The sequence below is a fragment of the Myxine glutinosa genome, chromosome 13, assembly GCF_964187855.1.
Source record: "Myxine glutinosa chromosome 13, kmMyxGlut1.1, whole genome shotgun sequence".
Taxonomy (NCBI): Eukaryota; Metazoa; Chordata; class Myxini; order Myxiniformes; family Myxinidae; genus Myxine; species Myxine glutinosa.
This window is the reverse complement of record NC_136273.1, coordinates 103,994,934-104,283,291: the sequence shown is the minus strand read 5'-3', so window position 1 is coordinate 104,283,291 and position 288,358 is coordinate 103,994,934. Positions and strand designations below refer to the sequence as shown.

At 45.8% G+C, this 288,358-nt stretch overlaps 5 protein-coding genes across 27 annotated transcripts in view; 4 read left to right on the top strand and 1 right to left on the bottom strand.

The window, feature by feature from the left end:
* Positions 1–49,819, top strand: part of LOC137439164 (uncharacterized) — a 95,899-nt gene extending 46,080 nt beyond the window's left edge. For all 6 annotated transcript variants that reach the window (XM_078767856.1, XM_078767857.1, XM_078767855.1 and 3 more), the window contains 9 exons: positions 4,253–4,364; positions 11,088–11,626; positions 11,872–11,985; positions 20,094–20,278; positions 20,579–20,777; positions 25,084–25,147; positions 30,306–30,487; positions 39,347–39,498; positions 49,292–49,819. In XM_078767856.1, the coding sequence (XP_078623982.1) occupies positions 4,253–4,364; positions 11,088–11,626; positions 11,872–11,985; positions 20,094–20,278; positions 20,579–20,777; positions 25,084–25,147; positions 30,306–30,487; positions 39,347–39,498; positions 49,292–49,640 (1,896 nt within the window). In that variant the 3' untranslated portion in view covers positions 49,641–49,819. The remainder of the gene's footprint in view (positions 1–4,252; positions 4,365–11,087; positions 11,627–11,871; positions 11,986–20,093; positions 20,279–20,578; positions 20,778–25,083; positions 25,148–30,305; positions 30,488–39,346; positions 39,499–49,291) is intronic.
* Positions 49,820–73,200: 23,381 nt separating this feature from the next.
* On the bottom strand, positions 73,201–103,293 carry SURF1 (SURF1 cytochrome c oxidase assembly factor). Of its 7 annotated transcripts, none has more exons than XM_078767851.1 (9): positions 103,185–103,293; positions 94,370–94,844; positions 92,945–93,112; positions 90,792–90,874; positions 88,837–89,028; positions 88,662–88,734; positions 86,733–86,895; positions 74,174–74,255; positions 73,201–73,690 (listed from the first exon to the last, which is right to left on the bottom strand). In XM_078767851.1, exons 3-9 carry the CDS (start codon positions 93,035–93,037, stop codon positions 73,630–73,632), a joined length of 747 nt encoding a protein of 248 aa, XP_078623977.1. In that variant the 5' UTR covers positions 93,038–93,112; positions 94,370–94,844; positions 103,185–103,293; the 3' UTR covers positions 73,201–73,629. The 7 variants fall into 7 exon arrangements, with proteins under 7 accessions (XP_078623977.1, XP_067990999.2, XP_078623976.1 ...); XM_068134898.2 differs by having other exon boundaries at positions 94,712–94,844; positions 103,185–103,275; XM_078767850.1 differs by having other exon boundaries at positions 94,712–94,844; positions 103,167–103,232.
* Positions 103,294–103,661: 368 nt separating this feature from the next.
* On the top strand, positions 103,662–132,790 carry PFDN6 (prefoldin subunit 6). The gene is made up of 6 exons (XM_068134901.2): positions 103,662–103,695; positions 103,891–104,104; positions 109,016–109,086; positions 114,777–114,901; positions 131,044–131,210; positions 132,165–132,790. The coding sequence occupies exons 2-5, from the start codon at positions 104,035–104,037 to the stop codon at positions 131,162–131,164; spliced, it is 387 nt and encodes a 128-aa protein (XP_067991002.1). The 5' UTR covers positions 103,662–103,695; positions 103,891–104,034; the 3' UTR covers positions 131,165–131,210; positions 132,165–132,790.
* A 6,315-nt stretch (positions 132,791–139,105) lies between these two features.
* Positions 139,106–211,595, top strand: NOS1AP (nitric oxide synthase 1 adaptor protein). Of its 9 annotated transcripts, none has more exons than XM_068134886.2 (14): positions 139,106–140,541; positions 148,990–149,061; positions 171,138–171,230; positions 171,802–171,860; positions 176,928–177,036; positions 179,863–180,001; positions 180,449–180,591; positions 184,843–184,995; positions 185,666–185,878; positions 185,978–186,137; positions 187,593–187,673; positions 191,342–191,550; positions 208,483–208,631; positions 210,719–211,595. In XM_068134886.2, the coding sequence occupies exons 1-14, from the start codon at positions 140,434–140,436 to the stop codon at positions 211,215–211,217; spliced, it is 2,187 nt and encodes a 728-aa protein (XP_067990987.2). In that variant the 5' UTR covers positions 139,106–140,433; the 3' UTR covers positions 211,218–211,595. The 9 variants fall into 9 exon arrangements, with proteins under 9 accessions (XP_067990987.2, XP_067990992.2, XP_067990990.2 ...); XM_068134891.2 differs by having other exon boundaries at positions 210,768–210,976; XM_078767846.1 differs by lacking the exon at positions 185,666–185,878 and adding an exon at positions 150,100–150,209 and having other exon boundaries at positions 140,254–140,541.
* Positions 211,596–219,461: 7,866 nt separating this feature from the next.
* Positions 219,462–275,953, top strand: LOC137439152 (sterile alpha motif domain-containing protein 9-like). 4 transcript variants are annotated; one of them, XM_068134877.2, is made up of 4 exons: positions 219,484–219,827; positions 232,984–233,034; positions 249,222–249,332; positions 267,212–275,953. In XM_068134877.2, the coding sequence occupies exon 4, from the start codon at positions 267,283–267,285 to the stop codon at positions 272,110–272,112; it is 4,830 nt and encodes a 1,609-aa protein (XP_067990978.2). In that variant the 5' UTR covers positions 219,484–219,827; positions 232,984–233,034; positions 249,222–249,332; positions 267,212–267,282; the 3' UTR covers positions 272,113–275,953. The 4 variants fall into 4 exon arrangements, 3 of the variants coding, with proteins under 3 accessions (XP_067990977.2, XP_067990978.2, XP_078623971.1); XM_068134876.2 differs by lacking the exon at positions 249,222–249,332 and having other exon boundaries at positions 219,462–219,827; XR_013621282.1 differs by lacking the exons at positions 219,484–219,827; positions 232,984–233,034 and having other exon boundaries at positions 248,925–249,332; positions 267,212–275,180; positions 275,224–275,953.
* Positions 275,954–288,358: the final 12,405 nt, after the last annotated feature.

The following is a 288,358-nucleotide window of genomic DNA, read 5'->3' as shown; positions in this document are numbered from 1 at the left end:
CCGTTGCCGAGTCTGATCCACCTTCTCCATTCAGCATGTCTCCGAGGTAGCAAAATGTTTTCACACCTTCCAGCTTCACGCCCTCTCCAAGATCCAACTCAACATTTCCTCCACCTGCAGCTCCCTCTGTGCACACCCTACACTTGAATGAAGCTGCCACACTGGTTAATGACCCTCTCAGACCACTACATTTTTGATGAACCCACTCAGCGCACATTGTACATAGAATGGAGTTCACTCCGACACCCTTCCTGCACACAGCACAGGGCCACTTCCCAGTTCTTTCCACCTCACCACATGATGCTACATCAAATTAAAGACCAAATACAGCATTGGAACCATCAGGAAGAAGCCAAAAAGGTAAAGATGGATGAGCCTGGATAGGATTCGGGTTTCAGCTGATACTGCTCTACCCTCAAACCCCTCCAGGCACAGACAGGTGAGCATTATAAAAACAATTTGCAAGGCTTCACCTCTCCATAGACAGACAGACAGATAGACAGATAAAGAAAGAGGGGAAAATTAAGAGTAAAAGAGATAAATTTAGTTCACAATCCGGTGACATTGACAACATGTGACATTCCATCCATACATGAAACATGGATTTAACATCAATAGTTTTTGTAAAATACATTGTTTTTATTCTATAATCACAATCGCCATGAGGTCTCTATAACCTTTCTCTTCAGTGTGAAAAACACTAAAAGCAAATGTTGAAAGCATCATCAAATGTCGAAAGACTGCAGCCCATCGGCGGTGTAGACAGTTTGTGCAGGCCTCAGGCTTCAAGCGTTGAGGCCTATAGGATAATTCCTTTATGGCCCAGTGGAATTGGAATCAATCCAAGCTACATAAACACAATGTATTATATTATGCACATAAGCAATAGCCATGTTTTCTCTTCATGCCATATTTTGTGGACATCATATTTACAGTTAATTTCTGGGAAACTCGCCCCTTGGGGAATTTTGTTGTCTCGGTAACCGACTGGTGTCTTCTTATTGGCTGGGTTTCTCTGATGCCCCGACTTCCTGATGCCACTATCGATATATCTTTATCAAGGTCTCTTGGCCCCTTCTCCACCCCCCCAGCCTCTGTACTTTCAGGTTCAGAGCCCCCCCCAACCCCCAACCTCTGTACTTTCAAGTTCACCCCACCCCCTTTCCTGGTTAACAGCTGAAAACACGATATAATAGTCTCTGTCACAAGGGATGGGGAGAGGTGGCTGCTTATTATTGGGTTTGTCATACGAGTTCTTTGTCAATTTCTGTACTCTAGCTACGTAATTGATGTTTTGTATCGACAGCCTTATTTCTCCCGAGTATTAAAACTCTTCACTGTAAAACCACGTAGAGGACAATGCATTATTTTCACCACAATTATGTTGACCTAATACTGATCGAAAATTAAATCCTCGACACAAGGCTGTGCTTGTACTTCGCCCACGCTATTTTATTTATTTATTTCGGAACCGAATGAGGCTTTGCTTATACACCGTATGTTTGTACATTTCCCATTAATGGCTGAAGCAAACCAAATAAATCCAGCCTAATGTATTGACCAGTTCATGTTTGGTATCCCATTTCAACCCGTTCCCGTTTCCCATTCTCTTAGTGCAAACAATTAATCCGACATACCGTGAACCATAACCTTGTGTGTATAATCATGTGTTGTGTTGATTTTTTATTTTTTTTAATTTTGTATACAAAGTCGAGGCTCGTGTAAGAGCAACACATAAAACACAGAGACATAAACAGAAAACACATAAAACATATAATAAAGGGAGCGAGAGACAAGAAGGGGGAGAGAGAGGGAAACACACAAGCACAACAACAGTTGAGAACAACAACATTGAGAGATCTGTGGAAGGGAGGGCTGGGGAAGGGGGGTATAAAACAAATGGACACTACAAGGAATTTCAGGAAAGAAAAACGTAATTTGAAAAAGGTGGATTTGGGGTGAATTATCGGGGGTCAATCAATGTTTTTGATCAAAATAAAAAAAGATCAATGTTTTGGATGGGGGATTGGGGGATAGGGGATAAGAGATTGTGTTGAACAACTGTTTTAAATACCTGGAGGGAGGAGTGGGATTGAAGAGAGTGAGGGAGTTTGTTCCAGAGGTGGGAGTAAAGAGGAATGAAAGAGTGAAGGTGAGCAGAGAGCCTAGATTTTGGCAATTTCAACAGAAGATGGTTGCTGGCAGTTTTTGTGCGACCTGTAGGGGTACTTGGGGGACAGAGCACAGACAGGGTTGGGGGGGGGGGCTAGGCTAGAGAGGAGTTGGTAGAAGATAGAAACAGCACCAACCTTCCTGTGGTGAGTTAGTGAAAGTCCCTCGGAGTTAGCTTCATCGCGGGAGATTCCAATGATTCTGAAAGCTTTGGTTTCAACAGCGTGAAGCCGAGCTAGGTGTGAGGCAGGAGCACCAGCCCAGAGGGGAGAGCAGTATTCCATTGAGCTGCAGATGAAAGCCTTGTATGTGGTGAGGAGCTCAGAGGTGCCAAGGAAGGACTTCGCCTGATGGAGGATGCCCAGTCCGCGACTGGCTTTGGAGGCCAGCTTGGAAATGTGGTTTTCCCAGGAAATATCATGGCAGATAGTGAGACCCAAGAGCTTGAGTGACAGAACTTATTGGAGAGGATTGTTGAGAAAGTAGATGAGAGGGTTGTCCAGTCGGTCTATTCAGAGAGACATAGTGAGAGTGTGAGATTTGTTAGGATTGAAGGACATGTTCCACTTGTTTGACCAGTCTGTGATTTTGTCCAGGTCTGCAGAGAGTGAGGAGGCTGCAGACTGCCGATCTGAGGGATGAGGAATGGAGCGGCAGAGAGTGGAGTCATCAGCAAAGAGATAGAGAGGATTTTCCAGAGAGTCATCATGACCATGATCATGATCATGATCATGAGATGAAGACCAGAAAAAGCACAGGGCCCAGAACACTGCATTGGGGAACTCCAGCCTGAACAGGAAGGGGAGATGAGAGAATTCCATTCAGGGCCACACGTTGACTCCGCATAGAGAGAGGAAGTCCACAAGCCATGTGTGGAGGTTTCCATGGATACTATAGCAGGAGAGTTTGGTGAGCAGAGCAGAGTCCCAGACCATATCGAAGGCACATCATATGTCAAGGGAGACAGGTCTGATTTCCTGTTTGGCATTGAGGACCTCCATCCATTGTTGAGACAGCAGAAGCAGCATGTCCAGAGTAGAATGGCCTGGATTTAATATCAGAAGCAATGATGAATTCCATGACCTTGCTTAGTTACAAGGTCTGTTGCAAGGATCTGTTTTTGCACCTTTTTGAGTAAAGCGGTAATGTTTGCTGATTTCCAAGCAGATGGCAGATGACCTTGAGCAAAAGACAGGGTGAAGAGAACAGAGAGGGTGAGATAGAGCTGCAGAACAGGATTTTTGGACCCATGGGCTGATTTGTTCCAGTTGCAGAGTTTTGTGCACCCTTCAGTAACGAGTACTGGTATGGTACATCAAGTATGAAGTAAAAGTAGAGAGTGGATGGGCAGAGCTCCTTGAGAGGTCTGACATGAAGGAAGCTTTCACGGTGATTTTTTACTGTTTTAATTACTTGGATTGTCAATAAAAAAATATGCACTCAAAGTGACCTAAACGTGATATCTTCGACCACGATGACAAACTCCGATCCTGCCATGGTTGACCTGGTTTCACTCTTGACCACCACCGCCATCATGTGCCACCATTTTCGGCCCAGGATTCAGCGTTATGGTTCAAACAAGTGGAGGAAACCTTCAGAACTGCGCAATTACAGTGCAACAAATACTCAATGTTCTGCACATGTTCTGCAGGCTTTGCCACCGCATGTTGTGATGCACATAAGTGACGTAATCCGACACTCACTGAGTGATAAATACGATGTAATCAAAGCTGCCCTCACATCCCGCTTTACCGACAGCCAATCATGACGTTTTGACCAAGTGATACAGGACCTCGAGTTGGTGACTCCAACCATCTCATTTGCTTCACGAGATCCAACAAATATTGGGCTCAAAATATGCAGATAATCCTTGGTTTATACGTCACGTTTCTCTCTAAATTATGTGGTTCTTCCTCTTCCCTTCTCTTTTATGAGATTGATTACATCATTTTAACCCTTGCACATCATAAATTGATGACCTAAAGCAAATAGAATGACTGATTGGTGTATAAATGTTAAGACCCTCCAAATGAATGAATGTTAAGACCCTCTAGTTTCCTCCTGGTACTTTTGTTCTCAGGGCGGAATGAAACAGAGCAGTGAATATCCAAAGAACATGATGGAGGTCATGCTCGGTCATATGATCCGTGAGAACGAGACCATCAAAGACCTCCAACCACATCTCACCTGTGGTACATCATAACATAAACATTTAATTTCACAAAAAGAGACCTTTTGGTCCGACCAAACTACCTTTCATGTGCCAAATCCTGTATCTCATATCACGCACACAGTTTCATTATTTATGTAGTTAATCCAATCTGTTCCAACAATATAATCCTGTTCAATTTGCTTCCACACATTGTTCGCTCAACTGGAACATACTTCCGGGGAGCATATGCGATGGCGCGTCGTTAGTCAGTCAGTCCGTAAGCACTTGCACCTCTTCTCCGAAACTGTTGATGGGGTTGTGACCAAACCTGGCACAAATGATATTTGGTGTTTTGCAACTCAAGGGTGTCCACGGCATGAAAGTCAGGGTCTAAGGGGGTCTACCAGAGTCAAAGTGGATCCAGGTTTGACCCCTCAAAATAGGTATTTCCTTTCTTCTCTGAAACTACACACACTATTTGGATGAAACTTCACCTCAACCTTCATCACCCGTGATGTACCAATGTTTGCTCACAGCAGTAAAAACAAATCGGGGTAGAAAGCTCAATGGGGTGGGGGGGGGGGGGCACAAAATATGTATTTATTTTGTTTGTTTTGTGCAAAGTCTTCTGATTATGTTCGTATGATTCCACATGCTGCCCTGTCTTCTAGCAGCCATTGAAATTGGTTTAAAATACCTTTAGTCGGTGCAGTATACTGTTTATTCTACCAGGTGAGCACCAGGGGTATTGCCCCTATGTTTACTTTTTTCACAGGCTTGTATACTTTATTTAAAATCTTTACATGACATTTCAAATTAAAATCCATATCCATTTTAACTTAATGGTGGCATGGTTTGTTTTGTTTGTTCATGAAAGTAGCCCAATGTTCCCATGAAAATGACCCAATGTTCCCATGAAAATTACCCAATGTTCCCATAAAAATTACCCAATGTGCCCATGAAAATGACCCAATGTTCCCATGAAAATGACCCAATGTGCCCATGAAAATGATACAATGTTCCCATGAAAATGACCCAATGTGCCCATGAAAATGACCCAATGTTCCCATGAAAATGACCCAATGTTCCCATGAAAATGACCCAATGTGCCCATGAAAATGACCCAATGTGCCCATGAAAATGACCCAATGTTCCCATGAAAATGACCCAATGTTCCCATGAAAATGACCCAATGTTCCCATGAAAATGACCCAATGTTCCCATGAAAATGACCCAATGTTCCCATGAAAATTACCCAATGTTCCCATGAAAATGACCCAATGTTCCCATGAAAATGACCCAATGTTCCCATAAAAATAGCCCAATGTGCCCATGAAAATGACCCAATGTGGCCATGAAAATGACCCAATGTGCCCATGAAAATGACCCAATGTTCCCATGAAAATGACCCAATATTCTCATAAAAATGACCCGATGTGGCCATGAAAATAACCCAATGTGCCCATGAAAATGACCCAATGTTCCCATGAAAATGACCCAATGTTCCCATGAAAATGACCCAATGTTCCCATGAAAATGACCCAATGTTCCCATGAAAATGACCCAATGTGGCCATGACAATGACCTAATGTGCCCATGAAAATGACCCAATGTGCCCATGAAATTGACCCAATGTTCCCATGAAAATGACCCAATGTGGCCATGAAATTGACCCAATGTTCCTATGAAAATGACCCAATGTGGCCATGAAAATGACCCAATGTGGCCATTAAAATAACCCAATGTGCCCATGAAATTGACCCAATGTTCCCATGAAAATGACCCATGTTCCCATGAAAATGACCCAATGTTCCCATGAAAATGCCCCAATCTGGCCATGACAATGACCCAATGTGCCCATGAAAATGACCCAATGTGCCCATGAAATTGACCCAATGTTCCCATGAAAATGACCCAATGTGGCCATGAAATTGACCCAATGTTCCTATGAAAATGACCCAATGTGGCCATGAAAATGACCCAATGTGGCCATTAAAATAACCCAATGTGCCCATGAAATTGACCCAATGTTCCCATGAAAATGCCCCAATGTGGCCATGAAAATGACCCAATGTTCCCATTAAAATAACCCAATGTGCCCATGAAATTGACCCAATGTTCCCATGAAAATGCCCCAATGTTCCCATGAAAATAGCCCAATGTGCCCATGAAATTGACCCAATGTGCCCATGAAATTGACCCAATGTGCCCATGAAATTGACCCAATGTGCCCATGAAATTGACCCAATGTGCCCATGAAAATGAGCCAATGTGGCCATTAAAATGACCCAATGTTCCCATGAAAATGACCTAATGTGGCCATAACAATGACCCAATGTGCCCATGAAAATGACCCAATGTGCCCGTGAAAATGACCCAATGTTCCCATGAAAATGACCCAATGTTCCCATGACAATGACCCAATGTGGCCATGACAATGATCCAATGTGCCCATGAAAATAGCCCAATGTGCCCATGAAAATGACCCAATGTGCCCATGAAAATGACCCAATGTGCCCATGAAAATGACCCAATGTGCCCATGAAAATGACCCAATGTTCCCATGAAAATAGCCCAATGTGCCCATGAAATTGACCCAATGTGCCCATGAAAATGACCCAATGTAGCCATTAAAATGACCCAATGTTCCCATTAAAATGACCCAATGTTCCCATGAAAATGACCCAATGTTCCCATGAAAATGACCCAATGTGGCCATGACAATGACACAATTTCACCTTTTGCCCTGTTCAAGTGACTCGTGGTCGGCGCTCTAGGCTTCCTCTCCCCATTGGTATTTTTGTGAATATAAGATTGTTCTTCACAGTTCTGTTTAAATATGTTTCAACTATCCCCTTCAGTGTTTTATTCAGTGGTTTATTACAACACTGTTTTTCTTCTTATTTAAAAGGCTCCTTTCAATTTCCTCTTCAAAAAAATATTCAATCTCTTATGATTCCAAATCACTCCATGCTCTAAATTCTCATTCATTCCATCCCTCCCCCATCGTTCTTAAACGAATCGCGAACTTGAAAATCACAACAAACCCAATTTGTTATATATGTTCATCTTTCATTAATCATCCACTTTCTAAACTCCCCCCTTGCCCCTCCCCTTCAAATCTCCCCCCCAACCATCCCTCCCAAATTCTCCCTCCTCCCACCTCCTTCTCAAAGCTGCCTCCTCCCCACTTCCTCTCCCTCCTATGTCATACCTCCACCTCCCCCAACCTTCTACTTTCCTCTGCCCCCCCTCAAACAAACTCTCACTGTGCCTCATTCCATCACCATCAAACCTTTCGTCCTCCTCATCCTTCCCTTTCTTGTAACTCTTCTGTAATCTCTGACACACTATCAACTGCTCTTCCTACATCCCCCTCTCACCCTTCATCTGACCCTACCCCTCCCCTCCCCTGTCCTGCACCCGATGCTCCCCCTCTCTCCTCACTAACGGTATGGACCTCAAACATCCGGGGCCTTCGCTCAAACCTGATTGATCTCTCCATTCAGGTTGCTTCTGAAAATCCAGACTTGATCTGCTTAACAGAAACTTTCCTCCTTCAAGATGTCTCTGATTCCTTAATATCTCTTCCTGGTTACTCCCTCCTCCGGTATGATAGACCTGATCCTCGTCCTGGTGGTGGGGTGGCTATCTTTATCAAAAACTCTCTTCCTCACTCTCCCTGCACTGCCCTCTCTCCACCCCACCCACAGGAGTACCTCTGGCTACGGCTTCCTCTCCGCTCCCACCTTTTGTTCATATGTGTTCTGTACCGTCCTCCAAACAGTGATGACTCCATTTACATTTCTCTGTCGGACAACATGGACCAACTTCTATCAACTCATCCAAACTCTCTCTTCCTCATATGTGACGACTTCAACTGTCATCATGCCAGCTGGCTGGGTGTGGGTTCATCTCTCACCAGCCATGGCACCTCAGCAAAGGACTTCTGCGACTCATTGGGACTGACACAATCTGTCAATTTCCCGACCCGGATCTCAGTCAATGGAGTATCTTCTCTTCTGGACTTGGTTATGACTAACTTCCCTGCAAATGTCTGCTGCTCTTCTTCTGCTCCAATCGGTTCTTCTGATCATGTGCTTGTTAAAGTGGACATCTCACTGGCCATTCTCAGAGAGCCTCCTCAGCGCCGACGAGTCTGGCATTTCACTCAGGCCGACTGGCACGGTCTGCAAGCAGCCATCAATCAACTGGACTGGTCTCCCATCTCTAATGCCTCTGACATCAATTCTTCCTGGGAATTCTTCCAAAGCAAACTGCTCTCTCTCTCATGCACAGATTTATCCCATCTTGTCTTCAGTTGTCTTACCCTTCCTCCCGTCCATGGTACACTGAATCTTGTGGTGAGGGAGTTGCCCTGAAACAACTTGCCTTTGCGTCTTGGAAGGCAAATCCAACTGAGGGCAATCTCAGTTCCTTCCACCAAGCTCGAAACAAGTGTGTTTCTACCCTCAGGAGTGCCAGGAAGCACTATCTCTCCACACTCAAGATTGAACTCTCAAACCTGTCTCCTTCCTCCAAATCCTGATGGCGTCTGGTCAAATCCGTTTCTGGTGTTTGTTCCCCCTCCATCCCCTCCCTTACCTCAAATGGCTACACAGTTGACACCGCACGTGACAAAGCCGAATGCCTCAACTCTGTGTTTGCCTCAAAATCTTGTGTCCCAAACCCATCTCTCTCTGTTCCCACCTTTCCCAGTCGAACCCAACTGCTCCTGGACTCTGTGTCCTTCTCTCCTGACAAGGTGGAGAAGTTTTTATCAAACCTCGACTCTGATTCTGCAACTGGACCAGATGGCATCAGCCCTCGGGTCCTAAAATCCTGCTCTGCCGCTCTATCTCACCCTCTCTCTGTTCTTTTCACCCTCTCTTTTGCTCAAGGTCATCTGCCAGCATCTTGGTAATCAGCAAACATTACCGCTTTACACAAAAAAGGTGCAAAAACAGATCCTTGCAACTACAGACCAATCAGCCTGCTCCCAATTATCAGCAAAGTCATGGAATCCATCATTGCTTCAGATATCAAATCCTTCCTTTTCTCCAATGGCTTGATCTCTGATCATCAATTTGGATTCAGACCAGGTCATTCTACTCTGGACATGTTGCTTCTGCTGTCTCAACAATGGATGGAGGTCCTCAATGCCAAACAGGAAATCAGAGCTGTCTCACTTGACATATCACGTGCCTTCGATACGGTCTGGCACCCAGCTCTGTTCACCAAACTCACCTCCTATGGTATTCAGGGAAATCTCCACTCATGGCTTGCGGATTTCCTCTCTGGTCGTAGGCAACGTGTGGCCCTGAATGGATTTCTCTCATCTTCCCTACCTGTTCTGGCTGGAGTTCCCCCAAGGTAGTGTTCTGGGCCCTGTGCTATTTCTGGTCTTCATCAATGACCTCTCCGACTCACTGGAAAATCCTCTCTATCTCTTTGCTGATGACTCCACTATCTGCCGCTCCATTCCTCATCCCTCAGATCGGCAGTCTGCAGCCTCCTCACTCTCTGCAGACCTGGACAAAATCACAGACTGGTCAAACAAGTGGAACATGTCTTTCAATCCTGACAAATCTCACGCTCTTACGATGTCTCTCCGAAAGGACCGACTGGATAACCCTCCCATCTACTTTCTCAACCATCCTCTCCAAGAAGTTCTGTCACTCAAGCTTTTGGGTCTCACTATCTGCCATGATCTTTCTTGGGAAAACCACATTTCCAAGCTGGCCTCCAAAGCCAGTCGCCGACTGGGCATCCTCCGTCGTGCGAAGGCCTTCCTTGGCACACCTGAGCTCCTCACCACATACAAGGCTTTCATCCGCAGCTCAATGGAATACTGTTCCCCCCTCTGGGCCGGTGCTCCTGCCTCACACCTTGCTCGGCTTCACGCTGTTGAGGCCAAAGCTTTCAGAATCATTGGAATCTCCTGCGATGTAGTCAACTCCGAGGGCCTTTCACTCACTCACCGCAGGCAGGTTGGTGGTCTTTCTGTCTTCTACCGACTCCTCTCCGGCCTTGCTCCCCCAGCTCTCTCTGGGCTCTGTCCCCCCAATATTCCTGCAGGTCGCACAAGATCTGCCTGCAACCCTCTTATGGTTAAACTGCCAAAGTCTAGGCTCTCTGCTCACCTTCACTCCTCTTTTCTCCCGCTTCTGGAACAAACTCCCCCACTCCCTTCAATCCCACTCCTCCCTCCAGGTCTTTAAAACAGCTGTTCACCACCATCTCTTATCTTCCCCCATCGAAAACCTTGATCTTTTCTACCCCCGGTAATTCACCCCAGAGTCCTTGCAGTGTTCATATGTTTTATTCCTCTCCCACCTCCCCCCAAGTCCTCCCGATGTCCCTGCTCTCAAATGTTGTGTTTGTGTCCTTCCCCCTCTCTCCCCATCTTGTCTGCCGCTCCCCTTGTTTTTTGTGTTTTGTGTGTCGGTTTGTCTTTTTGTGTGATTAATGTTAGCTCTTCCACGAGCCTCGATCTTGTATACAAAAAAAAAAAAAATGTGGCCATGACAATGACCCAATGTGCCCATGAAAATAGCCCAATGTGCCCATGAAATTGATGCAATGCGGCCATTAAAGAAATCACATTTCTAATGTTCACCACTCTTCTAATCTAAAGAATGCTCTCAGCAGTAGCAGTTCTCGCCTGCATTTCCAAATCTGATGTATACATGACTATATATGGACAAGTTTTTCCAGTGTATCTGTTGTCTTATTGACCTTCCTTGTGTCGCCTCTCCCTAAGATGGGCAGTTTACTGCAGATGAGCAGCTGAAACAGGAGATTGGCACCTTGATCGTGGGGAAACAACAAGAAGGTCCTGGTTTTGGCATCGTTTCCCCAACGCAGGTCGATTGGAATCTGCCCAAGAAACAGATGGATCAAGTCACTGAAGAGCGAGAGCAGCTGTATCTCAGCAGATCCTGGCTCATACAGGAGAGGGACCAGCTCGAATATCAAGTTAAGCAACTCATGGATCAAAGAGACAAAGTTACAGAGGAGAAGGACCAGCTTGATCATCACAGGGACCAGCTCAAGAACCACATGGAACTTCTTGTGAACCAGATGAATGGAATTGCACAAGAGAGGAACCATTTGGGTCACAAAAGGGACCAGCTGAAGAATGAAATTGACCAACTCGTACAACAAAATGATAAAGCAAAAAAGGAAAGGGAGATGCTGCTTCGGATTGAGGGGAATGAGCTCAAACATAGGATTGAGGGACAAGACGAAGACCGAACACATCGGGCGGTCAATGTCGCAAGGCCCGAGCATCTGAACATGGTTAATATTGGGTTTTTTCATACTAATGATAGTTTTACAAAGCAATAACATGTGTCCTCTTGCCCCACTGCTCTTGCAAAGAATCCCTGATTAATCACGTGACCAACTTGCTCTGTATTACATGCACCGACTATGTGAATGCTGGGGTTACACTACCAGGATAGCTCCAAGGAGCATACTTACATTTGAGCTGATAACAATTGGAGCAAAAATTCATGTTATTTGGTGATTCTTTCTTTTTGCAGATGGAGTTCGGCCAAGAGAGACGGGTGTTGGAGACCGCACTGGAGGAGCTTCTGGTTGCAACTGCCCTGGGGGAAGAGAATGAGCGACTGCTTCAACAAATGGCAATCCTTCAGGTAAGAATGGAGTACCTGTGGGGGATACATAAATGATGGTGCTGGAGTAGGGCAAAGGGTGGTTGGGAGGCCTGGGTAGGATTGGGGGTGAAAAAGGAAGTCTTAACGAGCAAGAAGAAAAGATTGCAGACACGACACAGTACACAATGATCACATTGATTGGCAGGAGCTATAACATCAACACTGTACTCATTTTTTAATGACTGTTCCATTTGTAACCAACACCTATTGACTTATTACCCTGCGCTCGCGAAGTGGAAAGTAGGGTTAAGCATTCGGGTGCGTACGTGTGCCGTACCTGTGGCGTACGTGTGGCATGTCTGCATTTTAAAAATTCATTTTCTTGGCAACTGTTGGTCCGATTGACACGAAATTTTACTATAGGAGCACCTCCGCCTGTATAATTTTTTAAATGATAATCATGACGTCATAGGTCACGTTGTACAAGCGCCATCTTGAAAAAATAAAAAAACGTTACACCTCTATATCTCCAAAACCGCTCCATGGAAAAAATTGAAACATGGCTCATTGTCAAGTACTCCCCACGGGTAATAAGATATGTTAATGATGATGTTATCAGTACCTTGATTATGACGTCATAATTCGACAAGAATAACACTTCATCCGATCAGTATGAATTTTTTTTTCTCTGCAACTGTTGGTCTGAGGGACACGAAATTTTCAACATAGGATCGCCTCCTCCTGATGAATATCTTAATAATTATGACGTCATAGGTCACGTGGTACAGGCGCTCTCTTGGAAAAACCAAAAAACGTTGCACATCTATCTCTAAAACCGCTCCATGAAAAAATTAAAACGTGGCTCATTGCAAAGAACTCCACATTGGGAATAAGGTGTGTTAACGATGACGTCATTGGTGCCTCAACTATGATGTCATAATTCGACAGGGTCAACGCTTAGTCTGATAAGTTATAAATTTATTGAGCATGATCTACACAACAATTATATTAGGAAATATAAATTTACTAGTGGGGTCAGCCGTGGGAATCCCACAGGCATGGACATCTTCATTTAGATGCTGCACATTCAGTTTTACAAACTGGTTACTGCCAATTTATCAGATCCACAAATGATGTAATCTACACAATGTATTTACTTCTGATAACATGTGAATGCATGTGTGTACCCATGGGAAATACAGTTTGAAATGTGTCATCACATCTCATGTAAAATGTGACCTTAAGAGCTCAAATCCTCTCCCTCCCCACCCCCATCCCTCCCAGCCCCCATCCCTCCCACATCATGCACACTGCACCGGGGAGTGGATAACCCCCACACACGGAGGAGTGAGTTACAGACACACGGGGGTGTGGATCACCCACACACACGTGGGTGTGGGTCACACACACACACACACACACACACACACACACACACACACACACACACGTGGGTGTGGGTCACACACACACACACGGGGGAGTGGGTGTCACACACACACGGGGGAGTACGTCACATAAAAAAAACCCACACACACAGGGGAGTGGGTCACACACACACACACACACACACACACACACACACACACACGGTGGGGTAACATTGTCATTGTTACCACACAGTCATTGCCTGGTTTCCTTTGCTTGAGTTGTAATCAAAATGTACCTTTGTTTCTTTAAAAAGTAATTTATGATCGAAGACGTGTTGATTCATTCTTAAAATGAACATCAGAGGCCTGTCAGAGGCCGATGGACCCCATGACTCTTCTTTATTTTTAAACTTGAATGTATCGAAAACTTTTCGCTTTACAAAGTAAAACTAAATTAAAACCAAACGTTATTAATAAATATTGTATTCCATAGTTAGTTTACATTAAAATGGAAATGAATGTAGAAGGAAGTAGAGGACGGGGAAGACCGAGAAAGACTTGGCTAAAGATGGTGGAAGAAGAAATGTGGGCAAGGGGGTTAACAAGGAGAGATGCAGAAAATAGGGCAAAATGGAGAAGATCGTCATGGGGACCGCAAGGCTAACCCCCGCTCTAGCAGGGAAAATTGCCTTAAAATGACTGTTGTTGTTGTAGTTGGTTTACATTATTATGTACATTTTTGAAGTACTGTATTGTTTCATACCATGGTTGGAAAAGAGTGGACTCACTTTAAACAAGCTCCGTATATACACCCCAGGAATATGTAAATATATAATTCGACTTCGGTTTGATCCCGAACTTCAGTATTCAGTCGCTGTACTTTTGCTAAGTAATAATATAAATAACGAAGTTGTTAGATCAGGGTCTCATGGTGCTGGCTTGGGATCCGAGGGCGCCGGCTTGGGATCCGAGGGCGCCGGCTTGGGACCCTAGGGCGCCGGCTTGGGATCCTAGGGCGCCGGCTTGGGATCCTAGGGTGCCGGCTTGGGATCCTAGGGCGCCGGCTTGGGATCCTAGGGTGCCGGCTTGGGATCCTAGGGCGCCGGCTTGGGATCCTCGGGTGCCGGCTTGGGACCCTAGGGCGCCGGCTTGGGACCCTAGGGCGCCGGCTTGGGACCCTAGGGCGCCGGCTTGGTACCCTAGGGCGCCGGCTTGGGACCCTAGGGCGCCGGCTTGGGACCCTAGGGCGCCGGCTTGGGACCCTAGGGCGCCGGCTTGGGACCCTAGGGCGCCGGCTTGGGACCCTAGGGCGCCGGCTTGGGACCCTAGGGCGCCGGCTTGGGACCCTAGGGCGCCGGCTTGGGACCCTAGGGCGCCGGCTTGGGACCCTAGGGCGCCGGCTTGGGACCCTAGGGCGCCGGCTTGGGACCCTAGGGCGCCGGCTTGGGACCCTAGGGCGCCGGCTTGGGACCCTAGGGCGCCGGCTTGGGACCCTAGGGCGCCGGCTTGGGACCCTAGGGCGCCGGCTTGGGACCCTAGGGCGCCGGCTTGGGACCCTAGGGCGCCGGCTTGGGACCCTAGGGCGCCGGCTTGGGACCCTAGGGCGCCGGCTTGGGACCCTAGGGCGCCGGCTTGGGATCCTAGGGCGCCGGCTTGGGATCCTAGGGCGCCGGCTTGGGATCCTAGGGCGCCGGCTTGGGATCCTAGGGCGCCGGCTTGGGATCCTAGGGCGCCGGCTTGGGATCCTAGGGCGCCGGCTTGGGATCCTAGGGCGCCGGCTTGGGATCCTAGGGCGCCGGCTTGGGATCCTAGGGCGCCGGCTTGGGATCCTAGGGCGCCGGCTTGGGATCCTAGGGCGCCGGCTTGGGATCCTAGGGCGCCGGCTTGGGATCCTAGGGCGCCGGCTTGGGATCCTAGGGCGCCGGCTTGGGATCCTAGGGCGCCGGCTTGGGATCCTAGGGCGCCGGCTTGGGATCCTAGGGCGCCGGCTTGGGATCCTAGGGCGCCGGCTTGGGATCCTAGGGCGCCGGCTTGGGATCCTAGGGCGCCGGCTTGGGATCCTAGGGCGCCGGCTTGGGATCCTAGGGCGCCGGCTTGGGATCCTAGGGCGCCGGCTTGGGATCCTCGGGCGCCGGCTTGGGATCCTCGGGCGCCGGCTTGGGATCCTAGGGCGCCGGCTTGGGATCCTAGGGCGCCGGCTTGGGATCCTAGGGCGCCGGCTTGGGATCCTAGGGCGCCGGCTTGGGACCCTAGGGCGCCGGCTTGGGACCCTAGGGCGCCGGCTTGGGACCCTAGGGCGCCGGCTTGGGACCCTAGGGCGCCGGCTTGGGACCCTAGGGCGCCGGCTTGGGACCCTAGGGCGCCGGCTTGGGACCCTAGGGCGCCGGCTTGGGAGCCTAGGGCGCCGGCTTGGGATCCTCGGGCGCCGGCTTGGGATCCTAGGGCGCCGGCTTGGGATCCTAGGGCGCCGGCTTGGGATCCTAGGGCGCCGGCTTGGGATCCTAGGGCGCCGGCTTGGGATCCTAGGGCGCAGGCTTGGGATCCTAGGGCGCAGGCTTGGGATCCTAGGGTGCCGGCTTGGGATCCTAGGGTGCCGGCTTGGGATCCTAGGGTGCCGGCTTGGGATCCTCGGGTGCCGGCTTGGGATCCTAGGGTGCCGGCTTGGGATCCTAGGGTGCCGGCTTGGGATCCTAGGGTGCCGGCTTGGGATCCTAGGGTGCAGGCTTGGGATCCTAGGGTGCAGGCTTGGGATCCTAGGGTGCTGGCCTGGGATCCTAGGGTGCTGGCCTGGGATCCTAGGGTGCTGGCCTGGGATCCTAGGGTGCTGGCCTGGGATCCTGGGGTGCTGGCCTGGGATCCTGGGGTGCTGGCTTGGGATCCTGGGGTGCTGTCTTGGGATCCTGGGGTGCTGTCTTGGGATCCTGGGGTGCTGGCTTGGGATCCTGGGGTGCTGGCTTGGGATCCTGGGGTGCTGGCTTGGGATCCTAGGGTGCTGGCTTGGGATCCTAGGGTGCTGGCTTGGGATGCTAGGGTGCTGGCTTGGGATCCTAGGGTGCTGGCTTGGGATCCTAGGGTGCTGGCTTGGGATGCTAGGGTGCTGGCTTGGGATGCTAGGGTGCTGGCTTGGGATGCTAGGGTGCTGGATTGGGATGCTAGGGTGCTGGCTTGGGATGCTAGGGTGCTGGCTTGGGATGCTAGGGTGCTGGCTTGGGATGCTAGGGTGCTGGCTTGGGATCCCCGGTTGCTGGCTTGGGATCCTAGGGTGCTGGCTTGGGATCCTAAGGTACTGGCTTGTGATCCTCGGGTGCTGTCTTGGGAACCTAGGGTGCTGGCTTGGGATCCTAGGGTGCTGGCTTGGGATCCTAGGGTGCTGGCTTGGGATCCTCGGGTGATGGCTTGGGATCCTCGGGTGATGGCTTGGGATCCTCGGGTGATGGCTTGGGATCCTCGGGTGATGGCTTGGGATCCTCGGGTGCTGGCTTTGGATCCTCGGGTGCTGGCTTGGGATCCTCGGGTGATGGCTTGGGATCCTCGGGTGATGGCTTGGGATCCTCGGGTGCCGGCTTGGGATCCTAGGGCGCCGGCTTGGGATCCTAGGGCGCCGGCCTGGGATCCTAGGGTGCCGGCCTGGGATCCTAGGGTGCCGGCCTGGGATCCTAGGGTGCCGGCCTGGGATCCTAGGGTGCCGGCCTGGGATCCTGGGGTGCTGGCTTGGGATCCTGGGGTGCTGTCTTGGGATCCTGGGGTGCTGTCTTGGGATCCTGGGGTGCTGGCTTGGGATCCTGGGGTGCTGGCTTGGGATCCTAGGGTGCTGGCTTGGGATCCTAGGGTGCTGGCTTGGGATCCTAGGGTGCTGGCTTGGGATCCTAGGGTGCTGGCTTGGGATCCTAGGGTGCTGGCTTGGGATGCTAGGGTGCTGGCTTGGGATCCTAGGGTGCTGGCTTGGGATCCTAGGGTGCTGGCTTGGGATCCTAGGGTGCTGGCTTGGGATGCTAGGGTGCTGGCTTGGGATGCTAGGGTGCTGGATTGGGATGCTAGGGTGCTGGCTTGGGATGCTAGGGTGCTGGCTTGGGATGCTAGGGTGCTGGCTTGGGATCCCCGGTTGCTGGCTTGGGATCCTAGGGTGCTGGCTTGGGATCCCCGGTTGCTGGCTTGGGATCCTCGGGTGCTGTCTTGGGAACCTAGGGTGCTGGCTTGGGATCCTAGGGTGCTGGCTTGGGATCCTAGGGTGCTGGCTTGGGATCCTAGGGTGCTGGCTTGGGATCCTCGGGTGATGGCTTGGGATCCTCGGGTGCTGGCTTGGGATCCTCGGGTGCTGGCTTGGGATCCTCGGGTGATGGCTTGGGATCCTCGGGTGATGGCTTGGGATCCTCGGGTGCCGGCTTGGGATCCTAGGGCGCCGGCTTGGGATCCTAGGGCGCCGGCTTGGGATCCTAGGGCGCCGGCTTGGGATCCTAGGGCGCCGGCTTGGGATCCTAGGGCGCCGGCTTGGGATCCTAGGGCGCCGGCTTGGGATCCTAGGGCGCCGGCTTGGGATCCTAGGGCGCCGGCTTGGGATCCTAGGGCGCCGGCTTGGGATGCTAGGGCGCCGGCTTGGGATGCTAGGGCGCCGGCTTGGGATCCTCGGGCGCCGGCTTGGGATCCTGGGGCGCCGGCTTGGGATCCTGGGGCGCCGGCTTGGGATCCTGGGGCGCCGGCTTGGGATCCTGGGGCGCCGGCTTGGGATCCTGGGGCGCCGGCTTGGGATCCTGGGGCGCCGGCTTGGGATTTGAGGGTGCCGGCTTGGGACCCTAGGGTGCCGGCTTGGGACCCTAGGGTGCCGGCTTGGGACCCTACGGTGCCGGCTTGGGATCCGAGGGTGCCGGCTTGGGATCCTAGGGTGCCGGCTTGGGATCCTTCGGTGCCGGCTTGGGACCCGAGGGTGCCGGCTTGGGACCCTAGGGTGCCGGCTTGGGACCCTAGGGTGCCGGCTTGGGACCCTAGGGTGCCGGCTTGGGACCCTCGGGTGCCGGCTTGGGACCCTCGGGTGCCGGCTTGGGATCCTAGGGTGCCGGCTTGGGATCCTAGGGTGCCGGCTTGGGATCCTAGGGTGCCGGCTTGGGATCCTAGGGTGCCGGCTTGGGATCCTAGGGTGCCGGCTTGGGATCCTAGGGTGCCGGCTTGGGATCCTAGGGTGCAGGCTTGGGATCCTAGGGTGCTGGCCTGGGATCCTAGGGTGCTGGCCTGGGATCCTAGGGTGCTGGCCTGGGATCCTAGGGTGCTGGCCTGGGATCCTAGGGTGCTGGCCTGGGATCCTGGGGTGCTGGCTTGGGATCCTGGGGTGCTGTCTTGGGATCCTGGGGTGCTGTCTTGGGATCCTGGGGTGCCGGCTTGGGATCCTAGGGTGCCGGCTTGGGATCCTAGGGTGCCGGCTTGGGATCCTAGGGTGCCGGCTTGGGATCCTAGGGTGCCGGCTTGGGACCCTAGGGTGCCGGCTTGGGACCCTAGGGTGCCGGCTTGGGATCCTAGGGTGCCGGCTTGGGATCCTCGGGTGCCGGCTTGGGATCCTCGGGTGCCGGCCTGGGATCCTAGGGTGCCGGCCTGGGATCCTAGGGTGCCGGCCTGGGATCCTCGGGTGCTGGCCTGGGATCCTAGGGTGCTGGCCTGGGATCCTGGGGTGCTGGCTTGGGATCCTGGGGTGCTGTCTTGGGATCCTGGGGTGCTGTCTTGGGATCCTGGGGTGCTGTCTTGGGATCCTAGGGTGCCGGCTTGGGATCCTAGGGTGCCGGCTTGGGATCCTAGGGTGCCGGCTTGGGATCCTAGGGTGCCGGCTTGGGATCCTAGGGTGCCGGCTTGGGACCCTAGGGTGCCGGCTTGGGACCCGAGGGTGCCGGCTTGGGACCCTAGGGTGCCGGCTTGGGACCCTAGGGTGCCGGCTTGGGATCCTCGGGTGCCGGCTTGGGATCCTCGGGTGCCGGCTTGGGATCCTAGGGTGCCGGCTTGGGATCCTAGGGTGCCGGCTTGGGATCCTAGGGTGCCGGCTTGGGATCCTAGGGTGCCGGCTTGGGATCCTAGGGTGCCGGCTTGGGATCCTAGGGTGCCGGCTTGGGATCCTAGGGTGCCGGCTTGGGATCCTAGGGTGCCGGCTTGGGACCCTAGGGTGCCGGCTTGGGACCCTAGGGTGCCGGCTTGGGACCCTAGGGTGCCGGCTTGGGACCCTAGGGTGCCGGCTTGGGACCCTAGGGTGCCGGCTTGGGACCCTAGGGTGCCGGCTTGGGACCCTAGGGTGCCGGCTTGGGACCCTAGGGTGCCGGCTTGGGACCCTAGGGTGCCGGCTTGGGACCCTAGGGTGCCGGCTTGGGATCCTAGGGTGCCGGCTTGGGATCCTAGGGTGCCGGCTTGGGATCCTAGGGTGCTGGCTTGGGATCCTAGGGTGCTGGCTTGGGATCCTAGGATCCTGGTTTCGAACCTGGTCGATCGTTTAATGAACGCCAGGGGGGTTGACTCAGCCTGTCATCCTTCCGAGGTCGTCAAATTGAGTACCAGCTCACTGGTAATTAGGGCAATGCATCACTGCATCCAGAGAAATGATGCAACCAGCAGCCACAGGCTGCATACGATACAACAACAACAACATTAAAGCACATCCATTCTGTGAACTGAAAACAGGTGCACCCATTTCTAGCCGTAGGTGGTCAGTATTGAGACAGCAAATCTGACACTTTAATGTCTTCCTCTACCCACTCTCTACCCACTCTCTACCCACTCCTTCCTTTTTTTTTCCACGACCCATCGCAGATGGAGCTCACGGAGGTTCATCAGAGGCTGGATGCTGTCCAGGGCATGGCGGAATCAAAGGTGGACCCGGCACAGGTCTTCCTTTTACTGCGACAAATTCAAAAAGAGCTTCGATCTTCCATCACTGAGGAACATGGTGGAGGTCAGATATTTGAAGAAGAGGAGGACAAATATTTTACCAAAAGGTAAAGGTGATGGTGGAAACACAGACAACTATAGTCAGTCTATTATTGCTGTTTTAAAGGTAAAGGTGTTTTTAATTGGACGCGTAGACCTGCAAATCATGGTGGAGGTTGTGGAGTGAAATTAATGCCGTTAACTAGTGTCGCTTCATATTTCCACCACCCACCACCTGACGACAACAACAATTGTATAAGAAATCATGCGAGGTGGGAAATGCAAAGCAAATGATGTTTGTTTCCCACAAACAAAATGATTGGAAAAGCAAATGGGAAAGTACTAATTTTGCTCATCTTACCTGCAAGCCCAACAGGTGACCTCACTCCCAGCATGGCAGAGCTGCAGCAGGTGGCCCGCGGTGTGGTGAGCATGGCACAACTCGGGCACAACATGGCAATGGCACAAGCAAGGTATGCAGAGCAGCATCGCTACAATGCAGAGCACCGTCTGTCTCGCTGCCTTCAGGAGATGCACACATTGCAAGAAAGAGCAAACGATGCAGAGGTAACAATAATTCGTACATTTTGAAATACTTGTGTTCGTCTTTAGCCACAAACTCCACATGTTAACACTGAAATTGATCTCTCGAGATAATGTTTGAAAGGTGTTAGATCAGGAAGAAAATGGTCACAGGTCCATGTATCACAGTTGGAGTGTGTGTGTGTGTGTGTGTGTGTGTGTGTGTGTGTGTGTGTGTGTGTGTGTGTGTGTGTGTGTGTGTGTGTGTGTGTGTGTGTGTGTGTGTGTGTGTGTGTGTGTGTGTGGTTACGTGCTCCTCCCCGACCCCCTGGTCACGGTGTACCTCCGAGCCCCGAGAGGAGTCACGGCAGAAAATAGTATTCTAAAGTACAATTAATATGTCCTATGATGGTACCATCAGTTTTGTAATATATTGTTACGGAACCCAACGTCGGCCTCTTTCCCCCCCTTATCGAGGGGGGATTAATCTCCTCGTCTATGACTGACCGACGTGGTCCCGAGGGTATGACGTCACGCCCGGTCAGCGCTGGGTAGGGTATTAGGCCCAACCGTCCTATGACCTAAATACCAGCGCCTCCTGGTACGCAAGGAAACACCCCCCCGCTCACGGCCACAGCGTAATAGATTGGTTGCGCCGAGTGAAGCAAACTGCGGCGTGAGTCGTTTATCAAAGGGGCTAAACCCGATTCATATTCGTTGGCCGAATCGCACCACGTGCACTCAATGTGGAAACCTCTAAAGCGACCGAATGTGAAGAAGAAGACTAAGGTAGAAAGAACAGGATTTATTATTATTTACACACAACTAAAGGAAGAAAAGCAATCAAAGTAATATACAAGGAAATGGAAGAATCAGAAGGACACAGTGAAAATATTAACTTATACTATACAGTCTTACTTAACCCAGGGACAAGACGCACAGAACAAACTCGCGTGCACGAATGGGGAAATTGCAGAGTGGATTGGTTGGAGGGATCAGAAGGTTCAGGTGGGACCACAAAGGTTCAGGTTCAGGTGGGGACCACAAGGTTCAGGTGGGACCACAAAGCTGGAAGGTCGAGCAGGGCGCACAGCAAGCAGGTCCTCTCCGGGCTAGGAGCGAGCAGGGCGGCGGCAGCACACGTATCTCGTCCTTCCTCGACACGCCTCGGGCTCTTTTGTCCTCTGCTCCGGTCGTCTCGTTCTCTCTCAATCGTCTGACGTGTCTCTCTCCCTCAAAGATCTTGCTGTCTCTCTCTTGCGCGATCGACGTACGCTTGTCTCATACCTCAAGTGCGGGTGTAACACGCCTTCGTCGGTTTTGGTACCGCCCCTCTCCCGTGCTCTGTCTCGTGACCTTATATGGCAATGCCACGGGCTTGTCTCCTTATTTGGGCATCGAGCCGAACGGCGCGCCCCTCGTGGCTCGCCACGGGCTCGTTTCCTTATTTGGGCATGGGACTGAACAGCCCCGCCCTTCGTGGCGCGCCCTGGGCTTGCCTCTTCCCGGCGACCCCGCCCCTCCTGTTCAAACAGAGCACGCAGCACATATTCACCATAGCAGCGAAATGAGAGGGCGCGCACCCCACGCTTTTGAAACTGCTTTACCCAGAGATGGAGAGTTTGGCTGGGAAATGTAATTATTGAAGGGGAGCTATTCTTATTTGATTCGGTGCAATGGAGTGTCAATTAATGGCCAACAGAGCCTTAAACTCACATAGAATAAAGAGATAACTATTTAGAAGGGATTAAGATTGGCTAGGTGTATGCGATGAATTAATTAAGGGGACGACCATTGATCTTTACACTTAAAGGAGGTATTTACAACAATCATGACACTTACACAGGGTGATATTTTACAACAATTACAGGATTCTCAAATCCGTTACAATATAACTCACTGTGCTCCAAGTGAGTGAAACAAGAACGTTCCCCAATGTCTCTTATTCCCGGCTTCAAGACGAAGTTGATTCGCTCCAGCGATCGCCAGAACGATGTCCAATCGAGACCAGAATCCCGTGCGGATGGCAAGTACAGTCACACCGCCGAAGCTGTACAAAGGCGCCCCACAGGCGACTGAGAGATCACACCCTCAGGTATGGACGAGGTAACCTTCAAAAAGCCACGTCACACACACGCCCCAGATCGACGTCTGAATGCGGTGAAAATGGTCGAAAAGAGATGAAACCGCGAGCGAAGCACAAGTCCTGCACGAGTCAAAATGGCCGACGACCCGCTCCCGAGACGTAACGGCCCGGCGATAATTCTCTTCGGAATCCACCGCCAAGAACCTGACACGAAGGTTGATCGGTCACAGCGATGACAACTCTGTCGCAGGAATTCCTTTCCCGGAAACCCGAAAGTTCACTAGTTACTCTTGCTCGCCAACGTTCGCTTCAGACCGCGGAGCAACTCGGCTTTCTTGATTCTTGTTCTTGTCCGACTCCTTCGCTCCGCCCCTTTTCTTTCCTCTTCTTCCTCTTCGTTGTCCGGTTCCTGATCCGGTTTCTTGTTTCTTTTAACATTAACTTTTAACTTTTGAAAATAGAAATATCAATTCCCTATAAAAGACAACAATAATAATACATGGAATCAGAAACATTTACAGTGGATGCAAACCACCACAACGGAAGTGACGAACCCGTAACTGTGTGTGTGTGTGTGTGTGTGTGTGTGTGTGTGTGTGTGTGTGTGTGTGTGTGTGTGTGTGTGTGTGTGTGTGTGTGTGTGTGTGTGTGTGTGTGTGTGTGTGTGTGTGTGTGTGTGTGTGTTGGTTGGTTGGTTGGTTGTTGGTTGTTATCTCCATTTGTGGGTTTCAGGAGGTGGAACAGAGTCCTCCCAGGTCCCAAAGTATCCACCTCCTCTCCAGTAAGGGATCAGAGTTCATGGACCAAACTGTTCAACTTTTTCAGAGTTTCGTTCCAAGTTCTCTTTTCAGAAATGTCACCGAACCCCGGATTGCCTCCAGTTGTAGTTCATTTGTGGTAATATTCCCGGGGATGGTTTTTAAAATCTCAGTGAGGTTCTTCTTCATCATTCCTGTTGCTCCAATTATCACTGGTACAATGTCGATGCTCTTCAGCTTCCAAGATCTCTTGACCTCATTTTTGAGATCCTGGTATTTGGTCATTTTCTTGATTTCTGTGTTTAGGCCAAAATCGCTGGGTACTGATATCTCAATCATCAATGTTGTCTTTTCCTTTTTGTTCCTGAGTACAATGTCCGGACGCAGTGCTTTGTTTTCTATGTTCACACTCGATGGAATCTTCAGGTCGTACGTGAGCATGACGTCCTCATTTTCAATGATTTCCCTTGGTTCGTGTTTCCATGAGTTTTCTGGAACTGGGATGTTTAAATTTGTACAGATATGTCAATGAATCACTTTGCATACTTTGTTGTGCCGTTGTGTGTAAAGTTGTTCTGATTGTTTTTTGCATTCTGAGAGCAGGTGATTAGTACTTACTGTTTCTGTCTTGCAGAATCTGTACTTGTCTGTCTGGCTCAGTCCCGCCATCTTTTTTAATCCATCGGTGTCGTGTCCTTGATCTTCGGCATTTATTATGTTTAGTTCACCGTCGCAGTTGAGCTCACCTCTTCTTCGCCATTCCAATGATCCTTGTGCTCTGTCCCCCAAATATTCCTACAGGTCGCACAAGATGGCTCTCTGCTCACCTTCACTCTTTCATTCCTCTTTTCTCCCGCCTCTGGAACAAACTCCCACACTCCCTTCAATCCCACTCCTCCCTCCAGGTCTTTAAAGCAGCTGTTCACCACCATCTCTTATCTTCCCCCATCCAAAACCTTGATCTTTTCTACCCCACTAATTCACCCCAGATCCGCCTTGTTCGAAATTCCAACTTCTTTCCTGGAAGTCCTGACAGTGTCCATATGTTTTATACCTCTCCCACCCCCTCTTCCCATGCCTCCCCCCCCCCAAAGCCCTCTCCCTCCCACAGTTCTCTTGATGTCCCTGCTCTCAAAGGTTGCGTTTGTGTCCTTCCCCCTCTCTCCCCATCTTGTCTTCCGCTCCCCTTATTTTGTGTTTTATGTGTTGGTTTGACTTTTTGTGTGATTAATATTAGCTCTTTCACGAGCCTCGATCTTGTATACAAAAAAAACAGGGATTCAAACTGAAGGCCTAAGATCTTAAGACAACAACCTTAACGGTCAGGCCAACAACCTTAATACAAGGCCAACACCAGGCTTTGTGTAAGATTCATTCGGGGGATATAATTGCAGATTGAGTTACTGTTCACTGTCCAATGCTGAATGACTGTTTGAAGTTCTTGTGCTTTTCATTGCACTGTAATGGCTCATACGATGTGCTACCGTGGGATTGTTGCACATTCCAGGATATGGTCGAGCATTTGGAGGGTGAGGTACAGAGACTGCTGGAGGAAGTAAAAGAAATGCAAGGTAGGTGATGGGATGGATGGCTGCACATGGCAGGGGATGGAGGGTAGGTGATGGGATGGATGGCTGCACATGGCAGAGAATGGAGGGTAGGTGATGGGATGGATGGCTGCACATGGCAGGGGATGGAGGGTAGGTGATGGGATGGATGGCTGCACATGGCAGGGAATGGAGGGTAGGTGATGGGATGGATGGCTGCACATGGCAGGGGATGGAGGGTAGGTGATGGGATGGATGGCTGCACATAGCAGGGAATGGAGGGTAGGTGATGCGATGGATGGCTGCACATGGCAGGGGATGGAGGGTAGGTGATGGGATGTATGACTGCACATGGCAGGGGATAGAGGGTAGGTGATGGGATGGATGGCTGCACATGGCAGGGAATGGAGGGTAGGTGATGCGATGGATGGCTGCACATGGCAGGGGATGGAGGGTAGGTGATGGGATGTATGACTGCACATGGCAGGGGATGGAGGGTAGGTGATGGGATGGATGGCTGCACATGGCAGGGGATGGAGGGTAGGTGATGCGATGGATGGCTGCACATGGCAGGGGATGGAGGGTAGGTGATGGGATGTATGACTGCACATGGCAGGGGATAGAGGGTAGGTGATGGGATGGATGGCTGCACATGGCAGGGGATGGAGGGTAGGTGATGGGATGTATGGCTGCACATGGCAGGGGATGGAGGGTAGGTGATGCGATGGATGGCTGCACATGGCAGGGGATGGAGGGTAGGTGATGGGATGGATGGCTGCACATGGCAGGGGATGGAGGGTAGGTGATGGGATGTATGGCTGCACATGGCAGGGGATAGAGGGTAGGTGATGGGATGGATGGCTGCACATGGCAGGGGATGGAGGGTAGGTGATGGGATGTATGGCTGCACATGGCAGGGGATGGAGGGTAGGTGATGCGATGGATGGCTGCACATGGCAGGGGATGGAGGGTAGGTGATGGGTAAATTTAACAGCATTTGCATATTGCCTCACTGAATTGGGAAAGCAACTATTTTTGAGGTCAAAAGGTCAAAGGTCAACTCGAGGTCAAACTTCTAAAATAATACATTTACATCTGAAAAATCGTCACTTTATCCAATTGCCCGAGCTTTGATCAAGATCGTCAATTTTAATCAATCAATGGCAACCTTTTTGAGGGGGCTGTGGATTTTGCAAGTATCGTGCTCTGCATGACGGCTTTATATTTATTTTTTGATGTTGAAGGCTCCAGTCACGGACTATACAGTCACGTGAAAAAGTAGGTACACCCCATGTAAAGTTTTGACTTTTTCAACATATTTCAACATACAGCTATTTGATCTTCATTTCAACAATATTGATGGATAAAGGTGATATAATATAACAAATATCATGAAACATTTACATTTTGTAGTCCATTGTATAATTTAAATAAACATAAATGCAAATTTCGCATGTGGAAAAAGTAAGTACACCCCTACATTTATCACTACTTCAAATACCTAAAATTAGAATCAGGTGCACCAGCTCAGGTGCAAATGGTTAGAACATCGTTAGAGAGGATCTTGGAGGAACCTGTCTTAGTTAAACCTCAGGCATTTAGTTTGGTTTGCTCTTTGTTGTTGAAGTGTGCGGCGTCACCATGTCGAGATCAAAAGAGCTCTCTGAGGCCTACAGAAAGAAGGTTATAGATGCCGACGAGTCTGGGAAAGGATTTAAAAAGATCTCCAAACAATTTGAAATCAATCATTTGACTGTCCGGAAGATCATCTACAAGTGGAGAAGATTCCAAACAACTGCCAACTTGTTCAGGCCAGGCTGCCCCAGCAAGTTCAGCCCGAGAGCAGACCGCAAGATGCTGAAAGAAGTCTCTAAGAACCCCAGAATGTCATCATGGGACCTACAGGTAGCTCTTGCGACTGTTGATGTCAAAGTGCACGTGTCTACCATTAGAAAGAGGCTGCACAAATTTGATCTACATGGGAGGTGTGCCAGGAGGAAACCTTTGCTGTCCAGAAATAACATCAGCACAAGACTAAAGTTTGCCAATGAACACCTAGGTGGAGACCAGCACTTCTGGAACAATGTGATCTGGACAGATGAGTCAAAGGTAGAGCTATTTGGCCACAGTACCAGAAGACATGTTTGGCGAAAACCAAAGACAGCATTTGAACACAAGAACCTGATACCAACTGTAAAGCATGGTGGTGGAAATATTATGGTTTGGGGCAGCTTTGCTGCATCAGGGCCTGGGCAGCTCACCATCATAGAATCCGTATGAATTCTTCATTGTACCAGAGGGTGCTCGAGGATAATGTGAGGCCATCTGTCGGAAAGTTGAAGCTCAACCGAAGGTGGACCTTGCAACATGACAATGACCCTAAACATACCAGTAAATCCACCAAGGAATGGCTGAAAAGAACGAAATGGAGGGTTCTGGAATGGCCAAGTCAAAGCCCGGATCTAAATCCCATCGAGATGTTGTGGGGGGATTTGAAACGAGCTGTGCATGCAAGAAACCCCTCAAACATCGCACAGCTGAAATAATTCTGCATGGAGGAGTGGGCAAAAATTTCTCCCAGTCGATGTCAGAGACTGGTAGACAGTTATAAGAAACGTCTACTTGAGGTTGTTTCTGCCAAAGGGGGCAATACCACCTATTAGAGCCAAGGGTGTACTTACTTTTTCCACATGCGAAATTTGCATTTATGTTTATTTAAATTATACAATGGACTACAAAATGTAAATGTTTCATGATATTTGTTATATTATATCACCTTTATCTATCAATATTGTTGAAATGAAGATCAAATCGCTGTATGTTGAAATATGTTGAAAAAGTCAAAACTTTACATGGGGTGTACTTACTTTTTCACATGACTGTATGGTCCACATCGAGGCCAGCCTTAAAGGAATGAGTAAAAAAAGTTTGTGGTGAAAAGTGTGTGATGAAAAGTGTGTGATGAAAAGTGTGTGGTGAAAAGTGTGTGACGAAAAGTGTGTGACGAAAAGTGCGTGACGAAAAGTGCGTGACGAAAAGTGCGTGACGAAAAGTGCGTGATGAAAAGTGTGATGAAAAGTGCATGATGAAAAGTGCGTGACGAAAAGTACGTGACGAAAAGTGCGTGACGAAAAGTGCGTGATGAAAAGTGTGATGAAAAGTGTGTGACGAAAAGTACGTGACGAAAAGTGCGTGATGAAAAGTGCGTGACGAAAAGTGCGTGACGAAAAGTGCGTGACGAAAAGAGCGTGACGAAAAGTGCGTGACGAAAAGTGCGTGACGAAAAGTGTGATGAAAATGCGTGACGAAAAGTGCGTGATGAAAAGGGCGTGATGAAAAGTGCGTGACGAAAAGTGCGTGACGAAAAGGGCGTCATGAAAAGTGCGTGATGAAAAGTGCGTGACGAAAAGGGCGTGATGAAAAGTGCGTCATGAAAAGTGCATGAGGAAAAGTGCGTGATGAAAAGGGCGTGATGAAAAGTGCGTGATGAAAAGTGCGTGATGAAAAGGGCGTGATGAAAAGTGCGTGAGGAAAAGTGCGTGATGAAAAGGGCGTGACGAAAAGTGCGTGAGGAAAAGTGCGTGATGAAAAGGGCGTGAGGAAAAGTGCGTGAGGAAAAGTGCGTGATGAAAAGTGCGTGACGAAAAGTGCGTGACGAAAAGGGCGTCATGAAAAGTGCGTGACGAAAAGTGCGTGACGAAAAGGGCGTGATGAAAAGTGCGTCATGAAAAGTGCGTGAGGAAAAGTGCGTGATGAAAAGGGCGTGATGAAAAGTGCGTGATGAAAAGGGCGTGATGAAAAGTGCGTGATGAAAAGTGCGTGATGAAAAGGGCGTGATGAAAAGGGCGTGATGAAAAGTGCGTGATGAAAAGGGCGTGATGAAAAGTGCGTGAGGAAAAGTGCGTGATGAAAAGGGCGTGATGAAAAGTGCGTGATGAAAAGTGCGTGATGAAAAGGGCGTGATGAAAAGTGCGTGATGAAAAGTGCGTGATGAAAAGGGCGTGATGAAAAGTGCGTGAGGAAAAGTGCGTGATGAAAAGGGCGTGACGAAAAGTGCGTGAGGAAAAGTGCGTGATGAAAAGTGCGTGATGAAAAGTGCGTGATGAAAAGTGCGTGACGAAAAGTGCGTGACGAAAAGGGCGTCATGAAAAGTGCGTGACGAAAAGTGCGTGACGAAAAGGGCGTGACGAAAAGTGCGTCATGAAAAGTGCGTCATGAAAAGTGCGTGAGGAAAAGTGCGTGATGAAAAGGGCGTGATGAAAAGTGCGTGATGAAAAGGGCGTGATGAAAAGGGCGTGATGAAAAGGGCGTGATGAAAAGTGCGTGATGAAAAGGGCGTGCGTGACGAAAAGGGCGTGACGAAAAGGGCGTGACGAAAAGTGTGTGATGAAAAGTGCGTGACGAAAAGTGTGTGATCCAAACGGTAGTACTACCCTGAGCGGTTGCTGTCGATGATCTAGTCCCTAAAAAACCGGTCCAACCGGATGGATGTTTTTTTTAGTAGACACCATCTCCTTTCTGGATGGTCGTTGGCTCCCGAAGGGAGCTCATCCACCTTTTAACAGGTATTGTTTTTAGTCTTGCAGGTGTCACAGTTACCCTCTCCACTGGCAAGCCATTGAGGGTAGTCTGTTTAGTCGCCGACTACCCGACCATGTGGCAGATAGCACTGGGTTACATGTTACCAGTGGCAGTCAAGATGTATAAATCTGCCATTATTATACATGATTTGTGTTGCAGCTCCTTTGCGGTGCCTTTACGAAGTGGTAACCCAGTGAGACGGTAAAAAAAGAGTCCTACGGTATAAGTTGGCCAGGAGCAGGTAATGTGTGCGTGTTAGAAGAGGGTGGTGCTTGTATGTGTGTCCATGTACATGTGCACCTGTGGGAACTGCTCGTTGCGGTGAATGTTTGTCATTGTGAGTGTGCTGCAATCCTTATTCTTCACTGCTTAACCTATTGTAGGCCACGATCTGCACCGACAGAGGCTTTCCTCTTGTAATCTACCTTCTTCAGACATGTTGGTTTGGTTGATGCAGCAGCTAGGCAGTGTGGCCCCATATCGTACTCAGTGACACAAACCTATTGGGCTTGGAACATTGATGATTGACAAATTGGCTGATGGCACAGTCGGTCAGTTGTAAGACGTACATGAGTGTGTGCGCATGTGTGTGCACATGCAGGAAGTGATGATTCACCACAGACACAGAATGTCCAGTTGAAAAAGACCAAGATGGTGGACCGTGATGAAGCACAACCTAGTGGATTACTTCCGATGCGCCCAGACTCCTCCGCATCCAACCTGGTCATCGTCCAAGACGCTGTGTTACAAAACCAACCATCAGATGCTGCATCATTGCATGAGGTGATTTATGGCAAACTGTCCCCAGATGTTTTTAAAGATTATTTTTCTTTTCGTACCCCCTTAGTCAAACAATTTGGGTGAATAGGCATTGCAGGTTGCACTCTCTTCCTCCGCACCCAGTTGTCTCAGTCCCCCCTACCTTTTCGGCTTCTTCTCCAACAGCGAAGAAACTCATTATAAAGTGATTGTTACATTATAAAGGGATAAAACCGAGTACTCCCTTTCAGTGCACGTCATCGCCGGGGCCCCCTTCGGTGCCCGGCGATGATGTCATGCAGCGCCTGGAGATGGCATCGGAAAGGAGCGATATACAATATGAGATTTACTAGCAATACAATAATTACTGACACGGTTAAGTATTTACTGTGTGTAAGTGATTAGTAATTACAAAAAATTTACACCAGATGGAAAGAGTTTGGAAACATCATAATGTTAAGATGTAGCACGGAGTTTGAAACGTAAAATGTGGTTCTGAAAGTCATCATCCACTTTGCGCTCGGGGAAGTCGCCCCATCTCCCCTCCCCCTCTCCCCCCTCTCCCCCATCACTAAGCTTATGATGCAAAATAACAAATTTGCCGCTCCCCAAGGGTGCCGCCCCCCCCCCCCCCCCCCACCGGAAAGTGCCGTTTGGGGCGGCCATCCCGTTCTATCCACCCTCTTCACTCCCACAATTATTTTGACCCAGTTCTGGCAAACCTTCCGCCTCTGTAGTTGTCTCTCTGTCAGTTCCACCATCTCCAGACCGTAAAGGTAGGCCGGCGTTACACATGACATCAGAACCTTTCCTTCCAATCTCCTTGAAATCTTTCTGTCAGCCATTACTCCCTCCACCCTCCACGCATTCCCACCCACCTGAATGCTCCTCCGCACCTCTGCCTCTGATTTACCATCCCCGTACAATGTCTCTTCCCTCCCTCCTCCCCCCCCCCCCCCCCACTCCAAATACTCAAACCTATTTCCTTGTCTGATCTCCTTCCCACTAACCTGATATTCATTTCCTTTATCTGGTGCCCAAGCCACATCACCTCCCTCTTCTCCGTGCTCATTTTCAGCACATGTTTCTCAAATGCCTCCCTCCACTCCCCCTGTACTTCCTGAATCTCCTGCCCATTCTCCACCACACAAAACCAAATCGACCACATACAATATCCTCTCCAGAATATCTTTCATGTTTACCTTTCTGCTTACCATGTTACACCATGATAAACAGGAGTGCGCTGAGAGTGCTGCCCTGCCTCAAACCAATTCTGAAACGTAATCGTTAAGTTGATTTTCATTCTGAAGGAGAGATGTAATGTAATGTTATTCCCGCTCCATGTGTGTGCTTACAGTGCATTCAGAAAGTATTCAGACCCCTTCACTTTTTTCACATTTTATGTTGCAGCCTTATGCTGAAATCGTTTATATTCATTTTTCCTCATCAATCTACACTCAATACCCCATAATGACAAAGAGAAAACAGGGTTTTAGAAAGTTTTGCAAATTTATTAAAAATAAAAAACTGAAATATCACATTGACATAAGTATTCATACCCTTTGTAATGACACTTGAAATTTAGCTCAGGTGCCTCCCATTTCTCTCGATCATCTTTGAGATGTTTCTACACCTTGATTGGAGTCCACCTGTGGTAAATTCAATTGATCGGGCATGATTTGGAAAGGCACACACCTGTCTATATAAGGTCTCACAGCTGACGATGCATATCAGAGCAAGAACCAAGCCATGAGGTCGAAGGAACTGCCTGCAGAGCTCAGAGCAGGTGCGTATCTACGGAAAGTAGCGCCTATGGAAAGCACTGAAATTGCGCCCCTGTCCAAACATCTGACATCCATCTTTTAGATAACTTTACCATAAAATCAGCTCAAAAATACAAGTCAACCTCGTTAGTCTTTCAATTAACAAATTATGGCACTACATGAAAATTACAACTGCACCTTCCTTGCTTTCACTGATGCAAATTTGTCTATGATGTGCTCAAAGTCAGTTTTTTCAGTTTTTTCTCGTTCTACACTCAGCAAATCAACATCACAGAGTCTGCCTTGACCCATGGAGGCTCTCAAATACGAAAGCATTAGTTTTAACTTGCTGAATGATCTCTCACAGCTGGCGATGGAAACTGCGATGGTTAGCATTATCTGAATAGCAATGCGAAGATTGGGAAGACGCTCTCATCTCCATACTGAACAATTAATTCGAGAAGCTCTTCAGGTCTTGATATTTTCATGTTGGCCCGACTTCATAGCATCATTCTGCAATCCAAAATTTCTTTATGTACAGTCACGTGAAAAAGTAAGGACACCCCATGTCAAGTTTTGACTTATTCAACATATTTCAACATACAGCTATTTGATCTTCATTTCAACAATATTGATAGATAAAGATGATATAATATAACAGATATCATGAAACGTTTACATTTTATCCTCAAGCACCCTCTGGTACAATGAAGAATTCATAGTGGGTTCTATGATGGTGAGCCACCCAGGCCCTGATGCAGCAAAGCTGCCCCAAACCATAATGTTTCCACCACCATGCTTTACAGTTGGTATCAGGTTCTTGTGGTCAAATACTGTCTTTGGTTTTCGCCAAACATGTCTTCTGGTACTGTGGCCAAATAGCTCTACCTTTGACTCATCTGTCCAGAGCACATTGTTCCAGAAGTGCTGGTCTTTGCCTCGGTGTGCATTGGCAAACTTTAGTCTTGCCCTGATGTTCTTTCTGGGCAGCAAAGGTTTCCTCCTGGCACACTTCCCATGTAGATCAAATTTGTGCAGCCTCTTTCCAATGGTAGACTCGTGCACTTTGACATCAACAGTGGCAAGAGCTACCTGCAGGTCCCGTGATGACATTCTGGGGTTCTTAGAGACTTCTTTCAGCATCTTGCGGTCTGCTCTCGGGGTGAACTTGCTGGGGCGGCCTGGCCTGAACAAGTTGGCAGTTGTTTGGAATCTTCTCCACTTGTAGATGATCTTCCGGACAGTCGAATGATTGATTTCAAATTGTTTGGAGATCTTTTTAAATCCCTTCCCAGACTCGTGGGCATCTGCAACCTTCTTTCTGAAGGTCTCAGAGAGCTCTTTTGATCTAGTCATGGTGACGCCACACACTTCAACAACAAAGAGCAAACCAAACTAAATGTCTGAGGTTTAAATAAGACAGGTTCCTCCAAGATCCTCTCGAACGATGTTCTAATCATTTGCACCTGAGCTGCTGCACCTGATTCTAATTTTAGGTATTTGAAGTACTGATAAATGTAGGGGTGTACTTACTTTTTCCACATGCGAAATTTGCATTGATGTTTATTTAAATTATACAATGGACTACAAAATGTAAATGTTTCATGATATTTGTTATATTATATCACCTTTATCTATCAATATTGTTGAAATGAAGATCAAATAGCTGTTTGTTGAAATATGTTGAAAAAGTCAAAACTTTACATGGGGTGTACCTACTTTTTCACGTGACTGTAGCTGCTGTCCATCAACATCAGAGCTGTACAATTCGCCCAAATTTTCGCACTTCTTCTTTAGGTCGTTACTGTCGGCGCCGTAACAGTCCCTTGACATCGAGAAGGAACCCAAACTTGGCGTCAGTGTCGTGCAAACGAGCAAACCTTTGATCCATTTCTCTGTGAAGACAGTCGAGTGTTCCCTTCATGACTCTTTCCATTTCCTCTTTGGCCGTTAACGCAGCGTCTCTCGAGTTATCATCAGCCATTCGTTTCTTTCGTCTCTGACGTCTTTCAACTTCAATATTCCATTCTTCACAGAGACCGAGTCCTTCTTCGAGTGACTCACTGACCAACACTTCTCTTTCATCATCAAAATGATCTCGCAGGGCTTTCAAATCCAGAGCAGCATCGTGGAAGTTCATGCTAGGATCCTGCAGCCTCTTTTGAATACGGTCAATGCGAATGAGTACTTTGTTCCAAAATCCTAGCAAAGTCAGAAAATCGTAACTCAACATGCGGTTATACAGTTGCCTTGCGTCACTTCTTGTTTCACTGGTCTCGTTTTCATTGTCTATCGTGTCCTGGAGAACTTGAAGTATCTCCTCAAGGTACTTGTTGACGGGCTTCACTGCTTCCGTCCTTGCACTCCACCTGGTTTCGGACTCCGACCGCACAACCACAGGCACGGCGTTTTGGGGTTTTTCCCAGCGCTGTGTTGAACGAGAGAAGAACACGTAGAGAGCTTCGATGGTTCCAAAAAACGTGACCATCATTGTATCCTGCTTGACTGCATGTGCACCCACCAAGTTGAGTGAGTGATTGTCGCAATTCACAAACACTGCCAGGTTGTTTTTCTCACTTATTCTTTGATGAACACCACATCGAGCGTGTCCAATACCTGTAATTTGTGAACCTGATGTCGTGAGGTGTTTTAGGGCGTTCAGTACAAGGAAGGCTTGTGGTCCAGATGGCATTAAGTCTTGTATTCTGAAAGAGTTCTGTTTCGAACTTAGTAATGTTTTTACTCGATTGTTTCAGTTACTTTTGGTGACTCACACTGTTACTATTTGTTGGAAAAAGTCCATCATTATTCCCGTGCCAAAAAAGCTTCACCCAAGGCAGCTCAATGATTATACACCTGTTGCCCTCGCCTCCATCTTGTGTAAATGTATGGAGAAATTGATGGTGAAGTTTATAGCATCAGATGTAACTCCGAAACTGGATCCTTTACAATTTGCATTCAAAGCAAGATAGTGTTGAAGATGCCTGGCTCAGTTTACTTCATCTAATCACAAGTCACCTTGACCAGAATGGAACCTATGTCCGTGTGTTATTTATCGATTTCTCGTCAGCCTTTAACACCATGCAGCCATTTACCCTTGTGAAAGTGTTGAGTGACCTGTGGCTGAACCCCCATATCATACTTTGGGTGGAAAGTTTTTTACGAGACCGTCCTCAGCAGGTGAGGGTGAATGGTAGCTTCTCAAAGTTATCAATGTTGAATACTGGTGCTCCACAAGGCGGTGTATTGTCACCTCTACTGTTCAGTTTGTACACCAATGGATGCGTGGCTCTTAAAGAACTTTGTAACTTTATTAAGTGTGCAGACGATATCGCCATTGTTGGCTGTCTTTCCGATCATTCATCCTTTGTATCTTCACCTCGACGAGATTGACACATTGAATAAGTGGTGTGGGGACTTTTGTCTGACTCTGAATGTGGACAAAACTAAAGAGATAATTTTGGACTTTCGGAAAGGTCACAATCATGAGCCTGAAACCATAAATGGTGATAAGGTGGAAATTGTTAGCAAATTTAAATACCTGGGCACCTTTATTGATAACAAGGTAACCTTTGATGGAAATACTGATGCTGTGTACAAGAAATCAATGCAGAGATTGTATCTTCTCAGGAAGTTGAATTCATTTGGTGTTCGCTCTCGTGTGATGCGGATGTTGACAAATTCCTTACTGATCAGTGATCAGTGTTTTATCATTTAATTTGATTTCCTGGTTCAGTTATCTTGGCTAACCCCCGCTCTTGCAGGGAAAATGGCCTTAAAATGCCTGATGTTGTTGTGTGTGCACAGTTATCTTAATGTGCGGAATAAGTCACGATTGAGAAAGGTCATTACACTGGCATTTATAGCTGGAGGTGGGCCTTCAACCAGTCTGGGGTCTCTATACCTGCGAGCATTGAAAAGAAAGGCGGTGCAGGTGTGTGCTGATGAAAGTCATTTCTTGAACGGACTTTTTGAAAAACTGCCATCAGCGAGACGCTTTCGTGTAAGGAGGATGAAGAAGAACATTTCAAAAGGTCATTTGTACCATGTGCAATTCAAATGCTAAATTCAAATTCCAAGACATTTTGCTGTTTAGTCAATCTTCCATATTTTATATTTATTTTATATTTTATATCTTTTTATTGATATTGTTTTCTTATTCCCTTTGTGTTTTATGTTTTAATGATGGTCAACTTACGGTGTCACCAAAGAATAATTTCCCTGAAAATGGGACAATAAAGATTTATTATTATTATTATTATTCTGTGTCCAGCCATCACAGCAGTGTTGTCATAGCACTGTGACCGACAATCTTGTAGCTCCATTTCGTCCTGCTCTAGCTGTTTCAACATGTCTTCAACCAAGCTCTCAGCATCCTTCTGGCTATTCTGGATAAAACCAAGGAAGGACTCTCTAACATGAACTGTTTTCCTCTCAAAATCAACTTCCACGTACCTCACTACTTCTAACATCTGCTCACGGTGTGCCTGATCAGGAGTCGAGTCGAACATGAGACCATAGTACTTGGCTTTACGAATGCTTCTCAGTAAACTCTGGCGAACAGAGGATGCCATCATGTGGATGAATTCGATCTGGACACCCGGTGAAAGATAAGACGTGGATCCAGGATGACTTTCCACACGAGTGAGGTGTTCTTTCATGACAGGGTCGAAAGATAGCCAGTAGTTTCAGTAAGCCAAGGAAATTTCCCACATTGGAGTCATCGTCCAGCTGAAGTGACTCCCTGTGTCCTCGCAAAGCCAGGTTCTGAGTCGCAAGGAATTTTATGCAGTGAAGGATTCTCGTCAAGATATCACGCCACTTCTGCTTTTCCTTCTCAATCTGTGACTGAAGTTCCGTGTCAATAACTCCTCTGTTTTCAGCTAAATTTATTTCCACTGTGTGAAGCACTCCCGATGATTCTTAGCATTTTCATGAACACTAATCCTTTCAGGTGCTTTCCACTGGTTGAATCCACTTTCCTGCTCCAATGAAGATTGATGGTCTGACCGGGAACGGGAATAGAGAAGACAACAGATACAAAATGCAGACTTTTTAGAAGGGAAATACAGTGCTGGGAGATGGAAGCCAGACAGTTCAATCTTGGTTTCATCAGACCACAGAATTTTGTTTCTCACAGTCTGAGAGTCCTTTAGGTGCTTTTTTGCAAACTCCAAGCGGGCTTTCATATGTCTTTCACTGGGGAGAGGCTTCCGGTCTGGCCACTCTGCCATAAAGCCCAGATCGGTGGAGTGTTGCAGTGATGGTTGTTCTTCTGGAAGTTTCTCCCATCTCCGCACAGGATCTCTGGAGCTCAGCCAGTGACCATCGGGTTCTCGGTCACCTCTCTTACCAAGGCCCTTCTTCCCCGATTGCTCAGTTTGGCCGGGCGGCCAGCTCTAGGAAGAGTCCTGGTTGTTCCAAACTTCTTCCATTTAAGAATGATGGAGGCCATTGTGCTCTTGGGAACCTTCAATGCAGCAGAGATTTTTTTGCCGGCTTCCCCAGATCTGTGTCTCGGCACAATCCTGTCTCTGAACTCTGCAGGCAGTTCCTTCGACCTCATGGCTTGGTTTTTGCTCTGATATGCATTGTCAGCTGTGAGACCTTATATAGACAGGTGTGTGCCTTTCCAAATCATGTCCAATCAATTGAATTTACCACAGGTGGACTCCAACCAAGGTGTAGAAACATCTCAAAGATGATCAAGAGAAATGGGAGGCACCTGAGCTAAATTTCAAGTGTCATAAGCAAAGGGTCTGAATACTTATGTCAATGTGATATTTCAGTTTTTTCTTTTTAATAAATTTGCAAAACTTTATATAATCCTGTTTTCTCTTTGTCATTATGGGGTATTGAGTGTAGATTGATGAGGAAAAAATGAATTTAAACGATTTCAGCATAAGGCTGCAACATAACAAAATGTGAAAAAAGTGAAAGGGTCTGAATACTTTCTGAATGCACTGTAGTTCTGTGTTTTGTGAAATACTATATGCTCTTCCGACTCGAAGGGGATCTCGTGAGATCTCGCGAGAGCACGCCACACAGCTATGGCCTGCCAATAAAGCAATTATCTTACAAGAACTCCGTCCAGGAGGAGGAGATGGAGAGATACCTGGCTTGGAGGAGGAAGGATAACAAAAGACCTGTAAACAACGAAGAAGAAGAGGCTTTGTGTTCAGAGGAGAGACCAAGAAGCCTCGTGTGGAAGGAGGATAAGCAAACTGATGACGAAGTTTTGGAGGGGACTAATTGTGGCTTTGTCTCCTGGGATTGACCCAAGCTGGGATCATCCTGTATTTTTGGAGCTCCTGGAGGAAGAGTACGGAGGGCATACCAGGAGGCCTTCTTTAAAGGACAAAGGGGGTCCATGAGGCCTGGTTTGAGAGGTTGCTCATCGCTGGCATTCTTTGTGATTGATCTTCATCTAGCTCGGTTCGGCTTTCGGGATCTTGGGGGCTGCTCATCACTGACTCTCGTGTCGCACCTGCTTTCTGAAACGGGCTGCTTTGAGTCCGGCGTCCACCCTGCGCATTAGAGAAAGGGAAGTCTCACATACATTATTGTCTTGTTGCACGATTGTGATCTGAGGCACCCATTGGGCCAGGAATTGCATTATTTCCAATTCTTGTACATAAGTTTGAATAGTCCCTTTTACCTCTTTGTGTCCATTTGACTTGCTTGGTTTGTATCCGTTTTTGTTTGTAGCGTCTTGTTTACCCTCTTCCCCGTTTAGTTTATATTAATAAATAAATCCTTTAAAAAGGCAAGAATACGTGTTTAAAGTATATGTTTTCCGGGCGCGGTTGCTGCTGTTATTTCAGCCCAATTGAATGATCCTTGTGGAACGGTGAAGTTGTGCAAAACTTAATTGAACGCAGTGAAATAAAACATCGTTCGGTCCATCTTCCGAGACTAGGGTCTCAGCACTGAGGTTTCTGTCTTAATGGGAGCTTCAGACGTGACAATATAATTATTTCACTTATTAATTAGATAAAGCCTGTTCAAATTTGTTGCCATATTGACAAGTGTAGATTTAGTGTGTCCATGGCTTATCCATTTTCTCATCCTCTTGGGGTTTAAGTGTCAATGGTGGTTCCAACATTCTTGCGTTTGACAGGAGGACTTGACCTATGAAGCAAAGCATCCACCAGACAAACGTGAACACGGTGAAGCTTGTTCTGGAGATTTCATTGGTGTGGAAAAGCAAGATGAAGATTATGCACAGGAAGAGCAAGATTGCCAAAGGCCTTGGCACAGCACAATGTGTCAGTGAGTTCACGCAGACATTGCCTTCCCTACTTTTTCATTTGCATCTGTCTGCAACAAATGATTTTCAGTTTGGTACTTTTATTCCTGTTCCTATCATGTCCATTTCTTCGTTGATCCTTTTGAAACCCCAACAAATCACACTGCTACGATGGGGCTCAGTTACCAAGGCAACTAAAATTACCTATGACTTATTACCGCCACCGAATGTGGATGGAGCTTATGTTTTCAACCCGTCTGATTGTCTGTTTGTTTGTTTGTTTTTCTGTTTGTTTTTTGTTGGTTTGTCTGTTTGTTTGTTTGTCTGTCTGTTAGTCTGTCTGTTGGTCTGTTTTTCTGTCTGTTGGTCTTTGTTTGTTTGTTTATCTGTCTGTGTGTGTTTGTCTGTGAACATTATATCTCAAAAAGTTGTGGATGGATTATGACTAAACTTGGTGGATGAGTTGGTTAGATGACAAGAATAGGCCGATTAGATTTTGGTTCAGGTCCGATTCCAGATCTGGCCTATCAGTGGATACAAAACATAAACTGTTCAGCCTGGCTGATGTACACTCCCTCCGGAGTGCCTGTTCCAGTATTGTAACCTGTATTTGTATTATTCGAAACGATCAGTTTATTTAGGGAAGTTCACATTATAGCCCAGAATTACCATCTTCACTTTTGAGCTGGCTAGCCTCTAAATTCAATTCCCGGCCTAACGATAAACTTGATCTTGATGCTTAGTGCAACTTGATAAGGACTTAGTGCACCATCCTTTAAATGGAGAATTTAAACCACCTGCTAGCATCCACTTAGGGATGTTGAAGATCCCACAATGCTTTTCAAAAAGAGTCGGTCATTATGTCCAAACCCACCGTGGATCTAGGCATTATGGCCAACCTGGCAGAATGTGCTGTCCAAGTGTGGAAACATTCACAGTGGGCTGTAAGTGCCGTAATGACCCTAAAGGGATATGGAGTAACAATAACATACCAATTAATGTCTTGTTGAAAAGCACACAAGCTTCTTCATCAGAGATGTAAGCATTTGCACTTTCAGGCCCTTCCTGATGTTGGGCGTCCAACATTGTGGGGGTCAGGCAGTACACAGCCTTGGCATGTCATAAAATAGGGGAGCAAGGTGAGCTGCTCGACTCGATTATTAGTTGGTCGGTTGTTTGTAGCCCAAACCCAAACTCTGCAATAACAAGAAGTAGGCCATGGGCCACATATGGTCCACAAGCATCCCCCCACCTCTAAACCAAACCAACTTTTTTTGAAGCCCAGAGGCATACTAAACACGATTCCAAATGTTACCAAGAAAAATTTAGGGATGCAATGCCCATTTCGGCTCAACAAAGTAGGGTACCCTCATAATTATGCCGACGCTCTCCGACGTCGACCGAACTTTGACTACTGATTATAATCTTCCACCAGAGGCCTCAAATAGCTCCTATTTCAATATATGATATACCAAATGAAAGATTATGAGCTGTTCTTTTTGAATATGTGGTAAATGAAACTATTGGGACAACTAGTTAAATAAACAGCTCTGCGGAACACAATAATTCAACCCGCGACTGCTTCTTCAATGAAATATTGGTATTTATTTCACAATCAGATTTTTAAACATTTATTTACATGGAAACTTTTCAATGTTGTATTAATCTCTTCATCGTGTATTACATTTGCTTTCAGGCGATACCTTCATATTTTTTCTAACAAGAGCCAATCTGAAATAACAGCCATTTGAATGTTTTAGATTCAACGTTTTGGAACGTTAACATGCACTATATTAACAATCCAGTTGCACAGCAATACCTATATTACATAACGTTTTTATATGCATATATACTAAACTGATTTTAAATTTCTTTTGTTGAGAATACAAGATACTAAGCAAACATGTTTATTTATTTTAATCAATAGTTGTGACTCTATCCAATATGGCCATCACATAGTGCCAAAAATCGCTTAACCCTCAAAGCTTTGACAAAGAGAATGTACACATATTCTGCTAAACATGTTTGTTACACACACAATACTAAAAAAAACCACACACACACACACCCCTAAACACACACACCTACACACACACACACACACACACACACACACCCACCAATAAGCCGTTTGCCCGGGTGTGGTGCCCACAGCCATCGGCGGTCACAGACACACAGACATTTCATTTTGAATTATACATATCAAATATAACATAAAACACAGGAACACATCTGGTTAATCAATTACATTATAGACAAATTTGAAACATGGATAAACATGATTTAGTGTTCATTCTATGTCACTGTCTGTTTCATCTCCATCCAGGGTACTGTTCTCAGCCATGAGTGCATCATCATCATCATCGTCGTCGTCGTCGTTATCGTCGTCGTTGACTGTACCAGGAGCAACGGTACGGGCTAGATCCGAGAGTTGTGCAGGCAACATAGTTCCGTCATACCACAGAGGTTCGAGATGCTCGTCTGTTTGTGTCCATCCGTGGCCATTGTGTGCCAGCGGAACATCAGGTTTAGGGATATGTGCTCGTTTCCAGATTCCCACTTGATAGTTGACTCGCGCAATGTGCTGAAGCAAGCTTCTTCTACAGGGAGGTAAAGTGGCCATGTCGATGTTTTGTGAAGGCGTTAGTATCTCATCACGAGCACATAGCTCATTTATCCTGAGGAGTCGCAGGTCATCCACTTTTAAAACCCTTGGTCTACCATAGATGGCACATGTGAAGGCTTCAAGGTCATCCAGAAGCTGTGAAGGAATGTCCCAAGTATCACCCAGCTGTGCCAACACTGGAACATATCGAGGGATTTTCAGCAGTGTTTTCATAGGCTTTACTTTTCCTATCCCTCTGAATGCACTTGTTGTATCACAGCCGCAAAAGGCATGCAGAGCCATGAGAGCCGTGCAGTATTCGTGGGAGTAGTTATGGGCCAGTTCTGAGATATTGATCAGCTTCTTTTTATTCCCTGTTCCTGTGTCAAAGAGGACTGTGATATCAGCCAGTCGGTGTGCATAGTGCAATAGAATGAAGAAGACGTCTGTGTCAGGACTTTTCACTCGCACATAGTTGAAGTTCTTGCTTTGAGCATACTCACAGTAGAGTATAATCCTCGAGTCTGTTTCTTCTTGTGATGAGGTCATCGAATCTAATAAGTGTGATGAAGTTGTTGTCCCATCTTCAGATGTCAGCTTATGTGGCACCCCATCACATATCAGTATCACGTTTCGTCCATGAAGCTTTGAGGCATACTCATCCGTTCTCCACAACCTGAGCAACATCTGGATAAATTGAAGTTTGTTCTCGTCATTTGACAGGAACTGTTTCCAGTCTGGAGGCTTCTTGGTCGCTCCTCCTTTGATGATCAATTTGTTCCCAACACCTCTCCTCTTCCGTTCCATTGCTTTAACAGAGGTTGGCAGGTACATGTCTGTGCTGAATATGACGTTGTGAGTGTTTGACATGGTGTCAAAAACTTTAGAGCAGATTTCACTGAAGCTTCCGGGAAGATCTTTGAGATAGTAGAAGCATGCATTGCCATCATGCACAGTGAGGGTGTCGTTCTCTGGTGGTATGATGGCATTCTCACACTCCTTGGTCAAGTGGTGAAAGGCTTTACTCTTGTCTGTTTTCGCGAGAAATCCATCTGAAGTCCCAAGGCTGTAAGAAACTGGAGTCAGGGGATACGTCATCAGCTCCTTGAGATCGAGTTGTAGTCCTTCGTTTTGAGACTTCATGAATAGCTTGAAAGCAACATTGCCTTGTTGTTTGTATTGTATGACTTTTTGCTTTCCTGAGCTGATGATTGATACCTTGTTCATGCTTCCCAATGTCCGCAAGTTCATTCGTTTTACGGGCTCAAATAACTTGCTGTCAGTCTGGAGTCGCTCGATAATGAATGCTTCTTTAGCACGTCTGCCCAGGTTCTCAGCTGCTAGTACGTCCTTGACAACATCATCCGATGCTGCTGCACCAGACGAAAGGATCAGGAGTTTATCTTTGGTTTCCACGTCAAATGGATTCAAGAAGCTTTCAATAGCCTCGCAAGTTTTCACAACATTTTTCTCACTTCGAAGGATCTCTGTGGGGCGAACGTCTCGATGTTTCATTCCCTCTCCAGAGTCGGCCAGCATATTTGCCATGCTGAGAGTAGCATTAACATACTGCGACCTTGCATGTATGGTTCTCACCCAGCGCTGGTAGGCACTGTAATTCGTCATTATACCTGAAATTCCTGTACCTCCACCACCATGAGACTTGGCATGACGCATAAACGTTTCTTCCATGGTCTTGTCCACGTCACACCTATTGCCAGGGATAAACGAACGTGCCACACTTATGGCACCCCTCTCAAGGAGTTCCTCTGCTCCAGGATGAGATGTTTCTATGTTGGCTATGAAGACTGAAAAGAAGGGCGTGTAGCGAGCATAGTTTTGTGCTCCAAAGCTGAAAAACAAGTCGCTCATCTGGCTGATACACTGAGAGTAGAGCTGAAAGTTGTTCACCTTTACTGCCTCAATCAGCGATAGTACGAGACCAAAATGATCCATGTAGCTAATCCACAGCTGAGCTGTTTTCCCTAGCTTTCCAGATCGAACTTCACTGCAAAATTTGGCATATCGCTTGATGTGCTCAGTGATGCTCTCGTCAGATAGAACTGCGTTCAGGTTTTCCGCATTTGGCGAATCATTCAAATGTGTTAGTCTATCCCTTGAGTCATCAGGGAGACTGGTCATCAGAAGGTCAGCATTGTCCTGTTTGCTGAACTGTTCCATGAGTAGTCGTTGCAGTGACTCTAACATGACCTTGTGGCAATGCATTGCTCTTTCATAATGTTTTCCAGTCATCACACCTGTCAGTGAACCAGAACCAATCAACCCAGCTTCTAGCAGGATATCAGACAGACCAGAGCCAAACATCTTCTTGCCGATCACTTTCAGATATGCGCAGGCGAGATGAAAGGTTCCAATCAACACGATGTGTCTCTCGTATCGTATTGGGTTGTTCCATATCAGGGGGAATGCCTTCATGCATACCCCCAAGTCGAATGTGGTAATCACATAGTGTTGATCGACTTCACTGGTTGCCTGCTCAGAATACCGAAGGCATTCCTGTACAGTCTTGTACTCTGTTATCGGTTCAGCTATGACTGGGTAATAGTCGATAGTTGTTAGACTTCGAGGAACTGTTCCTGTCTGCGACAGGAAACCATTCCAGCTTGCAACCTGTTGCTCATCTTTGCATCGATTTCTCAGTAACACCCAGAGGGTCTGTAAATTCATTGATTCTTCACGTGCTTGAACAGCACCAGGATATGTAAGCTGGTTGATGACAAGCAATGGACTATTGCGACGTGCCACGTAACAGTCTGCAAGAGAATCCTGTTTCTTCAGCGTCATTGATCGTTGCTTGTTCTTTGGTAGTGCTGGGATTTCTGGTTTTGAACCACCTGTCTCAGATCCTTCGATATCTTGGAGCATGATCCCATGAGCAGTGTGGACAGAGGACTTGCCAGTCATATCATTAAGCAATTGGTCAAAGTTGTCGAATTCTGAGTGAAATACACTGGGTGCTGTGGGTGACCTTACGATCTGACTTGACAGCATTGAGGATGTTTCAGTCACAGCCTCAGCCAATGCTGTCTCGAGCTCCAAAGAAAAGCTGTAACTCTCACAATGACCAAGACGATTTAAGAGTGTTACTAGCTTCTCACTCCGAAACAGGTGCCGAATAGTCATACACAGAAGTATGTGCTTTGGGTGCTTCCATGATCCATTTGTTGCCGCTCGACAGAGGTCTTGACCTATTGACTGAACAAGTCTATGAACTCTTGCTGATGTATGAACTGCTTTGCCAGTTATCGCATAGAGTAAGAAACGTTCAATTTCTGGAATTACTATCTGCTGGAATTACTATCTGGTTGTTGGTAAGGTCTTGAGCTGTTGGTGGCCATTTGACCTCTGTAGAGTTATTGTATGCCTCTTGTATTGACTGGTGCATTTGTGTGCCGACAAGTGCAACTGTGTCTTCTGAAGCTAATTGATCGGCTTTTCGAACAGCTGAATCGACATTAATTTGAGTATTGTATACCAAGTATGATTGGAAATCTCCCATTTGACAAAATCCCAGGCTCCTTTGGTAAGCATCATATTTCTCGAGCTTCTTCTTGAGGTTGGTGCTCCTGAAGTTGGGATTCGGGTGTGGACTGTCCTGAAGCCTATTGGTGTAGACCTTCAGCAAGACAGATAGCTTCATAATTTTCTTCTCAGCAATAATTTCTTTGTCAACCACTTTTGTCACTTCTGCCATTGCCATCTGGTGAGCTTTTTCTACTTCACGCTGTCTCTCTTGTTCATCAAGTCGATCACTTCGCCATTTTTCAGGGTTCTGTGTGTATCTGTTTCGACATGACCTGTGAAACTTTGCTTCACATGCAAAGAGGTCATGCCCCCTGATGCGTAAAAGGAGAGTTTCATCATTTCGCACCTCTGCTACATCAATGACATGTTTCCAGCCTTCCCGTTCAAAGTCTATGAGGCCTTCGGTTGTCCAGCTGCCTTGGATTTTTACTTTCTTTCTTGCTTCTGATCTGCAGAAGATACAATCAGCATGGAAGATAATGTGATCACTAGATGATCGGCGGGTTGATCGGGATTCTGGCAAAGATGATGTTTCTGCTTCTTTTAAGCGGTTCAGATTCATCGTAAAACGTTGATAGCATTCCCGGTGAAAACCATGCACTTCTTCAATAATGTCAGGTAGTTTTCTGCATGATTCTTCAAGTCGATAGGGTGAATCTTGAGGTTCAGCCATTCTTCTACGCTTGATCTCCTTCAACTTTTCCATCTTCAGTTCCGGATCCTTTACATTCGTCATCAGCTGTATTGGTCCATACTTCAGCCCTGGTACGTGTATGATGCAAATGGGTTCCGTGTCAGATGTACAATGCTTTCGCTTCTTGTGGGATGTCGAAGCCATGGTTAGATGCACGGTTCTCCAAGTATAGATGTCAGCATCGCAGTCTAAGTCCTACTCGCATCTGAAAGTACACATAAAATAAGAATTAAAAAAGCAGTTACTATTTTGCTTAAGTTAATAACAGGGGTTATTTATCCATATATCAAGATATCCATTATTTATAATTAGTATAATCTGCAAATAGAAAACTTAAATATGTAAATTGACAGCAGTTAAACTTAATTAATTCAAATGGTTGTTACCTGTTTTCTTCCATATTGAGGAGAGATCTTAACTATGTATTTAAAACATTCATTTGTGGAAAATGAATCTGAAATGCAACTAAAATAGGCATGGGTTACATATTCATTTCTTTTAGTGACAATCCCCATAGTTGTAGGAGAGGGCACTGTCATGTCACTTTTGGTGGCAAATTTGGATTTTGCTAGCTAGTGACAATTTTTCTTGTGATCTAAAAAGTGAATCAATTAATTACAATGCATATAAAAACATTACGGGATCATGCCGATGGGTATTGCCTGCATAACTGGATTCAATATAGTGCATGTTAACGTTCCACAACGTTGAATCTAAAACATTCAAATGGCTGTTATTTCAGATTGGCTCTTGTTAGAAAAAATATGAAGGTATCGCCTGAAAGCAAATGTAATACACGATGAAGAGATTAATACAACATTGAAAAGTTTCCATGTAAATAAATGTTTAAAAATCTGATTGTGAAATAAATACCAATATTTCATTGAAGAAGCAGTCGCGGGTTGAATTATTGTGTTCCGCAGAGCTGTTTATTTAACTAGTTGTCCCAATAGTTTCATTTACCACATATTCAAAAAGAACAGCTCATAATCTTTCATTTGGTATATCATATATTGAAATAGGAGCTATTTGAGGCCTCTGGTGGAAGATTATAATCAGTAGTCAAAGTTCGGTCGACGTCGGAGAGCGTCGGCATAATTATGAGGGTACCCTACTTTGTTGAGCCGAAATGGGCATTGCATCCCTAAATTTTTCTTGGTAACATTTGGAATCGTGTTTAGTATGCCTCTGGGCTTCAAAAAAAGTTGGTTTGGTTTAGAGGTGGGGGGGATGCTCGTGGACCATATGTGGCCCATGGCCTAAAGAACAAGTACAAAAAGTTTTAATTAAAACAAAAGCCGCGTCGATGTTACACAATGCCTAGATGCAGCTGTGCCTATAACGTCGATGTTATAGGCACAGGACATTCCCATTGATTCGATTACTTGATGTTATTTTTGTGCAAAGTGAAAATATATCTCGGCAATTTCCCATGTGTGGCGACGAATTTTTAATATATCTCGGCATTTTCCCGTCTGTTATTTCAGGCGGTGTATGACTGACCATGCCGCGATTTAAAAAAAATATATCTCGGCAATTTCTCGTGTGTAGCGACACGTGAACGAAGCTATGCTCCTCTCTCCACATTATTGTGACGATGTATAAATTAAATATTTCATCGTGACGATTGTCATCAAATGGACGAATTTTTAATATATCTCGGCATTTTCCCATCTGTTATTTTGGGCGGTGTATGACTGAGCATGCCGCGATTTAAAAAATATATATCTCAATGGACTTGAAGTTACAGGCCTTTGAGAATTCATTTCGTTCTATAAAGGGCAACTTTCATCGGATTTTCTTCACGTTTTTTTTCAACCGAGTCTAAAACTCTGTTAGCGACTGTGAAAAATGAAATGATATATCGAATTTGATTTGAAATAAAACTGTGTGAGAGAGGAAGACACCACGGGCCTACAAAACAGGCCTCAAAGCTATGCGAGTTAATAAAATGGTGGATATTTGTTTATATGAAGGCTCTCCCAGAATGGGTGGAGCTATGGTTCCCAGAATGGGTGGAGCTTTGAGGTTTTGTCTTCTCTGCAAGAACAAGAAGAAGAACAACAACAACAACAGCAGAGGGCACCAAAGAGCAGCGTCTGCGACGCGGCTAAAAAGTCATAAAATGTCATAACCCCTACTGTGATTTTAGCAATTTTGTTGTGTGGGGTTAAAGGCCGTCAGTGAGCAATCTTTGGTCGGATTACAAAACGAACTCTTCTACATATGTATACTGCCATGTATTGTCTTTGTACCAAACCTGAAGAAAATTGGTCCATGCATGTCCGAGAAATAGTTACAACACGTTTAAGTAACAAAATGTCCGCAAGTCGGCCATCTTGTATCTGATATTAAAATAAAACGACAAGCATATGTAATACATCATTCTTTATCTGATCGGTCAATGCATTTCCGAGAAATAGTTGAGGACGTGGTCAATATAGGTTTTTTTCAACTAAAATGGCCGCATGTTCAATAAATGGTTCGGGACACATTTAAGTAACAAAATGGCCACCAGACTACCAGTCGGCCATCTTGGATCTGATCTCGAAAAAAAAATGACGCGCATCATTCTTTTTCTGTTAGGCAAGTTTGAACAAGACCGGTAAATGCATGTCCGAGAAATGGTTGAGGATGTGTTCAATATGGGGGTTTTTACAACTAAAATGGCCGACAGTCAGCCATCTTTGATTGCATATGCGAAACAAAATAATGTGCATATGTACACCACCATGTATTGTCTTTGCGCCAAGTATGAACAAAGTCGGTCCATACATCTCTGAGATATGGTTGCGGATGCACGGACTTACGGACACACTCATAAACGCACGCAAGCACGCACGGACGGAGGGACGGATGGGTGAGACCCAATCCATAAGCCCTCGTTTTGGACATAGTTCAATGGGGGCTAATAATGTCTACCTGGTGGTATTACTGATGCCATGTTTGTATACTTTCTCACCTTGTCCAGACACAACTCTCCAAGAAAAGGCCGACATGAAGGAAGTGCCTCCGCATTTACAAATCCTGATTCTCAAGGACATGTCTTGTTTCTGCTGAAGAAGCTGCATCAGGAGCTGGACTTTAGCAAAACGCAGGAGGAAGAGGAGAATCAGGGTGAGGTGAGGAGGCAGAGTGACAGTGAAGCATCGAGGTTCAAGATGGACATCAATGTGGAACTTGAATGCCTGGAGGTGACTCTGTGCCGTCGACGTGCGGAACTCCGTCGCTGTAACCGTCTCTTGGCACGTGCACGTAACGATCTTGAAGAGACCAGGGGCACGGTAAACTTTTACTCCCATCTTGAGAGGAAGCAATAGGTGTGTATGGGTTGATGCATCTCTAATGAATTGATGTATGTATTACGATAGCAATGTGGCTGGCAGATGAGGCGGAACTGTGATTGAAATGTATGGAGCGTCGGGGGTGGAGCTTGAGAGATTGACATCCAAGGAGGTTCAATGTCTGTGTAACCAAAATAAAGATGCCCAAGGTCCAATCTTCGGGGTCTTTCATTTATTGGAGAAACTAGCGCGGATCGGCGTGCTTTGCGAGCCTCACCACACGTCGCTTCGGAGGCATAGGCATCTTTGACCATGCCTGCTTTCTCCGAGAGTGAGGGAAGGGGGAATGGTGTGTGTGGATTAGTGGTGGTGATTGTGGATCGGGGGTTGTGGGAGGAAGGGGGAATGGTGTGTGTGGGTTAGTGGTGGTGATTGTGGATCGGGGGTTGTGGGAGGAAGGGGGAATGGTGGGTCTGTGTTAGTGGTGGTGGTGATGATGGTGTATTGGGGTTGTGGGGGATGATAGAATGGTAGAGGGGGGAGATGGGGAGATGGGGTGGATGGTGCTGGGGGGGGATCGTGGGGGAGGTCGATCAAATATATTTTGTGCTCTGATTGAATATCTACTGTATATCAGAAATCAGAACCCAACACGTATAAATAAAAAAAGAACTCAAGACTCTCTGCTCACCTTCACTCCTTCATTCCTCTTTTCTCCCGCCTCTGGAACAAACTCCCTCACTCTCTTCAATCCCACTCCACCCTCCAGGTCTTTAAAACAGCTGTTCACCACCATCTCTTATCGTCCCCCATCCAAAACCTTGATCTTTTCTACCCCCGCTAATTTCACCCCAGATCCACTTTTTTGAAATACCAACTTCTGTCCTGGAAGTCCTTGATGTCCTTGTGTTTTATACTTCTCCCTCCCCCCCCCCCCCCCCTTCCCACGCCTCCTCCCCCCAAGCCCTCTCCCTTCCACACATCTCCCTGCTCTCAAATGTTGTGTTTGTGTGCTTCCCCTTCGCTCCCCATCTTGTTTTCCGCTCCCTCTTTTTATATATTTTGTTTGTCTGGTTGATTTGTTTGTGAAGTAAATGTTAGCTCTTTCACGAGCCTCGATTCAGTATACAAAAAAAAACAAAAAAAAAACTCAACACAAATTTTTATTTATTTTAAATTATCAGTTAGAACTGGAATGGAAGGTCACACAAATTTATCAAAAACTGGAAGGGAAATTCCAACTTACACAGCAGACGTGCCCCCAATACAATGCTTGCCTTGGTCTATGAATGCAGTCAAAGGAACAAATAATTAGCGCTGATTGATTCAGGTACGTCACAAATGTTTCTTAGGTTAGCTTCACATAAACAAGCATTCTGCGTATTGCGCTGCAATACATGTCCCCTACCGGCATTGGGTAGCACTGTCATAGAAGACGGTATTATGACTTACCGCACTCCAAATTATAGTCCGGAAAACCGTTGAGGAAATTCCCAAAGTTCAAAGTGCCATAACTTTGTCAAAAATGATCGAAACGTCGTGAAGTTCGAACTTGATCTGTAACTTATCATGAAGAAACCATGTACCAAGTTTGAAATCATTAGCATTCCGAGTTTAGGACAAAAAAAGTCCGGAAAGCTGTTCTTTGCGTGATGGACTGACAGACTGACAGATGGAGGGACGGAGTGCAAAGCTATAGTCCCCTACGGTGTACACCGGTAGGGGACTATTAACATGGTGGAATGTACGCCTATTAATTACATTCTATTGAAACCTGAGTACGTCTATTAATTACATACTATTGAAACCTGAGTACATCTATTAATTACATACTATTGAAACCTGAGTACATCTATTAATTACATATTATTGAAACCTGAATACGTCCATTAATTACATACTATTGAAACCTCAGTACATCTATTAATTACATACTATTGAAACCTGAGTACATCTATTAATTACACTGGCGTGATGCGCTCCGCGTGCTTCACCACACGTCGTTTCAGAGGGAAAGGCATCTTTGACCATTTCGGTGTCTTTTGGGTCTTCATGGTCTTTTGGATCCTCTGGGCCTTTAAGGGTATTTTGGGTCTTTGGGGTGTTCTGGGTCTTTGGGGTCTTTTTTTTTTTCTTCTTTTTTTCTTGTATACAAGCTCGAGGCTTGTGAAAGAGCGAACATTAATCACACAAAAAGTCAAACCGACACATAAAACACAAAATAAGGTGAGCAGTAGACCAGATGGCCTGCCAGACACAAACAGACACAAACAAACAGACACAAAAGGACACAAACACAACATTTGAGAGCAGGGACATCGAGAGAAATGTGGGAGGGAGAGGCCTTGGGGGGAGGTGGGAGAGGTATAAAATATATGGACACTGCAAGGACTTCCAGGAAGTTGGAATTTGAAAAACGTGTATCTGGGGTGAATTAGTGGGGGTAGAAAAGATCAAGGTTTTGGATGGGGGAAGATAAGAGATGGTGGTGAACAGCTGTTTTAAAGACCTGGAGGGAGGAGTGGGATTGAAGGGAGTGGGGGAGTTTGTTCCAGAGGCGGGAGAAAAGGGGAATGAAGGAGTGAAGGTGAGCAGAGAGCCTAGATTTTGGCAGTTTAACCATAAGAGGGTTGCTGGCAGATCTTGTGCGACCTGTAGGAATATTTGGGGGACAGAGCACAGAGAGAGCTGGGGGAGCAAGGCCGGAGAGGAGTCGGTAGAAGACAGAAAGACCACCAACCTGCCTGCGGTGAGTGAGTGAAAGGCCCTCGGAGTTTTAATGGGGCCGTGAATTCACCACTGAATTCACCCGTCTGTCTGGCTGTGTTCGTGTAGCCGGCCACAGAGTTATATTGGTGGAAGACGAATCTCAAAGGACGCGGACAGGTGTGTCAGGTGACAGGTGTGTCCCTGCAGGCAGAATCGTGGCAGCCTCCAGTCTGGATTGAATGGGCATCTGTGAGACCTTCCTGTCAATACCTTGTGGGTTGCCCCTGTCCGTCTGTCTGTTAGTCTGTCGGGTCACCTGTTGGAACACAACAGATGGGAGGTGGACCAGTCACCTGTTGTGGTCACCTGCTGTGAATGGTTGTGAAGCATTTGGGGTGTGCCCGATTAGCGATGGGACGAATTGGTTTGTAAGTGCTTTGTGCGTTGTGTGAGTATTTTGTCTGGGAACCAGGCTGATGGAGGTACCCAGCAGATGAGGGAAGATGGGACGACCGGGTGAGGGCGAGTCTGAAGGAAGATCGGGTTGTGAGTATTGGATGGCTCTGCGGAGGGTGAAATGGTTGCCCCATGGGGGGTAGTGAGGATAGATTTTCCGGCGTTTCCAACTCCAAGGTTGATGTGGATTTTGGCTGGATTTGTTGGTAATTTGGTGAAATTGGTTGGTTACATTTGTGGAGTTCTAATTTTTTGGAGTCTAAATGGAGTTCTTTGGAAGCTGTGAGTGTTTAATTGGCTTTAAACTCCATGTGGGTATGTTTTGGTGAGAATTTACCTGCCAGAATTGACCAATTTTTGGGAAATATGAATCCAATGTTTTATGCATACTGTATCTGTTTGTTTTTAGCAAAGAACGGATTTTATTTAAAGGTCAGAGTAAGTGCGAAAATGGGAAGAGAGAGTTGAATAAAATGAAGCATTTGTCAGTGGCAAATGGATTGGCAAGGTTGCTTGTAAGAATGTGGATTGTTGATGGTAAAGGCAGGTAACGAGAGAAAAGTGTGGTTATGGATTGTTGATGGTAAAGGCAGGTAACGAGAGAAAAGTGTGGTTATGGATTGTTGATGGTAAAGGCAGGTAACGAGAGAAAAGTGTGGTTATGGATTGTTGATGGTAAAGGCAGGTAACGAGAGAAAAGTGTGGTTATGGATTGTTGATGGTAAAGGCAGGTAACGAGAGAAAAGTGTGGTTATGGATTGTTGATGGTAAAGGCAGGTAACGAGAGAAAAGTGTGGTTATGGATTGTTGATGGTAAAGGCAGGTAACGAGAGAAAAGTGTGGTTATGGATTGTTGATGGTAAAGGCAGGTAACGAGAGAAAAGTGTGGTTATGGATTGTTGATGGTAAAGGCAGGTAACGAGAGAAAAGTGTGGTTATGGATTGTTGATGGTAAAGGCAGGTAACGAGAGAAAAGTGTGGTTATGGATTGTTGATGGTAAAGGCAGGTAACGAGAGAAAAGTGTGGTTATGGATTGTTGATGGTAAAGGCAGGTAACGAGAGAAAAGTGTGGTTATGGATTGTTGATGGTAAAGGCAGGTAACGAGAGAAAAGTGTGGTTATGGATTGTTGATGGTAAAGGCAGGTAACGAGAGAAAAGTGTGGTTATGGATTGTTGATGGTAAAGGCAGGTAACGAGAGAAAAGTGTGGTTATGGATTGTTGATGGTAAAGGCAGGTAACGAGAGAAAAGTGTGGTTATGGATTGTTGATGGTAAAGGCAGGTAACGAGAGAAAAGTGTGGTTATGGATTGTTGATGGTAAAGGCAGGTAACGAGAGAAAAGTGTGGTTATGGATTGTTGATGGTAAAGGCAGGTAACGAGAGAAAAGTGTGGTTATGGATTGTTGTTTTTGAAGTGATGAGAGCGGTTGATTTGTACTGTGAACTCAGCCGAGAATGGACAAATACGTCATGGATGGAGAGCCGTCGAGGCTCCAGGAAATCTCGGCCAGATGGGGGTGTGGGGCGTGTTTCCTTATTCTCGTTTTATAACAATGTGAGTAACTTAGAGATCAGGCGGCATGTTGGAGTACGAGGCGTGGTCGATATGCTTTGCGCTGTGATTGAAATCCCAAAATGTTCAAATGAGATTTTGAACATTGGTGGTGGACCAATGGTGGTTCAAATGTCATGACGTCAGTGGGATGGATCCCGTTGTGTTCGAACTGGTCCCAAACGGGTGCTGTACGCACGAGAAATGCAGTAAGTAACCACGTGATCGTGTCATGGCGTTATGGGGTTCAATGTCATTCACTCTGTGTGGCTTTGTGTGTGTGTGACTGAGCCTGTGGTGTCACTGTGTTGACATGCAATGTGAGAGTTAATGGTGGAGATGAGTCTCTCTGAGTTATACGCTTGTAATGATTAGGGCGATTACAATGCAATGGTTACCTAGGATCACCTAGCAACAGGAAGTGGCATGAGTGCGTCACAGAAGAATCTGACTACGAGCTGTAATGTGGATGGGTAATATTGTTGCATTTAAAATGATTATTGAGATATTCAAATACGATGGTGCAGTAATGCAAGTGCGTATAAGATTATGTGCTTCAGGCTCGAGTTGGAGGAGCGAGACGACATTGCACGGACGACAGTGATGCAGAATGATGAACTGACAATCGTGTTTACATTTACGATGCAGCGATGCACGGAGCAGGATGAGGAAGAAGCAGTGAGTTTCTCCTTTCCATTGGCAGGCACGGTACAGAAACACTTATCTATTGCATGGAGGGTGGCCAATGAGTCAATGATTGGCAGATCACGCATTGTTAGATGATGGGGTAGAGGTGCGAACAAATGATAATACAAAACAGAGTGGCACGTGACTTACTTTTAGTGGAGAAGGGGGGGGGGGGGGGGGGGTGTTAAAATTGTGGAAGGTCAATGTTACATTTGGATTGGCAGACATGACGCAGGGAGTGCAACCAGTCATCAAAAAGATGAGGGAGATAAATGCCAATTCGGAGGATGGGGAGTACAGATAGGCCATTGAATGAAGATTGCCGTGGGACTCCTAAATCCCGACCGTTGTTATTGGGTGCTTGGAAGTGTTGATCTGTGTGTGTGTGTATATCAGCAAGTTTTGCGATGCAGATGCAGGTAAATCACATATGGTGGTCTGGGGAACAAGAGGAAGATGTACGCGTCATCCATGTATGCGACATCCCTGTTCACTATGTTCCTGTACGAGACATCCCTGCTCGAGACATCCCACCACCTCCTTACTCGGCGTCTGACCCCCTTACCGATTTGTTCATTAAATCATGCACAGCTGGCCCGATAGAATATCTCTGAGAGCTGACTCATTTAACCATGAATGAGGTAGACACGGTCCTGGAGGAAACTGACAATTCCGTCACATGGGAATCAGAAGAACGCGAGTGGCGAACATTGGTGCAAGACAAAGTTAACCGACTGAAGAACGTTGTACCGGAAGAGGTCGATCCATGCAAATCCTAAAACAAGAACTGGGGCAGGGTGTTTTGGGTCTTTAATAAAGGCGATGATCGCCACAGCAATTCATTGTATTGGGTTGCCTTCAAAAGCTTGAAGGCATCATTCGGTGGGTTTAGTCCACCTTAATGCTTTGTAAATAATTTTGCCTTTGAAGTATTTTACAAGATTATTTTTGAGAAAATTCTGTCTTTTGTAAAAAATCAAAACTTTGGCATTGCCTCATTATATCATATGAAAGTCTCCAAGTGTGTTTAGTGTAACAAAGATTGAATTTTAATGGAAATGCTTTCTTTCTTTCCTCTCTCGAGGTCTCCAAAGCCTTTAAGGGGGGAGGGAATCATAAAGGTACTTGACTGCCATCTGGGATTTATCGTCCCAACTTCATGGGTATGGACCCGATCCACCCCGACCGCAACTAGTGTGTTTTCCCTTGAGCAAGGAACTTCACGCACCCCATGAAGTCCAATATAAATCACAGATAGTGAGCAAATACTCTTATGAAATCCCTTATGGTGCTGGTGCAAATAAAATCTATTCATAAAGATGTTTTAAATTAACACATGGGGGATTGTTGGGGATTTCATCCATTTGGCTGTTTCCAGGGCAGCCCTTGAGCATTCTGGGAACTGAACAGAGCTCGGCAGAACCGACCCCTCACCTGTAATAACATAGCCTGTTGTTGACGTTTTCAGGCTCTGACATTGGGCAAAGCTGCGTGGACGAGAAGATAGCTTTTCCCTTAATTTTAATTCATCTTAATTAATTTAAAGCCCCCAATTGTCATGCTTTTCCTCTTATCTTTAAAGTCTCCTTTCATTATTTTCTGTACAGTATATAAACCCTGGCCTGCTGTGTCCTAATTTGAGAAGCTGGCCCGTTACTCGCTTACACGGCAGCTTTCCCATGTACATGTACCCCTCCCTTTAATAAATTATCCTGTAACTCTGAGTTTGGTCAAATGATCATCTCTGGGGGTGTGCTGGGAGGTAAATCCCTGACAAATACACATATAAACTAGATGGTATTCATAGAACACTTACCCTGAGCAGTCAACTTGTTGCGAGCCAACTCTTCTGTTTTTGAACTTTTTTTTTTCTTTGATCCAATATGGCTGCCAGACCACGTAAGCGATGACATCATAAATTTATATTCTCTAATATAATTCTTGCATAGATCACGCTCAATACATTTCAAACTGATCAGACTAAGCATTGTCCCTGTCGAATTATGACGTCATAATTATGGCACGAATGACGTCATCGTTAACAACACCTATTCCCCATATGGAGTTCTTTACAATGAGCCACGTTTCAATTTTTTTCCATACACCGATTTTGGAGATATAGAGGTGCACATTTTTCGATTTTTCCAAGATGGCGCCTGTACCACATGACCTATGATGTCATGATTATCATTAAAATATTCTACATGAGGAGGCCCTCCTATAGTGAAAATTTCATGCCCATCAGAGCAACAGTTGCTGAGAAAAAAATTCACAATGATCGGATAAGTGTTGTACTTGTCAAATTATGAAGTCATAACGAAGGCACCGATGACATAATCATTAACATATCTTATTTCCCAAGGGCAGTACTTGATAATGAGCCATGTTTCAATTTTTTCCATGGAGCAGTTTCGGAGATGTACAGGTGCAATCATTTTCGATTTTTTCAAAGATGGCGTCTGTACCACGTGACCTATGACGTTATAATTATCATTAGAAAGTTATACAGGAGGCGCACATATTTTGAAAATTTCGTGTCCATCGGACTAACAGTTGCAGAGGAATTTTTGTTTTATTCATACTGATGAGATCAAGCGTTGTACTTGTCGAATTATGACATTGAAGGAGCTGCGCTCCAACGCGAGTCGAAAGAATTGACGCGACCAAAGACGGAATTCGTCCGAGTTGCTTTATTGAAACAAAACAGCTCAGGTATTCTGACAAAAGCCCGTTTATCGGGCAGCAATATATATACACATTTATGTCGGGAAGTTTGCCCGGCAAAAGCTATACCGGGCATGCCCGGGTGTCAAGGGCGAGCCTTGGAAAGGCGAGTCTGGACCTGCCCGGGCGTGTTTGGCTGCGGCCTGGCAAGTCGAGGCTGGGCGTGCCCGGGCGCTCTGGACGAGCACTGGAAAGGCGAGAGCGGGCATGCCCGGACGCTCTGGGCGAGCCCTGGAAAGGCGATAGCGGGCATGCCCGGACGCTCTGGGCGAGCCCTGGAAAGGCGATAGCGGGCATGCCCGGACGCTCTGGGCGAGCCCTGGAAAGGCGATAGCGGGCATGCCCGGACGCTCTGGGCGAGCCCTGGAAAGGCGAGAGCGGGCATGCCCGGGAAAGACGAGACCGGGCGTGCCCGGTAGGTTCGGGCGTGCCCGGGAACAGTGAGTCCGGGCATGCCCGGGAGAGGCGCATCTGGCCGTGTTCTGGCCGGTGCAAGGCGATTGTGTGCCTCCAGCGGTAACCGCTACACACGCCCCTCCAGAATCGACCTGCACCAGCAGGGTCAATTTAAGGGGGGTCCGGATGACCCGGCCGAAGCGACCCCTGGAGGGTCGTGGGGAGGGGTCCGACGTGGTGGTGGGTGGTTGAGCGGGGGGAACTGTGGACGGGGGGCGGCCTCGCCGCGGAGGAAGGGCCAACCGTGGTGGTCGGTCGACGTCCATGTGCGCCGGTTTGAGGCGGTCCACAGAGATCCGGTCCGACCGGCCGCCAACGTCGACGACAAAGGACTTGTCGCCCCGTCGCAGGACCCGGAAGGGCCCGTCGTACGGCGGCCGGAGTGGCCCCCGGTGCGCGTCATGACGCACAAAGACGTACTCCGCTGTGCGAAGCGCCGGGGGGACGTAGGACTGGGGGCCACCGTGGCGGGACGTTGGCACGGGGGCAAATCGGCGGGCGGCCTCCTGGAGTTCCGAGCGCTGGTGTGCGGCGGACCAGGGACTGGTAGCGTCGGGCACGAACTCGCCCGGGACGCGGAGCGGCTGGCCGTAGATGAGCTAAGCGGCGGACGCCCGGAGGTCCTCCTTGGGGGCCGTGCGGAGGCCCAAAAGGACCCACGGCAGCCGGTCGGTCCAACCGTCGTCCTGAAGGCCGGCCATGAGTGCGGCCTTCATGGAGCGGTGAAACCGCTCGCACAACCCGTTGGCTTGGGGGTAGTAGGCCGTGGTGCGGTGCAGCGTGACCCCCAACGAGCGGGCGACCGCGCCCCAAAGTTCGGACGTGAACTGTGGGCCGCGGTCGGACGAGATGTCCGCTGGTGCGCCGAAGCGCGCGACCCAGGTGGCGATGAACGCCTGCGCCACGTCGGCGGTGGTGGTGGAGGTGAGGGGCACGGCCTCCGGCCACCTGGTGGTCCTGTCCACCATGGTGAGCAGGTGGGTGAACCCCCGCGATGGGGGCAGGGGACCCACCAGGTCCACGTGGACGTGGTCGAAACGCCGTGCAGGCACGGTGAAAGGTGCCAGCGGGGCCTGGGTGTGGCGGTGGACCTTGGCCCGCTGGCAGGCCGTGCAGGCGTTGGCCCAGTCGCGGACGTTCCGTCGAAGGCCGTGCCAGACGAAACGCGCCGACACCAGCTTCTGAGAAGCTTTCCGGCCCGGGTGAGAAAGGCCGTGGATGGAGGCGAAGATGCGGCGCTGCCAGGAAACGGGCACGATGGGGCGAGGCTGGCCCTGGGAGACGTCGCAGAGCAGGACAGTGCCCGCGAAGGGGATGTCGGCCAGGCAGAGGCCCGTGTCCGCCGCCCGGAGGGCCTGCACCGAGGTGTCGGTGGTCTGGTCGGCCGCCATGAGCGCGAAGTCCACGCCGAGGTGGACCGCGTTCGCGCTGGCCCGAGAAAGACAGTCGGCCACAGCGTTGTCTTTGCCGGCGACGTGCCGGATGTCCGTGGTGAATTCCGACACGGCGGAGAGGTGGCGCTGCTGGCGGGCCGACCACGGCTCCGTGACTTTGGCCATTGCGTAGACCAACGGCTTGTGGTCGACGAAAGCCGTGAACGGGCGGCCCTCCAGGAGGTGTCGGAAATGGCAAACGGCCAGGAATAGACCGAGCAGCTCGCGGTCGAACGTGCTGTATTTTAACTCGTTCGGCCGGAGCTGCCGGCTGAAAAAAGCGAGTGGCTGCCAAACCCCGTCCACCCATTGTTCATGGACGGCGCCCACCGCGTAGTTGGAGGCGTCCGTAGTGAGGGCGATGGGCACGTTGAGCACCGGGTGAGCCAGCAGCATTGCGTCGGCGAGGGCCCGTTTTGCGCTCGCGAAGGCCGCGTCCATGGCCGCAGACCAAACGATGTCATGTTTGGCCGGCTTGCCCCGGGGGGCCTCGTAAAGGGGCCGCATGAGCTGAGCAGCGCGGGGCACGAATCGGTGATAAAAATTCACCATGCCGAGGAACTCTTGTAGGGCCTTGATGGAACGGGGACGCTTGAACGTGGTGATGGCCTCGACCTTGGTCGGCAGCGGCACGGCCCCGGTCTTGGTGATGCGGTGGCCCAAAAAGTCAACGGTCGTCGCGCCGAAGTGGCATTTGACCGGGTTGACAATTAAGCCGTGCTCGCTGAGGCGACCGAACAGTGTTCGGAGGTGGAGGAGGTGCTCGGCGCGGGACGTGCTGGCGACGAGGATGTCGTCCAGATAGACGAAAAGAAATGGCAGGTCGCGCAGCACGCCGTCCATTAAGCGCTGGAACGCCTGGGCCGCGTTCTTGAGGCCAAACGGCATCCTCAAAAATTCGAACAGGCCGAACGGCGTGATGACGGCCGTCTTCGGGACGTCGGCCGCCCGGACAGGTACCTGGTGGTATCCCCGTATCAGGTCAATTTTGGAAAATATGACCCGTCCCGCCAAACGGGCGGAAAAGTCCTGGATGTGCGGGATCGGGTACCTGTCGGGGGTGGTAGCGTCGTTGAGGCGGCGGTAGTCGCCACACGGGCGCCATCCGCCCCCCGGCTTTGGCACGATGTGCAGTGGTGAGGCCCACGCGCTATTGGAGCGCCGCACGATGCCGAGGTGCTCCAACGCGTCGAACTCGGCCTTTGCCACGGCGAGCTTGGCCGGGTCGAGGCGGCGGGCCCTAGCGTAGACCGGCGGGCCCGTAGTGGGTATGTGGTGCTCGATCCCATGCCGCACTGCGACGGCCGAAAACGTCGGCCGTGTGAGGGCCGGGAATTCCGCGAGCAGGCGAGCGAACTCGTTCGCCGTCGGGAGGGCGCACGCCAGTTCGGTCGGCGCGGAGCTGCTCATCGTGCACGCCAGGGAGCTGAAGGTCTCGGCGTTGACAAGGCGACGACGTTTGACGTCGACCAGCAGCCCGTGCGCGCAGAGGAAGTCGGCGCCCAGCAAAGCCATGGGGACGCAGGCGGTCACAAAGGTCCACTGAAAGCGCTGGCTGCCGAAGCAGAGGGTGACGTTGCGCGGGCCGAAAGTGCGTATGGCCGAGCCATTAGCAGCGACCAAAGAGGGGCCGCAAACGGCGTCCCGCCTGTCCTGCTCGGAGGCGGGTATGACGCTCAGTTGGGCGCCGGTGTTGTAGTGAAATCGTATTCGTACTGAACCCGGGGTGATGCTCGCTGCTCGTTGTCACCGCTGTCACCGCTAGGGGCGTGACTATAAGACCCGCTGCTGCGACGGTGCTCCGAGACTTCTCCCTTGTGACATGTTACATCGGTAGCCTCGCTAACGGTACGCCTGTATAGAATATCTAGCTTGCTTGCATTGAATGATATGACTGGACCCATGAGATGTCGCATCATATACTTATTGTGTATTTCTACTTTACAGGAATAATGTGATGATCTAAATGCAATTAAACCAACCATTGGACTAAAGTTGTGTGGACCTGATTGGTTTTCCACAACACTTAATTGCATTTAAGATCCATGGCTGGCAACAAGACGCTGACGGTGTCCATCTTCAGCGCCGACCCTCAAGCCACGGATGGAGGCTTGCAGCTGAAGCACTGGCTCCGACAACTGCAGAATCTTTTTGATGAGCCTGAGACTGCACCGACGGCTGCCGCGAAGCTAGCCACTCTCCACGCAAAAATCGACTACCGGGTGTACAACGCTATCGCTCAATGCGCGACGTACGACCTCTCCATCGCCGAGCTTAAACGGCTATACATTAAGGAAAAGAGCCCGGTGTACGCAAGCTATTTGTTGCAAACGCGACGTCAGCAACCCAACGAGGCTATGGACCATTATGCCCAAGAGCTCCGGCAGCTTTTGCTGGACAGCGTCAGGGAGCCACAGACTCCCACGCAGGCTCAGGATTTTTTTTTTTTTTTTTTTTTTTTTTTTTTGTATACAAGATCGAGGCTCGTGAAAGAGCGAACATTAATCACACAGAAAGACAAACCGACACATAAAACATATAACATCGGGAGCGGTAGACAAGATGGGGAGAGAGGGGGAAGGACACAAACACAACATTTGAGAGCAGGGACCGAGAGACATGGAGACATCGAGAGATCTGTGGGAGGGAGAGGGCTTTGGGGGGGAGGCATGTGAAGGGGGGGAGGCATGTGAAGGGGGGGAGGCATGTGAAGGGGGGGGGGGGGGGTGGGAGAGGTATAAACATATGGACACTGCCAGGATTTCCAGGAAATAAGTTGGAATTTCAAACAAGGTGGATCTGGGGTGAATTAGTGGGGGTAGAAAAGATCAAGGTTATGGATGGGGGAAGATAAGAGATGGTGGTGAACAGCTGTTTTAAAGACCTGGAGGGAGGAGAGGGATTGAAGGGAGTGTGGGAGTTTGTTCCACAGGCGGGAGAAAAGAGGAATGAAAGAGTGAAGGTGAGCAGAGAGCCGAGATTTCGGCAGTTTAACCATCAGAGGGTTGCTGGCAGATCTTGTGCGACCTGTAGGAATATTTGGGGGACAGAGCACAGAGAGAGCTGGGGGAGCAAGGCCGGAGAGGAGTCGGTAGAAGACAGAAAGACCACCTACCTGCCTGCGGTGAGTGAGTGAAAGGCCCTCAGAGATAGCTTCATCGCGGGAGATTCCAATGATTTTGAAAGCTTTGGATTCAACAGCGTGAAGCCGAGCCAGGTGTGAGGCAGGAGCACCAGCCCATAGGGGAGAACAGTATTCCATTGAGCTGCAGATGAAAGCCTTGTAAGTGGTGAGGAGCTCAGGTGTGCCGAGGAAGGACTTCGCACGACGGAGGATGCCCAGTCGGCGACTGGCTTTGGAGGCCAGCTTGGAAATGTGGTTTTCCCAAGAAAGATCATGGCAGATAGTGAGACCCAAAAGCTTGAGTGACAGAACTTCTTGGAGAGGATTGTTGAGAAAGTAGATGGGAGGGTTGTCCAGTCGATCTTTTCGGAGAGACATAGTAAGAGAGTGAGATTTGGCAGGATTGAAAGACATGTTCCACTTGTTTGACCAGTCTGTGATTTTGTCCAGGTCTTCAGAGAGTGAGGAGGCTGCAGACTGCCGATCTGAGGGAAGAGGAATGGAGCGGCAGAGAGTGGAGGCATCAGCAAAGAGATAGAGAGGATTTTCCAGAGAGTCAGAGAGATCATTGATAAAGACCAGAAAAAGCACAGGGCCCAGCACACTTCCTTGGGGAACTCCAGCCTGAACAGGAAGGGGAGATGAGAGAAATCCATTCAGGGCCACACGTTGACTACGACCAGAGAGGAAGTCCGCAAGCCATGCATGGAGATTTCCATGGATACCATAGGAGGAGAGTTTGGTGAGCAGAGCTGGGTGCCAGACCGTATCAAAGGCCCTTGATATGTCAAGGGAGACAGCTCTGATTTCCTGTTTGGCATTGAGGACCTCCATCCATTGTTGAGACAGCAGAAGCAGCATGTCCAGAGTAGAGTGACCTGGTCTGAAACCAAATTGATGATCAGAGATCAAGCCATTGGAGAAGAGGAAAGATTTCATATCCGAAGCAATGATGGATTCCATGACTTTGCTGATAATTGGGAGCAGGCTGATTGGTCTGTAGTTGCAAGGATCTGTTTTTGCACCTTTTTTGTGTAAAGCGGTAATGTTAGCTGATTTCCAGGATGCTGGCAGATGACCTTGAGCAAAAGATAGGGTGAAAAGAACAGAGAGAGGGTGAGATAGAGCGGCAGAGCAGGATTTTAAGACCCGTGGGCTGATGCCGTCTGGTCCAGTTGCAGAATCAGAGTCGAGGTTTGACAAAAACTCCTCCACCTTGTCAGGAGAGAAGGATACAGAGTCCAGGAGCAGTTGGGTTCGACTGGGAAAGGTGGGAACAGAGAGAGATGGGTTTGGGACTAAGGATTTCGAGGCGAACACAGAGTTGAGGCATTCGGCTTTGTCACGTGCGATGTCAACTGTGTGGCCATTTGAGGTAAGGGAGGGGATGGAGGGGGAACAAACACCAGAAACGGATTTGACCAGACGCCACCAGGATTTGGAGGAAGGAGACAGGTTTGAGAGTTCATTCTTGAGTGAGGAGAGATAGTGCTTCCTGGCACTCCTGAGGGTAGACACACACTTGTTCCAAGCTTGGTGGAAGGAACTGAGATTTCCTTCAGTTGGATTAGCCTTCCAAGAGGCAAAGGCAAGTTGTTTCAGGGCAACTGCCTCACCACAAGATTCAGTGTACCATGGACGGGAGGAAGGGTAAGACAATTGAAGGCGAGATGGGATAAATCTGTGCATGAGAGAGATCAGTTTGCTTTGGAAGAATTCCCAGGAAGAATTGATGTCAGAGGCAGTGGAGATGGGAGACCAATGGGAGGAGACCGTCTTTTAGATGCCTTCATTGCTGGGGTCTCCTCCCAGGAACTAAGGCTCAAACTCTTGGAGAAGACCGACCTGACCTTCGCTACGGCACTCGAACAAGCGACAGTATACACCGAAGCGCGGATGCAATCGCACACCTACGACCGCACGCGCCTTTTGGCGGGCACCACACTACACGCCCGGCCGGAGAGTGCCACCACCGAGGACGCGGATCCGCTCGCTGAACTCCGGGATGCTCCGGAGGATGACCCAGCCCTAACGGCTGCCGTTATGACCAGCAGACCCAAGGCCTTGCGCGGGGCCGCATGCTTTTTCTGTGGAGGGCCTCGTCATGCCCGAGTCGTGTGTCCGGCACGTGACGCTATTTGCCATTTGTGCTCGCTAAAGGGACATTACGCAAAAGTGTGCAGGAAAACGGCACGTGGCTCGCGGCACATTGACTCGCGCAGCCGCGGTCGCGCGGGCGCAGCGACCTTGAATGGGCTAATAGCGGAGCCCGCAAGCCAAGCCCGACACCCGGCGCCTTACCCGACTTCGAAGGGGAGGGCCCCTCTCTGCGGCCCCCTGGCCGCTCAGACGTCCTTGGCGGGCGTCACCGGACAGCCACCACCGTCTCCTTCTCCATCGGGCGCAAAGGCCGTGTCCTTGGCCAAACTCCGGGCCACGCAAGGGGCTTTGAAACCTCGCCAAGCCCCTCGTACTCCTCGAGTCGTCCACGAACTAACAGCGGCCCACGCCTCGACAAAGGAGTTAAGGGAGCTTTCAAATACTATGGAGGCCTTTTGTCAAAGCGGCCAAAAATGTCAAAAGGCGATTTCGAACACTACGGAAGCCTTTTGTCAAAGCGGCCATAAATGTAAAAAGGCGATTTCGAATACTACGGAAGCCTTTTCCGGCCAAAAATGTCAAAAGGCGATTTCGGATACTACGGAAGCCTTTTTCTGCCAAAAGTGTCAAAAGGCGATGTCAAATACTACGGAGGCCTTTTCTCGTCAGAATTGTCAGATTTTGAATCGCGAAACACCGGAATGCTGGGGAAAGCCCTCAGATGACGAAAATGGATTCCCCATGGTCAACGCAGACACCGGCCACGACCGCAAAACTGCTGCTGGCGTAGGATCCACCCGCGAGGCTGGTCCGACCCATTCGGGGGGCTCAGTCCCGCTCCCAGCAGCCTCGTCTGGCCTGGCTCAAGCCCTTATTCCCCTTATGGTTGAAGGCCATTGTGTTCGGGCCTTGGTGGATACAGGTTCTACGGATAGTTTTATCGACCAGCGACTTGTGCTCAGGCATGGATGGCGGATCTGGCGGTCTACGAGACGGATCTTCATGGCTTCCCAGGGGCTTCGGCTCAGCACGAAGGGGGAATGCCGATTAAAACTCGTGCTAAAGGGACGGGTTTTCCCTGATGTACACCTTATGGTTTTACCCGCATTATGTGCTGATATTCTGTTAGGACACGATTTTCTTAAGCTGCATGGACGTCTGGTAATGGAGTTTGGTGGGCCTGACACTCTTGTTGTGGGGGCGGACGACGCGCTAGCGGTGTGCGCCTTAGCGCAAATGGACGTCCAGCCGCTTTCGCTGTTCCCCAATCTAACCTCCGACTGCACCCCTGTCGCGGTAAAATCACGACGCTACTCTCGCGCTGACATGCAATTCATTGCGGACGAAACGGCTCAGCTCTTGAAAGACGGCATCATAGAGCCTAGTAGGTCGCCGTGGCGCGCCCAGGTCTTGGTGGTGCGCAGCGAGGCCCATCGCAGACGCATGGTAATCGACTATTCCCAAACGATTAACCGTTTTACACAGCTGGATGCCTACCCCCTTCCGGGGATGGACGCGCTAGTGCAACAGGTGTCCCAGTATTCGGTCTATAGCACTCTCGATCTCCGTAGTGCGTACCACCAGATCCCTATCTCTAGGGCGGATCGTATCTATACCGCTTTCGAGTCGGGGCAGCGGTTGTACCAATTTACGCGATTGCCTTTTGGGGTAACGAACGGGGTCGCTTGTTTCCAGAGAGCCATGGATGACCTCGTTGCGCGGGAGCACTTAACCGATGTTTTCGTCTACCTCGATAATCTTACGATTTGTGGATATGACCAAGGGCACCATGATGCTAATCTGAAGCGCTTCCTTGAGGTCGCGCAGCGGTATCACTTAACTATGAACGAGGATAAGTGCCGTTACTCCCTACGCACGATAGATCTTCTGGGGTACACCGTGACCCATGGCTCTGTCGCTCCGGATAAGGAGCGTCTGCGACGTTTGCTCGACATGGCCCCTCCCTGCGATCGGGCGTCTCTGAAGCGCGCCCTTGGGCTGTTCGCCCATTACTCCAAATGGGTGCAAAGTTTCTCCGCGAAACTTCGCCCCCTTGTGGCCTGCGACACCTTTCCCCTGAGTTCGGCCGCATTGACGGCCTTTGAAGGCCTTAAGACCGACATCGCCCGAGCCGCCGTGGCGACCATCGACGAGAGCGGCTCGTTCGTCCTCGAAAGTGACGCCTCGGATCAGGCCATCGCGGCGACCCTCTCCCAAGGGGGACGTCCCGTGGCTTTCTTTTCACGGACTCTTACCACCGCTGAGCGTAGGCACTCGTCCGTTGAAAAGGAAGCGTATGCGATCGTCGAGTCTATTCGGCGATGGCGCCCGTACCTACTCGGGCGGAGCTTCCAAATCATCACGGACCAGCAAAGCGTTGCGTTCATGTACGACACCTTACACGCCCAGCGCATTAAGAACGAGAAAATCACTCGCTGGCGTATGGCGTATCGAACTCGCCGACTTCTGTTACACCATCAAATATCGCCCGGGGAAGGATAACCAGGCCGCCGATGCCTTATCACGACCGGCTACATGTGCTGGTATCACCTCTTTGGAGGGCCTACGGGTGCTGCATGCCACTGCGGGCCATCCCGGCGTAACGCGTTTCGCTCATTTCGTGCGGAGTGGGAATCTCCCTTACTCGATTGACGATATCCGCCGTATCTGTCGCGACTGCGCTATCTGCGCGGAAATCAAACCGCGTTTCTATAACCCTCCCATGGGGACTCTGGTGAAGGCTACACGCCCGTGGGAACACTTGGCGATGGATTTCAAGGGCCCATTGCCGGTGTCGAGCGGCTCTCGCTATCTGCTCACTATCGTTGATGAGTACTCGCGATTCCCCTTTGCTTATACGTGCGCGGACATGACTGCTGCCACGGTGATGCGATGCTTACAGAACTTGTTCTCAATGTTCGGTTACCCGGCCTATGTCCATACCGACCGGGGTGCGGTCTTCTTGTCTCAGGAGGTGCGCGGCTATCTGCTCCAAAATAACATTGCGTCTAGTTACACCACGCCGTACAGACCTCAGGCTAATGGGCAGATCGAACGCTTCAACGGGATTATCTGGAGGGCCGTCATGCTCCACCTCCGGACCCTCGGCCGGGGCCTCGATAAATGGGCTTGGTCGCTACCTGCGGCGTTGAACTCGATCAGGGCTCTCCTGAGTACGGCAACCAACCAAACTCCCCACGAGCGACTTTTCCACCACCCCAGGAGCTCGGGGTGTATACGGTCTTTGCCCAGTTGGCTCGCTGGGCCCGGGCCGGCCTACCTTAAACGGGCGGTTCGCGCGAGCAAGTACGACCCCCTAGTGGACAAAGTGCAGATTCTCCAGGCTAATCCTGAGCATGCTCGTGTGATGACGTCTGATGGCCGTGAGACTACTGTCTCCGTTCGTCACCTTGCCCCTTGCGGGGTCGACGACCTAAGTAGGGAATCGGACGAACCGATCGAACCCATCTATGAGACTATGGCCTCTCCCGACGCTCCCATCGCCGACAGTCCACCAACCCTCCCCTCTTCGGGACTACCCGGGCCCGACGACTTGGAGTTACCCCCTTCGTCACCCGACCCTCTTGGCGCCCCTGACGCCGGGGACACAGGGATACGTGATGCCGTACCCGGGGAATTTCGGACGCGTGCTGGCAGAGAAATTCGCCGCCCGGCCCGATACGGTTGGGTCGACTGATACTCCGCACCCTAGTCGTGCTGCCGCTCACTCGCTTTTAGCCACGCGGCCGTATAATTCTGACAGGGGGAGAATGTAGTGAAATCGTATTCGTACTGAACCCGGGGTGATGCTCGCTGCTCGTTGTCACCGCTGTCACCGCTAGGGGCGTGACTATAAGACCCGCTGCTGCGACGGTGCTCCGAGACTTCTCCCTTGTGACATGTTACATCGGTAGCCTCGCTAACGGTACGCCTGTATAGAATATCTAGCTTGCTTGCATTGAATGATATGACTGGACCCATGAGATGTCGCATCATATACTTATTGTGTATTTCTACTTTACAGGAATAATGTGATGATCTAAATGCAATTAAACCAACCATTGGACTAAAGTTGTGTGGACCTGATTGGTTTTCCACAACAGGTGTCACAAAGGAAACGCCGCCCGGACACTTTGTCCCGAATAAAAAGCAAGTTGCCCGAGTGGCCGGCGCTCATGGCTGGGAATGAACGCCGGCCCGGCCGTTTCCCGACTTGCCGAAAGTGCACGGGGGTCGGCACGTCCGAGCCTTGTGTCCGAACCTGGCGTGGTAATAACACCACGCCTGGTCAGGTGGAGGCCCCGGCCGTCGTGTCGGAAGCGGTCGGTGCGGCGTGGCGGCCGCCAGTTTCACCGGCAGTTCGGCCTCCAACCGCGCAGGGCGCTCGGGCGTCGCCTCGGACGGCGGCAGGCTCCAGGTAGCCGCGCCGATGTGTTGGCCCGCCGAGGAGATCTTATCGGCTTCCCTGGCGAGGGCGCGGGGATCGGTGATCGACGTGCCAGCCAGGGCGAGGCGTACCGGGTGAGGCAGCTGGCGAAGGAACAACTCGCGGAACAGAAAATCCGGAGAGTGCTCGCCGAGCAACGAGAGCATATAGTCCATGCGCTCGGACGGGCGCGTGCCGCCGAGCTCGGGCAGGTCGAGCAGGCGCCGTGCGCGTGCCGCCGGTGAGAGGGCGAAAGCGTCGAGGAGGAGCGTCTTCAGCGCGTCATACTTGTCGGCAGCCGGCGGGTGCTCGAGGAGGCTCAGGGCGCGGGCCGCGGTGGCGGAACCGAGCGCTGCCACGACGTGGTGGAAGCGGGTGTCGTCCGCGGTGATGCCTCGCAGGGCGAACTGGGAGTCCGCCTGGGCGAACCAAACAGCCGCATGAGCCTCCCAGAAGGTAGGCAGTTTAAGATTCACTGCCGTGTCCATGTCGGTAGGTCACCAGTGAAGGAGCTGCGCTCCAATGCGAGTCGAAAGAATTGACGCGACCAAAGACGGAATTCGTCCGAGTTGCTTTATTGAAACAAAACAGCTCAGGTATTCTGACAAAAGCCCGTTTATCGGGCAGCAATATATATACACATTTATGTCGGGAAGTTTGCCCGGCAAAAGCTATACCGGGCATGCCCGGGTGTCAAGGGCGAGCCTTGGAAAGGCGAGTCTGGACCTGCCCGGGCGTGTTTGGCTGCGGCCTGGCAAGTCGAGGCTGGGCGTGCCCGGGCGCTCTGGACGAGCACTGGAAAGGCGAGAGCGGGCATGCCCGGACGCTCTGGGCGAGCCCTGGAAAGGCGATAGCGGGCATGCCCGGACGCTCTGGGCGAGCCCTGGAAAGGCGATAGCGGGCATGCCCGGACGCTCTGGGCGAGCCCTGGAAAGGCGATAGCGGGCATGCCCGGACGCTCTGGGCGAGCCCTGGAAAGGCGAGAGCGGGCATGCCCGGGAAAGACGAGACCGGGCGTGCCCGGGAGGTTCGGGCGTGCCCAGGAACAGTGAGTCCGGGCATGCCCGGGAGAGGCGCGTCTGGCCGTGTTCTGGCCGGTGCAAGGCGATTGTGTGCCTCCAGCGGTAACCGCTACAACATCATAATTAAGGCACCGATGACATCACCATCAACATATCTTATTCCCCATGGGGAGTACTTGACAATGAGCCATGTTTCTATTTTTTCCATTGAGCGGTTTGGGAGATATAGAGGTGTAACGTTTTTCCAAGATGGCATCCGTACCACGTGACCTATGGCGTCATAATTAAGAATAAAAAAATTCTACAGGCAGAGGCGCTTCTATAGTAAAATATCATGTCAATCAGACCAACGGTTGCCGAGAAAATGAATTTTAAAAATGCAGACACAAACGTCACACACACACACACACACACACACACACACACACACACACACACACACACACACACGGCACACGTACGTAGCTGAATGCCGAACCCCGTTTTCGCTTCGCGAGCGCAGGGTAAAAAGAAGAGGGGAGGCCGTTGCCAGAGGTACTCCTGGGGGTGAGGTGGAGAGAGGGCAATGCAGCGAGAGTGAGGAAGAGAGTTTTTGAGGAAGATATCAACCCCACCACAAGGACGAGGCTCAGGTCTATCATACCGGAGGAGGGAGTAACCAGGAAGAGATATTAAGGAATCAGAGACATCCTGAAGGAGGAAAGTTTCTGTTAAGCAGATCAAGTCTGGATTGTGAGATGGAGTGGAAGCATCGGATACAAGAAAGGGGAGGGGAGGGGTAGGGTAAGATGAGGGAAGAGAAGATGTAGGGAGAGCTGTTGACAGTGTCATAAATTGCAAAGAGTAAGGAGAGAGGGAAGGATGAGGAGGAGGAGGATAAAACGCTAGACAGATGGCGATGGGATAAGGCACAGTGAGGAGTAATTTGAGTAGGAACAGAGGGAAGTAGAAGATTGGAGGAGGTAGGAGAAAGAGTTGGAAGAGAGAGCAAGGGAGGAGGAGGCAGCTTTGTGGAGGAGGAGTGAGAGGGGGCTTTGAAAGGGAGGGGTGAGTTTGGAAGGGGTGGAGTAAGGAGGGAATTTTGAAAGGGAGGGATGAGAGGGGAGATTAGAAGGGGAGGAGTGGGAGGGGAGGGTGAGGAGGGAGATTGGAAAGGGAGGAGTGAAGGTGAGTTTTGAAGGGGAGGGGTGAGGGGGAAGTTTTGAAGGGGAGGGCTGAGGGAGGGGGATTTGAAGGGGAGGGGTGAGAGGGGAGATTATTAGGGGAGGGGTGAGGGGAGATTTGAAGGGGAGGGGTGAGAGGGGAGATTAGAAGGGGAGGTGTGAGAGGGGAGGGTGAGGAGGGAGATTGGAAAGGGGAGGATGAGTTTTGAAGGGGAGGGGTGAGGAGGAAGTTTTGAAGGGGAGGGGTGAGGGAGGGGGATTTGAAAGGGAGGGGTGAGGAGGAAGTTTTGAAGGGGAGGGTTGAGGGAGGAGGATTTGAAAGGGAGGGGTGAGAGGGGAGATTAGAAGGGGAGGTGTGAGAGGGGAGGGTGAGGAGGGAGATTGGAAAGGGGAGGATGAGTTTTGAAGGGGAGGGGTGAGGAGGAAGTTTTGAAGGGGAGGGGTGAGGGAGGGGGATTTGAAAGGGAGGGGTGAGGAGGAAGTTTTGAAGGGGAGGGTTGAGGGAGGAGGATTTGAAAGGGAGGGGTGAGAGGGGAGATTAGAAGGGGAGGAGTGAGAGGGGAGGGTGAGGAGGGAGATTGGAAAGGGAGGGGTGAGGGTGAGTTTTGAAGGGGAGGGGTGAGAGGGAAGTTTTAAAGGGGAGGGGTGAGGGGAAGTTTTGAAGGGGAGGGGTGAGGAGGAAGTTTTGAAGGGGAGGGGTGAGGCGTAGTTTTGAAGGGGAGGGGTGAGGGAGGGAGATATGAAGGGGAGGGGTGAGTTTTGAAGGAGAGAGGTGAGGGGAGAGGGGATATTTGAGGGGGGGGCAGGGGGTAGATTTATCCTACCTTTGAGTCAAACTGATGTCCTAACTTTTCGAGTCAAGTTACCTGTTCACCTTTAAAACTCCTTGCTTTTGTCGATTTCTTCTTTCCTTTCAAAAAGGCCTTCAAGACGTTTTTGTCTGTTTCTGAAAACTTCGTCTCTGGATGATTTAAAATATGTTTGGAGTTTTACAGGATTACATTTCATACGCTCTTCTAAACATTGGAATTCCTTTTCCTCCATCGGCCTTCTCCCTTCATTCCCATGTTCTCTAACACTCCTTCTTCTTTTCTTCCTTCTCATTCCCAAACTCCAATACGCACGCTTTTCTTGTCCTCCCCACTCATCTTCCTTTTGACAAATTCATTTTTTCGTTTCACCTCCTCTCCAAAATCACATTACATGTACACCTTTTGTCTTTTAATACTCTTTCCCTTCTCCCAAATTAAATTGTTCTCCTTACCACATTCCCCACAGAGATACTTGGCAGACATTTATCCCTCCCCACACCAGTTTGGGCCAACAGTCGTTGTTGCCAAGGCGATGGCATGACATCTCCATGACAACCACCACTGCCGTGGAGACGTCGCTAGGTGTGGGAGAGGAAATACCACGGAACAAATGATCGTCAAGACGGACGCAGCATACCAACTGAGAGTCCCAGGAAATAAGCGATACATTTACCAATGTGCAAATTGAGCCAAAAGTAAAATATTTTATCATTCTCTCCACGGCTTGTGCTGTTAAACTACCAAGTAACATGCAGCACTGTTTTTGGAACCACACAGCTCCTGCATAGTCACTCACATGGGGGTTTACACCAGCTTGCACTTGCTTCATTGTGTCGAGTCATTCGTTTCATTGTGTCGAGTCATTCGTTTCATTGTGTCGAGTCATTCGTTTCATTGTGTTATGAAAAGAACTGCATTAGTCTTTGAGAGAAAAGTTACAAACCACTTTATTTTGTTATGCAGTCTACAAAATACATAATATTGCATAATAATAGAATATTTGAATTATTTTGTTTGTAATTCTTTAAATCGTCCCACAATCCACCGAAATGAAAACACGTCGTCCAAGCATCGCAGCAAAGCGTGGGGTATCCAAGTCGCCGACATGTTTGCTTTGAACAATTATTGTGGCCTTGCTGTGTACATGTGCACAGCAACGCAATGCACCCGTTATAGCTCTGGATGTGAATTGGTTTGGGTTGAAGAGATATTGGACGTGAGAGTCGGAAAGAGACAGTGATAGCCTAAAACTATGGATTGATCCGGAGTAGGCATTCACAGAGAGGGAGAGAGAGAGAGAGAGAGAGAGAGAGAGAGTGTGCCGGGCATTCCCAGAGAGAGAGAGAGTGTGCCGGGCTCTCACAGCTTGCGCACAAACTTCTGGACCCACAGTAATAATGTGAGAGCGCTTAATCCATACCTGTGCACACACATACACAAACACGCGTATAAGAAAGCTTAACCGATGTGTAGGAAACAAAATATCACAAGTAAATAAAAGCTCAACATATGGAAACAAATCTCGTGTTAACAGTGGGCAAAGGATTCTCTTGTACAACCTTTGGTTCTTGAACAGAAAGTGAAATGTCAATATTTACTTTCGCCACCAAAGGTTGACGGAGGTTATGTTTTCATCCCTGTCTGTTTGTCTATCTGTGAGCAGAATATCTCAAAAGGTTGTGGACGGATTTGGACGAAATTGGGTGGACAGGTTGGGTGTGTGACGAGGATGAAATGATTCGATTTGGGTGAAGATCTGAATCTGGATGATAGTTGAGAAATGAGGTCATGACACCTTTTTCAAAGCAAACAGCTCCCGACATCAGACACGTATCTGGATATCAATCTATCATAAGTACTCAAATGATAATAACAAAACAGGGTCTTTTCCCAGGTTGAATACCATGTGAGAAGGTACTGTGTGTGATCGTTCCGCAAAGACACGTTGGTTTGACCTCCTATAGGCCCGCCAGGCACCGTACTGTCTGCAAAACAAGAGGAACGAAACTTACCGATGAGCAGCCAAGACATGCAGTTCAGAAAGAGAAAGGAAGGTGTACGACAGGCACCATGGACCACACCAACCTTCCTTTGGTACATCAGATATTGTTATAATGATGCACCTTTCTTTTCAGGTAGGTATTTTCTTTTCAGGAGTAAAGCAAACGAAAGAAGTAAATGGTTCAAACAGTTGTGGGCAGAAGTCTGCATTATCAGCTTCCGTTACTTGTCTTTTGCCGTTCTAGTTTGCCGTTACTTGCCGTTCTAGTTTGCCGTTACTTGCCATTCTAGTTTGCCGTTACTTGCCGTTCTAGTTTGCCGTTACTTGCCGTTCTAGTTTGCTGTTACTTGCCATTCTAGTTTGCCATTCTAGTTTGCCGTTACTTGCCGTTCTAGTTTGCCGTTACTTGCCGTTCTAGTTTGCCGTTACTTGCCGTTCTAGTTTGCCGTTACTTGCCGTTCTAGTTTGCCGTTACTTGCCGTTCTAGTTTGCCGTTACTTGCCGTTCTAGTTTGCCGTTACTTGCCGTTCTAGTTTGCCGTTACTTGCCGTTCTTGTTTGCCATTCAAGTTTTGCCGTTACTTGCCGTTCTAGTTTGCCGTTACTTGCCGTTCTAGTTTGCCGTTACTTGCCGTTCTAGTTTGCCGTTACTTGCCGTTCTAGTTTGCCATTACTTGCCATTCTAGTTTGCCGTTACTTGCCGTTCTTGTTTGCCGTTCAAGTTTGCCGTTACTTGCCGTTCTAGTTTGCCGTTACTTGCTGTTCTAGTTTGCCGTTACTTGCCGTTCTAGTTTGCCGTTACTTGCCGTTCTAGTTTGCCGTTACTTGCCGTTCTAGTTTGCCGTTACTTGCCGTTCTAGTTTGCCGTTACTTGCCGTTCTAGTTTGCCGTTACTTGCCATTCTAGTTTGCCGTTACTTGCCGTTCTAGTTTGCCGTTACTTGCCATTCTAGTTTGCCGTTCTAGTTTGCCATTACTTGCCGTTCCAGTTTGCCGTTACTTGCCGTTCTAGTTTGCCGTTACTTGCCGTTCTAGTTTGCCGTTACTTGCCGTTCTAGTTTGCCGTTACTTGCCATTCTAGTTTGCCGTTACTTGCCGTTCTAGTTTGCCGTTACTAGCCGTTCTAGTTTGCCGTTACTTGCCGTTCTAGTTTGCCATTACTTGCCGTTCTAGTCTGCCGTTACTTGCCGTTCTAGTTTGCCGTTACTTGCCATTCTAGTTTGCCGTTACTTGCCGTTCTAGTTTGCCGTTCTAGTTTGCCATTACTTGCCGTTCTAGTTTGCCGTTACTTGCCGTTCTAGTTTGCCGTTACTTGCCGTTCTAGTTTGCCGTTACTTGCCATTCTAGTTTGCCGTTACTTGCCATTCTAGTTTGCCGTTACTTGCCGTTCTAGTTTGCCGTTACTTGCCGTTCTAGTTTGCCGTTACTTGCCGTTCTAGTTTGCCGTTACTTGCCGTTCTAGTTTGCCGTTACTTGCCGTTCTAGTTTGCCGTTACTTGCCGTTCTAGTTTGCCGTTACTTGCCATTCTAGTTTGCCATTCTAGTTTGCCGTTACTTGCCGTTCTAGTTTGCCGTTACTTGCCGTTCTAGTTTGCCGTTACTTGCCGTTCTAGTTTGCCGTTACTTGCCGTTCTAGTTTGCCGTTACTTGCCGTTCTAGTTTGCCGTTACTTGCCGTTCTAGTTTGCCGTTACTTGCCGTTCTAGTTTGCCGTTACTTGCCGTTCTAGTTTGCCATTACCTGCCATTCTAGTTTGCCGTTACTTGCCGTTCTTGTTTGCCGTTCAAGTTTGCCGTTACTTGCCGTTCTAGTTTGCCGTTACTTGCCGTTCTAGTTTGCCGTTACTTGCCGTTCTAGTTTGCCGTTACTTGCCGTTCTAGTTTGCCGTTACTTGCCGTTCTAGTTTGCCGTTACTTGCCGTTCTAGTTTGCCATTACTTGCCATTCTAGTTTGCCGTTCTAGTTTGCCGTTACTTGCCGTTCTAGTTTGCCGTTACTTGCCGTTCTAGTTTGCCATTACTTGCCGTTCTAGTCTGCCGTTACTTGCCGTTCTAGTTTGCCGTTACTTGCCGTTCTAGTTTGCCGTTACTTGCCATTCTAGTTTGCCCTTACTTGCCGTTCTAGTTTGCCGTTACTTGCCGTTCTAGTTTGCCGTTACTTGCCATTCTAGTTTGCCGTTACTTGCCGTTCTAGTTTGCCGTTACTTGCCGTTCTAGTTTGCCGTTACTTGCCGTTCTAGTTTGCCATTACTTGCCGTTCTAGTCTGCCGTTACTTGCCGTTCTAGTTTGCCGTTACTTGCCGTTCTAGTTTGCCGTTACTTGCCGTTCTAGTTTGCCATTACTTGCCGTTCTAGTCTGCCGTTACTTGCCGTTCTAGTTTGCCGTTACTTGCCGTTCTAGTTTGCCGTTACTTGCCGTTCTAGTTTGCCGTTCTAGTTTGCCGTTACTTGCCGTTCTAGTTTGCCGTTACTTGCCATTCTAGTTTGCCGTTACTTGCCGTTCTAGTTTGCCGTTACTTGCCGTTCTAGTTTGCCGTTACTTGCCGTTCTAGTTTGCCATTACTTGCCGTTCTAGTCTGCCGTTACTTGCCGTTCTAGTTTGCCGTTACTTGCCGTTCTAGTTTGCCGTTACTTGCCGTTCTAGTTTGCTGTTACTTGCCGTTCTAGTTTGCCATTACTTGCCATTCTAGTTTGCCGTTCTAGTTTGCCGTTACTTGCCGTTCTAGTTTGCCGTTACTTGCCGTTCTAGTTTGCCATTACTTGCCGTTCTAGTTTGCCGTTACTTGCCATTCTAGTTTGCCATTACTTGCCGTTCTAGTTTGCCGTTACTTGCTGTTCTAGTTTGCCGTTACTTGCCGTTCCAGTTTTCAGAATCTGAGTGCAGATTCGAGTCTACTTGTCAAGTTAGACCTGATGAAAGTGCAAGGCCGAAAGCAGGAACATTAATTGTGCCTTGATAAATTCTGGTAGATGTTACATTTATTCAGACAGCAGTATAAATGCAGTTACTCAGATGCTGCAACATTTCAGTATAATTTAACTTGTGAAATAAATCTAGGCTAGTTTAGGTTCTGGCAAACCAGGCACAAAGCATATTTCTACTGTATGGTCAAGTATATTTTTAAGGACAAGAAACACCCGCTCCCTTAGGGAGGATTAGCAAGTCATAGTCATCCCTCCCCAACCCCGTGGGTGAGGTGAGGGGGTTACCTTGGGTACCACCAACACATATGCAAAACTTGGTGGAGATCGGGTGAAAATCGTAAGTTATCTCCCCCCTCGCAGGGGAGCGGTTCTTTGTGTCCAAGTCCTGACACTGGGTATTACCACCATGTATGTAACATTTGGTGTAGATCAGGCCAGCAATGTCTTTTTCTATGATTTTCAGATGTACGTACATATATGTGCCAAACATGATACCTTGTTATTACTGGTGATGTTCCTGTTTCTGATCTTTCTTTGTTTGAACTTGGTATTTCTGATCACGGGGCTGTGCTCCTGGACCTGTCCATTTCTCCACCTGTCATGTCGCAGGCGTATTATGACATTCCGTAACCTGAGATCCATCGACCAAGATTTGTTTTCAGATTCTATTTTCTCAATTTTGTCGCTGGCATGTAGCGAGAAGGTTAACTTAAACAACCTTTGATAACCTAGAAAACTTTGCTCCTGAAAAGTACTGTCAGGGAACCTTCCGCCACTCATCCCCGTGGTTTACTGTTCATCTTCATGAAATGGAGATCCTGGAGCACAAGCTTGAGCACAGGTGGACCAAGGCAGGCCTCACTGTGCACCTGCAGTCTTTGAAACAACATCAGTTACCTTACTCTGCTGCCCTAAAGGTAGCCCGATCCTCCTTCTATGCCACCCTCATAGATCGTGGCTACAATAATCCTAGGCACTTTTCTCTCACATTAACCATCTTCTTAAGCCCTCTGATTCCTCCCCTTTTGTACCCACTACTGCAGATTGAAAGTTTTAAAGATTTTTTTGGAACAAAAATTACCGGAATCAAACAGCAAACAAGAACCACCTTTAGAGGCCATTTTTCCCCGCAGAGCAGGGCTTGGCCTTTTTCGGGCACCTTGGTCCCTTTTTGAAGCAATGTTTTATGGCTGGATGCCCTTCCTGCCACCAACCCTGTTAGTCGCCTCTTGCCACACACAGGGAATTACCAGCAAGCTGGTACTCAATTTGCTGACCTCAGAAGGATGACAGGCTGAGTCAACCCCTCTGGCGTTAATTGAGCGATCCACCGGGATTCGAACCCAGGATCCTAGGATCCCAAGCCAGTACCCTAACCGCTAAGCCAACACCAGGCTAGACAGCAAACAAGGTTCACTAATAATAGCGTAACCCCCTCACTGGCCCTGCCCTTTACATTAGCCCATCCCGAGGCATCTTTGTTGAGGTTACTCTCACTGATTTATCTGCCGTGGCCATTAAGATGAAATCTCCGAGTAGCTCACTCGACCCGATTCCAACATCTCTCCTGAAATCATGTTTAATGGCCATTTCCCCTATTGTCACCAATACAGTCAATAAAGCAATCTTCTCTCAAACTTGCAGCAATTACTCCCTTCTTAAAAAACATAATCGTGACCATAATCCTAGTCCTCTCCAATTATAGGTCCATCTCCAATCTACCTTTCTTATGTAATATTTTATAAAAACCCTCAGTTGCAGTCTCATGTGGATTCCAACCAGCTGTATGAGGTATTTCAATCTCGTTTTAGACCTGCAAACAGTACACATACTACCCTCATTATGGTGGCCATTTACCTTCTCATGGTTGCAGGTTGTGGCTCCCCTAGCTCCTAATTTTGCTATATCTGAGTACAGATCCTGTATCCATTGCTATATCTCCCTATCCTCTTCATCTGGCTAGATGTGAGTGCAGATTCTGGCTCCCCGAGCCTCCTCATCTGGCTACATGTGAGTGCAGATTCTGGCTCCCCGAGCCTCCTCATCTGGCTAGATGTGAGTGCAGATTCTGGCTCCCCGAGCCTCCTCATTTGGCTAGATCTGAGTGTAGATTCTGGCTCCCCTAGCCTCCTCATTTGGCTACATCTGAGTGTAGATTCTGGCTCCCCTAGCCTCCTCATTTGGCTAGATCTGAGTGTAGATTCTGGCTCCCCTAGCCTCCTCATTTGGCTACATCTGAGTGTAGATTCTGGCTCCCCTAGCCTCCTCATTTGGCTAGATCTGAGTGTAGATTCTGGCTCCCCTAGCCTCCTCATTTGGCTAGATGTGAGTGCAGATTCTAGCTCCCCGAGCCTCCTCATTTGTCTAGATGTGAGTGCAGATTCTAGCTCCCCGAGCCTCCTCATTTGGCTAGATGTGAGTGCAGATTCTGGCTCCCCGAGCCTCCTCATCTGGCTAGATGTGAGTGCAGATTCTGGCTCCCCGAGCCTCCTCATTTGGCTAGATGTGAGTGCAGATTCTGGCTCCCCGAGCCTCCTCATTTGGCTAGATGTGAGTGTAGATTCTGGCTCCCCGAGCCTCCTCATTTGGCTAGATGTGAGTGCAGATTCTGGCTCCCCGAGCCTCCTCATTTGGCTAGATGTGAGTGTAGATTCTGGCTCCCCGAGCCTCCTCATTTGGCTAGATGTGAGTGCAGATTCTGGCTCCCCGAGCCTCCTCATCTGGCTAGATGTGAGTGCAGATTCTGGCTCCCCGAGCCTCCTCATTTGGCTAGATGTGAGTGCAGATTCTGGCTCCCCGAGCCTCCTCATTTGGCTAGATCTGAGTGTAGATTCTGGCTCCCCGAGCCTCCTCATTTGGCTAGATGTGAGTGCAGATTCTAGCTCCCCGAGCCTCCTCATTTGGCTAGATGTGAGGTGCAGATTCTGGCCAAACAGTTCAATCTTGGTTTCATCAGACCACAGAATCTTGTTTCTCACAGTCTGAGAGTCCTTCAGGTGCTTTTTTGCAAACTCCAAGCAGGCTTTCATGTGTCTTTCACTGAGGAGAGGCTTCCGCCTGGCCACTCTGCCATAAAGCTCAGATCGGTGAGGTGTTGCAGTGATGGTTGTCCTTCTGGAAGTTTCTCCCATCTCCACACAGGATCTCTGGAGCTCAGCCAGAGTGACCATCGGGTTCTTGGTCACCTCTCTTACCAAGGCCCTTCTTCCCCGATTGCTCAGTTTGGCCGGGCGGCCAGCTCTAGGAAGAGTCCTGGTTGTTCCAAACTTCTTCCATTTAAGAATTATGGAGGCCACTGTGCTCTTGGGAACCTTCAATGCAGCAGAAATATTTTTTGTAGGCTTCCCCAGATCTGTGTCTCGGCACAATCCTGTCTCTGAGCTCTGCAGGCAGCGCCTTCGACCTCATGGCTTGGTTTTTGCTCTGATATGCATTGTCAGCTGTGAGACCTTATATAGACAGGTGTGTGCCTTTCCAAATCATGTCCAATCAATTGAATTTACCACAGGTGGACTCCAATCAAGGTGTAGAAACATCTCAAAGATGATCAAGAGAAATGGGAGGCACCTGAGCTAAATTTCAAGTGTCATAGCAAAGGGTATGAATACTTATGTCAATGTGATATTTCAGTATTTTCTTTTTAATAAATTTGCAAAACTTTCTAAAATCCTGTTTTCTCTTTGTCATTATGGGGTATTGAGTGTAGATTGATGAGGGAAAAATGAATATAAACGATTTCAGGAGAGGGCTGCTACATAACAAAATGTGAAAAAAGTGAAGGGGTCTGAATACTTTCTGAATGCACTGTAAGTCTCATTGGCCCTAGGCCTAGGGCAATGCGTCCAGCAACCCTGTGCTCCCTTCCTATTCCTTTGCGAAGGAATGTAGTTTTGCGTACTTTTCTTGGAAGGCTAACCCCCGCTCTTGCAGGGAAAATGGCCTTAAAATGCCTGTTGTTGTTGTTGTTGTTGTTGTTGTTGTTGTTGTTGTGTGTCTTGGAATCCTTTCAAGCTATTCAACTTTGATGAGTTTGCACTTCCCCACTATAAAATGCAGTAGATTCGTGTTGAAACGAAGTTCATAGCTTAAAGTTTAAGCATTAAACCTTAAACCAATTTTGAGTTAGTCCGTCACAAAATAACAATAATGACAAACAGGCACTTTTGGGTCCCTTATTTTCCATTTCAGTGATGATGTCCCAAAAGTTGAATGATTGTTATTAAATGGGAAATTCTCTGCAGATGACTGTTCGGTAAGTTATCGGTTTCTAAGTTTTATCTTGGTAGATTTTTGACTATTTATGTTGTATTGAGCCAAACGGAAGAGGGTGGGGGAGGAGGGGGGGGGGGGGGTGAGGGGAGGTATTATCGCTACATAAGTAGTCTACCGACTTCTTGATAACTCACCTCAAATAGTGACAACTTGTTCATTTCCTATCAAGGCCACATGTTCCTCATCCCTCCAACGTCCAATAAGAAAGTAGCTTTGAATCAGTAGATAAAAACAAAACTAGAATGTCACTCGGTAGAGCGCATACCCCCGCCAGGCTGAACAGTTTATGTTTTCTATCCACAGATAGGCCGGATCTGGATTCAGACCTGAACCAAAATCTAATCGGCTTGTTCTCGTCACCTAACCAACACATCCACCAGGTTTATTCAAAACTCGTCCATAACTTATTTAAATATCGTGTTATATATCGCTTTTCGCTCAATCTCTCAATGGAGAAGAATCAATTGGAAATTAAATAATTCTCATATCTGAATCCATATTCAGATCTTCCTCAAAATCGAAACGATTAGTCCTTGTCACACACCCAACCTCTCCACCAAGTTTCGTCCAAATCCTTCCACAACTTTTTGAGATATCTTGTTCACAGACAGACAGACAGACAAATGAAAAATCACTCATGGAGCGACACTTGGCAAAACAGAACAAAGTAGAATGGCACTCAGTAGAGCATCCGTTTGACCTCAAAAATAGTTGGTGGTTGAATTCAGTCAGCCGATATGAAAATCCTATTCAAATTTCAAGTCAATTGGATGAAAATTGAGGATTTTAGAAATTTGAAAAAAGTGGTTGACCTTTGGCCTAAGTTGACCTTTTGGCCTAAGCTAATCTTAAAAATAGTTGGTGGTTGAATTCAGTTAGCCGATATGTAAATCCTCTTCAAATCTCAAGTCAATCGGATGAAAATTGAGGATTTTAGAAATTTGAAATGGTTGTTGACCTTTGGCCTATGTTGACCTTTTGGCCTATGCTGACCTCAAAAATAGTTGGTGGTTGAATTCAGTTAGCCGATATGTAAATCCTATTCAAATTTCAAATCAATCGGATGAAAATTGAGGATTTTAGAAATTTGAAATGGCTGTTGACATTTTGCCTATGTTGACCTTTTGACCTTTTGTCCCCAAAAATATATATAAGATTTTGTCGGACGACGAACTCTACCGTTTGGTAAAGTTTTGTGAAGATCGGTTTAAAATTGTGACCTGTAGGCAAGTATAAGTGAGCGGACAGACAAACAAACCCACAAACCGGAGTGATCAACATATTTGCAAAAAAGAAAAAAACAATTTGCCAAGTAACAAATAGACAGACAGACTGTCTGTTTGTCTGTCTGTCTGTCTATTTGTCTGACTGTGAACAAGATATCTCAAAAAGTTGTGGACAGATTTGGACGAAACTTGGTGGAGAGGTTGTGTGTGTGACAAGGACTAATCGTTTCGATTTTGGGGAAGATCTGAATATGGATTCGGATATGAGAATTATTTAATTTCCAATTGATTCTTCTCCATTGAGAGATTGAGCGAAAAGCGATATATAACACGATATTTCAAAAAGTTATGGACGAGTTATGAATAAACCTGGTGGATGTGTTGGTTAGGTGACGAGAACAAGCCGATTGGGGTGACAAGAACAAGCCGATTGGGGTGACAAGAACAAGCCGATTGGGGTGACAAGAACAAGCCGATTGGGGTGACAAGAACAAGCCGATTGGGGTGACAAGAACAAGCCGATTGGGGTGACAAGAACAAGCCGATTGGGGTGACAAGAACAAGCCGATTGGGGTGACAAGAACAAGCCGATTGGGGTGACAAGAACAAGCCGATTGGGGTGACAAGAACAAGCCGATTGGGGTGACAAGAACAAGCCGATTGGGGTGACAAGAACAAGCCGATTGAGGTGACAAGAACAAGCCGATTGGGGTGACAAGAACAAGCCGATTGGGGTGACAAGAACAAGCCGATTGGGGTGACAAGAACAAGCCGATTGAGGTGACAAGAACAAGCCGATTGGGGTGACAAGAACAAGCCGATTGGGGTGACAAGAACAAGCCGATTGGGGTGACAAGAACAAGCCGATTGGGGTGACAAGAACAAGCCGATTGGGGTGACAAGAACAAGCCGATTGAGGTGACAAGAACAAGCCGATTGGGGTGACAAGAACAAGCCGATTGGGGTGACAAGAACAAGCCGATTGGGGTGACGAGAACAAGCCGATTGGGGTGACAAGAACAAGCCGATTGAGGTGACAAGAACAAGCCGATTGAGGTGACAAGAACAAGCCGATTGGGGTGACGAGAACAAGCCGATTGGGGTGACAAGAACAAGCCGATTGGGGTGACAAGAACAAGCCGATTGGGGTGACAAGAACAAGCCGATTGAGGTGACAAGAACAAGCCGATTGGGGTGACGAGAACAAGCCGATTGGGGTGACGAGAACAAGCCGATTGGGGTGACAAGAACAAGCCGATTGGGGTGACAAGAACAAGCCGATTGGGCGACAAGAACAAGCCGATTGGGGTGACAAGAACAAGCCGATTGGGGTGACGAGAACAAGCCGATTGGGGTGACAAGAACAAGCCGATTGGGGTGACGAGAATAAGCCGATTGGGGTGACAAGAACAAGCCGATTGGGGTGACAAGAACAAGCCGATTGGGGTGACAAGAACAAGCCGATTGGGGTGACAAGAACAAGCCGATTGGGGTGACAAGAACAAGCCGATTGGGGTGACAAGAACAAGCCGATTGGGGTGACAAGAACAAGCCGATTGGGGTGACGAGAACAAGCCGATTGGGGTGACAAGAACAAGCCGATTGGGGTGACGAGAATAAGCCGATTGGGGTGACAAGAACAAGCCGATTGGGGTGACAAGAACAAGCCGATTGGGGTGACAAGAACAAGCCGATTGGGGTGACAAGAACAAGCCGATTGGGGTGACAAGAACAAGCCGATTGGGGTGACAAGAACAAGCCGATTGGGGTGACGAGAATAAGCCGATTGGGGTGACAAGAACAAGCCGATTGGGGTGACAAGAACAAGCCGATTGGGGTGACAAGAACAAGCCGATTGGGGTGACAAGAACAAGCCGATTGGGGTGACAAGAACAAGCCGATTGGGCGACAAGAACAAGCCGATTGGGGTGACAAGAACAAGCCGATTGGGGTGACAAGAACAAGCCGATTGGGGTGACAAGAACAAGCCGATTGAGGTGACAAGAACAAGCCGATTGGGGTGACAAGAACAAGCCGATTGGGGTGACAAGAACAAGCCGATTGGGGTGACAAGAACAAGCCGATTGGGGTGACAAGAACAAGCCGATTGGGGTGACAAGAACAAGCCGATTGGGGTGACAAGAACAAGCCGATTGGGGTGACAAGAACAAGCCGATTGGGGTGACAAGAACAAGCCGATTGGGGTGACGAGAATAAGCCGATTGGGGTGACAAGAACAAGCCGATTGGGGTGACAAGAACAAGCCGATTGGGGTGACAAGAACAAGCCGATTGGGGTGACAAGAACAAGCCGATTGGGGTGACAAGAACAAGCCGATTGGGCGACAAGAACAAGCCGATTGGGGTGACAAGAACAAGCCGATTGGGGTGACAAGAACAAGCCGATTGGGGTGACAAGAACAAGCCGATTGAGGTGACAAGAACAAGCCGATTGGGGTGACAAGAACAAGCCGATTGGGGTGACAAGAACAAGCCGATTGGGGTGACAAGAACAAGCCGATTGGGGTGACAAGAACAAGCCGATTGGGGTGACAAGAACAAGCCGATTGGGGTGACAAGAACAAGCCGATTGGGGTGACAAGAACAAGCCGATTGGGGTGACAAGAACAAGCCGATTGGGGTGACAAGAACAAGCCGATTGGGGTGACGAGAACAAGCCGATTGGGGTGACAAGAACAAGCCGATTGGGCGACAAGAACAAGCCGATTGGGGTGACAAGAACAAGCCGATTGGGGTGACAAGAACAAGCCGATTGGGGTGACAAGAACAAGCCGATTGGGGTGACAAGAACAAGCCGATTGGGGTGACAAGAACAAGCCGATTGGGGTGACGAGAACAAGCCGATTGGGGTGACAAGAACAAGCCGATTGGGGTGACAAGAACAAGCCGATTGGGGTGACAAGAACAAGCCGATTGGGGTGACGAGAACAAGCCGATTGGGGTGACGAGAACAAGCCGATTGGGGTGACGAGAACAAGCCGATTGGGGTGACAAGAACAAGCCGATTGGGGTGACAAGAACAAGCCGATTGGGGTGACGAGAATAAGCCGATTGGGGTGACAAGAACAAGCCGATTGGGGTGACAAGAACAAGCCGATTGGGGTGACAAGAACAAGCCGATTGGGGTGACAAGAACAAGCCGATTGGGGTGACAAGAACAAGCCGATTGGGGTGACAAGAACAAGCCGATTGGGGTGACAAGAACAAGCCGATTGGGGTGACAAGAACAAGCCGATTGGGGTGACAAGAACAAGCCGATTGGGGTGACAAGAACAAGCCGATTGGGGTGACGAGAATAAGCCGATTGGGGTGACAAGAACAAGCCGATTGGGGTGACGAGAATAAGCCGATTGGGGTGACGAGAACAAGCCGATTGGGGTGACGAGAACAAGCCGATTGGGGTGACGAGAACAAGCCGATTGGGGTGACGAGAACAAGCCGATTGGGGTGACGAGAACAAGCCGATTGGGGTGACAAGAACAAGCCGATTGGGGTGACAAGAACAAGCCGATTGGGGTGACAAGAACAAGCCGATTGGGGTGACGAGAACAAGCCGATTGGGGTGACAAGAACAAGCCGATTGGGGTGACAAGAACAAGCCGATTGGGGTGACAAGAACAAGCCGATTGGGGTGACGAGAACAAGCCGATTGGGGTGACAAGAACAAGCCGATTGGGGTGACAAGAACAAGCCGATTGGGGTGACAAGAACAAGCCGATTGGGGTGACGAGAACAAGCCGATTGGGGTGACGAGAACAAGCCGATTGGGGTGACAAGAACAAGCCGATTGGGGTGACAAGAACAAGCCGATTGGGGTGACAAGAACAAGCCGATTGGGGTGACAAGACAGGGGTGAAAACATAACCTCAATCCACTTTCGGTGGTGGAGGTAAATAATTTCAAACGAACCAATAAAGCTTCATTTTGATAACCAAGAGGCAACGTTACAGTAACAAAGCAATATTTTCTCCACCAAAATGAGAAAAAGGTCGACTTGCACCCATCTGTCAGCGTTTCATTACCAGCCACGGCATCCAGGAAGATTGGGAAGGTTCCAGCAGCCTGTGCCAACTTGGAGACGTCACGGCTGTGCCACCTTCGATTTGCAACATCATCGTCAGGGGTGAAGGCACTGCGCGGCTCATTTAGACGCACCAACCCAACCAGCTCTACCTCACCCTCCACCTGAAATATTGTTCCCCACAAGAAGATCACACAAGGTTTAAAGACCACCTGTAATGAAAACCAGTATTCTATACACATTGGAAGCTCTCCAAAGGCACAGCGAGCAACCGGTGCTTTCAGCCGTGTGTGTGTGTGTGTGTGTGTGTGTGTGTGTGTGTGTGTGTGTGTGTGTGTGTGTGTGTGTGTGTGTGTGTGTGTGTGTGTGTGTGTGTGAGAGAGAGAGAGAGAGAGAGAGAGAGAGAGAGAGATCGAGATCGAGATCGAGATCGATCCATCACCTTACAGAACGTAATGCTACATTTCCACATGCAGGACAAGTTCAGAGTTACCTTGCATGCTTCGATATAACAGGACATTGGCGATGTGCAGACTCAGATCAAAAGTGCAGACTTCAATATTTGGAGATTCCATCGCGAGATTGAATGTCATCCATCATGCCTGATTTAGTATCGACACTCATCACCCAGCATTACAAAAATGGTGTTTTCAAGTACAAGTGCATACATCATATGTGGACAGGGACAAACTTTCAGCTCCACATTTTTGTCACAAACCAACTTGTGGTGTAATGGTTAGAGCACCTGCTCCGAGTCTGGGAGGTCGGCAGTTTAAAGCGGACCCTGGCCGAGTCATAACAAAGACTTTAAAAATGGTGCTGCTTCTTTGCTTTATGTTCACCATTTAAAAACGAGAGGGAAAAGACAAACGACTATAGCTTGGCAAACATTTTGCAGGCCTGATGGGGCGAATGGCCGACTCCTGGATTGAAGTTCCTTGTAAGGACCGATTGATAACGAGATGGTATTCATACAATACTTACCCCGTGCAGCCAACTTGGTGCGAGCCAACTCTTATGTTTTTGAACGTTTTTTTTCTTTAATCCAATATGGCTGCCAGATCACGTGAGCGATTACATCATAAATTTATATTCCCTAATATAATTGTTGTGTAGATCATGCTCAATAAATTTCAAACTGATCAGACTAAGCGTTGTCCCTGTCGAATGATGGCGTCATAATTAAGGCACCAATGACGTCATCGTTAACAATACTTATTCCCCACATGGAGTTCTTGACAATGAGCCACGTTTCAATTTTTTCCATGGAGCAGTTTCGAAGATATAGAGGTGCAATGTTTTTCCAAGATGGCGCCTGTACTACATGACCTATGACGTCATAATTATCATTTCAAATTTCATCAGTAGGAGGTGCTCCGATGGTGACATTTTTGTGTCCATCAGACCAACGGTTGCAGAGAAAAAAAATTCATACTGATTGGATAAAGCATTGAACTTGTCGAAATATGACGTCATAATGAAGGCATGGGTGACATCATCATTAACATATCTTATTCCCCATGAGGAGTACTTGACAATGAGCCATGTTTCATTTTATTCCATGGAGTGGTTTCAGAGATAGAGAGGTGCATCGTTTTTAGGTTTTTCCAAGATGGCGCCCATACCACGTGACTTATGACGTCGTAATTATCATTAAAATATTCTACAGGCAGAGGCGCTCCTATGGTAAAAGATTCGTGTGAATCGGCCCAAGAGTTGATGAGAAAATGAATTTAAACAACGCAGACACATGTACGCCACACATACGGACGCACCCGATCGCTGAGCCCCGGTTTTCGCTTCGCGAGCGCAGGATAATTAAATAACATCAAGCATGGAGCAACCCGAAGGGTTATCGATGAGTGTCCAGCGAGAGCTCTCAGCCCAAATCCTGTTAAATCACAACATGGTCACTTTGATTTCCACATACCTGTCCTTTGGTCCGGGAGGCAGGGTCGAGGCGAGACATCGGCACAAACCCACGGTTAACGAGTATGGTAATCCTACGATGGCACACGGCACACAACTCCAGTCAGTGCCAGAGTACATGGGTTTGTAGTCGGCGTATGAAGCAGCGAACCCTATCCCCTTCTCCAACCTCTCACCCCAAGTCGGAGCAAACAAAAGGTGTCACCACCTGAGCACCATGCTGCGAGGTTCTTCCCACAACCCCCCTTCTACTTTCTGCCTGACCTTTATCCAGCCTCGAACGAGGCAGGATAATCATCTCGTTTCCATGATCAAATGTTCCCCGCACTCGCATGCGGCGGTACTCTAACGAGGGCATCTCGAGTGGGCTGCGGATACATCAGGAACAAGGAGTGCAAGAAGAGAAATAAATAAATAAATGATGCACATCTTGGAATTCACACACAGGTAAAATAACTAGTGCTCGCAGTTACCTTTTTACTTGTCACACGTTGAAACCTGCATTAATTAAATAATGAATATAACAGGTGAGATTTCAACATGTGTTTGTTTTACTTACAGCGTTGAAATCTGTGTATGTGTGTACACATCTTATGTTTGTCATTGTGGATTTCACAAGAATCACGAGGACATTAGGAAACAACAGAATAATCAGAGTATACGGTGGGAATGAAATGTGTGATCCAAGCATCATAAATGATGTACTCAGATGGGAACACCAAACAGGCCGATTCTCAGTCATGTGAACAATATTGAACCATTTTATAGTACTGGGGTCCATGCTGGGGTCCATATTGGGTGGGGTCCATGTTGGGGTCCATATTGGATGGGGTCCATCCTGGGTGGGGTCCATATTGGGTGGGGTCCATACTGGGTGGGGTCCATGTTGGGGTCCATATTGGGTGGGGTCCATACTGGGTGGGGTCCATGTTGGGGTCCATATTGGGTGGGGTCCATGCTGGGTGGGGACCATGCTGGGTGGGGTCCATACTGGGTGGGGTCCATATTGTGTGGGGTCCATATTGGGTGGGGTCCATGCTGGGATCCATATTGGGTGGGGTCCATGCTGGGTGGGGTCCATGCTGGGTGGGGACCATGCTGGGTGGGGTCCATACTGGGTGGGGTCCATACTGGGTGGGGTCCATATTGTGTGGGGTCCATATTGGGTGGGGTCCATGCTGGGTGGGGACCATGTTGGGGTCCATACTGGGTGGGGTCCATATTGGGTGGGGTCCATACTGGGTGGGGTCCATATTGGGTGGGGTCCATACTGGGTGGGGTCCATACTGGGTGGGGTCCATGTTGGGGTCCATATTGGGTGGGGTCCATGCTGGGTGGGGACCATGCTGGGTGGGGTCCATACTTGGTGGGGTCCATATTGTGTGGGGTCCATATTGGGTGGGGTCCATGCTGGGATCCATATTGGGTGGGGTCCATGCTGGGTGGGGTCAATGCTGGGTGGGGACCATGCTGGGTGGGGTCCATACTGGGTGGGGTCCATACTGGGTGGGGTCCATATTGGGTGGGGTCCATGCTGGGTGGGGACCATGCTGGGATCCATATTGGGTGAGGTCCATGTTCGGTGGGGACCATGCTGGGTGGGGACCATGCTGGGTGGGGTCTATATTGGGTGGGGTCTATATTGGGTGGGGTCTATATTGGGTGGGGTTCATATTGGGTGGGGTCCATGCTGGGATCCATATTGGGTGGGGTCCATGTTGGGTGGGGACCATGCTGGGTGGGGTCCATATTGGGTAGGGTCCATGTTGGGTGGAGTCCATGCTGGGTGGGGTCCATACTGGGTGGGGTCCATGCATTCATGTCATGCACAGTCACCAACGCATGTCCTGCTAGTTCATGTTAAAGAGCAACACATGTGTATCAAGCAATGTAAACGAGCATCACAAAAGTGCATGGCACCTAACGTCCTTGTCCTGCAAACGATACGCGCAAGCTTTGGATACTAAAACACCAACTGTTTAGCCAAGGATCCATAAAGTCATAAAATGGTTAATTACCTGAACGGACTCCGTCCCAGTTATCAAAACAGATTGTTTTGGCCCAGCGTCCGTTTTCCATTATAACAGGTTGAAAATGGGCAAACACACACGTGGCGTGGGGGGAAACGTACTCAGGTGGGAGGTCGACAGGTGGAGCACGCGTACGGTGTTCCAGATTCGCAATGAGGTCCTGCTTCCAAAGCAGTCTTTTCACCTGAAACAGATTTACAGCCGTATATTTTAGCTGATAACATCGATGATGGGTTAACTTGGAGCGCAGAGCCCGATAAACATTTGGGAAACTATTAACCAGCCGTATATTCTCGCTGATAACATCGATGATGGGTTAACTTGGCGAGCAGAGCCCGATAAACATTTGGGAAACTATTAACTAGCCGTATATTTTAGCTGATAACATCGATGATGGGTTAACTTAGCGAGCAGAGCCCGATAAACATTTGGGAAATTGTTAACTAGGCGTATATTTTAGCTGATAACATCGATGATGGGTTAACTTGGCGAGCAGAGCCCGATAAACATTTGGGAAACTGTTAACTCGCCGTATATTTTAGCTGATAACATCGATGATGGGTTAACTTGGCGAGCAGAGCCCGATAAACATTTGGGAAACTATTAACCAGCCGTATATTCGAGCTGATAACATCGATGATGGGTTAACTTGGCGAGCAGAGCCCGATAAACATTTGGGAAACTCTTAACTAGCCGTATCTTTTAGCTGATAACATCGATGATGGGTTAACTTAGCGAGCAGAGCCCGATAAACATTTGGGAAACTGTTAACTAGGCGTATATTTTAGCTGATAACATCGATGATGGGTTAACTTGGCGAGCAGAGCCCGATAAACATTTGGGAAACTGTTAACTCGCCGTATATTTTAGCTGATAACATCGATGATGGGTTAACTTGGCGAGCAGAGCCCGATAAACATTTGGGAAACTATTAACCAGCCGTATATTCGAGCTGATAACATCGATGATGGGTTAACTTGGCGAGCAGAGCCCGATAAACATTTGGGAAACTATTAACTAGCCGTATATTTTAGCTGATAACATCGATGATGGGTTAACTTGGAGCGCAGAGCCCGATAAACATTTGGGAAACTATTAACCAGCCGTATATTCTCGCTGATAACATCGATGATGGGTTAACTTGGCGAGCAGAGCCCGATAAACATTTGGGAAACTATTAACTAGCCGTATATTTTAGCTGATAACATCGATGATGGGTTAACTTGGCGAGCAGAGCCCGATAAACATTTGGGAAACTGTTAATTCGCCGTATATTTTAGCTGATAACATCGATGATGGGTTAACTTGGCGAGCAGAGCCCGATAAACATTTGGGAAACTATTAACCAGCCGTATATTCGAGCTGATAACATCGATGATGGGTTAACTTGGCGAGCAGAGCCCGATAAACATTTGGGAAACTATTAACTAGCCGTATATTTTAGCTGATAACATCGATGATGGGTTAACTTGGCGAGCAGAGCCCGATAAACATTTGGGAAACTGTTAACTAGCCGTATATTTTAGCTGATAACATCGATGATGGGTTAACTTGGCGAGCAGAGCCCGATAAACATTTGGTAAACTGTTAACTAGCCGTATATTTTAGCTGATAACATCGATGATGGGTTAACTTGGCGAGCAGAGCCTGATAAACATTTGGGAAACTATTAACCAGCCGTATATTCGAGCTGATAACATCGATGATGGGTTAACTTTGCAAGGAGAGCCCGATAAACATTTGGGAAACTGTTAACTAGCCGTATATTCGAGCTAATAACATCGATGATGGGTTAACTTGGCGAGCGGAGCCCGATAAACATTTGGGAAACTATTAACTAGCCGTATATTTTAGCTGATAACATCGATGATGGGTTAACTTGGCGAGCAGAGCCCGATAAACATTTGGGAAACTATTAACCAGCCGTATATTCGAGCTGATAACATCGATGATGGGTTAACTTGGCGAGCAGAGCCCGATAAACATTTGGGAAACTATTAACTAGCCGTATATTCCAGCTGATAACATCGATGATGGGTTAACTTGGCGAGCAGAGCCCGATAAACATTTGGGAAACTATTAACCAGCCGTATATTCGAGCTGATAACATCGATGATGGGTTAACTTGGCGAGCAGAGCCCGATAAACATTTGGGAAACTGTTAACTAGCCGTATCGTCCTTTACTGAAAGATGGCTCCAGCCTAGAGAAGGTGGCTGGCAAAGTTAATTTGGTGAAAGTCATGTCATTGCTACCTGCCAAGTGCCAAGTCCAAACGCTGACACAGGTACAGCTAAAAGTAGCCACTTCATCACAGGGTCCTGCTCGCCGGTTCTCTCTGTGGCCATCTTGCTTGCTCTTCTTGTCCAGGTGATTACCCGACTCGTTCTGGACCTCGCGTCCACCAAACTGGAGCCACACACCTGTGTAACCGGTGGAAACAGACACATCCAGGTTGTCATGCCACCTCCGCCGTGGATCACTGAAAATCTTTCCAATGTTTTTTTCCTCCAGGCCTCACAGTGCCATACGTCATGCTGTAATGACCATGCCATAATTGGTAACTGTGATTGCACAAATATATTTTCAACAATTCTCTTTCCAAAAACTGGTTGGATTGGTAATCGTTTATGGTTCCTTTACCCTATTAACAGCTCACTGCCAACATCGTGCTGCTCACGGTGCCGAAAATGCATCAAATCGTCCATGACCATTCTCAGTATTTGATCACGATTAAAAAGGCAGTTCATAGAGCACCTTGCGCCACGCGGTCTTGAGAAACAAGGACATGGGCACGGTCTATGAGCGACAAATGACATAAAATGCGGTAATAGTCTGTCCAGGTGTTGCTAAACGGAAGGGTTTTGAAAATGCAAAAAAGGCGATTTGTGTTCTCGAGTGCTCAGGTATATAAAGGATTTTAAAGGTTATGTTGCTTTTGAAAGTTTAAAGCCGTTGATTCATAGTCTTTTGCACTATGTTATTCAACATGTTACATTCGATGTTCATGCCTGTTGTTTGACCTTTATGACGTCCTCAAAAATACTAAGTTTCCTGTTTGGAATAATTTGAATGGAAATGAATGTAGAAGGAAGTAGAGGACGGGGAAGACCGAGAAAGACTTGGCTAAAGATGGTGGAAGAAGAAATGCGGGCAAGGGGGTTAACGAGGGGAGATGCAGAAAATAGGGCAAAATGGGGAACGTTGTCATGGGGACCGCAAGGCTAACCCCCGCTCTAGCAGGGAAAATGGCCTTTAAATGCACGTTGTTGTTGTTGTTGTTGTACTCTATTAACAGCACTTGCATGGTTATTACAGGTATCTGTACCTGTTTACCATGCCCGAGAATGTGAGAAAGTCTAAGCTACGCATGAGGATTACATATACCAAAGATACACGTGAGTGTACGTGAGTTATTCTCACAAAAGGTTCACTAAAGAGGAGGCCATGCCGAACACCCATTCAATTTGCCTTTTTCTGTGGCTTCACGCTTTTGTCAGAAATAGGAGACTTCAGGCATGTTTAGACTGTAGAACATTACCCCGTCATGTCTTTCAGTGACGTCGTTTGTCATGCAACCCACTGTGGAGAGGCTGCGAGTACAGGGCACCGACACCGATGTACTCGGGTCATAATGAAACGAAAAACGATTAAACAGCGCTGTGGTGAGATCAACGTACCAGGGAGGATCGGGCCTCACAAAGTGCGACGGGGCTTCAGACTTCCTGATGTGGAATTGCTTGGACCCCTCTGCAGATTTGCTCGAGCGAAGCACGCGTGGGATCCGTGCGGCAATGGCCGGTGTGGCACGTGATCGATGATCCCACAAGAACAAAAGTTTAAACTTTGACACAACGACAGGCTTGGTCGCCATGACGTTGGTACACCTACATCTCCAAATGCAATCTTTCACGTTGTTCTCACCGACAAGACTAATAACTCTGTAACATTTACATTCATATCCACGAGGACAACGTCATGAAAAATCAATTTGATGCCCCCAATGCAGGGTATGGACTAACCGATGTGCGCCCTCTGACGGCCAGACGGAGGAACGCCGTCATCGTCATCTTGCTCTCCTGAAGGTCCGCTCTTGGGATTGTCGCGCCAGGAAAGGTCGTTTCTCGGAAAGTGGGATCAAAGAGAAGGAGGCACCTGTCGCCACAACACTCAAATAAGCTTTAAAACATTTAACTCATTCTCCTTCAAAAACTCCCAATCACAAACATTCTGAGAAATTATAGAGCTTCTGGAATGCTTGAATAAAACATCACACACACACACACACACACACACACACACACACACACACACACACACACACACACACACACACACACACACACACACACACACACACACACACACACACACACGCTTCTGGAATGCTTGTATACTCGTGGCCAAAAATATTGGCACCCTTGCACTTTTTTCAAATAATGCACCATTTCTTCCAGAAAATTGTTTAAATTTTAAAATATTTTGGTTTCCACAAATGTATTTCTTTGCTTTACAGTGGAACAAAACAGAAAAAGGTGAAAAATTACTAAATCTTATCTTATTCCACACAGAAATCCTAAAATGGCCCGCACAATATTATTGGCACCTTTGAGAGGTTGTTAGAAATAATAAGATTTCAAGCAGGTGATTCTCCTTTCCTTTGGAATTGAACTCACCTGTGGTGAGATGCAGGTGCCTGCAATGTAAAAATCACTCATTCAACCAGTTTGAATAGAGAAAAGGAGACATTCTGCTGTTTTGTGTCCCTGTGTGGACCTCGATGAGCATGGAGAAAAGAAAGAAAACCAGAGAATTGTCTCAGGAGGTCAGACACAAGATTGTAGCCAAGCATGGACATGGATCTCAAGGCTACATCTCCATCTCCAGAGACCTTGATGTTGCTGTGTCCACCGTACGCAATGTTATTAGGAAGTTTAAGGCCCATGGCACTGCAGCCAACCTCCCTGGACGTGGCCGCAAGAGAAAACTTGATTGAAGATCGCAGTGAAGGATTGTTCGATTGGTGGAGAAAGCACCTCGATCAACTGCCAAACATATTCAAGCTGACCTTCAGACACAAGGTACGATAGTTTCAACTCGCACGATCCGTCAACAACTCAATGAAAGGGAGTTCTATGGTAAGAGACCCAGGAGGACAATGACCCCAAACACACTTCAAAAAGTACCAGGAATGGTTCAAGACAAAACGCTGGACTGTGCTGATGTGGCCAGCAAAGGGTCCAGATCCAAATCCCATTGAACACCTGTGGGGAGATCTGTAAACAGCAGTTGGGAGGAGGCACCCTTCAAATCTGGGAGAATTGGAGCAGATTGCACTAGAAAAGTGTGACAAACTTCCAGTAGAGAGGTGTAAGAAGCTCATCCATGGCTATTAGTGGGGCGGCTTAGCCCAAATATTCAAAAGAATTGTGCATTTTGTGAAACAAGCACCAAATTTGGCACAAATGTACATTAATATGTTGCGAACATTTTCAGATATTGGGCCACTTGAAATTCCGTAATTTTTTTTTTCAAATTTTTTCAAATTTCGTAATTTTAAATTTTTCGGGTGACACCGTCACAATTTCGGTCTTCGAGGCCGGCCGATAGGCAAAGTGTGACCGGAAGGGACGAGGTTCTCCTGACCACGTGGCCCTCGATCTGGGAAGCGAGAGGCGTTCCATTAGTGGACGCGCCCCTCACGCCCGACTTTTGGGCGGCCCGGCAGGCCGTTTGTTTTGACGTTCCGTGACAGGCCCCGCACCCCCACCTCCGGGCCGACCGGAAGCTTGTGCTGAGTACATCATACCTGAACAACTCAGTGAGGCAGAACACAGCAGTGCACACCAGGGTGACCCCTTCAGTGCATAAGCCAATTAACCTGTCCACTGCAGGGCATATAGAAATGAAGTTATTTTCTGCATATAATAATAATATAAGTTCAGTTCTATATAACAATTTCTGTTATCACCACTACCACTACAACTACCACTACTACAAGCTTTGTCTGGAATTTTGTGGACTAACAGACAAACAGACATACAGACAAGCTGGGATCAAAACATTACCTCCTTCCACCATTGAGTGTAGAGGTAAACATCATGGAAATTATATCATGCCCTAGATTTAATTCATGCTTACCCGTGTATTTGCTTCACTGGTTCACAAGGTCTTTTGCATACATGTAATTCAGACTCTCGTCTTCATTGCTGACCACACAATGTTCGCAACATATTAATGTACATTTGTGCCAAATTTGGTGCTTGTATCACAAAATGCACAATTCTTTTGAATATTTGGGCTAAGCCGCCCCACTATATTGGCCGGCCTCGAAGACCGAAATTGTGACGGTGTCACCCGAAAAATTTGAAATTACGAAATTTGAAAAAATTTGAAAAAAAAAATTACGGAATTTCAAGTGGCCCAATATCTGAAAATGTTCGCAACATATTAATGTACATTTGTGCCAAATTTGGTGCTTGTATCACAAAATGCACAACAGGTTTGCTATGCTGCTACACTATATAGGAAGCGCTTGACTGCAGTTATTTTGTCCAAAGGCAGTGCTACCAAATATAATGTCGAGGGTGTCAACAATTTTGTCATTGCCATTTCTTTTTATTTTCTGATTTAAAAGGATATATTACGTTTCGAATCAAAAACAAAGGTTCTGTCATATTAATAGTGAAATAAAGAATTAATAATACATTAATAGCACCATACATTAATAATAACAACAGTGAGTGGTTAGAATGATATATATATATATATATATATATATATATATATATGTACATCAGCCATTATGCGACTCCATAAGGTGAGTGGGGAACCGCCAGTAAGGTGCCCCATACAGCTACTGCTGCACCTTACCAGGAGGGGTGCCAGTTTTGATTCATACACCTGCATGAAGAAGTAAATGTATTTTATTTGCCAGATGTAGAGCACCCCTCAAGATGACCTTTTCTAGAGCATTACTTGGTTCCCCCTCAGAACACAAGGGTAGTCCAGCATGGACACGAGAATTTTTTTGAATGCCCTTATTTTGTATTGTTTGGCAATTTCTAGAAGCTATGGAATGTCCATTCTTTTCTGTAGTTTGCCACATGGCACATCCCATATAAAGGGGCCTTTTCTATGCCCCTGGCATTTTTCCCAACAATGTCCCTTCTTTTCCATAGTTTGCCACATGGCACATCCCATATAAAGGGGCCTTTTCTATGCCCCTGGCATTTTACCCAATAATGTCCCTTCTTTTCCATAGTTTGCCACGTGGCACATCCCATATAAAGAGGCCTTTTCTATGCCCTTGGCATTTTACCCAATAATGTCCCTTCTTTTCCATAGTTTGCCACATGGCACATCCCATATAAAGAGGCCTTTTCTATGCCCTTGGCATTTTTCCCAAGAATGTCCCTTCTTTTCCATAGTTTGCCACATGGCACATCCCATATAATAATAATAATAATAATGCATTTATTTTATATAGCGCTTTTCAGGAAGCCCAAAGACGCTTAAAGACGCTTTTCTATGCCCCTGGCATTTTTCCCAAGATACATTTTAAATATGAACAAAATGCATTTGTTCATTGCACAAGACTTTATTCAAGATGATATAAATATTTCAAAAAGTATAAGAAAAAAATTATTCAACCCAGATGGGATTTGAACCCACAATCCACAGATTTTGAGTCTGATGCCTTATCCATTAGGCCATGAAGCCAGCACATTAGATTTGTCTAATAATATTTTGAAGAATTATAAAGTGTGTATATATTTTTATATATTTATGTATATATATTTATATATTTAATTTTAAAGCAAAAACTATAGCAATTAGGTGGAATTTGTTTTGAAAGCCATCAACTTGATCTATTGGCCGATGTATATTCCAAGTTTCAGCTAGTTTCAATGCATAGTCCTTGAGATATGAGCGCCAACACATTTTAGACGGACGGACGGAAGGACAGACGGACAGATGGACGGGCGGACAGACACCAATGTGATTGAAAGGGTTTTCTAAATAAAACTCAAGAATGTGGAAACAGACATTGCTGAAATTTGGAACATATCACCTCAACGTACAAAGTGTTTACTTCTGAAATTTGGAACATATTACCTCGACATACAAAGTATTTACATCTGAAATTTGGAACATATTACCTCAACGTACAAAGCATTTACTTCTGAAATTTGGAACATTTTACCTTGATGTACAAAGTATTTACTTCTGAAATTTGGAACATATCACCTCAACGTACAAAGTGTTTACTTCTGAAATTTGGAACATATTACCTCGACATACAAAGTATTTACATCTGAAATTTGGAACATATTACCTCAACGTACAAAGCATTTACTTCTGAAATTTGGAACATTTTACCTTGATGTACAAAGTATTTACTTCTGAAATTTGGAACATATTACCTCGACATACAAAGTATTTACTTCTGAAATTTGGAACATATCACCTCAACGTACAAAGTGTTTACTTCTGAAATTTGGAACATATTACCTCGACATACAAAGTATTTACATCTGAAATTTGGAACATATTACCTCAACGTACAAAGCATTTACTTCTGAAATTTGGAACATTTTACCTTCATGTACAAAGTATTTACATCTGAAATTTGGAACATATTACCTCAACGTACAAAGCATTTACTTCTGAAATTTGGAACATTTTACCTTGATGTACAAAGTATTTACTTCTGAAATTTGGAACATTTTACCTTGATGTACAAAGTATTTACTTCTGAAATTTGGAACATATTACCTCGACATACAAAGTATTTACATCTGAAATTTGGAACATATTACCTCAACGTACAAAGCATTTACTTCTGAAATTTGGAACATTTTACCTTGATGTACAAAGTATTTACATCTGAAATTTGGAACATATTACCTCAACGTACAAAGCATTTACTTCTGAAATTTGCAGCCGATTTCGTCCAGTAGAAGCTGAGAGAAGTATTTTCAGCCCCCAATGTTAAAGTTGCAAACAGAGAAACGATCCCATATATAAAGGGAGGGAGAGGTGCTTTGTGCCTCCTTTGATATAGACATGATAATCTTCCGTTGGAAGGAACTTGAACACAGGAGGCCATTAGGCCCATCAAAGCCTTCATCTTTATCAAAAACTCTCTTTCTCACTCGCCCTGCACGACCCTCTCTCCACCTCACCCCCAGGAGTACCTCTGGCTACGGCTTCCCCTACGCTCCCACCTTTTGTTCATATGTGTGTTGTACCGTCCACCAAACAGTGATGACTCCATCTACATCTCGCTGTCTGATAATATGGACCAACTTCTATCCACTCATCCCAACTCTATCTTCCTCATATGTGGTGATTTAAATTGTCACCATGCCAGTTGGCTGGGTGTGGGTACCTCTCTCACCAGCCATGGCACCTCAGCAAAGGACCTCTGCGACTCACTGGGACTGACACAATCTGTCAATTTCCCGACCCGGATCTCAGGCAAGGGAGCATCTTCTCTTCTAGACTTGGTTATGACTAACTTCCCTGAAAATGTCTGCTGCTCTTCTTCTGCTCCAATCGGCTCATCTGATCATGTGCTTGTTAAAGTGGACATCTCTCTGGCCATTCTCAGAGAGCCTCCTCAGCGTCGACGAGTCTGGCATTTCACTCAGGCCAACTGGCACGGTCTTCAAGCAGCCATCAATCATCTGGACTGGCCTCCCATCTCTACTGCCTCTGACATCAACTCGTCCTGGGAATTCTTCCAAAGTAAATTGCTCTCTCTCATGCACAGATTTATCCCATCTCACCTTCAGTTGTCATACCCTTCCTCCCGTCCATGGTATACGGAATCTTGTGGTGAGGCTGTTGCCCAGAAACAACTTGCCTTTGCCTCCTGGAAAGCAAATCCAATGGAAGGAAATCTCATTTCCTTTCACAAAGCCCGAAACAAGTGTGTGTCCACCCTCAGGAAAGGCAGGAAACAATATCTCTCCACTCTCAAACCTATCTCCCTCTTCCAAATCCTGGTGGCGTCTGGTCAAATCCGTTTCGGGTGTTTGTGCCCCCTCCATCCCCTCGCTTACCTCAAACGGCTACACAGCTGACTCCGCACGTGAAAAAGCTGAATGCCTCAACTCTGTGTTTGCCTCTAAATCTTGTGTCCCAAACCCATCCCTCTCTGTACCCAGCATACCCAGTCGAACCCAGCTGTTCCTGGACTCTGTGTCCTTTCCTCCTGACAAGGTGGAAAAGTTTCTGTCAACCCTCGACTCTAATTCTGCAACTGGACCTGACGGCATCAGCCCACGGGTCCTAAAATCCTGCTCCGCCGCTCTTTCACTCCCTCTCTCTGTTCTCTTCACCCTCTCTTTTACTCAAGGTCATCTGCCATCACCTTGGAAATCAGCCAACATCACTGCTTTACACAAAAAATGTGCAAAAACAGATCCTAGTAACTACAGACCAATCAGCCTTCTCCCAATTATCAGCAATGTCATGGAATCCATCATTGCTTCGGATATCAAATCTTTCCTCTTCTCAAATGGCTTGATCTCTGATCATCAATTTGGTTTCAGACAAGGCCACTCTACTCTGGACATACTGCTTCTGCTGTCTCAACGATGGATGGAGGTCCTCAATGCCAAAACAGGAAATTAGAGCTGTCTCCCTTGACATATCATGTGCCTTCGATACCGTCTGGCACCCCGCTCTGCTCACCAAATTCTCCTCCTATGGTATCTATGGAAATCTCCACGCTTGGCTTGCGGACTTCCTCTCTAGTCGTAGTCAACGTGTGGCCCTGAATGGGTTGCTCTCATCTCCCCTTCCTGTTCAGGCTGGAGTTCCCCAAGGCAGTGTTCTGGGCCCTGTGCTTTTTCTGGTCTTCATCAATGATCTCTCTGACTCTCTTGAAAATCCTCTCTATCTCTTTGCTGATGACTCTACTCTCTGTCGCTCCATTCTTCATCCCTCAGATCGGCAGTCTGCAGCCTCCTCACTCTCTGCAGACCTGGACAAAATCACAGACTGGGCAAACAAGTGGAACATGTCTTTCAATCCTGACAAATCTCACACTCTTACGATGTCTCTCCGAAAAGACCGACTGGACAACCCTCCCATCTGCTTTCTGAACAATCCTCTCCAAGAAGTTCTGTCACTCAAGCTTTTGGGTCTCACTATCTGCCATGATCTTTCCTGGGAAAACCACATTTCCAAGCTGGCCTCCAAAGCCAGTCGCCGACTGGGCATTCTCTGTCGTGCGAAGTCCTTCCTTGGCACACCTGAGCTCCTCACCACATACAAGGCTTTCATCCGCAGCTCAATGGAATACTGCTCTCCCCTCTGGGCCGGTGCTCCTGCCTCACACCTAGCTCGTCTTCACGCTGTTGAAACCAAAGCATTCAGAATCATTGGAATCTCCCGCGATGAAGCTAACTCCAAGGGCCTTTCCCTCACTCACCGCAGGCAGGTTGGTGGTCTTTCTGTCTTCTACCGACTCCTCTCCGGTCTTGCTCCCCCAGCTCTCTCTGGGCTCTGTCCCCCAAATATTCCTACAGGTCGCACAAGATCTGCCTGCAACCCTCTTATGGTTAAACTGCCAAAATCAAGACTCTCTGCACACCTTCACTCCTTCATTCCTCTTTTCTCCCGCCTCTGGAACAAACTCCCTCACTCTCTTCAATCCCACTCCTCCCTCCAGGTCTTTAAAGCAGCTGTTCACCACCATCTCTTATCTTCGCTCATCCAAAACATTGATCTTTTCTACCCCCACTAATTTCACCCCAGATTCACTTTTTTGAAATACCAACTTCCTTCCTGGAAGTCAGCCTTGTGTTTTATACTTCTCCCACCCCTTCCCCCCCCCCCCCCCCTTTCCACGCCTCTTCCCCCAAAGCCCCCTCCCTCTCACAGATCTCCCGATGTCCCTGCTCTCAAATATTGTGTTTGTGCTTCCCCTTCTCTCCCCATCTTGTCTACCATGCCCATATTATATGTTTTGTGTGTCTGTTTGATTTTTTGTGTGGTAAATGTTAGCTTTCACGAGCCTCGATTCTGTATACAAAAAAAGAAAAAAAGCCTGCGCTGGTACGAGTCGTTTGGACAAACATTCTCTTTCATTCAATCGGACCCCATGGTCCACACTCGTCTCTACAACATGAAACACAAATCATGACAAGGACCGTTAGGCTTTGTCCATTTAAAATGCTCACAGCCGAACAAGGAAGCAGCACGAACGCGCCATTTTTAAAGCCGCCCGGGATTCGAACCAGCGACCTGCGAGACTCGGACTTGGACTCGGAGGGGACGCCCGAGCCATTGGCGGCATCCATTGTGAATTACAACACATTCTCTTGAGCATGATAGAGATCATAAAACAACAACACGGCACCTTGAATTGATGTACAGTACAGTGAATCACGGCGTTCGGAAAGGTACAAAACACGTCAACATTAGCACAACATTAACCTCGCGTATAAATACAGTATTTACGTCAATGTCCATATTTACGTCAATTCAAGAAAATCCAGGTGAGTCCGGTTTGACTTCCTCGACAATGAAGATAGTGACACCCCCAAGTTTTGTGATGTTATATGTTGGATGTTTGATTTGATGATATGTTGATGTTGGATATGTGATATTGGATATTCTTTATTAATATAACCATAGTAAATATAAAATGTTAGCTTTATAAAAGAAAGGCGAATATTTTATCCAAAAACTGTCGCAGCACATGAAAAAAAAATCAGTGCGGGAATCTTCTTCTTCATAAGCAGCACTTACACGGAAACAAGGAAGGAACAACATTTAAAACAAAATAAATAAAACATGACGTCACTATCAATGTTTATACATTTTAATCATTTTTTATTTTGCGGTAATGTATTATTTATTTATCAATTAAGATAAAAGTATTTTTGCTTCTTTATTATACGTTTGTTTAATTACCTATTGGTAACGACGATCATAGGCGGTGTATACGTTTTTCAGTTTTCCTAGCTGCTCTTTTACAATCCAGCTTGTAAATTTGATTTTAACATTTCATGTGTTACAATATTGTAGACTGAACAAAAATTTATTTCATTGATTTTTATTTCCTTTATCAACTTCATGTTACCTTAAAAATTATTTTCGTTGTCTCAATGTTACAAATGTATTTTCTTCAATGTCACTTGTGTTTACTATTTCTGTCCTTCCCGCGATGTTCTCTCTCCAGTTGGACGTGGAAACCAGCAACAATCACACCAACAGCAGCAACAATCACACCAACAGCAGCAACAATCACACCAACAGCAGCAACAACAACTTCGTTTACAGGTTCTGGCTTCTTCTTCTTTCCCGGCTCGTCGTGGTTAACAGCATGGCCGAGATACTGCTACTGCAGACTAAATTGAAAGCTGAAATCGATAAGCTGCAGAGTGTTGAGAAAGGTTCGGATGTTGACCTTTTATTTCGAATTCCCCGTTTATATGTTTTTGTGTTTATATTTCCCCTTACCTTACTCATGCTCACTACCATACCATACCGGAGGAAATTCCGGCCTGCTGATTCTCGCTTCACATCGTCCGGTATTTTGCTTGTGGTTCAGGTCCAAAGGTTTCTGCTGTGTTCTCGAATTACTCTCGCAATCTAGGAATTGGTTCACATGATTGCAGACCGGGTAGTCAGTTAGTCGGTCGGTAGGTCGTTCGGCCAGTTAGTGATTAGTCAGTCAGTTAGTTTATCGGCTAGTTAGTTAGTCTGTCAGTAAGTCGGTCAGTCATTCAGTCAGCCCATAAAGTATAATCCTCTGAGATCGGTTGCGTGCTCCTTGATGCTGCGTTCTACCTTGCACCACACCCATGACCCATGTAGGCCTATGGCTTTACTCTCGACATGTTACGTGCCCGTCATAAAGGATAGCAGGCCGATTTAAGGAACTAGGGAGTCCGTGGGTCCATTGGACCAAATTTTTGTTGGTCTTCACCCCCTTGTAGCATACCTACCTGCCCGAACTCGAGGGGAGGCGGTATTTTGGGTCTTTGGGGTATTTTGGGTCCTTGGGGACTTTTGTGTCTTTTGGATCATCAGGGTCTTTTGGTTCATCTGGGTATTTTGGGTCCTCAGGGACTTTTGGTTCATCTGGGTCTTTTGGGTCCTCGGGGACTTTTGGGTCATCGGGGACTTTTCGGTCCTCAGGGACTTTTGGGAACTTAGGGTCATTGCCATTGGGCACTTTTGGGTCTTCAGGGTTTTATGGGTCCTCTGGGTCATTAGGGTTCTTTGGGGTCTTAGAGGGTCTTCAAAGGGTCGAAGGGGTCTCAGCAGTCTAAACAGTTAAAAGGTACATTTCAATAGTACATAATTAAGTAAACGACGTCCGTAATTAATAGACACAAAAAGTATCACTCACACACACACACACACACACACACACACACACACACACACACACACACACACACAATTAATTGTACAGTATCGGTTGTTCCTAAACTAAAATAATTTAAAGGATTGTTGTAAATGATGTTAATTTTACAACATCCCATATTCAACTTTATTTAAATTTTAAACCTCAAACATAGTTTCTCCACCTAAAGCAAGAACCTTAACCCGTAAGCAACTGACCAGTTCCCCGACTGCATGGATCATCAGCTGGGCACCGTTCTTCCTCGAGGTTTCGATCCTTTCAGCCCAGGACCTCTCAAACGGCGGATCCACAACCTCGATCATGGATCCACATCAATAGATGGTAAATCAGTGGATCCACAACCTCAGTTGCGTCCAGGCAGTCAGTCAACCCATCAATGCAGCCTCACTTATCCCAACTTTACTTGCAATAGGATTTAATGTGTTATCAATATCATATATTCATAACTTTCCTTACACACTCTATAATATGATAATGTCATTAAATCATTCACATCTTACCCTTCAACACATCAATCGACCAAACAGCATGACCACACCACCTACCTCTCTAGCTCTATTTCGAATGGTCAAACTGTCATTTATAACGGTTTTTGGCATGCTGCCGTATCCTAGCAACCACTGATTCCTAGCAACATTAATTTGTAGTACATTTAATTGTTATATTGTACTGTATTTACATAAAGATCTTATGAATAACATTATATTGTACTGTACTTGTATTATATTGTACTGTAATATAATATTATATTGTACACTTAGAATGTTCAAACTTGTCATTTATAACGGTTTTTGGCATGCTGCCGTATCCTAGCAACCACTGATTCTTAGCAACATTGATTTGTAGTATATTTAATTAATATATTGTACTGTATTTACATAAAGATCTCATGAATAATATTTTTACTATTCGTATTGTATTTCACTAATTCGATTTGGTGTCGTTTTGTGATTTTACAGAAAACTTGTTTTAATCTACCAACTGCAGCCCCCTGTGCTAACATACGTCTGACTAGTTGTTGTAATTTATTTATCAGTTCACAGCTGTGTGTGGTTGCTCTCACAGTCCTAATTATGTCACCTGCAACCGTACCATAAAATAGCTTTTTGGGAATGTTGCTGTCTAAGAAAGGCATTCGGACAATGTGGAATCAGTCCTAATTATGTCAGCTGCAACCGTACCATAAAATAGCTTTTTGGGAATGTTGCTGTCTAAGAAAGGCATTCGGACAATGTGGAATCAGTCCTAATTATGTCACCTGCAACCGTACCATAAAATAGCTTTTTGGGAATGTTGCTGTCTAAGAAAGGCATTCGGACAATGTGGAATCAGTCCTAATTATGTCACCTGCAACCGTACCATAAAATAGCTTTTTGGGAATGTTGCTGTTTAAGAAAGGCATTCGGACAATGTGGAATCAGTCCTAATTATGTCACCTGCAACCGTACCATAAAATAGCTTTTTGGGAATGTTGCTGTCTAAGAAAGGCATTCGGACAATGTGGAATCAGTCCTAATTATGTCACCTGCAACCGTACCATAAAATAGCTTTTTGGGAATGTTGCTGTCTAAGAAAGGCATTCGGACAATGTGGAATCAGTCCTAATTATGTCACCTGCAACCGTACCATAAAATAGCTTTTTGGGAATGTTGCTGTCTAAGAAAGGCATTCGGACAATGTGGAATCAGTCCTAATTATGTCACCTGCAACCGTACCATAAAATAGCTTTTTGGGAATGTTGCTGTCTAAGAAAGGCATTCGGACAATGTGGAATCAGTCCTAATTATGTCACCTGCAACCGTACCATAAAATAGCTTTTTGGGAATGTTGCTGTCTAAGAAAGGCATTCGGACAATGTGGAATCAGTCCTAATTATGTCACCTGCAACCGTACCATAAAATAGCTTTTTGGGAATGTTGCTGTCTAAGAAAGGCATTCGGACAATGTGGAATGGAAATGCATCTCGTTTGTCAAATAATTTGGTGTGAAATTTATTATTATGGATATCAATTTGTAATTCTAAAAAGGAAACTGAAGTGGAAGTTTGGTTTTCCTTTTTTAATTCAAGTTCTTTTGGATATATGTCATCATGAAGCTGCTCAAATATAAATCCATGAATTGCCAACAAATCATCAATGAACCTGAAGATGTTTCCGCATCTTCGTGCAGTTGTTAATTTATTCCTGCACATGTTCTGGACCCAACCAAACTCGTACATGTGCAGAAACAAATTTGCAAAGAAAGGGGCCGGATCTGAACCCATGGGTATGCCCACTGTCTGCTGGAGCATCTTGGGATCTGAACCCATGGGTATGCCCACTGTCTGCTGGAGCATCTTGTTGCCAAATGTAAAGAAACTGTTGTTTAGCAGAAATCGAATACTTTCTTTGAGTTTACTTTTTGAAAAACTACATGAATATTGATTATCCTTCACAGACCAGTGTGCTCTGTTTTGATATACATTAATGGATACTCTATTACCTCCTGCAAATGCTTTATCTATTGCTCTGTCTAATGCGGTTACCAGCTTGTCATGTGGAATGTTTGTGTACAATGTGGAAAAATCAAAGGTTGAAAGACATTTTGCTTTACCCTTGTTATTAATCTTGTGGATACTGTCGATTACCGGTTTGGAATTGTCAATGATCCAGAATTTCTTAATACCAGAATAAAACTTCACTTTTTCATGGTAGTTTTTTAAGCATTTATAGATTCGTTTCATTTCCGCTGTAATACTGCCCGACAAAGGTTTCAAACTACATTCTCTACTTGCGATGATGAACCTCATCTTACAAGGGTGTTTGTGCATTTTTTGGATCCAGTAAATGAATGGTAATTTATGGTGTTTATCCGGAACTCGCAGTCTTCTCACCGTTGAGTGATTTGTATGGTGTTGTATCAAGTCTGTTTTGTTATCGTTACTTATTTTGTAGGTCTTTGAAATTCCCGTGTCTAAGCCCAATTCTTCCAAAAGTGTTTGAATGTAGAATGTTTTACATACAAATGCGATATTATTATTTGCTTTGTCAATTGGAACAACAACATATTGTGTTTGAAGCTGCCTTATGCAACCTTCACATACACGGATTATTCTTACGAGTCCTTACGGATCGCCAACTCGTAGTCAATCACAAGCATCCGTAAATAACTCGCTGGTATCCGTAGATAACTCGTCACAACTCGCAACAACTTTTGACATGTCAAAAATCATCTTCCGTTATTTACGGATGTTTGCGATTGACTACGAGTTGGCGATCCGTAAGGACTCGTAAGAATAATCCGTGTATGTGAAGGCACCCTTAAGCAACCACATGCCTCTGGGTTGTTTAAAATTGCCTTTGGATTATTGATTCGAACTTTTCTTTTCAAATCAACAACTCTCCTTTTCACATGTTTCTCGACCTCCTCCAACCATAAAGCCATTTGTGTGTTTGGTACTTTATGTTTATCAATTTGTTCTTTCATCCATTCGCCCAGTCCCATCATTGTAAGTTCCATTGCTTTATTCCAGTTTATTCTTTTATTTTCTCTGTAATTTGGTCCCTTTGTAAGTAATGCACGTAATCTTTTATCTTTCACTATTCTGAGATCACCCGTGATGACGTGTTTATGATGTGGATCTTTGAATGTGGAATGTTCACAATTACAATGATGTTGTAATGACACACACACACACACACACACACACACACACACACACACACACACACACACACACACCTCATCCATTTTTAGTAGAAGGAGGAGGACAATGAGAGAGACGAGCAATTGATGGTGTTAAGAAGGGAAATAGGGAATGTGTGTGATTTGTTGGTGGATTTGGGACCATTTTGTGTAGGTAATATGTAGATCGCAGAGTAAGATTATTTTTTTTTCCCGGATATTCTTACCTTGTGTTTGACAGCTGTGAAGGTGGACTCGTGTTTTGCAGATATCAGCAAATCCGTGGCGACGAAGCAAAAGCTGGAGACGCAGCTGTTGGAAAACACCATCGTGAAAGAAGTGAGGAAGTGTCCTTCGATTCATTGCAATCACGACTGTCTACCATCCTGTCTTGGTCTGGATATTGAAAGGATACTGACGTCATCTTGGAGTAGTTTGGGTTTTGTGTGTGTATATGACTCAGACATTGTTTTGAAAACCATTTTTTGTTGTTGATATAGTTTGTTTTTCAAGTAGTAATTACTGGAGAAGGGTTGGATCGAAGGATCCATAGTCATTCTGAACGGCCCGTGACATGGAAAGGGAATAAGTGTCGATGCATGTTGAATGGACAAGCATCATGGGTCGACCATACCAATGGGGCAGACAAATTGTCCCAACCTGGAGGTTGTTTATGAGTCAAAACATTTTTACGTCGTAGCCCGTTAGGCCATGCCGTCTAGAACAGCGTTTGTCTCTATATGTCCCCACAACCGTACACCAATCAGAGCTGAGGATCTGGTCACATGACAGGGGGACGCATTTAGTAACCATTGAATATGAATGAATGAATGATCGTTTTAAGGCCATTTTCCCCGCTAGAGCGGGGGTTAGCCTTGCGGGCCCCATGACAATCATGGTTCCCTGTTTGAGGCAATGTTTTTATTACAGTTGTAATTACATTTAGTAACCATTACAGTTGCATATTTTACTAAAAGGAAATACAATGTTGTGTCCGTAAGCTGATGAACACCAGTCTTGGACAAATAGCCAGAACGGTCCTTAATTCCGAGGCACGTCGCTGAAATTGGATGTTGGTCCGTCGCGCTCGGATTGAAGGAAACAAGCACTTACCTGAACGGACGCACACAGGTTTAATCCGAAACCCACAATGAACAGACACAACACGACAAATAAGATGCAACAATAATGATTTAATGAAAATAGAAAGAAAGCTGTAGAAATAGAAATCAAAGAATGAAAGTGTCGAAATAAAAATTTCAGCAAAGACTAAAATTCTACTTTGAGACGTCTCCACTCAGTCACAAATACGACACACAGGGGCAAGATAAAGAAATAGAATGTTTCCCTTTTAATTGGCCAGCACTCAGCTTTGGTCCAAAATGACGTTTAGGGGCTTGGTAGTCATAGCCTGTGTAGCCACTTGCACGGGAAACGCTCCAAAAAGGGCGCCAAAAATGCCCAGGTGTGAGCAAGCAGCCGAGATAGTCCTCTCGCTCCCCACTCTGTCCGAAGCGCCAAGAGCCCCACAAACCGCCGCCAAGACCTCCTCCTCGCTGTCGAAATTGCCAACGTTCCACCAGCTCCAAACAAACCTCTCCTCACCAGCCCACACAACTGGCTGAACCTCCTCCAGCACAAAAACCCCAAGAGAGCGATTCTTCTTTCAACGGTCCTTTTTCCCTAGAACTTTCTCGCTCTGACGTCACACTGGCCAATCGCCAAGCCCCATCGAATCACCCTAATGGTCGTGCTCGACCAATGACAAACTCAGGGGCGTGGCCTGCCGGTTTTGCTTGGCGTGAGCGTCATGAAGGCGTGGCTTACTTGCCGATCGGCAATGTCCGGGTACTGTCGGCGGTTCCGGCGGTTGTTTGCTTAAATGGAGGTTTTTACGGCCAACCTTGTTGTAGTTGTAAAAAGCGTAGGGAAAAGCCACAGGAGGCAATCACGTACTGGGGGAAAACTAACCTTAATCCCTATCTAGTTAACACAGCTTCACCTCCCACACCAAACACCTAACACCTAACCAATCTCAAGCTCCAGTTTCCCTACTTAAACTACATTGAGATGTCTCCTATGCGTCCATGGTCCATGCTATACCTATATGCAATATAGGTATAGGTCCATGCTATACAATATAGGTATATATAGGTCCATGCTATACAATCCTATCTGTACTATGGGATTCCATCATCTACCTCCACAAACATTACAATAATAATCTTGCATGGAACGTTTTGGTGTCCCAGTGGGTGTCATAAGGTAGGTAGGAGGTTTCAGAAATTCCTCAATGCAATTGTGATTTTTAAATGCGATCGACACGGACCTTGCTCCCGAATCCAGAAGTGAACAGATGATGACGGTTCGATGGTTTGATAATATCTTGATACAATTGTGATTTAACATTGTATTTTGATATATTAACGCCATAGTATTAATTTGTTTCATGACAAATTGAGGGAGTTCATGGGGGTTACGGATATGGTGTGAGAAATGGAGAAGGTGAAAGGATTTTGGAGTTTGCTGATGGAGCTGATTTGTTGATTTGTAATACTCAGTTCCAGAAAGAGGATAATAAGCTTGTTACATACACGTCAGGTGGGTCGACGACAACTGTTGACTACCTGATGGTGCGTAGGCGAGATGGGGGCACCACCGGGACACAAAGGTGATCCCGGGGGAGGAGGCTGTTTCACAGCACCACTTGGTTGTCTGCGACATAAGGGTGAAAGGTGCGAGGAGAGCTCGGCGGGTGAAGTACCAACCGAGAATGAAGGTGTGGAGGTTGAAAGAGGTGACAGTAAGGGAGGCATTAAAAGAGAGGCTGAGTAGGGTCGAGGATGATGTGGTTGAGCTTGAACGTGGTTGGATGTCAATGAAAGATAGTCTGTTGGGAGCCGTTGGTGAGGTATGTGGATGGACAAAAGTACCACCGGGGCACTTGGAAACATGGTGGTGGGATGATGAAGTTGGAAAGAGGATTGACGAGAAGAGGAAGACGTTCAAGGCGTGGCAGAAGGCGAAGGGTACGGGAGCAGAAAAAGCAGAGCATGAAAGTTATAAGGCAGCCAGGAAGGCTGCAAAGAAAGAGGTAGTAAAGGCGCAGGAGACATGTAGGAAAATGTTCGGAGAACGCTTGGATTCGGAAGAGGGTCAGAGAGCGGTATTCAGGATTGCAAAGCAGATAGCGAAAGAGAGGTGTGATGTGATGGGGGTGAGCTGCTTGAAGGATGAAGTGGGACAAATCGTTGTCGACCCAGATGGAATTAAAGGAAGATGGAAAAGATATATGGAAATGCTGTTGAATACAGAGAATGAATGGGATGGCAACATAGAGAGTAACCCAGTTTTAGGACCGGCAGAGAAGATAACTGAGAAGGAAGTTGATGAAGCGATAAAAGCAATGAAGAGTAGAAAAGCGGGAGGGCCGACGGGAGTTGTGGGAGATATGTTGAAGGCAGCAGGAAGTTGGGGTGTGAAGAGAATGGCAGAGATCTGTAATCTGGTGGTGAAAGAAGGTCACATTCCAGGGGATTGGGAACTGAGTACCCTTGTCCCTCTATACAAGGGGAGTCTTGACCTGATGACCATCTTGATGACCATCTGACCGATGATGATGCCGATGATGATGTTGATGATGCCGATGCCGATGATGCCGATGATGATGACCATCTTGACCTGATGCCTCCAAGGTATTGGAAAGTAAAAAGTGACCCTCTGGAGTGTGGCTCGTACCGAGCGATAAAGTTATTGGAGCATGGAATGAAGGTATTGGAAAGGGTGTTGGAGAGGAGGATAAGGAAGAAGGTGAAGATCGACGAAATGCAGTTTGGATTTATGCCAGGAAGAGGAACGACAGACACGCTCTTTATTGTGAGGCAGTTGCAGGAGAAGTACATGGAGAAGAGGAAGAAGTTGTTTCTTGGGTTTGTTGATCTGGAGAAAGCATTCGATAGGGTTCCACGTGAAGTATTGACATGGGCATTGAGGAAGTTAGAAGTGGAGGAATGGTTGATCAGAGTTGTGATGGCAATGTACAAAAGAGCGCGCACAGCTGTAAGGACGAAGGACGGGAACAGTGGTGAGTTTGAGGTGAAGGTGGGAGTGCATCAGTGGTCGGTATTAAGTCCACGACTATTTGTAGCTGTGATGGAGGTGCTGGCTCAGACCGTAAAGGAGGGTTTACCGTGGGAGTTGTTGTATGCAGATGATCTGGTGTTGATTGCGGAAAGTATGGATGGACTGAAGGAAAAGATGAACAAGTGGAAGGAATGTATGGAGACAAAAGGTCTGAAGGTGAATATAGGAAAGACGAAGGTGATGGTAAGTGGTAAAGCATGTGGTGAGGTGGAAAGAACTGGGAAGTGGCCATGTGCTGTGTGCAGGAAGGGTGTCGGAGTGAACTCCATTCAATGTACAATGTGCGCTGAGTGGGTTCATCAAAAATGTAGTGGTCTGAGAGGGTCATTAACCAGTGTGGCAGCTACACTCAAATGTAAGGTGTGCACAGAGGGAGCTGCAGATGGAGGAAATGTTGAGTTGGATCTTGGAGACGGCTTGAAGCTGGAAGGTGTGAAAACATTTTGCTACCTCGGAGACATGCTGAATGGAGAAGGTGGACCAGACTCGGCAACGGTTGCTCGAGTGAGATGTGCATGGAAGAAGTTTCGGGAACTGAGTGGCGTGCTGACGAGGAGGGGAGTGTCGTTGAAGCTGAAGGGAAAGGTGTATGCTGCATGTGTGAGAAGTGTTATGATTTATGGGAGCGAGACATGGGTCATGAATGTAGAGCAGCAACGAAGGCTGGATAGGGTGGAAATGCGATTGGTTCGGTGGATGTGCGGAGTGTCGTTGAGAGAGAGGAAGACAAATGATGAATTGCGAAAGATGATGGGAATAGAGCCTGTGATTGATGCTGTGAAGAGGAACAAGTTGAGATGGTTTGGTCATGTGTTGAGGAAGGATGAAAGTGACTGGTTGAGAAGAGTGATGGAAATGAATGTAGAAGGAGTAGAAGATGGGGAAGACCGAGAAAGACTTGGCCAAAGATGTTGGAAGAAGAAATGCGGGCAAGGGGGTTAACAAGGAGAGATGCAGAAAATAGGGCAAAATGGAGAAGATTGTCATGGGGACCGCAAGGCTAACCCCCGCTCTTGCAGGGAAAATGGCCTTAAAATGCATGTTGTTGTTGTTGTGTTGTATAGTATTAATTTGTTATTGCAATGATGAATGAGGCTGTTTGGAATAAAAGTATAGAGATATTGAGTTTAAAGCAAATGAGGAAATGACGTAAGGGTTTCAATCCATGACATTCGTGGATTCCCCGTTTGCAGTTTAGCCGTTGACTGGATCGAGCAACATTCATACGTGGTACGTTTATTGTGCAAGTCCTTCACGAACCGGATGTCCATGTCTGATATTCGACTGAAGGTGGCACAGGAATGTGGAATTCATTGGTTCATTGTTTGCCATTCCCCATTATTTTACCCAAGTCATTCACGAATCGGCTGTCCATGTCTGACCTTCGACTGAAGGTGGCACAGGAATGTGGAATTTATTGGTTCATCGTTTCCCATTCGCCGTTTTTTACCCAAGTCATTCACAAACCGGCTGTCCATGCGTGGTCAAAAAAATGTAATTCATTATTTGCTAACTGGTTTCTGGTATCCCCTCCCAGGTCATACTGTCCTCTTCAACTAAACTATCAAACAAGCGCAGCTACACCGATGTTAGACTGTCGGTCTTGTTTTTACTCACATTTCAACTTGGCAGTTGTGAAATTAGCTTGACCTTCTCAGGATTAGAATCCAAATATTTGATACTGCTGACCAACTGGATTTGAACCCACAACCTCTGAAATGCCAACCCAGTACCATATGGCTTGTGCATAGGCTATTGGTGGACACTGGACAGGGTCTCGTGAAGTTCACTTCAAAGTGTAATTGAACTGTTTACCTGTGTTAATTGTTTTCAGCACTACGAAATCAATAATTTCCACAACTATCTTCATGTTTGTTTCACATCAGGAACTGGACTTGTTGGATGAGACCAACACGGTATACAAGTTGGTGGGACCAGTGCTAGTTAAGCAGGACCTGGAAGAAGCGAAGTCAACAGTTGGGAAGCGATTGGAGTACATAACTGCTGAGAAGTAAGTCGTGTGTGTGTGTGTGTGTGTGTGTGTGTGTGTGTGTGTGTGTGTGTGTGTGTGTGTGTGTGTGTGTGTGTGTGTGTGTGTGTGTGTGTGCGTGCGTGCGTGCGTGCGTGCATGCGTGCGCTTTTGATGTTTTGCAGATGTGTTTGCTTCAGATCATCTTGTCCTGCCAAAAAAAACAATTGTTACCTGCCTCTGTTGATTGATAATAATAATCGGAAGAAGGCATTTGCTTATGATCGTTTCCATGTGCCTCGAGAGAGGTGAACGCCTGAAAAAACTTGATAATGCTCACTTGGCTGCACATGGATGGGACTGAGGGTAGAGGAGTAGCAGCCGAATCTCAAATCCAGTCCAGGTTCTTCCTGATGACTCCATCTTTACCTATCTGGGTTCTAGACTGGACGGATTGCTGAGAAATGTGAATGTTAGGTGCATTTTTGGGTAAAATTTGGGAACCTCACTTTTTAACATAATTAGGGTATGCTGAATTCGATTAACCTGGTTCCCAAGCCGAATTTTGAGTTTTTTGACCTAATTAGCATAAACAAAATGGCTGCCAAATTGCCATTTTTTGGACAATTTCTTTGAATAAGCATTTATATATTATGTACATACGTGCAGCTCTTTTACTTTAACTTTACAACCTTTACCAAAAAATGAACCTAGAAGCTTATACATGGCCTTTTTTCATAAATCTGTCTTGTCTATATTATGGTTGGTGACATATTGAAAGAGACATTCAAACTGATATTGAAATTGGACACTATAAAATGGGAAATGGTTTTAATAAGACTGTTTCATACAACCATTTATTCTAAAATTAAGTACACATGGCCATGAAGCCCAAACATTCAGGAATGTCACACATGTTGTTTTGCCAAACTACATCAAATTCATACAAGGGGTCTGATCATCACTCTGTTGCTGACAGGCACACATTGATGTGCACCTCAACTCTGAATAGCGACCTTTGCAGCGCAGAGTCTTGCATTGCTTCTGGCATGCACAACAAATCATCTCGAGGCAACTTTCTGGGATTGGACTCGGTGACATCAGAATAGGCTCTAGTCCTGAATCGCCACGTTTCCATCCCAATTCCACAGGTGCAGGAAGGTCAGGTATGGCACAATGAGCATTTCTCCATACCATGGCTTGATCGTGCACTCACATCAAATGGAAATGAAGAGCATCACTTGTCGGTGACATTGCTTCTGGTTTACCAGTCTTGAAGAACAACATATGTCGTGCTGAATCGACAGAGGCTGTTCTGTGCACATTGTACATTCTGCAGACGAATGCTTCTGCAGATTTGATTGTCTGCTTTGTGAGTTCACCAATGCCCAAGTTCTTCAGCAGTTTATGGTGCTCTTTGAAGACTTTCCATGATGTTCGTTTGGTGTGATTTGCAAAATAGGATTTGGTGCCATACCCAGTTAATTGCTTGAAATGGTAGCAGTGCTGTGGACAAACTTCTCGGTAGATTGTTTAAAACAGCATCAATTGGTGTATAACACATAGAGCTGCATGTACATGATATATAAATGCTTGTCCCAAGAATGTCAAAAAATGGCAATTTGGCGGCCATTTTGTTTATGCTAATTAGAAGGTCAAAAACTCAAGATTCGGCTTGGGAACCGGGTTAATCGAATTCAGCATACCCTAATTATGTTAAAAAGTGAGGTTCCCAACTTTTACCCAAAAATGCACCTAGAAGCTTATGCATGGCCTTTTTCCATAAATACGTCTAGTCTATTCCTCCTGATGGCTCCAATGCCTCCTATTTGGTCTTTTATTTAATTATCAATCTGAAAGTGAATGCGGATTGATCTATTAAAATAAATCCAACGACATGGACAAAGTCACATGGCGGAGCTTGTATGTTCAGTATATTATCTGTAGGACAGGGAAATTGTGAGATATCGGTGTACTTTTGAATGAAACACAAGGACACGAGCAGACGACAAACAAATCAACATGGGATTCGGGATTTGAAGCTGGGAACCCTGCATCATGAGCTGCACTTAGATGGGAATGCAAAACAGACCAACGCATAAACGGATAAATTCTAGCAAAGCAAAGCCAGGCCAGTAAAACCTCCAGTAAAACAATGAAGTAAATTTGTCGAAAAACTATTTCCAGGTCTCCTTCAAAAGAACTATTGTTGCATTTTGAAAAGTATTTTTCAAAATGAACTTTTAATTTTGGTGACAACTTTTGCAATAACTCGACTTTTAAGTTGAGCTTGAACCACCGTTTTTCAGACGTTTTGTGTTTCAATGCAACTGATGAAGAACACGTTCTTAATATGGATGGGGCAATTCTCTTGGCATTACGGACGGTTTAATTCCCCCGGCATGGGCATAATTTAGGGTGACTTCTAACACTCCCTCCCACCGGAAGCGGTGCTATACCAAACATGTACACATAGAGAGAAATATCCGATCCTCCCCCTTCCTCGTCATTTCAGAGAAATATCCGATCCGATGCTTTCCCTTCCTCTTCTTTAACGGTATGAACCTCAAACATCCGGGGCCTTCGCTCAAACTTGACTGATCTCTCAATACAGGTTGCTTCTGACAGACCAGACTTGATCTGCTTAACAGAAACTTTCCTCCTTCATGATGTCTCTGATTCCTTGGTATCTCTCCCAGGTTACTCCCTCCTCCGGTATGATAGACCTGAGCCTCGTCCTGGAGGTGGAGTTGCTATCTTTATCAAAAACTCTCTTCCTCACTCGCCCTGCACTGCCCTCTCCCCACCTCACCCCCAGGAGTACCTCTGGCTACGGCTTCCCCTTCGCTCCCACCTTTTGTTCATATGTGTGTTGTACCGTCCACCAAACAGTGATGACTCCATCTACATCTCGCTGTCTGATAACGTGGAACAATGTTATCATGATAACATCTACTCATCCCAACTCTCTCTTCCTCATATGTGGTGATTTCAATTGTCATCATGCCAGCTGGCTGGGGGGTTGTTTTTTTGTTTTCAAGATCGAGGCCCATGAAAGAGCTAACATTAATCACACAAAAAGTCAAACCAACACATAAAACGCAAAATAATTTGAGCAGTAGACAAGATGGGGAGAGAGGGGGAAGGACACAAACACAACATTTGGGAGCAGGGACATCGAGAAAAATGTGGGAGGGAGAGGGCTTGGGGGGAGGTGGGAGAGGTATAAAACATATGGACACTTCCAGGAAAGAAGTTGGAATTTCAAAAAAGTGTATGGGGTGAATTAGCGGGGGTAGAAAAGATCAAGGTTTTGGATGGGGGAAGATAAGAGATGGTGGTGAACAGCTGTTTTAAAGACCTGGAGGGAGGAGTGGGATTGAAGGGAGTGGGGGAGTTTGTTCCAAAGGCGGGAGAAAAGGGGAATGAAAGAGTGAAGGTGAGCAGAGAGCCTAGATTTTGGCAGTTTAAACATAAGAGGGTTGCTGGCAGATCTTGTGCAACCTGTAGGAATATTTGGGGGACAGAGCACAGAGAGAGCTGGGGGAGCAAGGCCAGAGAGGAGTCGGTAGAAGACAGAAAGGCCACTAAACTGCCTGCGATGAGTGAGTGAAAGACCCTCGGAGTGAGCTTCATTGCAGGAGATTCCAATGATTCTGAAAGCTTTGGTTTTTCAACAGCGTGAAGCCGAGCGAGGTGTGAGGCAGGAGCACCGGCCCAGAGGGGGGAACAGTATTCCATTGAGCTGCGGATGAAAGCCTTGTATGTGGTGAGGAGCTCAGGTGTGCCAAGGAAGGACTTCGCACGACGGAGGATGCCCATTCAGCGACTGGCTTTGGAGGCCAGCTTGGAAATGTTGTTTTCCCAAGAAAGATCATGGCAGATAGTGAGACCCAAAAGCTTGTTCGACAGAAACAGTGTGGGTTCCACAGAGCGACAGTGTGGGTACATCTCACCAGCCATGGCTCCTCAGCAAAGGACTTCTGCGACTCATTGGGACTGACACAATCTGTCAATTTCCCGACCCGGATCTCAGTCAACGGAGCATCTTCTCTTCTCGACTTGGTTATGACTAACTTCCCTGCAAATGTCTGCTGCTCTTCTTCTGCTCCAATCGGTTTATCTGATCATGTGCTTGTCAAAGTGGATATCTATCTGGCCATTCTCAGAGAGCCTCCTCAACGTCGACGAGTCTGGCATTTCACTCAGGCCGACTGGCACGGTCTTCAAGCAGCCATCAATCATCGGGACTGGTCTCCCATCTCGACTGCCTCTGACATCAACTCATCCTTGGAATTCTTCCAAAGTAAATTGCTCTCTCTCTCATGCACAGATTTATCCCATCTCGTCTTCAGTTGTCATACCCTTTCTCCCATCCATGGTACACAGAATCTTATGGTGAGGCAGTTGCCCTGAAACAACTTGCCTTCACCTCCAGGAAGGCAAATCCAATGGAAGGCAATCTCATTTCCTTTCACAAAGCCCGGAACAAGTGTGTGTCCACCCTCAGGAGAGCCAGGAAACAATATCTCTCCATTCTCAAGACCGAAATACAGAAATACAAGGTTGTGTGGCAAGGGTGCCCGGAGGGCGTGAATGGTGTTGGTGTCTTGTTTTCTGAGGAGTTTGTAGACATTGTGGTGAGTGTGACTAGAGTGAGTGATAGGTTGATGATGGTGAAAATGATGATTGGAAAGCTCTTAGTGAACGTCATCTCGGGATATGCTCCGCAGGTTGGTCGAAGCGATGAAGAGAAGGACAAGTTCTGGTGTGCGATAGAGAAGCTGATGGAAAACGTGAAAGATGAGGAAGTTGTTGTGGTAGGAGGAGACCTAAATGGACATGTGGGAAGGAGTATGGATGGTTTTGATGGAGTTCATGGGGGTTACGGATATGGTGTGAGAAATGGAGAAGGTGAAAGGATTTTGGAGTTTGCTGATGGAGCTGATTTGTTGATTTGTAATACTCAGTTCCAGAAAGAGGATAATAAGCTTGTTACATACACGTCAGGTGGGTCGACGACAACCGTTGACTACCTGATGGTGCGTAGGCGAGATAGGGGGCACCTCCGAGACACAAAGGTGATCCCAGGGGAGGAGGCTGTTTCACAGCACCACTTGGTTGGCTGCTACGTAAGGGTGAAAGGTGCGAGGAGAGCTCGGCGGGTGAAGTACCAACCGAGAATGAAGGTGTGGAGGTTGAAAGAGGTGACAGTAAGGGAGGCATTAAAAGAGAGGCTGAGTAGGGTCGAGGATGATGTGGTTGAGCTTGAAAGTGGTTGGATGTCAATGAAAGCTAGTCTGTTGGGAGCCGTTGGTGAGGTATGTGGATGGACAAAAGGACCACCGAGGCACTCGGAAACATGGCGGTGGGATGATGAAGTTGGAAAGAGGATTGACGAGAAGAGGAAGAAGTTCAAGGAGTGGCAGAAGGTGAAGGGTACGGGAGCAGAAACAGCAGAGCATGAAAGTTATAAGGCAGCCAGGAAGGCTGCAAAGAAAGAGGTAGCAAAGGCGCAGGAGACATGTAGGAAAATGTTCGGAGAACGCTTGGATTCGGAAGAGGGTCAGAAAGCAGTATTCAGGATTGCAAAGCAGATAGCGAAAGAGAGGTGTGATGTGATGGGGGTGAGCTGCTTGAAGGATGAAGTGGGACAAATCGTTGTCGACCCAGATGGAATTAAAGGAAGATGGAAAAGATATATGGAAATGCTGTTGAATACAGAGAATGAATGGGATGGCAACATGGAGAGTAACGTGCGTTTCCGTTTCCGGTCTTGCTGGCGAGGGTTCGTTTATTCTCAGCTCTCCATGCTATCCATCGAAATCGAAGTTAAGTAATTGTTCCCATTTGTATTTTCGTTATAACTATTTATTTTATGGTGTATATATTGTCTCCCGACGAAGATTTTCGGTGCAAATCTTTCATACCTGTATTGATAATTGTGTTAATTCGGGTCGTGTTTTGAGGCCTTGTAGTTGTACAGTGAACACTGTACAACCTTGAGGCTTTGTTTTTCTCTCAGCGGTCCGTGTTTTTGTGATCCAATAACTTTCGTTCTCTGTTTTCCCAATCTTTTCACCCCATAGCCCTCTTCCTTGTGTAAATCACAACTCAAAAAAATCCAAAAAAAACCCATTTCCTTCTCTGTTCTCATTCGTTTATTCATTCTTATTCGTTCGTTCGTTCGTTCTTCGACCACGTGTTTCTCCCCCATTTCCCCAGATAGATTGTCAAATTTCAACTCGTTATTTTATCGTCCATGCGTTATTGTTTTGATTATAGTTACTTTTGGTTTGAATTTCCTGTAACTTGTAATTATTTAATCGCGTTCTGCTCCTCGTGTGCGGCCTTGGAGTTGTACCCCCGTCGGTGTTTGTTATCTTAATCGTGTTTTGCTTTGCTCTTAGTTTTTTTCACTTCTACCCCGAACATAATACTCTGTCTAACGTTCTAAATCCCCACCTCCCCCCCCCCCCCCCACCCCCAAAAACCAAAAAAAAAAAAAAAAACCAAAAACATTTATTTTCCTTTCTCCACGTGTACTGTTGACTCATCCTGTATTTTCTGTCCAGGTGTGCTGTTCGCCCCGCCCCCATTAGCTCCTTCCCATCCACCGTTTGCCCTTCACGTGACTCGTGGTGGTCCCTCTCGGCTCTCCCCCCGTTGGTATTTTTGTGCACATAAGATTGTTCACGGTTCTGTTTAAATATTATTTAAATATGTATAACCTTTCCCCTTCAGTGTTTTACTCAGTGGTATTTTACAACACGCTGTTTTTCTTCCTATTTAAAAGGCTTTTCTCAATTTCCTCTCCAACTCATTCCACCTCAAAAAAAAGAAATTCAATATCTTATACGTCTCCCTCACTACATGGTCTAAATTCACATTCATTCCATCCCTCCTCCATCATTCTGAACCGGATTGCTAACTTGAAAATCACAACAAACCCAATTTGTTTTCAATGTTCGTCTTTCATTAATCATCCACTTTCTAAACTCCCCTCTTGCCCCTCCCATCCAAATCCCTCCCCTTCCACCTACACTCCTAAACTCCCCCCCTACCCCTCCACTCCTGAACTCCCCCCTTGCCCTTCCACTCCTGAACTCCCCCCTTGCCCTTCCCCTCCTAAACTCCCCCCTCACTCCTCCCCTTCAAAACTCCCCCCCAACCCCTCCCATTCAAATCTCCCCCCATACCATTCCTCTCCAATTCTCCCTCCTCTCCCCTCCTCCTCAAAGCTGCCTCCTCCCCACTTCGTCTCCCTTCTATCTCATACCTCCACCCCCCCCCCCAACCTTCTTCTTTCCTCTGCCCCCCCTCAAACAACCCCTCACTGTGCCTCATCCCTTCACCTTCAAACCTTTCATCCTCCTCATCCTTCCCTTTCTTGGAACTCTTCTGCAATCGCTGACACACTAACAACTGCTCTCCCTACCTCCCCCTCTCATCCTTCATCTTACCCTACTCCTCCCCTCCCCTGTCCTGTACCCGATGCTCCCCCTCTCTCTTCATTAACGGTATGGACCTCAAACATCCGGGGCCTTCGCTCAAACCTGACTGATCTCTCCATACAGGTTGCTTCTGACAATCCAGACTTGATCTGCTTAACAGAGACTTTCCTCCTTCAAGATGTCTCTGATTCCTTAATATCTCTTCCTGGTTACTCCCTCCTCCGGTATGATAGACCTGAGCCTCGGCCTGGTGGTGGGGTGGCTATCTTTATCAAAAACTCTCTTCCTCACTCTCCTTGCACTGCCCTCTCTCCTCCTCTCCCCCAGGAGTACCTCTGGCTACGGCTTCCTCTCCGCTCCCACCTTTTGTTCATATGTGTTCTGTACCGTCCCCCAAACAGTGATGACTCCATCTACATTTGACTGTCTGACAACATGGACCAACTTCTATCCACTCATCCCAACTCTCTCTTCCTCATATGTGGTGACTTCAATTGTCATCATGCCACCTGGTTGGGTGTGGGTTCCTCTCTCACCAGTCATGGCACCTCAGCAAAGGACTTCTGTGACTCACTGGGATTGACACAATCTGTCAATTCCCCGACCCGGATCTCAGCCAATGGAGTATCTTCTCTTCTAGACTTGGTTATGACTAACTTCCCTGCTAATGTCTGCTGCTCTTCTTCTGCTCCAATCGGTTCTTCTGATCATGTGCTTGTCAAAGTGGACATCTCTCTGGCCATTCTCAGAGAGCCTCCTCAGCGTCGACGAGTCTGGCATTTCACTCAGGCCGACTGGGACGGTCTTCAAGCAGCCATCAATCGTCTGGATTGGTCTCCCATCTCCACTGCCTCTGACATCAATTCTTCCTGGGAATTCTTCCAAAGCAAACTGATCTCTCTCATGCACAGATTTATCCCATCTCGCCTTCAGTTGTCTTACCCTTCCTCCCGTCCATGGTACACTGAATCTTGTGGTGAGGCAGTTGCCCTGAAACAACTTGCCTTTGCCTCTTGGAAGGCTAATCCAACTGAAGGAAATCTCAGTTCCTTCCACCAAGCTCGGAACAAGTGTGTGTCTACCCTCAGGAGTGCCAGGAAGCACTATCTCTCCTCACTCAAGAATGAACTCTCAAACCTGTCTCCTTCCTCCAAATCCTGGTGGCGTCTGGTCAAATCCGTTTCTGGTGTTTGTTCCCCCTCCATCCCCTCCCTTACCTCAAATGGCCACACAGTTGACATCACACGTGACAAAGCCGAATGCCTCAACTCTGTGTTTGCCTCAAAATCCTTAGTCCCAAACCCATCTCTCTCTGTTCCCACCTTTCCCAGTCGAACCAAACTGCTCCTGGACTCTGTGACCTTCTCTCCTGACAAGGTGGAGGAGTTTTTGTCAAACCTCGACTCTGATTCTGCAACTGGACCAGATGGCATCAGCCCACGGGTCCTAAAATCCTGCTCTGCCGCTCTATCTCACCCTCTCTCTGTTCTTTTCACCCTATCTTTTGCTCAAGGTCATCTGCCAGCATCCTGGAAATCAGCAAACATTACCGCTTTACACAAAAAAGGTGCAAAAACAGATCCTTGCAACTACAGACCAATCAGCCTGCTCCCAATTATCAGCAAAGTCATGGAATCCATCATTGCTTCGGATATGAAATCTTTCCTCTTCTCCAATGGCTTGATCTCTGATCATCAATTTGGTTTCAGACCAGGTCACTCTACTCTGGACATGCTGCTTCTGCTGTCTCAACAATGGATGGAGGTCCTCAATGCCAAACAGGAAATCAGAGCTGTCTCCCTTGACATATCACGTGCCTTCGATACGGTCTGGCACCCAGCTCTGCTCACCAAACTCTCCTCCTATGGTATCCATGGAAATCTCCATGCATGGCTTGCGGACTTCCTCTCTGGTCGTAGTCAACGTGTGGCCCTGAATGGATTTCTCTCATCTCCCCTTCCCGTTCAGGCTGGAGTTCCCCAAGGCAGTGTGCTGGGCCCTGTGCTTTTTCTGGTCTTTATCAATGATCTCTCCGACTCTCTGGAAAATCCTCTGTATCTCTTTGCTGATGACTCCACTCTCTGCCGCTCCATTCCTCTTCCCTCAGATCGGCAGTCTGCAGCCTCCTCACTCTCTGAAGACCTGGACAAAATCACAGACTGGTCAAACATGTGGAACATGTCTTTCAATCCTGACAAATCTCACACTCTTACTATGTCTCTCCGAAAAGATCGACTGGACAACCCTCCCATCTACTTTCTCAACAATCCTCTCCAAGAAGTTCTGTCGCTCAAGCTTTTGGGTCTCACCATCTGCCATGATCTTTCTTGGGAAAACCACATTTCCAAGCTGGCCTCCAAAGCCAGTCGCCGACTGGGCATCCTCCGTCGTGCGAAGTCCTTCCTAGGCACACCTGAGCTCCTCACCACATACAAGGCTTTCATCCGCAGCTCAATGGAATACTGTTCTCCCCTATGGGCTGGTGCTCCTGCCTCACACCTGGCTCGGCTTCACGCTGTTGAATCCAAAGCTTTCAGAATCATTGGAATCTCCCGCGATGAAGCTATCTCTGAGGGCCTTTCACTCACTCACCGCAGGCAGGTAGGTGGTCTTTCTGTCTTCTACCGACTCCTCTCCGGCCTTGCTCCCCCAGCTCTCTCTGTGCTCTGTCCCCCAAATATTCCTACAGGTCGCACAAGATCTGCCAGCCACCCTCTGATGGTTAAACTGCCGAAATCTCGGCTCTCTGCTCACCTTCACTCTTTCATTCCTCTTTTCTCCCGCCTCTGGAACAAACTCCCATTCTCACTTCAATCACACTCCTCCCTCCAGGTCTTCAAAACAGCTGTTCACCACCATCTCTTATCTTCCCCCATCCAAAACCTTGATCTTTTCTACCCCCACTAATTCACCCCAGATCCACCTTGTTTGAAATTCCAACTTCTTTCCTGGAAGTCTTGGCAGTGTCCATACGTTTTATACCTCTCCCACCCCACCCCCCCCCCCCCCTTCCCATGCCTTCCCCCCAAAGCCCTCACCCTCCCACAGTTCTCTCGATGTCTCCATGTCTCTCGGTCCCTGCTCTCAAATGTTGTATTTGTGTCCTTCCCCCTCTATCCCCATCTTGTCTACCGCTCCCGATGTTATTTGTTTTATGTGTCTGTTTGTCTTTCTGTGTGATTAATGTTCGCTCTTTCACGAGCCTCGATCTTGTATACAAAAAAAAAAAAAAAAAAACAGTTTTAGGACCGGCAGAGACGATAACTGAGAAGGAAGTTGAGGAAGCGATAAAAGCAATGAAGGGTAGAAAAGCGGGAGGGCCGACGGGAGTTGTGGGAGATATGTTGAAGGCAGCAGGAAGTTGGGGTGTGAAGAGAATGACAGAGATCTGTAATCTGGTGGTGAAAGAAGGCCGCATTCCAGTGGATTGGGAACTGAGTACCCTCGTCCCTCTATACAAGGGGAAAGGTGACCCTCTGGAGTGTGGCTCGTACCGAGCGATAAAGTTATTGGAGCATGGAATGAAGGTATTGGAAAGGGTGTTGGAGAGGAGGATAAGGAAGAAAGTGAAGATCGACGAAATGCAGTTTGGATTTATGCCAGGAAGAGGAACGACAGACGCGCTTTTCATTGTAAGGCAGTTGCAGGTGAAGTACATGGAGAAGAGGAAGAAGTTGTTTCTTGGGTTTGTTGATCTGGAGAAAGCATTCGATCGGGTTCCACGCAAAGTATTGACATGGGCATTGAGGAAGTTAGGAGTGGAGGAATGGTTGATCAGAGTAGTGATGGCAATGTACAAAAGAGCGCGCCCAGCTGTAAGGACGAAGGACGGGAACAGTGGTGAGTTTGAGGTGAAGGTGGGAGTGCATAAGGGGTCGGTACTAAGTCCACTACTATTTGTAGCTGTGATGGAGGTGCTGGCTCAGAACGTAAAGGAGGGTTTACCGTGGGAGTTGTTGTATGCAGATGATCTGGTGTTGATTGCGGAAAGTATGGATGGACTGAAGGAAAAGATGAACACGTGGAAGGAATGTATGGAGACAAAAGGTCTGAAGGTGAATATCGGAAAGACGAAGGTGATGGCAAGTGGTAAAGCATGTGGTGAGGTGGAAAGAACTGGGAAGTGGCCCTGTGCTGTGTGTAGGAAGGGTGTCGGTGTGAACTCCATTCAGTGTACAATGTGCGCTGAGTGGGTTCATCAAAAATATAGTGGTCTGAGAGGGTCATTAACCAGTGTGGCAGCTACATTCAAATGTAAGGTGTGCACAGAGGGAGCTGCAGATGGAGGAAATGTTGAGTTGGATCTTGGAGACGGCGTGAAGCTGGAAGGTGTGAAAACATTTTGCTACCTCGGAGACATGCTGAATGGAGAAGGTGGATCAGACTCGGCAACGGTTGCTTGAGTGAGATGTGCACGGAAGAAGTTTCGGGAATTGAGTGGCGTGCTGATGATGAGGGGAGTGTCGTTGAAGCTGAAGGGAAAGGTGTATGCTGCATGTGTGAGAAGTGTTATGATTTATGGGAGCGAGACATGGGTAATGAACGTAGAGCAGCAACGAAGGTTGGAAAGGGTGGAAATGCGAATGGCTCGACGGATGTGCGGAGTATCGTTGAGAGAGAGGAAGACAAATGATGAATTGCGAAAGATGATGGGAATAGAGCCTGTGATTGATGCTGTGAAGAGGAACAAGTTGAGATGGTTTGGTCATGTGTTGAGGAAGGATGAAAGTGACTGGTTGAGAAGAGTGATGGAAATGAATGTAGAAGGAGTAGAAGATGGGGAAGACCGAGAAAGACTTGGCTAAATATGGTGGAAGAAGAAATGCGGGCAAGGGGGTTAACAAGGAGAGATGCAGAAAATAGGGCAAAATGGAGAAGATTGTCATGGGGACCGCAAGGCTAACCCCCGCTCTAGCAGGGAAAATGGCCTTTAAAATGCATGTTGTGTTGTTGTTCTCAAGACTGAACTCTCAAACCTGTCTCCCTCTTCCAAATCCTGGTGGTGTCTGGTCAAATCTGTTTCTGGCGTTTGTTCCCCTTCCATCCCCTCCCATACCTCAAACGGCTACACAGCTGACTCCGCACGTGAAAAAGCTGAATGCCTCAACTCTGTGTTTGCCTCAAAATCTTGTGTCCCAAACCCGTCCCTCTCTGTACCCGTCGTACCCAGCTGCTTCTGGACTCTGTGTCCTTCTCTCCTGACAAGGTGAAGTTTCTGTCAATTCTCGACTGATTCTGCAACTGGACCAGACGGCATCAGCCCACGGGTCCGAAAATCCTGCTCTGCCGCTCCATCTCACCCTGTCTCTGTTCTCTTCACCCTCTCTTTTGCTCAAGGTCATCTGCCATCAGCTTGGGAATCGGCCAACATTACCGCTTTCCACAAAAAAGGTGCAAAAACAGATCCTTGCAACTGCAGACCAATCAGCCTTCTCCCAATTATCAGCAAAGTCATGGAATCCATCATTGCTTCGGATATCAAATCCTTCCTCTTGTCCAATGGCTTGATCTCTGGTCATCAATTTGGTTACAGACCAGGTCACTCTACTCTGGACATGCTGCTTCTGCTGTCTCAACAATGGATGGAGGTCCTCAATGCCAAACAGGAAATTAGAGCTGTCTCCCTTGACATATGACGTGCCTTCGATATGGTCTGGCACCCTGCTCTGCTCACCAAACTCTCCTCCAATGGTATCCATGGAAATCTACATGCACGGCTTGTGGACGTCCTCTCTGGTTATGGTCAACATGTGGCCCTGAATGGGTTTCTTTCATCTCCCCTTCCTGTTCAAGCTGGAGTTCCCCAAGGCAGTGTTCTGGGCCCTCTGCTTTTTCTGGTCTTCATCAATGATCTCTATGACTCTCTTCTCTATGACTTCTCTATGAGTCTTCTCTATGACTTCTCTTTGACATCTTTGATCTATTTGACTAATAGATCAATGATCTCTATGTTCCAGACAAATCTGGAACCAAGTCTTTATAAGTTCATCAAATACTGACACCGCGATTGACATTCGCTGCGCTAAATGTTGATTTCTCTTTTGAGGTAAAAAAAGAATAATAACAATAAACAGTTTTAAAGCATTATTCGTATCAAACGATACATTTTATGAAACGGGGAAACCTAATACACACTTTGGTGGTTTTAAAATGACAGAATATGTCTTTATTAGAAAAAAAAAAAATGAACATTGAAGACTATGCTGCTAAAAATATACACCGCTCTAACGCATAACCACGAGTTTAAACTACATTTTTAACAAATATGAAAACTATTTTCATATCACAATGTTAAATATAGAATATATAGAAGATAATGTTTAAAAAAATGAGCCCCATCTTCCAATGGTAAAAAAATCCTTCAAAAAATTCCTGGATCGGGAATAATATCCTGAGCTTCGCCAAAAACTAATCAATTCTTCCTTATCCCAAGGGCAATCATCCCACCAACTTTCATCCAAATCCGTTCAGAACTTTTCCAGATATCTTGTTCACAAACACACAAACACACGAACACACACACACGGACACGACTGAATGCATTACTCCCTGGTGGGAGTAACCTGCAGATATATGACAACTGGGAGAATGACAAAAGAGCATGGAAATATAAAAGAGTTGGACAGATTGGGGATAGACAAAGAAGGATCACTGGAATGGCTAAGAAGAGGTCAGCTCAACTGAGACGGAGAACAAATCATTAATAATGCCCAGGATCAGGGACACTACACGAATGGATTAAAAAAGATGGCGGGACTGAGTCAATCAGAGAAGTGTTCTGCAAGGTAGAAACAGAAAGCACGAGTCACCTTCTATCGGGATGTAAAAAACTCATGACAGAGCAGCTGTACACCCAAAGGCACAACAAGGTATAGCAAGTAATCCACTGGCACATCTGCAGAAATTTCAATATCCCAGTTCCACAAAACTCATGGCAACATGAACCAAAAGTAATCATTGAAAACAAGGACATAATGCTCACATATGACCTGATGATCCCATCCAGCGTGAACATAAGAAAACAAAGCAATGCGACCAGACATAGCACTCAGGAACGAAAAGCAAAAGACAGCATTGCTGATTGACATATCAGTACCCAGCGATTTTGGCAAATCAAGAAAAAGGTCAAATACCAGGACCTCAAAAATGAAATGAAAAGATCCTGGAAGCTGAAGAGCGTTAAAATTGTACCCGTGATAATTGGCACAACAGCGATGACGAAGAACCTCAGAGATTTTAAAAACCATCCCTGGGAACATTATCACAAACGAACTACAGTTGGAGGTTACACAGGGTAGAATGACGATTCTGAAATGAGCCCTTGGAGCAAGGGCTCTTAGTCCTCTGAGAACAACAAAACTTTACAACTTAGTCCATGGATCACAATCCTTCACTGAAACAGGGGTGTGTACATGGAGTCCTTGGGGGTGGGGGGGGGGGGGGCTCTATCCCACCTTCTAAAACCCAAATTATGGAGACGACAACCAACGACACACACACACACACACACACACACACACACACACACATCTCGTTTTTTCATTTCTGTTCCTCACAATTCTATCCCTCTCTTTCATTCACAGACACACTCACACACACACTCACACACACACACACACACACACACACACACACACACTTAATTAATTGTACAGTATCATTGCAAACCTCAAACATAGTTCCTCCACCTAAAGCAAGAACGTTAACCCGTAAGCAATTGACTCGTTTCCCGACTGCACGGATCATCAGCTGGGCGCCGTTCTTCCTCGAGGTTTCGATCCTTTCACCCCAAGAGCTCTCCAAAAAGCGGATCCACAACCTCGATCATGGATCCACATCAATAGATGGTACATCAGTAGATCCACAACCTCAGTTGCATCCAGGCAGTCAGTCAACCCATCAATGCACCAACATATTGCATCGCACATTTGCTACAGGTCAATAGGCAAACTATATTTGAGGTTTTACATGTAATTAATTCTTTCGTTTCTTTTAACTTGTAACATCTAGCCGTTACTCTACAATTAATTATATTGTTTGTGGTTTTCATGCTTTGAAATGTAGCTGAACAAACATAAAATATCATATAAATGTAGTTTAACAAACACATTAGAATCACATCAACAAAGAATAAACATATAAATATATGAGAAACAGTATGGTGGATTTTCCACCAAAAGATAATGACAAATCAACAGAAGCCTCACCAAAAGAAATGTCAATCATCACACACATCTGGTTTTTTCATTTCTGTTCCTCACAATTCTATCTCTCTTTTATTCACACACACACACACACACACACACACACACACACACACACACACACACACACACACACACACACACACACACACACACACACACACACATACACACATACACACACGACATTCACATATGCACACATTATACGTGATTATACACAATCGTGATTATACACACACACACACATATACGCACACAAACATGTGCACGCACACACACATGTGCACGCACACACACATATGCATGCACACAAATATATGCACGCACACAAACAGACACTTCTTCAATTATAATATGATTATGATGATAGAAATCCTTTGCAAACTACAGAAGTGCAGAATAATAACAATAAAATGTATTTATATTGGCAGTTGCCTCGGTAAACCTGTGGAATACCTCAGATGTCAACTGAGCTTTTCTCTTTTTCTCTCTTTGTGGAACCTCCTCACACTCCATGCCCCAGGAAGCGATGTGAAATCCAGTTGACGGACTTGCAGAAGCAATCAGAACAGCATAGAGAGAGCCTATCACGTCTCCACCAAGAGCTAAAGAAGGCACAGGTCAAGGCTGCAGCAAGCTCCTGACCCCCTGCATAAGGACAAGGAATTGTAATGGGAATGTGAAATTAAAGTAAGCAGAGTGGTGGTTGTTTTGGGGTTTTGGGGTTGTGGGGGAAGGGGACAGGACAATTTTCTTTTGTTTTCCTTTTTATTTTTATTTTTCCTGTTTGGATTTTTTTTTTGTATTAAGACAGTCCTCTTGTTTAATACACTGCTCAAAACAGTTGAGGGATAATACGTTTTCTCTATTCTTGCTGTGTGATGATTTTTAAAAAATGAATTACTGGGGTTGATTTCTTTGTAAACAAGTACATGTGATCTTGAACGCACTTCTCTGAGCTGTCTAGCCTGGCTTTGAATCCTGACCCAGCTACAAACTGCCATCCCGGTGTATCACAGTCAAGACGATTCATCAATGCAAGTGCCATCCCTCGGATAGATGTTAAAGCAGGTGTCTCGTCTGCCTCCATTAGGTGGACGTTAAAAATCCCACAGCGTCCATCGTGAAGAGTAGGGGAGCTGTCGGCGGCTCCCTGGCCAAATAGTTTCTCTAACTTACAGGGGAAATTGCATCAGCGGCACAGCTGCAGCATCAGCAAATGATGCTAGCCACAACAGGCCTGGGTTCATTATTGGCCCAAGTCTTTCACGAACCAGCTGGCCAAGCCTGACGTTCGACTGAAAGCGATTTTGACAGGAATTTGTAATTTGTCCAGGGTTCTGGCGATAGCTCACCTACTTTTCACAAAGGACACCGTGGCATCTTTGACGGCAACCACCTAATGCGGGCATTCCAGACACCTGGCTTGACATCCATCCAATCGACGGCACACACATGGATGCCTGGCCCTGCATGAAACACCGAGATGACGGTTTATCGCTGAGTCAGGATTCAAATACAGGATAGACTGCCCAGAGGTGAGTGTGCGTACAAGCTATCCTGTCAGCCAATCATTAGACATGAATCCATCTGTTGCATTTTAGAAAGAATCATTTAAGTTAATGATATTTGCTTTTCCTGAAGTTGAAATGTGATGGAAACTGGAACTCGTAATGGTGTCCGCAACTCTGAAAGAAACCTGCTCCCTACTGTGAACATCGAGCAAGTCAGCAGGTTGAAATGCACGTCGTCATACGAACGGTACAATATGCTTCAGAATATGAACTTTCAATCTTAAAATTGATTCCGAAAATAACTTGTTGTTTCTTTAACAGGAACAGTTTTCAGAGATTTGTTGATTTGGACACTTTTCACGATGTGACGAGTAATTCCTAGTTACAAGTCAGACGTTCTAAGATTGTAGTAAACTATTTGTTGCTCTTTTTTGTGCAGTGTATAAGTTGTTGTAAGAGGTTTGCCACCATACCTGGCAGGAAGGAAAATCTGCTTGGTGTTAAATATGGAATTTTCAATGAAATCATATTTGGCATCGTTACATTACATGCTCAGACATTAAAGACTGCTTGGTTCACTTAAATGAAAAAGGTAGAATAAAAACATTTGGGATCGCCAGTTCCGACAAATGTCAGCCTAATTGGATAACACTTGCTACGTTTGGGAGCCCCAAAGTGGATTTCCAAAATGCTAATTATAACTTGGGATTCTTCTGTTATTATTGAGCTAAGTCACAATAAAGATTTAATACTTTGTGTTTTTTCCCTCTTCCAGTTATCCATAGTCATGGCATGCTATCTCCTGATAGTGTATGATATCATCGAGGATGGGATTTCTGAAGTTTTATCAAAACTGATGGGATTTCTGAAACTGTATTTATCTTACGTGTGTGTACCTAAAATGCGTCCCTTGGAAGATTATCGGTGTTAATCTTTCATACCTGTATATAATAGTCGAGTATTTTGTGCCGCGGTATTTTGCGGCCTTGTGGCTTGTTCTTAAAGATTCCTACCTTGAGGCTTGTTTTCTCCCAGTGGTCGATTGTGGTCCTTCTACTCTCATTCTCTCAGTCTTTTCCCAGTCTTTTCACCCCATACTTCCTTGTTTAAATTCTTAACCAATAAAATAATTTTTTTTTTTTACATTTCCTTTTTGTTCGTTCATTCTGCGACCACGTGTTTCACCCCCATTTCACCCCCATTTTCACGCAATTCCCCAGATCTGTTTTGCCCTGTTCCTTTTGCTGACACCTTTTCCCCTGTTCACGTGACTCGTGGTTGTCCCTCCAAGCTCCCTCTCCCCGTTGGTATTTTTGTGAATATTAGATTGTTCTTCACGGTTCTGTTTAAATATGTTTAAACTTTCCCCTGCAGTGTTTTATCCAGTGGTATATTACAACACACTGTTTTTCTTCCTATTTAAAAGGCTTTTTTCAATTTCCTCTCCAACCCGTTCTACTTCAAAAAAATATTGAATCGCTTATAATTCTAAATCACTACATGCTCCAAATTCAAATTCATTCCACCTCTCCTCCATCGTTCTTAAACGGATCTCTAACTTAAAAATCACAAAAAACCCAATTTGTTATCAATGTTCGTCTTTCATTAATCATCCACTTTCTAAACTCCCCCCTTGCCCCTCCCCTCCAAACCTTCCCCCTTGCCCCTCCCTCCTAAACTCCCCCCTTGCCCCTCCCCTCCAAAAATCCCCCCTAACTCCTCCCCTTCAAAACTCCCCTCCTACCCCTCCCCTTCAACTCTCCCCCCCATACCATCCCTCTCCAATTCTCCCCCCTCCCACCTCCTTCTGAAAGCTGCTCCTCCCCACTTCATCTCCCTTCTATCTCATACCTCCACCTCCCCCAACCTTCTACTTTCCTCTGCCCCCCCCCCCTCAAAGAACCCCTCACTGTGCCTCATCCCATCACCATCAAACCCTTCATCCTCCTCATCCTTCCCTTTCTTGTAACTCTTCTGTATTCTCTGACACACTGTCAACTGCTCTTCCTACCTTCCCCTCTCATCCTTCATCTGACCCAACCCCTCCCCTCCCCTCTCCTGCACCAAATGCTCCCCCTCTCTCCTCATTAACGATATGGACCTCAAACATCCAGGGCCTTCGCTCAAACCTGATTGATCTCTCCACTCAGGTTGCTTCTGACAATCCAGACTTGATCTGCTTAACAGAAACTTTCCTCCTTCAAGATGTCTCTGATTCCTTAATATCTCTTCCTGGTTACTCCCTCCTCTGGTATGATAGACCTGAGCCTCGTCCTGGTGGTGGGGTTGCTATCTTTATCAAAAACTATTTTCCTCACTCTCCTTGCACTGTCCTCTCTCCACCCAACCCCCAGGAGTACCTCTGGCTACGGCTTCCTCTCCGCTCCCACCTTTTGTTCATATGTGTTCTGTACCGTCCTCCAAACAGTGATGACTCCATTTACATCTTCCTGTTTGACAACATGGACCAACTTCCATCAACGCATCCCAACTCTCTCTTCCTCATATGTGGCGACTTCAACTGTCATCATGCCAGCTGTCTGGGTGTGGGTTCCTCTCTCACCAGCCATGGCACCTCAGCAAAGGACTTCTGTGACTCATTGGGACTGACACAGTCAATTTCCCGACTCGGATCTCAATCAATGGAGTATCTTCTCTTCTAGACTTGGTTATGACAAACCTCCCTGCAAATGTCTGCTGCTCTTCTTCTGCTCCAATCGGTTCTTCTGATCATGTGCTTGTTAAAGTGGACATCTCTCTGGCCATTCTCAGAGAGCCTCCTCAGCGCCGACGAGTCTGGCATTTCACTCAGGCTGACTGGCACGGTCTGCAAGCAGCCATCAATCATCTGGACTGGTCTCCCATCTCTACTGCCTCTGACATCAATTCTTCCAAAGCAAACTGCTCTCTCTCATGCCCAGATTTATCCCATCTCGTCTTCAGTTGTCTTCCCCTTCCTCCCATCCATGGTACACTGAATCTTGTGGTGAGGCAGTTGCCCTGAAACAACTTGCCTTTGCCTCTTGGAAGGCAAATCCAACTGAAGGCAATCTCAGTTCCTTCCACCAAGCTCAGAACAAGTGTGTGTCAGGAGTGCCAGGAAGCACTATTTCTCCATACTCAAGAATGAACTCTCAAACCTGTCTCCTTCCTCCAAATCCTGGTGGCGTCTGGTCAAATCCTTTTCTGGTGTTTGTTCCCCCTCCATCCCCTTCCTCACCTCAAATGGCTACACAGTTGACACTGCACGTGACAAAGCCAAATGCCTCAACTCTGTGTTTGCCTCAAAATCTTGTGTCCCAAACCCATCTCTCTCTGTTTCCCCCTTACCCAGGCGAACCCAACTGCTCCTGGACTCTGTGTCCTTCTCTCCTGACAAGGTGGAGAAGTTTTTGTCAAACCTCGACTCTGATTCTGCAACTGCACCAGACGGCATCAGCCCACGGGTCCTAAAATCCTGCTCTGCTGCTCTATCTCACCCTCTCTCTGTTCTCTTCACCCTCTCATTTGCTCAAGGTCATCTGCCAGCATCTTGGAAATCAGCAAACATCACCGCTTTACACAAAAAGGTGCAAAAACAGATCCTTGCAACTACAGACCAATCAGCCTGCTCCCAATTATCAGCAAAGTCATGGAATCCATCATTGCTTCGGATATCAAATCCTTCCTCTTCTCCAATGGCTTGATCTCCGATCATCAATTTGGATTCAGACCAGGTCATTCTACTCTGGACATGCTGCTTCTGCTGTCTCAACAATGGATGGAGGTTCTCAATGCCAAACAGGAAATCAGAGCTGTCTCCCTTGACATATCACGTGCCTTTGATACGGTCTGGCACCCCGCTCTGCTCACCAAACTCTTCTCCTATGGTATCCATGGAAACCTCCACACTTGGCTTGCGGACTTCCTCTCTGATTGTCGTCAACGTGTGGCCCTGAATGGATTTCTCTCATCGCCCCTGCCTGTTCTGTCTGGAGTTCCCCAAGGCAGTGTTCTGGGCCCTGTGCTTTTTCTGGTCTTCATCAATGATCTCTCCGACTCTAGAAAATCCTCTCGATCTCTTTGCTGATGACTCCACTCTCTGCCGCTCCATTCCTCATCCCTCAGATCGGCAGTCTGCAGCCTCCTCACTCTCTGCAGACCTGGACAAAAGCACAGACTGGTCAAACAAGTGGAACATGTCTTTCAATCCTGAGAAATCTCACACTCTTACTATGTCTCTCCGAAAAGATCGACTGGACAACCCTCCCATCTACTTTCTCAACAATCCTCTCCAAGAAGTTCTGTCGCTCAAGCTTTTGGGTCTCACTATCTGCCATGATATTTCTTGGGAAAACCACATTTCCAAGCTGGCCTCCAAAGCCAGTCGCCGACTGGGCATGCTCCGTCGTGCGAAGTCCTTCCTTGGCACACCTGAGCTCCTCACCACATACAAGGTTTTCATCCGCAGCTCAATGGAATACTGTTCCTCCCTCTGGGCTCCTGCCTCACACCTCGCTCGTCTTCACGCTGTTGAAACCAAAGCTTTCAGAATCATTGGAATCTCCCGCGATGACGCTATCTCCGAGGGCCTTTCACTTACCGCAGGCAGGTTGGTGGTCTTGCTGTCTTCTACCGACTCCTCTCCGGCCTTGCTCCCCCAGCTCTCTCTAGGCTGTCCCCCAAATATTCCTCCAGGTCGCACAAGATCTGCCTGCAACCCTCTTATGGTTAAACTGCCAAAATCAAGACTCTCTGCTCACCTTCACTCCTTCATCCCTCTTTTCTCCCGCCTCTGGAACAAACTCCCTCACTCTCTTCAATCCCTCTCCTCCCTCCAGGTCTTTAAAACGGCTGTTCACCACCATCTCTTATCTTCCCCCATTCCAAAACCTTGAGCTTTTCTACCCCCGCTAATTTCACCCCAAATCCACTTTTTTGAAATACCAACTTCTTTCCTGGAACTCCTTGGAGTCCTTGTGTTTATACTTCTCCCACCCCCCCCCCCCCTCTCCCCCCAAGCCCTCTCCATCCCACAGTTCTCTCGATGTCCCTGCTCTCAAATGTTGTGTTTGTGTCCTTCCCCCTCTCTCCCTATCTTGTCAACCGCTCCCCTTATTTTGTGTTTTATGTGTCGGTTTGACTTTTTGTGTGATTAATGTTAGCTCCTTCATGAGCCTCGATCTTGTATACAAAAAAAAAACCTGCCCCACTTGGGTCATGTTGTGAAATGGCTTTGAGACTGGGCCAAAGTCTGGACAAACATGATGTATGGTGGCAATGGAGCGTTGACAGTTCGTGTTCATTCACAAAGCGGAAAAGGAGAGCGGGATGGGTGGTGATGATAGGGGCGAGGTGAGGGGCTAGTGGTGGTAGGAGTGTGAGGGGTGGTTGTGAGGGGAATCGCTTGGTTGGTGGTGGCGCCACGGTCTTTACAAAAATAATGTTTGGCTGTGATGGATCGTTGACAGGTCTTCATCACAAAGTCCAAAAGGAGAATGAGGTGAGACAGTGATGTCAGTGGGGAAGGGAGTTGGAGGAGGAGAACTGGTGGTTGTGAGGTTGGAGGGGCCATGGTGGTGTGATTCGTTGTGGAGGATGCTCGGTTGGTTGATGATGGGTTGATTGGTTGATGATGGGTTGATTGGTTGATGGTGGGTTGATTGATTGATGGTGGGTTGGTTGATTGGTTGATGATGGGTTGATTGGCTGATGTTGGTTGATGGGGGGTTGGATGGTTGTTTGTTTGGTTGATTGATTGGTAGGTTCGATGGTTGGTGGGTTGGTTGGTTGATGATGGGTTGGTTGATTGATGGTGGGTTGGTTGATTGGCTGATTTTGGTTGATTGATTGGTAGGTTCGATGGTTGGTGGGATGGTGGATTGGTGTTTGATTGATTGATGGGAGGTTCGATGGTTGGTGGGTTGATTGATTGATTCTAGCACTACCATCTGTGTAAAGGTGATGTTGGGCTGTAAATGGGTCGTGGAACATGGACCACATGGGCAGTCGATCCTTCTCACGTCCTGGTTCGTTCGTTTCAAAACAAATCTGACGTTTTATTCATTGAATAATCATTATGACTTCAATGATTTTGGTTTCAGATGCTCGATTGGATGGAAACGGGGGATTGAACACGATAAAGCAACTGTTCAATCTGTGCTTGTAGTGGGTCGAAGCATGGAGAGAGCGACTCGGATTGAACGAGAAGCAAAGTGGATAAACCATGAATGTGGATCAAATGATTCCAGGAAAGCCATTTTATATCTTTCTCTTGCAAGTTTTGATAAACGGTTTGTGAACTTTAACTTGAATGCTAGCTTGTGGGACCACCGGCTTAATAGAAACAAAAATAATGGCGATCATGATGAAAACTAATAAAAGAGGGTTTTGGGTGAATGGATCGAATGAGGGAAGAATAAATAGATTATGATGGTTAAAGAGAGAATGACGAGTTGGAGAGAATGATTTAGAAATATGGAGACGAGGATTGTAGGGGTGTGGTTAAAGGAGAGAGGGTGTGGTAAAGGAGAGAGGGTGTGGTAAAGGAGAGAGGGTGTGGTAAAGGAGAGAGGGTGTGGTAAAGGAGAGGGTGTGGCTAAAGATGAGTGGGTGTGGTTAAAGAAGAGGGGGTGTGGTAAAGGAGAGAGAGAGGGTGTGGTTAAAGAAGAGAGGGTGTGGTAAAGGAGAGATGATGTGGTTAAAGAAGAGAGGGTGTGGTTAGAGTAGAGAGGGTGTGGTTAAAGGAGCGTGGATGTGGTTAAAGGAGAGAGGATGTGGTTAAAGGAGAGGATGTGGTTAAAGGAGAGGATGTGGTAAAGGAAGTGAGGGTGTGGTTAAAGAAGAGGGTGTGGTTAAAGAAGAGAGGGTGTGGTTAAAGAAGAGAGGGTGTGGTTAAAGAAGGGAGGGTGTGGTTAAAGAAGGGAGGGTGTGGTTGAAGAAGAGAGGGTGTGGTTGAAGAAGAGCGAGTGTGGTTGAAGAAGAGAGGATGTGGTTAAAGGATAGTGGGTGTGGTTAAAGAATAGTGGGTGTGGTTAAAGAGGAGAGTGGGTGTGGTTAAAGAGGAGAGGGTGTGGTTAAAGGTCCGAGTGTGGTTAAAGAAGAGGGTGTGGTTAAAGATAAGTGGATGTGGTTAAAGATAAGTGGGGTGAGGGTGAGGGACCCGAAACCCATGAGAATGGAGGGGAGGGGAGGGCACAGCGAGTGGTGATGATGATGTAGGAATAACAGGCGTATCATAAACAACGGTCTCGGACAAGCTGAATCCATCTTGCTCCCTTCGTGTGTTGCCATGGACGATCGCTGAGTGTTCGAGGGTAAAAGCGCGGGATATGGCGGGAAAAGGCGGCGAAAAGGGACAAAGAGCGCATTGTTTCTGATGAGACGGGACATTGGAAGGAGAAGCTGAGGAGAGAAGATCAAACGTGAGAGGACTAAGGTGAGGGTGAGGAGGTAGCGAAAAGAGGGATTGCGGTGAGGAGGTGTGACAAGGGGCATTGAAATGTAGAGAAAGAGGGGTTTGAAGGTTTACAGACGGGGGCGGTAGAGAAGCTAAGTAGGTGACGACACAGACGGTTGAGGTATAGACAGCCAGTTTCGAGGAGGTGGAGTAATCGATGAGGGGTGATTGAGGAGGTGAAGAGACAGGGGAGGAAAGCTTAGGAGGTGGAGAGACAGACACAGACGGTTGGGGTGTAGAAGGATAGTTTTGAGGAGGTGGAGAGATCGACAGGAGGGGTGGTTGAGGAGGTATAGAGAGATCGACAGGACAGGTGGTTGAGGAGGTGTAGAGATCGACAGGAGGAGTGATTGAGGAGGTGGACTGGTGGAGAGATCGACAGGAGAGGTGGTTGAGGAGGTGTAGAGAGATCGACAGGAGAGGTGGTTGAGGAGGTGTAGAGAGGTGGTTGAGGTGTAGAGATCGACAGGAGGGGTGATTGAGGAGGTGTAGAGAGATCGACAGGAGAGGTGGTTGAGGGGATGTAGAGAGGTGGTTGAGGAGGTGTAGAGATCGACACGAGGGGTGATTGAGGAGGTGTAGAGAGATCGACAGGAGAGGTGGTTGAGGAGGTGTAGACATATTGGCAGAAGTGATGTGAGACGTGCAGGATAGTTGGAGGTGTAGAGAGATCATCGTAAAGTGTTGTTTGTGACGTGGGTTGTGGAGGTATAAAATAGAGGGTTATTAAAGAGGTGACGTTGTAGGTGGTTAAGGTCAGGTGTAAAAGAGAGCGAGGGGCGTAGTTGATTGAGGTGGTGGACGAGAGGGAACGTGGTTGACATGAGGAGAGTGAAGTGAAGAAGGTATGTAGGTAGATATATATCTAGGCAGACGTGTAGAGAAGGTTGACGGAGGTGGAGAGGGAGTTTAATGAGGTACAAGGCACAGTTGCTGGATCATCGTTGATACCAAGTCCAAGATGCCGACACGTAACAAATACAACCTGGTTGATCATGACGACAAGGACATCAAGGTTCCTCTTCACAATGATGAAGCTTTCCAGCATGGAGTTTGCTTTCAAGCTAAGGTGAGCATACCTGAAAGGCTGTAACCTACCTTTTACCATTAGGACGTGTTGTGTGGCAACGGCTAAACAAGAACAAAAAGAAAAAGTGTGACGGGGGTCCGAGTACCAATCCCGCTATGACGTCATTGTTGGCGATTGAGGACACGTGTCCATTGCCATTCAAATGAACAGATCACCTGACGTTGGAAAAGCGCAACCGTGATTGTGATGTGTAAAGGGTTTGTGATGTGTAAAGGGTTTGTGATGTTTAAAGGGTTTATGATGTTTAAAGGGTTTGTGATGTTTAAAGGGTTTGTGATGTTTAAAGGGTTTGTGATGTGTAAAGGGTTTGTGATGTTTAAAGGGTTTGTGATGTTTAAAGGGTTTGTGATGTGTAAAGGGTTTGTGATGTTTAAAGGGTTTGTGATGTTTAAAGGGTTTGTGATGTTTAAAGGGTTTGTGATGTTTAAAGGGTTTGTGATGTGTAAAGGCTTTGTGATGTTTAAAGGGTTTGTGATGTGTAAAGGGTTTGTGATGTTTAAAGGGTTTGTGATGTGTAAAGGGTTTGTGATGTGTAAAGGGTTTGTGATGTTTAAAGGGTTTGTGATGTGGAAAGGGTTTGTGATGTTTAAAGGGTTTGTGATGTTTAAAGGGTTTGTGATGTGTAAAGGGTTTGTGATGTTTAAAGGGTTTGTGATGTTTAAAGGGTTTGTGATGTTTAAAGGGTTTGTGATGTTTAAAGGGTTTGTGATGTGTAAAGGGTTTGTGATGTTTAAAGGGTTTGTGATGTTTAAAGGGTTTGTGATGTTTAAAGGGTTTGTGATGTGTAAAGGGTTTGTGATGTTTAAAGGGTTTGTGATGTTTAAAGGGTTTGTGATGTTTAAAGGGTTTGTGATGTTTAAAGGGTTTGTGATGTTTAAAGGGTTTGTGATGTTTAAAGGGTTTGTGATGCTTAAAGGGTTTGTGATGTTTAAAGGGTTTGTGATGTGCAAAGGGTTTGTGATGTGCAAAGGGTTTGTGATGTGCAAAGGGTTTGTGATGTGCAAAGGGTTTGTGATGTGCAAAGGGTTTGTGATGTGCAAAGGGTTTGTGATGTGCAAAGGGTTTGTGATGTGTAAAGGGTTTGTGATGTGTAAAGGGTTTGTGATGTGCAAAGGGTTTGTGATGTTTAAAGGGTTTGTGATGTTTAAAGGGTTTGTGATGTTTAAAGGGTTTATGATGTTTAAAGGGTTTGTGATGTGTAAAGGGTTTGTGATGTGTAAAGGGTTTGTGATGTTTAAAGGGTTTGTGATGTTTAAAGGGTTTGTGATGTTTAAAGGGTTTGTGATGTGTAAAGGGTTTGTGATGTTTAAGTGATGTTTAACGGGTTTGTGATGTGTAAAGGGTTTGTGATGTGTAAAGGGTTTGTGATGTTTAAAGGGTTTGTGATGTTTAAAGGGTTTGTGATGTTTAAAGGGTTTGTGATGTTTAAAGGGTTTGTGATGTTTAAAGGGTTTGTGATGTTTAAAGGGTTTGTGATGTTTAAAGGGTTTGTGATGTTTAAAGGGTTTGTGATGTTTAAAGGGTTTGTGATGTGCAAAGGGTTTGTGATGTGCAAAGGGTTTGTGATGTTTAAAGGGTTTGTGATGTGCAAAGGGTTTGTGATGTGCAAAGGGTTTGTGATGTGCAAAGGGTTTGTGATGTTTAAAGGGTTTGTGATGTTTAAAGAGTTTGTGATGTTTAAAGGGTTTGTGATGTTTAAAGGGTTTGTGATGTTTAAAGGGTTTGTGATGTTTAAAGGGTTTGTGATGTGTAAAGGCTTTGTCATGTTTAAAGGGCTTGTGATGTTTAAAGGGTTTTTTTTTTTTTTTTTTTTTTTTTTTTTTTTGTATACTGAATCGAGGCTCGTGAAAGAGCTGACATTTACTTCACAAACAAATCAACCAGACAAACAAAATATATAAAAAGAGGGAGCGGAAGACAAGAGAATGGGAAGCACGCAAACACTTGAGAGCACACAACATTTAAGAGCAGGGAGATGTGTGGGAGGGAGAGGGCTTGGGGGGAGGAGGCGTGGGAAGGGGGGGGGGGGGGGTTTGTGATGTGCAAAGGTGTGTGATGTTTAAAGGGTTTGTGACGTGTAAAGGGTTTGTGACGTTTAAAGGGTTTGTGACATTTAAAGGGTTTGTGATGTTTAAAGGGTTTGTGATGTTTAAAGGGTTTGTGATGTGCAAAGGTTTGTGATGTGCAAAGGGTTTGTGATGTGCAAAGGGTTTGTGATGTTTAAAGGGTTTGTGATGTGTAAAGGGTTTGTGATGTGCAAAGGGTTTGTGATGTTTAAAGGGTTTGTGATGTTTAAAGGGTTTGTGATGTTTAAAGGGTTTGTGATGTTTAAAGGGTTTGTGATGTTTAAAGGGTTTGTGATGTTTAAAGGGTTTGTGATGTTTAAAGGGTTTGTGATGTGTAAAGGGTTTGTGATGTGTAAAGGGTTTGTGATGTGTAAAGGGTTTGTGATGTGTAAAGGGTTTGTGATGTTTAAAGGGTTTGTGATGTTTAAAGGGTTTGTGATGTTTAAAGGGTTTGTGATGTGTAAAGGGTTTGTGATGTTTAAGTGATGTTTAAAGGGTTTGTGATGTGTAAAGGGTTTGTGATGTTTAAAGGCTTTGTGATGTTTAAAGGGTTTGTGATGTTTAAAGGCTTTGTGATGTTTAAAGGGTTTGTGATGTTTAAAGGGTTTGTGATGTTTAAAGGGTTTGTGATGTTTAAAGGGATTGTGATTTGTAAAGGCTTTGTCATGTTTAAAGGGCTTGTGATGTTTAAAGGGTTTGTCATGTTTAAAGGGCTTGTGATGTTTAAAGGGTTTGTGATGTTTAAAGGGTTTGTGATGTGTAAAGGGTTTGTGATGTGCAAAGGGTTTGTGATGTTTAAAGGGTTTGTGATGTTTAAAGGGTTTGTGATGTTTAAAGGGTTTGTGATGTGTAAAGGGTTTGTGATGTGTAAAGGGTTTGTGATGTGCAAAGGGTTTGTGATGTTTAAAGGGTTTGTGATGTTTAAAGGGTTTGTGATGTTTAAAGGGTTTATGATGTTTAAAGGGTTTGTGATGTGTGAAGGGTTTGTGATGTTTAAAGGGTTTGTGATGTTTAAAGGGTTTGTGATGTTTAAAGGGTTTGTGATGTGTAAAGGGTTTGTGATGTTTAAGTGATGTTTAACGGGTTTGTGATGTGTAAAGGGTTTGTGATGTGTAAAGGGTTTGTGATGTGTAAAGGGTTTGTGATGTTTAAAGGGTTTGTGATGTTTAAAGGGTTTGTGATGTGTAAAGGGTTTGTTATGTGTTACGAATTCCAGATTTATGTGAATTACTATTCAGGTCATTTCTTATTAATGTTTATTCTATTAAAGGTTGTTGTGGTTAAATGGTTAGAAGCGCTCCTGGTAAGAACGAGACCGGAAACGGGATCGTGAACCGGAAGAGAAAAAGGGAGACAAGGTCGGGAGAGAAGCGGCCATCTTGATCCTCGACCAGCTCCGACGCGAGCCGAGTCGATCTTTACCTGCTTTGGAACGCTGAGTTTGAAAAGCCCGTCTGGCGAGAGGAGTTAACTGAGCGGGGTGATTGCCTGTTACGTGTCAGGTTGCCGTGGGTTCCTGGAAGGAACCAAGCGTCCGGCACTGTTGGCCTCGACGCCTCCGAGGGCATGTACGGGTCGCACCTTGGGCCTCGCGCGCTTTGCGAGCCGTTCACAGCCCAGAGGCCGCGATCACGGGCTCCGACCCCGGTGGCTTGCCGAGGAGGTGTCCGCTACAGCAACCGTTCCCGGTACGGGACGTGCACGTTTGGAGCACGTCAGCCAGGGGTCCGTTCAACCGCCCGTGTGCGGAGAAGTCGACCTTCACCTTGGTCGGGAGGGGCCCAGAGACATTGTGAGGGACAGTGACTATTGAGGGTGCCGTACGTGGGGTCAAGGGGGGAAATCTATGAGATGGCCATCTTAGTAATATTGTTGATTGATTGTTGTTGATTGATTGGGAATATATTATTGATTAATCCGGATCCTTGGTGTGGGGTTTCTTATTGACTGGAATTCATATTGATTGCGTTACGAAAGCGTATAAATCATATATCTTTCTGGCGGGGTTCCTCTCACGGTCCGGGGGTCACCGAGACCAGGTAGTCACCGGGAGGACCACGTAACAGAATTGGGGGCTCGTCCAATTGAATTCCGGGATATAAAATTGTATAAAATAATAAAATAATATTTTTATTAATTAAAATTTATTAATTAATTATTAATTGGTAAATTTGTGGGAAATTGTGGTAAAGTCTTGGGTGAAGGTTAACAGGTGTTAACGATAGTCACCATGGCATTTGTGGCACAGAACTTTGCGGTAACCCCGAGTGAGGCACAGTTCCGAGCGTTACTAAAATCGGACCTCTTGAAATTGGCCAAACATTTTAACTTGGAGGTCCGAACTAATTTGAGGAAGGCAGAGTTGCAGACCGCGGTGATACAATCTATGGTGGGATTAGGAACATGGGACGAGTTAGCCTGGGAGTGGCTACCCGAAGAACCAGAAGACGTTGAGCTCCGGAAACTGGAGTTGCAATTACGGAGCCAGGAACGGATCAAAGAAGAAGAAAGGAAAGGGCAGAAGAAGAAAGGAAAGCAGAAAAGGAAAGAGCAGAAGAAGAAAGGAAAGCAGAAAAGGAAAGAGCAGAAGAAGAAAGGAAAGCAGAAAAGGAAAGATCAGAAGAGGAAAGGAAAGCAGAAGAGAGGAGAGAAGAGAAACAAGCAGAAGAAAGGAGAGTGGAACGAGAACTCCAGGAAAGGTTAGAAAGGATGAAAGCAAAGCAGAGGAGAGGAGAGCTGCAAGGGAACTCTAAGCAGAGGAGAGAAAAGCCGAACGGGAATTAAAGGAACGTGACATGGCGCTTCAGCAAGAAATTAAATTCAAGGAGCTGGAGTTAATGAGAGAATGGGGAGAGGTACCACCCTTGCTGACTGGGCCGACACCTAGCCAGAACACCTGGGATGTGGGCAGACATGTGAGGCTGGTTCCACCCTTCAGTGAAAAGGAAGTCGCTAAATTTTTTCCACTCTTTGAGAAAGTGGCTCGACAGTTAAACTGGCCGGAGGAGGCCTGGACCATACTAGTGCAAAGTGTGCTGGTGGGTAAAGCTCAATATATTTATTCGGCGCTACCAATGGACCAAGGTGCAGATTATGAGGTATTGAAGAAGCACATTCTCAAAGCCTATGAGTTGGTTCCTGAAGCTTACCGGCAAAAATTCAGGAATGCCAGGAAGAGGGAGAGTGAGACCCATGTGGAGTTTGCCAGAGTGAAAGAAAACATGTTTGATCGGTGGTGTGAGTCGAAAGGAGTCGGGAAAGACTTCGAAGCATTGCGTGACTTGATCCTGGTGGAGGAATTTCAACAGTGTGTCCACGAGGACATCAAAGTGTACCTGCAGGAAAAGAAAGTACCCAAGTTGTGGGACGCAGCCACCATGGCAGATGATTATGCCTTAACACACCGGATAGGGGTCCACAAACCTAACTCCTCGCCTAAACTTCAGCAGGGGAGTTATGGAACACCCGGGGCGGAGAATGACAATACATGGCGGTGGCCTCGAGAGGATTATGGGGACAACTCTGATACCCCAACGGTTCAAAATCAGGGGGCTACGGGCCCCAGACAAACTTATTTTCTGGGGGGCCCGAGGCAGACCACGAGTTTTTCCTCCGGGCCTACTTGCGCTTTTTGCAAGAAACCTGGACACTTGATGTCCAGTTGTTACCTCATGAAAAGGGAAAACCCAGAGCGGAGTCCGACTCGTACAACTCCGAATGCGATGTCAAACGTAAGAAATCGCCCACAGAAGAGTTACCAACCATTTATTTATGAGGGGTTTGTCTCACTAGAGGGAGACTTGACTAACCCAAGACCTGTTAGGGTATTGAGGGACACAGGAGCCCATCAATCCTTCATGCTTGAAGGCATTTTGCCATTGTCAAAGAGTACAGCAACTGGGGATAGTGTTCGGTTACAAGGGATCGGTGGCTGTGTTAGTGCCCCACTTCATGTCATCCATTTGGAATCAGATTTGGTGTCAGGACCGGTCACCGTCGGTTTACAAGCCACGCTTCCTGTAGAGGGAGTATCTGTGGTTATCGGGAATGATTTGGCCGGGGGTCAGGTTTATGGTAACCCGAGGGTTGGTAAAGAGCCCAGCAGGGAAAATAACACCACACCAGCTCGGGATGGCGACAAAAGTACCAAGTTATTTGTAGGGGGACTGAACTTCAAAACAGAGGAAGAAGTTCTGACCGCTGTCTTCAACAGATATGGGCCGCTGGTGGAAGTGCGGTTGGTAAAAGACAGGGAAACGCAACGGTCAAGAGGGTTCGGCTTTGTCACGTTTGCAAGCACAAAAGACGCCAGAGAGGCAGAGAAGAATTGGAATGGTAAGGATTTGGAGGGTCGGACCATAACAGTAGGGAAGGCATTTCGTAGGCGTCGAGAGGTCTACAGGAGAGGACAACTTGGCGGTAGTTTTGGTGTTGGCAGCAGCCGATATTACTATGGAGGCTCCCAGAGTTACGGCATCTCCCGAAAGAATGATTGTCAGAGCACTGGCCGAGACGGAGACCGCCAGTCAGGTGACTACTGGGACAAGTGGTCCCACCGTAACTGTTAGGAGTCCGGAGAAGTTGAAGCACTATATACGGCGGAGCCACCGAGCCTGGGCTCCTACACGGACTAACCGTGAACGCCACGTTCTTAAAGGCGTCCAGGTAGTGAACTTTCCTGCACGGACTAACCGTGAACTCCACGTTCTTAAAGGCGTCCATGTAATGAACTTTCCTCCCCGGACGAACCGTGAACTCCACATTCCTTAAGGCGTCCAGGTAGTGAATACTCAGCTTGGCCTCCCGAAGAAGTGCTATCGAGTTGTTCAACTTTGGGGCTTTGGTCACCACCCCTTAACCGGCATTCAAGAGAAACTAGAAGTTGTTGACGCTTGGTCCAGAGTGAATTACCTTTGGAATCTCTGGGGGTTTTGGTGAAATAGTGTTGCTTTATTTTTGAGATGTGATAATTGTGCCCGTGGGAACTGATGATTTGGGGTGTGAGATATCTTGTTTGTTTATCAAAGTTGGCCTGCAAAGAAAGTTTTCGCGGTGTTCAAACTTTCTTTCTTGAAGGGGGGGAGTGTTACGAATTCCGGATTTATGTGAATTACTATTCAGGTCATTTCTTATTAATGTTTATTATATTAAAGGTTGTTGTGGTTAAATGGTTAGAAGCGCTCCTGGTAAGAACGAGACCGGAAATGGGATCGTGAACCGGAAGACAAAAAGGGAGACAAGGTCGGGAGAGAAGCGGCCATCTTGATCCTCGACCAGCTCCTACGCGAGCCGAGTCGATCTTTACCTGCTTTGGAACGCTGAGTTTGAAAAGCCCATCTGGCGAGAGGAGTTACCTGAGCGGGGTGATTGCCTGTTACGTGTCAGGTTGCCGTGGGTTCCTGGAAGGAACCAAGCGTCCGGCACTGTTGGCCTCGACGCCTCCGAGGGCGTGTACGGGTCGCACCTTGGGCCTCGCGCGCTTTGCGAGCCGTTCACAGCCCAGAGGCCGCGATCACGGGCTCCGACCCCGGTGCCATCCCGAGGAGGTGTCCACTGCAGCAACCGTTCCCGGTACGGGACGTGCACGTTTGGAGCACGTCAGCCAGGGGTCCGTTCAACCGCCCGTGTGCGGAGAAGTCGACCTTCACCTTGGTCGGGAGGGGCCCAGAGACATTGTGAGGGACAGTGACTATTGAGGGTTCCGTAAGTGGGGTCAAGGGGGGAAATATATGAGATGGCCATCTTAGTAATATTGTTGATTGTTGTTGATTGATTGGGAATATATTATTGATTAATCCGGATCCTTGGTGTGGGGTTTCTTATTGACTGGAATTCATATTGATTGCGTTACGAAAGCGTATAAATCATACATCTTTCTGGCGGGGTTCCTCTTACGGTCCGGGGGTCACCGAGACCAGGTAGTCACCGGGAGGACCACGTAACATATGTTTAAAGGATTTGTGATGTTTAAAGGGTTTGTGATGTTTAAAGGGTTTGTGATGTTTAAAGGGTTTGTGATGTGTAAAGGGTTTGTGATGTTTAAAGGGTTTGTGATGTGTAAAGGGTTTGTGATGTTTAAAAGGTTTGTGATGTTTAAAGGGTTTGTGACGTTAAGACGTTGGGATGGTACGGTGAGTGATTGCATTGATGGAAGCAACAGGTATGGCAAACCTATTCGGGACTACCAAGGTAACCGCTCGTGTCCTTTTACCACTGTTAATCCTACAATGTAACCACCGTCTAAGTGACTTCATTTGTCCCTGACCTTAACCACCTACCATCCTGGCAGTCTTGGTTTACCTCCATCTTTTGTCTTCTCCTTACCTTCGATCCTTACCTTTTCACCTTCCACATGTTGTAGTACATCGGCAGCTTGGATGTCCCACGTCCCAACAGCCGAGTGGAGATTGTTGCCGCCATGAGACGCATTAGGGTGAGTGGGTTTCATTTTGATCTCCTTACCTGAACTCACAACTGCCTTTTGAAACTCGCTTTGTTCCACCATTTTGTTAAGGTTGTGGTTGAGAGGAGAGGAGCAGGGATTGAGGGATCGGATGGGGGTAAGTGGGGGAGATGCTCGTGATCATCTTTGATGGAGATTGGTTATCTTGTAGCGTCCCCATCTGAGTCGCTGTCTCGTGATGTACGTGAGTGCAAGTTCAAATCCATATACGGTACATGTTTGTCCATAATAGACTAAATGTCCTGGTCATTTGCAGAAAAGTACATTGATGTATTCATGTCTTTTCCCAGGACTTAATTGCAGCACCTTCAGAAAGTATACATCCCCCCACCCCCCCCCCCCCCCCCCCCCAAAATTCAATATTTCGTATGAGCATCTCTCTGGCAGCGATTACATCTTCGAGTCTTCTTGGGTTTGTCTGTAGCAGCTTTGCACGTCTGAATTTGGGGAGTTTCCCTCATTCTTCATCGCACATTTGATCAAGCTGTGTCACGTTGGATGGGAAGCGTCGGTAAACATCAATCTTCAAGTCTTTCCACAGATTCTCAATAGGATTCAAGTCTGGGCTTTGGCTGGGCCACTCAAGGACGTTCACGTTCTTGTTCTGAAGACATTCCAGGGTTGCTTTGGCTGTATGATTGGGATCATTGTCCTGTTGGAACATAAATCTTTGTCGCAGTCTAAGGTAGTTTACAGTCCCAAGCAGGTTCTCCTCCAGGATTTGCCTGCATTTGACTCCATTCATTGTTCCCTCCGTCCTTACAAGTCTCCCAGTCCCTGCTGCTGAAAAGCATCCCCATAGCATGATGGTGTTTCATGGTAGTGATGGTGTCAGATGGGTGATGACCGAGCTGTACAAGGTTTCTGCCAGATGTAGCGCTTTGCATTTTGGCCAAAAATTTCAATTTTCGTCTCATCAGTCCACAGAATCTTTTACTTCATGCTCTCAGAGTCTTTCACGTGCCTTTATGCAGACTCCAGGTGTGCTGTCGTGTGCCCTTTTCTCAGGAATGGTTTCCATCTGGCCACTCTTCCATAAAGCCTGGATTTGTGAAGTGCTGCAGAGATTGGTGTCTTTCCGGCAAGTTCTCCCATCTCAGCCAAGAAACTCTAGTTCTGTGAGTGTGGTCATTGGGTTCTTGGTCACCTCCTGTCCAAGGTCCTTCTTGCCCAGTTGCTTAGTTTGCGAAGAGTCTGGGTAGTTCAATATTCTTTCCATTCCCTAATGATGGAGCTCACTTTGCTCTCGGGAAATTTCAACACTCTAGGAATTGTGTTATACCCTTCTCCAGATCTAGGCCTCCTCACAATTCTATCTCGGAATTCTACGGACAGTTCCTTGTACTTCCTGGTAGAGTTTCTGCTTTGACATGCTCTGTAAATTGTAGAGTCCACTGGTGGACTCCAATCAAGTTGTACGGACATCTCAAGGATGATCAAAGCAAATTGGATGCACCTGAGCTCAATTTGGAGTGTCATAGCAAATGGTTGTTGAATACTTATTGACTCGAGACATTTCAGCTTTTCCTTTTTAATTAATTTGTAAAAATTTCCAAACAAAAAAAAAATTCCACTCACATTATGGGGTGTTATGTGTAGATCGGTGACAAAAATATCTCATTTAATCCATTTTAAATTCACGCTGTTACACAAGAAAATGTGAAAACAGTCAAGGGGTGTGAATACTTTAGGGAAACTGTACTTTATATTTGTGGATTTGGAGAAGGAATGTGGTCGACAGGGTGCTTCGGGAAATGGTGCATTGGTCAATGAGAAAGTTACATGGAGACGATTGGTTAGTCAGGATAGTCATGGCGATGTATGATGGAAGAGAAAGTTACATGGAGATGATTGGTTAGTCAGGATAGTCATGGCGATGTATGATGGAAGAGAAAGTTACATGTGGAGGATTGGTTAGTCAGGGTAGTCATGGCGATGTATGATGGATGAGAAAGTTACATGTGGAGGATTGGTTAGTCAGGGTAGTCATGGCGATGTTTGATGGAAGAGAAAGTTACATGGAGACGATTGGTTAGTCAGGGTAGTCATGGCGATGTATGATGGATGAGAAAGTTACATGTGGAGGATTGGTTAGTCAGGGTAGTCATGGCGATGTTTGATTGATGAGAAGGTTACGTGTGGAGGATTGGTTAGTCAGGGTAGTCATGGCGATGTATGATGGATGAGAAGGTTACGGGAGGATTGGTTAGTCAGGGTAGTCATGGCGATGTTTGATTGATGAGAAGGTTACGTGTGGAGGATTGGTTAGTCAGGGTAGTCATGGCGATGTTTGATTGATGAGAAAGTTACGTGGGGAGGATTGGTTAGTCAGGGTAGTCATGGCGATGTTTGATTGATGAGAAGGTTACGTGTGAAGGATTGGTTAGTCAGGGTAGTCATGGCGATGTATGATGGATGAGAAAGTTACATGTGGAGGATTGGTTAGTCAGGGTAGTCATGGCGATGTATGATGGAAGAGAAAGTTTCGTGTGGAGGATTGGTTAGTCAGGGTAGTCATGGCGATGTTTGATTGATGAGAAGGTTACGTGTGGAGGATTGGTTAGTCAGGGTAGTCATGGCGATGTTTGATTGATGAGAAAGTTACGTGTGGAGGATTGGTTAGTCATGGCGATGTTTGATTGATGAGAAGGTTACGTGTGGAGGATTGGTTAGTCATGGTAGTCATGGTGATGTATGATTGATGAGAAGGTGACGTGTGGAGGATTGGTTAGTCAGGGTAGTCATGGCGATGTATGATTGATGAGAAGGTTACGTGTGGAGGATTGGTTAGTCAGGGTAGTCATGGCGATGTTTGATGGATGAGAAGGTTACGTGTGGAGGATTGGTTAGTCATGGTAGTCATGGTGATGTATGATTGATGAGAAGGTTACGTGTGGAGGATTGGTTAGTCAGGGTAGTCATGGCGATGTATGATTGATGAGAAGGTTACGTGTGGAGGATTGGTTAGTCATGGTAGTCATGGTGATGTATTATTGATGAGAAGGTTACGTGTGGAGGATTGGTTAGTCAGGATAGTCATGGCGATGTTTGATTGATGAGAAGGTTACGTGTGGAGGATTGGTTAGTTAGGATAGTCATGGCGATGTTTGATTGATGAGAAGGTTACGTGTGGAGGATTGGTTCGTCATGGTAGTCATGGCGATGTTTGATTGATGAGAAGGTTACATGTGGAGGATTGGTTAGTCAGGATAGTCATGGCGATGTTTGATTGATGAGAAGGTTACGTGTGGAGGATTGGTTCGTCATGGTAGTCATGGCGATGTTTGATTGATGAGAAGGTTACGTGTGGAGGATTGGTTAGTCATGGTAGTCATGGCGATGTTTGATTGATGAGAAGGTTATGTGTGGAGGATTGGTTAGTCATGGTAGTCATGGCGATGTTTGATTGATGAGAAGGTTACGTGTGGAGGATTGGTTAGTCATGGTAGTCATGGCGATGTTTGATTGATGAGAAGGTTACGTGTGGAGGATTGGTTAGTCAGGGTAGTCATGGCGATGTTTGATTGATGAGAAGGTTACGTGTGGAGGATTGGTTAGTCAGGATAGTCATGGCGATGTTTGATTGATGAGAAGGTTACATGTGGAGGATTGGTTAGTCAGGATAGTCATGGCGATGTTTGATTGATGAGAAGGTTACGTGTGGAGGATTGGTTCGTCATGGTAGTCATGGCGATGTTTGATTGATGAGAAGGTTACGTGTGGAGGATAGGTTAGTCATGGTAGTCATGGCGATGTTTGATTGATGAGAAGGTTACGTGTGAAGGATTGGTTAGTTATGGTAGTCATGGCGATGTATGACGGATGAGAAGGTTATGTGTGGAGGATTGGTTAGTTATGGTAGTCATGGCGATGTATGACGGATGAGAAGGTTATGTGTGGAGGATTGGTTAATGGTTAGTCATGGTAGTCATGGCGATGTTTGATTGATGAGAAGGTTACGTGTGGAGGATTGGTTAGTCATGGTAGTCATGGTGATGTTTGATTGATGAGAAGGTTACGTGTGGAGGATTGGTTAGTCAGGGTCGTCATGGCGATGTTTCATGGATGAGAAAGTTACGTGTGGAGGATTGGTTAGTCAGGGTAGTCATGGCGATGTTTGATTGATGAGAAGGTTACGTGTGGAGGATTGGTTAGTTATGGTAGTCATGGCGATGTATCATGGATGAGAAGGTTATGTGTGGAGGATTGGTTAGTTATGGTAGTCATGGCGATGTTTGATTGATGAGAAGGTTACGTGTGGAGGATTGGTTAGTTATGGTAGTCATGGCGATGTATCATGGATGAGAAGGTTATGTGTGGAGGATTGGTTAGTTATGGTAGTCATGGCGATGTATCATGGATGAGAAGGTTACGTGTGGAGGATTGGTTAGTCATGGTAGTCATGGCAATGTTTGATTGATGAGAAGGTTATGTGTGGAGGATTGGTTAGTCAGGGTAGTCATGGCGATGTTTGATGGATGAGAAGGTTACGTGTGGAGGATTGGTTAGTCATGGTAGTCATGGCAATGTTTGATTGATGAGAAGGTTATGTGTGGAGGATTGGTTAGTCAGGGTAGTCATGGCGATGTTTGATGGATGAGAAGGTTACGTGTGGAGGATTGGTTCGTCAGGGTAGTCATGGCGATGTTTGATTGATGAGAAGGTTACGTGTGGAGGATTGGTTAGTCAGGGTAGTCATGGTGATGTATGATGGATGAGAAGGTTACGTGTGGAGGATTGGTTAGTCATGGTAGTCATGGCGATGTTTGATTGATGAGAAGGTTACGAGTGGAGGATTGGTTAGTCATGGTAGTCATGGCGATGTTTGATTGATGAGAAGGTTACGTGTGGAGGATTGGTTAGTCATGGTAGTCATGGCGATGTATGATGGATGAGAAGGTTATGTGTGGAGGATTGGTTAGTCATGGTAGTCATGGCGATGTTTGATGGATGAGAAGGTTACGTGTGGAGGATTGGTTAGTCATGGTAGTCATGGCGATGTATGATGTATGAGAAGGTTACGTGTGGAGGATTGGTTAGTCAGGGTAGTCATGGCGATGTTTGATTGATGAGAAGGTTACGTGTGGAGGATTGGTTAGTCATGGTAGTCATGGCGATGTTTGATGGATGAGAAGGTTACGTGTGGAGGATTGGTTAGTCATGGTAGTCATGGCGATGTATGATGTATGAGAAGGTTACGTGTGGAGGATTGGTTAGTCATGGTAGTCATGGTGATGTATGATTGATGAGAAGGTTACGTGTGGAGGATTGGTTAGTCAGGGTAGTTATGGCGATGTTTGATTGATGAGAAGGTTACGTGTGGAGGATTGGTTCGTCAGGGTAGTCATGGCGATGTTTGATTGATGAGAAGGTTACGTGTGGAGGATTGGTTAGTCAGGGTCGTCATGGCGATGTTTGATGGATGAGAAAGTTACGTGTGGAGGATTGGTTAGTGAGGGCGATGTATGATGGATCAAAAACTCTTGTGAGGGTAAATGGAGTGTAGAGTGAGGATTTTGAAGTGAGTGTTCACCAGGGGTCAGTGTTGAGCCCAATCTTTTCATCATGGTTCTTGAGGTTATATCACAGGAACTTCCCTTGGGAGCTCCTGGATGCTGACGACTTCGTGCTGATAACTGATAGTGTGGAAGCGGTAATGGGTAAATATACAGTGTGGAAGAGGTAATGGGTAAATATACAGTATGGAAGAGGTAATGGTTAAATATACAGTATGGAAGAGGTAATGGTTAAATATACAGTGTGGAAGAGGTAATGGTTAAATATACAGTATGGAAGAGGTAATGGTTAGATATACAGTATGGAAGAGGTAATGGTTAAATATACAGTATGGAAGGGGTAATGGTTTAATATACAGTATGGAAGAGGTAATGGTTAAATATACAGTATGGAAGAGGTAATGGTTAAATATACAGTATGGAAGAGGTAATGGGTAAATATATAATATGGAAGAGGCAATGGTTAAATATACAGTATGGAAGGGGTAATGGTTAAATATACAGTATGGAAGAGGTAATTAAACAAGGATGTATCAATTGAATGCAGGTTTATTAGCAACAACGATGAACAATCAATCTGCAAGACAAAGAAAGCGATGGTAGATATTAGAATAAGATAATAGATACAGAATATGCAAATAACAATGCGCAGTATTACACAAGATGAGAACGCAATAGAGAACAGCACCATACAAGAGTTGTCTATCTCCCTTTCCCAAAAACGTTCAATTGTGACACAGAATAGAACGAAACTGGAGACCGAGAAAAAGGATCACATGAGTTCATAATTGATATTCTTCTGAATTGAATCGGGCTGGTGGTTTGATAATTCGCTTCGGGCGGCCCGTCACCACCCGATCAATCGTCGGAGTCCTCTGAGGGCAGTTCGTAATTTCCTGGTCCATTGTGGGAGTCTCCGGTGGGTGGTTCACTATCGCCCTCTCCGACGCCGGAGTCCCCTCCAGCTGGTCCATCATCACCCGAACCGTCAAGGGGGCAGAAATAGGCAGTGACCGTGGAGGTGTGGCGGTGGTCTGCACATGTGGTTGGTTAGCGACTCTCGCGGGTGGTGTCATCGCGGTGGTGGAGCGGAGTGTCTGTGAAGGTAAGCCCGGCGCAATGACATGTTGGGGTTCACCCTTCTGGGGAGTGGTAACAGGATTGAGACAGACTCTTGGAGCGGCGATGGGTTGGGTACCAGACATTAAGTATTTCGGTACGATTGGCATAACACTTGGCATAACGGTTGGCAGCATGCCACTTTTGCCAGTCGTAGTGGGAGTTGTCATGCTGAAAGGCGTAAAACGTCGCAGGAACTTACGATTCCGGAGAGTGATTCTTCCGGAGCCATCCACCTTGACAACGTATTGATCGAATTGTTTTACCTCAATCACGGTTCCGGTCCGGTCCCATTTTCGTGGTTCCAGGCCGGTCTGGTTCTGGATCCGGACATGGTCCCCGACGGCCAGTGGAGGTAGTTTTGTCGTGTGTTCAGAGAGTCTTTCGATCTCCCTGGCATGCCGAATGCGCAAAGCTTCCTCACGATTGTTGCGTGTTTCCCGCCAGGTGTCCGATGGCAAGTATCTGCCTGGGATGATGGGTATGAAGTCCTTGACTGGCCTCTTGAAGATGATCATGGCTGGAGACAACCTAGTGTCCTGATCCGGTGCATTCCGGTACTGGAGTATTGCACGTTGGAACCGATCAGTGTCTAGTTCACCATTGGAACCAGTGTTATCGGTGATCAATCTTTTCGATGTTTTGACTGCGATCTCGGCACGACAGTTGCTGTGTGGGAAGGCAGTGGATGACAACCGATGGTTAACGCCCCACCGACGCAAGAAGTCTTGGGTGTCATGTGCCGTGAATTCTGGCCCACAGTCAGATGCCAATTCGTCGGGGATACCATAAGTGGCGAAATTCGACCGCAGACATTTCACTAGGCCTTGTGCCCCGCCAGTTGTTAGCTGAATGATTGGCCAATTAGAGTAACGATCAACGGTGACCAAATAACTCCGACCCTTGTGATGAAAGTAATCTGAACAAACGTACTGGAAAGGGTAGGCAGGTTCAGCTGAGGCTGTAGGTGGAGCGCTTGGTTGCGATGGGGCCATCCGATTGCAGTGTGAGCAGCGATCGCGCATCTCATGAATCTGGGGAGTGATTCCAGGCCAAAAGATCGAGCTGCTGGCCCGGGTGGTCATAGCCGTGACTCCTTGGTGAGCAGCATGAAGATTCTCAAGGACAAGCTTCCGTAGCTTCGGTGGGATGATAATCCTCCCCTTGTAGACCACTATGCCATCAATAGTGTAGAGGTGTTCACGGAAGGGAAAGTATTCCAAAATGGACACAGGGAAATCGTCCCGACTGGCAGGTAGACCCTGCTCAATAGAATTGAGTAACTGCAGCATCTGAGTGTCACTTGCTGTTTCGTCCCGAACATCGTCCCAAGTGACGGACCGCACAGAATCGAGTGTCTTGATGGCTGCCATAGAAATAGCCATTTCCATGCCAGTGTCGTCATCTGTGGTCCACAGCCCAGTCAAGGTGTGCTGTCTTAGTGTAGTCGATGTGGCCACATCCATAATGGAGGAAATGTCATCCACCAGTGGCAGTCGTTCCGATGGTCTGGCACCCGACGGATGTCGTGAAATCGCATCTGGTACGCAGTGTCGTTTTCCCGGGATGTGGATAATTCGGAAACGATATGCTAGGGTCCTTTCTTTCAAGTTGGCAAGCCGCGTGTTATGGATGTCCTCTAATCGTCTGTCACCAAGAAGCTTGATTAAGGGCTTGTGATCGACGGCAATAATCAGGTTCTTGCATCCCAACACAAAATACTTTACTTTTTCCAGGCTGTCCGCCACTGCTAGAGCTTCACCCTCTATCGGAGCATAGCGCGACTCCGCTGCATGGGTGAAGCGGCCTCCAGCAAGGGTGATTTTCCAGCCATCGGGGCAGCACTGTGGGGTTTCACCAGGGCATCTGCAGTGTTTTTGGAGGAGCCAGAAGCCAATCCCATCCTTCGACCAGTCAGTTGCGAGACATGTTGTCCGTTCCTTATCAAAGATCTGGACCCCATTTGCGACTTCAGATATGATGAGTCGTTTTGATTCTTCGAATAGGGATTGTAGTGTTGCATCCCAGTAGAAGGGGGTGCATGATTTTAGGAGGTCCCGAAAAGGTCGCATCCTCTCGGTCATGCTGAAGCAGTATGTTACCTGATTGACTAGCCCAAACCAGGAGCGAATGTCAGTAATTGTTTTTGGTGTGGGGAAGTCCTGTATCGCTTGGAGATACCTTTGGCATGGTCGTACACTGTCCATGGTGATCTCGAATCCAGCGAATTCGACCGTGTCCTGACCAAAATGGAATTTCGTCGGATTTTGCGTAATCCCATTACGGCCGCACAGGTCGAGCCAGTTGCATGCCTGAAAAAAGCTCTCTTCCAATGTGTCGCTCCACATGATGGTATCATCAATACATTTGGACTTGTTTTTGAAGTCCGATACAATTTCGTCAAATCGTCTGGAGTATCCATCACCTGAAGCGATGTAACCTTGGGGAGTGGTGCAGTAACGGTATCGGCCCCATGGTGTGATGAACGTTGTCAGATGGCGGTCACATTCTCTGATTGGAACGCTGTGATAGCCATTCCAGGCGTCTGTTACCGTCTTTTTGGTGTTATGTGGCACCGCCATTGCTTGATGGAAGGGTGACTGGGTGTGGTGGGTCTCACGTGTGCAGTGCGCATTCAGTGGTTGCAGATCAACTGTCCTCCGTGGGGTCCCATCCTTCTTTGGACAGACGACCATTCTGCTGCACCATGTCACTGGTTCACCAATTGGCACCGGTTCCAGAACCCCTAACCTGATGTCGCGATCGATACCAGCCTTGACTTCTGCCTGCCAGTGTAAGGGGACAGGCACTGGGGTGTGCACTGCTTTTGGTGTTGCCTCGGGGTCAACCATCAGTGTGAGAGGCGGACCTTCCATGTGGGGTAGTGGCTGGTGTTCGCAGACATTGAATGTGCTGCTTTTGTAGTACTCCAGTAGCCATTTCTCCAGCCTCTCTCGGTTCTCGTCAGTGGCCGGAAATGGGATAGATGTAGGCAGTGTAGGGGGAAGCGATCTTTCCGGGCAGTTACAATTTGCATCGATAACTGCTGCCACTGCAGCACCAACTGTGTTGGATTCGCCAATGGTTGGGAAGCTACTAGACACGAGGCCTAGATCAACGCATGCTTCACGACTGAGATACATGTTCCGTGTGTCAGGTGAGATGTAGCAGATTTGTCGGGTTTCAATAATGTCGCCATTGGCTGTGCGACCAGACAGGTGTAGGAGCATGGCGCCGATAATCCGGACCCTTCCACTGTTAACAGCATTCATCTTCAGGTTGACAGGTAACAGGTCTTCATTACGCAGCCCGAGTTTGTGGAAAATATTAAGTCCTGTGAGGCAGCTTTGACAGCCAGTGTCGGCCATGGCCTGGAGCCTGGCCGATTTTGGTCGGGATGACAGTGGCTGGCCGAAATGGTCATAAGATTCCTTATCGATCCGTGCTATGAGTTTTATGTACGGCTGTGGTTGAGACTTCTTCTTGGTCCAGCCAGAGAGGTGGTCAAATATATGGTGGTCGAGGTGTAGTGGAGTTGACAAGGTGGCCATGGCCCTTTTAATTTGCGGCTTCCAAATGGCCGTTTCTCGTTCCGTGACAGAGCAGAGGAGATCGTGGACCTGGCTGCTTTCTTCCACATCATGAGCATCCATTGATTTGTCCGTAGGTTTGTTGTCCGCCTTTTTCGTGCCTCCCCGGCAGACATGTGCAAAATGGCCGCGAGTGGCGCATTTACTGCATGTTTTCCCGTAGGCATTGCAGAATTGACGCCTTTGGTCGATGTTCGGCTGTTTGCCATGACCAGTTTTGCCGCAATAACTACAAATGGCCGCCTGCTTGTCGGTAGTGATCAGGGCTCTTTTGTTCTTCCAGTTTTTGTATTGGCTTGCGCCATGAGCGCCTTCACTATCGAGCAAGGCGTTCTGGGAACGTTTCCCTGCTTCCTTGGCCTCGACGAAAATGAGAACTTCCTCCAAGCTCATGTTCTGATTTTGATCGCCGAGAATGTCCTGTTGTATATCTTGATCGGCGAGTCCCCGACATAGGACATCGCGAACCATGTCCTTGGTGTAGTTGACATCAGTAGGGGGATTGCATGAGCATACAACAGAAAATTTGCAGATCTCAGCTTGACCAGCCAGACGGGCTGCGTAGGTACGAATTGGTTCTTCTCGGTCCTGTCGCATGTTGTGGAGGTTTACGCGAGACACCATGGTATTCTCCTCTCGGACAGCAAGGGACCGAATGGCTTGTAGTATAGCTGCCTCGTCCTTGATTTCAATGCGTGGGTTGCTGCGGTGGAGGTCACGTCGTAGGTTATCATCACAACATTCAAGGAGTTGAACGCGAACATCATTGCCGATTATCTGGGTCGCTGCCTTGTAACCATCCCATCTTCTGGTGAAATATTGCCAATCTTCGCTGGTACCGCCGGTTTGGATACGAGGACGGCTGACTTTGTCCGGTTTTGCTGGTGCAATGGACGTGTGAGTCATGGCGTGGATGGAGAGCTGGATAGCAGCAACGGCATTGTCAGTGCTGTCAGTAACGTAGACACAGCTCGGGAAGGGGCAGACTGCAGCAGGCATCTTCAGATGAGTTGATTGTTCATAAACAAGGATGTATCAATTGAATGCAGGTTTATTAGCAACAACGATGAACAATCAATCTGCAAGACAAAGAAAGCGATGGTAGATATTAGAATAAGATAATAGATACAGAATATGCAAATAACAATGCGCAGTATTACACAAGATGAGAACGCAATAGAGAACAGCACCATACAAGAGTTGTCTAGTAATGGTTAAATATACAGTATGGAAGAGGTAATGGTTAAATATACAGTATGGAAGAGGTAATGGTTAAATATACAGTATGGAAGGGGTAATGGTTAAATATACAGTATGGAAGAGGTAATGGTTAAATATACAGTATGGAAGAGGCAATGGTTAAATATACAGTATGGAAGGGGTAATGGTTAAATATACAGTATGGAAGAGGTAATGGTTAAATATACAGTATGGAAGGGGTAATGGGTAAATATACAGTATGGAAGGGGTAATGGTTAAATATACAGTATGGAAGGGGTAATGGGTAAATATATAATATGGAAGAGGCAATGGTTAAATATACAGTATGGAAGAGGTAATGGTTAAATATACAGTATGGAAGGGGTAAGGAAGTGGTGCCTGCCTTTAAATGTGTTGTCCAAAGGTGGGCGGTCCGCTTCGGAAGTCCGCTTATCCGCTTATCCGCTGCAGTGGACTAACGTTTTCGAAGCGGATAAGCGAATCAGAACAACCCCCGGAAACCGAAGCGGATAAGCGTAAGCGGACTACCGAAAAATTAAAGCGCATCGCGATTCGCCAAATCAGCTGTTAGCCTGAGCCGTTACTCTGGAATTGTGAATATTTATTTAAGTGAATAATAAGTGAAAACTGAATATTTTATTGGACGCTAGAGCGGCAATAACGTCAAGATGGAGAGATTTCTGACTTTCCAGCCCAGCGGCAGTGCCAGGGACAGGCACACGAGCGACGCAAACCAGCAGTCCCAGCACAGCGACATCCACAACCCGGCGGTCAACATGATGGGGGACGTGGAGGACAGTCAGGAGATCTGCGCCCTGACCCCTCAGCTCGCGCGCAGCGAGAGCAGGATGTCGCTGGACTCAATCGAGTCGGCTGAGATCAACGTGACAATGGACACAGACAATTCCTCAAGAAGGCCCACGAGGTGGAGGAGGAAGACGAGGACTAGTCAACAGACTGCTAGTCTGTTGACTAGTAGACTCTCTTGTCAAAGAAAGGACGGGCAAATTGATTTTTCTTTAATGTAACTTGCATATATTAAAATTATATTTAAATTAACTGTAGAGTAGAGTAGAGTCGAGTGGAAAACTTTATTTCAATAAATTTTGAATAAATTATATTTAAACAAAAATGTATATTTTTGATCTTAAAAGCTTTGTTTGTCTTTGTAGTAGTTAGAAATGGCTATTTAGGCTTTAAAAGCATTAAATTCCCTTTAGAAACGTCAAAAATCGCTTTTAAAACGTCGAAGCGCTTTAAAAAAATCGAATCGAAGCGGATAAGCGGTAAGCGGACTAAGATTTTTGGCCGCTGAAGCGGATAAGCGAATCGGACTACATGGGCTGGCGGAGCGGATAAGCGGTAAGCGGACTTAACATTTTCCGAATCGCGCCCACCTTTAGTGTTGTCTGCACAGGTGAACATGTGGCACCAGTCAGAGTGAAAGATTAGTTTATGGGGACATATCCCTGGAATGTGTAGATACATTTTGTTACTTTGGTGATATGATTGCTGCAGGTGGTGATGCAGAGGCAGCAGTGATTGCAAAAAATAGAAGTGGTTGGAGGAAGTTTAGGGAGTTGTCACCCCTATTGACATCGAGGGGATCTTTCTCCAATTAAAAGGGAAAACTTTATGCAGCTTGCGTTCGAAGCGCGATGTTGTATGGCAGTAACACTTGGGAGATCAAAAAGGAGGGTTAACGGAGGTGTGCACAAAATGAAATGAGAATGGTGAGATGGATGTGTCATGTGACACTGAAGGATAGGAAACCAAATGTGGAATTAAGAGAGAGGTTTGGTCAAGAGAACATTAGTGAGGTTATGCGTAGGGGGAGGATGAGGTGGTTCGGACATGTGGAAAGGATGGGGGAGGGCAGCTGTGTGCAGAGGCGTATAAATATGAATGTGAATGGAAGGAGAGCTAGCGGCCGTCCGAGGAAAACATGGGATGAGTTACTGAGAGATGATCTCGAGTTAAAGGACTAACAAGAGGCCTAGCAAGGGATCATACGTCTTGGAAAGTGGCCATTAGGTGAATCACGGCTTGCACATGCAACCATGGAAACGACCGTAAAACAACAATGATAATTATGATAACCGGAGTTCGGGAGTTAACACAAGGGGGCTCCTCAAACCTGCTCCCTGATCTCTGGACTTGAAGCCGCGAATAACTTTGTGGCCCGACAGGTTGTTAAGCAACTGCGGGCGTCAGTAGGGATAATCAGGTCTAACAGGGTCCTCTCGTCTTGTCATGTTACCTGTTGTTGACCTGATGATCTCAGTGTTCACCCGTCTTCCACAACTACTAGTGCTACTACGGCTGAGCAAACCGTGAGTGAATGCTGGCTAACCACAACAGTGGGGCAGTACTCCTGGCTATCCACTACGTATACACCGTGTCTGATCAATGAAAGAAATGACGAGAACGAAGCAGATGGAAAATGCACAACTATTTATTTATTTATTTATTTATTTAAAAAGCGCTTGTGACAAAGCACATTATTTACAGGTCTTTATTCACCCTGGTGTTGGGCAAGCGGCTAGGGTGCCGGCTTAGGATCCTAGGATCCTGGGTTCGAATCCCGGTCGATCGCTGAATTAACGCCAGGGGGGTTGACTCAGCCTGTCATCCTTCCGAGGTCGGCAACTTGATTACCAGTTCACTGGTAATTCCCTGTTTGTCGTTAAAGGTGGCAAAAAGGGTTGGCGTCAGGAAGGGCATCCGGCCGTAAAACATTGCTTCAAAAAGGGGACCAAAAAACCAACAACAACCACGGTTCCCGAAAAAGGCCAACCCCCGCTTTGCGGGGAAAAATGGCCTCTAAAGGTGGTTTTTTATTTTTATTTTTTTATTCACCAAGCAAAACAAGTCTTCATTCACCAAACAAAATCAAAGGCAAAAAGGCACAAAAGAGCAGACTTATCCTAAGCGAGTATTCTTGTATAATCTTACCAGCACACACAGGACATGGTACCAACACTTGTTCCGTAAAGAAGAAAAATAAAAGACAGAATAATAGAAAGAGGCAGTTTGGATTATGGGAACGACTCCTCGGTTTGCCTTACCCAGCCATGTGGAGCTGAATTGGGCCCAAATAATGTTGGGTTGGGCAAGGATGAGGATGAGGATGAGGGCGAGGGCGAGGGCGATGGATTGTTAAGGTAATGACAGGAATATGTGATGTGATGATGAGGTTATTATGAGGAGCCAACCGCATGGCATGCCAGGGCCTCTGTGGAATTACTGCGCCCTTGCCTTGTGCTCCCCTTGCCTCACTTCAGACCCCGGCTATCTTGTGCTACACCCAACACAACCCAGCATAGCTCATATTGACAGGCAACATCCGAGCAGGCAGTACTCTGAAGTAGACGTCTCACAGTGGCAGCTCGTACTGATGAGTTCGTTCTCACTGCAGCAGCTCATACTGAGGCGTTCATTCTCACAACGACAGCTCATACTGAGGAGTTCGTTCTCACAGCGGCAGCTCATGCTGAGGAGTTCGTTCTCACAGTGACAGCTCATACTGAGGAGTTTGTTCTCACAGTGACAGCTCATACTGAGGAGTTCGTTCCCACAGCGACAGCTCATACTGAGGAGTTCGTTCGCACAGCGACAGCTCATACTGAGGAGCTCGTTCGCACAGCGACAGCTCGTACTGAGGAGCTCGTTCTCACAGCGACAGCTCATACTGAGGAGTTCGTTCGCACAGCGGCAGCTCGTACTGAGGAGCTCGTTTTCACAATGGCAGCTCTTACTGAGGTGTTCCTTCTCACAGCAGCAGCTCTTACTGAGGCGTTCATTCTCACAGTGGCAACTCTTACTGAGGTGTTCGTTCCCACAGCGACAGCTCGTTCTGAGGAGTTCATTCTCACAGTGACAGCTCCTACTGAGGCTTTCGTTCTCACAGCTGCAGCTCGTACTGAGGAGTTCGTTCTCACAGCTGCAGCTCGTACTGAGGAGTTCGTTCTCACAGTGGCAGTTCATACTGAGGAGTTCGTTCTCACAGCAGCAGCTCGTACTGAGGCTTTCGTTCTCGCAGTTGCAGCTCGTACTGAGGAGTTCGTTCTCACCGCTGCAGCTTGTACTGAGGAGTTCGTTCTCACAGCGGCAGCTTGTACTGAGGAGTTTGTTCTCACAGCGGCAGCTCGTACTGAGGAGTTTGTTCTCACAGCGGCAGCTCTTACTGAGGCGTTCGTTCTCACAGCCACAGCACGCACTGAGGCACGTGCACACCACGGCCCAGAACGAAACCATGTCCTAGGCTTTAGAATTGCTCAGCAGGGCGTGGCTTCCAAACGAGCACAGTCCACACAAGCATTTTCCGATCCGATTTGGATTTTTCCATTGGTGTGCATCCAACAAGGGTCGGTTCCCCAGACTCATTAGTATCTCCCTGGTTACTCCCTCCTCCTGTATGATAGACTTGAGCCTCGTCCTAGCAGTGTAGATGCAATCTTTATTGAAAACTCTATTCCTCACTTTCCATGCACTCTGCCCTCTCTCCACGACACCCGCAAGAGTACCTCTGGCTACGGCCCCTCCTCTGCTCCCACCTTTTGTTTATATGTGTGTTGTACCATCCACCAGCGATGACTTCATTTACACCTTACTGTCTGACAACATGAACCAACTTATATCCACTCATCCTAACTCTCTCTTCCTCATATGTGGTGATTTCAATTGTCACCATGCCAGTTGGCTGGGTGTGGGTACCTCTCTCACCAGCGATGGCTCCTCAGCAAAGGACTTTTGCGACTCACTGGGACTGACACAATCTGTCAATTTCCCGACCCGGATCTCAGCCAACGGTACATAATCTCTTCCCGAGTTGGTTATGACTAACTTCCCTGCAAATGTATGCTGCTCTTCTGCTCCAATCGGTTTTTCTGATCATTTGCTTGTTAAAGTGTATATCTCTCTGGCCATTCTTCGTGAGCCTCCTCAGCACCGACGAGTCTGGCATTTCACTCAAGCCCACTGGCATGGTCTTCAAGCAGCCATCAATCATCTGGACTGGTCTCCCATCTCTACTGCCTCCTACATCAACTCTTCCTGGGAATTCTTCCAAAGTAAACTGCTCTCTCTCATGCACAGATTTATCCCATCTCGTCTTCAGTTGTCATACCCTTCCTCCCATCCATGGTACACTGAATCTTGGGGTGAGGCAGTTGCCCTGAAACAACTTGCCTTTGCCTCATGGATGGCAAATCCAATGGAAGGCAATCTCAGTTCCTTCCACAAAGCTCGAACAAGTGTGTTTCTACCTTCAGGAGAGCCAGGAAACAATATCTCTCTACTCTCAAGACTGAACTGTCAAACCTGTCTCCCTCCTCCAAATCCTGGTGGCGTCTGGTCAAATCTGTTTCTGGTGTTTTTTCCCCTTCCATCCCCTCCCTTATCTCAAACGGCTACACAGCCGACACTGCACGTGAAAAAGCTGAATGCCTCAACTTTGTGTTTGCCTAAAAATCTTGTGTCCCAAACCCATCTCTCTCTGTACCCACCTTACCCAGTCTAACCCAACTGCTCCTGGACTCTCCCGACAAGGAGAAGTTTCTGTCAAATCTCGACTCTGATTCTGCAACTGGACCCGACGGCATCAGCCCACGGGTCCTAAAATCCTGCTCTGCCGCTCTATCTCACCCTCTCTCTGTTGTCTTCACCCTCTTTTACACAAGGTCATCTTCCATCTGCTTGGAAATCAGCAAACATTACCGCGTTACACAAAAAAGGTGCAAAAACAGATCCTTGCAAATACAGACCAATCCGCCTGCTCCCAATCTGAAGCAAGGTCATGGAATCCATCATTGCTTCTGATATGAAATCCTTCCTCTTCTCCAATGGCATGATCTCGGATCATCAATTTGGATTCAGACTACGCCACTCTACTCTAGACAGGCTGCTTCTGCCGGCTCAACATTGGATAGAGGTCATCAATGCCAAACAGGAAATCGGAGCCGTTTCCCTTGACATATCTCTTGCCTTCGATAGTCTGGCACCCCGCCATGCTCACCAAAGCCTCCTCTTATGGTATCTATGGAAACCTCCACATATGGCTCGTGGACCTCCTCACCTGTCGTCGTCATTGTGTGGCTCTAAATGGAATTCTCTCATCTCCTCTTCCTGTCAAGGCCGGAGTCCTCAAGGAAGTGTTCTCGGCCCTGTGCTTTTTTTTGGTCTTCATCAATGATCTCTCCGACTCTCTGGAAAATCCTCTCTATCTCTTTACTGATGACTCCACTCTCTGCCACCCCATACATAACTCATCCCTCAGATCGGCAGTCTGCAGCCTCCTCAATGTCTGCAGGCCTGGACAAAATCACAAACTGGTCAAACAAGTCGAACATGTCTTTCAATCCTGACAAATCTCACACTCTCAGTTTGTCACTCTGAAAAGACAGTCTGGACAACCCTCCCATCTACTTTCTGAACAATCCTCTTGAAGAAGTTCTGTCACTCATGATTTTGTGTTTCGCTATCTGCCATGAACTTTCCTGGGAAAAGCTGGTCTCCAAAGCTGGCTTTCCAAGCTGGCCTCCAAAGCCTGTTGCCGACTGGGCATCCTCCGTCGTGCAACGTCCTTTATTGGCACCTCTGAGCTTCTCACCACTTGCAGAGCTTTCATCCGTCGCTTGATGGAATACTGGTCTCCCCTCTGGGCTGGTGCACCTACCTCACACCTAACTTGGCTTTCAGAATCATTGGTATCTCCTGCGATGAAGCTGATTCTGAAGACCTTTCACTTTCTCACTGAACACAGAGACACGCAGATATTAGACTTGGAGAGAGAGAGAGAGAGAGAGAGAGAGAGAGAGAGAGAGAGAGAGAGAGAGAGAGAGAGAGAGAGAGAGAGAGAGAGAGAGAGAGAGAGAGAGAGAGAGAAAGAGAACGAACGGGCTGGTCCGTGTGGACCGATCAGCAATCTGACCAAGACCGTTCTGCCCTAATTAATCCAGGAAGCAGGGAAGAGAATGGGGAAGATTTGGCAGGTTGGTGGTCTTTCTGTCTTCTACCGACTCCTATCCAGCCTAGCTCTGTCCCCCAAATATTCCTTCAGGACGCACAAGATCTACCAGCAACCCTCTTATGGTTAAACTGCCAACATTAAGACTCTCTGCTCACCTTTACTTTTTAATTCTTCTTTTACCCCGCCTCTGGAACAAACTCCCACACCCTCTCCAATCCCAATCCTCCCTCCAGGTCTTCAAAACAGCTGTTCACCACCATCTCTTATCTTCCCCTATCGAAAACCTTGATCTTTTCTACTCCCATTAATCCACCTCAAATCCACCTCCTCCAAATTATCTGTTTTCTTTCTTCAAAGTCCTTGTCGTGTCCATCTTGCATATGCCGTGTACCCCACCCCAGCCCTCTCCCGTCCACACGTCTCCCAATGTTCCGTTCCCTACTGTTGTTGTACTTCCCTCTATCCCCCTCTTGTCTCCTGCTCCCTTTATTATATGTTCTGTTTGTTCGCTTTTATATGAGCCTCGACTTAGTATACAATAAATATATAAGTGAAATTGTGTCATTTTATTCATTAAAATGACAATTGCATCTATCTGCAATCTATGTGCCAGCAACCCTCTTATGGTTAAACTGCCAAAATCAAGACTCTCTGCTCACCTTCTCTTTCATTCCTCTTTTCTCCCGCCTCTGGAACAAACTCCCTCACTCTCTTCAATCCCACTCCTCCCTCCAGGTCTTTAAAACAGCTGTTCACCACCATCTCTTATCTTCCCCCATCCAAAACCTTGATCTTTTCTACCCCCATGAATTCACCCCAGATCCACTTTTTTGAAATACCAACTTCTTTGCTGGAAGTCGTAGCAGTGTCCATGTGTTTTATACTTCTCCCACCCCTTCCTTCCTTCCCATGCCCTCCCCCCAAGCTCTCTCCCTCCCACAGATCTCCCAATGTCCCTGCTCTCCATCTTGTTCTCCTGCTCCCCTTATCATGTTTTATGTTGTATGTGTCAGTTTGTCTTTTTTGCTGTGTCAGCCTTGTGTTGGCTTAGCGGTTCGGGTGCTGGCTTGGGATCCCTGGATCCTGAGTTCGAATCCCGGTCGATCAGTGAATTAACACCAGGGGGGTTGATTAAGCCTGTCATCCTTCCGAGGTCGGCAAATTGAGTACCAGCTCACTGGTAATTCCCTGTGTGTCGCAAGAGGCGACTAACAGGGTTGGCGGCAGGAAGGGCATCCGGCCATAAAACATTGCTTCAAAAAGGGGACCACGGTGCCCGAAAAAGGCCAAGCCCTGCTCTGCGGGGAAACATGGCCTTCAAAGGTGTTTTTTTTTGTGAGTTTGTGTTTTTTGTGATCAATGTTAGCTCTTACACGAGCCTCGACCTTCTATACCAAAAAAATAAAATGAAAAGGATTTTCTAACCAAAGATGATATAATTCCACATTTCCTGGTTTAGCATTAACGTTTTATTTGGGCACGAAGCAGAGTGGTGTGATGTGACGTCGGATCGATTCCAAAAGCAATCTGCAGGTGTCACATTTGTTTTTGCTTTTACTTTGCCTCTCAGCAGAAGTCCTATTCCTGTTGGGTAGAGAATGAAACATTTGTAAAGGAATGTTTTTGGGTTTTTTTGCATTTTCATGTGCATTGCCACATCGTGGCTTCAGATAATCTTCTTTACCTCTATTATCCGTGAATATTGGCAGGTATACAAGCCGTTGTTGCATTCCGAGCCGTAAACGTGACCCGGATGTTTGTGACGTGACAAAGTGCACCTCCTTGGTGAACAAAAGCTGCGGATACAGTTAAATAGATCAACTGAACCGGAGTAGGTTATTTGAATGCTTCCTGAACTACCTTTGTATCATCCTTCATGCCAAGTGCTCTACTCCGATGTTACCTTGGGTTGTGGTGTCGAGAGGAAAGGAGGGGCGCCGACCGTTACCAGTAGCAGCAGCGGCAATGATTGATTACGTGGCCGTTTGTTTCAGACAAAGTTCAGTTTACGTTGCGGTCACGAGGCCCTCGTGGCTCCTCCCTCTTCTTCACGGGCATACCAGCGCCCGCCGTATCCATGGAAAGTCCGCCACGCCCTTGTCAGTCCCCGCTGGATGCTCTGTTTTTCTCGCTTTGTGACCGAAGTGTTTATGCCCCCTATTTGTGGGGAATCGTTATTCGGAGAGCCTTGCGATTCGAACAAACACCCAACGCCCTTTTCATTTTGAGAATGCCAACTGATCGACAGGAAGCAACTTTTATTCGAAATTAATTGAAGACCATAGAATTATAACCAGGCTGTCACATTTTATTTTTCCCCCAGTTTTTCATGTTGTTCACGTTTTTCACGTTTTTCAAAATATTTTTCACGTTTTTCTCGAAATGACTAAAATGTGACTTAGCCTGGTTATAATTCTATGGTCTTCAATTGTGCAAGTATTCGCTTTTTAGGAGTGTGTGCCATTGAGTTTTAAACGCAGAATTAAAAACACTAGGGCATGCCCGTACTATATTATATATATCTAAAATTATATCCCCCCCCCCCCTCTATTTACATGAAATGGTTTGGTCCATTCGCAAAGCCAAAGCGAACGGCTTGCGAGTACGGTGACAATCCCCCCCCCCCCCCCTCTATTTACATGAAATGGTTTGGTCCAAAGCGAACGGCTTGCGAGTACGGTGACAATCCCCCCCCCCCCCCCTCTATTTACATGAAATGGTTTGGTCCAAAGCGAACGGCTTGCGAGTACGGTGACAATCCCCCCCCCCCCCCCCTCTATTTACATGAAATGGTTTGGTCCAAAGCGAACGGCTTGCGAGTACGGTGACAATCCCCCCCCCCCCCCCTCTATTTACATGAAATGGTTTGGTCCAAAGCGAACGGCTTGCGAGTACGGTGACAATCCCCCCCCCCCCCCCTCTATTTACATGAAATGGTTTGGTCCAAAGCGAACGGCTTGCGGAGTTTGGTAAATAAATCGCCATAGCTCGGTAACTACTTGTCCGATTAATATGAAACCTTGAAAAGGCACATCCTCGGGTCCCCAGCAATATACCTGGCAAGTTTAAAGTATATCGGACCCGTGGTTGTCGAGAAACAGCGGTCACAGACACACAGACACACACACATACACACACACATACACACAGAGATTACTGGAATTATAGATAGATTGTTTAATGGGGGATGTTGGGCAGCGGTGGTTCTTCTTCTAAAGGAACTTTTTCGTTCTCGCTGCAAATTGCGTGCGGAGCAGCGCCGGAGGTATATTGGACTCGGGATTGGGGTTTTTACCCCCAATCCAAAACCGGCACGGCAATCGTTCCGACATCAGCGAGCAAGTTTGAAACGAAAGCAAACTCTTCGTCCTGCTTCGCTTTGGCTGGAATTGAACTGACAACTTCTGGGATTCTCACCATGTTTTGTAATTGAACCCCCCCACTCTACTTGTCTCGCTCACCTGGATCCTCACACACAATATTTGGTGACGGACCAACGGTTGTCGATCGTTGAGCGAACAGAGATCAATGTTGTACAGAGTAAAGACGAGCGGTCGTCCCGCTCGGTAACCCATGTGTGTGTGTCATGTATGTACCTGTGTTTGTTTGGGTCGTGTGTCTTCTGTGCAGTACGAGTTCAAAGCAAAAAACATAAAGAAGAAGAAGGTCGATTTGGCGGTGTCTGTAGAAGGTGTCAAGGTTTCTTTGCGCAAGAAGAACAAGGTTGGTTTGGTTGCATCACAATACAATTTTACTCATTCACAAGTGTAGTCCGGTGTAGTCCCGGTCTCTCCTCGTTTCCTCCACCTCTCAAGGTACGCGGAGGTTATGTTTTCACACCTGTCTGTCCCTGTGAACAGGATATTTCAAAAACGGTTGTGGATGAATTGGGATGAAACTTTGTGAACAGGGAGGGAATGTGATGAGAATGAAGCGATTTGATTTTGGTTCAGGTCCGAATCCAGACCCGGCCTATCGGTGGGATACAAAACGTAAACTGTTCATCCTGGCACAGGTAACCGAGTGTCGTTCTCGTTTATCTTGCCTTTTATTGGGTGGTTATCAACTCGAGATGAACCACTTCCCACAGCAAAATTGCGCAGCTCTCCAATTCAGCCTTCCCACATAATTACTTCCTTTGTGTAAACGACAGACGAAGTTTGAAACGTTGATGGTACAAAGCGACGCATGTTTGAAGCACAGTAATCCCGTTGTTTCATGTTGTGCGTGCGTCTGTTTCTCTTACTCCCCCCACCATCTCTCCCCCTTCCCAAATCTTCCCACCCTTCTTTAGAAGAAAGAGTGGGTTTGGGATGAGAACAAAGTGCTGCTTATGCACGATCCCATTTACAGGTGAGTAACAACTCCATGACCCAAGTTTATTGAATGCATTTGATGCAGGATGGTCCAACAGGTGGATGTCCAGATTGCGCACTCATCTTTACGCCGTCTCGTCTGGGTTCGATTCCCGATGCGAGTGTAAACGGTCAGATTGGTGTTTCCTAGGCAGGGTGTTGCATCACAAAGCACGCCGTCTCTCAGATGGACGTTAAGCCGGGTGTCCCGTCTCTGCCGTCAAAAGTTGGTGGACGTTACGGACCCTAACTGACAGGGTAGTTAGTCTTTTGTGAAAAGTAGGCGAGTTATCACCGGCACCCTGAACAAATTACAAAGTTCCTGCCCTGGCTGATGTCAGGAAGTGAACGGCAAACCGCCCAGTGTAATCCTCGTTTTCCATCATCTAACCTGATTATGGGCGGAGCACCACAGAGGGGTCCATTAGAGGTCAAATTTATGGGTGAAATTAGGGCAACTGAACTGTTTGCTGACATTGCGGAATTCTGCTCATTGGTTTATTTCTGCTTTTCCGATCTCGATATTTGTCTTGAATGTAAATTTAAACGGTTATGAATTTTATATTTAGTCTCATTGATACATTGCAAAATGGCTGTTTATCCGTGTTTTAGAAATACCGACTTCTTTCCTGGAAGTCCTAGCAGTGTCCATTTGTTTTATACCTCTCCCACCCCTCTTCCCCTGCCCCCTCCCCCCAAGCCCTCTCCCTCCCACAGATCTCCCGGTGTCCTTGTTCTCTGCCGTTGTTGTGCTTGTGTGCTTCCCTCTCTCTCACTATCTCGTCTCCAACTCCCTTTATTATGTTTCCGTTTGTTTTTTTGTGATTAATGTTAGCTCTTACATGAGCCTCGATCTTGTATACAAAAAAAAGAATGCCAGTTATGCTGCTCTGGTTCCATTTGTCCCAAATAACCATTGCATTTTCTGGCTTGTTTTTTTAATGCAAAGATCAGTAACTTGATAGGAAAACATAAGAGCCACGTCATAGTTTATCTGGGTACGAATCTGTCACAATGCACCTTCCTCATGGTAATGGATTTACACTTGTTGTTGTATTCTACAGGACAATGTGTAACTAAGCAACAGCAAGAAAGCTGCATACCAACGATTAACATCAGTGGAACTGTGCTGTTTGTTGTTAGAAACCTGTGAATAACCCATCCCCCAACCCCTCCACTCCCCCCCCCCCCCCCCCACACACCCCTAACCCCTTCCCCCACCAGACGAGATGATTCTCCCCGAAATATAGAAGGGTAAATTCCCACCACCCAGTTATGAGTGGGTTAATCCCCTCCCCACCCACTCCCTTTCCGAATCCTGAATACCCCCACAGTTATAGACTGGTTAGCTTTTTTTATTTATATAATACCCACAATACTTTATTTATAACTTGAAATGCTACCTTTCACCAGGTGGCGCTGTAGGATACACAGTTAGGTAGAGAGAATTTGGGTGCTCCCCCAGAGCTGATTTGTTAACCCCAAAAACATTCCCATGCACACGCCTCCCCTCCCCCTTGGATTCCCCCCGAGTACGACCAGCAGTTTTAAACTCATTCTGTCGAGTGTTTCAGGAGTACATAGAAGTATTCACACCACTTAACTCTTTTCACATTTTATTGTGTTACAGCCTGAATTTAAAAAAGGTTAAATTGAGTTGTTTTTTTGGTCACCGATCGGCAAAAAATACCCCATTATGACAAAGTGAAAACGTGTTTTTAGAATGTTTACAATTTTTTTGAAAATGAAATAAAGAAATATCTAATTAACATACGTATTCAGCCTCCTGAGTTAATACTCCATCGAAGTACCGATTTTTCGCGATTTGGCAGCGATATTTATTTTATTTTATTTTTTTCCCAAGTCGAGGCTCGTGAAAGAGCAAACACATCAAACGCAAAAACATAACAGACACATAAAACATATAACAAAGGGAGCGGGAGATGAGAGGGGGGGAGAGAGAGGAAAGCACAGCAACAGTAGAGAACAGGGACATCAGGAGACCTGTGCAGGGGAGAGGACTGGGGCGCGGTACACAAAATAAACAAGATGGACACTACAAGGACTTTCAGGAAAGAAAACGGAATTTTAAAGAGGTGGATTTGGGGTGTATTAACGGGGGTAGAAAAGATCAAGGTTTTTGATGGGGGAAGATAAGAGATAGTGATGAACAGCTGTTTTGAAGACCTGGAGGGAGGAAAGGGATTGAAGAGAGTGAGGGAGTTTGTTCCAGAGGCGGGAGAAAAGAGGAATGAAGGAGTGAAGGTGAGCAGAGACTCTTGATTTTGGCAGTTTAACCATAAGAGGGTTGCAGGCAGATCTTGTGCGACCTGTAGGAATATTTGCGGGACAGAGCCCAGAGAGAGCTGGGGGAGCTAGGCCGGAGAGGAGTCGGTAGAAGACGGAAAGACCACCAACCTACCTGCGGTGAGAGAGAGTAAGGCCCTCAGAATCAGCTTCATCATGGGAGATTCCAATGATTCTGAAAGCCTTGGTTTCTACAGCGTGAAACCGAACTAGGTGTGAGGCAGGAGCACCAGCCCAGAGGGGAGAGCAGTATTCCATCAACCTGCGGATGAAAGCTTTGTATGTGGTGAAGATCTCAGTGGTGCCCAGAAAGGAGTTCACACGACGGAGGATGCCCAGATGGCGACTGGCTTTGGAGGCCAGTTTGGAAATGTGGTTATCGCAGAAAACATCATGGCAGATGGTGAGACCCAAGAGCTTGAGTGACAGAACTTCTTTGAGAGGATTGTTGAGAAAGAAGATGGGACGTTTTTCCAGATGGTCTTTTCTGAGAGACATAGTGAGAGTGTGAGATTTGTCAGGATTGAAAGACATGTTCCACTTGTTTGACCAGATTGTGATTATTTCCAGGTCTGTGGAGAGTGAAGAGGCTGCTGCCTGCCTATCTAAGGGTTGAGATATGGAGCGGCAGAGAGAGGAGTCATCAGCAAAGAGATAGAGAGAATTTTCCAGAGAGTCGGAGAGATCATTATTGAAGATTAGATTACTGCAGTTCTAAAAGGGCCCAGAACACTGCCTTGGGGAACACCAGCCTGAACAGGAAGGGAAGATGAGAGAATTCCATTGAGGGCCACACATTGACTACGACCGGAGAGGAAGTCCTCGAGTCACGAGTGGAGATTTCCATGGATACCATAAGAGAAGAGTTTGGTGAGCAGGGTGGGGTGCCAGACCGTATCGAAGGCACATGATATGTCAAGGGAGAGAGCTCTAATTTATCCACCTTGTTGGGAGAGGAAACAGGGAAAATGGCCTTAAAATGCATGCATGTTGTTGTTGTTGTTGTTGTTGTTGTTGTTGTTGTTGTTGTTGGGAGAGGAAACAGAGTTCAGGAGCAGCTGGGTTTGACTGGTTAAGGTGGGTACAAAGAGCGATGAGTTTGGGACACAAGATGTTGAGGCAAACACAGAGTTGAAACAGTCAGCTTTTTCATGTGCAGAATCAGCATGAGTAGAGTAGAGTAGAGTAGAGTAGAGTAGAGTAGAGTAGAGTGGATTAGAGTGGCCTGGTCTGAATGTAAATTTATGATCCGCGATCAAACCATTGGAGAAGAGGAATGATTTAATATTGGAAGCCATGATGGATTCCATGACCTTGCATTGTCAGCTGTTTAGCCGTTTGAGGTAAGGTAGGTGATGGAGGCGGAACAACTTTTGGATGGAAGGGGATCACAGCTTCATGTCTTCTTGGGTATGTTTGTATCAGCTTTGCACACCTGAATTTGGAGAGTTTCTACCATTCTTCCTTGCAGATTTGCTCAAGCTCTGTCAAGGTGGATGTGGAGCGTCAGTAAACAGCAATCTTCAAGTGTTTCCACAGATTTTCAATGGGATTCAAGTCTGGGGGTTGGCTGGGCCACTCGATGACTTTCACATTCTTGTTAAAGACATGTTAAAGACTCAGAGCATGATGCAAAAGATTATGTGGACTGATAAGACTAAAATGACACAAAAGCCATTCCAGTGTTGCTTTGGTTGTATGCTTTGGGTCATTGTCATGTTGGAACATAAATCTTTGCCGTATTCTAAAAGGTCTTTGCACGCTTAAGCAGGTTCTCCTCAATGATTTGCCTGTATTTGGCTCCATTCATTGTTTCCTCTATCCTTATAAGTCTCCCAGTCCCTGCTGCTGAAAAGCATATCCATAGCATGATGCTACCACCACCATGCTTCAGGGTCCTAGATGGGTGATGAGCAGCTGAGCTGTCAGTGTGGTCATTGGTTTTTTGGTCACCTCCCTGACCAACGTCCTTCTTTGTCAGGGTCAGGGAGGTCTTGGTCAGGGTCAGGGAGCTTGCTTAGTTTGGGAATAGTCTGGGTAGTTCCATATTCTTTCCATTTCCTAATGATGGAGCTCACTGTGCTCTTGGGAACTTTCAACACTCTAGAAATTGTTCTATACCCTTCTCCAGACTTTTCCTCCTCACAATTCTATGTCAGAGTCCTACAGGTAGTTCTTGGACTTCATGGTAGAGTTTCTGGTCTGACATGCACTGTAAATTGTTGGACCTTACCTTATCCTTAACTTTCTAAATCACACACACACACACACACACACACACACACACACACACACACACACACACACACACACACACACATGGATACTTTGAGACCTGGGAGGGTCCGTTCCACATTCTGAAACCCACATTTGGAGATAACAACCAAGGTCACACACATTATGATGATTATAAATCCAAAGGTATCTTTGGTACAAAATGGACACCCTGTACTCTCCTGTAAGTTTTTTAATGTATTGCCTATACAAGCATCTCCAATACTTTTAGAAGCATCTTCAGGTTAAAACAGGTGAATAGTTACAAAGTCATCATGTGTACACTCCTTTTCTGACGGTCACAGTTCGGCCACATGACTTGAAAATCCAATAACATGTAGCTGATGTTTGATTGTGTCATTATCTGAAATGGAATGACGTTTTATTGTTGAACTGGAGAGCACCACCTTTAGACCATCCCATATTTTACCAGCTGCCAATTCCTTTTTCTCATCCCCACCTCCTTTTTACACTCTTATTTTAGGATATTTTATGTATCGCATGACTCCCAGGACCTAAAGATCTTCAGCTTCATCTCGAGAGATGGGTCAAGTAATGCTTTCCACTGCAACGTGTTTAAAGCAAAACGAAAGGTGGGTTAAAATCGGCGGTTTACATATACATATACATATACATGCACATAGGGATAGGGATGTGGAGGGGGAGGGGGAGGAGGAGGGAGGGTAGCTCGAGGGACGATTCATGCCACAAAAGAAAACCCTTTGGTTTTCTTTGTCATCCCATCCCTCTCTCTCCCTATCCCCACCAACCCTCTGCAATCATGTGTCGCCCAAAGAGTATGGATGTTTTCCTATGTCCATGTGTAATGTACAATCGAAGAGATGTCACTCCAATTAGGTAAAGACCAATCTAATCCTCAGTTAAGGAAGTGTAAGCATATGGAGCAGCCATCTCAGTTTTAAGAGTCTTGCTCCATGATGTTAGACCTCACTTATAAAGCAATAGCCCTGACATTGTTATTTACTTATTAGGTTTCCTCAACATACAATGTAGAGGAATATCTCTTGTTTTTTTGGTTATTCTTCCACCAATATTTTCCATGTCCGAAAATTTAAAATCGATGTTCTCAGCAACCGTTGGTCCGATTGACACAAATTTTTCACCAAGTTATTTGCTAGACATGTATAATTTTTTTAGTGCTAATTATGACATCATAGGTCACATAGTACGGGTGCTATCTTGGAAAAACCAAAAAAACTTTGCACCTATATATCTCCAAAAACGCTGTGTAAAAAAGATTGAGACATGGCTCATCGTAAACAACTCTCCAAACAGAATAACATGTGAATTATGTCATACGTGCCTCCATTGTGACGTCATAATTATACAAGTAAAAAACACTTCATCCGATCAGGATGAAATTTCTTGAGCATCACCTCGGTATAAATTGATGCAGGAAGAAATAATAATGACGTCATAGGTCACGTGGATCGGCCGCCATATTGTTTTAAGGGAAAAGCCTTAAAAACCACTAAAAAACCCTTTTCTTTGAAACGGCTAAACAGATCGATGCCAAACTTTAGAAGCATGACCACGTACCCAAGACGAACAAAAAGCTTAAGGGTGCTGACCTCATAGGTCACATAGTTTGGGAGGTATAATTTTTTTGAAGCATAAACCTTTAAAACCTACCTACTCCCTCTTTTTTGATCATATCGAGTGTAAACTCCACACATATGTCCCCCATGTCTGAGTGCTAAAATTACCTTTTGGAATTTGCAATAGGTCACATGGTTTGGCAGTGATAAATAATTTAATGAGAATCTTAGAAACCTTGTATCTGGTTCAATATGGACAGGAAATTTTCTTTAAAACCTTGTATGTCACCACATTAGCAATGACGTCCTCGGTTTTGAGTCCAGGGTTGAGTCAGCAATTTTGTCACACTAGCCCCACGCAGGAATTTATTCCTGTTTATTAAATTATACATAGTTGTACTGCATTACCTTTATTTTGTGTCCTTGATAGAATGGTATTACATTTCCTTTTGAGCTGTGTAGCTTGGATGATTGTTTACCCAGGTATAAATTGTCACATTAGTGCTTCACATGCCCGGGCGCCGCATCATAAAATGCGGCGTCCCTCGAATTGCCATTAAGCTCCGTTTCGAGTTTACTAGCATTACTTGATGATGGATGTTAATGATCCTGCCGTGTCTTTTGTTGAAAGTTGTCAGGTTAACTCTGGTACTCTGAACAAAATTATAATCTCCTGCTCTAATCTCCAGTGGACCCTGCATCAGCGGTATAGTTTTATCCCCAGCAATGATGTTGGCTTAGCGGTTAGGGTGCCGGCTTGGGATCCCAGGATCCTGGGTTTGAATCCCGGTCGATCGCTGAATTAATGCCAGGGGGGTTGACTCAGCCTGTCGTCCTTCCGAGGTCGGCAAATTGAGTACCAGCTTGCTGGGATGAATGATCCCGGTGTGTACCCCGGTTTAGAATAGGTACACCGTATCCCTGCGCATCCTAAGAGCGTGACCAAGGGTTGGCGTCAGGAAGGGCATCCGGCCATAAAAACATTGCCTCAAACAGGGAACCATGATTGTCATGGGGCCCGCAAGGCTAACCCCTGCTCTCGCGGGGAAAATGGCCTTAAAACGATCATTCATTCATTCATTCATTCAATGATCAAACCTGCAAGCCAAACCTGTAATTGACTGCTGGCCCTAGATGCATGCAATTTGATGGATGCGATCAACAGGATATCATTGATTGAGGTGTGTTAATCACCATTGGAAGCAAGGATAAGCTGACGTTTTGGTCATTAGCACTCTTGTTCCGAAGAAAGGTTAGCGCCCGGAATGTCAGCTCCTCCTTGCATCCCATGGTTGTTCGCATGTCCCAATCGATGTGTTTCATCCATTGTTCTACCTGTCCATTGACACAGCTCGACAATCGTCTTCACCAGTAAGACGAATTCTTCATTCTACATGCATGCAATACGAATGAGCAAACTTTTATCAAAACCTATCCTTCTATTATAGCAATTATTATTATTTTGTATGCAGACTGTGGCTTCTGGCTGCATCATTGCTGGGAGCGCAGCTGTGCCGCTGATACAGTGCCCCCTGTTACCAGAAAGCTAGCGTTCATTTTGTCGACCTCGGATGGATGACAGGCTGAGTCAACCTACCTGGTGTTATCTAAGGTTCACGACAGGGGCTTAAACTCAAGACCCTAAGATTTTAAGCCAGCCAGCTACCTTAACCGTTCGGGCAACACCAGGCTTTATTACAGCAATGAAAGTTAGAACATAAACCAATAACTGTGACGCTTTTCTATCATAATATCACAGATGACTGAAAAGTCGCTTAAGCAGTGTGGAAGAAATTCGTCACTTCAATCCGTCGACTTGGATTTACAAATCGGCCAAAGAGTTTGGTTTGTGTCCTGCAGAGCCAAGCCATGCGAATTGTGCGCACCATCGGGCAGGCCTTCGACGTTTGTCACAAGCTGAGCCTGCAGCAAGCCCGACAAGAAGCATCGGCGAGAGGAAGCAGCAGCCAGCGCGATGAGCAACCGCAGCGAGACGCAAGTAAGTGGAGTTGCAACCCATGGATGTATAAACCTTGCGTGCTCAGGTAAAGTATACGTATTTTGGAATGCTCTGTATAAATGATCAAAATAGCTCCTGCATGAGAGCCTCCCTTTTAATGACTTGTTTCATAATTATATCTTTAACGAATGCTCAGGAAGTACATTTGATAATCGTTGTTAACTAATGCAAAGTGCAGCAAGTAGCAGTGTGATGCAGCTCTCCGTGCTGCCCATTTATCTTGCCAAATATATTTATTTATACAGTGAATGATTGCTATCATTCTCAAAAATTATTATTATTATTATTATAATAAAAATTATTATTATTATTAAAGACTTGACACCAACTCGTCGTCACTGCAACACTTCCTTAATCCTGCTCATCTTGATGAATGCATCAAATCATCGATCTTCATGTCCCTAACGTTGAGCTTTTGCCCACAAGCACCGGTGGCTGTCAGGGATGACCCAGTGGGTGGTGAGGGTGCAAATGATTCTGGGAATACAGCAGTTCCAACCCAGGCGTCCAGCCAGATGCCGGTGACCGACTCCAACAACAAATTGCAACACGGCGAAGTGGCAAAAACGGTACATCTGAACCATTTTATTGAAATAATATGATCCTGTTGGAATGTACTGTGCATACCACATGGAAATTGTGTTTTTTGGGGGGGAGGAGGAAAGTTTGTATATGTTGTCAAAGCTCATATAAGCGTTAACACATGGGACATTTCATAAAGGAAGGGGAAGACAAGAGGTTGTGACAGGGAGAAGCACAACAACAGTAGGGAATGGGGACTTCAGGAGATCTGTGGAAGAGAGAGGGCTGGGGTGGGGTATACGTGATAAACTCGATGGACACTACAAGGACTTTGAAGAAAGAAAACAGAGAATTTGAAGAGGTGGGTTTGGGGTGGATGGAGGTGGAAAAGATCAAGGTTTTGGATGGGGGAAGATAAGAGATGGTGGTGAACAGCTGTTTTAAAGACCTGGAGGGAGGAGTGGGATTGAAGAGAGTGAGGGAGTTTGTTGTTGTCCGTCGCACAGCGGAGCGAAAGGGGGACTATGGTTTTCCCCTCCGTCCATGTGTCCGTCCGTCCGTGCGTGCGTGTTTGCGTGCGGGCGTGCGTGCGTAAGCGAAGGACCGCATTCGAATTTGGTGTGTGGGTGCAACCCACGTCAAAATCCAAGATGGCCGCCGCCATGTATGTCTGATGCCATGTATGTCTGAACCTTGTGAGCTGAATATCTTGAAAAACAAGCATTCTGAGTATTGCGCTGCAATACATGTCCCCTACCAAAGTTCAAAGTGCCATAACTTTGTCAAAAATGATCGAATATGCAAATTTATGCACGGTTGATGCTGGTTTTCAAACTTGATCTGAGGTATGCTGAGACACGTGTGTCACGCCTCGCCTCGTTGATAAGCCCGCAAGGTCGCTCCGTGGAGCGGCCTGCACGTATTGCACTGTGTGAATTATATAAATTATTACCAACTCACGGTCTGAGGTACTAGCGATTCAAGAGATATTCATTTTTTAAAATTTTTTTTTCGTTTAATTAACGATATCTGCCAAACCACGTGCTCTGTCGCAAATTCCAAAAGGACATTTTAGTAGACTGAAATGCTGAACAGATGTGTGAAGTTTCCCCTCGATTGGATCAAAAATGAGGGAGGGGCTCAGTTTTAAAGGTTCATGCTTAAAAACGTCATAACTCTGAAACCATCAGTAATTTATTATATTTTCGGTTCACGATCAATGACCGATGTGTATATATATATGTTGCTCGGCTTGGCTCCGCCCCTCCGGAAAGCGCACGCTGTGTCGCGCTGTTGACGTTCGCGAGACGAGGCTGAGGACGCACAGTGCGGCTTGAGGAGAATTCCAGAATAAACAAGATATCCATTTTTTAAAATATTTTCGTTTAATTAACGATATCTGCCAAACCACGTGCCCTATCGCAAATTCCAAAAGGACATTTTAGTGCTGAACAGATCTGTGAAGTTTCCCCTCGATTGGATCAAAAATGAGGGAGGGGCTCGGTTTTAAAGGTTCATGCTTTAAAACGTCATAACTCCGAAACCATGTGACGCATGACGTCATGCTCGCTGACTTTTTTGTTCGTCATGGGTATGCGATTCTGCCTGCAAAGTTTGGCCTTGATCTCTTTAGCCGTTGCAGAGAAAAAGGGGTTTTCGTGTTTTCACGAAAAACAATATGGCGCCCGAACCACGTGACCTGTAACGTCATAATTACCATTAAAATATTATACAGACCGTGTCCCTCCTATGGTGAAAATTTGATCTCAATCAGTCCAATTATTGCAGAGAAAATCTTTTTTAAAGGAAATTAAAACTTAAAATGGCACTGAGTTAAGGATCATCAGAATTATCAGAATTCCCAAAGTTCAAAGTGCCATAACTTTGTCAAAAATGATCGAAACGTCGTGAAGTTCGAACTTGATCTGTAACTTATCATGAGGAAACGATTTGCCAAGTTTGAAATCATTAGCATTAAGCGTTTAGAAAAAAAGTCCGGAAAACTGTTCTTTGCGTGACGGACTGACGGACTGACGGAGGGAGGGACGGCGTGCAAACCTATAGTCCCCTCCGGTGTACACCGGTAGGGGACTAATAAGTAATGTACTAACTTCTAATCTGGTGTGTGGGTGTATCTAGGCATAAGGAAGAACGCTATTGAAAATTGGGTCGCAACGTCAAAATCCAAGATGGCCGCCTCCATGTATGTCTGAACCTTGTGAGCGAAATATCATATCATAGCATGTTTTGTGCGTCTTCCACTTTGTCAACTCACATCACTTCACCGACGGGGGACCTAGGCGTAACGCTTGTTCCAGAGGCGGGAGTAAAGAGGAATGAAGGAGTGAAGGTGAGCATAGAGTCTTGATTTTGGCGGTTTAACCATAGAGGGTTGCAGGCAGATCTTGTGCGACCTGTAGGAATATTTGGGGGACAGAGCCCAGAGAGAGCTGGAGGAGCAAGGCCGGAGAGGAGTCGGTAGAAGACAGAAAGACCACCAACCTGCCTCCATAGTCCATGTTATCAGACAGCGAGATGTAAATGGAGTCATCCCTGTTTGGAGGACGGTACAAAACACATAGTTACAAAAGGTGGGAGCGGAGGGAAACCCGAAGCCAGAGGTACTCCAGAGGGTGGGGTGGAGAGAGGGCAGTGCAGGGAAAGTGAGGAAGAGAGTTTTTGAGAAAGAGATGAACCCCACCTCCAGGAGGGAGTAACCAGGGAGAGATACTAATGAGTCCGAGACGTCTTGAAGGAGGAAAGTTTCTTTTAAGCAGATTATGCCTAGTTTGTCAGATGCAACTTGTATGGAGAGTTCTGTCACGTTCGAGCGAAGACCCCAGATGGTTGAGGTCCACACCATTGAGGAAGAGAGAGGGGGAGCATTGGATACAAAAGAGGGGAAGGAGAAGGTAAGACAAGGAAGGGGAGATGATGAGAGAAGGCATGACCATGGGTAGAGGGGAAGGATGAGACTGGGTAGTGGTATGGTGACAATGGGAACAGGAGGGGGGACGAACAAGATTTCAGGGGTTGGGAAGAGGGGAAGGTGTGAGGAGAGGACATAAAGGGCATGAAGGAAATGTTGAGGAGTGCACTGATTAAGAAAGAGTGCGATATCTCTTGGATTGGAGTGGAGCCCACAGATGTTTTGAACACCACACAGTTTGAGACACCAGGGGAGGAGCCATTAGTAGAGCAGAGGACAGTGGTGAGGTGATAAGAGTGGAGGCAGGATAAGGGGAAATATTATCGTAGGTTGGGTTGTGAGGATGATGAGAGGAATGACTGTGAGGGGCAAGATGGAGGGGGTATAACTTTGGAGGAGGTGGGGTGATTTGGCAAGAGAAAGGAGCTTTGGAAAGGAAGAAGCTTGGAGGGGGAGGGAAGTTTTAAAGGGGAGGGGTAGGCGGAAGGTAGTGATGGAATGGCGGTAGGAGGGAGTAGAGGGAGGGGACATGGAGTGGGATGCTGGTAAGAGATGGGGTTGGTAGGATATGGGCAAGTATGGAGGATGGAGGAACAGACAGGGAAGGGTTTGACACTGAAAATGAACAAAAGGAACGATTAATGAAACACAAATATCCATTGCAAACTGGGGTTCTTGAGATGATCAAGTCAGAGATGTATTTAAATCGTTAGAGGAGGGGTAATATAAGGGCGAGGTAAGGGACTGGAGAAAGGAAGAGCTGCAAGAGTTTGAATTTTTCACAACAGAATGTTTGAAATAGCGATTTGAAAGCAGCCTTTTGAAGAGGAAGAAGAGTGAATTATAATACAATAGAGAATTAAACACGGGACAAAGAGGAAGTTGAAACATTTTAAAGTGCCGTGAAGACCATCTGGGTATTCACCGAAACAATGATAGGGAGGATGAGGTTGTGGGCAGAGGTTCAAAAATAATGTGGGAAAAACCCCAACAATACAAGCAGATTAACAAGTCGGGTGAAGCGTAGCTCGAGGGATCGTGTAGGTGTGTATGCAAGTGTTGCACTTGTTTAATGATTCATTGTCTTGTAGAATACAACAGGAAGCTGCATACCATCCACAAAGAGAGCATCAGTGGAGCTGTGCTGTTTGCCGTTAAATAAATTGGATAGTGTACCTTTAGTACAAAATGGACACCCTGTACCCTCTTTCAAAGTTTAATTTATTACCTAATATAATGATCTCCATTATGTTTATGAGTGTCTTCAACTAAAAAACAGATGAATAGGTACAAAGCTGAGTCACTGGTGCTCCGAAAGCTGATAGATTGTACCACATGATGATTTAATGCTCTGCCTGCCGCGTGGCAGATCGATGGAGTTCCTCAGCAGTCTCCAGGCTCCCCAGCTGCGCCCACTGGTCCTACCGCCCAAGTAGGCCCTTCTTCCTTTCACCACCACCTCGAGCTACTACAACAGCAGCTGCAGCTACAGAAGCAACAATCTCAGTCTGCTGCAGCACAGGTAAAGGCACTTCCTGCAATAATACCTTCTATTTGCTGCTTGAGTTTTGAACTCTCCATCTGCTCCATCTCTTGCAAAATGGACAACCAAATTCCTACCTGCCTCGGGAGGCCCGCGCGAGCGCTGTCCTCCCCACCTTGTGCTACCCATGTAATCCCCGTCTTCCAAACCTCAGACAGCGCGTGCAAGCACTGTTCTCCCCGCTTCAGCAGATTTCTATCTTCTCTGTCTCAGGCGGTCCACATGGTCGCCGTCTTCTGTCTCAGGCAGCCCACACGAGTGCTTTGCAGGCCAACTGAAATGGGATGGACGAGTGCCATCCATCCCATCTAGGGTAGTTTGTTTGATTGCTGTCCATCCCATCTTGGGCGGCCATGCAAGCATTATCCTCCTTGCTTCAGGTGGCCTATGTGAGTGCTGCCCATCTTGTGTTGGGTGATCCGCGTGAGTGTTGTTATCCCCAACTGGGGCAACACACGAGTGCCATCCTCCTTGCATTGAGCAGCCCGTGTGAGGGCCATCCACCCCTTTTTTGTTGCATGTGGGAGCCTCATCCTCCTCACCTTAGGAGGCCTGTGCGGGTGCCATCTTCTCTGTTTTGGGCAGCCCACACGAGCGCCATCTATCCCTTTTTGTGTGGCCTGTGCGAGCCTCGTCCTCCCCACCTTAGGAGGTCCGTGTGGGCGTTGTCCCCTCTGTCTTGTGCGGCCCGCACGAGCGCTGTCCTCCCCGCCTCGGGCGGCCGATGCGAGCGCAGTCCTCGCCGTCTCAGGCAGTCCGCGTGAGCGCTGTCCATCCCCTCTCGGGCAGCCCACGCAAGCACCCTCCTCCCCACCTCAGGCGGACTGCCCGAGCACCAACCTCCCCACCACGGGTGGCCCACGTGAGCACCGGTTGCCTGCTCTCCCTGGCTCTTGCACACTTCGTTGCTCATTTTAGCTCCTTGTTCTTTGGAACCTTCAAGTTCAACTATCCTGTGCAGGTGCGGTTGCTGCGGACCCAACTGGCTACAGAGGCTGCTGCACGAAGTGAAGCTGAATCTCGGGAGCAGCAGCTGTTGCAGCAAAATCGTGTATTGCTGGTGCAGCTGTCGGTTCTCGTTCGGCGTCTTCGTCGTGTTGAAGTGCAGCTCACTGGTTCCGGTGAGTGTTGGCAAATTGTGGTTTCTCGAGTACAAGGATTCCCTGAAACTGATCATGCTCATGACTATTAATTGCTTGTTTTTTTACATTGTTTATAATGTTTATCAAGTGGAAATTTCCTTTGCAATAAAAAGAGCATCTCCTGAAGCTCTTCGATTGTACATTAGGGTTTTTTTTCGAACTTCTTTGAAGGATTTTGTTTCATACTGTAGAGGTTCTCGAAGACCCTCCCAGCTGATCACGAGATGTCTTTTTGATCATGAGATGATCATGAGATTTATATTAAGCGTAGGTGAGATATCGCCTACCTTGTTTCAAATTTGTTTCCCACTTAATTAAATTCTCAAGATTGCTAAGCATCATATCATGTGTTGTTGCTGTTTAAAGGCAATGGCAAACTTCCAATGATGGTCTCTTCCCACCAATTGTTGAAATCCTCACGGATTAAGACAGTGACACCAGTTATTATAATGTTCAATGTATTGCTCGTGAGTGAAGCACTCCAATTTCGATGTGATTGTAGAAATACTTAAATAAATAATTATTTGATGAATCTGAACGATACTGCATTACGGTTTCTAGGAATTGTGTACAGGATTGTGTAATTGTGTACAAGGGGTAGTGATATTTGTAAGACATATATATATACACATTTACATTTTCTTTTTTTTTTACAAAACATTTACATTTTCCACATGCGAAATTTGCATTTATGTTTATTTAAATTATACAATGGACTACAAAATGTAAATGTTTTATGATATTTGTTATATTATATCACCTTTATCTATCAATATTGTTGAAATGAAGATCAAATAGCTGTATGTTGAAATATGTTGAAAAAGTCAAAACTTTACATGGGGTGTACTTACTTTTTCACGTGACTGTATATTCGAGTATCAGTGGTTCAACCGAGTTCAGCGGTTGTTTGAAGGCACAGCTTGTCGACTGCGTTTGGTACCAGACTGTGGAAGGAGCTACCTTTCTACAATAGCCATCTACATATTATGTCCCTTTTAACAGTGATGTGCAAATAACAGCTTTTGTGGGGTGAGGTTTGGGAACGCTTTCATCTCGTCAAGCAGATGTCTTGTGGCACCACGACTGCTTCATTTCAATTGTTTCTTGCTGACCTTCTCGTGGAGGAATGTCCGGTTCGGTGCATTGTGACCAGAGGTCTGCATAATTAATGTCCTCCACCAGTAAATCATATTCTGACTGAACAAGGGAGTTAGACATTTGCCTCCATGGAGCGACAGGGTGTGGGAAGCCATTTTCTCCATGATCACGTTTTCTATTTTCTTTTGTGATGATGTTGTTCGGAGATAATGAATTTATGCTTTGAACCTTGAATTGGAGAAATTAATCTTCTACAAAACTTCATGATGCTTTCTCTTCCCTTACTATTTTTCCCTCTTCCTCACCCTCACATTACCCTTGATCTTCAATCCATAGATGAAGGGTTTCCACAATCCGACCTTTGCCTGCCCTCCCTCACCGATCCCACATCTCCCTCCCCCGCCACCCTCGATCCAGGTACGTCCTGGGATCCAGGCCCTGTATCTGGCCCAAATTGGGCTTCAGGATCGCGGGGCTCAGCCCAAGGCATACCCAGCTCTCTGCTTGGATCGGTGTCGGGTTCGTGCTACGTTCAGCGGAAGCGAGAGTCAGGAATTGGTTCTGAGAGTGATACTAGCGAGTGTCACAGCGATGAGGCTGCTGGAGGAAGTTTCCGGCATTTAGAGGAAGCACAAAGGCTGCTCAGCCTCTCGTATGACTCACTGTCTGACTCCATCCTTGTCTGAGCTGTGCCTTGCCAAATGCTTTTTCTTTGCCAGCCTCCACGCTCACCTTCGCCCCCTTCCCTCAGGATTTTCAGTCATTTTTCAACTCCTTTTTTGCTTTGCAAAGCTCCCTTCAATTATTCCTCAGCTCTTGCTCGGTGTTTTCCAGGTCACTTCAAGCTTTGTCTTTAATTTTCCATTTTCTCTACAATTCTAGATCTTGGTTACATTTATTTTTACTTTTTTATCACCGCTTTTCCTTTCCTCGTTCACAGTTGTCACTGTGAACTTCTACAATAGTTGGACAAGCATTTGACCAGATATTTCCATGATAGTTTGTATGTCGATGAAAGATCGAGTTTAAACAGTATTATCAGGGTTCTCCTCAGTCTCTGTCAAATAGAGGATCCCCCCCTCCCACCCCTTATAAAAAGCCACAAAAGTTATTTAAAAATAAAAAAAACAAGGTAAGAAAAAGTAAAAAACAAAAAAAACTCTTTTTGTGGAAAATACCTTTCAGTTTCAGCTCGATGAACTCGATTAACGAACTCTTAATGCTCTGAGTATCATCCTGTGCAACAATGCGACAATACTGGAGAATAATATGTGACATTAACGTGAACGCATTCCTCAAGAATCACCTGCGTAAGCCGCAAAGGTTAAGAGTGGTGCCTACGCAAAAACATTGAAGTGTGAAAGACACGTGAGGTTTTATTCTCCGTGTGCAACGTCAACAATAAACCTGTCTACCAACTCGTATTTGATGTAAATCCGGTCGAGCAACATTCATTTCTCACTGAGCGTATCCTCAACTAACCGGTGGCCTGTTTCTCCCAAAGGCCATCGTTTCACCAGTGTCAAATATTTTTGACTCGGATCTAACAATCCTGTCCACAAAGCAATCGATATGATGATAATAATGAAAAACATACATGATTCGTGTTACCTAGAGCATGTGCCGAAGCTGACTGTTAAATTCCATTTGCACTTCATTCTCCATCTTGAACAACAGCAGCAGCACAAGAATGTTCCATTTGCACTTCTAAATACCACATTATAAATACCATGGTTGGACTTGTTTGGAAACTCCTCATTTTTAACCAGAAGGACCGGTAGGAAAAGTGACAACTGTACTCGGTTGGATGAAACGAGATTCCTCTCAACTCGCACCTGCAAGGTTGGACATCTACAGAACAGAAAAAAACTCGATGTTCCTTGTGTTATTCGCTGAAGTAAGCGGTATAGTAAATATTAAAACGAAGCTTGGGCTTTCATTTGGGGCAGCATTCTGTCCACACTGGGTGGTGGGGTCCATGTTTGATCAACGTCTGGAGAACCCTGATTATACGGAAAAAGTGTTTGAGGACTTTGATTCTAGATATCGACTGTTTAAATGTGTTATTTTCTTCACTGTGACTCGGGTCACCACTCCATGGGCTTCTTTTTAACCCATATTTTATCGATAGTCTCATGCTTCTCTCTGACGTCACTTTTCAGCCTCCGGTTTGTCAGCTCTTCTTCATTATTGCATCGTCTCTCACCGCCGTCTCACGACACGTGGATCGCGATTCTTGAATCTACCCACCATGTACCTTGTTTCTCCCACCGGTCTATTGGCTCATCCCTCGAGTCCACCATCTTCCTTCTCTTTCTTCATTGAACTCCCTCTGACACTCCCCAACTGCATCCAGCCATCGTCTTCGCTTGGCTGCCATTACAAATATCGTATGATGTGTAAATTGTGTGCATTTGATGACCATGGCTTGATGATGTAGCCGATAAAGTAATTAATTGTACAATAAAATAAGTGTTTGCTCTCTTTTTTTCCTCCGTTTGTATTTTCTAACCCATTATTCATTCCCCGTTTAACCCACTTGCAGTTTCGAACCCTCCTGACACCTCCTCCTTGATACCACCTGACACCTCCTCCTTGATACCTGCTGACACCTCCTTGCATTTTGTAACCCCTTTATTCGTACCATAGCATCATTTCCCTTAATGCTGATGATTTTGTCTTTCACAAACAAAACCTTGATAAAGAAAGAAATGAAAAGTTTCCAACTGTAATAATAATTAGTCAGACAAACTAATTGACTCTTCCTCAAGCAATCGTGTTAGCAGGACACGAGCTTTGCAATAGGGACACACATACACAAAGCTGTAAGTTTTGTCCACAACTTGATACTCATGAAGCTTGTTTCCTTTTCCCTACTTTATATTCTTCCCTAAAACCCCCAAACTTTCACTTGCTCTCTTCCTTTCTCCCAAACTGCTTCCACTCCATTTGATGAGCTTCCCCTGAGCTACCAGGTGTGTGACGTCCATTCGTGTTTATGGATGTTTGTTTGCTTTTTAACTTTGCTGGTTTTACTTTATCTAAACATCGTGGTGTCAAATTAAGAGCGTTTCGTTTGATATTGAATTGTATCGTCTTCCTTTGGAAGTTCTTACCACTGTACAAATGTATTTTCCTCTTTGCCATAGAAAACCTGGATGTTATTATTGAGTTCACTAAATGTTTGCAATTATTACAGATTTACTTTCTTTGTCGTTAAAAATAAGAGTTTGTGTCTCTCTTTAAACTTGCACTTATTCACCAAAGTTGATGTGTTCTTCAGGCAAAGTTAACCTGTGATCCCAGCTCTGTCGGAAAAGGTTCTTCTGTGACACGAGTGGCCAGATTAGGACTTGATAAAGTGCTGCGAGGAGCATGACATCAATGCCTTGTTACTTACAGAACTCGTTTTCTATACAAGATCAAGAGTCGTGTAAGAGCAAGATGACAAAGGGTACTTAAGGCCACCAACTGACATTAGCGCAACAATTGGACACAATAAGAAAGGGAATAAATAAACAGAAAAAGAAGAGAGAGAAGAGTGAAATCCAACACGAGGTTTGGGTTATGTAGGGTGAATGGAGGTAGGAAAGATCACGGGTCGTGGTGGAGAATGACATGAGATGCCGGTGCGCTCACTCCGTGCTGAAGCCCTGGAAAGAAGAGGTGGGCAGCACACACAGCCTCAGGTGTGCGAAGTTTGGATTTTGAGATTTAACCGAGAGGAGGTTACTTGAACAATGCATACATCCTGGAGGAACAGGTGATAGGGCTGAGAGGGCAAAGGGAGCTAGACCGCAGGAAAGGTGGTAAAAAGGGAGCTGTGGACAAAGGTCTTTCACATGAAAAAAAAAAACCATCACGGCACTTAAACTTTTCTTTAACCTTTATTCTGCCCTCCTCTTACCTCTTTGCTTTTTCACGATCTACGCATGATCCAAAATGGTGACGGTTTCACATTCTCGTCCCACTTGCTTTGCCATGTAAACGCTTTTGTCAAAAAGTATGATCTAAATGGATTAACAGCAATGTGAGCAATAACAATCACAAAGTTTCATGTCTCTTCCCTTTTCCGCAACCCCCAGCTGACCTTTCAGTTTTTCGTAACGCATTCGCAGCGGCCGAAACGCAGGGCTACTCAGCTACTGCCCTTGGAGGTGGGGTTCACGACATTCCTGCGACCCCCAACTTTGGACTCGTGGGAATCGCGATTACTGACCCGGACGCTTTCACCACCGTCGGCCGAGTCACCGCAACCACGTCCAGTCAACCCAGGCAGACACACAATAACTGGGTGAGCGACTACTTTGAGGCGGTTTTACCTGGTTAGTTGTTATGCCTCCGTTGACTAAGTCGCCGGAGACGTTGCGTTTTCAGGTTGTCCGTCCTTGATAGGTTTTCGTTACCGCGATAACTGGAGAATGGCTGAAGGGATCTTCGTCAAACTTGGTGCATGAATGTACAATGGGGTAAAGATTAACTGATTCGATTTTGGGGTCACAAGGTCAGAGGTCATCTTAGGTAAAAATCCTGTTACCACGATAACTTGTGAGCCAGTGATGGGATTCTGACCAAATTTGGTACAATTGTGTAGAATGATGTAAACATGAGCTGATTACATTTTGAGGTCAAAGGTCAAAGTCTGTAATATGTCTATAACTTGAGAACGGCTGAAGTGATCTAATTCAAACTTGGTACAGCTATGTATAATGATGTAAAGATTTAGATTCGATTTTGGGGTCAAAGGTCAGAGGTCATGTCAGGTTAAAATGTGATAACTTGAGAACAGCTGAATTAATTTAAATCAAACTTGGAACAAGTATTATAATGATGTAATAATGTGGGCGAAGGCAAATCGGTCAACGTCGTGACATCGAAGAGTGTTGGTCCGGTTTTCCATTCATTTTTAAATGTTTGTTCACTCCATATCCCCTGGCATCTGCCTTTGTTGTTCATTGGGAATGAATGAAATGATGTGATATGGAAGGAAAAACACATGAAGAATGTGCAGATTTTCCAAAGAAAATAAAAAGGCTTTTCTTTCCTTTAAACCGTTGTCTCATCGGATGGAATTAACAAGATGTTGAATGGGGTTTTAATGGGATTAACAGGATGTTGAATGGGGTTTGGTTTGATGGAATTAACAGGATGTTGAATGGGGTTTGATGGAATTAACAGGATGTTGAATGGGGTTTGGTTTGATGGAATTAACAGGATGTTGAATGGGGTTCGGTTTGATGGAATTAACAGGATGTTGAATGGGGTTCGGTTTGATGGAATTAACAGGATGTTGAATGGGGTTTGGTTTGATGAAATTAACAGGATGTTGAATGGGGTTTGGTTTGATGGAATTAACAGGATGTTGAATGGAGTTTGGTTTGATGGAATTAACAGGATGTTGAATGGGGTTTGGTTTGATGAAATTAACAGGATGTTGAATGGGGTTCGGTTTGATGGAATTAACAGGATGTTGAATGGGGTTTGGTTTATTGGAATTAACAGGATGTTGAATGGGGTTTGGTTTGATGGAATTAACAGGATGTTGAATGGGGTTTGGTTTGATGGAATTAACAGGATGTTGAATGGGGTTTGGTTTGATGAAATTAACAGGATGTTGAATGGGGTTCGGTTTGATGGAATTAACAGGATGTTGAATGGGGTTTGGTTTGATGGAATTAACAGGATGTTGAATGGTGTTCGGTTTGATGGAATTAACAGGATGTTGAATGGGGTTTGGTTTGATGAAATTAACAGGATGTTGAATGGGGTTTGATGGAATTAACAGGATGTTGAATGGGGTTTGGTTTGTTGGAATTAACAGGATGTTGAATGGGGTTTGGTTTGATGGAATTAACAGGATGTTGAATGGGGTTTGGTTTGATGGAATTAACAGGATGTTGAATGGGGTTTGATGGAATTAAGAGGATGTTGAATGGGGTTTGGTTTGATGGAATTAACAGGATGTTGAATGGGGTTTGGTTTGATGGAATTAACAGGATGTTGAATGGGGTTTGGTTTGATGGAATTAACAGGATGTTGAATGGGGTTTGGTTTGATGGAATTAACAGGATGTTGAATGGGGTTTGATGGAATTAAGAGGATGTTGAATGGGGTTTGGTTTGATGGAATTAACAGGATGTTGAATGGTGTTCGGTTTGATGGAATTAACAGGATGTTGAATGGGGTTTGGTTTGATGAAATTAACAGGATGTTGAATGGGGTTTGATGGAATTAACAGGATGTTGAATGGGGTTTGGTTTGATGGAATTAACAGGATGTTGAATGGGGTTTGGTTTGATGGAATTAACAGGATGTTGAATGGGGTTCGGTTTGATGGAATTAACAGGATGTTGAATGGGGTTTGGTTTGATGGAATTAACAGGATGTTGAATGGTGTTCGGTTTGATGGAATTAACAGGATGTTGAATGGGGTTTGGTTTGATGAAATTAACAGGATGTTGAATGGGGTTTGATGGAATTAACAGGATGTTGAATGGTGTTTGGTTTGTTGGAATTAACAGGATGTTGAATGGGGTTTGGTTTGATGGAATTAACAGGATGTTGAATGGGGTTTGGTTTGATGGAATTAACAGGATGTTGAATGGGGTTTGGTTTGATGAAATTAACAGGATGTTGAATGGGGTTCGGTTTGATGGAATTAACAGGATGTTGAATGGGGTTTGGTTTGTTGGAATTAACAGGATGTTGAATGGGGTTTGGTTTGATGGAATTAAGAGGATGTTGAATGGGGTTTGGTTTGATGGAATTAACAGGATGTTGAATGGGGTTTGATGGAATTAACAGGACTAGGGCATTGCCCGTACGTGGGTGCCCGTTCCGTGGCCAAAAAAAAAAAAAAACGCTACCCGTACGCTCTACCCCGCCCGTACGCCCGTAAACAAAAAAAGCAACGCTCTTCGCTTCCGCCCTTCGCTCTGACTGAATTGGGAGAAATAATGCGCATAAGAAATCGAATTACGTACCGTAATGGCGGTCAGCTCGTAACGCGCTCAGCTCCGCTCGTCTCACATCGGCCACGCCTACGCAACAGAGCGTTCTGTGATTGGCTGCCGGAAGATAAGTCGTCACTGTCCGGAAGTTCGCAAATCGCAGTTAGGATGAATCGTTTTAATTTAATCGCAGTTTGAATTCGTTTTAAAACATAGTTTAACGGCAACATAGTTGAAAAGCCTTGCCTTGCTGCAAACAGCTGCTGCAAACAACAACAACATGGAAGGCTGCACTGTCCGGAAGTTGGCATATCGCAGTTACGATTATTTTAGTGTTAATGGCCAATTATTCAATTAGCGCCAACGTATTTTGGCTGTTTGCAATTTAATCGCAAGGAAAAGTAGAAAGAGAAGAGGGAAAAAAAGAAAAGCCTTGCATTAACGCATTAACGCTTGCATTGCATTAACGGTTCGGCACACGTGATAGCTCGCTGCTCTCTGATTGGTTGAAGCGTTTTTTGGACATAGCTCGGTAGGTACTTGTCCGATTAATATGAAACCTTGAAAAGGCACATCCTCGGGTCCCCAGCAATATACCTGGCAAGTTTCAAGTATATCGGACCCGTGGTTGTCGAGAAACAGCGGTCACAGACACACAGACACACAGACAGACACACAGAGATTGCTGGAATTATAGATAGATGTTGAATGGGGTTTGGTTTGATGGAATTAACAGGATGTTGAATGGGGTTTGGTTTGATGGAATTAACAGGATGTTGAATGGTGTTCGGTTTGATGGAATTAACAGGATGTTGAATGGAGTTTGGTTTGATGGAATTAAGAGGATGTTGAATGGGGTTTGGTTTGATGGAATTAACAGGATGTTGAATGGGGTTTGGTTTGATGGAATTAACAGGATGTTGAATGGTGTTCGGTTTGATGGAATTAACAGGATGTTGAATGGGGTTTGGTTTGATGAAATTAACAGGATGTTGAATGGGGTTTGATGGAATTAACAGGATGTTGAATGGGGTTTGGTTTGATGGAATTAACAGGATGTTGAATGGAGTTTGGTTTGATGGAATTAAGAGGATGTTGAATGGGGTTTGGTTTGATGGAATTAACAGGATGTTGAATGGGGTTTGGTTTGATGGAATTAACAGGATGTTGAATGGGGTTTGGTTTGATGGAATTAACAGGATGTTGAATGGGGTTTGGTTTGACGGAATTAACAGGATGTTGAATGGGGTTTGGTTTGATGGAATTAACAGGATGTTGAATGGAGTTTGGTTTGATGGAATTAACAGGATGTTGAATGGGGTTTGGTTTGATGGAATGAAGAGGATGTTGAATGGGGTTTGGTTTGATGAAGTTAACAGGATGTTGAATGGGGTTTGGTTTGACGGAATTAACAGGATGTTGAATGGGGTTTGGTTTGATGGAATTAACAGGATGTTGAATAGGGTTTGGTTTGATGGAATTAACAGGATGTTGAATGGGGTTTGGTTTGATGGAATTAACAGGATGTTGAATGGGGTTTGGTTTGACGAAATTAACAGGATGTTGAATGGGGTTCGGTTTGATGGAATTAACAGGATGTTGAATGGGGTTTGGTTTGATGGAATTAACAGGATGTTGAATGGGGTTTGGTTTGATGGAATTAACAGGATGTTGAATGGGGTTCGGTTTGATGAAATTAACAGGATGTTGAATGGGGTTCGGTTTGATGAAATTAACAGGATGTTGAATGGGGTTTGGTTTGATGAAATTAACAGGATGTTGAATGGAGTTTGGTTTGATGGAATCAACAGGATGTTGAATGGGGTTTGGTTTGATGGAATTAACAGGATGTTGAATGGGGTTTGGTTTGACGGAATTAACAGGATGTTGAATGGGGTTTGGTTTGATGGAATTAACAGGATGTTGAATGGGGTTTGGTTTGATGGAATTAACAGGATGTTGAATGGGGTTTGGTTTGATGGAATTAACAGGATGTTGAATGGGGTTTGGTTTGATGGAATTAACAGGATGTTGAATGGGGTTTGGTTTGACGAAATTAACAGGATGTTGAATGGAGTTTGGTTTGACGGAATTAACAGGATGTGGAATGGGGTTTGGTTTGATGGAATTAACAGGATGTTGAATGGGGTTTGGTTTGACGGAATTAACAGGATGTTGAATGGGGTTTGGTTTGATGGAATTAACAGGATGTTGAATGGAGTTTGGTTTGACGGAATTAACAGGATGTTGAATGGAGTTTGGTTTGATGGAATTAACAGGATGTTGAATGGAGTTTGGTTTGATGGAATTAACAGGATGTTGAATGGAGTTTGGTTTGATGGAATTAACAGGATGTTGAATGGAGTTTGGTTTGACGGAATTAACAGGATGTTGAATGGAGTTTGGTTTGATGGAATTAACAGGATGTTGAATGGGGTTTGGTTTGATGGAATTAACAGGATGTTGAATGGGGTTTGGTTTGATGGAATTAACAGGATGTTGAATGGAGTTTGGTTTGATGGAATTAACAGGATGTTGAATGGAGTTTGGTTTGATGGAATTAACAGGATGTTGAATGGAGTTTGGTTTGATGGAATTAACAGGATGTTGAATGGAGTTTGGTTTGATGGAATTAACAGGATGTTGAATGGAGTTTGGTTTGACGGAATTAACAGGATGTTGAATGGAGTTTGGTTTGATGGAATTAACAGGATGTTGAATGGAGTTTGGTTTGACGGAATTAACAGGATGTTGAATGGAGTTTGGTTTGATGGAATTAACAGGATGTTGAATGGGGTTTGGTTTGATGGAATTAACAGGATGTTGAATGGGGTTTGGTTTGATGGAATTAACAGGATGTTGAATGGGGTTTGGTTTGATGGAATTAACAGGATGTTGAATGGGGTTTGGTTTGATGGAATTAACAGGATGTTGAATGGAGTTTGGTTTGATGGAATTAACAGGATGTTGAATGGAGTTTGGTTTGATGGAATTAACAGGATGTTGAATGGGGTTTGGTTTGATGGAATTAACAGGATGTTGAATGGGGTTTGGTTTGATGGAATTAACAGGATGTTGAATGGGGTTCGGTTTGACGGAATTAACAGGATGTTGAATGGAGTTTGGTTTGATGGAATTAACAGGATGTTGAATGGAGTTTGGTTTGATGGAATTAACAGGATGTTGAATGGGGTTTGGTTTGATGGAATTAACAGGATGTTGAATGGGGTTTGGTTTGACGAAATTAACAAGATGTTGAATGGGGTTTGGTTTGATGGAATTAACAGGATGTTGAATGGGGTTTGGTTTGACGAAATTAACAGGATGTTGAATGGGGTTTGGTTTGACGGAATTAACAGGATGTTGAATGGAGTTTGGTTTGATGGAATTAACAGGATGTTGAATGGGGTTTGGTTTGATGGAATTAACAGGATGTTGAATGGAGTTTGGTTTGATGGAATTAACAGGATGTTGAATGGGGTTTGGTTTGATGGAATTAACAGGATGTTGAATGGGGTTTGGTTTGATGGAATTAACAGGATGTTGAATGGGGTTTGGTTTGACGGAATTAACAGGATGTTGAATGGGGTTTGGTTTGACGAAATTAACAGGATGTTGAATGGGGTTTGGTTTGATGGAATTAACAGGATGTTGAATGGGGTTTGGTTTGATGGGATTAACAGGATGTTGAATGGGGTTTGGTTTGATGGAATTAACAGGATGTTGAATGGGGTTTGGTTTGATGGAATTAACAGGATGTTGAATGGTGTTCGGTTTGATGGAATTAACAGGATGTTGAATGGGGTTTGATTTGATGGAATTAACAGGATGTTGAATGGGGTTTGGTTTGATGGAATTAACAGGATGTTGAATGGGGTTTGGTTTGATGGAATTAACAGGATGTTGAATGGTGTTCGGTTTGATGGAATTAACAGGATGTTGAATGGGGTTTGGTTTGATGGAATTAACAGGATGTTGAATGGGGTTTGGTTTGATGGAATTAACAGGATGTTGAATGGGGTTTGGTTTGATGGAATTAACAGGATGTTGAATGGGGTTTGGTTTGATGGAATTAACAGGATGTTGAATGGGGTTTGGTTTGATGGAATTAACAGGATGTTGAATGGAGTTTGGTTTGATGGAATTAAGAGGATGTTGAATGGGGTTTGGTTTGATGGAATTAACAGGATGTTGAATGGGGTTTGGTTTGATGGAATTAACAGGATGTTGAATGGTGTTCGGTTTGATGGAATTAACAGGATGTTGAATGGGGTTTGGTTTGATGAAATTAACAGGATGTTGAATGGGGTTTGATGGAATTAACAGGATGTTGAATGGGGTTTGGTTTGATGGAATTAACAGGATGTTGAATGGGGTTTGGTTTGATGGAATTAACAGGATGTTGAATGGTGTTCGGTTTGATGGAATTAACAGGATGTTGAATGGAGTTTGGTTTGATGGAATTAAGAGGATGTTGAATGGGGTTTGGTTTGATGGAATTAACAGGATGTTGAATGGGGTTTGGTTTGATGGAATTAACAGGATGTTGAATGGTGTTCGGTTTGATGGAATTAACAGGATGTTGAATGGGGTTTGGTTTGATGAAATTAACAGGATGTTGAATGGGGTTTGATGGAATTAACAGGATGTTGAATGGGGTTTGGTTTGATGGAATTAACAGGATGTTGAATGGAGTTTGGTTTGATGGAATTAAGAGGATGTTGAATGGGGTTTGGTTTGATGGAATTAACAGGATGTTGAATGGGGTTTGGTTTGATGGAATTAACAGGATGTTGAATGGGGTTTGGTTTGATGGAATTAACAGGATGTTGAATGGGGTTTGGTTTGATGGAATTAACAGGATGTTGAATGGGGTTTGGTTTGATGGAATTAACAGGATGTTGAATGGGGTTTGGTTTGATGGAATTAACAGGATGTTGAATGGGGTTTGGTTTGATGGAATTAACAGGATGTTGAATGGGGTTTGGTTTGACGGAATTAACAGGATGTTGAATGGGGTTTGGTTTGATGGAATTAACAGGATGTTGAATGGAGTTTGGTTTGATGGAATTAACAGGATGTTGAATGGGGTTTGGTTTGATGGAATGAAGAGGATGTTGAATGGGGTTTGGTTTGATGAAGTTAACAGGATGTTGAATGGGGTTTGGTTTGACGGAATTAACAGGATGTTGAATGGGGTTTGGTTTGATGGAATTAACAGGATGTTGAATAGGGTTTGGTTTGATGGAATTAACAGGATGTTGAATGGGGTTTGGTTTGATGGAATTAACAGGATGTTGAATGGGGTTTGGTTTGACGAAATTAACAGGATGTTGAATGGGGTTCGGTTTGATGGAATTAACAGGATGTTGAATGGGGTTTGGTTTGATGGAATTAACAGGATGTTGAATGGGGTTTGGTTTGATGGAATTAACAGGATGTTGAATGGGGTTCGGTTTGATGAAATTAACAGGATGTTGAATGGGGTTCGGTTTGATGAAATTAACAGGATGTTGAATGGGGTTTGGTTTGATGAAATTAACAGGATGTTGAATGGGGTTTGGTTTGATGGAATTAACAGGATGTTGAATGGGGTTTGGTTTGATGGAATTAACAGGATGTTGAATGGGGTTCGGTTTGATGAAATTAACAGGATGTTGAATGGGGTTCGGTTTGATGGAATTAACAGGATGTTGAATGGGGTTTGGTTTGATGGAATTAACAGGATGTTGAATGGGGTTTGGTTTGATGGAATTAACAGGATGTTGAATGGGGTTTGGTTTGACAAAATTAACAGGATGTTGAATGGGGTTTGGTTTGATGGAATTAACAGGATGTTGAATGGGGTTTGGTTTGATGGAATTAACAGGATGTTGAATGGGGTTTGGTTTGATGGAATTAACAGGATGTTGAATGGGGTTTGGTTTGATGGAATTAACAGGATGTTGAATGGGGTTTGGTTTGATGGAATTAACAGGATGTTGAATGGGGTTTGGTTTGATGGAATTAACAGGATGTTGAATGGGGTTCGGTTTGATGAAATTAACAGGATGTTGAATGGGGTTTGGTTTGATGAAATTAACAGGATGTTGAATGGGGTTTGGTTTGATGGAATTAACAGGATGTTGAATGGGGTTTGGTTTGATGGAATTAACAGGATGTTGAATGGGGTTCGGTTTGATGAAATTAACAGGATGTTGAATGGGGTTCGGTTTGATGGAATTAACAGGATGTTGAATGGGGTTTGGTTTGATGGAATTAACAGGATGTTGAATGGGGTTTGGTTTGATGGAATTAACAGGATGTTGAATGGGGTTTGGTTTGATGGAATTAACAGGATGTTGAATGGGGTTTGGTTTGATGGAATTAACAGGATGTTGAATGGGGTTTGGTTTGATGGAATTAACAGGATGTTGAATGGGGTTCGGTTTGATGGAATTAACAGGATGTTGAATGGGGTTTGGTTTGATGGAATTAACAGGATGTTGAATGGGGTTTGATGAAATTAACAGGATGTTGAATGGGGTTTGGTTTGATGGAATTAACAGGATGTTGAATGGGGTTCGGTTTGACGGAATTAACAGAATGTTGAATGGAGTTTGGTTTGATGGAATCAACAGGATGTTGAATGGGGTTTGGTTTGATGGAATTAACAGGATGTTGAATGGGGTTTGGTTTGACGGAATTAACAGGATGTTGAATGGGGTTTGACGGAATTAACAGGATGTTGAATGGGGTTTGGTTTGATGGAATTAACAGGATGTTGAATGGGGTTTGGTTTGATGGAATTAACAGGATGTTGAATGGGGTTTGGTTTGACGAAATTAACAGGATGTTGAATGGGGTTTGGTTTGATGGAATTAACAGGATGTTGAATGGGGTTTGGTTTGACGGAATTAACAGGATGTTGAATGGGGTTTGGTTTGATGGAATTAACAGGATGTTGAATGGAGTTTGGTTTGACGGAATTAACAGGATGTTGAATGGAGTTTGGTTTGATGGAATTAACAGGATGTTGAATGGAGTTTGGTTTGATGGAATTAACAGGATGTTGAATGGAGTTTGGTTTGATGGAATTAACAGGATGTTGAATGGAGTTTGGTTTGACGGAATTAACAGGATGTTGAATGGAGTTTGGTTTGATGGAATTAACAGGATGTTGAATGGGGTTTGGTTTGATGGAATTAACAGGATGTTGAATGGGGTTTGGTTTGATGGAATTAACAGGATGTTGAATGGAGTTTGGTTTGATGGAATTAACAGGATGTTGAATGGAGTTTGGTTTGATGGAATTAACAGGATGTTGAATGGAGTTTGGTTTGATGGAATTAACAGGATGTTGAATGGAGTTTGGTTTGATGGAATTAACAGGATGTTGAATGGAGTTTGGTTTGACGGAATTAACAGGATGTTGAATGGAGTTTGGTTTGATGGAATTAACAGGATGTTGAATGGGGTTTGGTTTGATGGAATTAACAGGATGTTGAATGGAGTTTGGTTTGACGGAATTAACAGGATGTTGAATGGAGTTTGGTTTGATGGAATTAACAGGATGTTGAATGGGGTTTGGTTTGATGGAATTAACAGGATGTTGAATGGGGTTTGGTTTGATGGAATTAACAGGATGTTGAATGGGGTTTGGTTTGATGGAATTAACAGGATGTTGAATGGGGTTTGGTTTGATGGAATTAACAGGATGTTGAATGGAGTTTGGTTTGATGGAATTAACAGGATGTTGAATGGAGTTTGGTTTGATGGAATTAACAGGATGTTGAATGGGGTTTGGTTTGATGGAATTAACAGGATGTTGAATGGGGTTTGGTTTGATGGAATTAACAGGATGTTGAATGGGGTTCGGTTTGACGGAATTAACAGGATGTTGAATGGAGTTTGGTTTGATGGAATTAACAGGATGTTGAATGGAGTTTGGTTTGATGGAATTAACAGGATGTTGAATGGGGTTTGGTTTGATGGAATTAACAGGATGTTGAATGGGGTTTGGTTTGACGAAATTAACAAGATGTTGAATGGGGTTTGGTTTGATGGAATTAACAGGATGTTGAATGGGGTTTGGTTTGACGGAATTAACAGGATGTTGAATGGAGTTTGGTTTGATGGAATTAACAGGATGTTGAATGGGGTTTGGTTTGACGGAATTAACAGGATGTTGAATGGAGTTTGGTTTGATGGAATTAACAGGATGTTGAATGGGGTTTGGTTTGATGGAATTAACAGGATGTTGAATGGAGTTTGGTTTGATGGAATTAACAGGATGTTGAATGGGGTTTGGTTTGATGGAATTAACAGGATGTTGAATGGGGTTTGGTTTGATGGAATTAACAGGATGTTGAATGGGGTTTGGTTTGACGGAATTAACAGGATGTTGAATGGGGTTTGGTTTGACGAAATTAACAGGATGTTGAATGGGGTTTGGTTTGATGGAATTAACAGGATGTTGAATGGGGTTTGGTTTGATGGGATTAACAGGATGTTGAATGGGGTTTGGTTTGATGGAATTAACAGGATGTTGAATGGGGTTTGGTTTGATGGAATTAACAGGATGTTGAATGGTGTTCGGTTTGATGGAATTAACAGGATGTTGAATGGGGTTTGATTTGATGGAATTAACAGGATGTTGAATGGGGTTTGGTTTGATGGAATTAACAGGATGTTGAATGGGGTTTGGTTTGATGGAATTAACAGGATGTTGAATGGTGTTCGGTTTGATGGAATTAACAGGATGTTGAATGGGGTTTGGTTTGATGGAATTAACAGGATGTTGAATGGGGTTTGGTTTGATGGAATTAACAGGATGTTGAATGGGGTTTGGTTTGATGGAATTAACAGGATGTTGAATGGGGTTTGGTTTGATGGAATTAACAGGATGTTGAATGGGGTTTGGTTTGATGGAATTAACAGGATGTTGAATGGGGTTTGGTTTGACGAAATTAACAGGATGTTGAATGGGGTTTGGTTTGATGGAATTAACAGGATGTTTAATGGGGTTTGGTTTGATGGAATTAACAGGATGTTTAATGGGGTTTGGTTTGATGGAATTAACAGGATGTTGAATGGGGTTTGGTTTGACGGAATTAACAGGATGTTGAATGGGGTTTGGTTTGATGGAATTAACAGGATGTTGAATGGGGTTTGGTTTGATGGAATTAACAGGATGTTGAATGGGGTTTGCTTTGATGGAATTAACAGGATGTTGAATGGGGTTTGGTTTGATGGAATTAACAGGATGTTGAATGGGGTTTGGTTTGATGGAATTAACAGGATGTTTAATGGGGTTTGGTTTGATGAAATTAACAGGATGTTGAATGGGGTTTGGTTTGATGGAATTAACAGGATGTTGAATGGGGTTTGGTTTGACGGAATTAACAGGATGTTGAATGGGGTTTGGTTTGATGGAATTAACAGGATGTTGAATGGGGTTCGGTTTGATGGAATTAACAGGATGTTGAATGGGGTTTGGTTTGATGGAATTAACAGGATGTTGAATGGTGTTCGGTTTGATGGAATTAACAGGATGTTGAATGGGGTTTGATTTGATGGAATTAACAGGATGTTGAATGGGGTTTGGTTTGATGGAATTAACAGGATGTTGAATGGGGTTTGGTTTGATGGAATTAACAGGATGTTGAATGGTGTTCGGTTTGATGGAATTAACAGGATGTTGAATGGGGTTTGGTTTGATGGAATTAACAGGATGTTGAATGGGGTTTGGTTTGATGGAATTAACAGGATGTTGAATGGGGTTTGGTTTGATGGAATTAACAGGATGTTGAATGGGGTTTGGTTTGATGGAATTAACAGGATGTTGAATGGGGTTTGGTTTGATGGAATTAACAGGATGTTGAATGGGGTTTGGTTTGACGAAATTAACAGGATGTTGAATGGGGTTTGGTTTGATGGAATTAACAGGATGTTTAATGGGGTTTGGTTTGATGGAATTAACAGGATGTTTAATGGGGTTTGGTTTGATGGAATTAACAGGATGTTTGTTGAATGGAGTTTGGTTTGACGGAATTAACAGGATGTTGAATGGGGTTTGGTTTGATGGAATTAACAGGATGTTGAATGGGGTTTGGTTTGATGGAATTAACAGGATGTTGAATGGGGTTTGCTTTGATGGAATTAACAGGATGTTGAATGGGGTTTGCTTTGATGGAATTAACAGGATGTTGAATGGGGTTTGGTTTGATGGAATTAACAGGATGTTGAATGGGGTTTGGTTTGATGGAATTAACAGGATGTTTAATGGGGTTTGGTTTGATGAAATTAACAGGATGTTGAATGGGGTTTGGTTTGATGGAATTAACAGGATGTTGAATGGGGTTTGGTTTGACGGAATTAACAGGATGTTGAATGGGGTTTGGTTTGATGGAATTAACAGGATGTTGAATGGTGTTCGATTTGATGGAATTAACAGGATGTTGAATGGGGTTTGGTTTGATGGAATTAACAGGATGTTGAATGGGGTTTGGTTTGATGGAATTAACAGGATGTTGAATGGGGTTCGGTTTGATGGAATTAACAGGATGTTGAATGGGGTTTGGTTTGATGGAATTAACAGGATGTTGAATGGTGTTCGGTTTGATGGAATTAACAGGATGTTGAATGGGGTTTGGTTTGATGGAATTAACAGGATGTTGAATGGTGTTCGGTTTGATGGAATTAACAGGATGTTGAATGGGGTTTGGTTTGATGGAATTAACAGGATGTTGAATGGGGTTCGGTTTGATGGAATTAACAGGATGTTGAATGGTGTTCGGTTTGATGGAATTAACAGGATGTTGAATGGGGTTTGGTTTGTTGGAATTAACAGGATGTTGAATGGGGTTCGGTTTGATGGAATTAACAGGATGTTGAATGGTGTTCGGTTTGATGGAATTAACAGGATGTTGAATGGGGTTTGATGGGATTAACAGGATGTTGAATGGGGTTTGGTTTGATGGGATTAACAGGATGTTGAATGGGGTTTGGTTTGATGGAATTAACAGGATGTTGAATGGGGTTTGGTTTGATGGAATTAACAGGATGTTGAATGGTGTTCGGTTTGATGGAATTAACAGGATGTTGAATGGGGTTTGGTTTGATGGAATTAACAGGATGTTGAATGGGGTTTGGTTTGATAGAATTAACAGGATGTTGAATGGGGTTTGGTTTGTTGGAATTAACAGGATGTTGAATGGGGTTTGGTTTGATGGGATTAACAGGATGTTGAATGGGGTTTGGTTTGATGGAATTAACAGGATGTTGAATGGGGTTTGGTTTGATGGAATTAACAGGATGTTGAATGGGGTTTGGTTTGATGGAATTAACAGGATGTTGAATGGGGTTTGGTTTGATAGAATTAACAGGATGTTGAATGGGGTTTGGTTTGTTGGAATTAACAGGATGTTGAATGGGGTTTGGTTTGATGGGATTAACAGGATGTTGAATGGGGTTTGGTTTGATGGAATTAACAGGATGTTGAATGGGGTTTGGTTTGATGGAATTAACAGGATGTTGAATGGTGTTCGGTTTGATGGAATTAACAGGATGTTGAATGGGGTTTGGTTTGATGGAATTAACAGGATGTTGAATGGGGTTTGGTTTGATGGAATTAACAGGATGTTGAATGGGGTTTGGTTTGATGGAATTAACAGGATGTTGAATGGGGTTTGGTTTGATGGAATTAACAGGATGTTGAATGGGGTTTGGTTTGATGGAATTAACAGGATGTTGAATGGGGTTTGGTTTGATGGAATTAACAGGATGTTGAATGGGGTTTGGTTTGATGGAATTAACAGGATGTTGAATGGGGTTTGGTTTGACGGAATTAACAGGATGTTGAATGGGGTTTGGTTTGATAGAATTAACAGGATGTTGAATGGGGTTTGGTTTGATGGAATTAACAGGATGTTGAATGGGGTTTGGTTTGTTGGAATTAACAGGATGTTGAATGGGGTTTGGTTTGATGGAATTAACAGGATGTTGAATGGGGTTTGGTTTGATGGAATTAACAGGATGTTGAATGGGGTTTGGTTTGATGGAATTAACAGGATGTTGAATGGTGTTCGGTTTGATGGAATTAACAGGATGTTGAATGGGGTTTGGTTTGATGGAATTCACAGGATGTTGAATGGGGTTTGTTGAAATTAACAGGATGTTGAATGGGGTTTGGTTTGACGGAATTAACAGGATGTTGAATGGGGTTTGGTTTGATGGAATTAACAGGATGTTGAATGGGGTTTGGATGAAATTAACAGGATGTTAAATTGGTGGGAAGGGGCGAGAGGGTTGGATGAAATGAACGAGGCAGAATGTACCATTTTTACCGTATTTGGTTTGACACGGCAATGGTCAGAATCAAACTGCGGACTTCCCAGACCTAACATTTTAACCAGAATGCCACCAAGTCTGGTTTGTTTTAGAATCAAAATATGACAAAGAACACAAAAATACAATTGTTATCATCTTCTTTAACGGCCACAATTATTCCTACTTGGTGTTGACCGGAGGAAGCTAGGCCCAATTGTTTCATGAACTGGCTGGCGCGGCCTGACATGTGGCTGAGTAGTTGGGGCAGGAATTTGTAATTTGTACATGGTGCCGGCAATAGCTCGACTATTCTTCACGAAGGAAACCTTTGGATCTTGAACATCCACCGAATAATCCGGGCAGGTGGGACGCCCGTTTCATGTCAATATGATTGATGAATTGCCCTCCATGTGAAACAAGAAGATGATAGTTTATAGCTGGGTCAGGATTTGAACCCAGGCTGGACGAGGCGAGTGTGCATTCCTGTAGTACATCCTGCCAGCCCGAATCATTATCATCCTATTCCCCATAATGTACAATTACCTCTTGGACAGATTCGGATTAAGAATATGGTAACTGCAATTGGTTGTACGACCCAGAGGGAAACAAAGTATTTCGGACAAACCAGAGAAAAATCTCTTTTAGCATTGAATTGTGGTTCATTGAATCATCCCACATGGTTACGAATCAAGAACCGTGCTGCCATGACGAGCAATTGTATGAATAATTCATCAAATTGTGTAGTTTAATGCACTCACTTTTTGGTCAGTGATACACACTGAAGGCGTTCGGATTGTAAGACACATGATTACTCATAAATATTGTATTTTTAGCTATCGACAAAATATTCTGATGATGGAATGACAGATTTTTACACTGTTATGGGTTTTAAAAACAGAAAGCATAATATGAATCGAGCTTATGTGGTGGAGCTTAAGTGCCAGATAGAAGTTTTGGGTTCCAGAAGCTTACAAAAATAGGGGCAATACCCCTGGGCGCTCACCTGGTGGAATAAAGTAGTATCCTACACTGACTAAAGGTATTTTAATCAGTATCACTATATTTTAAACCAATTTCAATGGTTGCTTGGAGACAGGGCAGCATGTACTATCATACTAACGTAATCGTAAGACTTTAAACAAACAAACAAAAAAATACCTATTTTGGGGGGAAACCCCTCCCCCTCTCCCCTACCCCGTATACCTCCTCAGACCCCAATTTTTCTAATGTCTTGAACAAACATTGGTACATCACGGGTGATGAAGGTTGTGGTTAAGTTTCATAAAAATTGTGTGTGTAGTTTCTGAGAAGAAAGCAAATACCTATTTGGGGTGGGGGCAACCCCCCCCCTCCCTAGATCCCCACAGGGGCCGATTATTATTATTATTAATTCTAAATTTTTTTTTTTATGCCGTGAACAAACTTTGGTACAGCACGGATGATTAAGGTTGTGGATAAGCTTCATCAGAATTGCGTGTAGTTTCTGGGAAGAATGCAAATACCTATTTTGGGGGGGCAACACCCCCCGCCCCCCTTCCTCCACTTACTCTCCCTTAAGGCCTGATTTTTTTTTTTTTATGCCGCAAACAACCTTTAGTCACAACATACCAAATATCATTTATGCCAAGTTTCATTACAATCCCATTAGCCGTTTCAGAGAAGAAGTTGCAAGTGTTTACGGACTGATGGACGGATGGACGGACGACATGCCATTGCATTAGCTCCCCGGAACTTTGTTCCAGGTGAGCTAAAAATGAAGTCTTCCTCCTTCAACTGGATTTGAACTGGCAACCATTAGGATTGGATTTGATTCCATCATAATCAACACTATTGGCCACAACTCACATATTGTTTTAATGGATCTATAGGATTGCTACACATTGCTTTATTAAATGCATGCACCTCGTATGTTGTTTCTTGACGTGAATATGCTGGCCCCTTTAAACCCCTAAATTGTCTATCCTCAGCTTTCCCTCAGCAATGGATATGGAGAGCCAAACCCTCAAGCGTTTCTTTCCAACAGTCCCAGGGGTGCAACTCTGCCACGGTTCTTAAAGAACAGAGGAGGGACTGTGGATAGAGGAATCCAACCGAAGTACGAGCTACAATTTCACCGGTAAGACCAGCCACAAATACCTGATCCCAAGTAATGACCACTGCTGTCCTCCACAATTTGGCAAAGTATAGCATGTTGTAGTTTTAATATTTTAGATTTTTTTTCATGTTCTTGTGTTTATAAAATGTTGTCTTTCATTTCTTTTGTTTATATCAAAATTATTATTACTATTATTGTTAATAAAGGAGATAAAAAATAATACATGAGACAGGAATATATAGAAACCCCAGTCCACCCCAGTGCAGCTGCCAAGCTGCGCTGGGCCGATCTCTGGCCTCATTCAATTCCGCCGATTGTGGCTGCAGTGACATTGGTCCCTGGTAGCCCACGATTTTCCTGCCACCTCCACCACTCTGCTTCCACACCTGGTAGCCTTACCCACACTGCAACCTGGGTGGAGATTTCCGAGAGGCGCCCCAGCAGCTTTGGCATAGGGGGCACTGGCGCACACACCACGTGCTGACCTACATTGCTACAGAAGGCGCCCCAAGGATTTCTCCACACAATTTGTGATTTCGTTTGTGGGGGATAACTGCCACTTCCCCGCCAGATCTGACCCATTCAACAGGTCCATTTGTGACACGGTGGAGATCACCATTCGGTCCAAAAGATTGTAGCGAAGTGATTTCCCCCCATACAGTACGTGGGTGGGGTCGGTGCGGAGGTAAAGGCCAAAAAACACGCTCAGTTACCCAAGTCACCTGAGCGCGCCAGCCCCCGCGTCGAAGGGATTGGAGAGCACAGCCAAATCTGAGTCCTAACAGGACCCATAGATGAGCACTGCCGATGCCGGACGAGTGCGGCGGCCTGCAACTCAGCCTGTCCACAAGTGGGAGAGGCCTCCCCCAGGCACCAGCCCAATTTCCCCCAGCCGCCTCGGCACATATGGAGCAATCCCCCACGCACGTGCCCACCTGGCCAAGCCTGGGTGGGTGGTACAGAAGACCTCCACTATGCGGGCCTCACAGTTTGGGTACCGCCGCTCCAAGTCAGAGTACCGCCGGGTACCGGGTACTGCCGCCGGCCCCAGGACAACCCCTTGAGAGGGAAGGTCCACACCCAGTGTCCAAAAACAATGGCGCGGCGATGCGTGTCAGTGCAAAGGTCCACAGTTCCGGGAAATTCATGCTTCGGCTCGACAGATGATGACAGAAATACAGGAGATAGAAAATATTCAAATACAGGAGACAAAAAAATGTTTGCAATTCTGTACAATCAGAAATACAGGAGATAGAAATTATCAAAATACAGGAGACATAAGAAATGTTTGCAATTCTGTGCATTCAGAAATACAGGAGATAGAAATTATCAAAATACAGGAGACAAAAGAAATGCTTGCAATTCTGTACAATCAGAAATACAGGCGATAGGAAATATCAAAATACAGGAGACAAAAAGAAATGCTTGCAATTCTGTACAATCAGAAATACAGGCGATAGAAAATATCAAAATACAGGAGACAAAAGAAATGCTTGCAATTCTGTACAATAAGAAATACAGGAGATATAAATTATCAAAATACAGGAGACAAAAGAAATGCTTGCAATTCTGTACAATAAGAAATACAGGAGATATAAATTTTCAAAATACAGGAGACAAAAGAAATGTTTGCAATTCTGTACAATCAGAAATACAGGCGATAGGAAATATCAAAATACAGGAGACAAAAGAAATGTTTGCAATTCTGTACAATCAGAAATACAGGAGAAAGGAAATATCAAAATACAGGAGACAAAAAGAAATGCTTGCAATTCTGTACAATAAGAAATACAGGCGATAGGAAATATCAAAATACAGGAGACAAAAGAAATGTTTGCAATTCTGTACAATAAGAAATACAGGCGATAGGAAATATCAAAATACAGGAGACAAAAGAAATGTTTGCAATTCTGTACAATCAGAAATACAGGCGATAGGAAATATCAAAATACAGGAGACAAAAGAAATGTTTGCAATTCTGTACAATCAGAAATACTGCAGTAACTTCCCGTTCTCAAGTATTGCCTTTTTTTGTTTGAGTTTGTTTTGATGAAAGTTGATTTGTTTTTGTTCCCCTTCATATCTCCTGTATTTGTTCATCCTACAAGTGGCTCATTGGACGGTGTTCCTCGCCTCGCTCCGCCACCCACCTCCCAGATCAGCCATGCCCGCAGACGCCTTGCTCGCCCGCTGCCTTGCCAGCATGCAATGCTGGGCCTAGCGGTACCCTTGCCCTCATCATCTCCAAGCACATCCCTGAGTCAAGGTCATGAATTGTGCCAAGAGGATGGTTCTTATACTTCGCTATCACCTTCTGCTCCAGCTGCTAGCACAGAGGGTGACCGTTTCAATACCTGGCTGGAAGAGAGAGCGAAGAAGCAGCATAAGGGCGCTCCAGAAGCCTCGGGCACCAACGGTGCAGCATCGAGGCTTCCGAGCGAGCAATCGGACAGCTCGGGTGATGTGGCAAAACGGGATACGAGCAACAACACTCGATTGCACATCAGTTTGTCTGAGGAGGAGCTACAAGAGAGTCTCTCTGACGACTCCGGCCTGCCGAGGCAACGCGATTCTGCTGGGGAGATGGAGGATGCAACAGGCTGCTAGGCTGGTCTTTATGAAATAACATTAATAATGTTCATAAGAATACTGCTAACAAAGTAACATAGGCTATCAAATGCTTGGAAGAGGCATACTGTGAATCGTGAGAGGTTGTATCCATTACCTGGGCAGGTAATCTCTATTCGTAGTTTACATTTGTGGATCTTTGTGACCCGTTTAGAGGTACTTTGGCACTCTTTCGTAAACCAATTCAACATGTTGGAAGGTTCATGGTAGTTGGTGGTTTAAGTAAAGTGATCTTGTTTGGTGAATTGTATTGATGGGAATATATGTTTTGTCATCTCGATCTTTACATTCTTCTTGTCCTGCAGTCAGGTTTCCCATCTTCCAACAATAGACAAATTATATTTTTGATGAATTTTGCTTTATGGTCCATGGACAATTCATGATGAGATTTTTCTCTCCTCTCTCTCCTCTCTCCTCTCTCTCCTCTCTCCTCTCTCCTCTCTCCTCTCTCCTCTCTCCTCTCTCTCCTCTCTCTCTCCTCTCTCTCCCCTCTCTCTCTCCTCTCTCTCCTCTCTCTCTCCTCTCTCTCCTCTCTCTCTCCTCTCCTCTCTCTCTCCTCTCTCTCTCCTCTCTCTCTCTCTCTCCTCTCTCCTCTCTCTCTCCTCTCTCTCTCCTCTCTCTCTCCTCTCCTCTCTCTCTCCTCTCTCACAATTTAATTGCAGCAGTTTGTCTTGTACTACAACAGGCATTTTAAGGCCATTTTCCCTGCTAGAGCGGGGGTTAGCCTTGCGGTCCCCATGACGATCTTCTCCATTTTGACCTATTTTCTGCATCTCTCCTTGTTAACCCCCTTGCCCGCATTTCTTCTTCCACCATCTTTAGCCAAGTCTTTCTCGGTCTTCCTCGTCCTCTACTTCCTTCTCCATTCATTTCCATCACTTCTCAACCAGTCACTTTCATCCTTCCTCAACACATGAACAAACCATCTCGGCCTGTTCCTCTTCACAGCATCCATCACAGGCTCTATTCCCATCATCTTTCGCAATTCATCATTTGTCTTCCTCTCTCTCAACGACACTCCGCACATCCACCGAACCATTCGTATTTCCACCCTTTCCAGCCTTCGTTGCTGCTCTACGTTCATGACCCATGTCTCGCTCCCATAAATCATAACACTTCTCACACATGCAGCATACACCTTTCCCTTCAGCTTCAACGACACTCTCCTCCTCATCAGCACGCCACTCAGTTCCCAAAACTTCTTCCATGCACATCTCACTCGAGCAACCGCCACAAACATCTCACTCTTGTCTTGTACTGAAGGATTAATTTCCCCATATGAAGAATGGTCATCATTGAATATGTCACTTCACCATATCTAGTCCAATTATAAATAATCAGCTGATCATTTGTTTGGTCTGCCATTGGTCCAAATGGGGAAGACTTGATCCGGACCAGTTTATTAAAGGTGGCATACAGAGAGTGTGCGAAGAAAATCCCAGCAAATTCTTGTTGCGTCAATTTTATAAACAATCAGCATAAATGGGGAGTTTAATAAATATACAAACTAGAGGGATAACCACATAAATGGGGAGTTTAATGAATATACAAACTGGAGGGATAACCACATAAATGGGGAGTTTAATGAATATACAAACTGGAGGGATAACCACATAAATGGGGAGTTTAATGAATATACAAACTGGAGGGATAACCACATAAATGGGGAGTTTAATAAATATACAAACTAGAGGGATAACCACATAAATGGGGAGTTTAATGAATATACAAACTGGAGGGATAACCACATAAATGGGGAGTTTAATAAATATACAAACTAGAGGGATAACCACATAAATGGGGAGTTTAATGAATATACAAACTGGAGGGATAACCACATAAATGGGGAGTTTAATGAATATACAAACTGGAGGGATAACCACATAAATGGGGAGTTTAATGAATATACAAACTAGAGGGATAACCACATAAATGGGGAATTTAATGAATATACAAACTGGAGGGATAACCACATAAATGAGGAGTTTAATGAATATACAAACTGGAGGGATAACCACATAAATGGGGAGTTTAATGAATATACAAACTGGAGGGATAACCACATAAATGGGGAGTTTAATGAATATACAAACTGGAGGGATAACCACATAAATGGGGAGTTTAATGAATATACAAACTGGAGGGATAACCACATAAATGGGGAGTTTAATGAATATACAAACTGGAGGGATAACCACATAAATGGGGAGTTTAATGAATATACAAACTGGAGGGATAACCACATAAATGGGGAGTTTAATGAATATACAAACTGGAGGGATAACCACATAAATGGGGAGTTTAATGAATATACAAACTGGAGGGATAACCACATAAATGGGGAGTTTAATGAATATACAAACTGGAGGGATAACCACATAAATGGGGAGTTTAATGAATATACAAACTGGAGGGATAACCACATAAATGGGGAGTTTAATGAATATACAAACTGGAGGGATAACCACATAAATGGGGAGTTTAATGAATATACAAACTGGAGGGATAACCACATAAATGAGGAGTTTAATGAATATACAAACTGGAGGGATAACCACATAAATGGGGAGTTTAATGAATATACAAACTGGAGGGATAACCACATAAATGGGGAGTTTAATGAATATACAAACTGGAGGGATAACCACATAAATGGGGAGTTTAATGAATATACAAACTGGAGGGATAACCACATAAATGGGGAGTTTAATGAATATACAAACTGGAGGGATAACCACATAAATGGGGAGTTTAATAAATATACAAACTGGAGGGATAACCACATAAATGGGGAGTTTAATAAATATACAAACTGGAGGGATAACCACATAAATGGGGAGTTTAATAAATATACAAACTGGAGGGATAACCACATAAATGGGGAGTTTAATGAATATACAAACTAGAGGGATAACCACATAAATGTGGAGTTTAATGAATATACAAACTGGAGGGATAACCACATAAATGGGGAGTTTAATGAATATACAAACTGGAGGGATAACCACATAAATGGGGAGTTTAATGAATATACAAACTGGAGGGATAACCACATAAATGGGGAGTTTAATAAATATACAAACTGGAGGGATAACCACATAAATGGGGAGTTTAATGAATATACAAACTGGAGGGATAACCACATAAATGGGGAGTTTAATGAATATACAAACTGGAGGGATAACCACATAAATGGGGAGTTTAATAAATATACAAACTAGAGGGATAACCACATAAATGGGGAGTTTAATGAATATACAAACTGGAGGGATAACCACATAAATGGGGAGTTTAATGGATATACAAACTGGAGGGATAACCACATAAATGGGGAGTTTAATGAATATACAAACTGGAGGGATAACCACATAAATGGGGAGTTTAATGAATATACAAACTGGAGGGATAACCACATAAATGAGGAGTTTAATGAATATACAAACTGGAGGGATAACCACATAAATGGGGAGTTTAATGAATATACAAACTGGAGGGATAACCACATAAATGGGGAGTTTAATGAATATACAAACTGGAGGGATAACCACATAAATGGGGAGTTTAATGAATATACAAACTGGAGGGATAACCACATAAATGGGGAGTTTAATGAATATACAAACTGGAGGGATAACCACATAAATGGGGAGTTTAATAAATATACAAACTGGAGGGATAACCACATAAATGGGGAGTTTAATAAATATACAAACTGGAGGGATAACCACATAAATGGGGAGTTTAATAAATATACAAACTGGAGGGATAACCACATAAATGGGGAGTTTAATGAATATACAAACTAGAGGGATAACCACATAAATGTGGAGTTTAATGAATATACAAACTGGAGGGATAACCACATAAATGGGGAGTTTAATGAATATACAAACTGGAGGGATAACCACATAAATGGGGAGTTTAATGAATATACAAACTGGAGGGATAACCACATAAATGGGGAGTTTAATAAATATACAAACTGGAGGGATAACCACATAAATGGGGAGTTTAATGAATATACAAACTGGAGGGATAACCACATAAATGGGGAGTTTAATGAATATACAAACTGGCGGGATAACCACATAAATGGGGAGTTTAATAAATATACAAACTAGAGGGATAACCACATAAATGGGGAGTTTAATAAATATACAAACTGGAGGGATAACCACATAAATGGGGAGTTTAATAAATATACAAACTAGAGGGATAACCACATAAATGGGGAGTTTAATGAATATACAAACTGGAGGGATAACCACATAAATGGGGAGTTTAATAAATATACAAACTGGAGGGATAACCACATAAATGGGGAGTTTAATAAATATACAAACTGGAGGGATAACCACATAAATGGGGAGTTTAATGAATATACAAACTGGAGGGATAACCACATAAATGGGGAGTTTAATGAATATACAAACTAGAGGGATAACCATATAAATGGGGAGTTTAATGAATATACAAACTAGAGGGATAACCACATAAATGGAGAGTTTAATAAATATACAAACTGGAGGGATAACCACATAAATGGGGAGTTTAATAAATATACAAACTGGAGGGATAACCACATCAATGGGGAGTTTAATGAATATACAAACTGGAGGGATAACCACATAAATGGGGAGTTTAATGAATATACAAACTAGAGGGATAACCATATAAATGGGGAGTTTAATGAATATACAAACTAGAGGAATAACCACATAAATGGGGAGTTTAATAAATATACAAACTGGAGGGATAACCACATAAATGGGGAGTTTAATGAATATACAACCTGGAGGGATAATCACATAAATGGGGAGTTTAATGAATATACAAACTAGAGGGATAACCACATAAATGGGGAGTTTAATGAATATACAAACTAGAGGGATAACCACATAAATGGGGAGTTTAATGAATATACAACCTGGAGGGATAATCACATAAATGGGGAGTTTAATGAATATACAAATTAGATGGATAACCACATAAATGGGGAGTTTAATTAATATACAAACTAGAGGGATAACCACATAAATGGGGAGTTTAATGAATATACAAACTGGAGGGATAACCACATAAATGGGGAGTTTAATAAATATACAAACTGGAGGGATAACCACATAAATGGGGAGTTTAATAAATATACAAACTGGAGGGATAACCACATAAATGGGGAGTTTAATGAATATACAAACTAGAGGGATAACCACATAAATGGGGAGTTTAATTAATATACAAACTGGAGGGATAACCACATAAATGGGCAGTTTAATAAATATACAAACAAGAAGGATAACCACATAAATGGGCAGTTTAATGAATACACAAAGAAGAAGGATAACCACATAAATGGGCAGTTTCATGAATACACAAAGAAGAAGGATAACCACATAAATGGGCAGTTTAATGAATACACAAAAAAGAAGGATAACCACATAAATGGGCAGTTTAATGAATACACAAAGAAGAATGATAACCACATAAATGGGCAGTTTAATAAATATACAAACAAGAAGGATAACCTCATAAATGGGCAGTTTAATGAATACACAAAGAAGAAGGATAACCACAAAAATGGGCAGTTTAATGAATACACAAAGAAGAAGGATAACCTGGAGGATGAATTCTCAGATTCTAAGTCACAGAATAAGGTCCCGGAGGATGAAGCTTCAGATATTAAGTCACAGAATAATGTCCTCGAGGATGTAACTTCAGATTGTAAGTCACAGAATAAGGTCCCGGAGGATGAAACTTCAGATTGTAAGTCACAGAATAATGTCCTCGAGGATGTAACTTCAGATTGTCAGTCACAGAATAATGTCCCGGAGGATGAAACTTCAGATTGTAAGTCACAGAATGAGGTCCCGGAGGATGAAACTTCAGATTGTAAGTCGCAGAATGAGGTCCAGGAGGATGAAACTTCAGATTGGCGGTCACAGAATGAGGTCCCGGATGATGAAACTTCAGATTGTAAGTCACAGAATAAGGTCCCGGAGGATGAAACTTCAGATTGTAAGCCACAGAATAATGTCCTCGAGGATGTAACTTCAGATTGTAAGTCACAGAATAATGTCCTCGAGGATGTAACTTCAGATTGTAAGTCACAGAATAATGTCCCGGAGGATGAAACTTCAGATTGTAAGTTGCAGAATGAGGTCGCAGAGGATGAAACTTGATTGTAAGTCACAGAATGAGGTCCTGGAGGATGAAACTTCAGATTGTAAGTCACAGAATAAGGTCCCGGAGGATGAAACTTCAGATTGTAAGTCACAGAATAAGGTCCCAGAGGATAAAACTTCAGATTGTAAGTCACAGAATGAGGTCCCGGAGGATGAAACTTCAGATTGTAAGTCTCAGAATAAGGTCGCAGAGGATGAAACTTCAGATTGTAAGTTGCAGAATGAGGTCCCGAAGGATGAAACTTCAGATTGTAAGTTGCAGAATGAGGTCCCGAAGGATGTAACTTCAGATTGTCAGTCACAGAATAATGTCCCGGAGGATGAAACTTCAGATTGTAAGTCACAGAATGAGGTCCCGGAGGATGAAACTTCAGATTGTAAGTCGCAGAATGAGGTCCAGGAGGATGAAACTTCAGATTGGCGGTCACAGAATGAGGTCCCGGATGATGAAACTTCAGATTGTAAGTCACAGAATAAGGTCCCGGAGGATGAAACTTCAGATTGTAAGCCACAGAATAATGTCCTCGAGGATGTAACTTCAGATTGTAAGTCACAGAATAATGTCCTCGAGGATGTAACTTCAGATTGTAAGTCACAGAATAATGTCCCGGAGGATGAAACTTCAGATTGTAAGTTGCAGAATGAGGTCCCGAAGGATGAAACTTCAGATTGTAAGTCGCAGAATGCGGTCCCGGAGGATGAAACTTCAGATTGTAAGTCACAGAATGAGGTCGCAGAGGATGAAACTTGATTGTAAGTCACAGAATGAGGTCCTGGAGGATGAAACTTCAGATTGTAAGTCACAGAATAAGGTCCCGGAGGATGAAACTTCAGATTGTAAGTCACAGAATAAGGTCCCAGAGGATAAAACTTCAGATTGTAAGTCACAGAATGAGGTCCCGGAGGATGAAACTTCAGATTGTAAGTCTCAGAATAAGGTCCCGGAGGATGAAACTTCACATTGTAAGTCACAGAATAAGGTCCCAGAGGATAAAACTTCAGATTGTAAGTCACAGAATGAGGTCCCGGAGGATGAAACTTCAGATTGTAAGTCACAGAATAAGGTCCTGGAGGATGAAACTTCAGATTGTAAGTCACAGAATGAGGTCCCGAAGGATGAAACTTGAGATTGTAAGTCACAGAATAAGGTCCTGGAGGATGAAACTTCAGATTGTAAGTCACAGAATGAGGTCCCGGAGGATGAAACTTCAGATTGTAAGTCACAGAATAAGGTCCCAGAGGATAAAACTTCAGATTGTAAGTCACAGAATGAGGTCCCGGAGGATGAAACTTCAGATTGTAAGTCACAGAATAAGGTCCCAGAGGATAAAACTTCAGATTGTAAGTCACAGAATGAGGTCCCGGAGGATGAAACTTCAGATTGTAAGTCACAGAATAAGGTTCCGGAGGATGAAACTTCAGATTGTAAGTCACAGAATGAGGTCCCGGAGGTTGAAACTTCAGATTGTAAGTCACAGAATACGGACATTTTTGATGATTGTTTCATCCGATTGTGATTCACATTGACGTTGTGATCGTTCCGAATGTATGACGTCATTCTTTGTGTAATATGGGATCTTTATCAAGCTTCTCTCCTTGCACTAATCAAATGTTCTATTCACCAGAGTTCACTCATCAAATAACCGTTCATCGTTAATTTTGTATTCATTGATCAATGAATCAAGAGAGAGACAGAGACAAGAGATCAACACTTGATTTTTGAAATGTTTCATGAACTTCAAAATCTGCATTGTGACTACAGCACAGACAGTCACAGTTTAAATTCTGAAAGACAAAAATGCCAAACATAACTTTCGGGGTGGGTAAAAATTGAGAATTTTTCAAAACCTGTTTTCAAACATTACGGAGTTCCGAGATGTTTCGGAAGTGTGCAAAATGACGACAATGACGTCATTGATGGGAAATCTCTGCCTCGTTTGAGCCGGGGGGAGAGGTGGGGTAGCTGAAGAAGCGATTGGCTAGTTTTTATTCCGCCCCCTCGCGTCAAGATTTACAAAATAAGTAATTTCGGGGAAATTTCACTTCTCTACTGTGTTCGGACGTGCAGATACCTGATTTGGTCGAACGTGCACATACCTGGTTTGGTCGGACGTGCACATACCTGGTTTGGTCGGACGTGCACATACCTGGTTTGGTCGGACGTGCACATACCTGGTTTGGTCGGACGTGCAGATACCTGGTTTGGTCGGACGTGCAGATACCTGGTTTGGTCGGGAGTGCACATACCTGGTTTGGTCGGACGTGCACATACCTGGTTTGGTCGGACGTGCACATACCTGGTTTGGTCGGACGTGCAGATACCTGGTTTGGTCGGACGTGCAGATACCTGGTTTGGTCGGGCGTGCACATACCTGGTTGTCTCTCCGTGGTCGTCACATCATGGACTGTAAGTACCAGAAATGAAATGATCTTTCAAACGGATTGTGACGATTCTCGACTTGTAAAAGATGTTTCATGGTAGTTTATAATATCGTATGTTATAGTTCATATAATTGCGAATGATGAAATTGTGTGATGTTTTTTTAAAGTCATCATCATGTAAAGGTATGCACACGCTCGTGCTGTCATGAATATCAGATCAACGGTTGTTCAATCACTTTTACAACATTTACAAACCTTGTGTGATTGTGCAGTCATAACCGATGAAGCGTCGTGACGTAAACACCTAACAAGAAACTCATAACTGAGGAAGCATCGTGACGTAAACACGTAACAAGAAACTTTCATAAACAAGGAAGCGTCGTGACGAAAACACGTAAAAACAAACTTTCATAAACGTGCAAGCGTCGTGACGTAAACACCTAACAAGAAACTCGTAACTGAGGAAGCATCGTGAGGTAAACACGTAACAAGAAACTTTCATAAACAAGGAAGCGTCGTGACGTAAACACGTAAAAACAAACTTTCATAAACGTGAAAGCGTCGTGACGTAAACACCTAACAAGAAACTCATAACTGAGGAAGCATCGTGAGGTAAACACGTAACAAGAAACTTTCATAAACGAGGAAGCGTCGTGACCTAAACACGTAACAAGACAGAGCAATCGGTGATTGCAGATCCTCAGCAGGACTTTCATGTGGTGTTTCCATGTTTTTTTCCCCTGCGCTCGCGAAGCGAAACAAGGTTAGGCATTCGGCTGCGCACATGTGGTGTAAGTGTCTCCATTTTTAAAAGTCATTTTCTCGGCAACCGTTGGTCTGATTGACAGGAAATTTTACAATAGGAGCACCTCTGGCTGTATAATTTTTTTATTCATAATTATGACATAATAGCTCACGTAGTACGGACAACATCTTGGAAAAACGATACACCTCGATAGCTCCCAAACCACTCGATAGAGAAAAATTGAAACAAGGCTCATTGTCAAGTACTCCCCATGGGGAATACGTTTTGTTAACGATGACGTCATCCGTGCCTTAATTATGACGTCATAATTCGACAGGGACAAGGCTTAGTCCGATCAGTTTGAAATTTATTCAGTGTGATCTACACAACAATTATATTAGAGAATATAAATTCATGATGTCATCGCTCACGTGGTCTGGCAGCCATATTGGATCAAAAAACTAGAACAATACGACTGTCGCCAATATGCCATCTTCTGCATAGTCCCACAACCGGTAGATGCCATCACTCTGCATATGTCTGGGTAGGAGTTCACGTATGTCAAGTTCCGTGTTGATCGGATAAGGTTCGTTTTTCTATCCAAGATGGCTGCCAAACCATGTCACCTATGATGTAATCATTTTCAAACTACATGCAACAATAATGCAATAATGCATATAATGCTGTCAGATGATATTTGTAAAATTTCGCATCGATCGGGTGAGCGGTTTCAGAGATATAATTATTTAATATTTTCCTTCAATCCAATATCGCTGCCAAACCATGTGATGTATGATGTCATAAAATTAATATTTCAATAAAAATGGGTGATAGATCATGTGCATGCAATTTCAGATTTTTAGGATAAGGAATTCGATTAAAACATTTTGGCTGGTATACCACTTCACCTATGATGTAATTATTATCATGCTTTTGTTCCCCATTGGGAGTACTTGACAATGTGCCAAGTTTAAAATATTTCCATTCAGCGGTTTCAGAGAAATAATATTTTAATAATTTGCTTTTAATCCAAGATGGCTGCCATACCACGTGGTATGGGCGCCATCTTATGATGTCACCTATGATGTCACAATTATTATTTTAAAAACATTATGCATGGGTGTCACTCCCACTCTGAAAATTTCATCTCAATCGGACATATGGTTGCTGAGAAAAACGAGGTTTAGCCCAGATGGACGGACGGACGGACGGACAACCCGAAAACATATTGCCTCCGGCGACTGTCGGCGAATGAATAAAAACCCCTTCAAAAACAGAAGCGCTGGCTCACACCAAGTCCATTGTACAGGGTAAGTATTCTATGAATACCATCTAGTTTATTTTGTGTTTGTTGATTGGGGTTACTATTTGTGTGGTGTATAGATCATGTGGCTGATGTTCATGGCGGGCAAACATACCTTTTCGGTTTTATATAGATTACTAGCATGGATTAGCTCACTACGCTCGCCTCACCACACGTCGCCGCAGAGGCACGGGCTTGCTTAAACTGAGGATAATGAGCTGACTGAACTTGAGTTGCTGTATTGTCATGATTTACATCAATCATAATACAAACATTTCTTTTGTACAAATTTATTTGTAATATCGGAAATATTATTTATTTGTAATTTATTTGCAATCAAAAAAGGTCCAATTGATGTAAAACTCTAAATGGTCAAGGGTCCGAGCGAAGGGGTCTAAATGGGATTAAGGTCTAAGGGATGAAAAGGGACTTAAGGGGTGTAAAGGTTTAAAGGGTATAAAAGGTTGGAAGGCTGAAGGGATCTCAAGGTGTCTAAAGTATTGAAAGGGTCTTAAAGGTAAAAGTGGTCTTAAGGGTCTTTGGGGTCTTCAGGGTCTTCAGGATCTTGGGGTATAATGTGTCTAAAAGGGTATTATGGGTCTTATGGGTCTTACGAGTCTTCTGGCACTTTTGGGTCTTGGTGGTCTTTTGGATATTTAAGGTCTTCAGGGTCTTCTGGGTCTGCAGGGTGTTTTGGGTCTCTTTTTTTTTTTCTTTTTTTTTTGTATACTGAATCGAGGCTCGTGAAAGAGCTAACATTTATTTCACAAACAAATCAACCAGACAAACAAAATATACAAAAAGAGGGAGCGGAAGACAAGATGGGGAGAGAAGGGGAAGCACACAACCACAACATTTGAGAGCAGGGAGAAGTGTGGGAGGGAGAGGGCTTGGGGGCAGGAGGCGTGGGAAGGGGGTGGGGGGGGGGAGGTGGCAGAAGTATAAAACACAAGGGGACCGAAATTAGCGGGGGTAGAAAAGATCAAGGTTTTGGATGGGGGAGGATAAGAGATGGTGGTGAACAGCTGTTTTAAAGACCTGGAGGGTGGAGTGGGATTGAAGAGAGTGAGGGAGTTTGTTCCAGAGGCGGGAGAAAAGAGGAATGAAGGAGTGAAGGTGAGCAGAAAGTCTTGATTTTGGCAGTTTAACCATAAGAGGGTTGCAGGCAGATCTTGTGCGACCTGTAGGAATATTTGGGGCACAGAGCCCAGAGAGGGCTGGGGGGGCAAGGCCAGAGAGGAGTCGGTAGAAGACAGAAAGACCACCAACCTGCCTGCGGTGAGTGAGTGAAAGGCCCTTGGAGTTAGCTTCATCGCGGGAGATTCCAATGATTCTGAACGCTTTGGTTTCAACAGCGTGAAGACGGGCTAGGTGTGAGGCAGGAGCACCAGACCAGAGGGGAGAGCAGTATTCCATAGAGCTGTGGATGAAAGACTTGTATGTGGTGAGGAGCTCAGGTGTGCCAAGGAAGGACTTCGCATGACGGAGGATGCCCAGTCGGCGACTGGCTTTGGAGGCCAGATTTGAAATGTGGTTTTCCCAAGAAAGATCATGGCAAATAGTGAGACCCAAAAGCTTGAGTGACAGAACTTCTTGGAGAGGATTATTCAGAAAGTGGATGGGAGGGTTTTCCAGTCGGTGTTTTCGGAGAGACATCGTAAGAGTCTGAGATTTATCAGGATTGAAAGACATGTTCCATTTGTTTGCCCAGTCTGTGATTTTGTCCAGGTCTGCAGAGAGTGAGGAGGCTGCAGACTGCCGATCTGAGGGATGAGGAATGGAGCGGCAGAGAGTAGAGTCGTCAGCAAAGAGATAGAGAGGATTTTCAAGAGAGTCGGAGAGATCATTGATGAAGACCAGAAAAATCGATACGTATATTGTGTCCCGAAAAATTGGATCGTCTGTTTGCCGTGTCGCGAGCAAGGCCTTTGCCGCGTCGCGAACGATTTGAAATCGAAGTTAAGTGATTGTTCCCATTTGTATTTTCGTTAAAACTGTATTTATTTATGGTGTTGTACGTATATTGTGTCCCGACGAAGATTTTTCGGTGCAAATCTTTCATACCTGTATTGAAAATCATGTTAATTCGTGTCGTGTCTTGAGGCCTTGTACAGTGTGCACTGTACAACCTTGAGGCTTTGTTTTCCTCTCAGTGGTCCGTCGTTTGTGATCCAATAACTTTCGTTCTCTGTATTCCCAGTCTTTTCACCCATAGCCTACTTCCTTGTGTAAATCTCAACTCAACAAAAAAAAAAAAAAAAAAAAAAAAAAAAAACATTTCCTTCTCTTTTCTCATTCGTTTATTCATTCTTATTCGTTCGTTCGTTCTTCGACCACGTGTTTCTCCCCCATTTCCCCAGATAGTTTTCACTCATTAACCTTCAATGTTTACACTTTCCCCTCAAGTTATGTATTTCGTCATATTTTATAACACCTTTTTCTTCTTCTTCTTTAAAAGGCTGCTTTCGACTTGCTCACCAAATCAATTCATCCCAAAAAAAATATCCATCTCCTATAGTGCCTTTTTTCTACATTCCCTAAACTCTCCTGCACTCCATCCTCCATCCAGCGTCCTTAAACGTATTTTTAACTCGAAGGTCACAAGAAACTCATTTTGCAATAAATGTTCGTTTCCCATAAATCGTACACTTTCAAAAATCCAATCTCACCCCTCCCCTCCAAATCTTCCCCATAACCCCTCCCCTCCAAATCTTCCCCATCACCCCTCCCCTCCAAATCTTCCCCATCACCCATCCCTTTCAAATCTCCCCCCTTGCCCCCTCCCTCCTAAACTACCCCCTCACCCCTCCCCGCCAAGACGCCCCCTCGCCCCTCCCCTCCTAGACTCCTGCCTCACCCCTCCCCTCCAAATCTCCCCCATATCCCATCCCTTTCAAATCCCTCCCCTTGTCCCTTCCCTCCCAAACTCCCCCCTCACCCCTCCCCTTCAAATCTCCCCACCCTCATTGCTTCTCAATTTCCCCCCTCTCACTCCCCCTCCTCAAAGCGTCCTCCCCGCTTCTTCCCCCTTCAAACTCTCACCTCCATCTCCCCCAACCTTCTGCCTCGCTCTTCCCCCTCCTCAAATAACACCTCATTGTGGCTCACCCAATCACCATCAAACCTTTTGTCCGCCCCATCCTTCCCTTTCTCCGAGCTATTCTGAAATCTCTGAAACACCTTCAACAGCTCTCCCTACCTCTTCCACCTCTTCCACATCTTACCCTACCCCTCCTCCCCCCTGTTCTGTATCTGATGCTCCCCCTTCCTCTTCATTAACGGTATGGACCTCAAACATCCGGGGCCTTCGTTCAAACTTAACTGATCTCTCCATACAGGTTGCTTCTGTCAAACCAGACGTGATCTGCTTAACAGAAACTTTCCTCCTTTCTGATGTCTCTGATTCCATAGTATCTCTCCCGGGCTACTCCCTCCTCCGGTATGATAGACCTGAACCTCGTCCTGGAGGCGGGGTTGCTATCTTTATCAAAAACTCTCTTCCTCACTCGCCCTGCGCTACACTCTCTCCACCTCACCCCCAGGAGTACCTCTGGCTACGGCTTCCCCTTCGCTCCCACCTCTTGTTCATATGTGTGTTGTACCGTCCACCAAACAGTGATGACTCCATCTACATCTCGCTGTCTGATGATATGGACCAACTTCTATCTACTCATCCCAACTCTCTCTTCCTCATATGTGGTGATTTCAACTGTCATCATGCCAGTTGGCTGGGTGTGGGTACCTCTCTCACCAGACATGGCTCCTCAGCAAAGGACTTCTGCGACTCACTGGGACTGACACAATCTGTCAATTTCCCGACCCGGATCTCAGTCAACGGAACATCTTCTCTTCTGGACTTGGTTATGACTAACTTCCCTGAAAATGTCTGCTGCTCTTCTTCTGCTCCGATCGGATCATCTGATCATGTCCTTGTTAAAGTGGACATCTCTCTGACCATCCTCAGGGAGCCTGCTCAGCGTCGACGAGTCTGGCATTTCACTCAGGCCAACTGGCACGGTCTTCAAGCAGCCATCAATCATCTGGACTGGTCTCCCATCTCTACCACCTCTGACATCAACTCATCCTGGGAATTCTTCCAAAGTAAATTGCTCTCTCTCATGCACAGATTTATCCCATCTCGTCTTCAGTTGTCATACCCTTCCTCCCGTCCATGGTACACGGAATCTTGTGGTGAGGCTGTTGCCCAGAAACAACTTGCCTTCGTCTCCTGGAAAGCAAATCCAACGGAAGGAAATCTCATTTCCTTTCACAAAGCCCGAAACAAGTGTGTGTCCACCCTCAGGAGAGCCAGGAAACAATATCTCTCCGTTCTCAAGACCGAACTCTCTTATCTGTCTCCCTCTTCCAAATCCTGGTGGCGTCTGGTCAAATCCGTTTCTGGTGTTTGTTCCCCCTCCATCCCCTCCCTTACCTCAAACGGCTACACAGCTGACTACGCACGTGAAAAAGCTGAATGCCTCAACTCTGTGTTTGCCTCTAAATCTTGTGTCCCAAACCCATCCCTCTCTGTACCCACCATACCCAGTCGTACCCTGCTGCTCCTGGACTCCGTGTCCTTTCCTCCTGACAAGGTGGAAAAGTTTCTGTCAACCCTCGACTCTGATTCTGCAACTGGACCCGACGGCATCAGCCCACGGGTCCTAAAATCCTGCTCTGCTGCTCTATCTCACCCTCTCTCTGTTCTCTTCACCCTCTCTTTTGCTCAAGGTCAACTGCCATCTGCTTGGAAATCAGCCAACATCACCGCTTTGCACAAAAAAGGTGCAAAAACAGATCCTAGCAACTACAGACCAATCAGCCTTCTCCCAATTATCAGCAAAGTCATGGAATCCATCATTGCTTCGGATATGAAATCTTTCCTCTTCTCCAATGGCTTGATCTCTGATCATCAATTTGGTTTCAGACCAGGTCACTCTACTCTGGACATGCTGCTTCTGCTGTCTCAACAATGGATGGAGGTCCTCAATGCCAAACAGGAAATTAGAGCTGTTTCCCTCGACATATCACGTGCCTTCGACACGGTCTGGCACCCCGCTCTGCTCACCAAACTCTCCTCCTTTGGTATCCATGGAAATCTCCACGCATGGCTGGCGGACTTCCTCTCTAGTCGTCATCAACGTGTGGCCCTGAATGGGTTTCTCTCATCTCCTCTTCCTGTTCAGGCTGGAGTTCCCCAAGGCAGTGTTCTGGGCCCCGTGCTTTTTCTGGTCTTCATCAATGATCTCTCTGACTCTCTCGAAAATCCTCTCTATCTCTTTGCTGATGACTCCATTCTCTGCCGCTCCATTCCTCTTCCCTCAGATCGGCAGTCTGCTGCCTCCTCACTCTCTGAAGACCTGGACAAAATCACAGACTGGTCAAACAAGTGGAACATGTCTTTCAATCCTGACAAATCTCACACTCTTACTATGTCTCTCCGAAAAGATCGACTGGACAACCCTCCCATCTACTTTCTCAACAATCCTCTCCAAGAAGTTCTGTCGCTCAAGATTTTGGGTCTCACTATCTGCCATGATCTTTCTTGGGAAAACCACATTTCCAAGCTGGCCTCCAAAGCCAGTCGCCGACTGGGCATCCTCCGTCGTGCGAAGTCCTTCCTCGGCACACCTGAGCTCCTCACCACATACAAGGCTTTCATCCGCAGCTCAATGGAATACTGTTCTTCCCTATGGGCCAGTGCTCCTGCCTCACACCTAGCTCGGCTTCACGCTGTTGAAACCAAAGCTTTCAGAATTATTGGAATCTCCCGCGATGAAGCTATCTCTGAGGGCCTTTCAGTCACTCACCGCAGGCAGGTAGGTGGTCTTTCTGTCTTCTACCGACTCCTCTCCGGCCTTGCACCCCCAGCTCTCTCTGTGCTCTGTCCCCCAAATATTCCTACAGGTCGCACAAGATCTGCCAGCAACCCTCTGATGGTTAAACTGCCGAAATCTCGGCTCTCTGCTCACCTTCACTCTTTCATTCCTCTTTTCTCCCGCCTCTGGAACAAACTCCCTCACTCCCTTCAATCCCACTCCTCCCTCCAGGTCTTTAAAACAGCTGTTCACCACCATCTCTTATCTTCCCCCATCCAAAACCTTGATCTTTTCTACCCCCGCTAATTCACCCCAGATCCACCTTGTTTGAAATTCCAACTTCTTTCCTGGAAGTCCTGGCAGTGTCCATATGTTTTATACCTCTCCCACCGCCCCGTTCCCATGCCCCCCCCCCCCCCCCCCCCAAAGCCCTCGCCCTCTCTCAGATCTCTCGATGTCTCCATGTCTCTCGGTCCCTGCTCTCAAATGTTGTGTTTGTGTCCTTCCCTCTCTCTCCCCATCTTGTCTACCGCTCCCGATGTTATATGTTTTATGTGTCGGTTTGTCTTTCTGTGTGATTAATGTTCGCTCTTTCACGAGCCTCGATCTTGTATACAAAAAAAAAAAAAAAAAAAAAAGCACAGGGCCCAGAACACAACCTTGGGGAACTCCAGCCTGAACAGGAAGAGGAGATGAGAGAAACCCATTCAGGGCCACACGTTGACTATGACCAGAGAGGAAGTCCGCCAGCCATGCGTGGAGATTTCCATGGATACCAAAGGAGGAGAGTTTGGTGAGCAGAGCAAGGTGCCAGACCGTATCGAAGGCACGTGAAATGTCAAGGGAGACGGCTCTAATTTCCTGTTTGGCGTTGAGGACCTCCATCCATTGTTGAGAAAGCAGAAGCAGCATGTCCAGAGTAGAGTGACCAGGTCTGAAACCAAATTGATGATCAGAGATCAAGCCATTGGAGAAGAGGAAAGATTTCATATCTGAAGCAATGATGGATTCCATGACTTTGCTGATAATTGGGAGAAGGCTGATTGGTCTGTAGTTGCTGGGATCTGTTTTTGCACCTTTTTTGTGCAAAGCGGTGATGTTGGCTGATTTCCAAGCAGATGGCAGATGACCGTGAGCAAAAGAGAGGGTGAAGAGAACAGAAAGAGGGAGTGAAAGAGCGGAAGCACATGATTTTAGGACCCGTGGGCTGATGCCGTCAGGACCAGTTGCAGAATCAGAGTCGAGGGTTGACAGAAACTTTTCCACCTTGTCAGGAGGAAAGGACACAGAGTCCAGGAGCAGCTGGGTACGACTGGGTATGGTGGGTACAGAGAGGGATGGGTTTGGGACACAAGATTTAGAGGCAAACACAGAGTTGAGGCATTCAGCTTTTTCACGTGCGGAGTCAGCCGTTAAGCCATTTGAGGTGAGGGAGGGGATGGAGGGGGAACAAACACCAGAAACAGATTTGACCAGACGCCACCAGGATTTGGAAGAGGGAGACAGATAAGAGAGTTCGGTCTTGAGAACGGTGAGATATTGTTTCCTGGCTCTCCTGAGGGTGGACACACACTTGTTTCGGGCTTTGTGAAAGGAAATGAGATTTCCTTCCGTTGGATTTGCTTTCCAGGAGACGAAAGCAAGTTGTTTCAGGGCAACAGCCTCACCACAAGATTCCGTGTACCATGGACGGGAGGAAGGGTATGGCAACTGAAGACGAGATGGGATAAATCTGTGCATGAGAGAGAGCAATTTACTTTGAAAGAATTCCCAGGATGAGTTGATGTCAGAGGCGGTAGAGATGGGAGACCAGTCCAGATGATTGATGGCTGCTTGCAGACCGTGCCAGTTGGCCTGAGTGAAATGCCAGACTCGTCGACGCTGAGGAGGCTCTCTGAGAATGGTCAGAGAGATGTCCACTTTGACAAGCACATGATCAGATGAGCCGATTGGAGCAGAAGAAGAGCAGCGGACATTTTCAGGGAAGTTTGTCATAACCAAATCCAGAAGAGAAGATGCTCCGTTTACTGAGATCCGGGTCGGGAAATTGACAGATTGTGTCAGTCCCAGTGAGTCGCAGAAGTCCTTTGCTGAAGAGCCATGGCTGGTGAGAGAGGTACCCACACCCAGGCAACTGGCATGGTGACAATTGAAATCACCACATATGAGGAAGAGAGAGTTGGGATGGGTAGATAGAAGTTGGTCCATATTATCAGACAGCGAGATGTAGATGGAGTCATCGCTGTTTGGTGGACGGTACAACACACATATGAACAAAAGGTGGGAGCGAAGGGGAAGCCGTAGCCAAAGGTATTCCTGGGGGTGAGGTGGAGAGAGGGCAGTGGAGGGCGAGTGAGGAAGAGAGTTTTTTATAAAGTTAGCAACCCCACCTCCAGGACGAGGCTCAGGTCTATCATACCGGAGGAGGGAGTAACCTGGGAGAGATACCAAGGCATCAGAGACATCATGAAGGAGGAAAGTTTCTGTTAAGCAGATCACATCTGGTTTGTCAGAAGCAACCTGTATGGAGAGATCAGTCAAGTTTGAGCGAAGGCCCCGGATGTTTGAGGTCCATACCGTTAATGAAGAAGAAGGGGGAGCATCGGGTCCAGAACAGGGACGGTTGGGGGGAGGGGTAGGGTAAGATGTGGAAGAGGAGGAAGAGGTAGGGAGAGCTGTTGAAGGTGTGTCAGAGATTTCAGAGATTTCAGAATAGCTTGGAGAAAGGGAAGAATGGGGCGGACAAAAGGTTTGATGGAGATTGGGTGAGGCACAGTGAGGTGTTATTTGAGGAGGGGGAAGAGCGAGGCAGAAGGTTTGGGGAGATGAAGGTGAAAGTTGGAATGGGGAAGAAGCAGGGAGGCTGCTTTGAGGAGGAGGGGTGAGAGGGGAGTCTAGGAGGGGAGGAGCGAGGGAGAGTCTCGGAGGGGAGGGGTGTGGGGGGAGTTTAGGAGGGAGGGGAGGGAAGGGGCAAGGGGGGAGATTTGAAAGGGATGGGTGATGGGGAGGATTTGGAGGGGAGGGGTGAGATTGGATTTTGAAAAGTGTACGATTCATGGGAAACGAACATTTTTTGCAAAATGAGTTTGAGACCTTCGAGTCAAAAATACGTTTGAGGACACTGAAGGAGGGGTGGAGTTCTGGATAGTTTAGGGAATGTAGAAAGGAGGAACTGTAAGAGATGGTATTATATATATTTTTTGGAATGAATAGATTTTGTGAGCAAGACGAAAGCATCCTTTTGTAGGAAAAGAAGAAAAGGGTGTTATAATATATGAGAGAAAATAGTTGTTCAGGGGAGAGATTATATATTTCTAACCACGTGATCGCGTGATCGCGAACGAAGAACGAACGAACAAAAAAGAACAACAAATATACGAATAAGACCTGGGAAGGAAATATTTTTTGGGTTTTTTTTTTTTTTTGAGTAGAGATATTAAACAAGGAGGTATGGGGTGAACGACTGGGACGAAACAGAGAACGAAAATAAATGCAGCGCATTCGACGAATCGCTGAGAGAAAAACAAAACCACAAGGTCGGAGACGGTACGGTAGCCAAGCCTACGAGTACTAGGCCTCAGAATACTCGATACGCATTAACCGACGATTGTGTATACATGTACGAAAAATTAGCACCGAAAATTTTCCAAAAGATACGCTGTAGGTACAAACACCGAAAGATAGATACAGTCTCGACAAAAACACAATTGAGAAGGATCACTTAGCTTCGAAAGCGTGAGCGCATGGAACAGCTTCGAAAAGACGTGACCTCGCCGTGATCTCGCGAGATCTCGAATTTGGGGTATTTTGGGTCTTCAGGGTGTTTTGGGTCTTCGGGGTCTTGGTGTTGGTGGTGTTGAGGGTCTTCAAAGGTGTAAGGGATCTCAGCAGTCTAAAGGGTTGAAAGGGATATTCCAACAGTGTGTAATTAATAGACTACATAATTAATAGACAGGATGCAACCGGCGTTCAAACAGTATGTAATAGACGTATAATCACATGGCTTCACGGACAGACGGACAGACGGCTTCACGGACCGTATTTTTCGGGGGTATATATATATATATACAGGTTGCAATCGTATGCCGTACTCGCATTGTCGGAGTACCTACTTTGTAGACATATTCGGATTCTAGTTTTCCATACTTTATCGAGGTAGGCGGTTGAAGAAAAGATACCATGTAATACTGTCTACCACTAGTTAGCATTTTTGACCGACGTTAGCACATTATGGCATTACCTCGTCTCTGGCGAGGGTAACTAAGTGACGACCCGTCCCTCAACATAAAAAAACAAGTCAGGAGACGATGGTTCACGAGCGAGCGGTATTCAATGACAAACGACGGACTATCCGTTATGAGGTTAGTTATCTACACAATACCGAAAATTCGGTTGGATTCCGACAACTTTGAAAATTTGACCTTTGTGACCTTCAAAGGTCAAAGGTCGAAGATTCTGAAATTAGTTGGAAAACTTGTATTTCATGATGTATGTGATAATATAAGGTCATGTACGACATTTCACCCGATCAGGAAGCAAACAATGTCATAAAACCATCAAAAATCGGCTTTTCTAGGTTTCGTGACCTTGTGACCTTGACCTTGGGGCCAAAATGAAAAATTGAGCTCCGTGGGGCTAGACACATGACATTGGCCTAACCAAATACCGAAACCCCTGCCAGATTCCACCAAACCCCTCGGAGAAGATGTAGCTTGAACTCGATTACCCTCTAAAAGACATCTTTTTCGGGCGTGGCTCCGCCCACAATGGGCGCAATACGCCCACTCTAGGCAGGACACAACTAGATCATGATATCGACCTCCCACCCAAGTTTCATCAAGATCGGATGATATCATCGGGTAGTTATGCTGCGGACAGACAGACACACACACAGACACACAGACAGACATACACCCATGACGAATATAGTGGTCACTCTGTTTGATAACTCGTGAACCAATACTCAAAACACCCTGATGGGATCACTCAGAAAGAACACCCTCACCTTGGAGATGTCTGCTGTGGGTTCACTTACCGAGACTATAAAATGTCAGTTCGGTGCTTCACAGATAGGGTGTTGCATCACTGAGTATACCGTCCTTTGTGTAAAACCTAAGGTAGCTGCAAGAACAGAATGAGCGTATGTACCCAGATGTCCGCAGTCAGGTGCTGTACATGACAAATGGAAAGATCTGTGATTTGTTCATGTTGGAAATAGAACTAATTTAACACATTTTGATATTTATTTCATTTCATTACTTCTGCCACGAAGGTGGACGGAGGTTATGTTTTCACCACTGTTTGTGTGTGTGTGCAGGTTACCTCAAAGTTATGCATGGATTCAAATGAAACCTGGTCGACAAGTTGGGTGAGTGACAACAATGAATCCATTAGAGTTTGCTGAGGATCCAGATCTGGATGCAGTGCTGTAATTTTTAAGTGATTCTTAACAATTTATTGAAAGATGGGGCCAAAAACTATATATATATATATATCTGTGCAGTGTCTGTCCTGTCCTGTCCTGTCCTGTCCTGTCCTGTGTTGTGTTGTCACTGAACTACTTTCTCAAACTTTTGTGAAATCGTACCAAACTTCTGGAATGGACATATCTTGCCCGTCGGTATGTCCGAAGGGTATTTTATTTGAAAAAATTTCCAATTTTTATTTTTATCTTTTTGGGAATTTTTTTTTCCAACTTCAATTGTTTATATAATGTGATATCACGTATATTACAAATACATTTGTGCAAAATAATTGTTTGAATTATGATTGGTTTAAACCATGACAAAACGGCAGCTCGGGTACAGTCGTTTATCTATACTAGGGCATGCCCGTACTATATCTATATCTAAAATTATATCCCCCCCCCTCTATTTACATGAAATGGTTTGGTCCAAAGCGAACGGCTTGCGGAGTTTGGTAAAGTAATCGCCATAGCGTGCACAAACGCGCAGGAAAGCGAAAGAATCGCAAATTAGTTTTAATTAGTTTTAAAACATAGTTTAACGCCAACATAGCGGCAACATAGTTTGCCAACGTGAAATAAATGAATACGCTCTCAAATGTGCCGTCCGAGGCAGAGTCTGTTCGCCACGTTCGGCACACGTGATAACTCGCTGCTCTCTGATTGGTTGAATCGTTTTTTGGACATAGCTCGGTAACTACTTGTCCGATTAATATGAAACCTTGAAAAGGCACATCCTCGGGTCCCCAGCAATATACCTGGCAAGTTTAAAGTATATCGGACCCGTGGTTGTCGAGAAACAGCGGTCACAGACATACAGACATACATACATACACACAGAGATTACTGGAATTATAGATAGATATCTGCACATCTGGGCAGTGTCTGTGTTCTCACTTAACGACTCCCTCAAACTTTTGTTTCCGTGGTTGTGAAGTGTTTTTAATAACGTTGTGGTGCTTTTGAATCACGTGGTGGTGAGGTATTTTGAATTATGTGGTGGTCAGGTGTTTTTAAATGACGTGGTGGTGAGGTGTTTTTAAATCACATGGTGGTGAGGTATTTATAATTACGTGGTGGTGAGGTGTTTTTAATTACGTGGTGGTGAGGTGTTTTGAATTACGTGGTGGTGAGGTGTATTGAATTATGTGGTGGTGAAGTGTTTTGAATTATGTGGTGGTGAGGTGTTTTGAATTACGTGGTGGTGAGGTGTTTTGAATTACGTGGTGGTGAGGTGTTTTGAATTACGTGGTGGTGAGGTGTTTTGAATTACGTGGTGATGAGGGGTAATCGTCCCAAACTTGCAGTCTGCACCCCCCCCCTCCCCCCCCCCCTCCCTATGTGTGTGCTGAGGGGTTCTTTCTTGAAAAAAAAACATTCAACCTGAATCTTCAACCTAAATTGCCTATAAAAATGTCATATCACATACACATCAAATACATTTGTGCAAAATAATTGTTTGTATTATGATTGGTGAAAATCATGACAACACAGCAACTCAGGTACAGTCATTATCCTCAGCTAAAATAAGCCCGTTCCTCAGTAACGAGTAAGCTAGTATATAACAGCCACAAAATTGAAAACACCTCACAGCCATAAAACACGTAATAAAAACACCTCACAGCCATAAAACACGTGATAAAAACACCTCACAGCCATAAAACACGTGATAAAAACACCTCACAGCCATAAAACACGTAATAAAAACACCTCACAGCCATAAAACACGTAATAAAAACACCTCACAGCCATAAAACACGTGATAAAAACGCCTCACAGCCATAAAACACGTAATAAAAACACCTCACAGCCATAAAACACGTGATAAAAACACCTCACAGCCATAAAACACGTGATAAAAACACCTCACAGCCATAATAAAACACGTGATAAAAACACCTCACAGCCATAATAAAACACGTGATAAAAACACCTCACCACCACAAAATTAAAAACACCTCACCACCACGTCATTTAAAAACACCTCACCACCAAGTAATTAAAAACACCTCACCACCACGTCATTTAAAAACACCTCACCCCCAAGTAATTCAAAACACCTCACCACCACGTAATTCAATACACCTCATCACCAACTAATTCAAAACACCTCACCACCATGTGATTTAAAAACACCTCACCACCATGTGATTTAAAAACACCTCACCACCATGTGATTTAAAAACACCTCATCACCAACTAATTCAAAACACCTCACCACCATGTGATTTAAAAACACCTCACCACCATGTGATTTAAAAACACCTCACCACCACGTGATTCAAAACACCTCACCACCATGTGATTTAAAAACACCTCACCACCATGTGATTTAAAAACACCTCACCACCACGTGATTTAAAAACACCTCACCACCATGTGATTTAAAAACACCTCACCACCATGTGATTTAAAAACACCTCACCACCATGTGATTTAAAAACACCTCACCACCATGTGATTTAAAAACACCTCACCACCATGTGATTTAAAAACACCTCACCACCACGTGATTCAAAACACCTCACCACCATGTGATTTAAAAACACCTCACCACCATGTGATTTAAAAACACCTCACCACCATGTGATTTAAAAACACCTCACCACCACGTGATTTAAAACACCTCACCACCATGTGATTTAAAAACACCTCACCACCATGTGATTTAAAAACACCTCACCACCATGTGATTTAAAAACACCTCACCACCATGTGATTCAAAACACCTCACCACCAACTAATTCAAAACACCTCACCACCAACTAATTCAAAACACCTCACCACCATGTGATTTAAAACACCTCACCACGAACTAATTCAAAACACCTCACCACGAACTAATTCAAAACACCTCACCACCAACTAATTCAAAACACCTCACCACCAACTAATTCAAAACACCTCACCACCACGTGATTCAAAACACCTCACCACCAACTAATTCAAAACACCTCACCACCAACTAATTCAAAACACCTCACCACGAACTAATTCAAAACACCTCACCACGAACTAATTCAAAACACCTCACCACCAACTAATTCAAAACACCTCACCACCAACTAATTCAAAACACCTCACCACCACGTGATTCAAAACACCTCACCACCAACTAATTCAAAACACCTCACCACCAACTAATTCAAAACACCTCACCACCAACTAATTCAAAACACCTCACCACGAACTAATTCAAAACACCTCACCACCAACTAATTCAAAACACCTCACCACCAACTAATTCAAAACACCTCACCACCATGTGATTTAAAAACACCTCACCACCATGTGATTTAAAAACACCTCACCACCACGTGATTCAAAACACCTCACCACCAACTAATTCAAAACACCTCACCACCAACTAATTCAAAACACCTCACCACCATGTGATTTAAAAACACCTCACCACCATGTGATTTAAAAACACTTCACCACCACGTGATTCAAAACCACCACAACCTTATTAAAAACACTTCACAACCTCAAACAATTATTTTGCACAAATGTATTTGTAATATACGTGATATCACATTTTCTAAACAATTGAAGTTGAAAACTTAAGCTGAAAAAAAAAAAAATCCCAAATTTTTTTTTTTTTAAATAGTAAAATTTTTCAAAACAAATACCCTTAGGACATACCGACGGGAGAGATATGTGCATACCAGAAGTTTGGTACGATTTCATAAAAGATTGAGAAAATAGTTATATTGTTGTTGCGGTTTTTAGAACCTTCACATGTAAATTTAGTAGTAAATTCCCTTATAAATAACCCCTGTGTACATTTCCCCTTAATTGGCTGTTAATTGAAATAATTGCACCTTAGTTAGTCCACATTGCAACACGTAGCGAATCATAGGCCCTTTTCATAGTTGTATCATTATTATGTGTTCCAGCTAAGGCTGTGTTTCCAATAGTTGACTCTACGTTGCATCAATCAAATGAGATAGATCCCTTTCAATATCCCCAATGGCCTCCTAAAAGTGCCAGTAAGTTGCATGGGGCTGTGTTTACTGGCTCCACATCGCCCCAAACTCCATTGCCCATGAGGCGAGGATCAGAGAAGAAGGGCGTGGCCCCACCTCGTCATCAAAGGTGGAGCCAGAGAGCCCCTAACGACCAACCAGGAATCGGTGGGCATGGCTTGATAGGGCGTGGCAAGAAAGATCTGGCAAGTTCGAGAGGGTTCCAAAGGGGTGGTTATAAAACCCTGGGCGCGAGGCCCCCACAAGGACGAGACGCGCAGATGAGTTGGACAAAGAAGGTACGAATTGGAGTTGAGAGAGACGCGCATGAGGAGGTTCCAGAGAGTCGGTGAGAAGGCAGGAGAGACCAGCTGCGTGAAGCTCCGAGACGCTGCTTCGAGCAGCCCTGCCGCGTAAAGCTCTGACGCGCTGCTTCGAGCAGCCCTGCCGTGTGAACCCGAGTGCGGGGAGTCGGCGGCCGCTCGCTTCCAGCCCTGCCGTTCTGCACGGACCCTTCTTATCCTTCGTCCAGCCATTCCTGCCTGCAATCCCCTTTTGTGTACGTGAGTTTGTTCTATTCGTCTTGTCCCTGGGGTATAAGTTAAGCCTGTATAGTTAAGAATTGCACTGTGTATCTTCTTCTTCTTCTTCGTTCTGTAAATTACTTTCGTTTCTCCTTTGGTTTCTTTGGTTTTGTATAGTAGTAAATAAATACCTGTTCCTCCTTACTTTGGTTTCATTCTCGTCCGATCGCTTTCTTGATTTCTTTCAATTGAGTACCTGTGGCACGATTTTGGCCGAACCGCTTTATAATCGGGGTAATCTGTTAACGGCCCGCGTCGCGGCTCGCTTCACTCGGCGCAATCCATCCATTACGCTGCGGCCCGGGCGGGAGTATTTCCTTGCGTACCGGAAGGCGCTGGTACTTAGGTCATAGGAAGGATTGGCCTAATACCATATTCAGCGCTGACCGGGCGTGACGACATACCCCCAGGACCGGTCGGACAGCCAGCTTAAAAAGAAGAGGGGATTAAATCCCCCTCGGTAAGGGGAGTGTCGTCCCCCGGATCCATAACAATATATACATATATATATATATATATATATATATATATATATATATATATATATATATATATATATATATATATATATATAATTATATATATATATATATATATATAATTATATATATATATATATATATATAATTATATATATATATATATATATATATATATATATATAATTATATATATATATATATATATATATATATATATTTATATATATATATATATATATATATATATTATATATATATATATATATATATATATATATATATATATATATATATATATATATATATATATATATGTATATACGTATATGTATATGTATATATATATATATATATATATATATATATATATATATATATATATATATATATATATATATGTTGCGGTTTTGAGTTTTGTACAATAAAGGTTAAATTTTAACCTCATAGTTTAGTCACACTACAACATGTAGCCTCGCGATAGTTCAGTTATTTCTTAGTATGTGTGAGAATGGTCCTTTTCCTGTGTTCGTTTTGCGTTGAGTAGAATAATGAGAGTAGGTCCTCCATTGCCTTATGCCTCCTTGTGCTGCCTTTGGCGTTTTGGCGCGAATTAACACGAGGCAGGCCTGGCAAATCGAGCAGGGACCGAATGAGGGCGGCAGAGAAGCTGACGGTAAAGCCGTGGTCCCAACCCGCCGTACTTGCAAGTGCGTGCTGTCTACTTGCAAAAACGTGGGCACAATTTGGGGATCCGTACATGGTGAGTACCACCTCAGTACGGATTTGTGAGCACGCAGACACGCCGTAGCACTTTTAGTGCATGAGGAACTTTCGCTGCGTTCGGGATGCGGTCGGGCTATGGATTCACCCCAGTACGGGTGACGCGCGTGCCTTCTACAGCCAATGAGCGCACAACGCACTGACTCCGTGAGTCTTTTAAATTTTTCCCATGGTCACTTGCTCTACAGATGGCGCACTTCCACGCACTTACAACATGCGAGTGAGTAAGGACACCGTACGTGAGCAGCACGTGTAAGTACGGCCTCCGTACGATAACGTGGCAATCGCACGGAGATCGTACGTTGTAAGCAAGTTGTAAGCACGTACAACTCACTTACCACGTGTGCAACGTACGATGCACGCAACCGCTCACGGCCAGGCGTGGCATGCGGGCCACGTACTTACACCTTGCGCAACCGTGCGAGTGACGTGCGTTGACGTACTCTCTCCCTACTCTTGCCACTCCCTCCCCACGTTTTCGGAAAAACGTGGCGGCCGTGGCCTACCCAAAAAACGTACGGACTAAAAACACGCACGGTGGGTTGTGACCGGGCCTTAAGCGCGAGCCACCAATCAGGGCTCAAAGGGAGTGGCTGCAGCACTGCGTCACAGGGTGTGGTTGGAACATTCGAGAAGGCTCAGGGTGTGGCAATAAAACCCGTTGCGCGAAGCCCCCACGAGCAGTCGAGTGGAAAGGTGAGCTTGTGAGTCCTGCTGAGAGTTAGCAGTTCGGGGAGAGGTGAGCTTGTGCATTGAATTATAGGAGAGGCACGGGTTGATGAGAGTTGCGAGTTCTGAGAAAAGATGCGCATGAACTAAATTATAAGCTCTTACCAAATTGGACGCTCTGTTGAGCTTGAGGCTGAGCCTCTATTGGGTTACGCGAGTGATAGCGCGCCGGTAACCCAACGCGCTGTGGAAAACCGCCAAGCCGCCGCGAGACGCGTACATCCCCTCCCACCCTCCTGCCTCATCTGCCCTTCGTTCGAGAGACTTGCTACAAGGGTCCTTTCCACCACCTGCTTGCTTTCATCGCGGGACGTGCTATGACCGTGGAGAGCTACGCCGGGCGACGCCATTCCTGGACGACCAAGGCAGCGCGTGAACACCATCCTACCTGCATTTCCCCTTTGTGAGTGTGAGCAGGCCCGTGTCTGGGTTTAATATAAGACTACTTAAGTTCTGCTCTGTGTCTGCTTTCTACCGACTTGTACATATAAGTGTAAATAATAATTAAATAGTGTTCTTCCTTTATTCGACCGTCTCGTGTTTTCCATCATTGACTAAGCGTGGTACAAATAAAACCGCTCTAATCGGGTTCCAATACAAACGGTAACTGCACGGACCACGTGGTACGCAATCCGCTCACTGTACCCAAATTACACGTGGCCCATGCGAGGCTTGGTTCCCCGCTTCCGTGGTGGCGCAGGTATTTAGGTACGTGCGAGACTTGTCCCGAAACCCTACCTTGCGTTTGCCCGGGAGGGGCGTTTCAAGTCTCTGTTATGCCGGCCCAGAAAGAACAAGTGGCTTAATCTCCCCTTGGTAAGGGTAGGAAGGGCGGTGGAAAACCATAACAATTGGTAGTCAGGAGTGGGGATTTGGAACCCTGGACAAAATTTTGGACACCAAATTTACATATTGGCCGTAACATTTGGTGTCAGGGAGTGAGATTAGACCGGGGGTGCGCTTCACGTACTCGAAAATTACGAGCGACCGAAATTTAGTAGTAAAAGCCAAATTGTATTCGTACCATGGCTATCCAAGACTGTTGAATGCCGGTGGGGGTAGAAGATGAGGTAGATGTAGAATTGATGACCCAGGACCCACAGGAAGAGCTGGTAGACAAAGGGAGATTTGATGAGGGGGCAGTAGCTGGCGAAGAAAATGGCGGCGCCATGCACGTGGCGGCGAGAGCCGAGCCCGCGGTGCCAGCGGTTTCAGACCTGTACATGCTCCTAACTCAATTACGAGCAACCATAGAAATGGCGAGTGACAAATCCACCCGGGACATGAAAAAAATGGGTGGTCAATTGAAGGAAATGGGGGACAAATCCACCCGGGAATTGGAAGAGGTGAAAAATGGGTTGGAAAACAAAATGGACGCCCGAAGTGACAAATACATCCCGGAAATAAAAGAAATGGGGGAGGACATTGGGCGCAGGTTGAGCGAGGAGGTCGCAATGGGGCACGACGAGGTGACGTGGTGTGAGGAACGCATGGAGAGTGAGGTAGAGCAAGGCACAGCCAAATTGACCGGGGGTATAGAAATCGCGACGCGGGGTGTAGAAAAACTGGCGATCGTCAAATTGGAAAAAGAAATTTTATGCGCACCGGCGGTCGTCAAATAAATGATTGTAATTGAAATTGAGGAGACGGGAGAGAAAGTAAATAAATCGCGGGAGGTAGAAATGGAACCCGCCCAAAGTTTGTATTTGCATCGTGATGTCGGGCTTGCTAACTCAATGGAAAGTTTGCATGTGCTGGCGGGAAAGGAGGTCCCCAAGGGGAGTAGCAATTATGGCGCGAATGTGTTTGGCGCCAATGGGTTTTTGGTGCGTTTGGGAAAGAAACGAAACCCGGGCGGTCGTGGAAGGTCCATTGTGCGGTGTATGAGGGCGACTGGTGCGCGTGTGAGCAAAGTGTGCACCGGAGCGCAAGCATGTGAGCGAAAAGTGTATGACGGAATGTGCATGAGAAAAGTGCGTGGAGAAAAAGTGTGCGATTATTGTGTGTGTATCAGGAGAGTGCACACCAGTGGGTGTTCCAGACTGTGTGCGGGAAAAGTGTGTAACAGAATGTATGGGAGGCGCAGGGACGCCTGGATGTGCGAGTGCGGAGTGGGTTGCGAGTGGTGAGAATGCGGCTCAAGCATCGACACCAACCGGGGTAGCGTTTAGTGTGACGGATAGCCGAGTTGTGTGCAGCAGGGACTGGCCGGGATCGGTGCGGCGGCGGTTTCACAAGGACCGCCATGCACGACCCGTGCCGGCCCCCGCACTGTATGGTTGATGCCGAGCCATGGCGGCAAAGGCAATCGGCAAGGTTCAAGGGGAGGTAGGAGATTTCGGAGCCGCGCACTTTGGCAGGTGCGGTGCTCCGACCGTGGGCGGTTGGGCCATCGTGCGTGGGACCATGACGCCCCGCGAAGGGATGGAGCCCTGAACCTCGGCCCATCCATGCCTCCTCCCCTGGATCGAAAATGCCGTATGGACACCCCATAAAGGCGACTAACCACCCGCATGGATCGCTCGGCCTTTCGAAGCCGAGCCGTGATGACAATGTATTTCCACACAAAGAGGCTCGGGCATAGTGGACTGATGAGGATAGTGTACCCTACATGGGGGAATGGTAGTTTGACCATTCCTCACATGGCCAGGGCCCATGAGCATTATATTAGGGGGATGGCAGTGACAGGCACATGGGGGTGCCAGCGATGGTTACCTCCATGGGGCACCGAAGCTAGCCGAGGGAGGGCTAGGATAATGTTAGGGAATTAGAAGACCTTAGAAGACATGAGATTTAAGTAGTGACATTGTACCTATAGTGGGGACGTAGGTAGTTTAGATGGTTGTTAATGACGAAGGGAGTGCATAGTGCACAGGGATGATGGGGAAGCACGAGTTTTAGGGGAAAAGCAGTTCGATAGATGATGCTGTGTGTGTGAGGAATTGGTTGAGAGTAAACGGAATTGTATTGAGATAAATGGAGGTGTGTTGAAGTGTATGGATAAAGGTGTGTGAGCACAAAAGGTGTGTGAGGAAAGTAGTGTGTGAGCACAAAAGGTGTGTGAAATAAATGGTGTGCGAATAAATGGTGTGGAATGCTTGGTGTGGAATAAAAGGTGTGGAATGCATGGTGCGACTAGAGTGAATGGAGCGGAGATGGAACCCATTCACGGACGCCCGGGGTGGGTAGTGTAAAGTCAGGTAGTGGGCTTAGGTAAATTGTTTGGATATTGACACCTGTGGTGCAGGTAGTGGCAAAGGAGTGCTTTGGAGGGTGCATGAGTCAGTGAAATGGCTGGGCATGTGGTTTAATTGGTGCGTATGGTTATTGGGGCACTCCGCCACTGGTAGTTTGTCAGCCAGGTGAGGCCACAGGTAGGCTCTGGGAGCCAGTTAGGGTAGTTGTGAGTGGGGCCCGAGGATCCAAAGGAAGGACCCGGGTTGTCCAATGCCAAGGTGGGCATCAGGGGGTAAAGTGCCATGAGGGGCCTTCCCCAGTTTAGGTAGTCGCAGGAGCAGGTAAGCTAGGGTGGCGACTTCAGTGGCGGAGGTGGGCAGGTAGGTAGACCTGCTAGTGGAGCCACACGACCCAGCCCCGAAATTGTGCAAGGGCACAGTATGAAAATTTGTGGAAGTGAGACCCAAATTTCAAGGGCACCGCAGAGTGGGCAATGGGAATTCGGTTTTTAGAACCACAAAGTTTAAAGGTGGCCGATTGGCAGGGTACGACCCCGGGTAGGTTAAAAGTAAATGTCAGTAGTGTAGCTAGGATGAGAAATCCCTTTGCGCCATCCACAGCCATTCACCAAGGAGGACAAAGCTCCACACCAGGACCAAGTGAACTGTTGAGTGTGTTACGTGGTCCCCTCAGTGCCTACCAGGTCTCGGTGACCCCCGGACCGTGAGAGGACCCTCGCCAGCAAATAGTATTATATAGGCGCATTCGCCACGCAATCTATAGGAATTTCACCCAGGAGACAACTGATGTGCAAGTATATATTTCCAATGGTAATGATACCAAACACTTTCAAAGACACCACCACGGAGATTTTCCCCGAGCAATCAACAATACACAACCAGGCACAATCAATATTACAACCATGTGAACTCATCTACACAAACTCTAAGATGGCCATCTTAATCTTATACATTCCTCACGTGAGCCCCACTCCTGACTCCCTCCGTGGTCAATGTCTCTCCTCTCCGCACACGGGCGGTTGGACGAACCCCGGGCGGACGTGCTCCCAACGTGCAGTCTCGTACTGGGGCCGCGGCTGCAGCGCACCTCCTTGCCAAGCCACGGGGCAAACCCAGCGCGGCGTCCAACGGGCGCGAGGCCCCAAGGGCGACCCTTACGCGTCCTTGTAGATGGGCAAAAAAGGCCCTCTGGCACTCTCCCCACTCGGTGCCCTCTCTGGCACTGGGCTACCCGGGTCCATCCTCCGGATCCTCGGGCCCCATCCACAACTCTACCGGCTCCCAGAGCCCACCTGCGGCCTCACCTGGCCGACATCCTCACAGTGGTGGAGTGCCCAACCAACTACACACACTAACAGGCTACACGCCCAGCCATTTCCACAACACTAATGCACCCATTCACAACACCATTCTGCAACCGCACCACAAATGCCAATATTCAACCACAATTTACCTGCACCCTCTACCTAACACTTACACTACCCGCCCCGGGTGCTCGTGAAAGGGGGTCCACTCTTCCCCCATCCACACCTTCGCACCATGCACACCACTCCGTACCACTTACTCCAACTCTCTCCACACACCTGTACCTGCACACCTGTGCTCTCACACCTGGTGCTACCTGCACCCTTCTCTCCCCAAGCGCATTCGCGCTGATCCACACACTCACTACTCATACACTGCTCCACACACCTGTCCAATTGCACACCTGTGCAATCACACCTGTTCAATTCTCACACACACAGCATCATCTCAGCTAACTACTCCCTTCTGAAACTTGCGCTTCCCAGTCGTCCCTTTAACTATTGCGCTCCCTCGTCATTATAATCCACACTAATCTACCTGCGTCCCCACTACAGGTATCAGTCACTAACTAAACTTAACGTTACCTAATGTCAATCCTTGCTAGATCCCTACACACCATATCCTAACCCACCCGGGCTAGTTTTCACTGCCATACACCCCATAAACCTAGTGCTCCTTTGCCCCCCCATCTGTGAGGGATGGTGGATTTGCCATCCCACCACATCGGGGGTCTCTCACTACCAATTTTGCACATCAAATTTCAACAAATCAAAAATTTGCCAATCACTGCCCATCATCTGCCAATCACTACTGCCAATCCCTTGCCAATCATCAAATTTTGTTTTTCTCTAATTTTGGGTCCAAAACACTAACCTCATCTCCCAGTCTACTCACTAATACCTCTCGGTGCGCCAATCCCTGTCCAAAGCCCGGCTTCGTAAAGCCAAGCAATGGATGCTGGTTGTTTTGTGCCTGCGGCTGGATGCGTCCGGCACTCGGTGCAGGGACGGGGGCTTACCCGGGCCGAGATCCCACGCACCACCTCGGCGTGGAGCCATCCAATGTCCCGATCTCGACCTGCCGGCACGTCTCAACAAAACGTGGTCGCCATAACGACCCTTCCTATCGGGCTGCCCGCTCCGCCTAGTGGAGCACGGACGCGGCCGTTCAAAGCGAGGCCCAGCACGCACCGAGGGCCCGATTCGGCTAAAAGTCGACCTAACCTCTAACCCGTTTAATGTCGATGCTTCACCTGCATGCTTACACCCCGAAGCCCGTTCCTTGCTCACACATCCAGCCGTTTCCATGCCCCCCGTACCTTTCCTTACACACCCAGGTACACTCATTCCACTCACAGCCTTGGTCATACACCTGACCACCGAACATTTTGGCACACATTCGTTCGTAGCACACCTCACCAAAACACCTCTTCGCGCCCCCTCCTCGGTCACCTCCTCTGTGACAATCACAGGTGTGCCCTCATTCGCACACCCAACCACGTGCCTCACCACCAATTCCAGCGTGCATTCCCACTCACGCTCTACCATTCCAGGTGTGCATCCTTCCATCCCAGGTGTACATCCTCGCTCACCTGTCACAACTAACTCACGCTCCATGTCACTCTCACTACTTTCACCTCCACTCGTGACAACGCACTCACCCTTACTCTTGACAGCACACTCTTTCCTCATGCACCTGTCCGTCACACACCTTTCTCGCGCACACTCTCCCGTTACACCCTCTGTAACACTCACCACAGGTGGACACTCTTCCTTACTTCTGACAGCGCACTCTTTCCTCATGCACCTGGCCGTCACACACCTTTCTCGCGCACACTCTTGCGCACACTCTCCGGTCACACCCTCTGTAACACTCACCACACCACGCTTCCATGTGCTCCCTCGCACACGCGCTACGACCGACTCACTCTCGCCAGCACCCTCACTCCTTGGCACGCACTTTTTCCTCACACACCCCAGAGTCGGACTTTCTCGCACACCTCCTCTTTCGCACACCAGACCTGTCGCACACTTCACCAACGGCCTCTCACGAACACCCGGGTCCATCTCGACCCCCAAGCTCCTTAAATCCCCTGGCGCATCATACGCACGACCATATTGGTCACCACTTACACCAGGTCCTCTTCCTCTTCGCTTCTCCTCCATCACCTGCGAATCCCTCATCCGGTTAATGAGCACATCATCACGATCCAAACACAGACTTTGGACCAATTCTTTTATCTCCTCTTTTATCTCTTTCTTATCCCCTCTCCGTCGCTTCTTAATTTCGCTCATCCCTTCCTCCACTTCTTCTAATTTGTGCCTCACCTCTTTTATTCCCCGGTACGTCTCCTCAAGCTCGTCCTCCAAGGCTACCTTGACCGTTTCCATGTGCGTCCTCACCTGCCGGTCCTTCGTCTCCATTACCTCTATCACCTCGTCCAACCTCGTTGTCAGTCCCTCACGTACCATCTGACATTCCCTCTTTGTCGCTATCAAGTCGTTTTTAATTTCTTTTTGTGTCGCCTTTAAACCTCCTAATACCGCAGTGTTCCTTTGAACCTGCTCCACTAACTCCGTCTGTCCCACCGTCAGCTGCTCCACCTCCTGCGTCAGGTCCTCTATGCCCCCTTGTAACTTTACAGTCCCCTTTCTCACCTCCTTCTCCATGTGCTCCTTACAGTGCCTCACCTCCTCGCGCACTCCTCCGACCTCCTCACTCACTCCTCTTCTGATCTCCTCTCCCATCACTTGCATCTCCTGCCCAGATGCCACCCTCATCTGCTCCATTTCCTCCCTGTGAGCATCCAGTTTGGTTTCTACCCCCATTCTGACCCCCTCTATCTGCTGCTCCATTTGTTTAACTTCCCTTTCCGCTTGGTCCCTCATGTCCCTCAATTTGCCTTCCATACTGTTTTCTAACCCCTCTAACCCTTTTTGCATCCCTTCCATTTGATTCTCTTGAGCGGCCATTCTGTTTTCTACCCCCGTTAACCCATTCTTTACTTCTTTTATCCCGTTGTCTAACTCCTCAAAATTATTGTCTAACTTCTCAATTTTCTTGTCTAACTCCTCAAAATTATTGTCTAACTTCTCAATTTTCTTGTCTAACTCCTCAAAATTATTGTCTAACTTCTCACCGGTACCCCTCGCTTCGTCCCTCATTACCCCCATTTGGCCCTCTAATCGCTCACCCTGAGCATCCATCCGGTTCCCCATTACCCCCATTTGGCCCTCTATTCGTTCCATAAGGGCCCTCATTTGCAACATAAAAAGGTTCGGATCCACCAGGGGCGCTGCCACGGTCACGGGCGCGGTGACCAGCGAGGCGCCATTTTGCGCGTCTGCTACCCTCGCTGCTTCGCTCTCCTCACGTCCCTCAATTTGGTCCTGGACCGACCCTGCCTCACTCTCCCCTACCGGACCCCAGCCGTCTTGATCCGCCATAGCGCGACTTGCAAAATTCGGTTTTTTTTTTTTTTTATTTTCGTAAAACAAATTGAAATTTCGCCGTTATAATTTCGCGCGGGAAACGCGCTCCGAATCGATTTTCCCTCCCAAAATTTGGGCCTAATTAATTTAGTCCCGGGTTCGAATTCCACTCCTCGACACCAATTGTTACAGATACGACTTTGATGGTATGGTGGGCCGAGCGGGATGGCCGCCGTATCCGTACAAGTTACCCGATTGTGCCCGAATGTTGACTAATCGCGCTACGCTGGCTCAATAGGAAAGAGAAGACACCCGGCTGGGTTATAATGACACAATACGACACCAGGGGTTCAGTTCTCAAGTATATTCGTACGGAAAAAGGTTAGATTACAAGGACAAGAGGGAAACATAGGAAGGTGGGCACTTAAACACACTCTTATATTAACCCTAGACAGACCACAGATAAACGGGACAAGGCTCACTCACACGGGGTTTGATGGCCAGGAAAGCGGCAGTCGATGGCTCAGGTGCACCTGGCTCAGGGACAGAATCGCGTACGGTGGTGTCCAGCAGATGCGGGGAGGTCGCTCAGCGCTCGTGGGTCGCGACTTTGGTCTCAAGCTGGGGAGGTCGCTCAGCGCTCGGGAGGGTGGCGTCTTTTCCTTCCAAGCTCGGGGCGCATCTTACGTCACGTCCGGCGCGGGGCCGCGTATATCCGGCGGGGAGTCACGCCCTCGCTCGTTAGCTCCGCCCCATATGGCATCGGCCCATGGCTTCTCATTGGGTGCGGGGGTTACCGGCTCCGCCCTTGACGAGGGGCCGACAGGGAGCCCCTTCGTGGTAACCCCGTGGAGCGCGTGGTCAATGGCGGCTAACCGAGCCGGAAGGAGGACGCCCACTCCCCATGCCGTCACCGCGCCGCCCCCCTCTTTTGTTGTTGTTGTTGTAGTTGGCGCTTCTTCATGGGGAAGAGATGCGGAGAGGTATGGGGAGGTCCTAAACTTCCTAACAGGTGCCATATAATCACATTCTGGTGCAACGAAGAGTCATAATTAATGGAAACAAGTCCTTAACTGACATAGATTAAGAATAACTAGCAAGATGTCCTATAATTGTCTACGTGTGGTGCGGGGGACCTGGGCACGACATTTAATGGGGGGATGAAGGGGAAGATCGGCTCTAATGGGTGTTGTTTACAGACAATGGGACTAGGGAATGGGGTAAGGGAGAGTTGGGGAGTATCGGAGAAAATAGGGGAATATTTACAAGCGGATATGGAGGCCAAATTCCATATTCGCAACAATATGTAACAAGTGTAAGACGCATCACGGCGTAGAGTGACATTGTGTTTGTTCCATTCCTTCCTTCCTGGGAGGGATTGGGAGACGAATCTGGTATAGAGGGGGATATGGGAGACAAGATGTAGAGACGAATTTGTAAATACAAGAAAGGGCTAGGGTAGTGTAAGCCGACGTTGGGGGGTACGAACGGATAGGGACGAGCCTGCTCCGCTCGCTCCTCCGCGCCCCTCACGCTGCATTACCTTGTGTTTTTGTGTACCTTTGCGCCCTTTCCGCTTTGCTGGTCATGCTTTGTCTCTCCCCCCCCACCCCAGGACCATTTTGGAGGTGGAACTGTGCAGCACCATCGACCTGTGCAGCATTCCCTGCTGCACTTTGCTACATCTGTGCAGCCAAACTGCGCAGCACTTTGCTGCCATATCCTTGTGTGTAACTTTGCTCCACCTGTGCAGCACTTTGCTGCTACAAACACTTTGCTGCACCACACACATTATGGACCACAAGTTTTGTGGCACCTTGCTGCAACATCACCTTGCATCTTCGGACCACTTGTTTTGAGTGGCATGAATGTCACGCAGTCGGACCACATAGGGTTGGCCCTGCTTGGCAATAAAATAAAATGAACGCATTTTTTGTGTAGTTTTATTATGGTGTGCTAGGGATGAGAAGATTTGTAAGTTTAGTTAGCCCTGAAGAGCAGGAATGGCCTGTATGCCGGTCCGGGGGCTAGCCGGTTTGATATATGCACACGCAAGAAGCAAGAAGCAAGAAGCAAGATGCAAGAAGCAAGCAGCAAGTGTTATGGATATTGAGTGTGTTTGTGGTTTTGCTTTGCTTTCTCTCCCCTCCAATCTTCTTTTCAAAAAGGACAGGTCCTGGGTCATAGAATTGGAAATAAGAGCAAGTTTTTTGTGCTTGTATATAAAATGCTGCCCAACCGGCTATATGTTTAGTTTGACAAATTCCGGATTCGGTTAATTGTGGGCGTGATTCTGTAAGTTAGCTACTCAACGCAATAGGTGGGACATATTTAGTGTTTTAAAACTGTCGCACCCACGGGTGAGAGTAAATGTTAGGGGGAACCACATCTATATGTCACATGTAAAAGTAATTTTCCAGATCATTCTCAAAACCGGTCGTTCCATTTTTGTTAGGTTCGACTCGGGGACGAGTCTGACGAGGGAGAGGGGTGGTGTTGGGGTTTTGAGTTTTGTACAATAAAGGTTAAATTTCCCCCTCATAGTTTAGTCACACTACAACATGTAGCCTCGCGATAGTTCAGTTATTTCTTCGTATGTGTGAGAATAGTCCTTTTCCTGTGTTAGTTTTGCGTTGAGTAGAATAATGAGAGTAGGTCCTCCATTGCCTTACGCCTTCTCGTGCTGCCTTTGGCTTTTTGGCGCGAATTAACACGAGGCAGGCCTGGGAAATCGAGCAGGGACCGAATGAGGGCGACAGAGAAGCTGACGGTAAGCGTGAGCCGCCAATCAGGGCTCAAAGGGAGTGGCTGCAGCACTGCATCACAGGGTGTGGTTGGAACATTCGAGAAGGCTCAGGGTGTGGCAATAAAACCCATTGCGCGAAGCCCCCACGAGCAGTCGAGTGGAAAGGTGAGCTTGTGAGTTCTGCTGAGAGTTAGCAGTTCGGGGAGAGGTGAGCTTGTGCATTGAGTTATTGGAGAGGCACGGGTTGATGAGAGTTATGAGTTCTGAGAAAAGTCGCGCATGAACTAAGTTATAAGCTCTTACCAAATTGGACGCTCGGTTGAGCTTGAGGCCGAGCCTCTATCTATCTATCCTGAGGTCCCGACACGCCCTTGCTCGCTTGGCCCCGATGAAAGCCTCGCTGGGTGTTCTCCAAACAGGGGCAAAATCGCCCAAGCTGCGCTGGATTTCGGCAGTGGAAGCCTTGCTTGCTCGGCCCCGATGAAGGCCTTGCTGCGTGTTTTCCAAACAGGGGCAGAATCGCCCAAGCCACACCGGATTTCGGTGGCGGAAAGCAGCCACGAAGCGACTATATTCGGTCGGGCTGTAAGGCGAACACCACGGCGGCCCGGTCAGCACCACACCCTTGGAAAGGACTTCGATGCTGTCAATATATATATATATATATATATATATATATATATATATATATATGTATATATATATGTATATATATATATATATATATATATATATATATATATATATATATATATATATATATATATATGTATACATGAAACATATAACAAATATCATGAAACATTTACATTTTGTTGTCCATTGTATAATTTAAATAAACATAAATGCAAATTTCGCATGTGGAAAAAGTAAGTACACCCCTACATTTATCACTACTTCAAATACCTAAAATTAGAATCAGGGGCACCAGCTCAGGTGCAAATGATTAGAACATCGTTAGAGAGGATCTTGGAGGAACCTGTCTTATTTAAACCTGACATTTAGTTTGGTTTGCTCTTTGTTGTTGAAGTGTGCGGCGTCATCATGGCTAGATCAAAAGAGCTCTCCGAGGCCTTCAGAAATAAGGTTATAGATGCCTACGAGTCTGGGAAGGGATTTAAAAAGATCTCGAAACAATTTGAAATCAATCATTCGACTGTCCGGAAGATCATCTACAAGTGGAGAAGATTCCAAACAACTGCCAACTTGTTCAGGCCAGGCCGCCCCAGCAAGTTCAGCCCGAGAGCAGACCGCAAGATGCTGAAAGAAGTCTCTAAGAACCCCAGAATGTCATCATGGCACCTACAGGTAACTCTTGCCACTGTTGATGTCAAAGTGCATTAGTCTACCATTAGAAAGAGGCTGCACAAATTTGATCTACATAGGAGGTGTGCCAGGAGGAAACCTTTGCTGTCTAGAAAGAACATCAGGGCAAGACTAAAGTTTGCCAATAAACACCGAGGCAAAAACCAGTACTTCTAGAACAATGTGCTCTGGACAGATGAGTCAAAGGTAGAACTATTTGGCCACAGTATCAGAAGACAAGTTTGGTGAAAACCAAAGACAGCATTTGACCACAAGAACCTGATACCAACTGTAAAGCATGGTGGTGGAAATATTATGGTTTGGGGCAGCTTTGCTGCATCAGGGCCTGGGCAGCTCACCATCATAGAATCCACTATGAATTTTTCATTGTACCAGAGGGTGCTCGAGGATAATGTGAGGCCATCTGTCTGAAAGTTGAAGCTCATCTGAAGGTGGACCTTGCAACATGACAATGACCCTAAACATACCAGTAAATCCACCAAGGAATGGCTGAAAAGAAAGAAATGGAAGGTTCAGGAATGGGCAAGTCAAAGCCTGGATCTAAATCCCATCGAGATGTTGTGGGGGGATTTGAAACGAGCTGTGCATGCAAGAAACCCCTCAAACATCGCACAGCTGAAATAATTCTGCATGGAGGAGGGGGCAAAAATTTCTCCCAGTCGATGCCAGAGACTGGTAGACAGTTATAAGAAACGCCTACTTGAGGTTGTTTCTGCCAAAGGGGGCAATACCACCTATTAGAGCCAAGGGTGTACTTACTTTTTCCACATGCGAAATTTGCATTTATGTTTATTTAAATTATACAATGGTCTACAAAATGTAAATGTTTCATGATATTTGTTATATTATATCACCTTTATCTATCAATATTGTTGAAATGAAGATCAAATACCTGTATGTTGAAATATGTTGAAAAAGTCAAAACTTTACATGGGGTGTGCTTACTTTTTCACGTGACTATATATATATTACGTATGTATGTATATATGTGTGTGTGTGTATATACAATCGGACCCTGCTATTCGCGGGGGATACGTTCCTTAAAAATGCCACGAATTGCGAAACCGCGAAAGGCGGGGCATTGTTTCAATGGAATGGAGGGAAGCCGCTTCTGATTCCCCAGGTGAATTTGTTCTCTGAGCTCATCTACGTCGATCAAAGTTAAGTTTTTATTTTGCTGTGTGTTTCTAGTGTTACGTGGTCCTCCCGGTAACTACCTGGTCTTGGTGACCCCCGGACCGTGGGAGGGACCCCGCCAGAAAGATATATGGTTTATACGCTTTCGTAACGCAATCAATATGAATTCCGGTCAATAAGAAACCCCACACCAAGGATCCGGAATAATCAATAATATATTCCCCGAGCAATCAACAACCATCAACAATCAACAATAAATATTACTAAGATGGCCATCTTATATATGTGTCCCCCCTTTCCCCACTCACGACCACTTGGGTCACTGTCCCTCACAATGTCTCTCTTCTCCGCACACGGGCGGTTGAACGAACCCCGGGTGGACGTGCTCCAAACGTGCACGTCTCGTACCGGGGACAGCTGCTGCAGCGCACACCTCCTTGCCAAGCAACGGGGCAAAACCAAACGCGGCTTGCAACGTGCGCGAGGCCCAAGATGCGACCCGTACGCGTCCTTGTAGACGGTGAGGCGAACTGTGCCGGACGCTTGGTTCCGTGCACGAACCCACGGCGACTTGACGTGTAAATGGGTAATTACCCCGCGCAGGTAACTCCTTTCGCCAGACGGGCTTTCAAACGCAGCATCCCCCACGCTGCTCAATATCGATACCGCTCGCGTCGGAGTTCGGCGAGGAAGAGGAAGAAGATCGCCGCTTCTCCCGGACCTCGTGTATTTTCTTCTTCCGTTTCCGGTCTCCTTTTCCCCAGAAGGGCTCCTGACCCTTTAATCACAACAACCTTTAATCGAATAAACATTAATAAGCAATGACCTGAATAGTAATTCACATAAATGCGTAACACTCCCCCCCTTCAAGAAAGAAAGTTTGAACCCAGCGAAAACTTTCTTTGCCGGCCAACTTTGATAAACAAATCAGATAACTCACACCCCCCAAATCATCAGTTCCCCCCGGGCACAGTTATCACTTAAAAACAAAGCAACAAAATTTCACACCATCCCCTAGATTAATTCCCTCTGGACCAAGCGTCAACCACTTCTAGTTTCTCTTGAATGACGGTTAAGAGGTGGTGACCAAAGCCCCCAAAGTTAAACCTCTCGATAGCACTTTTTCGGGATGCCCAGCTGAGTATTCCCTACATGGACGCCTTAAGGAAGGTGGAGTTCACGGTTAGTCCGGGGAGGAAAGTTCATTACATGGACGCCTTTAAGAACGTGGAGTTCACGGTTAGTCCGTGCAGGAAAGTTCACTACCTGGACGCCTTTAAGAACGTGGCGTTCACGGTTAGTCCGTGTAGGAGCCCCGGCTCGGCGGCTCCCCCGTATATAGTGCTTCAACTTCTCCAGACTCCTAACAGTTACGGTGGGACCCCTTGTCCCAGCCGTTACCTGACTGGCGGTCTCCTTCTCGGCCAGTGCTCTGACATTCATTCTTTCGGGAGGTGCCGTAACTCTGGGAGCCTCCATAGTAATATTGGCTGCTGCCAACCCCAAAACTACTGCCAAGTTGTCCTCTTCTGTAGACCTCTCGATGCCTACGAAATGCCTTCCCTACTGTTATGGTCCGACCCTCCAAATCCTTACCATTCCAATTCTTCTCTGCCTCTCTGGCGTCTCTTGTGCTTGCAAACGTGACAAAGCCAAACCCTCTTGACCGTTGCGTTTCCCTGTCTTTTACCACCCGCACTTCCACCAGCGGCCCATATCTGTTGAAGACAGAGGTCAGAGCTTCTTCCTCTGTGTTGAAGTTCAGTCCCCCTACAAATAACTTGGAACTTTTGTCGCCATCCCGAGCGGGGGTGGTGTTATTTCCCCTGCGGGGCTCTTTACCCACCCTCGGGTAACCATAAATTTGCCCCCCGGCCAAATCATTCCCGATAATCACAGATACTCCCTCTACAGGAAGCGTGGCTTGTAAACCGACGGTGACCGGTCCTGACACCAAATCGGATTCCAAATGGATGACATGAAGTGGGGCACTAACACAGCCACCGATCCCTTGTAACCGAACACTATCACCAGTTGCGGTACTCTTTGACAATGGCAAAATGCCTTCAAGCATTAAGGATTGATGGGCTCCTGTGTCCCTCAAAACCCTAACCGGTCTTGGGATAGTCAAGTCTCCCTGGAGTGAGACCAACCCCTCATAAATAAATGGTTGGTAACTCTTCTGTGGGCGATTTCTTACGCTTGCCATCGCATTCGGAGTGGTAATAGTCGGACTCCGCTCTGGGTTTTCCCTTTTCATGAGGTAACAACTGGACATCAAGTGTCCAGGTTTCTTGCGAAAAGCGCAAGTAGGCCCGGAGGAAAAACTCGTGGTCTGCCTCGGGCCCCCCGAAAAATAAGTTTGTCTTGGGCCCGTAGCCCCCTGATTTCGAACAGTTCGGGTATCAGCGTTGTCCCCATAATCATCTCGAGGCCGCCACCATGTATTGTCGTTCTCCGCACCTGCTGTTCCACACCTCCCCTGCGGAGATCTAGGCGAGGAGTTAGGTTCGTGGACCCCTATCCAGTGTGTTAAGGCATAATCATCTGCCATGGTGGCTGCATCCCACAACTTCGGTACTTTCTTTTCCTGCAGGTACACTTTGATGTCCTCGTGGACACACTGTTGAAATTCCTCCACCAGCATCAGGTCACGCAACGCTTCGAAGTTGTTCCCGACTCCTTTTGACTCACACCACCGATCAAACATGTTTTCTTTCACTCTGGCAAACTCCACATGGGTCTCACTCTCCCTCTTCCTGGCATTCCTGAATTTTTGCCGGTAAGCTTCTGGAACCAACTCATAGGCTTTGAGGATGTGCTTCTTCAATACCTCATAATCTGCACATTGGTCCATTGGTAGCGCCGAATAAATCTCTTGAGCTTTACCCACCAGCACACTTTACACTTTGCACCAGGCCTCCTCCGGCCAGTTTAACTGTCGAGCCACTTTCTCAAAGTGTGGAAAAAATTGAGTGACTTCCTTTTCACTGAAGGGTGGAACCAGCCTCACATGTCTGCCCACCTCCCAGGTGTTCTGGCTAGGTGTCGACCCCGTCAGCAAGGGTGGTACCTCTCCCCGTTCTCTCATTAAATCCAGCTCCTTGAATTTAATCTCTTGCTGAAGCGCCAGATCACGTTCCTTCAACTCCCTTTCGGCTTTTCTCTCCTCTGCTTCGAGTTCCCTGGCAGCTCTCCTCTCCTCTGCTTTTCTCCCTTCTAACCTTTCCTGGAGTTCTCGTTCTACTCTCCTTTCCTCTGCTTGTTTCTCTTCTCTCCTCTCTTCTGCTTTCCTTTCTTCTTCTGCTCTTTCCTTTTCTGCTTTCCTTTCTTCTTCTGCTAACCTTTCCTGGAGTTCTCGTCCACTCTCCTTTCCTCTGCTTGTTTCTCTTCTCTCCTCTCTTCTGCTTTCCTTTCTTCTTCTGCTCTTTCCTTTTCTGCTTTCCTTTCTTCTTCTTTTAACCTTTCCTGGAGTTCTCGTTCCACTCTCCTTTCCTCTGCTTGTTTCTCTTCTCTCCTCTCTTCTGCTTTCCTTTCCTCTTCTTTGAACCGTTCCTGGCTCCGTAATTGCAACTCCAGTTTCCGGAGCTCAACGTCTTCTGGTTCTTCGGGTAGCCACTCCCAGGCTAACTCGTCCCATGTTCCTAATCCCACCATAGACTGTATCACCGTGGTCTGCAACTCTGCCTTCCTCAAATTAGTTCGGACCTCCAAGTTAAAATGTTTGGCCAATTTCAAGAGGTCCGCTTTTAGTAATGCTCGGAACTGTGCCTCACTAGGGGTTACCACAAAGTTCTGTGCCACAAACGCCATGGTGACTAATGGTAACACCTGTTAACCTTCACCCCAGAAATTTCCAACAAAGAAAAGCAACAGTATTACTATTATTGCTATTGTTTTTTTTTGTTTGTTTTTTTTGTTGTTGTTGTTGTTGTTTTGTCGACAGAGCAAAACAATTTTAGGAACGTTGGAAAAGTTCCCACTCTTGGGAATTCTTTCCCGGACGAAAATGTAGAAAATTTTATAGAGCCCGGACGTAGACCCAATTGCGAATCCGCAAATTGTAATTCGGACGAGCCCCCAATTTCTGTTACGTGGTCCTCCCGGTAACTACCTGGTCTTGGTGACCCCCGGACCGTGGGAGGGACCCCGCCAGAAAGATATATGGTTTATACGCTTTCGTAACGCAATCAATATGAATTCCGGTCAATAAGAATCCCCACACCAAGGATCCGGAATAATCAATAATATATTCCCCGAGCAATCAACAACCATCAACAATCAACAATCAATATTACTAAGATGGCCATCTTATATGTGTCCCCCCCTTTCCCCACTCACGACCACTTGGGTCACTGTCCCTCACAATGTCTCTCTTCTCCGCACATGGGTGGTTGAACGAACCCCGGGCGGACGTGCTCCAAACGTGCACGTCTCATACCGGGGACAGCTGCTGCAGCGCACACCTCCTTGCCAAGCAACGGGGCAAAACCAAACGCGGCTTGCAACACGCGCGAGGCCCAAGGTGCGACCCGTATGCGTCCTTGTAGACGGTGAGGCGAACTGTGCCGGACACTTGGTTCCGTGCACGAACCCACGGCGACTTGATGTGTAAATGGGTAATTACCCCGTGCAGGTAACTCCTTTCGCCAGACGGGCTTTCAAATGCAGCATCCCCCACGCTGCTCAATATCGATACCGCTCGCGTCGGAGCTCGGCGAGGAAGAGGAAGAAGATCGCCGCTTCTCCCGGACCTCGTGTCTTTTCTTCTTCCGTTTCCGGTCTCCTTTTCCCCAGAAGGGCTCCTGACCCTTTAATCACAACAACCTTTAATCGAATAAACATTAATAAGCAATGACCTGAATAGTAATTCACATAAATCCGTAACACTAGTTTGATCTTGTTTTTCAATTCAATTTAGTCAGTTTTTCGGACTTGTTTGGGGCCTGGTTAGCCTCGAGGCCTCGCCGGTCTGCTAGTTTCTGTCTTTTGTTTGTTCACGGTCACTCTTCCTCTGGTTTACCCTTTTTTCACCCCCTACTGTCCCTAACCTCTTACCCTTTGTTTAATGTCTTAAATACAAAAAAATCATAATAATTTCCTTCCCTCCTCGCAGCCCCCTCCTCCCCCACCCGAGACCACTTGTTGTCTTTCCCCTTCCATCTTCTTTCCATTATATCTCCTTCCTCTCCAGCCCATTTTTTTTTTTTTCCCCCCCCACCTTTCCAATTTTTGAATAATTCACCACATTCCTTCAACCTCTCCCCTTCTTCCCTTGTTTCTCAGATCCGCTTTCACCTAACCTTCGAAAAAATATATATATTAACGAAGAAGATAAAAAGGAGGCCTCTCCTCCCGAACTAACAAATTGCTTATACACCTCCCGGTTCCTTTGCCCTCTGCTCCCCTTGCTTGTTAATCTCCTATTCTTCTGCATTTCAGGAAATTCCCCAGACTGTTCACAGTTTTTTTTGAAAAAGTTTAATCTCCCCCCTGCCATGCTGTACTGTTTTGTATATTATCACTCGCTCTTCTTCCTCTTCAAAAGGCTGTCTTCAATTTTCTCATGAAATGTTTCCATCACAAATTTTTTTTATATCTCTTACAGTTCTTCCTTTCTTCATTCTCCAAACTCACCTTCATTCCACCCCTCTTCAAACGTTTTCAAATGGATCTCTGGCTTGAAAATCTCAAGAAACCCAATTTATAATAAATGTTCGATTTTCATTACCGGTAATTGTTCAAAACTTTAAAATCTCTCCACTCACCGATCCCCTTCTAATCTTCCCCCTCACCCCTCCCCTTCTAATCTTCCTCCTCACTCCTCCCCTGCTAAACTTCCCCCTCACCCATCCCCTTCTAATCTTCCCCCTCACTCCTCCCCTTCCAATCTTGCCCCTTACCCCTCCCCTTCAAATCTCCCCCCTCACCTCCACAACTCCCAACTCACCCCTCCCCTTCCAATCTCCCCACTCACCTCTAAAATCTCCCCCTTCAGCCCTCCCCTCCAAAACGTCCCCCGAACCACTTCCCTTCTAATCACCCCCCTCAACCCTCCCCTCAAAATCTGCCCTCTCAACCCTTCCCTTCTAACCTCCCCACTCACCCTTCCCCTTCTAATCTCCCCCCTGTCCCCTCCCCTTCAAATCTCCCCCCTCACCATTTTTCTTCCATTCTCCGTCCTCCTCAAAGCTGCCTCCTCCCCGCTTTCTCTCCCTTCCAACTCATAACTCCACCTCCTCCAACCTTCCACTTCGCTCTGCCCCCCTCAAACAACACCTCACTGTGCGTCATCCCATCACCATCAAACCTCCTAGCTCTTCTGCAATCTCCCACACACTGTCAACAGCTCTCCCTACCTTCCCTGCCCCTCCCACATCTTACCCTACCCATTCCCTCCCCTGTCATGTACCCGATGCTCCCCCTCCCTCTTCCTTAATGGTATGGACCTCAAACATCCGGAGCCTTTGCTCAAACCTGACTGCTCTCTCAATTCAGGTTGCTCCTGACAAACCAGACGTAATCTGCTTCACAGAAACTTTCCTTCTTCAAGATGTCTCTGATTCCTTAATATCTCTTCCTGGTTACTCCCTCCTCTGGTATGATAGACCTGAGCCTCGTCCTGGTGGTGGGGTTGCTATCTTTATCAAAAAATCTCTTCCTCACTCTCCTTGCACTGCCCTCTCTCCACCCCATCCCCAGGAGTACCTCTGGCAATGGCTTCCTCTCTGCTCCCACCTTTTGCTCACATGTGTTCTGTGCCATCCTCCAAACAATGATTACCCCTCCATTTAAATCTCACTGTCTGACAAGTGACAACATGGACCAACTTCTATCCACTCATCCCGACTCTCTCTTCCTCATATGTGGCGACTTCAACTGTCATCATGCCAGCTGGCTGGGTGTGCGTACCTCTCGCACCAGCCATGGCACCTCAGCAAAGGACTTCTGCGACTAATTGGGACTGACACAATCTGTCAACTTCCCGGCCCGAATCGCCGTCAACAGTACATCATCTTTTCTTGACTTGGTTATGAGTAACTTCCCTGAAAATGTCTGCTGTTCTTCTTCTGCTCCAATCGGTTCTTCTGATCATTTCCTTGTTAAGGTGGACATCTCTCTCACCATTCTCAGAGAGCGTCCACAGCGCCGACGAGTCTGGTATTTCATTCAGGCCAAATGGTATGGTCTTCAAGCAGCCATCAATCATCTGGACTGGTCTCCCATCTCTACTGCCTCTGACATCAACTCATCCTTGTAATTCTTCCAAAGTAAACTGCTCTCTCTCATGCACAGATTCATCCCATCTCGTCTTCAGTTGTCATACCCTTCCTCCCATCCACGGTACACTGAATCTTGTAGTGAGGCAATTGCATTGAAACAACTCTCAGTTCCTTTCACAAAGCTCGGAACAAGTATGTCTTCCCTCAGGAGAGCCAGGAAAAAATATCTCTCCACTCTCAAGACTGAACTCTCAAACCTGTCTCCCTCCTCCAAATCATGCTGGTGTCTGGTCAAATCTGTTTCTGGTGTTTGTTCCCCTTCCATCCCCTCCCTTACCTTAAACGGCTACACAGCTGACTCTGTACGTGAAAAGGCCGAATGCCTCAACGCTGTGTTTGCCTCAAAATCTTGTGTCCCAAACCCGTCTCTCTCTGTACCCACCTTACCCAGTCGAACCCAGCTGCTCCTGGATTCTGTGTCCTTCTCTGCTGACAAGGTGGAGTAGTTTCTGTCAAACCTCAACTCTGATTGTGCAACTGGACCAGATTGAATCAGCCCACGGGTCCTAAAACCCTGCTCTGCCACTCTATCTCACCGTCTCTCTGTTCTCTTCACCCTCTATTTTGCTCAAGGTCATCTGCCATCTGCTTGGAAATCAGCCAACATCACCGCTTTACACAAAAAAGGTGCAAAAACAGATTCTTGCAACTACAGACCAATCAGCCTGCTCCCAATAATCAGCATGGTCTTGGAATCCATCATCGCTTCCGATATTAAATCCTCCCTTTTCTCAAATGGTTTGATCTCGGATCCTCAATTTGGATTCAGGCCAGCTCATTCTACTCTGGGCATGTAGCTTCTGCTGTCTCAATAATGGATGGAGGTCCTCAATGCCAAACAGGAAATCAGAGCTGTCTCCCTTGACATACTGTATCTCGTGCCTTTGATACGGTCTGGCACCTCACCCTACTCACCAAACTCTCCTCCTATGGTATCCATGGAAATCTCCACGCATGGCTTGCGGACTTCCTCTCTAGTCGTAGTCAACGTGTGGCCCTGAATGGGTTTCTCTCATCTCCCCTTCCTGTTCAGGCTGGAGTTCCCCAAGGCAGTGTTCTGGGCCCTGTGCTTTTTCTGGGCTTCATCAATGATCTCTCTGACTCTCTTGAAAATCCTCTCTATCTCTTTGCTGATGACTCCACTCTCTGCCGCTCCATTCCACATCCCTCAGATCGGCAGTCTGCAGCCTGCTCACTCTCTGCAGACCTGGACGAAATCACAAACTGGTCAAATAAGTGGAACATGTCTTTCAATCCTGACAAATCTCACACACTTACTATGTCTCTCTGAAAAGACCGACTGGACAACCCTCCCATCCACTTTCTGAATAATCCTCTCCAAGAAGTTCTGTCACTCAAGCATTTGGGTCTCACTATCTGCCACGATCTTTCCTGGGAAAACCACATTTCAAATCTGGCCTCCAAAGCCAGTCGCTGACTGGGCATCCTCCGTCATGCAAAGTCCTTCCTTGGCACACCTGAGCTCCTCACCACATGCAAGGCTTTCATCCGCAGCTCAATGGAATACTGTTCTCCCCTCTGGGCCAGTGCTCCTGCCTCACACCTAGCTCGGCTTCACGCTGTTGAAACCAAAGCTTTCAGAATCATTGGAATCTCCCGCGATGAAGCTAACTCCGAGGGCCTTTCACTTGCTCACCGTAGGCAGGTTGGTGGTCTTTCCGTCTTCTACCGACTCCTCTCCGGCCTTGCTTCCCCAGCTCTCTCTGGGCTCTGTCCCCCACATATTCCTACAGGTCGCACAAGATCTGCCAGCAACCCTCTTATGGTTAAACTGCCAAAATCAAGACTCTCTGCTCACCTTCACTCCTTCATTCCTCTTTTCTCCCGCCTCTGCAAAAAAACTCCCCCACTCTTCAATCCCACTCATCCCTCCAGGTCTTTAAAACAGCTGTTCACCACCATCTCTTATCTTACCCCATCCAAAATCTTGATCTTTTCTACGCCCTCTAATTTCACCCCAGATCCACTTTTTTGAAATACCAACTTCTTTCCTGGATGTCTTTGCAGTGTCCTTGTGTTATTTATTTCTTCCCGCCCCCCTTCCCACGCCTCCTCCCCCCAAGCCCTTTCCCTCCCACAGATCTCCCGATGTCCCTGCTCTCAAATGTTGTGTTTGTGTGCTTCCCCTCCTCTCCCCATCTGGTCTACCGCTCCCCTTATTATATGTTTTATGTGTCTGTTTGATTTTTTTCGTGTGATAAACGTTAGCTCTTTCACGAGCCTCGATCCTCTGTACAAAAAAACAAACAACAAATTTTTTTTTTCTTCTCCCATTCATAACCTTGATCTTTTCTACCCCTGTCAATACACCCCAAATCCACCTTTTTCAACCTTCAACTTCATACCTGAAATTGCTAGTAGTTTCAATTTGTTTTACCCCGTGTACCCCTCCACCCCCCCCCCCCTCCCCATCCCCCAGCCTTCTCCCTTCCACAGATCTACCGATGCGCATGTTCTCCACTGTTGTTGTGCCTGTATACTTACCTCTCTCTCTCCCCCCTTGTGTTCTGCTCCCTTTATTTTATGTTTTATGTGTTTAATGTGTGAGCTCTTACACAAGCCTCGAATTTGTATCCATATATATATATATATATATATATATATATATATATATATATATATATATATATATATATATATATATATATATATATATATATATACGTATATACATATATATATATATATATATATATATATATATATATATATATATATATATATATATATATATATATATATATATATAAATAAAATGTAAAAAAGGGGGATTGGTACCCGAATCGTGAAAATCCACGAATGATAAGCAAATCCTGTGAATGTCGACGATAATCCGCGAAGGTCGATGAAAATCCTGGAAATGGCGAGGCAAAATACACAAATGTCAGAAATAATCCGTGAATCTCGACAATAATCCGCGAATGTCAGCAATAATCGGTGAATGTCGAAGATAACTCACAAAGGTCGATGAAAATCCTGGAAATGACAAGACAAAATCCACCAATGTCAGTGATAATCCGTGAATGTCAGCGATTATCCGTGAATGTCGACAATAATCTGCGAAAGTCAGCGATAATCCGTGAATATCGACAATAATCCGTGAATGTCAGCAATAATCTGTGAATTTCGACGATAACTCACAAAGGTCGATGAAAATCCTGGAAATGACAAGACAAAATCCACCAATGGCAGTGATAATCCGTGAATGTGGATGATAATCCACAAATGTCAGCGATAATCCGTGAATGTCGACAATAATCTGCGAATGTCAGCGATAATCCGTGAATCTTGACAATAATCTGTGAATGTCAGCGATAATCCGTGAATATCGACAATAATCCTTGAATGTCAGCAATAATCCTTGAATGTCGACAATAATCCGTGAATGTCGACGACAACTCGCGAAGGTCAATGAAAATTCTGGCAATGACGAGGCAAAATCCACCAATGTCAGCAATAATCCGTGAATGTCGACGATACTCGGTGAATGACAATGATAATCCACGAATGTCAGCAATAATCGGCGAATGTCGACAATAATCTGTGAATGTCGACAACAACTTGCGAAGGTCAATGAAAATCCTGGAAATGACAAGGCAAAATCCACCAATGTCAGCGATTATCCGTGAATGTCGACGATACACCATGAATGTCAGCGAAAGTCCATGAATGTCAGTGATAATCCGTGAATGCTGGCCATAATCCACGAATGTCAGCAATAATCCACGAATGTCAGCGATAATCCACAAAGGTCAGCGAGAATCCACGAATGACAGGGATAATCCACGAAGGTCAGCGATAATCTACAAATGTCAGCGATAATCCACAAAGGTCAGCGATAATCTACGAAGGACAGGGATAATCCACGAAGGTCAGCGATAAATCTACAAATGTCAGCGATAATCCGTGAATGTCAGCGATAAGCCATGAATATTAGCGATAATCTGTGAATCTCGACGATAATCTGCGCATATCAGTGATAATCCGTGAATCTCGACAATAATCCGTGAATGTCGACAATAATCCGTGAATGTTGACGATAACTCACGAAGGTCAATGAAAATCCTGTAAATGACAAGGCAAAATCCTGGAAATGACAAGGCAAAATCCACCAATGTCAGCGATAATCCGTGAATGCTGATGATAATCCACGAATGTCAGCGATAATCCGTGTATATCAGCGATAATCCGTGAATGCCAGCGATAATCCATGAATGCCAGCGATAATCCGTGAATGTCAGCGATAATCTGTGAATGTCTGCGATAATCTGTTAATGTCTGTGATAATCTGTTAATGTCAGCGATAATCCGTGAATGTCAGCGATAATCCGTGAATGTCAGCGATAATCTGTGAATATCAGTGATGATCCGTGAATGTCAGCGATAGTCCGCGAAAGTCGATGAAAATCCCATGAATGTATGCTGCGGCATTGTTTCAATGGGGAAAAGGGGGATAGGTTATAGGTTCCCGGCGGTTCCTGATTCATAGAGGAAAAAATTTTAAGCTTAAAATGTTTTCGACCGCAAATGCACATGATTAGTTTCACAAAAAATGCTTACAAATAAAAACAAAACACAACACCAGGTACCATTTCCATTTCACTGAAGGAATGCGCTTTCTGTTTATTAAAAGTGCTTGACCATCCCGTACCGTGAAAGAAAAAAAAAAAACACAACACCATCATGTACCATTTAATTTTATTATTATACAAACACACGCAACTTTTCAAATGATGATGATGAATTAAAATCCCATTAATGCCTCGAACTTTGAGGGCGACCCAAATGAGGGTGCTGCAAAATAGGAGAAGTAGGAGAAGGTGATAATGGTCTTGAGGTGGAGGGAGCAGGGTGGAAGAAATGTGTAATGGAGAGCTGGCTGGCCGATTGCCGCAGGTTTCGATGTAGCTTTTTGTACGGGAGCAGCACATCATCCAAGCCCCTCTTGAACTTGTGCTACTGTGCCACAACTGCGTCAGCGTCTTGCAACCTGTCGGCAATCGCCCGCATGTCATGCAGCACCTCACCCAGGAACTGGACTGTTCGGTTGGACTTCAGCACCTCTTCCTCATCACCTCTTCCTCATCACAACTCACCTCCTCGGAAACCTTTGTAAAGGCCTCCAACTCGTCCTTGGTGAGTGGGTTTAGAGAACGGTTCAGCATCAAGGGTTACAGCAGGAAGTCCCCTTTTGCATTTGCGTGAATGAGAGGTCCACTCAAAGCCATACTCGTCTGCGTGTTGTCCTTGATCCATATGCTGAGAGTCTTCTCCATCATTTCCATGTGGACATTCCGGACACGGGTGACAACCTTCATAGTCAATGCGGCGCTCGCTGAAACACTCACAAATCGCCTTCTTCTTCTCCCGTATGTAGTAAACGGTGGATTCGTTGATGCCGTAATGCCTGCCCACAGAGGCCGCACTCTCTCCTTTCACAAGCCGGTCGAGCAGCTCCACTTTCTGGCTCAAGTTCCTCACTTTCTTCTGCCTCTTGGTAGTCGACGCATCTCCGGCACTGGTCTTGCACTTGGGAGCCATGATTGAACGATGAGCAGAGCGAGTCAAAAACGCAGGTCAAAGCAACAGGACAAGAAGATAATGATTGATTAGTATGATAATGATAATAATATGGATATTATATATGGATAGATATTGATAATGATAATGATAAGAATGATTGAGACCCAAGACACAGTCTGTATATGTAGGAATGCGAGCATTGTGGGTAGATGCGGGAGGGGTGAATACTCTGCACATTGTTTGTGGGGGATGTTATCGGATGATGCCATATTGAGCCTATCTGCTAATTTCAATAATAGATTTAATGAAGCGTTTTCATTCTATAATTAGTGGGGTTGACATGTTTACGCAGCTGATGGAACATCCCCCGAATAGTTTTCATTGTGTGAAATTTTCATTTCATTGTTTTCATTTCATTCTCTTATGATGCTTTACCGTAAATTGCAAACTGTAATCGATTTAATGAAGCATGGGACATCTTTGATCAAATCGCAAAAATACAGTGAGGTGCATGTGTATGCCGTCATATACTGTGCTTGTGCCAAGTTTGAAAAAAATTGGATGATGCATGGTTGAGGACGTGTTCAAATCGGGGTTTTTACAACTAAAATGGCCACCAGTCGGCCATATTTGATCGCCTCGCAAAACAAAGTGATGTGTAAATGTATACCATCATGTTTTGTCTTTGTGCCAAGTATGAACAAAATCAGTCCATAATCTCCGAGATATGGTTGCGGATGCACAGATGGACGGACGAGACCCAATCCATAAGCCCCCATTTCGGACTAAGTCCAACAGGGGCTAATAATCCTTCAAAAAAAAAACTTGGTGCAATACAAATGACCAATACCAAATTGTAGCTTTATTCAGTGTGGCACTTCAACAGACTATGTAATTTCCATCTTGGTTGCGAATGTTTTAAACTGATGAGCAAAACAATAATCTCTGATGATCTATTGAAATGATCAAAACAAGTGTTAAAATGTACAGTTTAACACTTTTGTGGGTATCCTTGATATATTATCCTCGAAAACATTAAGCCCAAGGAGGTGAGATCACCGCATTGGCCCTTTGAGCTTGACTTCCAACCTTTAGGCAAGGGTGATAATTAAATGATCTCATGTGCATGTAATGTCCAGAATGAGTTAACTATTTCATTGAATCTGTTAACGAAAAATAATTTCAAAACTGAAGGCACCACCAATGATATCCGCCCAGCAGACAACATTTATATCTAACGCTTTGACTGAGTGGTCCTTATCCTGGATTGTGGAGGCATCATGTGAAAAAGAATGATGAAAAATTATGGTAGGGTTCACATTCTGGTTGCTGCTGTTACGTAATACCACTTACCCACTACCTCGAGTACCCTTGGAAGGATACTTGCCACAGGGCACGCGATGTCTGCACGGTCCCTGATAAATACCACTTGGTGGTAATAACATCAGATGAGATCCTTCCTAGTTGGGCCGCTATATTGGTGGAGGTGCCTTTTGTTTTGAAATGTGTCGATTATACTGGCAGGGTGAACTAAATGGCTCTCTTCATGGAAACCTATTATTTTTGCAGGCCACATAACAGGATCTGGATCAGGAGAAGAACCATCAGTTGTTGGTGAAAAGCCTCACCTGCTTGCAAATATGGAGAACTGGGACAAGAATGATGTGTACCATTGGCTGAAAGAGGCGTGCATTGAACAAAAGTATATGAACATGATATACAAGGAGGAGTGGTCAGGTTCGTTCCTGAAGCAGATGAAGATGAAAGATCTGCAAGAGTGTGGAATTCCTCTTTGCCAAGGCAGATCATTGATCTACAAGCGGAACATGTTCCTGCACGAAATGAAAGTTCAAAAGAGCAAAATTTCAACAACAAAAGCAAAAGAGAGTGGAGACGGTCTCCAAATTAATAAAGCAAACAAGATGTGTAAGGAAGATAAACAGAGAGGATTGGATCAGAGTCGGACAAATGATAAAAATGGGAGTGGTGGTACCCATTTAGTGGAGGCAAGTGCAGTTGTTTTGAAGGATGAGACTGAAATGATGGGCTCAAGAAGTTCATCCAAACATAAAGCACAAAAGGCACTTCCTCAAGTACACCATGAGAGTTCAAATTGTGAGATTCCTGTCTCGCAATATGTCCATTGTTCTCCTCATCCATTTGACGAAAGGCATTCTCGACACAGGTACATTCAGGGTAGTGTGCTGCCCACACAGTCCAGAAAACCTAATTACTCTGAGCCAGTGCACGAATACAACCTGTTTGAGAGTCTTGGTGCAGATGCAGAGTCACAAATGAAGAAATTTTGCAATGAGGTGTTCAGGTTTGCAGGAGGATGCATGAACAGACGCACAAAAGGTACAATTCATTTTGGGGTGGGAGATAAGATGCCTGGAAAGCAAGTGTCAAGATACGTACATGGAGAAGTGGTTGGTGTTCAGGGTGATGGAAGCAGAGACAAGTTTGCAGACTGTTTGAAAAATAACTTTGCCAAGTACTTTGAAAAAGATGATGTAGGTGATGCCAAAGATTTTGTGAGGCCCCCAAGATTTATTGAAATTGACTCACAAGCCTCCATCACCCTCAATAAACATGTTATTGAGGTCGATATTGTCCCAAACAGTACAACATGTGGAAACAAAGTATACAAGACAAAGCAAATGGTCTTTGCAGATGGAAAATGGAAGGCCGATAAAGGTCATATCTACGTCAGAGACGGGGCTTCTACCACAGACATATTGGCAAGTAAAAAGGAAACCAATTGCTGTAAGAACATTGAAAAGCTTAAAGATTATGTTCAGAAATGGACAAAAGAATGGCAAAGCAAGGAAGATATCCCAAAGGTTCCAGTAAAGAGGGAAGATGAAGGCCGAAAGCTGGCCATGCTGTTAACAGGAGGAAAAGGTCCTTTGGACAATTCATTGTGCAAAACACACATTCTGGTTGTAAACAAAGCAACCAAAGATCAGCTGAAAGATCTTGAATTTGTGAAGAATATTAACTGGCTCGCTGTGTTGGACTTTGACCCAGAATCTGCTGCATCAGGTCTTTGCAGCATTGTTCGACATGAGAAAGCTGTCGACCTTCGATTTCCACATCAATATGTTGAAAATAACAAAGACATAGAAACTGTGGTTACACACTTGCATCGGCACAATAAAACAAGTTGGATCTTTTGCAATGGACGTGCAGACATGCCTGGCACAAGAGACAAACCAATGGATCCAAAGGAGTTCTTAAAGAAACGCAGCAAGGAGCTCCGGAGCCTTGTGCAGATTATTTGCCAGGAAGATATTACACCAAGTGGAAAATGTGTTGTGGTGTTTCTTGTCTTGTTTGAAGTTCAGGACCTAATTGATCCAATTATGGAAACATTTATCAGTTTCTACCAAGAAAAAGGAGGCCAAGATGATGTGATGGTCATAACGAGTTGTGAAGAGTCTTTTGAGAGTTGGAAAAACATTGCAAAACTTAGGATGACCGAAGAAGACGTAGATAGTATGTCAATAAGCAGGTCGAGCTTGCAGCATGTGAAGAGTGCATTTCCCAAAAAAAAGTCAGGCACAATAAGTGGCAAGCATTACTTGTGCACATCATCTGGAACACATTGCGAGTTGAAAGCTGCAGATGAAGAGATTTTGTCCAGTATAAAAATCTTGTGCGCAAATGAGTGTGAAGGTACAGCAGAAGAACTGCAGAAAGACTTTGAAGAATTCAGAAAGACACGTGAAGAGGCCTTCTATCGGGGTGATAAGGTCAATTCTTGGAATTTTTACTTTGCAGAGAAAACTGGTGACGCATTCATTAAGAGAGACCAGTTTGATTCATTGGTGGAGTGTATTGAATCAGCAATGACATGTGATGTTGCAGTGGTGAAGACGGTAAACATTTTCCATAAACCAAGATGTGGAGGAACAACACTGGCATGGCACGTTCTTTGGCATCTGAAAAATAAGTACAGGTGTGCTGCTGTGAAAGACAACGAGCACAATTACCAAGAAATTGGTAAGCAAGTGGTCAAATTGCTTACATATGGGGAATCTGATCCAGTTGCTTACACTCCAGTTGTTTTGCTCATTGATGACTTGGAAGAGTTTGAAAATGTGAGGAGCTTATCCCATCACATTCGATCATTTGTTTACGAGTGCGGAGGTTCTTTTGAGACCCCGGTGGTGATCATACTGAATTGCATGCGCTCACAGAACCCAAAGGGAAGGCAGGAGAGCAGCATTTTGCAGAGCGTGCATTTGAAGCAGGAACTGTCAGCAAACGAGGAATACCTTTTTGAAGAAAAACTGAAAGAAATCAAGAAGGAACACAAAGAAATCGAAACGTTTCTTCCTTTTATGATTATGAAGGAAAATTTCAGTGAAGAGTACATTCAGGAGGCTGTTGGAAACATTTTGAAAGGAATTGAAAGAGAGACCAAAGACATAAAACTGATCAGCTACCTGGCTCTATTAAACCGCTATGTCAAAAATTCCTGCATTTCAGTGTCCAAATGTGAATCTTTCCTCTTTGGTGTATCAACATTGCGACATGCAATTTGGGGGAAAGAAACTCTGGAAGAGGGTCTCAATTCCCAGGCCAGGCTGCTGCTTCTACATGGAAACAGATTATTTTTTCAGAAGGATGAAGTGAATGGAACGTATGAGTCGATGAGGATGAACCATCCGTTGGTTGCATTGCAAGTCCTTAAGACCCTCAAAGCAGATTTTGCGATTTCTCAAGACGTTATTGCCAAAGATATCTTGAATGAAGATTGTCTCTATGACACAGAAACGGAGCAAGACCACTTTGAGCACCAGGTGAGAAGCATGATGGTAACAAGACAGCGTATACAGCAAGGAGATGAGAGAAACAGTTTATTCTCACCACTGATTGAGGAGTTGAAGGACTACCCACGACAAAGTTATGGAAACAGTGCCAAACGTGTGCTCATTGCTGCTACAGCAAGGTTTCCCAATGATGCAATTATTGCCCAAGCTCTTGCAAGATTTTGTGACATTGTTGAAGGGAATTTTAAAGAAGCCCAGGTTTGGGGCAAAAAAGCAATCGACTTGTATCCGCAAAACTCCTACATTATGGACACCAATGGACATATCTTCATGCATGAGCTTCAGAGCATCTCCGTTCACGAAGACGATGTGCATAAAGGACTGTCACTGCAACAACTGAGCACATCACTGAACTTGGCGACAACAGCATCACATTTCTTCAAACAATGTCAAGAACTGGCAAAGAAAAATGATGATTTCAACATTTCTGGATTTCACGGTGAAGTTAAGACATCTTTGTGTTTCATCGGTTTGCTGAGTTCCAATAAAATGTTTCACAAAAGCAATCCAACTAAGAAGATGACATTGGCGAAGTATCTCAAAGGGGAATGTGATCTCTCAATAATCGCTATGGCTCATGATGACGAGGAAGAAACAAAAAAAACCATGCAAGTTCTGAAACGACATGAATCTTATCTGCAGAGCTTGCAGAGCAGCCTTAAGGAAAACCTGGAGTTCCTGGAAAGCATTAATACATTTTCTAAGGTGAGGGAAAGTGAAGATGAATTTAAAGAAAATATGAACAATTACAGAATAACAACGTACTTCAATGAGTACCTGGAAATTTTCATTAATGACGTGTCTGAGGCAAAAGACATTGGTGCCAAATATTCTTTTCACATCAAAATTGAGAAAATGAACGGTGACAGATTTTCTGGTCTTTACAAGCTTTTACTTGGCGGGAAAGCAACAGACGCAGAGGCCATTGTGAGAGAGTATGAAAAAATAGGCATAACCTCTGACTCTGCAATCCGTGAAAAACAAAACTACGTTTTTGCTTGTGTCATTCTTCACAGCTTGAATAAAAAATCAAAACAACTGCCGTCTTATCAGGAACTGGTGCCGTTGGTGAAAAGCGTGGTGAAGGAGGCCCAGCAGAAAGAATGGACTTACCCAGACCCATTCTTTCTTGGCTCCATATTCTTCTGGCCAGACAAAGACATGATAAACAAGAATGACCTCATTCTCCTCAACAACTGCACTGAGTTGATGCGCCGTTGTTATCGTCTAAAGTTTGGCTCCCTGATTCGCAGCAGACAACCACTGGTCTTGTTTTTTCTTGGAAAGGGAGAGGGCTTGAGCAGAATCTTACCACGGAGCACGATTGACAAAGTTTCAGAGCTGATAACCTCGGAAAAGCCACTAAAACTGCTGTGGAAAAGTGGAGAAATATTTCAGGATGGTAAGGTTCAGGATCTCCTCCAAAGAGTTCCTGGTGTAACCTGCAACGAGGGGCAGAGCATCCGTGCGAACTTCAATCTGCCCACAGACGAAGAGAATTGGCTTCCGACCTTTGTTCGCCCCGTTAGCCGAGGAAACTTTCGCAGAGATCGGATTAACAGGAGTGTTTCATTTGTCTTGGGTTTCTCTCTGAATGGATTTCTTGCTTACGACGTGCAGCCAATTGATTAATCTCTGCTTGCAAGAAATAAAACCCATGTCTGCCTAATTATTTAGACCTCCAATTGCCTTGAAAATGTTTGTCTGCTTGGCAAAATCCCAAAATACATTTTCTATTTGAGAGACCAAATCAAAAAATATATATTTTTGCTTTATTATTGAGCTGGTTGAAGATATTGAGCTGGTTGAAGACTTTATTAACTATAACTGAGAGTAAATGTATATATTTACTCTGTTATTGGTGCAATATTTACTCTTGTGATATGTTACAAAATGTGAATTTTTCTCCTTTATAATTGCAATGGTCTTGATGTCATGTGTCACTTATTATTCAAACAACTGATGACATATTGATGCTGTTTTCTAATCAGTGATTTTATTCTTATGTTATTATTTGTCCTTTTTCCAAGATCAAGGTTCTTGGAAGAGCGAGGTGACAGATGGTATGAAGAGTTGGGCTGGGGAGCAACACTTGGCCACAAAGCAAGGGAATGAATAATTAGGAAGAGAGAGAGAGAGACAGAGATCAGGCAAGAAAAACAACAAACTGCAAGTGAGGGTTGACTAAAGCAGGATCACTAGGAGGTAAGCCCAAGATTGCGGATAAGGATAGGGGATGACATGAGATGACAATGCACAACCTGCTTGAAGCTCTGGAGGAGAGAATGGCTTAGGAAAACCTCAAGAACACAGGTCCACAGATGGGTTCAGCTTGGATTTCACAAATTTAACGAGAAGGGGGTTACTAGAAGAATGCATCCGTGCTGAGCTGCTCGGGTGGGTCAGGAAGTTCATGGAACAGCGGAACAATTCTTCTCATCCTATGGCATCTCATCATCATCATCCCTCACTCGGTCATCATTGTTCTTTGTTCGATCTACAACTGAGACTGCTGCTGTTGTGCGATACACAATGATGATTTTTCCACTCCAGTTTCACTCCGGCTCCCTCGACACAAGAGGTTCTGACATATTGTCTCAGACACTCCTCTCTTGGAGTGAGGATCATAAGAGATGTACAGCTAAGGGCCTTGTGTTCAAGGATAAGAAAAGACAACGTTAGATTTCTGAAGTTATTTTTGTGTGCCAGTTGTTAATGATTTTTTTCTTCATAACTGGCATTGTTAACTCGTGTTGTTTCCCGGGTAACTGAATAATTAGCCCGTCCCCCCGCGCAGTTGGAGATGAGGTTTTGCAATCACTTTTGTGTGTGTTGGTTGTTATCTCCATTTGCGGGTTTCAGGAGGTGGAACTGAGTCCTCCCAGGTCCCAAAGTATCCACCTCCTCTCCAGTAAGGGATCAGAGTTCATGGAACAAACTGTTCTTTTTCAGAGTTTTGTTCCAAGTTCTGTTTTCAGGAACGTCACCGAACCCCGGATTGACTCCAGTTGTCGTTCATTTGTGGTAATATTCCCGGGGATGGTTTTTTAAATCTCAGTGAGGTTCTTCTTCCTCATTCCTTTTGCACCAATTATCACTGGTACAATTTCGATGCTCTTCAGCTTCCAAGATCTCTTGATCTCATTTTTGAGATCCTGGTATTTGGTCATTTCATCGATTCCTGCTTTGTTTAGGCCAAAATCGCTGGGTACTGATATCTCAATGGTGTGTGTGTGTGTGTGTGTGTGTGTGTGTGTGTGTGTGTGTGTGTGTGTGTGTGTGTGTGTGTGTGTGTGTGTGTGTGTGTGTGTGTGTGTGTGTGTGTGTGCGCGTGTGTGTGTGTGCGGGCCATTATGTGTTTACCATTGAAGCTTTTGTCATCAAATTTTCAACAAAGCTTTATTATGAGAATATGGAGATGACAAATTCATAATTTTGTCAAAAGGTCAAAGGTCGGCATCACATAAAATCGTCAATTTTCATCCAATCAACCTGAAATTTTTAGAATCTGCATATTGGGTCACTGAATTGGTTCACCGATCAAAAGCTAGAAGCCAATTGGTTTTCTTTTAGATCAAAAGGTCAAAGGTCAAGGTTGCATAAAATCATCGGTTGTCATCCAAGTGACTTGAAATTTAAGCAGGAGTTTATTGTGTGACTTGAAATTGGGTCGCTGAAGCGTATTATGTTGTTGTAGAAGAAGTAACTCAACTCTTCAGGTTCGTGAGCTTAGACCATTTAATCAGACATTCGCATGTGAAGAGATTATTACAGTGCAGTAAAAACCAATAGGTAATCCAGCAAAATCTCTTGTCGTCATGTCACAGGGCAAGCATTTTAAACACTCCTCCTTTTCGAGGAGGGAGAGATCTGGATCGTGAGGTCATGGGATTTGGCGTCAGTGTGTGCCAATGAGGAGCCTTACTCTTCATGTTTTGAATAACAAAGCCAGAGTTCCCAGACTATTTTGTGTAAGCAGTCGAAGAATCCGGGAGCAGCTCTTGGAGAACAAAGAGCTTGTTTCCGATGAAGAGCAGGAAAAATATGTAAACTGGTTCTTTTCCCAGCATTTCCAAAGCTCAGCAAGTGGTTTTGAGGTGAAAAGGTCAACATCGCCTAAAATGGTCAGGTTCTTTTTGTATTTTTTAGCTGTTTTTCATCATGTTTAGTGTTTGGAAGAAGAAGTCTGAACATGAAGTGGATGCGAATGGGCTTTGCATTTTCAAATACTTTCTATTTGACTATTTTAATCGCTTTGTAATCTTGGCTTTTAATGAGACTGGGAGGAGGTGAAATAATATTGTTAAGTCAAAGGGGGGGAGAAGGGAGATCCTTACACAGTATGTGCCAGTTAGTATGGACCGCGTGCTCGGATAGGCTATCTCGCTTTCCTTTGTAATTGGACTCTGTGTATTTTAAGTTGTATTGTTTAGCAACGTCCACAAAGGGAAGTGGTGGTGTCTCCCTGGAGATAGCTTGGAGTAAGTTTCTTTCAGCTCTTTCACGAGCCTCGATTCAGTATCGAGAAAAAAAAGAAAAGAAAAAAAAGAAAAGTGTCCTTTACCAACTTCCTTATAATGTCTTATGTCGACTTCATTAGGGACCATTCCGCTCGGGTCTCTCATGATTTGGGGGAGCGAGGGACCATTCCGCTCAGGTCTCTCTTCTGATTTGGGGGAGCGAGGGACCATTCCGCTCAGGTCTCTCTTCTGATTTGGGGGAGCGAGGGACCATTCTGCTCAGGTCTCTCATGATTTGGGGGAGCGAGGGACCATTCCGCTCAGGTCTCTCATGTGATTTGGAGAAGAGAGGGACCATTCCGCTCGGGTCTCTCATGATTTGGAGAAGAGAGGGACCATTCCGCTCGGGTCTCTCGTGATTTGGGGGAGCGAGGGGCCATTCCGCTCAAGTCTCTCATGATTTGGGGGAGCGAGGGACCATTCTGCTCAGGTCTCTCGTGATTTGGGGGAGCGAGGGACCATTCCGCTCAGGTCTCTCATGATTTGGGGGAGCGAGGGACCATTCCGCTCAGGTCTCTCGTGATTTGGGGGAGCGAGGGGCCATTCCGCTCGGGTCTCTCGTGTGATTTGGTTTATCTTCGGGAGTTAATTAATTCCCGGTCTGAAGACACCTGTTCATGACCACTGAACGCAATAATATTATTAACACCCATATACCTCCTATTAATGCTGTATATTTACTATACCTGCTAGGTGTGTTCTTATCCTTTGAAGAAGTAATCCAACATGATGTAACAGTATGTATGTATAAGCATATTGTTGTTTATTTGCTGTAAATGCCATTTTTCTCTTTTCAAACTTTTTGTGAACTTCTTTGGCATCCCATAATGCTCTGTTCCTTAAGTTGGACATGTACATAAATCCATAATGTTGTAAATCATACAAGCATCGAATGTTGTTTACACTTGGTATTGATTTATAAAAGGTCTCCAATAAAAAACAACTTGATTTGCTTTGTGTTGCATTCCTGTAATTCACATAATAAAAATATTCCCTTTTTAAGGCCATTTTCCCTGCTACAGCAGGGGTTAGCCTTGCGGGTCCCATGACAATCATCATGGTTCCCTTTTTGAGGAAAGTGACTGGGTGATGTGCAGTGTTAGAAATGTACCAGACGTAATGCTTTGAATTTAGACCAAAAAGTTCAATTTTTGACTCATCTGACCACAAAGATTGTCAATTTTCCACTTGCCTGCAGTATAATTAAGATGCTTTTTCACAAACTCCATTGAGATTTTAGATGTGTCTTTTTCAGGAGTGGCTTCTTTCTTGCCACCTGTCCATAGAGGCCAGGTTTGTGAATGGAACGGGATATTGCTGATGGATGAACACTGACGAGCCTTGTAGATATTTCAAAGTTATTGTTGGATTTAGTGACATCCTGAACCCGTTTCCTGCTTTTCCCGGCTGCTGAGTTTGGATGCGAAACCTGAACTGGGTCGAGTCTGGATGATATGATACATCTTCCTCTTCTTAATGATGATTTCACCGTCATCAAAGGGATAATGAGTGACATTGAAATGTTCTTCTAGCCTTCTCCTGAACGGTGCTTCTTCACCACTTTATGTCTGACTTCTTTGGAAAGTTCCGTCGTCTTCATGTTTGCCTTGTTGGGTCTTTATGGACCAATTGAGTTGCACCTTAAAAAATACAACAAAATTCAGATGAATATATCTTTGATATTCTGTGGGGTGAAAAGGATGTTGATGAGATAGAAGAAAAGGAGCATGTTGGAATATCAAATGAAGAATAAATTAGAGAAAGGTTAGAGAAATTAAACCAATAATTTTCAAAGATACAATGTTTAAATCAAACGGAAAACAAAATACTACATTGGAGTCATCAGAAGGAACCAGAAGAAGTAGCGAGCAAAGATGGAGTCATCAGAAGGAACCAGAAGAAGTGAAGCCAAATATGGAGTTATCAGTAGGAACCAGAAGAAGTAGCGAGCAAAGATGGAGTCATCAGGAGGAACCAGAAGAAGTGAAGAGCAAATATGGAGTTATCAGTAGGAACCAGAAGAAGTAGTGAGCAAAGATGGAGTCATCAGGAGGAACCAGAAGAAGTGAAGAGCAAATATGGAGTTATCAATAGGAACCAGAAGAAGTGAAGAGCAAATATGGAGTTATCAATAGGAACCAGAAGAAGTGAAGAGCAAATATGGAGTTATCAGTAGGAACCTGGATAGGATTCTGGTTTCAGCTGCTACTCCTCCACCCTCAAACCCATCAAGGCGTAGCAAAGAGAACCTTCCAGAAAACATTATGCAATAAGTCACTCCTCCTCAGACAGATCATCATCATCATCATCATCATCATCATCATCATCATCATCATCATCATCATCATCATCATTTTACCGCTGTTTCCATGCTTGCTTATGTATTAACAGATGGATAAAAAAGAGAGAAATAAAGAATAAAATGAAAAGCAATAATTAGAATAAATAAAGAGAAATTTCAAAATGGTAAAAAAGTGTGAAAGGAACAAAAATATCGGGAAGAACCCGGATATGATATGATATAAACATAATCAAACGGAAAACCAAATACATACTGCATGAAAATAAAAAGTGTTTTACATGAAGAAGAAAAACTTTAAAATTGGGAAAGTTGAATGAGGAATATTTTTAAAAGGCTCCAAGAAAAGGAATACCTGCAGATACAACCTTTATTGAGTAAAAAAAAAAAAAAAAACCACCTTTAGAGGCCATTTTTCCCCGCAAAGCGGGGGTTGGCCTTTTTCGGGAACCGTGGTTGTTGTTGTTTTTCGGTCCCCTTTTTGAAGCAATGTTTTACGGCCGGATGCCCTTCCTGACGCCAACCCTTTTTGTCGCCTTTAACGACAAACAGGGAATTACCAGTGAACTGGTACTCAATTGGTACTCAACTCAACTCAACCTTTATTGAGTAATGAAGGAAAATGTATAAAACTAGCTACATCCCACGTAGCATATGTGGCCTTGTGTTTTTCAACACGTTTAGTCAAATACTTCACTGTAAACACAATCAACAATCTCGTTCTTCTTTGAAAAATACACATATTTGTATCAGATGGAATGAGACATATGCATGGCATCACAAGTCCAATGAGTTCAATCCACCTATCACACGGACCTCTATGATGTGGCTTTGTAGACGTGTGCGGAAACATACTTAAGGCTGATTTATATATTTATACAGTCGTGGCCAAAAATATTGACACCCTTACACTTTTTTCAAATCACTTAAATATTTTCAAATTTGACAAAACTATTTGGTCTCCACAATTCTTTATTTCACTGTTAATGTTACAGAACCTTTGTTTTTGAATCAGAACTTAATATAACCTTTTAAATCAGAAAATAAAAAGAAATGGCATTGACAAAATTATTGACACCCTCGAGTTAATATTTGGTAGCACGGCCTTTGGACAAAATAACTGCAGTCAAGCACTTCCGGTAGCCATGAATGAGCTTCCCACACCTCTCTACTGGCAGTTTGTCCCACTCTTTCTTGTGCAAACTGCTCCAGTTCTCCCAGATTTGAAGGGTGCCTTCTCCCAACTGCTGTTTTCAGATCTCCCCACAGGTGTTCAATGGGATTTAGATCTGGACTCATTTCTGGCCATTTCAGAACAGTCCAGCGTTTTGTCTTGAACCATTCCTGGGTGCTTTTTGAAGTGTGTTTGGGGTCATTGTCCTGCTGCAAGACCCATGACCTTCAACGGAGACCCAGCTTTCTGCCAATGGGTTGAACATTGTGCTCCAAAATGCCTTGGTAATCTCCTGATTTCATGATGCCATGCGCACATTCAATGTACCCAGTGCCAGAGGCAGCACAGCAACCACAAAACATCAATAAACCTCCTCAATGTTTGACTGTTGGGAATGTGTTCTTTTCTTTGAAGGGTTCATTTTGTTTTCTGTAAACATAGAGATGATGTGCTTTACCAAAAAACTCTAATTTGGTCCCATCTGTCCACAGGAAATTCTCCCAGAACGATTTTGGCTTGTTCAGGTGTGTTTTGGTAAACTCCAGTTGGGCTTTCTGATGTTTCTCTCTCAGTCCTGGGTCTCCTACCATAGAACCCCCTTTGATTGAGTTGGTGATGGATAGTGCGAGTTGATACTGTCGTACCTTGTGTCTGAAGGTAAGCTTGAATCTGTTTGACAGTTGATCGAGGTGCTTCATCCACCAATCGAACAATCCTTTGCTGCAAACTTCGATCAAGCTTTCTCTTGTGGCCAAGTCCAGGGAGGTGCCATGGGCCTTAAACTTCCTGATAACATTGCATATGGTGGATGCAGGAACTTCAAGGTCTCTGGAGATGGAATTGTAGCCTTGAGATTGTCCATGTTTGGCTACAATCTTGTGTCTGACCTCCTCAGATAATTCTCTCGTTTTCTTTCTTTTCTCCATGCTGTATACAAAACAACAACAAACAGGCATTTTAAGGCCATTTTCCCTGCTAGAGCGGGGGTTAGCCTTGCGGCCCCATGACAATCTTCTCCATTTTGCCCTATTTTGTACATCTCCCCTTGTTAACCCCCTTCCCCACATTTCTTCTTCCACCACCTTTGGCCAAGTCTTTCTCGGTCTTCCCCATCCTATAATTCCTTCTACATTCATTTCCATCACTCTTCCCAACCAGTCACTTTCATCCTTCGTCAACACATGACCAAACCATCTGAACCTGTTTCTCTTCACAGCATCAATCACAGGCTCCATTCCCATCATCTTTCGCAATTCATCATTTGTCTTCCTCTCTCTCAACGATACTGCACACATCCACCGAACCATTCGCATTTCTACCCTTTCCAGCCTTCGTTGCTGCTCTACGTTCATTACCCATGTCTCGCTCCCATAAATCATAACACTTCTCACACATGCAGCATACACCTTTCCCTTCAGCTTCAAAGACACTCCCCTCCTCGTCAGCACGCCACTCAGTTCCCGAAACTTCTTCCATGCACATCTCAATCTAGCAACGGCTGCCGAGTCTGATCCACATTCTCCATTCAGCATGTCTCCTAAGAAGCAAAATGTTTTCACACCTTCCAGCCACACGCCGTCTCCAAGATCCAACTCAACATTTCCTCCATCCACAGCTCCCTCTCTGCACACCTTACACTTGAATGTAGCTGCCACACTGGTTAATGACCCTCTCAAACCACTACATTTTTGATGAACCCATTCAGCGCACATTGTACATTGAATGGAGTTCACTCCGACACCCTTCCTGCACACAGCACACGGCCACTTCCCAGTTTTTTCCACCTCACCACATGCTTTACCACTTACCATCACCTTTGTTTTTTCCGATATTCATCTTCACACCTTTTGTTTCCATACATTCCTTCCACTTATTCCTCTTCACCTTCAGTCCATCCAAACTCTCTCCAATCAACATCAGATCACCTGCAAACAACAACTCCCATGGTAAACCCTCCTTTACATTCTGAGCCAGCACCTCCATCACAGCTACAAATAGTAGTGGACTTAGTAGCGACCCCTGATGCCCTCCCACCTTCACCTCAAACTCACCACTGTTCCCGTCCTTCGGCCTTACATCTGTGCGCGTTCTCTCGTACATTGCCATCACTACTCTGTTCAACCATTCCTCCACTCCTAACTTCCACAATGCCCATGTCACTACTTCACGTGGAACCCTATCGAATGCTTACTCCAGATCACCAAACACAAGAAAGAACTTCTTCCTCTTCTCCATGTACTTCCACTGCAACTGCCTTACAATAATAAGCGCGTCTGTCGTTCTTCTTCCTGGCATAAATCCAAACTGCATTTGGTCGATCTTCACTTTCTTCCTTATCCTCCTCTCCAAAACCCTTTCCAATACCTTCATTCCATGCTCCAATAACTTTATCGTTCGATATGAGCCACAGTCCAGAGGGTCACCTTTCCCGGTGTATAGAGGGACAAAGGTACTCAGTTCCCAATTCACTGGAATTCGGCATTCTTTCACCACCAGATTGCAGATCTCTGTCATTCTCTTCACACCCCAACTTCCTGCTGCCTTCAACACATCGCCCACAACTCCCGTCGGCCCTCCCACTTTTCTACTCTTCGTTGCTTTTCTCGCTTCCTCAACTTCCTTCTCGGTTATCTTCTCTGCCGGTCCTAAAACTGGGTTACTCTCGATGTTGCTATCCCATTCATTCTCTGCATTCAACAACATTTCCATATATCTTTTCCATCTTCCTTTAATTCCATCTGGGCCCACAACGATTTGTCCCACTTCATCCTTCAAGCAACTCACCCCCATCACATCACGCCTCTCTTTCGCTATCTGCTTTGGAATCCTGAAAACTGCTCTCTGACCCTCTTCCGAATCCAAGCGTTCTCAGAAACATTGCCGTTCTCAGGAAGTGGTGTGTACCCCAGTTTAGAATAGGTGCACCATATCCATGTGTGTCGTAAGAGGCGACTAAAAGGGTTGGCATCAGGAAGGGCATCCGGCCATAAAACATTGCCTCAAAAAGGGAACCATGTCAATTACAATTACATATGGGCAGGGTACAGCCCGAAGTACCCCGTGGGGATACTCACCCCCTCTCATAAAAAATCAAGGTGGGGAACTCGATAGAAGCAAGGGTGGAAATCACTCCATTTATGACGACGAAGAGTCTGATGCCCCACGTGGAGATCGGTTTCTGAGATTTTGGACATGGAATGTAGGGACAATGACAGGCGATCAGGAGGAGTGGTGGAAGTATTGGTCAGAAGAAGAGTGGACATATGTTGTGTGCAGGAGACGAGGTGGAAGGGAAGTGGTGTGAGAATGGTGAAGGGTAGGCAGGGACAGAAATACAGGTTTGTGTGGCAAGGGTGCCCAGCAGGCGTGCATGGTGTTGGTGTCCTGTTTTCTGAGCAGTTTGTAGACAGTGTGGTGAGTGTGACTAGAGTGAGTGAAAGGTTGATGATGGTGAAAATGATGATTGGAAAGCTCTTGGTGAACGTCATCTCGGGATATGCTCCGCAGGTTGGTCGGAGCGCTGAAGGGAAGGACAAGTTCTGGTGTGCGATAGAGAAGCTGATGGAAAACGTGAAAGATGAGGAAGTTGTTGTGGTAGGAAGAGACCTAAATGGACATGTTGGAAGGAGTATGGCCGGTTTTGAGGGAGTTCATGGGGGTTACGGATATGGTGTAGAAATGGAGAAGGTGAAAGGATTTTGGAGTTTGCTGATGGAGCTGATTTGTTGATTTGTAATACTCAGTTCCAGAAAGATGATAATAAGCTTGTTACATACACGTCAGGTGGGTTGACGACAACCGTTGACTACCTGCTGGTGCATAGGCGAGATAGGGGGCACCTCCGGCACACAAAGGTGATCCCAGGGGAGAGGCTGTTTCACAGCACCACTTGGTTGTCTGTGACATAAGGGTGAAAGGTGCGAGGAGAGCTCGGTGGGTGAAGTACCAACCGAGAATGAAGATACACACATCTCTGGACAATTGCGGGACACACTGTGACACAAAACAGCAGAATGACTCCCTTTCTCCATTCACACTGGTTGAATGAGTGATTTTTATATTTCAGGCACCTGCATCTCACCACAGGTGAGTTCATTTCCAAAGGAAAGGAGAATCACCTGCTTGAAATGTAATTATTTCTCACAACTTCTAAAAGGTGCCAATAATATTGTCGGGGCCATTTTATGATTTCTGTGTGGAATAAGCTGAGATTTAGTAATTGTTTCAGCTTTTTTTTGTTTTCATCCACTGCAAACCAAAGAAATACAAATGTGGATACCAAAAGATTTTTTAATTTAACAGTTTTCTGGAAGAAATGGTGCATTATTTGAAAAAAGTGCAAGGGTGCCAATATTTTTGGCCACGACTGTATATACGTATATATACAGACTTGGCATTTAATATGGAATTTTTTTTTTTCTTGACTTGGGTTTACTTTCTGAACTCAGTATATCAATCTGGTGAGTTTATTTTACCCTTCGGTGATGTCTTTGTTGAAAGAACCATGTCACTGATTGTCTTTCACAGCAAGAGGTCAATAACAGGATTATATCACAGGTGGCGTGACAAAATGTAAGGACAGGTACATTTGACGATTGGCTTCACTATCAGGTATATAAGGGTTGTTGCGTTCTGTATTCGTGGAAAACAACTGCTGCACGTCTACAAAAGTTATTGCCGCTTCCTCTGGAGATGGTCCGTCAACTTGACAATGCTGTTTGTCATGGAGTGGTGGCTTTACGAAATTCTGGCATGAAACAGCGTGCTATTGCTCGGCAGTATGGCATCACTCAAGGTCAGGTGTCAAAGATCCTGAAACGAAATGCTCAGAGGGGTGTCCCTACTCCAATACCGAGGCCAGGACGTCCACGCAGAACCACAAGGAGAGATGATCGCCAGCTGCACCGGTTAGTCTGCAAGGGCCGTACCAAGTCAGCCAATCGGCTTAGGGCTGAGTGGCAGCAACTGACAAATGTGCCTGTATCCAGAAGGCTAGTCAACCAACGACTGGTTCAAGCAGGCTATCGTGCCAGGCATCCCCTGAGAAAGCTACGCCTGACCAGACAACACAGCCAGCGCCGATTGCAGTGAGCCAGAGAGCACCGTCAATGGCAGCCAGGACACTGGAATCACGTGACCTTCAGTGACGAGTCTAGATTTCTGGTCTATCGTCAAGATGGCCGCATCCGAGTGCGCAGACAAGTGCATGAAGCCCACAACGAATATTGTATAGTGCCAAGAGTCCAAGCTGGAGGTGGTGGGGTGACCGTTTGGGCTGCTTTTCATGCAGGGGGCAAAACTGACCTGGTTGTTCTGAATGGAAACCTGAACCAGTTCAAGTACAGGGTCATTCTGGAAGAAACATTGCTTCCATTTGCTCGTGCAGCCTTTCGAGGAAACTTTGTCTTCCAAGATGACAATGCACGGCCTCATCATGCTCGCATGATCCAACACTTTCTTGCTGACCGTGGTGTCGAGCATATGGAGTGGCCTGCCATGTTCCCGGATATGAATCCGATAGAGAACTTGTGGGCAGAATTAACGCGTCAAATCGACAACTTGGACCAGCAGCCGACCTCTGTACGTGAATTGCAGCAGACTATTGTGACTGCATGGCAAGCGATTCCTGTCCAAACCTTGGCAAATCTCGTGAACAGCATGCCTCGACGTGTACGTGCTCTCCTGAATGCTCGTGGGGGTTACACGAAGTACTGAACTGTAATTTTACTGTCCGTAATCGCAGTCATAATTTAGCGTTTGTTTTTGTTGAAAACAAATTTGGCTTATGTGCAAAATAAAGAGATACTTCTGGAAAACGTACAGAAGTTTAACACAGTACTGTCCGTGAATTGAGTTCGATATCAGTTTACATCACTTTCAAGGATCAATTTATTTGTTTTGAAATGTCAAATGTGGTTTTTGTTTCTTTTAAAGGTCACATTAACAAAATCTAGAATAATTTTAACATAATTCCAATGAACTTTTGGTTCTAAGACATCTTGAAAAGTAAGTTCACCCCCACAAAAAAAATATTCCATATTAAATGCCAAGTCTGTATATATATATATATATATATATATATATATATATATATATATATATATATATATATATATATATATATTGTTACGGACACGGCTTAGATGTTATGATGGGCCGAGCGGAATGGCCGCCGTGTTCGCACAGTTTACCCGATTCCACCCGACGTTGACCAAATCGCGCTATGCTAAATCAATGAAGGAAAGGACACAACGGCTGGGATAAATGAAACGACACAAGGGGTACAGTTCTCAAGACCTCCGGAGGAGGATATAATTAGTGGGGGAGAAAAGGAGTAGATTACAAGGTAAGAGGTAAAGCACAGAAGAGATAGGCACTTAGACACAATCTTATCTATCCCAGACAGACCACAGACAAACGGAACAAGACTGACTTACACAGGGATTGATGGCAGGGAAGGACAGGCAGTCGATAGCACAAGGTGCACCTTGGCTCAGGGACAGGATAAAGCACGGTCCAGTAGATGCAGGGAGGTGTCACGGCGCTCGGAGGTGGCGTCCTCTTGTTTCAAGCTCAGCGCGCATCTGACGTGACCTCCCTCTTCCTGCGCATGCTCAACGGGGAGTGACACGCCCTCGGCTGCTTGGCTCCGCCCCAGATGGGACCGGTCCGCCACTCCCATTGGGTGCGGGGGTTACCGGGCTCCGCCCTTGACGAGGAGCTGACAGCGAGCCCCTACGTGGTAACCCCGTCGAGCACATGTTCGATGGCGGCTAACCAAGCCGGAGTGAGGACGCGCACTCCCCGCGCCGCCGCCGTTGTTTTTGCTGTTGTTGTTGTTGTTGCTGAACCGTGAGGAAGAGCTGCGGGGAGGTATTGGGAGGTCCTAAACTTCCTAACGGTGCCATACAATCACATTCTGGTGCAACGAAGAGTCAGAATTAATGGAAACGAGTCCTTAACTGACATAGACTAAGAATAACTAGCAAGATGTCCTATAGTTGTCTACGTGAGATGCGGTGGACCTGGATGCGACATTTAATGGGGGAAATAGGGGAAGGTCGGGTCTACAGAGTGTTGTTTACAGAAAATGGGACTAGGGAATGGGGGATTGGGGATAGTTGGGAAGTATGGAGGAAATAGGGGAATATTTACAAGCGGATATGGATGGATGCCAATCTCATATCCGCAACATTGCACCCTTCTCTACCTCGGGGCGGCCCGACCCGATAAATTTTTACTTACTTTAGTGTGGCACTCAGATGTCGTTCTCTCTACTCTTAACTCAACCCTGAGTGCGACAGTTTTACAGATGTTCACAAATGAGTAAATATGTCCCCCTGCGACGTTGCACCCTTCTCCTCACAGAAACACACTCACAGGATAACCGAATCGCGGAAAGCATCCTCAAACTAAACATACAGCCGGTAGGGAGCATTATTTACACAAGACTGATATTTACACTACGATCCAGGACCTGTTCTTTGAGGAACACATGCAGATGTTATGCATAGAGAGAGCACGCATGCCAGCATCGATACACCAACCCACGAGTGCCCTGTGGCCCTACGGCCTTTAATAATGTGCAGAGCACCCCATCCAAGCACCAAAAGCACCACCCCATACACACAGTCAGCACCATCCGGTGCACCAATAAAGTGTTCATAAAAATAAAAGCACAATCAAGTGTCCATGGTCACCGGTGGTGTCGCAGCCGGCCGATGTTCTGCCGCTGGTCTTGCCTTCTTGAAGTGCACTTGGCCTTCTGGCTTCTTTAAAAATAAAGAAAGGCGCCAACCGCGTCCATTTCTAAATTGTGGCCGTCAGGGGGGCCAACTAAAAGTGGTTCACCTGTATGGCATAGGTGCCACGTTGACCCAGAGGTCCATCAACGGGTGGTGCTTGCCCGCAAAAGAACTGCGGTCCATGGTGGGCGGCCACAAAAATTGCGGTCCATATGGTGTATCGATCCAGGCAGCAAGCAGCGAAAGTACAGGCCCACAACTGCGGAGCCAGCACCTCTCTCTCCTCTCTCTCTGCCCCAAAGCCAGATCCTCGGAGGTGGGAGACAAAAGAAAACAAGTGAGTAAGGTGGTAAGGGCGCAAAAGTGCATGCAATATAAGGTAATGCACACTGGGGGCACATGGGAACCAGGTGAGACAGGTACGTTCCTACCGTACGCCCCCCACTCCCCCCCACCAGGTAACCTACATTGCCCCTCCCTTACCCCTTACTGTATCCACAAAACACAACACTACCCATAAACATCTACTTTACACATCAACAAACGTCCCTACTTTCTTCCCCGTTCCTCCCATAAACCAAATTCGTCTTCTCTCCCTTCTAACCAATCAAATTTGCCATTTCCAACTCTCATCAAAATTTGCCATCTCCAACTCAACATCAAAATTTGCCATCACCAATTCATCATCAGTCCCTCCTAAGGAGGGAGAGATGGAATCACCCCAATGTCTCATCCACGTCGTGATGCCTCTCACAAATCCAAACAGCAATTCTCCTTTCCTGCAACACAGAACAAAGGAACACAGGTGTGGAGTCATCATCATCACCTCAGGTAAGTGGCTGCGTATGGTGCGACAGGTTCATCAATCCTAACTATTTCCTAAATGACTTTAACAACTTTACATTACCCGGGGTCTTTCCCTGCCAATCCATTGGCCAACTTACACTATGGGTTCTAAAAACCAATTCCCATTGACCAAACTGTGGTGCTTCTCAATTTGGGGTCTCACTCCCCCGATTCATCTCCCGGTGCCCTCGCACAATTTCTGGGCTGTGACGTGTAGCTCTCCCAGCAGGTCTACCCACCTGCACACCTCCACCACTGTAGTTGCCACCCGAGCTTACCTGCTCCTCACCCTAACCTAACTAACTGGGGAAGGCCCTCTCGCACTCTCACCCCCTCAGTGCCCTCTCTGGCACGGGCTGCCCGATCCACACCCGGGATCCTCAGGCACCCACTGACACTAACGGCTCCCAGAGCCCACCTGCGGCCTCACCTGGCCGACATCCTCACAGTGGTGGAGTGCCCAAACCAACTACACACACTAACAGGCTACACGCCCAGCCATTTCCACAACACGAATGCACCCATCCACAATACCATTCTGCAACCGCACCACAAATGCCAATATCCAACCACAATTTACCTATACCCTCTACCTAACACTTACACTACCCGCCCCGGGTACTCGTGAAAGGGGTCCACTCTTCCCCCATCCACACCTTCGCACCATGCACACCACTCCATACCACTTACTCCAACTCTCTCCACACCACTCATTCCAATACTCCATGTATTCCACACACCTGTACTTGCACACCTGTGCTCTCATACTTGGTGCCGCCTGCACCCTTCTCTCCCCCAAGTGCATTCGCGCTGATCCACAACACTCACTACTCATACACTGCTCCACACACCTGTCCAGTTCTCACACAGCATCATCTCATCTAACTACTCCCCTCTGAAACTTGCGCTTCCCAGTCGTCCCTTTAAACTATTACGCTCCCTCGTCATTATCATCCATACTAATCTACCTGCGTCCCCTCTACAGGTATCAGTCACTATCTAACCTTAACGTTACCTAATGTCATCTTCGCTAGATCCCTACACACAATATCCTAACCCACCCGGGCTAGTTTTCACTGCCATAAACCCCCTAATCTATAGCGCATTTGCCCCCCCGTTGTGAGGGATGGTGGATTTGCCATCCCACCACATCGGGGAGGTCCTATCAATTTCGCTCGTCCAAATCCAACAAATCAAAAATTTGCCAATCACTACTCATCATCTGCCAATCATTACTGCCAATCCTTTGCCAATCATCAAATTTTGTTTGTTTTCTAATTTTGGGTCCAAAACA

What these genes read in the sequence shown, in the direction of transcription:
- SURF1 (XM_068134893.2), bottom strand. Translation starts at nt 103,023, where the DNA reads ATGTGTTGTAATTCACAATGGATGCCGCCAATGGCTCGGGCGTCCCCT. An exon ending in CCGTCAGAGGGCGCACATCG is followed by an intron (nt 93,113 to 94,711) that starts GTTAGTCCATAC and finishes CCGGTTACACAG; the next exon opens with GTGTGTGGCTCCAGTTTGGT. An exon ending in TTTGTTTGCTCCGACTTGGG is followed by an intron (nt 88,735 to 88,836) that starts GTGAGAGGTTGG and finishes GTGCCATCGTAG; the next exon opens with GATTACCATACTCGTTAACC.
- NOS1AP (XM_068134886.2), top strand. Translation starts at nt 140,434, where the DNA reads ATGCCGACACGTAACAAATACAACCTGGTTGATCATGACGACAAGGAC. An exon ending in TGTTTAAAGCAAAACGAAAG is followed by an intron (nt 177,037 to 179,862) that starts GTGGGTTAAAAT and finishes TGTGTCCTGCAG; the next exon opens with AGCCAAGCCATGCGAATTGT. An exon ending in CTCAGTCTGCTGCAGCACAG is followed by an intron (nt 184,996 to 185,665) that starts GTAAAGGCACTT and finishes TCCCCACCTTAG; the next exon opens with GAGGTCCGTGTGGGCGTTGT.
- LOC137439152 (XM_078767845.1), top strand. Translation starts at nt 249,194, where the DNA reads ATGCTTTGTCTCTCCCCCCCCACCCCAGGACCATTTTGGAGGTGGAAC. An exon ending in CACTTTGCTGCCATATCCTT is followed by an intron (nt 249,333 to 267,211) that starts GTGTGTAACTTT and finishes TTATTTTTGCAG; the next exon opens with GCCACATAACAGGATCTGGA.
- PFDN6 (XM_068134901.2), top strand. Translation starts at nt 104,035, where the DNA reads ATGGCCGAGATACTGCTACTGCAGACTAAATTGAAAGCTGAAATCGAT. An exon ending in AAAACACCATCGTGAAAGAA is followed by an intron (nt 109,087 to 114,776) that starts GTGAGGAAGTGT and finishes GTTTCACATCAG; the next exon opens with GAACTGGACTTGTTGGATGA. An exon ending in GAGTACATAACTGCTGAGAA is followed by an intron (nt 114,902 to 131,043) that starts GTAAGTCGTGTG and finishes TCCATGCCCCAG; the next exon opens with GAAGCGATGTGAAATCCAGT.